This window comes from Lytechinus variegatus, chromosome 3 (assembly GCF_018143015.1).
Source record: "Lytechinus variegatus isolate NC3 chromosome 3, Lvar_3.0, whole genome shotgun sequence".
NCBI lineage: Eukaryota > Metazoa > Echinodermata > Echinoidea > Temnopleuroida > Toxopneustidae > Lytechinus > Lytechinus variegatus.
In genome coordinates, this window is record NC_054742.1 from 72,269,946 (window position 1) to 72,558,303 (window position 288,358).

Here is a 288,358-nt window from a genome sequence, read left to right on the forward strand (position 1 = left end):
CTCCCACTTAAGCCCTATCTCACCCCCTATTCTCCCGACTGGCCGACTCCCATGAACACATTGCTGAGATCGCCATGATAAAGTTGAAATGCTGCCCCAAAAGAGATCCAAATGATAAAGCTGAAGTGCTGCTCCAAAAGTGTAATTTGTGTTCACTCATGCATAAAAGTTCAATTTAATAACTTAAAAAATTTGCTTAAGCTATCAAAACTGATCAAGGCTGATCATCAATTTATCACAACGCCCTTAACTTTGCAAGTTCGAAATGATTTGCCTCTCAACATCTGAAATAAATTGGAAGGCTAATTCCAGCCCACCCTAATTTTCATACCCTTTGTTTCAGTGGGCAGTGCTCGCTCAAGCATTAATATTTTTCCAACTTTTTGGTGTCACTTGAAAGTTGACTTCATTGGCTTTCCATATATGAGAGTCTTTTTCCCAAAAGTGCTAGATTTTTTATTTGGCGGCCATTTCAAAAGTGTATAGTTTTTTTTGGGACGCGCTGTATATAACCTATTGTGCTGACGTCACTTCAAGTTCAATCTATCGTGCATGCACAAGCCAATCCTTAATTGCTACGATCCACTCTCGGGATCCAATCTACATTACTACACATTATTGGTACTTCAAGTTCAAGTTCATCTATTTTTACTCCGTAAGATTTTTTTTGTTGTGAAGGGGCCGTCACACTCGAATGTTTAACCAACATTATGCCGATGTACGTAGGCTATGGTAAGCTGTTTTCTTGGTTCATTCTTTTTAATATCAATATTTGTTATTTGTGACCAGCAACCCCCAAACCACTAGTAAGTCACTGAGAAAGGTTCTTCCTGCAAATAGCTTAAATATTAATTTGGTCTTTAAAAAGCAAAAATTAGAAAATCAGCATATCAGAAAGGATGATTCTTCTACATACTTGTCAAGACTTTTCATACTGTGAAGTTGAAGAGAAAATAAGATACAAGAGTTCATTTGACACCATTTTTATGGACTGTCGGGACATTTCACTGAGATTACATGGTGTGCACATGTCATGCTTGAGTTAATCCCAAACTTCAAATGCTGTTTTCTCCTTATTCTTTTAAGATCTTACTGAGTTTCTTCTGCATGCAATCAAGTACTTGTGTGGGTTATTATTCATCAAGTTGCACTAACATCTTATTTTGACACTTTAACTTTGCCTTTTCAAGCTCAATAAAAGTCTTGAAATTCATTTCAGGTGACTATTGTTGGTCATATTTGTTATATGACATATGATGACAAAGTATTTCAATTTTTAATAGTGTGTGATGGAAACATTAAGAATACTTAAAACTCAAAATTCATTTAAGGTGACTTATTGTTGGTCACATGACATTTGATAACAAATAATTCAAATTTGTGATGGTTTGCAATGGAAATATCAAGAATTGAATACTTTACATCAAGAAACAGGATTGAAGGATAAAACGGCCAACCACACAGGGTACATCGGCATTTGCTGGAAAGAACATCTGGGTGTGACTGCCGCCAACTGACACAATGATCTAGCAACTCATGACATGACTTAGCACTACCCTATACCAGCACTTCTACAGGTGACAAACTGTAACAACATGCATGAGTAAAAGTCATTCATTTCCAGATGCTTTGTAAGATTAAAAAAAAAAGAAAAAAAAGGACATTCCTGGACCTGGATATATCACCGTAAACACAATGAATACAAACATACAATAAAAATATTCTACTAAAAGTGGGAAATGCTTCTCAAAAATATGATTACAAGATGCAATTATTGCGATAGAGGACTGTACTACAGGTATTAATCCCTCCAATGAAAGAACTTCAAACGTTATTCTGGGGTGTCAATAAACCAATAATAAGTCTTACAACAGTCAAGAAAAAACTGGTCACTGAATTTCTATTGTTCTTGGGTTATAGTAGAGCAGAATTGAAAACATAGAGCCTTCAGGTGGTGATTTTTTTTAAGTGACTGCCAAGAAAGCATTAATGCTTGTAAGCAAGCAACCGACCAGAGGACCAACGGCTTAAGGTCTTCTCCGAGGGACATGGTAATGAGGATAAATGCCTTACCAAAGGGACACTAGTGCACCAAGTGGGAATCGAACCCGGTCACTGGAATCCGAAACCCCTGCTCTACTGAGCTATCGTGCCTCCTCCTTATAAGATCACCCTGACACATTCAAGGGGTGATTCTTCGGAAATTATAATCAAGAACATTGTATCATTCTCACTTGTTGGTCACATTTGGTGACCCATAGTTAAATCACTAATACAGTCCATGATTCAGGCTAACCCAGATTTTAGTCCAGGAACTACTCGCTTCTCGTAAGTTATAGATATAAAAGTGGACCTAGCTCTTTCTACTGTTGTGCATAACCAATTCCAAACGTTAAACTTGACTGATCCATGGATAGGCGATCTTATCTTTTTATCTTATCTCTTGAACAAGTATTTTCACAAGATGTGCAGTGATTGTCTGAGATGAGAGCGAGAGGTCTTCGTCGAAGGAAAAGGTGGTGAGAAGGAGGATTTAAGAGGGGAAGGTCATTCAACCAGACCTGATTTTAATAGAGAATGCCACGGTGTCCCGACATGAGATCACGGGGAGAGGTAGAGTCACTGATCCCTATCGCTGGTTGCGTCAGTAGGCTTCTTCCTCTCGCTATCTCTCTACCTTCCCCTTCTCCCTGGGGGGGACCCTCTTCCCTTAGTCTGCACGCACAGACTCAAATCTGACACCTTAACAAATAACATCATGTCTGAAGTGAAGACTAGGCCCCAAACTCTCTGTCTGTGTCAGATAAGATTTGGCAGAGGCATACACAGTACATGAAGTGAATCTAGTCTCACAACTTCAGACTCTGCATTATGCACAATGCAAATTGCTAAAGCCAAAGGTCTGTGCCTGCAGACTAGCTCTTCCCCATGACCAAAATCACAGCTTGCAGGACTACAGATAGTTAATGTACGCTCTTAACTGACTAAAACTCAGTTATTCAAACTTTACTATGCTCCAATAAATATGGGTCATTCTGTGCAGAACAATTAACTACAGTCAAATGTATTACATGTTGACAGCTGATTCAAAACTATATAGCTCACATTAATATAAACTCTCTTTACTTGAAAATAGTCAATTTAACCTATTCCACACAAATTTCTGACATGCAAATAATCTTTAAATACACAGTATCTTCCGTAAAGAACAATTTTAATGATGTACAATTGAATGCAGTTAACTGTACATAAACAGCTGAACTAAAATCATATCTTACATGACTATAAAGCAATGCCCCCTTCACCTGTTATAAGCAACTTGATTTGTACAAAGTTTGCTTTCATGTAAAACGTTACATCATCTTGCACTAAAACTTATAAATACAGCAATTCCCACCTTGCAAATTACTTTCTGTGTAAATTCAAAGCTTTTTTATCAGAATCTAAATTCTACTACATTTAAAACAAAAAATTATAATATGCTGATCACAATTGGCAAAAGTTTTTCTTCAATTAGAGATTCATGAATAGTGCACTACTTTCACAAAGTCAAACAAAAACATTGCCAACTTCTCACAATAGCAGTAATCTTATTAATAGAAAAAAATCCTTAAAAAAAACCCAAATCTTTCCCTCCTCTCACATCTAAAATTACATAGTACTTCCAGAATATACATTCAAATTGATTAAATACAGAGCATTTCTGAATATCAATGGATAGAGATTAAAAAAAACACTCCCTCATTGAGACTGCTCAGTGACTTTATACACACAGCTTATTGCATATAAATTTTGTACAACTCACAAGAACATAATGCCATGGACTACATATTTTCAGGTTAAGGTAATCAAAATTCTCCTGGCTGTCCAGACATGAAAGACTATAAAACAATACATTGTGCAGCAGGAGACTCTGCGTATGTCGAATCTTTTGAGACCGCGGAAATCTGTTACGACTTTCATGGGCAGAATTCAGCATATTCTAGGGCCCATTTCAGAAAGACAGAAAGAGTTACGATTCTGGTAACTTTGCCATAATTGCGATAATGGCAAAGTTGCAACTATTGTAGTAAGTCCTTTACGAAACAGGTCCATGGTCTGAATAATGCTTCAAGTTAGTTTACAGGTGATTAACATGGAAGGTCAACATTTGCGGAGTCTACTCTCTCCGATTCTAGGATCATATCTCTCAGATAGAATCATCTTTAATTTTACTGTTCTTGAGCTGATGAATGTCATTTCCTCTGATGCACTCCAACACAAAGGATGCAATTTCAATTGATGGTTGGTCCTTTCAAGGCTACCTTCAGTCCATTTCCATGGTGGAGTCTTCGAGGAGTAGCCTCGACTCGCCATGCTTCATTACAAAGAAATCCTCCAGAGGGAGCCCTTTGCTTTCCAGGGCCTTCTTCACTTCCTTGGGCGGGTCCAGATAATGCTGCAGGAAGGAAATGACAACACAGATTTACAGGTCGTAAAAAAAAATAAAAATCATTTTAAGCGAGTATCAAGATATCTCTGCTTTCAGCAGCAGAAGGGAAGGTTGGTTATGCTCTTCGTGTGAATTTGCCCTGGGATTTCGATTTATGGCGGAAACGTAATAATGATTTGTCATCCCTTATGAAACCTTGTTATCCTGGGGATCAGTCCTGTGGATGGGTGTGTATCAGGCTCACCCTACGGCTGCCGATCCTCGGCAGGCCAAGGGTTAAGGCAGCGGGTATGTTTACAGACATGACTCAGATCACTGGAGATGGGTTTCATGGTTTAACAGGAACTCTGCTCATCGTGTATCATGCTTCGACGTAATGACATTAATGTTGGCACATTCAAGACAAAGAAACACATTGTGAAATGCTGCAATATTTTCTATTTATTGTGGCATTTATTGCAGCCTTTCACATGGATTTAGTGAGGGGGGAAGTGATAGACACATGCATGTTGGAAAGCTCTTACATGTAATATGAGGACAAGTTTAGGAAAAGAAGGCTTAATTGAAAAGACAAGCTAAAAATAGAATGAAGTAAGTATATTATGGAGGGGAGGGGGTAGGGCATATGCCCGTGGATGCAAAAATGGAAACATGAAAAATAAAACCCCCATCCCAGGTAAAAACCTAGAAAGTTTACGTGTAATCTGAACAACCAGAGAAACCACAAGCCTAGCAAAATTGGAAGGGGTGCCATTTCAGCACCTGCCCTCTTTCATCAAGTATTCAGAGGGGTGCAATTTTAGTGCATAACTGAGGCACAAATTTACAAATATGCCACTGAATACAGTCCAACCCATATGAGAGCGAGGGCAATGAGAGGATGGGCTCTGGGGCCCGTAACATAGAACTTAGCGATTGCTCGTAGGGATGATTTCTACGACTGATTCCACTGAATTTTGTAAATAATCAATCATAAAATGAGTTCTATGATCAATCGCTATAAAGCTATGAGAGAATGAGATCTGGGGCCCGTAATATAGAACTAAGCAATTGCTCGTAGGGATGATTTCTATGATTGATGACATTGATTATAGTATGTAATCAATCGTAAAATGAGTCCTGCTATCAATCGCTAAGCTATGTGATACATATTCCTGATCTGATGAAGCTGCGGATTACAAATCTATCAATCAAAGGAGGGAACTAGTCAATCAAAATGGATGAACGAAGAAGAAACAAACAGACAGACATTAATGTATATTTCCTCTCTATCCCCAATACAGCTGTCATAACGAGTATCGATCACACTTTTACCAGCTTAATACACGTATTAGACAGGCTTATTCAATTGTCTGTGGCAGAATCCTCTATAGGATTGCATCAGCAATTAAAACACCGTTTAAGCTAACTGACCTGAAACAATTACTCACTACTCACAAGCCTAAATTGGCTTAATCAAGAGGCCCGTTTTAATCCTCCTCTTCCTGATCTGAATTTACTTCTGCTAACCCCGATGTCGGAAACCCAACATCTGATCCTTGTTACCCTAATTTATTAGTATTATCTAACAAGCCTTTATCTACAAATACACAACATAAAGGTTCAAGTTCTCCATGTGCTAACAGGTAACATCTGGGCCCTGTTGCAGAAAGAGTTGCAATCAATCGCAACTCTAAAAATAATGCGCAACTTGATTTTCAACCAATCAACAGTGCGCATTTGGGACTTGTGATTGATTTTTTGACTTGCATTTAAACGCAACTCTTTCCAGGTCCCTGTCTTATAAAGAGTTGCGATGATCCGATCAAGCACAATTATGGACGGCCAGCAACGTCAACATCTAAGATGCACGTTTGTTCAAAATAATTTTCTAGATGTGATATATATTCATAAATTTATTCTCTTGAAAATTCAGTGTGATTCTCTATGTTTACTAAAGAGATTATGGAAATTTCCTGTTGAAAAAATTATGGTATTAATGGATTTCCATAGTCAAGATTGATTGTATCAGTGGTAACTCTTTGTAAGACAGGGCCCGGGTCCAAGTTCAATTTTTTCCCTATCTAATATAGATTAACATCAAACTCAATTTGATATTGATCTCAATTCCTATCTCTTATCTACACTACTTGAGATCAATCTCAGTTTGAGATTGATTTTTAATCTATCGTAACTCTCTGTATGATGGTTCCAAGACAAATGACTAAATCAAACCCTATTCCTAACGCCGAAGACGATGTAAACCTAGCTCCATGTCTATCTGTAACAGATACCTTTCCGTAAATAAAAGCAAAGAGAAGTCACTGGCCAAACGAGTCAGATCAGAGTATTATTAAAAGAAGCATTTCTATACCTCACTGCCAAGTCTAAACGTCCCCCAGTGTATTCCTACAGACTTGCGTGAATTGACGTCTTCATGTATCTGCACTGCCTCTGATGGGCTACAGTGTACAGGGTTCTTGAACCATCTACAGTATGGGCAAAATGATAAGAAAAAAAAATAAAAAGATGAATGAATGAATTACCTCATTTGCTAGACTGAAGGTACCCCAATGTATGCCTAAAGATTTTCTCGCGTTGACGTCTTCGTGGATTTGGACAGCCTCTTCGGGATTGACGTGCTGCCCTCTCATCATAAATCTGTGGGGAAAAATAGCAGACGAAACAGGGGTGGTATAATCAAATAAAGTGAAACTCACCAAAGCCAACTTCATATAGCTAAAAAAAGTCAGATTAGTCAAAGGGGAAAAAAATTCAGATTTTTCTCATAGGCTTACTTGGACAGGTGAAACGCAACAGTTATTCATAATAATTTGTAGGAACTCATTAAAATTGAAACCACATGTATTTTATAATACGGGCAAAAATGCAAATCAGAACTATGCATATATTGATCCTTTCAAGTGGAAGCAATTTTTCAGACCGAAGATGCATGTTTAATAATTTTTTTTAGTTAAATTTTGTATGAATTGAACAGATTTCTATGATCCCACAAGAATCGACTTGGGTAGATTCACCATTACTGCTAAAATGACAAAACTATTCCTCTTGTATAAAGATATGTTTTGCCAAATATTAAATTATAATAGCAATGCATTCATATAGCTATAATACCTCATTTCAAAGCCCCTTTCCCGTGACATTTGTTATCCATCAGTTGCAATTCACAAAAATCAAATTTACAATCACTTCCGCAATCATCCGTTGATTACAGAGAGATTGGGCAAGTGAATTAATATTTGCCCTGCCTGGAAATTAAAGAGACAAACTGTAATTTCACAGTTGATGTAACCGATATTGGATGCGTCAACAGGTCTCAGATCTGACCGAGCCTTGAGGCATAGGATGTATGGAGGAAGTGGTAGGGATGACAGAAGAGAGGGAGAGACAAAGAGAGAGATTGCGAGGAGACAGAAACAGAGAGATGGACAGATAGAGAGAGCAAGACACACACACACATACATACTCACCCACATCGCCAAAACCATACATATACAGACAAATAGAGAGATAGACAGGGAGATAAAAACAAAGAAACATAGAGAAACAAAGACAGAGAGACACACACTTACATACAGATACAAAGACAGAGAAAGAGAGACAGGCAGCTGCAGAAATAATACTACTAATAATAGCTGGATCTATAAAATCGCTTTTTGCCAGAGGATACAGTGCTGCTATCATTACTTCGGCTTTAGCTCGAGCTACCATCACCGGCGCTCAGTGCGTGCAAGGAATTACTCCTGCCAGGTACCCATTTACCTCACCTGGGTCGAGTGCAGCAGTGTGGATAAATTTCTTGCTGAAGGATAACACGCCATGGCTAGGATTCGAACCCACGACCCTCTGTTTGAAAGGCGAGAGTCAGAACCACTAGACCATGACGTGCTCACAGACAACAACGTGCCCAGGCATACGAGCAGAGAGAGATAGAGATGCACACATACAATCAAACAACAAACAAACAGAGAGATAAATACAACAGAAAGAGAGAAACGGAGAGAGACAGATGCAAATATTTTCAGTAGGCCCCTCTACTTTTTTTATATTTTATTGGTATGCTTAAAAACTGCATAGATGTTATGCAAGTGATGTATATTTCTACTGTGAATGGTTTATTATGAAATGTACTTAAAAAAATTGTGGAATATGAATATATGAATAAATAAATAAATAAGAAAGAAAGAACGAAAGAACAAAAGAAAGAAAGAAAGAAAGGAAAGAAAGAAAGAAACAAAGAAAGAAACAAATAAATAACAAAGAAATAGAGAGACAGATGAATGCATACACAGACAGATAGAGAGACCGGGGAGGGAGAAAGACAGAGCGCGAGAAATGAAGGGGAAGAGAGACAGATGCAAAGAGGCACAGTCAGCCTGATAGACAGAAAGTGGAGACAGTAAAGGAAGAGAATTGAGACATAAGAAATTACAAAGCAGCTGCACAGTCGCCATTATAAAAAAAGTTGGCAATTGGATTGCGCTTTGACAAATGAGACAACCAACAAGGCCAAATATGGGAAGACCTTCAATTAAGAAATTGATTTCCTTATTAAAAGGTTAAGAATCAAAACACTGAATATAATACATAGTCATGATTGAAGAAATGTATGACGATGTCTTTTAAAAGTACCCACATATTTCCAACATCTTGCAGTCATTGTGCAATTTTTTCCCTCTTGAATTTGTTATGTGGAGCGTTGTGGCCCAGTGGATAAGTCTTCTGACTTGGAAACAGAGGGTCGTGGGTTTGAATCCCAGCCATGGCGTAATTTCCTTCAGCAAGAAATGTATCCACACCGTGCTGCACTCGACCCAGGTGAGGTGAATGGGTACCCGGCAGGATTGATTCCTTGAATGCATGAGCGCTGAAAGGCAGCTCGAGCTAAAGCCGGGTAATAATGATAATAACACACCTCGGAATAGAATATTTCTAGATAGATGGCGCTATAAAAATGCCTATTATTATTATTATATTTATTCATTAATTAATTTGCATTTTTGATGTTTATTCTTTATTCATTTATCTATTTTTTTTTTGGGGGGGGAGCTCTACGAAGAAGTGGAAAAGATTGAAGTGCATCAGAAATTACCACACACTAAAAGAGATACAATATCATGCTGTAATGATTATCACCTGAACTCAATGAATTATTTTATCAATGTATTTTGAAGTATACAACAGTATCGTCATCACCACTAAAATATATAACATTCAGAGCAATATCCTAAGCAAAGGAGAGAGAGTGTGTATTGCAGCCTTCATCCACTCCCAAAACACAAGTTCACAGGAAACACAAAAATACTGTATCACAAAGTTGATAGGCGTGTAACGTCACATATCAGACACACCAACATATGATTAATTTCCTAAGCTTTAAAGGCCTCATAATCAACACTTCCCTTTGGTCAGGCTTTTTTTTCATTCAAATTTCAGGTGCCCCGTTTCTGTCCAATAAAACTTGGCAACCTCGGGGGCTTCATCGTTAAAGGGAGTTTGCCAGTTGAACCTCTGCTGCCATGTCAGTTTTTGATCCCGAGATAGGAAATCCCTAATATAACACTGAAAATTATTACAACTGCCATATAATGGGTGGATTTGCATGATGCATACTCTCTGATATACAGTTAGTAGCCTCTCAAATTCAACAGTTTTTTTTCTTCAAACATCCGTATCAGCCATCAATCTTTTCAAAGATGAGTCTTTTGTAGGGATAATTAATTTGCTTCCTCTGTTGTTAAAAAAAAAAGTTTTATCATCAATTCCCTGAGTCATACAATATAGAAATGATCTGTTATGTACAGTAGGTAGTATAAATCAGCTATTAACTCCGTTTGTTTTTAAATGCAAGGAATAAAATTTCTGAATGTTAAATTCAGAGGAATATATATTCTGCTTTTGATGAAAGAATGTCTCTGATCTTTATGAAATAAAGGAATATCGATTCTGACCGGTAAGTTTTGAGGAACATATTCCACTTTTCTTAGCTGGCAAATTTCGGTTTGAATATTTGGAAAATAGTAATTTGGAAATAAAGGGTATAGGTCCTACTTATTATTTGACCATTTTTAGACTGGCTTCCTGTTCAAGTTTTCTTCAGCATTACTTTAAACCATGTTAGACCAGAAAGTAATGGACATAAATGTAAAAAAAAAGAAGTCTGTGTATACATTGCCATGTATCATGAATGTCTGGGGGGAAATCTTATTTCAGTATCTCACTCATCAAGACATCCACATTCCCCCATCTACCATGCTGTCTGAATAAAAGTTCATGGCTGCTCCATTTAACTCATTCTAAAAATGCTCTGAAAACTTAGTCAGAATAACCAGCACATTGCTCTTACGAAGCCACATGAACATTTATGATGCAATATATACTCTTGCTTGGATTATAATATCCACTGCGTCTAATAAAGTTGGTCAAACTCCACTTGGCCTAAAATCCTTCCATCTGCAATTAGCTTGTCTACATACCATTTTGCCTAAATTTCAATTGGCCTATATAACCAGTGTTATTCTCATAGCACTGATTCAGTTTAACCCTATGTTGAGTGGACTTGAAGCCCTAATTGAGGAAAACGTTCCTTATCCTACATTCACGACAATTTACCTGTTTTTTTTAAGCTTATGCTTACTCGCTGCAAGCTTTGTCGTGCTATATCAGCAACATCATCAGCAAACGACGAAGGTACAACGACATGAAAACTCACCCTGAAAAAAACCTTGGTGATCGTGAAACAAAGAATTTTTTATTCATGTCTACACACTAATCAGATGAACCTTTTTCAGTGGTTGAAGCCCTTTTTATATCTAGATAATGAATAAAATACCTACAGAAGAAAAATAACCCAACTTTACACCAATTTCAAAGATTTGTATCATTTTGTACAGCACTTTATAGCTGGCAATCTAACCCATTTGAGGTCACTCTGACCCACTATCTAAAATCTCCCTTGAGGCCATTACAAAATATATTTAATCCTGTGGAAATTTGTTTAAATTTTAACAGGATATCGATGCTGCAATCATCCATTATTGGGATAATTTATCCTAGCAACAGGCAGGTCAATTCTCTCATAAAAAAAGGTGGGTGACGTCACTTACACCAACCGCATGATGCATCACAAGCCTGCTTTCCATTGAAGGGAAATATTGGCTTCAGTACAGTGTTAAAGGGGAATTTCAACCCAATGATTAAGTTGGTTTTGATAAAAGCAGAAAAAATAAAGAAAAACATCAGTGGGTTCATGAAAATTTATCAAAATTGTTCAGAATTGTTAAACTTTTGATTTTGTGACGTCATAAACGAGCAGCTCCCCTGTACATCATGTGATAGAATTCACCAAAATGCTATTTTCTAAAAAAAAAATCAAGTAATTTTATTTGCGAAGCAGTTATCTTATCAAAAATATGATTTCATATCCCATGTATAATAAATTTTTTGTACTCCTCATATTCCATTAAAAAATTAATTGATGGAATTCATATTACAATATACATGGGGGAGCTGCTCAAATATCATGCCACATAATAAAAACTTTAAAAAGTCATCACTCTCTTATAAATGTTTGATGAATTTTACTCAACCCTTCACAAATATTTCCCCTACTTTTTCTGCTTTTATTAAAACCAACTCATCAAGGTGAACCTCCACTTTAATGCCTCTCTGACCCAGAATAGAGGGGCACAGGATCCCTTTTTGACACATTTCTAATGAGTTCCCCCTAGGAATGGAAAGACATGATAACTTCACACCTGGCGGTGTCTTCAACCCCCGGGGGCTAATCAACTGGCCTTGATATTGACCAATCAACAGTGAGGGTCAGCTCCCAAAGGGTCAGATCCTATATCCCATCCTCGATATCAAATTTTGGATGGATATTGAGAGATATGAGCTTCCAAGCATCAGATCACCATATAGATTTAGAAGGGTGAATGGCTCATATACACAATTCACATTTTTTTAATTACATCTTTACTATAAGCCTTCCCAACTACTTACATATGAAGTGCCAAAATCATAACCAATTCATTTATTTCCTGGTCATCTTTTTTTGTAAATTTGACCAATTTAAGGTAAAAGTAATCCCATAATCCTTGTTTGCGAGAAAACCAGAAAATCAAGGGGAAAGGATGATCAAGATGCTAATTCTGAACATACCCCTTTTACCTCACTTAAGATTTTGTGTGTGTGTGTGTGTTTTTTTACTTTGAACTCCAGATACATACACCTACCCCCTTTTATATTTTACATTGTTACATCATCATCATCGTCATTGTCCGGTCCATTCCAATCTCAACCAGTATAAACTTTCTTTTGTACTTTTTTTCAGGTAGCACATGTGTACATCATAGTCAAGTGCCTCCATCTCATACCCCCCCCCCCCCCCCCCCCCCGGAAATGCTGTCCTTTATGAAATGTGCACATTCTGCCAGTTTCTGAAGTGAATGTATGCTAATGGCACAAGCAGTCTTGCAGAGTTCCTTCCCCTGCTTGAGGAAATGATTTGCCTGGCTTTCATGAACCGTTCACGCCTTCTTATCCCCTACCCTCAGGCAACGAAAGACTGCTCAAGACAAGGAAACTGGGTGCATTTCACAAAACAAACAGTCAGCGATTAATCATAGAAAACTGTTAAAAGCTACCGAAATCCTCCCATCTGTTTGGCTCACAGCATGTTAGTCGGTGAATATAATGGCCAAGATGCTTCATGAAAACCCTCCCAAGGTATCCCCTTCTTCGGAACCCTCTCAGGGTCCTTGCTTATCTCATCCACATTGATCTGATTTGATCCATTAACTCTCTAATACCCCTCTTTCGATGACTTTTTTTTCTCTCTCCTCAAGTCTTTTTGGATCAGGGGCCCGTTTCATAAAGAGTAACAACTGTTGTAACTTTGCCATTATGGCAACTACCATGGTAACCTTGATTCCGATTGGCTGCTGAGCCCTGTTGCCATGGTAGTTGCCATTATGGCAAAGCTACAACAGTTGTAACTCTTTATGAAACGGGCCCCTGATGGCGGTGCAAGGTGCACAATCAGTTCAAATGCGATAGCAGTAAGAGAGGAAGAGACGAACCTAAGTCACCGGCATCACACGCCAACATCAATTTCCACACCGACACTATGATGAGGCTGATACGATGAGCTTATAGGAAGCTGTATGTTGGTCATGCGTCCTATACCTCCGGGTAACACACCATGTATTGCCTCTATTGTCAACTTGGAGGCGTTTGTTGGTTCACTCTTAAACTAAGTTTGCCGATACGGGGGGTGAACGACAGGATTTCTCATATGCCCCATTTAGCACAGCCGTGATGTAAGAAAGGAATTCCCTGCCATGCAATCAGTAAGGGGCTTTGCTTAAAGTAGAGCAAATCAATGATGAATTCGGAATAGCTCATGATCCAAATGATTTCAAACTGTGAAATTTAAAGATCTGTGAGTGCACAGGTCGTATGAACAAATAGATTTAATCATCATATCCTGTATAAATCTATGTCAGTGACTAATAGAGAGTGTTGAACTGCCTTCTGTTCAATTGCTGGTGCCTGTTGCATAAAACTTTTTACCTGAGAAAACTCTGGTAAAAACTGAAAACTAAGGTTAGTCTGATTTCTGCCATTGACTTTAACACAGGGCAAAAACTCCGGTACAGGTAAAAAGTTTTATGCAACGGGCCCCTGGAGTGATAATGACATGATCATTGTTAATAGATGCACGTAGTAGTTCTATATGTGTGGGAAGTTTCACACTATTTTTTATAATCTGATTATAAGTGTTAAATTTGTAGAAATGCTTATCAAATTTGATTTAATTTACATCTACATATTGTTCAATTCTATCGATATGATAAACTACCATAACAGTACAGAAATTTTGTATGGAATGCAATTCATATTCATTTTACACCTGACCCAAAATCATCTGGGCCCCCGCTTCATAAATTTTCTATCACATTACTATCCAATGTTCGCTACCAAGGCAACAACGCTCAAAAGCCCATCGAATTAGAAGATTCCATAGAAAATTTACAACTGGACGACAAAAAATCCTTGAAATCACTGTTTCTTGGGTATGAAAGTGGTTACTGTTCAATGGTGCACTATACTGTATATTAGTTGAAGCCAATAGAATCTGTCAATACAAGAGCCAACTCCGTTAAAGGCAAAGATGGTTTATCATTCATCTGGTTTGAGTTCAACAAATGGAAGAAAACTCAGACAGTCAACACCATTCGATTGCACCCAGATTTTAGCAAGACTACAAGAATCCCAAGGGTAAAAAGAAGTGGTAGGTCCACCATGAAGGGATAGATAGATATCAGGTCAAAGATTTTTATCAAGATTTAGGTGTGTTCTTGTGGTTTGGAAGACTGTCAAGACTGGTTTCACTCCGTGTGTTCACATGGTAAATTGCCGAATGGACTGGTCTACACTCATATTGTCTACCTTCCATTTGGTCTCATCCCCACATGGACCAATCCTACTTCATCTACAACTAGTCTAGAAGCCATTTGGTCTAATTGCCATTTCAACCATTCACCATTGTCATATTTTCAGCTAATGCATATAGGCTACACTTTGTCTACTTTTCGTCTGGTCTCATTCCACATGGCCTTATCCTATAATTTGTCTACAACGAGTATGTCTACTAACCTTTTGCTCCAATAGTCATTAAGCCGATACCATGTTGCCTTATTTGAAGTTTATTGACTATAGGGGCCTACTATTAATTTGTCTAATATCCACTTTGACACCTTCTTAATCTACATGGCAGGGCTCCACACTAACCCCTTTTTTTCTACTGGTCCAACCTGTTCATGTTGGACCAGCAGATGCCTAGTTATTCCATTTTTTACGAGTCCAAACCTAAAATTTACTGGTCCCTCAAAATAAAGAAAAACATGAAAATAGTCCTGAGTTTATTTTGCTGTTTTTAATTGCTATTATTGCCCCCCCCCCCCCCTCTACAAAAAAAACCCACACAACATAATTCATGAAAGCCATTTCTCAATTTTGGAGTGCCATTTTTTAAGATGCCAGAGTAATTTTTATAATTTGCAAAAGAGGATGACATATTTGTATCAATTCGATATATGTTTCACTGGTCATGGTATAAACCAATTATCACCCGTATCAGACATCTGAGCTGGTCATTTACAAAACCGTATTGCCCTACATTTTCTGAATATTGGGAAGGGTAGGTATATTGTTTGTATTTTCCTCGGTCTCAATGCGCGTATTTACTTTGCATGCAGAGACGACGCAAAATATACCTTTGTATTTTCCCTGGTCTCACATCCGGGCATTTGTGGATGCGTATAAAGAGATACGCTTAATAAGGATCCGCCCACCAACAATATACGTCATAATAAAGACAACGCTGGATCCGAGCGCTTGCAAGTACGTCATAATGGTAAAGTGCAGAGCTTAGACCGATATTAACATGACACAATAGAACTCTATTTTTAAAAGAAATATCCACATTATCATGATTTTTGCTCTAGATATCTGATTTGGATGATAATAAAAATATTGACTGGCTCTTCTTTCGGGAACATCAAATATATTGCCCTTAAAAGACCCATATTGCCCTCGTCTAAAGACTCGGGCCAATATGATTCTTTTGCTGGCAATATATTTGATGTTCCCCTCAAGGCCAGTCAATATTATATAATTACGAAACGCGGAAACATTTTATATGTACGTCTAGGTTAATCAGTAATAGTGGCTGACCTTATATACGGCAGATATTACTTTCTGGCATTTTTTATCAAAGTGGAGACAATGGCGGAGAGGGGATTCAAACTCACAACCTTGCGATTATGAGTCCATTGCTCTAACCACTGGACCACACGACCAAATGGGCATTAGTCTAAATGAGAATTAGACCAAGGGGTATTAGACGAAGTGTGGTATAGCCCTAACGGCAATTGGACCAAGCTGATAGTAGACCAAATTAGTATAGCCCATGTGGTATAAGATATGTAGACCAACTGAGCTATGCCAAGTGAATAATGACCATCTGAAGCAGATGATGTTAATGATTTTAAGGATGCAGAGGAGCCTCGCCATTCCCTTCTTCAAATAAATCTATGATAATTACATATCCCTCTCTTCATTTTAATTCCATTTTGTTATGCCAAATCAAGGCATCAAGGCATCATGGGGGAAAACTAGAATAGAAAACTGTGGAATGCGGGCAAAACAGGATCCAGAATTAGGTCAGGAATTGATGTGCCATTTCTAAAATAATTGGATCCCAGGATATGAATGTAGTTTGAATGACAGCCATGAAACATTTTGCCTGGAAGAGATTCTCATTATATAATAGATGCAATTATATCTGGATGATGCAATTTCTATTAAAAAAAGGGATAGGGGTAGACTGTCTGCCAAATCGTTTTCCGATCATGATAATGGAGACAATAACCTGTTCCTTTTGTGTTTCATGGCATGTGTCTGTTGTATGTTCATTATGTTTTCCTAGTCTTGTGAAACTACCATCAAATTGAACATTTTACACAGGCATTTTATTTCAAAACTGGAAGTGAAAATTTTTATTGAATAAATTCATTAAAAATCATTCATCAATTGCCCAAAAGCCTTGTTTTCCTCTATGGTAAAACCTTTCGCTCATAAGCTCTGATTAGTATTCCAACTATTGAAATTAGTGTCATGTTTGTGATTTGAAATTGAAACTTTGGACTGACTAAACTTCCTTTATTTTAGATATCAAAGGTAGACCCCATGGGAGGCCCGGCCGGCAGCATGCAGCACACAGTGTCCATGTCTGCCTGAAAAATTCCTAACAAAATTATAGAAATATATCTTGACAAATAACTGACCATCTGGCTCGTAAAAACCAAGCTATTTCTGTCTGATCTAAAGGATTGCTATTACAATTGAATTCGCAGCATATTAGGTTATTTGATTTTTTTAACCCTGGACAGTTACCAGAAGTTTATTAAAAATCATCCGGTGAGGCCCTATACCTCATGCTTTGATCTCTATCATTACCTTGGCTCATAAGCTCCAATTGGTATAGCAGCTAGATCAAAGGGCCCATAGCGTCTTCCTATCTCCTCAAAGCCTCGACAGTACCCGGTATCTCCGGCAAAGAAGAAGCTATGGTTTGGTCCCATGATGCACCAGGAGCCCCACAGCGTCTTGAACCTATCAGTGGGTGTACGCTGCCCCCAGTGTTGAGCAGGGGTGAAGGCGAACGTGACGTCGCTGTGGGTCGGGATACAGTTCTCCTGCCACCAGTCCATCTCGATGACATTCTCGCAACCCATGCTGGTCATCCAGTCCAGGACACCGAGTGGTACAAACCACCTCAGATCGGAGCCAAACCTTGCATTCAGGGCCGACACGGATGGGGCATCAAGGTGGTCGAAGTGCGAGTGGCTGATGACGACGGCATCGATCTTAGGAAGGTCTTTGACTTGGCACGGTGGGGGACGATACCTCCTGGGACCCATCCATGGCATGGGACTGCAGCGTTCACTGAAGATGGGATCGGTCAGCACCGAGATACCATCGAACTGGACGAGGGCTGTTGCGTGGCCAATCCATGTGACCCGTACGCCGTCAATGGGTGGAACTTTGATCTCATCGCGGTCTGGTTTTAGCACTGGTAACGTCTTGTCTAGGGTCTGTGGAAAAAAACGAAAATAAATGAGCATCACATCAATAGTGTCTATGGTATAGCCAAAGAAAAATGCGCATCATATACACTACCCAGTGTATACAAATAAAACCAAAATAAATGAGCATATTAACCAAAGAGAAAGCCGCATCATATCAGTGTATGGAAAAAAAAAAAGATGTGAGCATCATATCAAAAATTTATATAACACTCAAAACTCATCCCATTCCTGAACGGGGGTTATTTTTTCTATTCCTGTTTGTACCAAAAGACACTTTCTATTGAACTCAGGGGAAAATTAACATTATCCTGGGGCTCCTTTTTCCTCATCTATTTGAGTTATTACATGTTGCATGAATTGAACCCAGTAGGAATAAATTTGGGATCTTTTGCAACTTACCAGGGCTAGTTTAGACAATGGGGTGGTGGGGTTCAAGCTCTTATCCTTGCTCCTTGAAATTCAATAATCATCATCAACAAACACATCTTTTTGCCTTCTTGTACCAATGTTTTCAATGTCAGTAATGACCTTCAAGACCTTGATTCCCTAGGAAAACAATACACTGCTTGAACACAACCTTAACTTTACATCTATCATCAGCCAGCCCTCTTCTCCTAATTACATTACTGGATACACCTTCCTACAGGGAGAGCTGCACCTGTAAACTCAAACAATCAGAGGAAGCCCAATTACTGCTATGACCTATAAGGATCAATTATTCTTGATGGATTTAAAGAGTGGGACCTACACGGGTGCCCCAGCGTCACTCCCCAAAGGAAGGAAGGGGAGATGTAGGGTACAAGATCTAAGAGTAATTAATGTAATTAATTGCATATATTAAAGATAATTATTACTTGAAAGAACTGTAGATTTATTACAGAGGTAATATTAATTGATTCAATGGACAAGAAGGATTTAATTTCTCAGGGGTAATTCACATGAATGTTAACTCATTTCATGATGAAGGAGATAAAATATGCAATGTCATAATGAGACTTATGAACAATTACTTTGATATGAAGAGGAGAAAAAATATGATTTTTTTATACTACATACACGTAAATCTTCTTATAGAGATAATTCTACCTTTGTCCAGAGGATAAAAAATTATTTCTGTGCAGACCGAGTATTAACAACATCTCTTCATGTATAATAAAAAATACCTGGGGCCCATTTCATAAAACTTGTTATAACAACAAATTTGCAATAGCAGTTAAAAGCTACTGAATTCCTTCAATCTGATTGGCTGATAGTAAATTTGTTATAGAAATTGTGCATTTGTTACTATAACAAGTCTTTATGAAACAGGACCCTGGTCCCATTTCATAAAGACTTGTTATAACAAATGCCAAGTTTCTATAAAAAAAAGTTTATTACTAGCCAATCAAATTGAATGATTTCAGTAGTTTTAAATCTGTTATTGAAATTTGGTTATTGTGACACAATATACGAAACAGGTCACTGAATTTTTTCAGACAAAATGGAAGTCATTAACTTTCTAAAAAGGCGACAAATAATACAGGTATGCTATACACCATGCCAGATCATCACCCAGCAAGCAGAATGCATCTGTAGCCCACCTGAGCAGTACAAGGGAGACCATGCCTACTGGAAAAATTCTGGACAGCATCGTGGTACCTTTCTCACACATTCAAAGATATTTTGATGGATATCTGACAAATCTTTGCTTATGAAGATCAGGCCATTCCTGTCCCACCTATAGGCTACAGGATTGCAATCATGATATTAGTGCCTAACTTTATTAAAAACAAACTGTTTTATTTGTGGAATCTGTATTATCTTCGTCAATCACATCAGGCTTTGGATAGTCAGATTTAGTGAGTAAACTGTTTTATTTGTGGAATCTGTATTATCTTCGTCAATCACATCAGGCTTTGGATCATCAATTTGGTGCATAACCCGAATTTTAAACCTGCCACGGAAAAATCAGCTGTCACCGGAGACTAGCTCGGATGGCACGACAAGAGAGTGATCTGATCAAACTATCCCTTAACTCTCCTCACACCTTTCAATCTCAAAACCTTGACCGTAATACGGGATTAGGAATATTGAAAAAGACGGGTTACTCACCCAACCCCCCCCCCCCCCTGTAAACCTACGGCGGAGAGCTCAGCCGCAGTGCCGGGAACCAGGAAACTTCAGTCACAACTTAGTCATGGATTTATTAATATTTGAACTGACCTTCTTCCAGGCAATGCTCCTCTCTTAACCCTATCTAGGCCAGGGTAGTTTGGGAGTTCATACGGCAGGGGAGGGGGCCTTGAGATCTCGGCCGTTGGCCGCACGATCGCACCGAAAACTGGCATGCAGGTTGTTTGGGACAAAATCTACAAAATTGTATAGTAATTTATTTCATGCAAATTGCTATTAAGTGATTATGCTAATTTATGCGTGATAAGTACGCGAAATCATCTGTACAATGCCTGTGAGAATTGAAAAATTTACGGTTAAGAGTGGCATTTGAACCCACAACTCTCTGACTGAAATATGAGAGTCAGAAACACTAGACCACAGACAAATAGTCAACACATCATCATTCTCTTGAATAATCAGCAGCCTATGTCAACCGAGTAAACTCTGTACAAAGCCTTGGGAATTGAAAACCTTACGGTTTGGAGTAGGATTTGAATCCATGACCCTCTGAATAAGAGTAAAAATGATTAGACCACGAACGAATAAACAAAGTCAAACTCATCACAGGTAGCTTACATGGACAGCGTGATCTTTTTGACAATTTAATTAAATTAAATGTTTGGAGTAGCATCTGAACCCACTACCCACTGATTGAAAGGCGAGGGTCAGAACCACTACACCATGACACTTCCACTAAACAGACCATGGCATCATATAGTACTCAAACTAGGAACTTAAGTGAAAATACTGGACACTGACTTACAGTGAGCGTACCCCCATTCAGGCTGATGTAAATGGGTTTCTTGAATCGGGAGATTAATTCCAAAGAGGGCTGATTAGGCCAGAATCTCGAAATTAAGCAAAACTAGAACTGACGGAGAACCACCTAGAATCCCCCTGCCCCCTTCTAAGTCTTAACGATGGATTTCACCAGCATATTTAATGGATCAAACATGTTCAGGAAGATCTTAAAGCTGGCTCAAGAAGGGTACTAGTTCCTAGACAGTCACAAATCCAGAAATGCATACAAATGCAGCTAGCATGCTGTCTGGGTACTAATGCTCATGCATTAGTGTGTATGGAATTTACTTCCCATAATGCAATGGAATCCAGAGAATATTAAACTCATTATGACATGAAAAGCAAGTTCTAAATCATATCAATTGATCATCATCAGCATGCAAGCTTTCCGCTTCTATCCAAAGATTGGGGGTAGCTCTTTGCATTTGGGTTAACACTCCTTACAGATGAAAACCCTCTGCTTCTTCTCACTCATCTTTCTTAATACTCAATGTATATGTAGGTCAAAATGATCAGCCTTTTTCCGCTTACAGGAATTAATTCAACATATGGCACTTGTGCGAGCTTGATTCAAATAAACAAAACTTTGCTCAACTGCAATCTATTAGGACCAAAGAAATCTGTTTGACATTACATGTAGGAGAAATTTGACTTAGGAGAGTTATACAGTAAACAAAGGAGAGTTATACAGTAAACAAATTGCTTTGTTTTGGTGAATAATCATCTTCTGGAAGGTTGAGTTTTAAATGCAAATTTAATTGTACATGAAAATTTATTGGCTTTTAAAAAGTAGTAAACTGATTGGGTACTGTTTAAATGTTGAAAGATAATGAAATAAAGAGCAATCTTCAATTTGTCAATCAGTCAATTAATAAATTAATACTACTGTTCGGATGTTTTATAACATTTGGTTAAATGTTTAAACAATGTTGAATAATTTTTTTTTTACTGTGCACTGTTCTTTTTAAACTAAATCATCTCGGGACTCACTCAAAATCTTTAAAAACCTGAAGGCGTTTAGGAGAGCAACCAAAACTTGGAGTGTCAATTCGTAATTGAAATGTAAACAGATTAAAAGTGTTTAGAAATCGCTCTGTCATCAGCTTGGATTCTATATCTATGCGTTTCTGGTCATATCTTTGGGATGATTAGTCACCGGTGTCGACGAAGGGCCACCGTCTCCCCAGAGGAACGGGGAGGGCAATTAGCAGCTGTCTGCTCTAAACACTTGCAGGGGGTGTAACGAATGAAGATAGAGGCCCGCCGGCATCACCCTCGGTTTATAGTGAGATGGAGATTTTGTGTCTTCATTCATTCTTGGCCAGTTTGTGAAGTTAACCTCCTTATTTGTTGGCTTCAGAATAAAGTTGTGGGTAAAAGAAAGCATAGACTTGGGGGGGGGGGGTAGGTGGCAGTGCCCATTTTACACTAGCACTGGAGCATACAAAGACATCCCAACCAGTCAGATTGATAAAAAAATAGAATTTTACTATAAATAGGAAAGTTTTGAATTCCAATATCTTTCATACAATGTCAACATTCTATATAACATGCCATAATCAATGCCATTCTATATAACATGCCATAATAAAGGCCATTCTATATAACATGCCATAATCAATAAAGAAATCACCATCACAATCAATCACAAATTTTTAAAGTTATAAGCCCTTGGAAGATAACATTTTGAAACCTGAAGTTTACTGAATGATTTCCAGAAAATGGCAAAAATACATCTTACTGTATTCCCTACCCCAACCTCTTTCCATCTTTGTAGGAGATTTGTTCAACATTGAGTGTTGGAGACAGAAAATGAGAGTAAAATACACAGGCTCACAAGTGAGCACAAAATAACAAACCATAAAAAAGCTTCACCTCTACTGCCGATGACTGACCCCCTCCTTTACTCTAACTTTTACATGCGCAAGGGATACAAGTATGTCTAACATTCATGCGTTAATTTAATTCACAAACAGCTTTACATCTACTGATGACGACCCCCCCTCCCTTCCCATCCATTCAACTCCCAGTGTTACATGTGCAATGGATATATGTTTAATATTGAGTGCAAAAGCGTAAAGGTTACATCCTAACTAGTATTAAAAAAACCTACATGTAGAAGTGAAAAAAAACATACACAAACAACTTTACATCTACTGCTAACGACCCCCCCTCCTCCCTCCCTCCCATCCATTACACACCTACTTTTACATACATGTGTTAGAGCATGTTCAATATTGGGCACTGCAGAAGAAGCAGTGATACACTAGTAAGCAAACACACCATGTGTAAAGTCAATACACAAACAACTTTACATCTACTGCTGATGAACCCCCCCCTCCCTCCCCTCCCCATCCCATTACACACACACTTTTACATGTGTAAAAGGCATGTTCAATATTGGGCACTGCAGAAGAAGCATGATACCCTAAACACACCTGTGTAAAGTCACTACACAAACAACTTTACATCTACCGCTGGCGACCCCCCCCCCTCTCCTACCCATACCATTACACACACACTTTTACATGTGTAAAAGGCATGTTCAATATTGGGCACTGCAGAAGAAGCAGTGATACCCTAACCACACCTGTTAAAGTCACTACACAAACAACTTTACATCTACCGCTGACGACCCCCCCCCCTCTCCTACCCATACCATTACACACACACTTTTACATGTGTAAAAGGCATGTTCAATATTGGCACTGCAGAAGAAGCAGTGATACCCTAAACACACCTGTGTAAAGTCATTACACAAACAACTTTACATCTACCGCTGATGACCCCCCCCCCCTCCCCCTTACCCATCCCATTTGACTCCACTTTTACATGTGCAAGGGACACGTTCAATATTGGGTGCAAAAGAGGCAAAGTAACATCCTAGTAAACTAGTGTACCAATGGGAGGGCAGACCCCCCCCCCCCCCCCCCCCACGAGTCACAACTGATCCCTCCTATGAACTTGAAGACCTTTTTTTTTGCTTGTCAAATCTTTTTGCGGACGAATTTGCCCCCCCCCCCCCTTTGGAAAATCCTAGGCACGCTACTGTCCTAGTACTAGTATTTAACAAACAACTTTACATCTGAAATATGCATGTATAACACCTCTGGATGTAAAACTTTTTGCAAGGTAATTTTTGGCACAAGTTAAGATGAAATACCAAAACTACATTACATCAAAATGTCAGATTAAGCGAATGGCTCAAGCGTTTGCAGTCATTTGAAAGCAGGTAAAATGTCCTATTCTGATAACCAATTAAAGGGTAGGTCCAACCTATCAAATAATAGTTAAAAAAAAAGAAAAATAGTGGTGAAGGTTTGAGGAAAATACATCAAATAATCAAGGGAATTATGACCACTTTCAATATGTGACTTCATATGTGAGCAGCTTCCATGGAGAGATCCTCAAAAAAAAAGCCAGGAAATAAAAAGCCTGCCCTCTATCAATGTGACAAAAATAGCTCCCTGTCATCTCATTGAGATGGGAGGAAATGGGATCTCATTAATCCTGAATGGTATGAAGGAACCTCGAAATACCTCCTTTGTCTTTTATTAGGCGCGATGATGCGATAGAATTTAATAATCCCTTCCTCATACCGACCATTGACAACTCTCTAGTGTTACACTAACCCAAATTCCTGGTGGGGGAGGGGGATCATTTAAAGGGTGATTCTGCTTTGGCATAAAGATAAAAGGGAGAGAAGAATGGACCTATCTATATATTCTGGCCCATACTCTGTAGTCTAGTTTACTTAAAACTCTGATTGTGTTTAAAACTATGGATAGTCAATTGTGACATAAATTTCCACAATGACATATTCAATTTATCAGCCTATTTTACACTTACATTGTTCATAACTCTCTGGGTATTATAAATGAAACAGTTTTCTTTATCATTAAAGCATGAAGAAAAAGCAAAATCATATTAAAGAAACATTTGATGTAAAGAAAATGCTGAAATTTTCAGCTTTCCATGATTTTGGAACAGAGTTAGTCCATGGCCTACATTAAACTACACGGTAGAATATGTGCCTCTAAAGTTAATAATTCTATTTTTTTCTATCCATCTCAATTGCTCATGAAACTTACATTGATTTTGTATTCCTTTGTTAGCAATGAGAAAAATAAAACTAAAGTTACATGTAAATTACTTAACATACTGGAGAGGGAGCAAACTAACTTGGTAGACTTCCCATTTAGGATACTAGTTAAAGTTGAAAATCGCAGTAAAAATTGCCATTGCATTAAAGAAGTGTTTGACAGTTTGGGAAGGGTTTGACAGTTAGTCACTAGGAATTCAAAACATATAATTATTTATTGAATAAAAGATTTGCATTTATGATCAGAGTATCCAAATTTTCAACAATAATATTCAAGCGCTCTTTTTTCAAGAATGCTTATTTTTGTTTCTTTCTTTTGAAATTTAGAAATAATTTAGGCAGGCATTTTGGCTCAAATTATGATTGAATATTAAAAAATATATGTTTGGCATACTACATGTATACAGCAATACCTCTGTGGATCAAATGCTAGTATCCCATGTTGAGTAACAAGGAAGTCAGACCTGATACATAGTACACAAGAGATTAACCTAAATATAGCCTTCAAAGATCTAGTTATTTATAGAATTAAAACGTTGTACCCCGATTGCACAGTAATTGAATTATCCTCCTGTAAAAGTAGCAAGTTATCTATTACACGTTACTAGTTCCTATTAATTACTCGATTAAAGCACCCGATAGGTCCCCCCCCCACATTTCCAAATCCAAATGGTAAAAGCACATCCCCCTAAAAACTACATTATGAATGACTCTCAGCTCATACATGAACAGTGAATAATATATCAAAGATGATAATGCAATAATCCTTGAGCTCGTTGCCAATTTGAACGTGGCTCACTCTAATGAGCTTGATCGGAATTCTTTTAAGCCGGAATGCATTATTGCATGCCCATATTATATATAACAAGATCAAGGCACGATGTGTTTGTAATATTTCCATGCTAATGGCAATACCATACGAACCATGACAACTTTAACACGCTCGGTTCCAAACTCGCTTTACGATGCTTGCTATCTGCATCCGAATCAGATATAAACTATTCTGAACAGTACCTGGATGAACTGAGTGATTTTCCTCGTGATAAAAAAAAAAGGCATGAGACATGCAGGCACTTCATGCTACCGTACATTCACATATGGGCAATCACTACACCTTCAACCGTAACAGCTTAAATTCCCATCAAATTTCTCTTGAATGAATATTATCACTAATCAAACCAACCATAAGAAATAATACAATAATGACGTTATCACCAAGAAAAAAATCTACAAAATGTTAAAACAATATATATCAAATTACATATATTCAGCTTTGATAAATTCGGTAGTGATGGCCAGAGGACGGCGTGTATGATTGCATCGCATGTTTCATATTCAAGTTACATCCAACTATTACTAGCAGTGGCAAATTCAAGTTTCATCCAAATAGTAGCAGTGGCAAAATCACTGGCAAACCATAATTACAGTAGCGCCCAAAATAAAGTTGACACCCTTAACGCACGTAACGCCGCACGGCCCGCACTGCGTTTATTTTTTCATTAACGTTCACGCGCGTTATTGCCAGCGCGGAAGGATATCAAACAAAAACAAAAAAAAAGTACCTCGTAGACTTACGTCGCATTATTATTGCGATAACGAACGCGATAATAGCGCAATAATCATGAAGATTGTCATAATAAGATGAATCGGCGCGCCGATGTTTTACTAAAACCTCGTGTAAATATTTTGAAATTTACCACCCCCTTGGAGATCGAAATCCAGGAAATCCAAGGGTGTCGATTTGGGTTGATTAAAGGTGCGCTAGTTGACAAGTCAACAACTGAAGAAGTCTCGGAAGTTGACTTGGTTTGACCAGACCTCGGAGATGCCAGAACACTCGTCGTCTCGTGCCATCATGAGAATGCTCGATCCGTTCTGATTTGAGTTCAGTTGTTTTCCCCATGATTCATTAATATACTCGTTTTAACTAGTGTCACTTTTTAAGAATTCTCATTTGTCTTATCGTGTTTCACTTTCTTTAAATGCGTGTAGTTTGTTTTCAACCTAAAAGACATTTTGTCCAAGAGCAAAAATAAATAAAAATAACATGATAAAAAAGGTTTTCAACCCAAAATTATGACATTTCGTCTAAGAAAAATTTTGACAAGCTGAAGCAGAAATAAAAAAAAAATTAAATGTTCACTTTCAAAAAAAGCATTTTTGTTTTCACGGCAAATTTACATTACAAATTTTAATTGTGCTTCTCGAAAGTGGGGGGGGGGGGGCAAGGGTTGTCTGTGCCCCCTCCCCGGGATCCGCCAGTGCTAGTGGATACAAGATAATACGCGGGTGTTGTACCTCTGTGTTGTGATGTTATGTGATGTTGTAAGAGAGATTGGCAAAGCGAGGGGAGACACGCATATAAATACACAGAAAGTAATACGACTTGAGAAACCACAAGAGAATGACACAATTAAATAGCGATATGCATAAAGATAGTCCTTTAATTTGTCCCCAGATCAGGATGAAAAAAAATCAGCTCCCGCTTTGCGCTCGTATAACTTATTGGAAAAGATTTCAATGTATCAGATCAGATCTATCATTTTCAGCTCGAGCTGAACTATGTCATCTTCATGAGTCACTGTAAGCAGACCAGTATATATAACTTCAGCTAACGCTTTGCGCTATATATTTTTTTTTTGCTGAGATACAAACCGAGATACAAACCGTGATACACAATCATCTTCGGCACAAACATTGCTCATTACAATGTTTAATTTCCAGGGCAAACGACATGTTATTTCCCCCAATATTTTAGCTCACTCTTATTTGTGTGATATAATTTGTTAGTTAATTTCTTTGAGCTCTCTGACAGTTACTAAGCTTTATTCTTACACACAAGAAAGGTAAGGTTAGGGGAAGATGGGGCAAAGGACCCCAGGCTTTCGGGCAAAGGAATTTTGAAATTTGCATAAGTTAATAATTTTGAAGCAGACGTTCGACATGGCGGCATAGTATCAACCATGAACTTGTAACATGTAAGAATAAAGCAATTAAAGTAACTATCACGGCTACATCTTGAACTGTTCAAAGGAACCACAAAAAAAATCAGCTTTTACCTGCAGTTCAGCAGTTCAGGGAAATGGATGAAAATACCCCCCCCCCCTTATTGGCGGAAGCTGCATCCGCGCCCCTGTTTCTGTCAAGTCTTCAAGATCATTTGATAGTGTAGTACTATCGTAGCCGGGATTTATTGGGGGGGGGGGGCGATGATTGCACGCGAAGTATATAACACTTGCAGTCTTGCAGAGCGCGCAAATTTTAAATAATTTTTCTTCCCGCTCGAAGCGTGGATGTTAAATTGCATTATAAAAAAAATAACAAATGCCTACTTTGGTATAATCAGATTTGATAGAAAAAAGATTCAGCAGCATTAAAAACAGAGTAGAAGACAAGTATGCTATGCAGTAAGGGAGAAGTAATCCTACCCGCGGATGACATAGATGCTCTGAAATTTCGAAGAGCAAAATTTCCAGGTCATATCATGGTAACACCAACAGGATTTGTTTATAATAATTGTGCTCTGGCATTATTAGCTCATTGCGTGATATTTAAACACAAAAGGAGGGGGAACATCACGGTGACTTCTCTTTTCATATCCTTTTCGCCGTTGTCAGAATAATGTTTTCTATTTCTATAGAGAGTAACAAAAGGTAAATCAAGTATCTTAACTCCTTAGCATCTCAAAACAATTTTGAAACATGTCCTGATCATTCGTTAATTAAATCTGAGATGTTTGTGACTTCTATTTCATTTCCTTTTGCCGTTGTCGGAATGTTTCTTTTATATTTCTTAGAGAGTTCATAACAAAAAGTATATAAAATATATGTTAACTCCTTAGCATCTCAAAGCAATTTTGAAACATATCCTGGTCATTCGTTCATTAATCTGAGATGTTCGTGATTAAAATCGTGAATTCTCTTTTATTTTGTTTCCTATTTGCCGTTCTCGGAATAGTGCTTCATTTATCTTTCTTTGAGAGTTCATATCGAAAGGTATTATTTTAACTCTTTAGCATCTCAAAACAATTTTGAAACATGTCCTGATCATTCGTTCATTAATCTGAGATGTTTATGACTTCTATTTTATATCCTTTTGCCGTTGTCGGAATAATGTTTCATATATATATTTCTTAGTGGGTGTTGCAAGAAAATATTTGCGATTCAATTGCAAATATTCTGTTACAATTTCACAACTGATTTTTACAACGTTAGCTGAGCAAACCAGATTAATACCTTGGTCACATTTACTCTACGACGGCGAGTTGAAAACAGCCGTTTTAAAACATTTTTTTTGTACTAGCTATACATACATGACACAGGTGGCTAGAATAAAAATGAATAAAACGGCTGTTTTCGACTCGCCGTACGGCCGCCGTAGATCAAATGTGACCGTGGTATTAACTTCGTGTTTCAAGGCACAGATTAACAATCAATTACTAATTTGCAATTAATTACAAGACATAATAGTGATTGATTTAGGGACCAAGAATAGACTTGCAATTGATCGCAAGTTTCTTGCAACACACCAATAAAAAGCTCATTAAGAAAGGTATATCAAATATATTTTAACTCCTTGCGCCTCAAATCAAATTTGAAACATGTCCTGATCATTCGTTCCTTAATCTAAGATGTTTGTGACTTCTCTTTATTTTACTTTCTTTTCGCCGAGAGGTGTTGAGGAGTTAAAATATATTTCATACACCTTTCGTATAAACTCTCTAGGAAATATAGAAGCATTCAAATTCCGTCAACTGCGAAAAGGAAATACAATAAAAGAGAAGTCACAAACATCTCAGATTAATGATCGAATGATCAGGACATGTTTCAAAATGGTTTTGAGGTGCTAATTAAGGAGATGAAGTAAATTTTATATACCTTGACTAAGAAATATAGTCACTGCATACTTGTAACTCATATTTGAGTGATTTCGGGTGATTTCATGCAAGGGTCTAGAGTGGGCCATAATCTGGCCATAAATATGCCTGCGCGTCTATCATGTACTGTGTTATAGAAGTGTTGGTGTATTGTTGAAGTTAAAAATGACCCTATATAGCTAGCTACTTCGACCCGTTGAACCTGACTGGGATCAATATTCGTCAATTACGCCGTCTAGCACGTTTGAGAACAATGGACGAAGGTGAAAATCACAAAGCATCCAACAATAGGAAGAATCCTTTTCAAGAAGCTATGCTAAGATCTCTTGTGTAGCGGTTTGAATGTGAATTAACCCTGGACGCCTGAATGGTCAAAAGAAATTACGCCTATTTTATCTTCAAGACAAAAAAGATAAATCAATGAAATAAATGTGTGTGTTTTACTTTTTACGAACGTGTATCAATTAATCGAACATCTTATTTGCTGTATATGAAGAGTACCAGGTCGATAACATGATTTATTAATGACACCATGTGAGTTCTCAAATAATGGTACAAGATTTTAGAAAAAAAGTTTTGGGTGTCGTCTCGTTTATATCAAATCTCAGCAAATATTGAAAAGTTTCTGAAATGTCATTACTTTGAAAGTATGCTCTTCATTAAACGTGCACATCAGGATGGTCTCCCATCCTGATGTGAATACATTTTGCCTTGTCATGGGGAAACTCCCCATGTAAGGAGACAAAGGAGCTGCACTCCTTCCCTATCATTTCAGCGGAAAGGAAGTGATTACTCTGAGAATTCGGAGATGGAGGGGAGAAAGAGTAAGGTAAGGATCTGTCTATTCAAAAAACAAATGGAAGAAACATAAATAGAACGGGGGGGGGGGGGCGGCGGAAGGAGAGGTTTGCCAAATAACAAATTATGAAAACATTCACGTCACTGTATCAAAAGCAAGTTCAAGTTCAACTATTCAAAATTTAAAAAAATATATATCACATTATAGTAAAGATATAGGCCTACATGCGATGCAAGTGACTACAGTAATAGTATGATTTTTTTGTAAATGAAAAATATGCATGTCCTCTTCCTCCTCTCCTTTTTTTTTTCTCACAGATTATCCTGATCACTTCAATCTATCATAATTATGATTTATCATTAATCTTTAATTTATTTTGAACACTATCATGTTAAGGATTGGTATGTGATAATTTATTAATAAAACATAACTTGAAAAAACTAGACAAATTGGTTAAAGCTCCCCCCCCCCTGTTGCAAATCTAGCTGGTCCAACAGTTGGGTAATAACAACGTATATTGGTATATTCCATATTTATTATTATTCTAAGGTTGCGTATATAGAACATGGTTTAATCCTGACAAAATGGCTTTTATTATATTTCATTTTACTTTATTTTCACCATTCGTTGTGCCCAATTTCGGCTCCAACTACTCTCTTCCTTTCTATTCGTTCAAAACGTTCCTCTGCCTCTACATCAGGGGGGGGGGTACTTAGATTTGGACAGGGGTGTGCGGCTGAAGGTTCAAAACCAATAACCATTATGGGTCATTTTGGCTAAAAGGCACCCATTATTAGGGATTTATTAAAATTTGACCCCCCCCAAAAAAAAAAAATGGAGAATATGGACCCACGTTTAATTCCAGTATCTAAAATTAGGGCCATGTTTAGGGATTTTTCAGCATAAAATGTAAAATCAAACCCCATGTTTAGGGATTTCTTTAAAAAAAAAAGCGACCCATTCCAGCGGCACATATGCCTTATTTCGTGAGTACCCCCCCCCCCCCCCCCCCCCCCTGGTCTGAATGTATTCAAAATTTTCTGAACGCTAAAATATGACTTTATTGCTCATAATTAATTACCTCGTAATTTTTTCTATTTATGCCTCGACTGCACTGATTTTTGCTTTTTGCAATTTGCAGATACCATATTAAGACTCGTGAAACGAAAATTAAACGGCACGCACAAAATTTACAATTTGAAGCCAACACCGAGCTCTATCTAATGAAATTAGATCTAACTGTTGTCTTGTCGACGGAGAAAGGTCATTTGTTCGCGATTTGGTATATTTCTCCTTATCCTGGGGCTGGCTTCAAATTGTAAATTTTGTGCGTGCCGTGGAATTGTTTTATCACATCTTCCAAGTCCGGACGGCTGCACACGCGTTGATCCTGTTGACTGTATCCACCGTCTTTTGACTTGTTAGCTCCATGGGCATGGTACAACTACAAAGTACAAGAACAAGTCCTGCATTTGCCTGGTCTTTGGCAGAGCCTCTCTTTTTCGAGGCTCAGGTTGTGGAGTAGGGATTTTCGTTTATTTGGTTCTCTGGTTATTTTATTGTTATTCTTTTACTGGCATTTGATCTATTCATTACTTTCTAATACTGCCTGGCCAGGGTTAAACTTTGGGAAATTGCAGAATTTTCTGTTTATGGGGGGGGGGGGGTCAAGTACAAAATTGAAAATCAAATTCTTCGCAAATGTGGATGCATACGTTATACCGATGTGGTTTATGAAAATATATAGCCTTTAGGTCAATCGATATCTATTAACTATTAGGTAAATAAGAGTAGGTCTTATCATCATGTCGGCATCATGTTAAAGGTGTGCTAGCTCGGAAGGACAAGTGGAAAAAGTATATAGATCAACCAGTTGCCTAATTGTGAATGTGAAAACAGATCCTCTTTTTAACCTTCTTTCAATCCTAAAATTCAATTTTTCTTTAAAATTTTGACAAATGTAGCTTACCAAAAACCTAATACAAGTTTTAAATCATATTTCTTGGGGAAATCCATGCAGTGCGTTTCCTTCCCCTTAAAAATTCCAAACTTAGGCAATTAACTCTTAAGAAGTCACCATGTAATCAAATTTTTGCCCACGTAATGGCAACCATACGATAAATAAACCAAAGGAGAAAAATTTGTCCATTGACATTGTTTGCTATTATTATGTTACCTGGTTATTGTTCATTCGTTCACTGTTTGAGGTTCATGGGTGGAATCTCGAACCAATTGAAGAGTTGCAGCTCTGTAATTACTGATAGCTTGAAGTAGAAGTTCGCCTTGGTGAGAAACACGCGGTGAAACTGTTCAGTATAGGACCTACCTTTAATTTTTAAATGGAATCTCAACAAAAAACAACTGCATACATGCCCCCTCCCCACTGCCATGTCATCACCATCGCAATAATCATCATTGACATATAATCATCAAACTTTTAGGATTATCATAATCATTCTCGGCACCTTCATTATCATCACCGTCAACATCATAAAACATTAATTAATCATCACCGAGGGGCCGAAGCAGGGGATATATCCTATTTTCATAGGGTGCATCAATAATTGTCCACCGCAAAATATCCTCTGATCCGCCGCCCATGATCACTGTTTGCTATTCTCGGGATTATTTCACATTGGCGGCGGGAGCAAAAACATTTAGGGGAGGTCCTAAATTTTTTGACACACAAAAAAGGTCATCAACCTAAATTTTAGGGGGAACAAAAACATTAAACATCTCAAGGGAGGGTCCACGTGAATTTAGAGTGGACGCAGGAAACAAAATTGACAAGCAAAAAAAGTTATCAACAATAAAATTTAGGGGGGCACGCCCCCCGTCCTCTGCTTCCGCCGCCTATGTTATTTCATAATGTAATGATCAATTATTAAGATCATTGTTACCATCCCATCATCATTATCTCAACATAATTATCATCATCACCATTCTTGTCATTGCCACATCATTAGGATCACAATCACCGTCATGATCATCACGATCATAAAAACCAGCACTGTCATCACATGTTACTCAGAAAACTGATTTAAAGACTTCCCAATTCGACGAATTATTCTCTTAATTGTTTCAAATGTAAAGCTCAAGTTATACCTCTTTAATAGAGAGGTACAATCAGTTGCATCGCACTGATAACTGCAAATAATAATAATTGTAATAATTATAGGGCTCTGGTCTCATTCGAAAAAAACCCTGCTATAGTGGTAAAATTAATAATAACATCGATGAGTATGATAATCATAATAGTAGTAGTAATAATGATGATGCAAAAAGCTATGTGACTCTAAATACGGCCCTTGAGATTTGGTTCAGCCAACAAAGAGTCAGCATCATGCAGATGAAGGGGATTTTCAAAGACGTATACTCGGACCCTAGCTAGAGCTGGAGAAGGAAGAAAGAATAAAAGGGATAATTATTGGTTGGGTTTGAGCATGTAATAGGTCCATGGTCTGAGGGACGATTGTGAGTAATCTTTTCATCATTACAATGTTAACAAGTGCTTTGCTTGGGACAGCTGCACTGGCAAACAAACTCGTAGTCAGCGTCTATCAACCCATTTCATTTCGCACGCGCGTACGGCCGGCGGAGAACTGAGGCTAGTAACCAAGATCGTTTGCTAGTAGTCTGGACGGGCATGTAATGCGCGGCCGAGTAGATTCTAGGACTAGATTCGTATTCTAAAGCAGAGCGATTCTGCTGATCTCTACATGTGAGTTGTTTTCCAAGCCAATCAGTTATCGAAAATGTAATTGAAAGAAACAATCTTTGCGAATGGTATAGAAAAAGGCTCGCTGATTTGGAGTCCTAATCATATCGCGATAAATTATCGCAGCTCGAGAAAGTAGTTCGCGGCCGTGGCCGTGCGCCGAATCACCGGCCAGAACACGGCGATATCTGCCACAGACTAGCCTAACGTTCACGCACGTTAATATTGCGATAGTCAGACCCACATCGATTAGCGCGTTTCACGTGCGATATCTGTCAAGTTTATTTTGGGCGCTACTGTATTTGCACTGTATTGAAAATTTGAAATACAAACGACACTTGGCAGGGTATTGCAAAACTACCTCATTTTCAGGTACGACCATTCTAATAATAGCAATTCCAGGCAAGATTGGTAAAACAAACCAACCATAAACTTTGGCACAATGTCGATTTCAAATTTACGGTGAATTATTACAAGTTTCCATCCCGATAAAGTGAAATGAAGATTCTCTATAATAAAACAATTTTCATGACATTGTAGTGAGCACTGTGAATCCCCGGTTGTTATCAGCAAAGGTTTTATTTTCCACTTTGATATCATTCTGGAAACAATGCATTTGCGTGTGCCAAACATCTCCTAATCGGATCTGACATTATCTGACAGTTAATGTCAACGGAATTGACCCTCAATTATGAAAGTGGTATGATTGCCAAAATTTAGTGATATGTACATGAAGACACTGCACATGTATGTAGCTGAGAAACATTACATCTTCTCTGATTAAGCACTGGAAATCGCAGGAAGCCAGGAGCCATATAGAATCACTGAGAAATGAAAAATATAGATATGAAATATGCAGAATACAAAAGGTTTTCAAAATAGGTTATTAGTTCGCTGTATTGATTTACAGAGTAGAGGATTACATGTACAGTGTTTTGACCATTTTGATGTTTTTGTTTTTAAGTAGGGAAACTTTTATAATTGCCTGTTCTTGTCCATCTCTATCATCTCTCTTGTTGCTGTAAAGTTTAGCTGAATTTTTGAGATGGTATTATTAATCTAATGAGATGGTATTATTAATCTAATGAGATGGTACTATTAATTTAAAATGATTAAACTACAATAATTGCAGTTCCCGATATATACAAAATTAAAATACTGTAAATCGCAGACAAAACTCTCTTAATTGTTATTTTTCTAAAAGCAGAGCCATGAATGATTTTGAAATGCAACAGTAGGAAAACAACCTACCTTTTTCTCCTTTTTGTCATTTGTTGCTGGCGGGGTTTAATTTTCTCATTGCTGTGAATTCACGAAAAATGTAATTCTTAACCTTTTAAAGTCATATTTCAATAATACCAAGAATATAATTATATTGTTACGCTATTATGGAACAAGTGGAATGCCTCTGGCTGTCTCACCTGCATCACGCAGTTCAATATAGCAGCAGTGCTGACTTTGAATACTACTCCAACTCGCACAAGATGTTCAGTGATACATGGTTACTCTTATGTCCACTTTTTATGAACTAGACCAATAAACTTACAGAGATATGATGGTTATTCAACAGATACACCCAATTCGGCCAAAGTTCATTGACCTTTGACCTTGGTCATGTGACCTGAACGCGCACAGGATGTTCAGTGATACTTGATTACTCTAATGTCCAAGTTTAACGAACTATACCAATAAACTTTCAAAGTTATGGTAAATTCAACAGATACCCCCGATTCGGCCAAAGTTCATTGACCCTAATTGACCTTTGACCTTAATCATGAGACCTGAAACTTGCACAAAATTTTCAGTGATGCTTGATTACTATTATGTCTAAGTTTCATGAATCAGATCCATAAACTTTCAAAGTTATGATGGGAATTCAACAGATATCCCCAATTCGGCCAAAGTTCATTGACCCTAAATGACCTTTGACCTTGGTCATGTGACGTGAAACTCAGGCAGGATGTTCAGTGATACTTGATTAACCTTATGTCCAAGTTTCATGAACTAGGTCCATATATTTTCTAAGTTATGAAGACATTTCAAAAACTTAACCTCAGGTTAAGATTTCGATGTTGAATCCTCCAACATGGTCTAAGTTCATTGACCCTAAATGACCTTGACCTTGGTCATGTGACATGAAACTCTAATAGGATGTTCAGTAATACTTGATTAACCTTATGGCCAAGTTTTATTAACTAGGTCCATATACTTTCTAAGTTATGACGTCATTTCAAAAACTTAACCTCAGGTAAGATTTGATGTTGACGCCGCCGCCGCCGTCGCTGTCGGAAAAGCGGCGCCTATAGTCTCACTTTGCTTCGCAGGTGAGACAAAAATGATCCGTGCAATGGGGGTATCATATCTGATTTTCTTTTCTTACTGTATTGGTATGTCTTCAATGTATCTGTGTTGGTTCTCCTTGGTGTACAATGTATAAAGATATCCCAACAATATTAGTGCTGGAAATATTTGATTTTTACAAAGTATCCTGTATCAGCTACATGTATGTATTAACTGAAATAAATCTACAGTATACATGTACATTTCTGATAGCAAAATCAAATAATCCAATCTCCTAGCTTACTGCATTGCAGTCACACAGTTTCAGCTCACAGGCATTCTGTCCATGCAGACCCTTTTTTCTGAATCAAGATAAGGTTCTTTGCATGGCCGTGAAGTTGATTTTATTATAACATGCAAGTCATACTCCGATGCAGACATGATGAATAGTGACTTTTACATGGCTGATACCAGCTGAAGTTATTTTAGCAAGAACGATTTGGCAAATCCAATATAAATGAAAAGGGTTTATGTACTTTTACGCAAAAACAGAGTATCCACGGCTCCTAAAGTCACTGCTAAGCCAAATATGTATGCTGTTTCAATCAAATGTGACATGGATTTTAACACACGAGCTCAGGAGATTTTATTTTATTTGAGTTTTAAACTGATATGGATTACAGACGTTGGTTCATCGTGATCTTAAGCCTCGATCGATTTTCTAGAAAGAGAATTAATATTCCCTGACATCATCAGACATCTGTAAAAGCCATGACTGAATTTAATAACTTTCCAGAAATCCCTGTAATCCTTTACCCAGTAAAGGGGGAAAGGAATGGAAAGAACCTGATGTGAAAGTGGCTTCAAGGGACACATTGAAGCTAAGATCACAGGGTACAACAAATACTCAGGAAAAAAAAACGAAAACTGCTATAAGCCACTAAAATCCTTGCATGTTATTGGTCAGAGTGAAGAAGTTCAAAGAACAACATGTGAAAATAGCTTCAAAGAATATGATAAAGCAAAGACTAGGGCAGCATTTTGTGAAACGTATTTACAGTCAGTGATTTTTACTGACAATTGTCATAAGCTACTGAAATCCTTGCATGTGATTGGTCAGAGTAAAGAAGTACAAAGAACCTGAATGTGAAAGTAGCCTCAAGGAGCATAATGAAGCAAAAACTAGGATACAGTTTCACAAAATATATATAATCAGCGATTTCCACTGACAAGTGTTATAAGCTACTGAAATCTATGCATTTGATTGGATAACTGCAAATTTGTCAGTAACAATCACTGAAAAGACTTTAAATCAATAACTTTCCTGGGGCCCGTTGCAGAAAGAGTTGCAATCAATCGCAACTCTAAAAAAATCATGCGTAACTTGATTTTCAACCAATCAACAGCGCGCATTTGGGACTTGCGAATTGATTTTTTGACTTGCGTTTAAACGCAACTCTTTCTGCAATGGGCCCCTGAAATCCTATCAATCCTTAACTCACTCATAGACCTGTAGGGAACAAGTTCAAAGAACCTGATGTGAAAGTGGCTTCAAGGTACACAATGATGAAAACAAGGGAGCATTTCATGGACCAAACAAGTTGGAGAAAATCACCGATAACTGTTATAAGCTACTGAAATCCTTGCATCTAATTGGCTAAGAGCATATCACCAGTGATTAACCCCTGACAAGATGTCTCTTGAGACACTCCCCTGAATGGCAATCTTGGACCTGTCTGAAAGAAGTCCTTCCAACGCTTCCCGTGCCCTGGGAGGTCACCGGATCGGATCTAAAATGGATGAATCAGCGCCATCACTTTAGATCGATTCCAACAAGGGTGACACAACTGATTTGGGAGATGGGAGTGATTGGAAAAGGGTCACAGACAAGATAAAGAATTAGGAGCAAACCAATCTTACTTCAATGAACAAACGGCTAAAGTCTTCTCCATGCTTCTGTGTCTTCTTCATACAGCTGCCAAGAACACACTTGATATACTTTTTCAATTGCATCCGGTCTGGTTTTGAGTCATGAGAATAAATTTGTTTCCATATACGAGATACAATGATTTTGAGGCTCAATGAAAGCATCTGCATTAAAAACTACATTAAACACTTGTAATACTGATTTTATTCACAGAGATGTAACTTAAGAGCCCCCATCCTGATACCCCTTCCCCAAATGAATAGATACATGGTAGATCAAGTCGAGATAAATCTATAGCTTACAGGGAAAAAATTACACAGGGGCTCAGCCGTGGAAACTGAAAAAGGAGTCCTGGAAATTCTCATTCATTGCAATGTTAAAGCTTATCCAATGTTGCAGATTTATGAATCATGTTGTGATAGGTCGCCCCTGAAAATATGAAGTTAATTTTTCACCTGACATGTTAATTTAACCATTCTGTAGCTTAGAAAGGAGAGAAGAGGGGTATTTTTAATAGATTTTTTAAAAGAAAAAAGAAACCAAGAAAAGGCTTTTGTCAAGTATAGAATACCTGGCTGATGTTTCATGAAACTGTTTGTAAGTTATGCATGGCTTTACAATGTCTGACTTCAGACACATAGCAAGTGATCTCTTCTTGTGGTAAATCATATATACCACTCTTTTTTTAGTAGGAGTGTATTTCCTACAATCCTGAGCAAAAGTTGATAAATCATACTTTTTTTATTCAGGAGCCTGTTCATATAGAAATTTTGATCTACAAAGATAATATTTTAACTTTAGCTCATGGGAACAACAGTAATTGGTACCCTAGAAGTTAAGCGTAAAGTTGTTCGTAACTTACAAACAGCTTTATGAAACAGCCCCAAGCACTTGTTAAGATACTAACCGACTTTGATGGGACGCTGCTGTTGTTTTTACTTAAGAAAAACCATTTAAGTGTATTGCCTAAGGAAGGGAACCTCCACGTCTCCCAGGGGTTCTCGTAGCGCCCATTCCTGAATCTTGATGGTGTCACATCCTCAAGTTTCCTGGGATCCAATGACCCAAACTTGACCCTATCATTACAAATCACTTTAGTCCTGCTGGTGTTAATATCAAAGTCTGAACCGCTATTGCTTTTGCTGGAGCGTGGTGATGAGTGGGAGTGGGTCTCCGAAGGGGGTCTTCTCCTGACCTCCAGTGGGGGAAGTTCAGGGGGCGTGTCACTGACTGGTGTGTCCCTGACTGGTATGTCTCTGATAGGAAGGGGCGGGGTGTGGGGTTCTGAGAAGGTGACCACATGCTTAACTGCTGCATAGTCAGGGTTCAAGGGGTCATCTTCGATGATGGCCACCGACTGTGTCTGATTGCTTTGGTTCGTGTTGGCCATCGCCATGGCTTTGCGTCCTGACTTCAGCCAGGCCCTGTCGATGCTCTGGTACGGAGGTTCCGAGATGTCGGCGTACACGGTGTTATTGTTCAATTGGTTGAGCTTATCGGTGTCCAAGGCGTCTCTTTTGACGGATGCGTAGTCATCGATGTCCAAGAGGTTCTCCTTGCTTCCCTGTGTGGTGACGCTCTCAGAGTCGATAAAGTCCAAGGCCTCAATGGAATCTGGGAAGGATGAGGTCGGTCCTAAGGCTTCCAGACAGGCTAGTGGATCAGGGTCTGGTTCTGGGTCACAAGGCAGCTTCAATGCTGACATTGTGTACGCAGATCTGAAAGAACAACAGTGTGAAACAAGAATGAATAGGGGTGTAACAGAAATTTGTCGAGAAATATGAATAATCTACATCTTTGTCAAATTTCTTTACCCCTTCAAAAATATAACTCCAGCTCTTGAATATACAGTGAGTTTATATGGAACATGAAATAAACAAAACTAAAAATGAAACAGTCTGCTGATTATACAAGACTCCGTGCTCTCCACAGTTGTTCATGGCAAAGAGGGATTGTACACCAGTGACCACCTTGTAGATTGTAGATAATTGAGGAAAATAAAACAATTATTATGTGAAAAATGCTTCTTTAAAATGTTGGATACATTTTTGTGTCTGCCATTCAATTTTACTATTCATGAATGTGCAAACACATATTATATTTGGAATATACAGGAGGAAATAAGAACTTTGGATGATTAATGATATATACTTCTCAGTTTCAGTTTTAAATATTTATGATTTCCTTTTTCCATCAAAAGACTACAAAATCAAGGCAGGTATCATGAATATAACCAATTAGAAGGATACAGAGCTCATATTAGGAGAAGTAATATTAAACATTAGAATCATAGATTTGAAACTAAATGTAAAATGCATAACTCAAGGTTTTTTATCAAATCTGACTGAAAAAAGGAGAAATTGATGAATGAGCAAGTACTAATCCATTCTAGGCGGTTGAATGTCTGCTGCAAATTACCATACATTCTTCCTAAGAAGGAAAAAAAGAAAGAAAATGAAAGTGAATTTGAGAAGCAGACACGATTAAAGTCATAAGATGCTTCCATGACACGCACCATAAACCAAAGATCTAAAACTGATACTGCTTTCTAACCCAATATCCTACTTAAGAAATGGGATAAAAAGATGAGGGGATTGGGGATGAGCAAATAAGTTAATAACTCATCTTAAGACGGAACATAGTTTAAAGTAGACGTCTACATTTTAGAGGCTCATTCTCTTATCCTGGATGTAAAGAAGGAGAATTTCTTTTAATGGAAATGTCATGGCTTAGTCATAGCCTCGCTATCAGGTTGTCTGGGTAGAAAATTAGCTTTTCAGGCGAGTTCCATCCAGAGCTTCAGAGCTTAAGCAGACTGAGCCGGCAGCCTGGTACTCATCAGCACCATTACGGCCACACCTTGGCTCATTTGTGAAACAAAGTCATGAAATTGTTGGGGATATCCATTGCATCTTGTACTCAGCGCCTCATGCCTTGCATGATAATGAACGATGATATCCATGATAGACACCCAAATCCCAGGACAATGCATGCCAAAGTGGCAGGATTAAGCTGCTGGCTCTAATTTGGAAGGAGGGGGAAATTCTCAAATTAAGACAGGCATCGCGAGCTGGAATGGTTTTAAAAGGTTTCAGGCAAATGGGACTGAAATAGCAGCAACACCCCCGCTGTCGAAGCACAGGGGGGATATTCATATGTGAATAGCAAGAGTGGTGGAATGAATGTTTATATAGGAAGCATTAAGGGTGAAAAGAGGAACAGGACCAGTCAGAGGACATTCTGGAGAGAAGGAGTTCAAATAAGGGTGACACAACATTTACTCCGGGCGACAACTGCTCTGGGTTTTATATTTAGGGATTAGGGTTGCAATAGGGTTTTAGTTTATGGTTAGGTTTAGGAAAGGGTTTAGTGTTAAATCCAGGGTTGAAGTTGGTCACTCCATTAATGCATGGACTTTGTAGAGGATTGTTGCCGGAGCAAATGTCATGGAACCCAAATGAGACTCCCCGGATCTGATAGGTTCATATCATCCCTCGGTTTGAAAAGCTCATATGAGATACAGTTCACACAAATCAATTCATGTTTATATTCAAAGATGAATCTAAATTAAGAGAGAAAAAATAGTACAACTTCTTGTTTAAAAACAGACTAAATTTTTTCATCTTAGTCAATTTCAGAGTTTGAATTAATGATCGTAAACAATGACAGCTTTATGAAAATTTACAAGTGCACTGATAAAGCCAAATCTACCACTTCTTGCCTAGTACTAGATTGTGGTCATTGGCTACTAACCTCAAGATTTGATCAATTGTCATGATTTATATAACCACCTCCCGTCTCATACTACTGTTGAATCCACAAAGTGGTAAAAAATAAAGTTCAGTCTGTGGTTAAGATCAATACCACAATCTAAACTTTTCATTCAAGGGACACCCATGCGAAAACTTGTCAGTCATGAAAGCACAAATGTTGACCTTAGCTCAGGGGCACCTCGGAAAATGCCAACTCATACCTCCTTAAGAAAGCATGTTGATGGTAATTAGGAGGGTTAATTGGGCAACTTAGGCCCAAAGGCATTTATGACTTTCATTTAGGTGTCACATAAAATAATATCTAGAGTCCACTAACAATGAACAAGGAGGGAAAATGAAAACTTGTCTGTAATATTGAAACCATGGTATGATATATTAAAATGCACCCTTTTTAACAAGCGGTCTTGCCTTAAAAATATTGAAATTTAAGGCCAGAAACAGCACATGCACGCCCATATTTGCTCGAAATTAAAAACTGAAAAAATCTCAAAATATTGTAAAGTGCCATATCTCTCCCTATTCTAAAATTCCAATCAAGTGATTAATAGTGACTATCTTTGCAAACAATTTGATCATGAGGTGCAATTATAAAAAATCCTTCGGATTAAAACTACCTTTTTAGTGTTGAAGTAGTGGTTTGGGTGTGTAACGAAATTGAGGTGCATGCAAAGAATGCAGTGGTTATTAGTTGGGTGTGGGAGGATTACAAAATATTTGCATGCTGTTATACAGCATTATAATTGTCTCGTCTAATTAATATTGCTAATCTAGCCTTGATGCAACTGAGGCGGGCACAACTTGTGTTTTGACCGTATGGAAGTTCCAGGGGGTTTATAGTGTTCGAGAACCTCACACTCTCAGATATTTCCTTAACCAACCCAAAGGCTGATTAGAATATAAAATGACCAACTGATGTTTGAACAAAACAAAAAATCAAAATTCCCTTTCCATTCAACTTTCTTAACCCCCCCCCAAAAAAAAAAGTTGGTTAAATATGAAGAGACCTACTGTTGGTTAAAAAAATCATAATTTTCTTTTTCTATAGATTCTTTTTTAAAACTAAAAGTTGGTACATTCATATCTAAACCAACTTTAGATAGGTTGGCTTAAATAATTCTGAGAGTGCATCTGCAGAGATTCAGACAATTTTGTATACTCATTGCCCAAGCTTGTGCAAACTGCTTTTCAAAGAGTAAACCAGACAAGATCAACAATGTACAGAAAAAAAGCTCTATGTATATCTGACCTGAAGTGTCACTGAAACTCTGTATACAGTGACGCATATTTGATGCAAACTTACAATGGGTATGTACGGAGCAAACAGGGATTGGCAGTAGTGCAAATGCTATGGTGTGGTATGCAGAAGAGAACAGTAAAATGGAATCTAGTTTGAAAACTACGACATTTTGAATTTATAATATGCTCTAGTACTTTCCCAGTAATCTATCAAATTGAGCAAGACAAAAAAATGATAGGGGAAAATGAATTTTACTAGAATTGGACCCTATGAAGTACATATGAACCATCTCCACAAGTACAGGTACCTCTTGTTGAATCAGCGAATACAAACTAATACAGTAGCCTATATTTTCAATTTTGAACTCCAAAATTTATAGACAATATTTAGTTGGAAAATACTCCCCATTACTACCTAAGTTACCTAGCAGACAATAACTGAGAAGAAACTATCAAAATTTCAAACAGTGATCTGGCGCCTGGTGGTGGCAGAGGCTTATTCTACAGTATGGTCTGGAAGCACAGCTGTACCCCAAGATCAACCTAGAAGGGTGGAGCTATCAGAAGGCCACTTCTCTCCTATTGCTCTTTATCCATGCATGACACGGTTTCAAGGGGGGTCACAATATACGTCATGTGAGAGCATTCACATTCAATCCCCACATTAATGCCAAACCCTTGATGATATTGGGTTGGGTTTATGAAGCTCCACCTAACGGGTCTGATGGCTGATTCGGTACATTCTATTCTTTTACCAATACCGAAGTTCTGTAACTTCGTCGTCTGACTGGCAGAAGGGCATTAGAAACTATGCATATCTTGTTGATCCAGCAGAAGGGCGTTAACTCTCACATACACTGCAAATTTTGTGTAGCTTGAGCTTATAACCTTATACCAAGCACACAGGAATTTAATATCTCCTTGTATGCCCAACCTACTGCCCTTTTGCTAGCCAGGTGATGATTTCATTAATAAAACGAATGTTAATCTTTCACAAATCCTGTGAATTGAAAAGAGAAACGCCTTGATTCATTATCAACATGACACAAACAGGTTGCTCAAATGCACGGGGGTAATTTTTCTCGCTTTTTTAGCTGTAGTCGAAGCATTTAAAAGGAAAATTAAAAATGACAGAAATATCTCAAGTCAGAGCCTTTTGCGGATACCTTACTCTGTTGCCTACTGGAGCCAGAAGGTCCCTGGTTCCAGTAGCATCAGAGCCTATGATAATCACAGAATTCAGTAGTAATCGGGTTAAGAAAAGTAATGCAGAATGAACAGAACCACTTACTCAGGTACTGAATACCAGACCATGTAACTCTCCTCCAGGATCTGAGGCTGGCAGGCTGCGCCAAAAGGGCTACAAGAAGCACCCGCAACTGATCCTCCAGATCCTCGTCCTCGACACATACTGAACGCCATCATACTACATCAAGAGGGTCCAACTAACCTCCTAAACACCCCTGCCTTCTCACTCCCCATGTCTTAAGGAAACTGTCGCTTACAGGTGGGAGGAGGGAATGATTTCATCGTCCCTCCTGATCACACCTAGCGAGCATTTCACAAGACAAATACTCAGTGATCTCCTCAGACTATTTGTTACAAGCTACTGGAATCCTTGTATCTGATTGGCTCAGAACACCTTTGTCAGTGAAAACCACTTACAAGATGCTACATGAAACGCTCCCCACTTGAGAGGGACTCCATCTACCGAGAACCGGATGACTGTCTTCACAGCCTACCACATTTGCATCCCATCTCATCCTTGCATTTGCATTAGGCTAACATGATTTTTATTCAGCTTTAGATGTATTGGAAACACTTCACATTGACCATTGGATAGGATCTCTCTGCACCTCTCGGTGAGTCATCAAGGTGCTCGCCACATGGATCAATGATGCCGTTGCCATGGCGATGAGATGAAAGTCCTCCACGCTGGCAATGAATGTGGGGATAGTCTACATCGCAGGAGCATCATTCCACTATTCTCATAAACTGCAAGTCTTATATTAGAATTGGAAATACCAAAAATCATAATAAAATGTATGGATATAAATATAGCATCATAGATAGCTTTATATAACATTGGAGAGCTTTCTTTCCAAAACAAGGAAAGATACATTTGCATCTTTTGTTGAATTTGTCTTTGAAACTCAAGAATCAATTCAATCTGTTCTGGTTTCGTCAAAATTGTAATATACTACAACATATCAGAACAACAGAACATGACATGCATGCAGTTGACAATCCTTTCAACAAAGGAAAAAAAATAACAGAAGCTTCATTGATTTCATAACTTCTTCCATCTAAAGCTCATATCCGATCAAATCCGAGATAAGAACAGAGAAATCAAGATCCAAATGGAAGTCTACAAGAATGTAACTACGAAGAAACGTGAGATGGAGCAGATAGACGGACTGTCAATCAGCGACTCTGACTCACCGCCAGAAATGACATCAAGCAATTGATTCAAACTTTCTCTTATCTTGTCTAGAATTCATCAAATCAAACCAAGACTGATACAAGATGATGTCATGGAGTGTCGAAGGAGTCCCCGCGCTGAACAACAGGCGGAAGTTTGATCACGCATGTATCATATTTCTGATAGAAAGTTGAGTTTTTGTTGGATCATTGCAGAAACTGATACATGAAGTACATGTGTATTCGCTGGGGTTAATATCCTAGTTGGGTGTGTGGTACTTACTATATAGAGATTACATATTGAGAAGTAATCAATCAATCATTCAGCATCGATGTTCATATAATGTAAACAAATATATAAAATAATAACATGTATTTCTAATTTCTTGTAAAATGAAAAGTTCAACTGAAAAACCACACAAACAAATTTCTAATAAACCAATAGAAACAAACTATACAAAGGCTGCATCCATGGAGAATTCAGATTAAAAGTGTGGCAAACAATGGCCCAAAATGACTAATCATCTATATAAGTCAAACAAAAGATAGCCGCAAATCAAATAGAAAACCTGAGGAAGGTCACTGAACCAAAATTGTTTCCTCTGAAGCACTGATACCATGTCGAGTCAATGATGAGACTTCTTTTCTGTCTCGAAAAGTAATACATGTGTTCCTCTAGTACTCTAGTTTATTCTTTTTAACTCATTTACCCCACTCATTTCAAGGATCAAAATTCATATTCGAATACGAATAGTAAAAAAAAATAATTAATATACATCTTGTTACTATCTACAGCTGCTTTGAATTTATCACAAACCCTTGAAATTTAGAGTTTTAATATTTCTTCACATTAAATCCAAGGACGAGGAGGGGCTTGAGTTTAGGGCTGGATGGCAGAGAATGAGATGGTATCTCAGCTTCAATAAGCAGTAAATAGCTACATGTATTAACACTATCATTAAGAGGCGGGGGAGGTCGAATCAATATAATACCCACGATAAATTCAAATAAGTATTAGATTGCATGCATTATTTATTTTACTTCATTGAATGAATCTCAATAGTTTTATTTTATTTGATTGTTATGACTGCCCTGCATTTACAATATGCCCAAGACTCTTTAGCTTGCTTATTTGCCATACAGTACCTACATGTACTATAATAATAATGGATATTTAGAGTCACTTAAAACAAAAGTACCATACTATCCATTCATTAAACTTATGTTACATAAGTGATATATTTAAGAACTTTTTTTTACAACAGGTACAAATTCACTCTGTGAAATACACATTATTTACAACAAAATGTAGAATGTAATGACTTTAGGCAGAAAAGAACAAACATTATCAATAAATACTCTAAGGAGATACATGTACTGATAAAAGTGTCACTTTAATCAGAAAAGCTATTAATAAGTAAATATGGATCATACATGTATGTATCAATACAACAAAGTTTGACTATTTTATCTCTTTTATCCCGAGGGTGATTCATATGTATTTCTGTATGCAACCAATGAAATGTTTGCACAGTTCAAAGTTCTTTTTCAGAAAAATCAGCAAATGCAATTCAATAGAATTATCAGAAATATTACTCTGAAATGGCTCCCCAATCAATCGTGATAAAAAATATCAGTTCTGTGTCATGTTGTAGCTGAAACCTAATTCACATCCCCTGTTGCTCCATGCAACAGTGCTTTAGAAAAACCGCTTAAGAAAGCAGAAATTGGGCCAGAGAATGAAAGTTCAGTATTAATTTCTAAACATATTACTCTGAGTTAGCCTCAATTGACATTTGTCAAAAGCTATGGGGGGGGGGGGTTTGATATGATATTATAACTAAAGTGGCTCCAAGTGTAAACGGATTTGTATTTTTCCCAAACCTGCTACATGGAATACCAGTGCATCACTGGCATCATATATACAAACAAATCTTGAAAGAGCACAGAACGAGATTTTCTCTAATAAATATAAATTGATCTGTACTTCTGCCACCCCTAGTCAGTTAATGAACCATGCATAAATCATGGCTGAAAATCCCACAAATTCCCATTTAAACAGTAAATGCATGTAACAAGACCATGTATCATGGTTTATCTGAATCGGCTTGTGCAGGGAGGGAAAAAACAAGGCTAATCCCATTTACGGCTGCTCTCTCGTCTTGCCTAATCAAGTCAATTTCGAAGGCCTACAAATTGAATTAGTAAAATCGGTATGCAAGGAAGTGACCTCGCAAACTTGACCTGTTAAGATATGAAGAAATGCACGAAAAAAAAACAACGTATTTCCACATTTTAGCATTATCCATGGTAATCTGAAAACTGAACTACATGTTATGAATGTAAATATTTTCTTTTCACAATTTTATATTTCAAATGGGATTTTTTTCGCTTACATATTTTTTTAACTAAAGGGTTTGTGTTTTGGTGTAAAAACAAAATAGAAGTGTATGAAAAAGAATGAAAAAAAAATTAAAATGTTTATAAAAATTATTTTTTATTCATAATTATCAAATCATACATTCCTAGTCAATTATTATTGATAAACTTATTTTCCATTCATAAGAAAGATATGGCCTGGGTCCCGTAACACAAAGGTTAACGATTAATTGTAAGCTTAATTTTCACAATTACTTATGCATTGTAGTCAATGAAAAAAAAAATTGTTCTAAAATGATTGCTATCAAAAAAGCATTGTGTTACGAGCCCATGGTCATGAAGATCTGATTAATTAGACATTTTGAATGGGATCAATAACAACAATTTAATCATGTAAAATTGAAATATCATAAGATTACAACCATCTTATATATTTACCATAAAACAAACATCCACTTGAAAGTGATTGTTAAACTGCAAGAAATTTTGAATACCCCCCCTGAAAAAAGGGGAATTAATAAGCAGGGCGTGGGAGGAAAGATTTATCAATTGGGCAGATATATAATTTCCGATATGATACAGCAGATCTCAATTCAACAGTGGTCAAACTGCGGATTTGATGGCCTACAACAAAAGGAAATGGTCACTAAATGATGTTACATCACCAATTTCCTATGAAAAAAGGGCCTCAAGGGATGGCGACATCTCGGGGGGCCAGTTAAATGTATTTCTGTACACATGCGTGACCAAATTAATCCAAATACCCCCTAAACAAATTTTTTGCAGGCTTCATTTACACATTTTGGCCCCTGAACAAGTGGTCACCAGAATATGACCCCTAAACAAGTTTTGTCTACTTGCTAACAATAAGCTTGAATAGACAAACTACATTCATGCTGGGTATTGGATGCCCCCATCGGGAAGAACCCAAACACTTTTAAAGGTCAAGTCCAGCTCAGAAAAATGTTGATTTGAATCAATAGAGAAAAATCGGACCAATACAATGCTGAAAATTTCATCAAAATTGGATGTAAAATAAGAAAGTTATGACATTTCAAAGTTTCGCTTATTTTTAACAAAATAGTTATATGAACGAGCCAGTTACCTCCAAATGAGAGAGTCGCTGATGTCACTCACTCACTATTTCTTTTGTTTTTTATTGTTTGAATTATACAATATTTCAATTTTTACGAATTTGATGATTAGGACCTCCTTGCCTGAACCACAAAATGTTAAAATAATGGAATTCCACGTGTTCAGGGAGGAATGAAACTTCATTTCACATGACAATGACGAGAAAATCAAAATATTTCATACTTCATATAATAAAATACAAAAGAAATAGTGAGTGAGTGATGTCATCAGTTCCCTCATTTGCATACTGTCCGAGATGTGCATATAACTGTTTTGTGAAATGAAGCGAAAATTTAAAATGTCATAACTTTCTTATTTTACATCCGATTTTGATGAATTTTTCAGTGTTATGCTTGTTGAATTTTTCTCTTTTATTCAAATCAAGTTTTTGTTGGGGTGGACTTGTCCTTTAAGAAAGAAGAAAAGGCTCGGGGAAAAAAACATACCCTAATTACAGTTGACCATTGACCAGTCATTCAAAACTTGACTGCCCCCCCCCAAGGGGGAGGGGTGACATGGTATTTTCAACCTCTATTTGGAAAGGAGACCAGTGTTAAAAGATTCTTTTAAAAACGAAAGAGAGAATATTCCTGGATGAGATCTAATAGATAAAGCACATCAATACTTGATATACCATTCCTCCTCCCTGACAGGTGGTGATATATTCTACTTATAGAGCGCTTGCTCTCTAAAAGAGCACGTCCATTACCTCCAAACCTGATCGAGATGGAGGAAAGAGTTCATTCATAAAGAAAGTCACATACAACAATACCAAAGACCTACACTTTTTTTTTTGGGGGGGGGGTATGATAAATTTAGGGATATTTGGGGACAATTTTTTTCTGGCAAATTACAGAGTGTATCGATTCAAAAAAGACACCCCAATAGAAGAAAAGAAATGATGCAGTAAAAATAAATCAATTTTGAATCTTTTCCACTTTCTCTGGATAATTCATTTTTATTAGTTAGTCATTATCAGTTCGCTGGGAGTGTTTTCTTCCTAAAGTACCCTTTAATAAAGCACTATGGATTTTCAAATACACATGTATCAAGAATTAATCTCCTGAATTGCCCCATAACAAAGACTGCATGGCCATTCCGATCGAGCTCTTAATAGTACATAAATATCCTAGGAGAAATCCTTGGGCCAAAAATATGGGAAATGATTATTCGAACGACAACGTCATCCAAGAAAAATATCCTGCAACTCATTCACGGGAACAGTGGAACAGCCAATTAAAGATGCCAATAAATGCAGAAAATCTGATGATTTGCCAAGCAGAATGGAAAACAATCCAAAAGTATGTCTGAAACACAGAATTGGAACTCTGTCCCGTGCCCAGTCAATGGCTACATATATTAGCATCCAATATTACATTTCATTTATAGGCACTGGGGAAAGGAGTTCTTTATGTGCACTGAAATCAATGCAAATCTCACCTGCCCGAGAGGTAATTGGGAAATACTCTGATTTTCTCTTACATGGACATCATGTTCAATTTCTGAGAAATGCAGGAGACTTGTATCATAATGCAGTACATATACTGAATGCACGTAAATACATCTAATTAAGCAATTCTTGGGATAGACCTTTTTTACTTGCTCTTTCCAAGTCTGAAATTTTTGTCCTAAGAATCGTAAATGAAAACAATCAAATTTCAATTCTATGTGTATTTTGTATCACATAAAAAAAAGGGACTTTTTAGTGTCTTATTCCTTCCTACAAAAAAAAACAACAATGTGAGGATGTCTCCAATTTAAAACAAAATGTACTTATTTTTTTATATCTGCCCCAAGTTGCATTTTAAGGTAAGATTTTTATTCCTTCAAATATCATCTGATGAATACAATGCATTTTCATTCTACATTACTCCTATTCTAGCTATTACATGTTAATCAAAAGTGCAGCTTTGAGGTCACATTTTCTCAATTTAGACAACTATGCTTATTAAAATTGTAATGAACACTATGTAAAAAGTATCAGTAACTAATTGATAAAGCTTTTAATAGAGCGATCAAGGCAAATCATGGTGTTACGAGGGGAATATAAGGCAATTCAGAATCAAATGCAGGATGCCCAAGGCCTCATGTGCATGTATGTAGCATTGTAGGTTGTATATCGGATATTAGTTGTATGATGAATTAATGTACTATTTTCAAGGTTCCCCCTGTTTCAATGACTGTATACCGTCAGAAACAGTTAATAACATTGCACCTTGAAAAAGATTGTATCTAGATAGATGGTGCTACGCTAAGTAGTAGTTATATTAAAGTGGCAAATCTATTTTCATTTAGATTAAATGCTCTATTAAAGTGGAACTGTGAAAGAAAATCAGAAAAAGTGTGAATTCATGTAGGGAAGAATTCATTCATAAATGCAATGGAGATTTCTTTGAGGATTTTTATGCCCCTCTGTAAAATCTCAACAAATATAAATTTATCTTCATGTTTTGCCATATCCATAGTATGTTGCACTTGCAATTCTGAAATGATATCTCCAGCAGGCGTGCAAAGGCTTTCATGAAAAAAAATAATCATAAAATTATGAAATGTGGCATAAAATAATGTAGGGAAAGGAATATTGAATCGCACTCAATGCCCTGTCCCTTTACATTCTCATCTACCTCTGAAAAGTTAGAACTTGTGAGAGATCAAGGACACCAAGGAAATCCAGGGTGCAGCATAGTCCCCCCACAAACCTTCTCTCACAAGAGACAGAAACACCCCTAAACCAGCAACATACCTGTGATATACGGCAGCATCACAGTAGAAAAACTGATGAGATATTGGCAGCATCTTGGTTCCCTAATAAGATCCTTAAAACATGGGAGAATGTGAAGTCCTTGGAGGAATATCCTAAAATAAATACTCTATCCACAAAACACAGCCCTGTAGCAAAGGGTCTCTAGGTGGCAGGTTGTACGGAAGAAAGTACGATGAAGTCAACAAGAATGTATGATATGAACAAGCTGTAGAATAGATTGGATCCGGGGAGAAAATGGTGTTCTATCAAAACAGCGGGAGGTGTAAATTGGTAGTCCAGAGCGCGAGTGCCTGCTCCCGAAGGCTGTTGCCGCGAAGAGGGGGGAATAATTGAATGCCCAGCTAGCTAGGGTTGAGCTGAACTCTGCTCTGTCTCTGTAGAACTATTAAGAGATGGGTGACGAGTATTGGACATGACAAGCTCAGTGTCCAGTCATCCTTCCTGAGCGATCAGAGCAAGCACAGTATGTCTTTCCCTTCTCGGTGAGACCTAGGGAGAGGCAAAGTGCGTAACCAGCGACTGCTGTGGATCCCCCAGTAATGAAGACAGCTATGAGCCAACAACCAACATACATGCAGCACTGCAGAAAAGCACCCCTTCCCCTCTGCACTCCTATTGGTCAACTCCAGCATACTTTTTCATACATATTCATGAGTCTCCTGGCTTGAGTCATTCCTTGATTGGTTCTTTGCTCCCCCCAGTGCAAGGGTGTATGAATAATCATGTTTTCATAGGAGTACACAAACTCTTAACCCTTGATTGCCCCCCCCCCCATGCCAGAGTGTATGAATATTCATGTTTGAAACTTTCTATAAGCTGCTTGCATGAACTCTTAACCCGATAGGCCCCCATCCCCTGTTGGAAGTTCAGTCACTTTTCTTCCTTCCCGACATAGATATTATCAAGTCAGCAAATCCAGGATTGTTTCTTTCATTATTATGATCTCCTACAATGCACATAATAATGATCTCATACATAGAAAATTTAGCCCATGAAAATATCCTAAGGAAATCTCTGCAGATCAAGTTGTCTTGCATACTGTACATTTACAAGAAAATCATAGGCCTGAAAGTTTGTAGTTTGTTTTAATAAACAAATTAGAAATTTCTTTACAGATCTATATACATACTTGGGAATATATTTTTAACTTACAAGAAATGTCTGATCCTTTCTAAATACACATGTACCTGTAATTCAATTTGCCTTTTAATAGTGTTTTCACTCTCTTTGGAAAAGGTATTTGTATCATTTTATAAATTCCAATACTATTTGTTAATAACCTTACACTTATTTTTCCACATTTTTTTCAGTGTTTTAAAAAATAATTTGTTAATTTATCTAAATCTATTTGCTTGCCTTGATTTAATTATATTCAATTGACCTTTTGATTTTCAATTATTTATTTCATTTTTTTTATATCACATGATGTGAATCAAAAGATATTTTAAAACAAGAGTGTCATAGGCAAGCACATAATACGCCCATCTGTAATGCTGAAAATTTAGTTATTGGTCAAGCAAGAAAAGTAGAAGGTGGCGACTTCACCTTTGACCTTCTAGCCTCAAAATCAATAGAATTGCAAAGATCGATGCTTGTATCATACACACCAAATTATATGAACCTAAGTTAAGTCAAACTGAAGTTATCGCGTTTACAAGGAGTGCAGAAGGGTAAGATGAAAACATGTCCTATTATTACTATTATTATTATTATATTCATTTGCTTATTTATTAACATTTCATTTGCTGTTAATTCCTATATATTTTAACTATTAATCTATCTACATGTGCTCATTCACACATTGATATCCCAATATAAAAAATTCCATTTCATTCCTTTCAAATTGCGAAACCATAGTGGATTTGTTTCTGTTACAGAATCATAGAGGAAAGCAGTTTAGTGAAGCAAGGTAGATTTCATCAAACTATCTTACTATCACTTAAGGGACGTCTGCACCATCCCGAGTTTTCAAATTAGCGCGCTATTTATGATCCGGCCCCGATCTGAACAATCTCAAGATTATTCGTGATGGAGATGCAATTATTGTGCTAGTTTGTAGGATTAATCTCAAGATTGCAATCCCAAATCAATTTGGGATTATTTGCAAAATAGCGCGCTATTTTTCAAATTTTCCCGCTAATTCGCAAGTGCAGACACACTCGGGATTATTTATTCGCGTATTTGCGGCGTCAGACAATGCAGCGATGCCTCGCTCGAGCAGGAATTGCTCTTCTTGCCATTGTGGAGACGGGGTTTCTTGGATCTCAAGATTAATCACGAAGCAGCCGATTAGGCTAAAATCTTGAGATTGAGCAAACTCGGGCTGGTGCAGCACCACCTACTCGGTGAAACAGCAAAAACAACATGAAATGGCTGAAAAGTCAGTAGTGCATGAAGCCAGAGTTTATCCCCGGAAATAAATAATCATTCTTGAAAATCCTATTACTGAAGATGAACATGAAGAATACAAATCATTATAGAATTACAAGAGCAAAACAACCTCTGTCTGGTCAAATTGTTTCAATTGTTGTTGTTAATTGAAACAACTTTTTTTTTGCTTTTGCTAGTCAGCTGGGGCAGTTGCCTGAACGAACGTCAGCTGACTACCTATACGTCAGCTGAAAAGTGAGGTTTCCTGGGCTGGTTTCATCTTAGGTAAAGGGGGTACATGAATGAGATCAGGTAGGGTGCAACTCGAAAGGGTTCCTTCCACAAGAAAAGCTATGTTGAACATGTATCAAAAGATCAGGGAAGTTTTTTTTATAATGCTTTGTAAACAACTTTCATAAATTATATGTTAGAAATGAAATACACCTGCATGAATTATTATCACACATACAGCCAAAAGCAATTAAATAGGCCCACAAACGAATGCCAAGAGTGACAAATATAGCCATGCTATACAGTCATACGCACTCTAAAAGAACCCCCCCCAAAAAAAAAAAAAACCTTAAGCATGTTTACTCAAGTTAATAAATGTACATGTAAATGTGTCTGACCCCAAAAATGTATCAACATTTTAAATAATTTAATTTGATGTGTGAACATCATTTCCTCTTTTGGCCAAATCACAAGAAGTGGTCACTTTACCCTGAATTGGTCAGTGTTGTTTTTGGTCAGTGCTCTGTATCCCCTAGTCATTCCAATAAGGAGTTACTAACTTTACCAAGTCTTTCAGAAGGGCATAAAAAAGACAAAAATTTAATCCCTTATGGGTATTGATGGGTCAAGGGTTCCGCAAAATGGCTAAATTGATAATTCCATGAAAATTAAGGACTTAAGTTATAATCAGTAATCAAGAAGAAAAGTGACCTAATTGTCCTTGCTCCAATAAACAAGTAGGAAATCATCCCAGTCATTTGAACTTGAAAATTCAACAAAATAGGGTGCTCATCTGCTTTCATTTCGAATAATCAGGTCAAAATGAAAGTATTAATTTAAATTCATTGAGGATATTGCCATTAATAGCAACTTAGTCATGGCCATGTATAAAAGCGATGCCTTGGATCTGACAGAGTTGAGTGTAAATCTTATAGTTTGTTTAACAGCCATACATGTATGAAAAAATGTAACTCCCCAAAATAAAAGCAATGACCAAATGAAGCATACTACAGCCAAGAACTAATAAAAAATCAGTAAAAAAATCCACAAATGAGTAAATGTATTCTTAAAATTTGTATTCAATACTACAAACATATATAATTTTCTGACAAAAAAAAGAATACAGGATTACACAAGTTAAAATAGCACATTTTCTTTCTCCAAAATAGGAACATTAGTGGAAAGGAACAGTTGGCTGTACTTGGCTGGCATATGAACTATGTAGTAATCATGAACTTAAATAATATTGGAAATTCAATACTCTATTTGTAAGATATATTATTATGATATGGATGATTAATGAAAATCAGGCGATCTTACCTTTCCTGATCTTCAAATTCCATGTCAAATACGAGATCTTCAAAACAAGTCTCTCCTGACACAAACTAGCTGAAACTAGTCACTACTTTGTCTTGCTTTCCATGCAGACTTGTAAATAGAAGTACTCTCGATCCACTCACAACATGAAAGAGAATGTTGCAATCTCTTACACGCTAACGCTCATCAAGCAAGCCTAACCCCTAATTATGAAGTCTATTAAAGCACTCATTAATTGATCTAATTACTGATTGTATCAACTAGGGCTAGGCTGCACGAACTTTCACAATATCAAACAGATGACACAATACCCATCCTCATTATAGAGAAACAAAATGGGTGTACACATGCAACCGCCCATCCATACCATGTTCACACACTTTCCGAAGAGGGAGCGGCATTTCCCCTGCACCCCAAAGAATTCTTCTCCAATTTTGTAATCTGAACAATCTCAGAGAACTCGAGTCCTTTCTCCCCATTCTATTGAGAGTCAGAGACAACATTTGGAGGAGGGGAATGACCTTGTGTGCAAATTCCAGGAACACAGCTGTTATCATTGAATGCTCACATGAGCAAAATGTACTCTCATTTGAGATGGCATGCCCTTCACAGTCATGTTGCGTCCAACGCTGCTTGACCCCTGCACATCATTTGTTAAATGCTTTCTGTGACTCAAGAGTCTGTGTTCAAACCAAAGACGGGTGTGAAAAGGCTGTACAATAAGATCAGGAATGTCCCCTCCTCTTGGAGAATAGTCTGAACCTGGGAAAAGATCCAACCTTCATGGATGTTAACCATGAAACCACTTCCATATTACTAACAATCCCAAATTCACTTAATATACATTGATCAGCACAACATACAATCAAACTGGATTCCAGCAACCCTGTTTGTATTTACACCGGTTTCAAGGTCTAAATGAGTTCTAAAGAGTCTGGTAAAATTGTTTTTGTTTGTTTTTCTAGTCAGGCACACATCACTAGACAAAATATACAACTTTGATCAATACAAAGAATTTCTTTGTAATTAAAGGTAAATGCCTTGAAAAGTATTTACATATTTTTTTACATATTTTACATGGAAATAATTCTGAGGAATATGGGGTAGAGAGAGTAAAGAATACATAATAAAACAAATGATATTAATATCCCATCCTTCTTCTTTTCTTTCCTCAAATCCTTTTGCATTACAAAAAGAATATAAATCTCATCGTCCCTTTATAGTTTGGAGAAAAAAATGTAATGATGATGAAGATAATGATGATGGTGGTAGTGGTGGTGATGATGGTGGTGGTGATGATGATGATGATGATGATGATGATGATGGTGATGATGACGATGATGACGATGATGAGGAAGATGAAGATGATGGTCATGATGATGATTAATAGTGTTGAAGATGATAAAATTTACCTAAATCCATTCTAATGGACTGCTTTCTTTCCTACAGATGGCTCAACCACTTTCATTTTAAATTCAAATCCATAAAATCTGGTCTGTTTAAACAGTAAACCTCTCCAGTACCCGATGTCACACATACCTGTCTAATGAAAGATGGCATGTGTTTACATGACGTATAGATACTGTCTCCTAAGTGGGATAGAAACGACCTTCAGGTATCTATTTAACATCAAACCATATATTTTGAACGTGGTATGATTAATTGGTGGGAGCCTGACAGTACCAGCTTGTCAGAAAGCTGCTGGTGAGTCACCGATAAGTGTTTTCAGAAATTTACTACATTAATAATTTACCAGACATTGATATATGCAAATATATAATTGTATACATGTCGTTTGTTTGTTCTGTATTTCCTGACTGCATTTGTTTTTTAATTTTGTTGTTTTGTATTAATTTCAGGATCTTTATAAGTAAGTTCTTTGTAACTTTTCAGTGATCCTTCCACTATTGTTTAATATACTCACTTGTGTTATTATGCATTTTATTGAAATATTTATATTTCTTGATTTGTATGTTTTTATGAAGATTGTGGTAAATAAAGTTTCAACTTCAAATAACAGAAAAAGAAATATTCCTAACATTGATGCATTTTATTCTCTGTAGCTGTACTTCAATAGAGTCATGGTAAAATACACAGGGCCACGTACATTGTAACACAACGCTTAGCATTAGCAATCAATCTTAGAACGAATTGTTGATTGCTTTGACCCAAATGTACTACAATCATGAAAATTGATTTTAAGAATAGACACTAGGGCCCGTATTCTGAAGTCAGGTCTAAATTAATCCCTGGTTTAAAGAGTGGTTTAACTATGGAGAGCCGATTGGGGCATGAATCCCTAACAGTAAACATTCAATTTATTAACTCATATGATGTTCAAATTGTTCATAATAATCTGGGAAAGATAACTGATGTATTTTTCTTTGTTACATGTATGAAAGCAAATGAAACAAAATAGCAAAAATATACAATATAACAATAATTTTTGAATTCTTGGCTCCCCATAATTTTAGCACAGAGTTAGACCATGGTTTCACTTGACTTATAATATTATAAAATAATCTATTCCGTTCCTTTCCACAACTAATTAATCTATTGCTGCCATGGAAACAAACCAACTTTTGTTTTCGTTTTCTTCCATGCTTTCATGTTTAACATGCTAAAAATATAGGTCGAGATATTTGTAGTTTTTTTAATTTTTTAATTAATTTATAGAGAGTAAAAAGGGGCCTAAGCTTTCGATCCTAGCAGAATCTTCGTCGGAGGCAAAAAAAAATAATAATAATAACTAATTATTGTATGAAAAATAATATCTTACAAACTCCCTACCCTAGCTGTCTCTTGATTTTTGGCCCAGACCCTCTCTCTGTCAGCAGCCTTCGCATGCGCATGACAGACAAGTTATTTCATCACAACAATAACATGCAAGTGAGCGCTCAACACACATCCTTAGCCCACGGGCATTTGTAGGAGCACCATAAAAAAGAGAGAAAATCCTACCTTTAAACTTCTCTGATTGCGTTTAATCTGTCTTTCACTGTGACATTTAGGAGTAATTTTCAGGTTCCCAAACCAAGCTCCTTCCTAAATATAAAGCCGTATCTTTGTATCGGCAAGAAAAATCAGAACACCTTCACCACCTTCGACAATTTCCTGCCTCTAAACACTTTATAAATGACTCACACTTGCATGGTAATTCATTAACATCACTTTCATGATTTTCAAAATAAATTCATGCAAAATATAAAATGAAACAAGTTGTAGAGTATATTCATGTAGAAGTAGTAATAGGAGTACACACAGGTGTGACCAGAGGCAGGGTAAAAATTCACACAAAATACACAAGTTGAGTATTTTGTAGGAAAAGGACCCTTTACGAAAGCAATAAGTACTATTTGGTATAGGTACATTTGCATTGTAAATCGACCTTCAATATTTGCCCAAGTTGAAGCATTTTTTTGGAGACCAAATTATGCAAAACATGCATGTGCTATGATATACAGTGTTCTCTTAGACCCATTAATAGTGGTGGTCAGTTATTCCAAGGCAATACAAAGTTCTTCCAGGCTGAGTTAGTGGTCTTAAAGCGAGGAAATGTAATAACAATCTGGCATTAGCAAATGTTTGAAAAATATTACTAATTCTTATATCAAATATAAGAATGTTTAATATGAATTATGCAAATAAAACTGAACTATCTCGATGGAATGAATGCAAGTGTCATTCCTCTTTGCAAGGAGTTTGTTTTAAAACACTTTTTATTTGAAATTAGTGGTGGACGGAAGCAGTGTTTTTCCTGATGAGTGGTGGTCTGAAGTCTTCTGTGCCGATGGGGCCAACCACTGCCATCCACTGTAACACTGATTAAAAACTTCTTTAAAAATTTATATTTAAAGTCAATAGATTTCTATGGTACCAACTACCAAAAGATTTAAATTAGGCAGTTACCTGCATTAAAAAATGTCAGGAAAATGAAAAAGTTTATGTATACACTGTATTGCACCTACGTTGTATCAATGAAAAAAAAACTCTAGTAGTTCCTTTCAATTTCTCTGATTTCATAAAAACATATTTTCCCACTTTGTTTACGTGTGAGAGTTTATATCCTGCATGAATCTAAAAAGCACAGTTTATGTTAAAGTTCAAGTATCTAAATTAGAAGACAAGTAATATGATTTAAATGACGAATTAATTGACCCAATGAATCACAAATCTTTTCCAGTATTTTCCAAATTACGAATAATGATCCACAGCTCTCCCTCTGTACAATAGTGATAGGATTATACATGGGGAAGTGCATTAATTGAATAAACTCCCCGGACGTATTTCTCTGTCAAAAATTAAACAGGTTGCACCTTTATCCTGTGCACCTATATGTAGGTGCTGATAAAATATTGATATACATGTATAACCTGAAGTTTCGTAATCCCTATCAGGTGATCGATTTTTCAATACCCCTGGCCCCCTGATATCGCCTGGTCATATGACTGCCAAATCAATCCGTAAAAAGGTTGTTTCTGGATTAAAATCCCTCCACTTGGAACGATTCACAAGTTTTGAGTAATACATGAAGGTTTTGAGAAAGGAAAAGGATGGGACGTGTTATTGTTTTAGTGATTTGGGATTAAGGAAGTTGGTTTAATAGTTTAAAATATTATTTTTAGAAAGATGAATTGTTCATGCATTTCATAAGCCTAAAATCAATGGCCTAAAATGAATTAGGCACACATGTGACTTTGAAGTGGCACATACATTGTACAAATCTTATTTATATCGAAATTTATCATTTTTTTAATGAAAAAGAAGATCTTTGTGAATAATGACAACATCCAACATCTATGGTATATCCCAATAAGGGCAATTCGCTTCATCACCTTTCCTCTTTCCTCAAAACGAGACTGTTCAATACATGTTCATCTTTCAACATGCTTTCGGGAAGCATACATGTAACTCAATATCATGAACCCCCCCTGAATTAGAGATGAAATACTGCAATGAAAGTGTTATACCACTACAATAGGCAGATTCACTTGTAATGATATTTTTTATTTGAAATTTTTATTAATAAATCTATCATCTACCAAAATAAAATTAATATCATCACTCTCATCAATAGGGACAGTGATTTCCTGCGATCGCGGAAAACGGACGGAATTCACGGAAATGGCCTTTTGAAACGGAAAGTGGCATTTCAAACGGAAAATCACGGAAAACATATTTTTCCTCAAAATACACAGAACAGCAACATAAATTACTCCAAAATCTCAACAAAATACGAATATTAAATGGCCACAAAACCTCACAAAACACGATTTCACTTTACCACAATCACAACAAAATCAACACATCGTGACTGCTCTTCACTCCTTCACAACCGATCGTACTCTTCGCCCCGGTTCTTCCCGGCTGCTCTGGCAGGTTACGGTCGATCGGCTGTATCCAAAACATTCACATGCAGGTCGTGTTTTGCTGCCCTCTACGTTTGAAAATGTACAGCACGATCTTGAAATCCAAAATGGCGGATATAATGAAATCGTTCACTGCTCGAAACGATGTCCAAACCCCCCCAAATTATCTATAAAAGTTCATTCAACAGTTAAATAATGCTAGAAATGTGAAAAGGAGGATGTATTCATGTTAGATATATGTATCAAAATATTTTTTTTGCACGCATAGATCCGATTACAGCGGATTCTACTGCGTTGTTGGTACAGTGACAGATCCAAATTTTGACCAGAGCGAGCGTGAACTTGTGTTATTGCTATTGGATGGGTAAACAGAATTATCTATTTTCCGTGTACAAAGTCTAGGGGGAAACGGAATTTCCGTTTTCTGACATGCCGAAACGGAATTTAAGATTTTCTGAAACGAAAAAGGCAATTTTTTGAAACGGAAAATCACTGTCCCTACATTAAATACCAGTATGGCATGGAAGTTTTGAACTGTTAAAAGCTGCTGAAATCCTTGCACCCGATTGGCTAAGAGGGAATTAACCGTGAAAATCAAGGGCAAGACACTTCATGAAAATGCATCCCTATTTACCTTCAATGGAGCACTTGCGCGATGAAAGACCATGTTGAAGTTTTGGCAGTGTACTTGTAAAGGCATGAAAGTTGCTTTCCTAAAAATAAATATACTTTAGCCACAGCTCTCTCTTCACTGGGCAGACAGCTAGACCTCAGGAAACTAGAAGGCTCCTAGAGAGTTGATTGTTGACATAGGCTTGTTTCGCAATGATGATGTGACTCTATGATCTCTCGGACTTTCTTCTTTGCCCCTTGGTCTGCAAAGTTAAGATTAAAGAGAAAAATGAATTCTTTATTTGAACATTGAACACTTTATGATATCACTCACCATTTATCTAAAAAATTCCACTCAGCATTTGTCCTCAGTATCATACAGTGCTAAACTTGTAATAGACATGAAAGATGGAAGCTTCATAACTACCTTAAAATGGTCAAGTAGTCAATGGCTAAACACATCGTTTATGCAAACCATGTTTGTAATATCATGAATTAACTACAAATTTAAGAACTAAAAAGTGTAAAACTAATAAACACTAACCATATGATATGTGTAACATCTAGTAAAAATGTGCCCCCTGACTACACATTGATAAAGAATTCTGAGATTGCACTCGAAAGGCATCATGAACAGTAGTTTTGAGAGGCCGACTATTACACCAAAAAAAAAATGGCCCCTGAAATGGCGGTGACACAACATTTGCTCCTGCGACAATTGCTCCAGGCTTGATTTCATCTAAGATTGTAGGGTTAGGGTTGCAATAGGGTTTAATGTTAAAGGTTTAGGGAAGTATATAGTGTTTAAACAGGTTGAAGTATTCAACATAAGTGTATGGAATTTAGAGTGGAGCCATTTTTGCCGGAACAAATGTCATAGAAACGATATGTTATTGTGTTGATCATGGCTAAATCCGCCACTGCCCACTGGACTACAAGACATTGGCTGGTGATGACATCATTTGTACTAGTTGACATTGGTCTAGACTTGAAACCCAGTTTTAACATGCTCAAGTTTCAAAGTGGACGAGGGAATTAACAAGACAAATGTATGCGTGCTGCCAAGAAATTATGTCATGATGTTGCAGTCCAATATGTGGATGTGCCTCATGTGCGCATAAAAAATCCCAAATAAACTGGAGATGGATCAGCGCCAGCTTATTAGCATGCGGTGGCAAATGTGGGAACGTGAAATAACACATCGTTCACGCCATGGCATATAGTTTCTATGCATGATTCTATTATGATGAAGGGAAGGTAAAAGGGAAGATAAAATAATATTAGAAAAAGATGGATATACAGGTAACTATATTCATATTTTTGTGAAGAGTCAACAAAGAAATAGCAAGAGCTATTAAATAAAGAGGGGAAAGTGAGAGGAAATGGCCATCATGATTGACATTCATCGATATTATACTTAGTGCATATTTTGAAAACGGAAAACATGGCAATTCATGCGGGCTGTATGCAGACTTTATGCAGACATACTATTGACAGATAGGACACATGCATTAATTTATCCATTAAATATTGAAAAACTCTTTCCTTTTCATTCTGAAGGGGTTCAGACTAGCTGCTTTCATACCCAGCCAATAAAAAAAAGAACTTGATCGCTCCTCAGGCCTCGAACCGAGTTGTTATTAGTCCGGACAGGTTGTTTGTTTCGAAACTTTGCAATAAATATTGTTTCAAAGAGGTGTGAGAATATGTTACGATGCATAAGATGTCAAAATTGTTATTTGATGCAAATGTTGAGAAAAACCAGATCAATTGTTGATGTTTTGATCTGCTCAAGTGTCTGGGCATTGTACCACTATCATACCCGATAATCATTTTTCCCATTGAAACCAAACTTTCTCAATGTGATAACGACATACGAGACTAAGCTCTACAGCAAAATGGTGGACATATTCTTCTTGCCTCTTTATATAAAAAGTTTTTGTCATAATTTGCTTTCATGTCCCCACACTCTTGGTGAAAGTTTTTGTGATTAAAAAAAAAAGTACAAGGTACCTTATATTTGTTTGTATTTTCTTCAGGAATATTCCAAGAACTCTGCTGCCACACTTGCTGAAAATTTTGTTATTTTTCGTTATGGGGAGAATTCCTGATCAGTAAGTATCAGTTACTTTTCAAAACTGTGTTGGTGTGAAAGAATTTGTAAGCAAGTTCCAGACATCCCTTCTGTAGGCTACACAGCTGCCCATGAGTCACCCCATACCGGTAGGGCTACTTCCCCCCTCTGGCATAGAGCCCTGAACTCCACAAAGGGCCCTATCGATAACCATTGATTTACACAACCATCTCTTCAACCCCCCCCCACCCCACCCCAATGATTCATTCACTACAGTCGGATGCTGATACTGTGCAACATGATACTGTACATATACTATGTAGCTCAGAAAGAATGCATGGGTAACCCCCCCCCCTCCTCTCTCTTCATAATGCCCATCAGAATAATGGCCCATTTGTTCCATACAATGTGGCCCCTATCCCAAATTCATACATGTATGTTGTTCATATCTGAATGAAGGTTTCGTTTTATAAACCTACATGTGCCCTAACCCACCCTCCGCTCCCCCACCCATAAAAAAAGATTAATAAATCAAAATAAAATAAAATGAAAATTAGTTAAGTAATTAATTAATGAAAATGAAAATTAAAAATATATATAAAGTTCAGTTAATAGTAAAATAAAGTAACATTAAAAATTTCTGAAAAAGTAAACAAAAAAACCACATAAATTTTGAAAATCAAAAAAGAAAAATGCAGGCTCGATTTACTCAACGTGATGCCCTTTCCTATGATTCATAAGCCACGTATCAGAAAGGGTTGGTTTACACAACCCCCTTCCTGCCCCCCCCCCTCCTCGACATGCCACATCAACGGCTAAACCATGCGATGAGTGACTCGCAGCTATATTCATCACTTCATCAAGGACAGGGGTAATTTCAACTCTGCATCCTCCTTACGTCAGAGAAGTCTGATTGACCTGGGACAGGAGACTAAGTGCGGACCCCTTGCGATCTTGTCGCACTCTCGGGAACGCGTATATGCCCCGACCCAGTCGAATTGGTGCTTGACATATAAAGTTATAATTTGGATCAGCCTGTTTTATAAAAGAGTTTTAATAACAACTATTGTAAGTTACTTCGCCATTATTGCAACTACCAGGGAATCCTTGATTGTGATTGATAGTTGCCATAATGACAAAGTTAAAGGAGAATGAAACCATTGAAACAAGATAGCTTGTGTGAAAACAGAAAAATCAAAGAAAACAGATCAATGAAAGTTTGAGAAAAATCGGACAAATAATGAGAAAGATATGAGTATTAGAATATTGCAATCACTAATGGTATGGAGATAGCAAATTGGCAATGCGACAAAGATGTGCGATGTCACTTGTGAACAACTCTCCCGTTACTTAAGTATATATTTCACTAGAATCGCCTCTTTTATCACATCTATCCATAAATAATGTGTTCTGTTTACATGAGGGCATGTAATACATATTTTTTAAGAATACATCATGGATAAAGAGTTAGTATCATCATAACAAAAAGCAAAAAGGGACATTTTGAGGGTATTTTATAGTCCACCAAAGGAAAGTTGTTCATCAGTGACATCACACATCCTTGTCACATTGCCAATGTGAGGATCACCATCGCATTAGTGATTGCAATATTCAACTGCTCATAACTTTCTCACTATTTGTCCGATTTTTCTCAAACTTTCTTTATTCTTATTCTTTGATTTTTCTGTTTCTACACAAGCCTATTTGTTCCAAAGGTTTCATTCTCCTTTAAAGTAGAAATATATTGAAAATCGTAAAACTGGAGAATCATATATCACAATAAAGGAGAAAATAAGGAGAACACGATGGTGTACATCATTTATCATGGAGACGGATGAAACTCAGTTAATTGATAGTTTAAAGTTCTCTCTCTGAATGCTTCAAACACGCAGAATTACGTCCGCGAAATTGGGGATTTTTTTTATGACGTCACTGTCTGTACGAGAGGCGTGATTGGCTCTCCCACGTGAAGCTCCACTTGCATGCAAAACCTGTTGCAAGGGTACATTTTCTCCACATTGTCACTGAATACTTCGATCCCGAAATGATCGAAAGAAAACCCAGAATTTTATCTAGATTTGGATTTTCAAATTGATGATTTTGAGAAGAAAGAATGAAGTGAAACAACACAGTGACGTAGTTGGAGGTAAATTGGGGGAATTACGCCGATGATGATGAAAATTCAACTTGCAACACAATCACAAGTAAAGTCATGTACATACCGATTCGCTACCAATTCATGCTGCTGGAAGTGCTAGCTACACCGCGCGGGCCAAATTGAATTCATGCTGAACATGAATAACCACATCCAGACAGTCTATCATAAGAAGGAAAATGATATAACTGTACTTACAAACAAGTGAATAATCCGAACCTGAAGGCAAATCAACTCAACGAATAGTACCAGACGATATGGCATATGCACTGACGATAAACTTCATCCGGCTGGATAGATTGTCACTCGTTCTGTTAGATGTAACTTTTATCTCATTAATTTGACAAAATTACGAAACTCGGGGAATTATTCTATATAAAAATATAGTAACATCTCATCATTTTTTGAATTACGATAAAACCTGTTTTGAAGGAAAACGTTGAGGTAAATTAGATGTAAAAGATCATCCCATCATGCGTAGCATTATGTGATCGTAAACAAACCATCACAACAACACATGCCGTATTGTTTGCTCGCCTTGGCTGAGACTGAGAGAATAGATCTATGCACGTTTTGCACAGCTCTCAATCAGCAAGGAAGGAATACGTGCATGTTTGCGATGGTTTGTTTGCAATGACATACAAGCTACGCATGTTGGGGGGGGGGGTTAAAAGTAATTTTAGTTTATCTCAACGTTTTCCTTCAAAAGAGGTTTTATCGTAATACAAAAAATAATAAGATATGTTACTATATTTTTTATATATAAATAATTCCCCGAGTTTCGTAATTTTGTCAAATTAATGAGTTACAAATTACATCTAACAGAACGAGTGACAATCTATCCCAGCCACATGAAGTTTATCGTCGGTGCATATCGTCTGCTGCTATTCGTTGAGTTGATTTGCTTTCAGGTTAATTCGGATTATTCACTTGTATGTAAGTACAGTTATATCATTATTTTCCTTCTTATGATAGACTCTCTCTGGATGTGGTTATTCATTTTCATGGATTTAATTTGGCCCGCGCGGTGTACGTATAGCTACCACTTGTAGCAGCAGCTGCATGAGTTGGTAGCGAATCGGCATGTACATGTACATGACTTTACTTGTGATCGTCAGGCAAGTTGAATTTTCATCATAATCATCGGCATTGTTCCCCCATTATTTACCTCAAGATCCAACTACCTCACTGTGTTGTTCACTTCATCATCATTCTCTTCATCTTTAAAATCATCAATTTGAAAATCCAAATCTAGATAAAATTCTGGGTTTTCTTTCATTTCGTGATAGAAGTATTCAGTGACAGTGTGGAGAAAACGTACCCACGCAACAGGTTTTGCATGCAAGTGGAGCTTCACGTGGGAGAGCCAATCACGCCTCTCGTACAGACAGTGACGTCATCAAATTCCAGTCAATTCAGAGACCGATGCGAGGCATATTTCGGAGGGGCATTTTAGCGTTTTTTAATCGGCGATTTTCACCTTTTTGTATTATTTTCGGTATTTTTTAATGACCCACTGATGATCCCCACATCATTACCTTCCATTGATATATAATAAGACCACATTCATAATCAATATATTTCTCCTTTAAGAGAGTTGTAACTTTTTATAAAAACAGGCCCCAGATGATGGATTGGTGCAGACATATGTAACACCTTCATTATGATTCTGAAATTCACCTCTCATTTTATCTTAGATTTTAATTGCTTTAAGTTTTATTGAAACTATTTCGCACATATGATACATGTATTACTGTGAATGCGCGAATGTACTATTTTAACTAAGCTCTGTACAAGACTGACGTAAAAGAATTAATGTTTCACAAAATTTGCTGATTTGTAGTAAATTTAATATTTATGTAGTCCCTTTCAATCAATGTGTAGCAGTAAAAGTAGTAACATTTACATAACACAAAGCCCTATACTGTTCCCAGTAATAAAAAATCACTTAACAAACCATCGAGGGAGCATTTCATGAGAGAAAAAGTCAGTGATTTTCACTCTTGTTATAGGCTACATAATCCTTGCATCTGATTGGCCAAGAACAAATCAGTTTCATGAAACATCACTGGTGTTGATCCATGATGTCATACTATTCAAGTGGGGGAATGAAACAATAGATTCACAACAACACAAATCGACACCCGCGCCCGAGATGACTCTTAGCCCGGTATCCCAGCCAGCTGTTGATCAAAGCAGGGACCTCCCAACCCCCTGAAAGGTTGCACGAGTGAAACATCGTGACTGTTCACTCGATGGGTGACAGAACTTTCCACATTATCAGCAACTGTTCAGCTTCTTGAGGCAACAATATGTCAAAGAAAAAAAAGTGAAGGAAAAAACCCAGAGCTCTAACATTCAATCAATGATACATTTATTGGCAAAGAGAGGTTGAAAGTTGGCACTGGATGTGAAAAGGTTGGTTCTATCAACGTCTATGGGTATTGGTGTTGTGGCTCAGTGGATAAGTCTTCAGACTTTGAACCACAAGGTCCGAGGTTCAAATCCCACCGCAGCACAAGCGTCCTTTGGCAAGGCGTTTATATTATTTGCCAATCTCGACCCAGGTGTAGTAAATGGGTACCTGGTAGGAAGGAATTCCTTGAACGCTCGATGCGCCCAATTAGGGTAGCCGTGCTAAAGCAGGGGTAATAGTATGCAGCGCTTAGAAACATTATGTGCTATATAAATGTTGCATATTATCATTATCAATTATCATTGGTGCATTTAGCTTGTGGGGAAAGAGAGATTTTGGAGGTCCAATGTTAAGTTATAAAGAACTCTGTGCTGTATTTTATATCTAATCAATAAATTACAAAAACGAAGAGAATGGAAGAGGAAAAATATCTTGAAATCAGATGCTTTCAAAATGTCAGAAAGTTTAACAGCACTTTCATTGCACTGGACGCCCACAGTATGTAAAATCTAATTAAAATGGGTTAAGTGTATGAGCACGCAACCTTGTTTACTTGAAAAGTATTGATATAAAAGGTATATGTAAGGCATGAATTCATTTTTCATTTGATTTGCCTGGTCTGCTTTATCAAATTAAAGATATTAAAATCACTTGCTAAAACATGTTCAAATGGCGTGCAAAATAGTAATTACTTGGAATTTTGGGGGAGGTTTTCAAATTCATGGAACAAATATTGGCACTTGAAATATTACAAATGTATCAATTCCAGGATGAAAAGCTACATTGACATTTAAATCCAATCACACAGCACTGGCAGATCATGTCTCTATACAGGATTTCAAAATAGAGTGTGTGCAAAGAGCAAATTTGAATGTACAGGGGGGGGGGGGGTTGATAATTTCTTTAAATCTAACTATATCAATATATCCAATGGGTGATTCTAAGAATAAAGAAGGGTCCATGTCTCTTGTGTCCCCACACCTGGATCCACCCCTCCTTTACTCTTTGTCAAGGAGCTGCAATCAGTAATCATCTTTCTTCCATGAATTCAAAACTGGAATGATAATGAATTCTAATTCTTTATGTACACGTGTAGAATATGAATTATGAAGTGACATCGTGTGTTTCAATAATTTTAGAGAATTGAAAAACAACAGGAATAAACAACAGAATCAAAGGATTGTTACATGATCATGCTTTTATTTTTTTAGTTCCAAAAGAATATGTAAAGTATGTATCTTGTCAAAAGTCAGGACTTACATACAAAAAGACTGATTTTTTTAAAGAGAAACTCCAGTATTGCAGTAAACACTGATTTCATGAGAAAGACTGTAAAACAAAGCTTAATTGTCAGTATATCATCGAGGATCTAGATCTGGTACAGTGACATAAACTGAACTTTGTGAAATCTTGAAATCTATGCTGAAAAATGTCCACACTGAAGATCACCAACACAGATAGGCACACGTGGGACAGTGTATCATTATTGCTGGAATAAAGACCCAAAGGTAGTGGCCGAATCCGCGCTTATTTTGCTTATTTCTCGGCAATTACACAATTTCTTCCAGAATCCTTTGGCACATATTTTTAATTCATACAAACAGACACTTGGGTGGTCATCATATTAGATTCTGTAAAAAGTCATTTTGAGATCGTTACCAATACTGGAATTTATCTTTAAATTTACATCATTCATGATGACTTGTTCCGATACATTGTACATTGGTTTACACAATAGCAAGGACAGTAGGGGAAGGCGGGGTAAGTTGAGCATAGGGGCAAGTTGAGCCACCACCCCAAGGCTAATAATGAATGAGTCAGACATTATGGTGGTGTCATGTATTGATGACCCATTGCATAACCCTTAACCCAACCACTTTATTCCCAAATTTGAACAAAAAGTACCTTTTTAGAGGGAAAAATACAAATTTCAGCCAAAAAAGTAAAAAGGGTGAAAATAGATAAGTGCTTTTTACTCACACATGTCTTTAAATATATAGAAATACGAACAATATTGTTAGTCTAGGCATGGATTCTCATTCTTGTCATAGTTTTTTACATGATGAATGCATAAGAAATGTGTGGATGTGAAAATATCGCAATAAGTTCGGACTGGGGTAATTTAAGTCAAATGAACATGGGCAAGTTGAGCCATGTTAATTCTTATGGTGATGTATAAATAAAAAAAAAAACGTAAAAAAGCCATTGATATGCAGGCAGAAAAGGGCAAATTCACATGACAGTTCTTTTACTTTAGAAGATGTTAGTATTTATAGAGAATTAGCAAGTAAAAAGACTTTAAATGAAAAATTGACATCCTGGTTCTCCCGCATACATTTTGTACAAAGTTTTTGTGGCTCAACATACCCCAGATGGTGGCACAACTTACCCCATATATGGGGCAAGTTGAGCCATTTGACATCGTTTTTTTCAAAGATCACAATGACTTTCAGTATGGGGGTAGAAGTTATATATAGGTGAAAAACATATCCCAAGAATCAAATTTAAAGGCAAGGTACTTATTTCTACAATATTACTAGTCATATCAATTCTAACATGCAAAATGCGAAAAGTGTCACAACTTACCCCGCCTTCCCCTACATGTAAATCTGACCAATCAGAAACTTTGTACAAAAATAACCATAAGATTATGTAAGGATTTAATCCACTAGAAATATTGGATTGACACACTAGATATTGAAGGCTTCCTGCATCTTCTATTGATAACATCCCAAGGTAACAACTGTGTTAATGGGTTTGATGTATATCCATCTGGAACCTAGCCAGGGACAACATGGATTCCTCCGATGTCATTCAAATTTTATTAACTCATTACAGGCTGAATTAACTCTGGAAGGGGGGGGTTAATAATGATGGTTGTATTTCTGATATTTTCTTTAAGACAAGATTTCTAGTGATTAATAGTGATTGTATAGATTTTTAAAATTTAATTGTCCAAATGTTTGAAATTGCAACAACAGTGTGCAAAGGGTTGACGAAAAGTTTGAAAAGTCAAGACAAACGTTTTAAAGTGAGAGTTTTTTCTGTTCCATTTTCTATTTTCTTAAATGAACTTATCGGTGTTATTTGATTGGTTTCCTCTGATATCATATTCAAATCATAATACCTGTTGGGGGTCAAATTGACCTCTAAGCTAGCTTACAATTTGCAGACATGCACAACTAGGGGCACTCAGGTATGTCAGCTCTGAATTGCACCAGCACAATGAAATTCTCTACCACTAACTTAAAAAAGATCGTACGGAAAAAACTGATTCAAAGTAGAACTAAAATCAAACCTATTCCTCAATGCCTTTATATCAAAGTCAAATCTATATTCAATATTCTGTTTGTAATATTTGATTAATTTCACTTGACATTCTCCAATATGTCTATTGATTCATTCTCGGATGCATCCGATTTGTAGTGTAGCAGTAAATTCCTTGTGCATGAGACCTTAAAGAGTTTACTAAGAATTGTACTATTATCATTAACTTTATAATGAATTCAAGTTCTCATTCTTTATACTATCACATAAATGTTATAATATTATCCAATGGGCAATTTCCCGATTACACATTGTATATGCACACGTTGCTATTGAAGACAAAGAGCTGAATTCCCCACAACTTCCCATGAAACAGATTTGAATGGGAAGCGAGTGATTTCCAGCGATGCTCTTTCACTTCTCCTCCAAAGCTAACAAGATCCACGAAAAGGATCCTTGCCAATTTGAAGGAAATCACTACTGTCAGAATCTCACACTTGCTCTATGCAGAGGTGTAAACAAAATAATAGCAGCTAAGTAGGGACCATTGTCTAATTAACTCTTGTTGATAGCAACGTTCCGCCCTATAAACTTGTTTCCAAACAGGAGAGGGGAATCACTTACGAAGGAAACTATACGGTAGTCTCCATCTCATGCTGTCTTGGTAACAGTGTTTATTGGTGATTATTTAGCACGTAAGAAAGGTTCACCAGTTGTTCTTAAAGTCGTCCTTTACTTACGAACAGCTTTATGAAACAACCATTAGGTATCCTTACTGTGAAAGATTATTTTCCATTAAACAAAAAATTCCCATTCCACCCCCCTGCCCAAATCATTAAAAGTGTCTGGGGTGATTTGCCAGCTAGTGTGCAATGAAAGTACAAGTTGCAATTTCACCCCAAATAATAATAACAGAAAAATAAATATCAATAACATCCTGCTTGTGCAGACTTATCCACATTGCTTTCTTAGTTTTCAGTTAAAAACAAGAGATATTTATAATCTAATTCTCAAGATGTATATTAGAATACTGTAAGAAACATCAATATTGTCAGCTAAATTCTGTATTTGCTGCAGGAGGGGGGTGTAATAATTACCAAATCACCTGCAGGGGAGGGGGGGGCATGAATTACAATACACTGTACATGTAGTTTGCAGACAGAAAGAAAAGTCAAAACTGATTTGATTTTATTGATTTCCGTTTCACAACATAAGAATGATAAATATAACATGACTAGGTCGAAAATACTGCAAAACATAATAAAATATATACAACATAATCTCAGATTTAGATGTGAAGAATGTTGGAATAATAAAGCATAGCGCATACTAACGCTGTATGTTATAGTTCCAAGTATTCTTATTTTTTTCAGCTCTAACAGTATAAAAAAGGTCTTTAATTTCAGACTAATACTTGCAATCATAACTAAATCACCTTAAAGAGGCTGTAATGGATTCATTATGTATGAGAGAACCTGGAAATTTAGGGGACAACCCCACAAGGTAATTAAGTTTCCACAAGCAACAAAATCAAATTATAGGTTTATGATCCTACATGTGTTAGACATACATGTTAATTTCCCACTTTGAAAAGCTTTAAACAGTTCTCGTCAATTAATGGCCAGGGTAGCTTGTAATTATACACTGCAAATGCTTTGGTGTTGATTGAACACCAGCCCAGAATCTGTCCACACCAGAGAAGTATTGAAACAACACCATTTGGAATCAAACCGATGCTGTTTTGATACTAATTGGTGTTGTATAAACACTTTTCTGGTTTAGACCAAGACGAAACTGGTGTTAACACTTCTCTGGTGTGGACATACATAGATTTCGGGCTGGTGTTAAATCAACACCGGAGTTTTCGGCAGTGTAGGACTAATAAATTAGAAGGAACCCAAAATATAGATATGGCCTACATTATAAATGATAAACTCAATTACCCTCAACACCCCCATCTTCACACATGCAAACGAGAAGATTCCACTTGATTCACCAATTCTTTGATGGTTCATTTGAGGGCAAGGAAATATGTGTCCTCCATGGGGTCCTTCAACTTTCTCTTCAGTCCCATAAATAGGTATTTATATTATGATTGGTGAGTAGAAAAGAGGTCAGCAATGCTTTGGCTGGGAGTTTTTAATGAACAGGGGACCTCACCTTGTTTCGCTGAGATGAATCTGGTACTATCGATTTAAGGGAATGATTTTATTCCTCGCTTAAGATAAAATCAAACTTAACTTGCTTCTGAACTAAATACTAGTAGCTCTTAGCCTAGTATTAATGCAAATGAATATCTATGGGTGCATGCGCTCAAGCCACAGTTATACATTTCAGTCATCACCCTTCATTTAAATGCAACCTAAATTTTAATGGATCATGATACACTTTTTCAGTCATCAGACAATCGACCCAGGGGAATGGGCTTTTTCTTAAATTCATCCCTAGAATTCCAAAGGAAAACCCCATGGATTTTGCAAATTTGAAGATTTTGTTTTTGTTGAAAAATCAGGAAAATCAGAGGGAACTGTGTGGGTATGGCACAAATTTCTGCACATTATGAGTTGACATTATTTGACCTAATTAGTGGTCAAAATTCATACCTGTCAAGTTTGGTTAGGGGTTGAAACTCCTTTCACTTATCTCCACCTATTTTCGAAAAGCGCTCAGGGACAAAGCTACACTTTGCACGTGTTTCCCTACATCATTTTAAAGATGCTAAGATCAACTCATAAATGATCATGCCAATACTTATTTAATGCTTTATTTCTCTTTCCTTCTTTCTTTCTTTTTAGTCCTTCCTTTCTTGTTTATTCCTATTTCCTTCTTTTGTATGTATTTTTTTTATTTTTTTTAAAATCTTGTTCAATGATTTTCTGATTTCTTTTCCCTTTACTTCTTTTTCTTTCTCTTTCCCCCTTCTATTCTTATCAAGTTCCTCTTTTGCTAAATGTATTTTTCTTCGAGGACCAGGCTTATCATTTTATACTTTCAATCTTATTCTCTGTATCATTTTGTCCATTCTGAAACTTCATATTCTTTTTTTTTATTGTTTTTATTCCTTCTTACACATTTATATTGATCCTCTCTGTATCCACTTTTGCTTTCCTACTTCTTTTCCTATCCTCAGTTTTCTTCCTCTTAGAACTTACTTTTCATTATCATTCTATCTCGAGATCAGTTATTTATCCTTCTTCATTTGACTCGTTTTTACTAATCTAGATCCTAAATATTATTTCTCGATATTCATACAGGGTGCTACATTTGCACTTGCCCGATTGCCTGGGCAAGTAAAAGTTAAGTCGGGCAAGTGTTTTGAAGTAAAGACCAAAACTACTTGCTCAAATTGGGCAAGCAAAATCCTCACAGTAGAATTACCAAATTAGATATGATATATCAACCATAAATTTGGTCATGGCGGGTAAGATAAAATCACTTTGGAAAAAAAGAAATGCAAGAACAAGGTCATGAAGGTACATCAATTCATGCCAAAAGAGAGAACAAAAGGTCAATTGTTTATAAAACCACGATATTTTCTTTTGAAGAGGTAAAACTTTCTTTCCAAGGATTTTTGGGGGCAAGCAAAATAGATTTTCGGGCAAGTATATTCCAACTGTTTAAAAACTTACTTGCCCGACAGGGAAAGTGCTTCTAAAAAGTTATGTAGCACCCTGTTAATATTAGGGTGTCTGAAGCCACACTGAAAAGTATCAGCATAAAACATAAGGATAACATCAGAACATCAGCATAAAGTAGAAAATATGGCACATTTTTTGGGAAGTTCAGGCTACTAGAAAAATGTGATCTGAATTGATTATTAACTTGTGTTTGGCATGTATGGAAAGAGAAAATTGAAATTCAGGGGCTTCTTTTGACAGTAGGGACAAGTTTATATGATCATTTTAAATAAGGATTTAGAGATAAATTGCAAACCCTTATTTTTGTGTGTGTTGAGATTGCCATTTCCCCATGCGTTTTCTATGGGAAAGTGATATTTCTGTTTTGCACAATTTTTTTCACTTTGTCAGAATTTTTCATTGCGATCTGGTTTCCAAATCTTCATAAAAATCATACCATCAGAAAGAGCATAAAAAAATCCTATTTGACTCTTTATGGACAAGTTTTTGGCATTAATAATTAATTTATAACAGCTCTCAGAAGCTAAAAATTTGGATTTGTGTGTGTCCATTTCTTGAAGGGGTGGTCCAGGCTGAAAATATTTATAGCTTAATACACAGAGTAGAACTCACTGAGCAAAACGCTGAAAATTTCATCAAAATCGGATAACAAATAATAGAGTTATTGACGTTTAAAGTTAAGCAATATTTTGTGAAAACAGTCGTCATGAATATTCATTAGGCGAGCTGATGATGTCACATCTCCACTGTTCCGTTTTCTTATGTTATTACATATAATCATATTTTTTTCATTATTTCATACTTGTGTGAAGAAAATGTCTCCCTTATAATGAAATAAGTTGCAGCAATACATATCTAATGCACTAAATCAGTTGTCAATCCAATTTTTCTAGTTCTTGGAGGAAAAAATTTGAATAAACCTAATTTCATATAATAAAATACAAAAGAACAAGTGGAGATGTGACATCATCAGCCCACCTAATGAATATTCATGACGACTGTTTTTACAAAATATTACTAAACTTTAAAATTCAATAACTTTGCTATTTGTTGTCCGATTTTGACGAAATTTTCAACATTTTGCTCAGTGAATTCTACTCTATTTATTAAGATATAAATACTTTCAGCCTGGACCACCCCTTTAACTACACAGTCTATGGCAGAGAAATGCAGAAAATTGACCTAATTTCATTCTTCTTTTTTGCAGCCAATAATTGGATTTTTTCAAAAATGTTACATTTCTGTCAGTCTGAAGGTCATTTCTCTTTGAATTCACAAAGAAAATGTGATATTTTCTTGAAATAAGAAAAAAAAAAATTCCGTGTATTTACCCTTACTCACGGACAAGGGTAGATTATGGTCAAAATATCTAGCAAGATAAATTGTGAAAACAGAAATTATGCACTTACAACGATTATATGGATGAAGGTCTAACGAGTGGTAGAATCCTGACATCGATGCACAGACTGGAACCTCAAAAGCCGAAAAGTTCTCTCCTTCTACCCCAGTCATGATCGGCCATTTTGTTAGGATTCACAAGAAAAACGGCCGATCTAGACTGGGAAAAAGGAGAGAACTTTTCGTTTTTTTTGAGGTTTCAGTCTGTGCCTCGACGTCAGGATTCTACCACTCGTTTAGACAGGAATAACCGTTGTTTCTGGGGATTTATTCAACAATTTCTGACATTTTACTACAATCCCCATTCACCGACGGTAATGTGTCAGTACAAGCCTGCATGTGTTATCTGGTCCGACAATTCGGCGGACGGGTTTTGTCCAGATTTTTTACTTCTTTTAGATTCTAAATGACATTATATTATCTTGGACGAAGGTCCACTATTTTCGTTAGACTCTAATCTTTCTATTGATACTATATAAATTTTATAATATTTCGAAAATATACGTTACCGATGAGTTATTCCCCGGTTATTCCTTATTTTTTGACTTTCTGCCGGAGAGGAAAATATGGCAGCCGTCAACGAGTTGTGCTTTTATCAAGGCTTTCCGATTAAATTTTTGATATCTTGGCCAATCAATGCGAGCGACAAGTTCCGAACGCACGCACATCAAAATGTCCAAGCGCAAAGCAGCGGCACAAATCGCGATAGGTAGCGACTGGTAAATACGTCTGTAATGATGATGATGTCATCCAAGATGGCAACTTACGTTGACCAACGAAAGGATCGAAGATGACAACGTTTCAATCATTTCAAAAGAATTAGCGGTAACTGCGGTCTAAGGTACGATATTTCTGAATTTTAAACATTTTTTCGTAAATATGGATGTGATTTCTTTTTCATAATATGACATTTTATGTACAAAAAAACGATCGGAAAATCGGGTTTCCGCTGTTAGATCTAACGTTACTGCTAAAATACGTTGTCTGTACGTACGGGCCTCCAAGCTTTTCAGTCTATGTATTGGTGAGTGAGCCAAACGCAGTTCAGCGGAACAACCAAAATACAGAGACTGAAGCTTTTGGTCTACCACTCGTTAGACTTTCATCCATATAATCGTGGTAAGTGCATAATTTCTGTTTTCACAATTTATCTTGCTAGATGATATTTTGACCATAATCTACCCTCGACCCACTCATGGTTTCAAATCGTCTCGTGTGTGAAGGATTCATATGCACCTGGTGCACGCGAATCTTTCACACCATTTTTACTAAAATAACTATGACTTTACATCATAGCTATGAATTATACTTGTTCTATAACACTTACCGAACCATATGGATCGTTCGTTGAATACTCTTTGCTGTTTTTTTTAATAAAATAAGAGCATTTTTCGTGATCTTCACGTAGATAACTCCTGCTCAGCGTGGATATCAATTTTTGTCTCAAGAGGGCGCGCGATATTATTCACCAAGCCGGTAGGCACTTAAGAACCAAGTTTGAAAGGATACTCGTAAAATTATGTCACTCTCGCCGATGAATATTCATTAGATCGTGGTCGTGCGTGTTCAATACACACTGAGTGCATGCATGCAGAGAGTTTGTATTGAACACACACGACCACGATCTAATGAATATTCATCGCGACAGTGACGTAATTTTACGAGTGTCCTTTCAAACTTGGTTCTTAAGTGCCTACCGTACCTTTGTTTACGGTCTTGCAAGCTAGCTGCATTCTAGGCGACCAGCATTATTTTCTTGCTCGTTCAATCCACTTTCATCATCATCTTGTCAAAAGATGGCGTACTTTACCAATAAGTATATACATGAGATGCAACCTGTTGATTTTTGGTACAATTTCCTATTATGCGCTGACGACTTGAATTGAGAATGTTCGATACGAAAAATTGCTTTTCGCTTGTTGTTTGCGTACTTTCTACCGCAGTATTAAGGACGGATCGAACGGAGTATCCTGGTTGAGACTCGGAGGTAAGCGATAAAAACACTTTTATAAACAATTTCCAAATCATTTTTAAGACAAATTTAATTATTAAAATAATAATACGATAGTGGAGAAATACTGAAACGTTTGGCGTTTTTCATTCCCTCACATTTGTGTGATGAATGAAAACGTCAAAGTCCACTATGAAACCACATGCGTTGTGCGAGGTTAGTATTACTAACCTCGCATGTTGTGTGAGTGCACTTGACCTTGCCCCTGCGAGTATGGGTAAATACACAGTGAGCTCCTAGGCGCTCCCTGGGTTAGTAAATAACTTAACGTTAGCGTTACATCTAGACGTGAAAATTTTAGAATCTAGATTAAAGATAGAGTCTAGTCTAGATCTAATACAATAGAATTATAAAAAGTCTTACTATTTGTTAGCCTCTAACATTACTCGCTAGCCTTACAAGTTAGACCTTTTTTAATTAGGCTTTTTTATGTCTCATGACGACGTGTGCGGAAACAGACGGCTGCCAGCTGTCGAAGAAAATTCCATTTAGATAAATAATAATACGAATATCAAGGAATGGTGAGATCGATGCACGGACTCCATCACCAATATTGCAATTTAAATTAAAGTCCAACCAAGCCAAGGACCGAGTCGAGTGCGAGCGGCAGACACACCACACGGCCCGGGTCAGCTTACCGGAACTTGCCCGGTGTCGCCAGGACAGTACGGTACCGGCCGCTGCTGCCGCTAAGTAGGCCTGCAACTGTAATTTACAAGGAATGAATTATTATTCTAAAGGTAAGCAGAAACATGGAGTATTAGAAAAACCAAACCGTTGAAGTGACAGTTTCATCATTACCTTAGCTTAGGCTTATTCAATATCATTCCATCTCATTGCTTGGCATTTCCTTCCAAAATCTCACATCCATCGTCACCAGTGGTATTCAAAATAATCCCCATAATGTTCCGAGAGAGGGCGTTTACAAATCGCTCGAATTCTTGGATTGACTGCTTTGAATTTTAGTTCGAGCTCTCAAATGCCCTTCATTTATGAAATAATTTGGACTGAGAAAATGGACTGAGCAGAGAGAGAGAGAGAGAGAGAGAAAACAAATTGCCTGATTTGTTCTATTCAAGATTTATATCATTTTAGTAAGTTCTTGTACTGTGCTCTTCCAACTCCGAGAATCAATGAATGCACGGTGGTAGTAGGCTAATAGCTGAATTTTATATCACAAATTATTTAGAATCACTGTTTTTCATTGCAGCACAACAGGACCAAATCTTGGAAGTTTTTTTTCCAATACAATATTTTATTTGCCAGCATACTGAACAAATCATATAGAAGTGAAATGTGTAAGACCTATAATGAGCAGTAATGGTTACTACAGTCTAATATTTTTTTAATTAATTATTTTTGCCAAACATGCACACTCCTGTCCAAACTTCCCCACAGTCCATGTCCTAATTCTTACCCGGGGGGGCCACTTCCATTCACGAGTGGATACCATGCGCGACCATGGGGTCTCGAAAAGCACCCTAAACACGTAATTTTCATATTCTGAAAATGCACCCCTTAACAAGTATTGGCGTGTGAAACCCTACCCTTAACAAGTCTTGGAAACAAAACGATACTCTTGGCAAATATTCCCTGAAACGAACCCCTAAACAAGTACAGGAATGTTTTATTGTTACGGGTCCTTCGGTCGTCGGCTTTACCTTATTTGGTTTAGTACGACCCCACCTTCTACACCTCGCGCAAATCGGACTCTAAACACGTAGTGTTGGGGCAGAAAGGACATCCTTTATAAAACATTTAATTTTGTTTTATCATCCCCGCAAAGTCGACCCTAAACACGTAATTTTTCTAGCGAAATAGATACCCTTTTTTCATTATTTTTGTGTTTTTGACACCCTTATCACGTTACGTACGTAACGTGCCCTATCGTGAAAAAGACATCCTTTTTACGTGTTTTTTTGGTCGCGCATGGTATCCACTCGTCAATGTAAGTGGCCCCCCGGGAATTCTTAAGCCCAAGATAAAGATTCACGACCAAGAAAAAAAGGAGAAAGGAAAGAAAGAAAGTTTTTAAATATTATATTACACACACACGCACACACAAACAGTCAAGATTTTCGATCGATCGCAGCTTTCTATAAATTCTGCCCCCTAATTTTTTTTTGGGGGGATTGATTACAAGAATGATTAAGAGTCAGTAGCCATATCGCACGTGACAGTCATGACAATGGCAGACATCATGATGTTGAATTGTGACCTTTCAGAAATTTATCGTCCCCGGGCCTAGTACATAGTTCAAATATAATAAGGGTGTACAGATAGAGCCGTCGGGAATCGACCAGTCTGCAACAACCAATCTCGAAATCGTCCAACCAAGCTCAATTCGAAGCCAATTATCTTGCCTAATTACACAAATACAATGCATACCACAATTATAAGTAATATCGATATTAAACTAAACTCAATTCAATATAGAGTTCATCTAGTATCGATACGTTTTGAGCCATGCAGTGGTGCATCTTTGGGAAAATTAAAGGGGGGCACCTGCACGGGTGTCATGGGAAAATAAAGGGAAACCAATAAAGTAAAAAAAAAAAAGATTTAATGTGATTTGATTTGGAAGAGAAATAGATCATTTGAATATGAAAAAGAACTTAGATGACAATAAAGAAAGATTTTTTAACAACCAAAGAGGTTACAGGAGTGAATGGGAAAAAGTGCCCCCCCCCCCCGACGTCGAATGCTGGAAGGGACCCAATTTCAGCACCTGAGCGGGAATATATTTTTTTCCCGTTGCCACTGATCATAGTTATGCCGGGCTAAAATCATAAAATCATTGGTAATTAGTATAATTTCATGAAATTTGACGTTTTTCTTATCCTGCATTAATGCAAACTTTGAACCTGATAACGTTGTTAAGCAGTGAGCACAATTCTCTGATTATCATGATTATTTTTTTTCGATCAACTCCTTACATTTCTACTTCAATCAATATTTTCATCGCCACTGTCCAGCACAGTATCAACATCTCCATCATCTTTATCATCATCATCATCATCATCATCATCAACATAATCATCATCACCATCATGATCATCACCATCATCATCATCATCATCATCAACATCATCACCATCATCATCATCATCTTCATTATCATCATCATCATCATCATCATCATCACCACCACCACCATCATCATCATCATCATCAGTATCATCATCATCATCATCATCATCACCATCATCATCATCATCATCATCATCAACATAATCATCATCACCATCATCATCATCATCATCATCATCATCATCATCATCATGATCACCATCATCATCACCACCACCACCACCATCATTGTCGTCGTCGCCGTCGTCACCCGTACAACTGTCAACACCACCACAGTCATCACTAAAATGAAAAGGAAAGATTATCATCAGAGAGAGAAAGTGGGGGCCGGGAGGGGGGGGGGGTGTGACGGGGATTAAAGGGTAGTGGGATTTGGCTTCATTCCATTCCACAGGTTCCAACATATTCATCATTCTTCTCATTATTCTTCGATATACATGTTCTTCTGCAAGAGAGCGATCATGGTTTTTCCCCTTCTACAGTTAATATTAAATGGAGCGATATTCTTTTATGTCACAAAAAGCATCATCGCGATATTACCGACCCTCTTCGCCGACTGATATTCACTTCATGTCATCTAGTTGTCATGACAACGCGGTGATCTTTCCCTATCATTCTCCCTCGATACTCTCATCATGTGTTAATGAATTGATGGGGCTGAGCGAAAATCTAACCCAGAGATTCAATTCATCGCATGTCTTTTTATATGTGTATGGTGATGAATATTTTAATACATTTTCACTAAAAGCTAGTGATTCATTAGCTGATTAAACTAATTATCATTGCCTTTTGATTCGAAATATGAACCAATCATGAAGGAAAAAAAGATGAATCTTATCATGCTTATAGTGGATTCATGATTGGGGGAAAGCAAGGGGTGATAATTTTCGTTAATCACACCATTATACAGTTTACCATCAACAGATACAGGTGAGAGGGGGACTTTGTTTGACTTTTTATGATGATGATCCTGAATATCACACTTTAAAAAAAACTGATTGGAATTCAACGAGCTCCAATTTGTTTTTCTGTGATGTAATTGATGTATGTGTCATGTTGCATCACATTTATTACATTTAATGTGCTAATTTTGTAATAATTATTTCGAGCGAATGCAGCATGGTATAAGTATACAGACGTCTTAGAAAATATATATAGGCATATACATGTATATACGAGAATATGGGTTTTCCCCCTTCATTTTGGTCAGTCTAAGAATTCGTTCAAACATGACATCACATTCACATTTCAAGAGGCTCTAAAATAAAATTCTTAAATGCCACCAGTAAAGTAGATGAAATGACAAGCTTAATTTAGTATCAATCTTGTGAAATATGACTAAAACTTAGCAATAACTGACCTATCTAGAAAAAAGAAAAAGATTAGTTGCACCTCTCTGATGTATTGTAGCTAAATATTGCATGTAGGCTATGTGGTCTTTCCAAAAATGCAACATGAAGATTATTAATGTATATTCCTAAAAATACTCTTGATATTTCCAGAATATGTTGTATCTGCTCTAATCCAATTTATATTTCCTTTCCTCTCCTCTTTACTCCTCGATCCCTTCTCCAAGCAACATGTCCTCTCCAGCCCCCCCCCCCCCTCCCTAGCTCGCTCACTTATCCCCCCCCCCCTCCTTCGCTCTCTTACTCGGCACCGGCAGTACATTATTTTTTTAAAAAACATATTCATCAAAATTTGCGTATAATGACAATTTCGTCTCCCTAATTATATTCCATATCATGTATTTCGCTTTAGCTCGTCACAATGACACGATCTGAAGGGGTATATGATTACGTAATGTATAGCAGAGACGGCCTTTGCTATTGATTTTATGCGTGGTATTGATCTGCAAGACTGGCTTTGTCATCCTACATACTCTGTGCATGAATAATATAATAAACAACATATTCACAATGATCAACAAAATTGTTAATCAGTTGTAAAATACTCTGTTAATAAATAGGCCTAAATGCAAAACAATAAACATATATCTTAATTATGTTAGATGGGGGGGGGGGGAGGTAATATAAAGAGAGAAGTATGGTAGGCATATGTAATATACATGGTGAAATTGCTAAGGGCATATACTTGAGTATATATATTCCCGAATATTAGATTCAAATAGATAAATATACACTGCAAAAACACCGGTGTTAATTTAACACCAGCCTGGTATCTATATCGGTCCACACCAGAGGTGTTGAAACAACACCGGTTTGGCGTTAGACTAACACCAATTTGGCATTTAAGAAATAAGCAACACCAATAAGTGTTAAACCAATATCGGTTTGATTCTTAACTGGTGTTGTTTCTCTGGTGTGGACCAATATAGATACCAGATAGATGGTGTTAAATAACATGTAAGGTTTGCAGTGTAGATACATACATAGATAAATATTTTTTGTTTTGTAATAGTATTTATAGATAGAGATATCGATATTTTGATAGATGTAGAACAAAATATGAATATGGAAAAGGGTGAAATAAGGTATAGAGATGGAGAGATATCGAGAAAGAAGAGAGATAGAGAAGAACAAGAGGGGATAGATAAAGAAGGAGGAAGGGGGGGGGGCACGCGGTAAATTGCCAATTCGTCTACTGCCAACTCGTCCACTCACCGCATGGTCTAGCTTCATTTAGTCTAATGCCATTTAGTCCATCAACATTTCGTCTATTACCATTTCGTCTCATAACCAGTTGGTGTAATATCCATTTTAATTTCATTTATTTCGCCCAATTAACACTAAGTCCAATTAGACCAAATGGTATACGGACCAAAAGGCTATTGGACCAACTGGTTATTAGACGAAATGGCAATTAGACCATGTGGATAATGGACGAACTGATGGTAGACCAAATGATAGTAGACGAGTTGGTAATTGGACGTATTGGCATAGACCAACTGGAAATAAACCGCGCACGCATGCACTGGTATAACTGATAGCAACAGATTGACCTTTCGGAAGACTTGGCGCCGAACGCAATCTTGTCGCTATCTAATGAAGATTCGCTCTGGCCAACATAAATAGGACGTACACCAATGAATTTCCACGCCATTTAGGAAACTCACAAGACACAAGAATACATAAAACACCATCATCTCTCAGAATGTGCAGTCCTACAACACATAAATACGGTGAAAAAATAACTAGCAAAAAGTTGCAGTGTATTTTGGGCACATCCACGAATCTGGTTCCATAATATTGATTGTGGTCTTTCTCCTTATTATGGGCAGGGACACGGGTTTACCATAATAACAGATGTCGGAGAGAGAGCGAATAATGTGGAACTACATAAACAAAAATCAATACAATTGTGTGACAGTAACCAGTTCGTGGGTGTTGGTATAGAACAACAAGCGTGGAACAGAGCAAGGCAATTCGCACTTTTCGAAAAAAAGTCATCCGAAATTCCCATGTGACGCCTTGATACCAGCGCGCCCAAGCATCGTGTATCATACATCATTTTACTTCGTTAGATGGGAGCAGAGAGCGCAGTTCAAGGACTTGGAGTACGCAGCATTTTCGAAAGGACAACGAGAGAGAAGGGGGAGATTGAAATGAGACGGCGGCGAGCCAAGCATTCCTATATCCCGCTGTCATTCGATAGAATCATGCTTTAGTGAACCTCTCAGCCTATAGTGTACATTGTACAGCTAATGCTGATTCTCTTTTATTAATGTGATTTTTTTTGTGATAAATTTTGATATTCCATCATGGATGTTCTTGGGCATGCTTGTTCGGCTTGTTTATCAGCTTTGAAGAGGAGTAATCCCAAATCGAATACCTCTGGAATACCCACAGGATTTCATTTTGGAGTTATATTATGGATATTACTAATTACCCCACAAGGGACTCGCACTGATGTGACGATACGCAGAAATACGTAAGTTGAAAAAAATGTTTTGTTTGTTAAAAAACATATGAATAGTACGCCTGAAAAACGACATTGTGAAATGAGTCAATATAATTTGATTAATCCGTTGGGAAAAAAACTTGAACCATGACGATTGAATCATGGAAAAACATGGAAATAACAAATTGTATATACAGTCATAATATATAATTTCAAATATCAATTCATACCGTTTTACATACCAAGTAGGCCTATATCAATAATGTAGGCCTATATGAATTTCAGGGTAATGACCGTGATTTTTTTTTCTCTCTTGCCGTCTTCAAAAGCAAAAAGGGAAATTATATATTAAAAAGAAGTAATGTGCAAAAGAGTTTTGATATTACTCCTGATGAGAGAAACAACACAGCTGGCACATATATTGATAGCATTGATTACATAATGATGAACCATCTGCTTCATTATCAGCCTATCAAGAGTGAGCGCGTGAGTGTTATTGTGCGTGAGGGTCGTGTGTGTTTTCGGGTATTGCGTTTAAACCCCAACAATAATATTATTAGGGGACCACACAATAAAGTTTTCAGAAGTCTCTCCAACTTAAACTTTGTATAGAACGTATTGTAGACTAATCAATTTATATTTGATTTCTTTTTATTTTAGCAATTATTACAGTCTAATACGAAATGAAAACAGACGAAAAAAGAGCTTTGATGCTTTTAAACCATCATACACTGTAAAATGTAATGGGTAAAATTTTTACTAGCACGAGGGTTATTATGTGACCAATAAAACTGGGGGAGTATTTTACCCAATGCGGGAAGCATATTGTCCAGTAAGGTAAAAAAATAAGCAGCAATTACTTTAGAATGAGCAAAATTTTCATCACACTGATAAATAAAAATACCAAAAAGAAATACCCAATGTTAGTTGGACACATAATTACCCTCATGGAGCACTTTTACCCAATATTTTTTTTTTTTATAGTGTATCGATCTTATCAATATACTTGCTTGAAATGAAAATCAAGTTAAAGTGGGAAACGATACAGCAATTTGCAATACAAAATATATTTAACGATACGGCTTTCTTTTAGATTACGGTTTTACGGTTTTATTTAGATACTAGTGGACACAAGTTAAAAAAAACCCAACCTGAAACGAGTCCCGTAGCTTTTAATTGAATTTCAAAATCTGAATAGACTGAAATAAATGGATTTTTTTTAAATTATGCAATGATAGTTGAAAATTATGCTGGTAACATGTAAAAAACCATGTACGTGATGTATGATGTCATTGATTGTGAAACATACGGTAAAACCTCACCACTTGCTCATCCAAGATTGATGGTGGTAATTAGCTTTGTATTTCGACATCATGATTTTTGCTATATCCCAATGTCATATAGTGCTTTCTGATTTCTGATTGTACATGTATTTCGAAAGCGACGATATTACTTATCCAACAAAAGTATGTAGAAGAGAGAGAGAGAGAGAGAAAAAAAAGAAACTTGAAAAAAGTAGCATGATGACTTTGAAAGGGGAAATATTAAGATAGTGTAAAAAAGACTTATGATGTAAATCGAACATAATGTATAGCGAGCGGGGGGGGGGGGGTGGGGAGGGGGGTAGGTCGACTGTGTGGGTGTAAGGGGAATAGAAAATATACATTTAATTATAATTTCTCTCACGCTCACAACATCCATCCATCTACCACCCCTATTTCTTGAAATATCAATATTGGTCATTTGCGCGCCATCCTTTAAAACTTTGCATTTTATATATTTATATCATAAATGATATAGTTTCATAATACATGTATATATAATGGTCACGTGACGTTCATAATATATCATTTTTCAAAGAATCATACAATAAGCTTGTAACAATTTGCATTCAATGAAGATAAAGTTGTCATTATAATTATACATTTTAACTCGAAATTCGCAATATATTTCCAATAAATCTATTACAACTTAGATTTATCATTCTCATCCTAACGCTCATGGGCCTCTGTCATAACATTCCCTGTGTGATTGACTGATTGGCGTAAAGAAGGGGGGGGGGGCTTGAAGGGCCAAGGACCTCCAAAAATTTACACAACTAAGAAACAGTGGGGGGGGGGAGGAAAAAGAAAAGGGTGAAATGATACATTATTTTGCGCACAAATTAGAGTTTGTATTAAAATAGCAAAATGTTTGCTCGCTCGCTTTGCTCTTTCGAAAAGCTTTCCAGAAGTTTTGCAACATGTATAACTCATGTCTGGGCCCCCTTTTGTGGGCCCATTAAGCTACTGAGCTACATGTGGTTCAGTTGTCTTTTCATACCTTTTTAAATTTACACCCCCCTCCTACATGAAAGATATTTACTTTAATTGCCCTATTTTTCTTGATTTATTCTCTCTCGCCGAAAACGCACGCCCTTGGCCTTGCCCTTGGCTATTGATAGCTAGGCATTATGAATACTAGTATTTCAAAACCTTTTAAATAATCAATGCAAGGACGTACGATACATTAGCTGATCTACGAAGGAGGCATGACATGAATGTGGAAGCAAAAGGCATGATAGGGGCTGGTTTCAACGGGGATTTATTTGCTGCTATAATTATAAAGGCCATAGGTTTACGGGCAATTTTGGTTGAAAGCGAATGAAATGTCTACTTTTTAATTTGTTTACCGGTATGTCAAACTTCATGTGTATACGTTTTTGAGATGAGGGGAAAAGGGGAATGTTTGATTAATAAATCGAAATTATAGTAGTACAAACCATATTTTATTTCATAATATCTTTAAATTATAATCTAAATCAAGGATTCGATTGATCATTAATCAAATTCCATCATTGCGATTTCCTTCAACTCCCCGAGATTCATTTTTTTGTCACAAATCAATTTAAGTAAAGAAGATGACATGTTATCGGCAGATCAATGCGAACTTACAATTGAAATAAAAATCGTCCACCAGATATTCCCTTGACCATGCAGTATTTTACTGCATGTAATAAGTTTCACCACCTCATAAAAATAAACAACCATCATCATACGACCGGAAGTTACAATATGAACGCATGCTTGCACTGGGAAATTAGCAAGGTCATAACACCACTCGGATTATAATGTACATTAATAAACAACGACTTCCCTATTAATTTGTTTTCATTCATTATCCTCTGGACAGGTTGGTTAAATCGCTTAATGAAAATATACTTTATTCATACGAAGGTTGATTACCGGGATTGATAAGCGCCGCGTGTGAGGTGAGAGAGATTTGTATATAGGTGTGTTTTATGATGTCTGGAGGCCAAATGATGCTGAGATCTATCTTCCCCATTCTAGAACGAGGGATGAGTACTGTACACCCATCCTTGAGCTAAGTGGAACTTCCCGATGCCACGATGAATCGATGAAGCTTATAAAGCATGATAGTAAAAAGGGATAATGTTCAGGAGCTCGTGTACAGTCTAACTTACAAGGATTTAAAATAAATCCATTAAGCAAAAAAAGAGTGCTTATTTTCCCTCCACTCCTAGGCCTCTATTCTGAACTCGGGTTTGAATTGAACCCTGGTTTAAAGTTGTGGTTTAAGTATGGAGAGCCACTTGGGGCACAAAATTTTAACCGTACACATCCAATTTGTTAACACATTATGACAACCAACTGTGGAGGAGCCGTGGTGTAGTGGTTCTGACTCTCGCCTTGTAAACAGAGGGTCGTGTGTTCGAATCCCATCACGGTCTGTCGTCCTTTGGCAAGGCGTTAATCCACACTTTGCCACTCTCGACCCAGGTGCTAAATGGGTACCCGGTAGGATGTGAGAGTCATTGTAGCTTGTCCCGTACTGTGTGCGCCTCACCGGCGACTGACTGGAATACTCCCCTGGGAGTGGAGGATGTGCACACATTGTGTGCAGTAGTGACTGATTGAATCCGATGACCGGGGTAATAATATATATCTGTAAATCGCTTGGACACATTCTGATGTATCAAGCTCTATATAAAAGCGGATTATGTCTGGGAATGATAACTGAAGTATTTCAACGTATTTTTTCGTCATTTATAATATGAAATTAATATGAAACAAAATAGGAAACATAAGAAATATACAATATAAAAAGATTTTTTTTCTTAAATTTGGCTTCCCATAATTTTAGCACAGATTATAGACAAAATGGTCTAAGTTAAACTTGACTTCAGAATAAGTATATAATTACGCTTATAACTAAATACATTTTTATGATATAGCAGCAACTTACCGACCGATTAGCATTAAAAAACTCAGGTGATTCCTGTCTGATCGAAAGGTTTACAATTATTATTGCAGCATTATCTGAAATTAAGATAATAAATGAAGTTTAACTATGACTTGAACAATTTTTTTTATTCATGGATTCCTGATTATACTGAGCTGTATATCACTTCAGAAAAATAATCAGTCTCTATGCTTTCATCATGACCCATTTTTAATTTTACTTCATGTTTTTCGTTATATTTTGTAACAGAGTAAAAGAAAAAGGCATGACATGATTTGAAATTTGAACATCTAAACTGGAATAAAAATTGGAGTGCATAAACAAAAGTAAAAATGAGATTTGCAGCCAGAATAACAAATTGTAATTGGAAAAGGTGGCAGTAAAGAAAAAGTAATGTTCTATTTTTATTAAGGAATATGTTTTTATTTTTTCTCATTTCACTTCATGTATATATATATATATATGATGGTGTCGTTTACCTGTATGATAATATATTTCACAGTATTTTGTGTGAGCAATATGGCATTCTTTCGAGCTACTACACCATGCACGATTTGCATATTGTCAATATGAAATAAGGATGACACAAGCCTATTCAATGTTTTACCATCGTTGCTAATATGGCGTGAGAAACCATGGCAACCGGGAAAATATTTTCAGCACAGTTTCTCCTCTAATTATAGCGTGATGTGATGATGAGAAAATTCTAGAATAGGGATGAAAGAAGGATATAGAGAATGGAATACTACTACTACTACTACTACTACTACTACTACTACTACTACTACTACTACTACTACTACTACTACTACTACTACTACTACTACTACTACTACTACTACTACTACTACTTCTACTACTACTTCTACTACTACTACTACTACTACTACTACTACTACTACTACTACTACTACTACTACTACTACTACTACTACTACTACTACTACTATTCTTCTACTACTACTACTACTACTACTACTACTGCTACTTTACTATACTACTACTACTACTACTACCACTACTACTACTACTACTACTACTACTACTACTACTACCACTACGACTACTACGAATACTACGACGACTACTACTTCTACTACTACTACTACTACTACTACTACTACTACTACTACTACTACTACTACTACTACTACTACTACTACTACTACTTCTACTACTACTACTACTACTACTACTACTACTACTACTACTACTACTACTGCTACTACTACTACTACTACTAATACTACTACTACTTCTATTACTACTACTACTACTACTACGACTACTACTACTACTACTACGACTACTACTACTACTACTTCTACTGCTACTTCTACTTCTAATACTACTACGACTACGACTACTATACGAATACTACGACGACTACTACTTCTACTACTACTACTACTACTACTATTACTACTACTACTACTACTACTACTACTACTACTACTACTACTACTACTACTACTACTACTACTACTAATACTACTACTACTACTACTACTACTTTATTACTACTACTACTACTACTACTACTACTACTACTACTACTACTACTACTACTACTACTACTATTACTACTACTACTACTAATGATGATAATGATAATAATGAGAATGAATATGATAATAATAATATAAAGCAGAAAAAATAAGAAGGGTCAGAAAAAGAAGAAGGAGAAGAAGAAGTTAGAAGAAAAAAAGAAGAAAGGAAGAAGAATGAGACAAAAGGAGAAAAGGATAGAAAAGAGATAAAAAATAATCAACGGTGTAAACATCCCCTATTTTGAATAATCATCCATAATTCTGAAGAAAGTTAGCATTCTGCTGTTTCTGTCTGTCTGCTTAGGACGCACACAGTTTGTTATTTTATTTCTCAATCATTTTTATTTTAGATATTTTAACCAATTGCTGGTTCTTTTAAAAACCATTTCCAATTAGTATAATAACTTCTCAAAAGTAATTGCTGCACTTTCTCCTTTAATATCTTATGATACATTGCGACCGATATTCCTCGGGGTGTATTATTTTGAAGTATGTATTTAGCCTTTAATAGTCATACATTACATAACTATTGATGTATGTTATCAAGCTGAACTAGATCTCGATCAGTTTATCATTAATATATCAATGCCCAGGGGGCCAGGAGAATTCTTATAAAAATATACTTTTGAGGTCAGATCGCAAGAGGCTTTTCAGCGATTGGAGCACTTGGAGTGGTCAAAGATCTTCTGCAAATGTTTCCTTGCCATGCTTGCGTTAAAAAGTAAAGGGCAGTGTAGGAACCAGTGTAAATAATGGCATATAGAGGACTATTATAGTATATAATGATATAATGTACTGACTTGTATCTGCAGATGTTTCCTGCGTTTAAAAGTAGAAGGCAATGCAGGAACCGGTGCAAATATTGGTAGAGGACTATTATAGTACTTCAGTCAAGTACCCATAATATGCCCCTTAAAATAGTACACCAATCTGTATTTTATTTCCAGGCGCAGATCCAGCGTCGACATTTAGTGGGGTGTGGGTTTGTGCTAAAAAAAACTGACAAGCAAAAAGAAAAAAAAATAAAAGTGATAGTAATGAAATAAAAAAAAAAGGTCATCAGTAATTCCATTTGTTTTAATTCAACCCGTAACCGTGCATGCACATGACTTGCTGTGTAGGCTATCATTACCAGTACTAAAGAACTTAAATTAAAATCTCGGTCTCACTGTATAATTATGAAGGTCAGTGTCCCGTCTTACAAAAACAATGGCGATTGATCCGATCAATCGCAACTATGGAAAGCCAGCACAGTCAATATATAAAATGCATGTTTTTTCAAAAAAAATATGATGTACAGTCATAAATTCAATGATTTCTTGACAATTTGGTGTATTCTCTTTTGTTTACAAAGGACAATTTGCAAATTTGCTGTATAAAAAATTATGACACTGATGAATTTCCATAAAGTTACGATTGATTGGATCAATCGTAACTCTTTGTATAGATGATCATTCCGTCAAACAGCTATTGATATTCATCCTTATTCACCTTTCACAGATATCAAACTTTTGCTATTTCTTTCCATTAGATATCTGAATATCACGAAAGTAGTAGGCCCTATTTATAATAGAAAAAAAGACTGCATTCGATCAGAATATGGCTCGGTTGAAAGTTTTTCTACGATTAAAAGAGAAATATTCGAAATATTCTTTTTTTTAACAGATATTGATATCATCTTTTTTAAGGGGGGGGGGGAGGTGGAGCTCGATTGCACCCTTTTTGCTTGTTTAGGATAAGAAAAATGATATTAATCCAACATGATTCTTTCTCTTTGAATTGATAGGAAGTAATGATTATCAAGCCTATCCCTACTGTATATAACACAGTGTGTGCTACAGTGTGTTCACAGTGTAGAATGCAATGTGAAATCACCTATACACACTTTTAAATTTGAACATTACGACAGAGTAAATCACATATTCACATAGTCGATCGTGTGAACACGTTGTGAACAGTCACACTGTCGAGGTGTCCACAGTGTAAAAATATCTTCACACTGTTAAATTTGAGCTTTCAACAGTTTGAAAAATGTTTTTACAGTCTAGTCCACTATGTGAATAGTAACACTGTCGAGGTATCCACAATGTAAAAATATCTTCACACTGTTAAATTTGAGCATTTCAACAGTGTGAAAAATATTTTCATCGTGTAGTCCACTATGTGAATACACTGTGAACAGTAAAATGGTCGAGGTATCCACAGTGTGAAAATATCTTCACACTATTGAACTTAAGCATTTCCACAGTGTGAAAAATATTTTCACCGTGTAGTCCACTATGTGAATACACTGTGAACAGTAAAATGGTCAAGGTGTCCACAGTGTGAAAATATCTCCACACTGTTGAATTTGAGCGTTTCAACAGTGTGAAAAATATTTTCACCGTGTAGTCCACTATGTGAACACACTGTGAACAGTAACACTATCGAGGTATCCACGGTGTGAAAATATCTTCACACTGTTGAACTTGAGCATTTTAACAGTATGAAAAAATATTTTCACAGTCTAGTCCACTATGTGAATACACCGTGAATAGTCACACTGTCGAGATGTCCACAGTGTGAAATATCTTCATACTGTTGCATTTGGGTATTTCAACAGTGTGAAAAATATTTTCACAGTATAGTCCACTATGTGAACACACTGTGATCACACTGTGAGACACTTTGTTCTTTCCAGCACGGACAGAAATATGCCAAAATTTTAATCCCATATTGGCTGATTCATAATACCCTCTAAAGTTTTGCCCATTTAGTAAAATATTGTTTATGACATTCGAACCTTAAATAATTAAAGTTCCTTGGGTAAACATGAAACGTTTTTTAATAGATTGCTTTCATTTTCATGATAAATGTTTGGATAAACAGCGAAGTTTTATAACTCTCAATAGGCCTAATAAATGACGAAGTGTATTCACTGCGAAGCGAAAAAAATTGATGTTACTTTCCAACACAAACATATATGCGTCATATCCAATATCATACTTCATGGCTGTGCGCAGTATTTCGTTTCGGACGTCGAACTCTGCAACTGCTCCTCGGGGATCGTGGAATGCTTTCGACTTATCTAAACATTTGCGTGATAAAAATGTTTATATTGCCCTATGTATTTTAAATGTTTATTTTGCTCTATGTATTTAAAATGGAAAATAACAGAGTTTATAGCGTCCCTATGGGGGGCTCTTGTATCATGGCTGAGAATAAGGAGGCACTTTTTCGATTAGTGTGAGCTTGGACCTTACCGTGTGAGGCAGATTAAATTATTCAAACATTTTCCTTCCAGCATTTTGGATAGAGAAGATGGCATTATAATACCCGAGTGTGTAGTTTTGATGTTCATAACGATTTGTTTACGGTAGTCAACCATAAAAGAGTCCCCCTGAAAGAATGAATCATCTTTATCGACGCCATGTTTAATCCACTATCTTTTACTCCTGCTATCTCTCAACTCGCTGAATCCTCACATCTTGATAAGAATACGGATACACGAAACATTGCTATCAATCGTAAATGGCAGCATCCACTCAAGATCATCGTTGTACGCGCACTGTTTTAACCTACACAATATCGAGCAATCAGTGTTTGAGTCGACCTTTGCAATTGATAGTAAATATTTGTGTAACTTGGCCCTTGAAATGGCAAACCGTTACTCATCTGACTCGATAAATTGGCAATTCTACATCAGTTATAGTCCTTTATTATTGAACCACATAGCCCACAGGTCCTCTTTCAAAGTAACAAGAGTGCTCTATTTGACCTTCAAACCAAATAGATCGACGACGACCGATTATGGGGCAGATTATCCAGCAGATAGGCTACCACTCTGAGTGTTTTCCAAACCAACATTAATTGGATTTTATGAAGCCTCAAATTAATAAAGACCCTCCCCCCAAAAAAAAAGCACGAAAAAAATCAAACATTCGATTTACATGCTAAAATATCAAAACCTAAAGTTGGTTACCAAGATTTGGTTTATAAGCACTTTGCATGCAAGGCTCTTATTTTACGTTTCAACCTATGTTTTCACCTTCTCTCGCTATCTCTCAAACTCTCTCCTCTCTGTCTGTCTCACCCCCTCTCTCGCTCGTATTCAGACATTCCTATCGTACATCCTTTTTGAATCTGAGGATTCAATGCCCCTGGTCTTGTCTGAAAACTGATGTGTGAGACATTTTTTGTCTATGACTGAACTGAAGAAATATACTAATCGATTGATGCATTGATTGTACGTTCCCATTTTTTTTTACTTTTTAGACAGGGGGGGGGGTAATATAAATATATATTCTATGGATTATGGACTATTGCTCAAATCAAAGATGATGGTACCAAATTCCCAATGAGTGGAATATTTCTGATATCCTATGACGAAAAGCCATTTATTATGATCATTATTTTCTTTGAAAATCATTATTAATCAAGCAATACAATGCGGCACGATATTTAATTTATTATGCCTACTTTCAACCAGCTCTTGTAATCATGCATGCGAGTCAAATAAGTACACGTTTGTATTGTGAAAAACGCCGTATAGGCCTAACTATAACGTGTTTTCCTGTGTTCATAAGGCTCCGTCACATCGTTCCATGTAAACCTTGCTGACGAGTCATTGAAATACTGTGATTTAGCGGGCAACATCTAATAATCATGAAAGTGATTATAATTTTTTTGTTGATTCATTCATCTGTTTATAATCTTATCATGAACGAACGTCATAGGAAATCTTAGTAAGATATGAAATAATCTGGGGGAAACCCTTCACTGAACAAAGCAGTCATTTCCGATTACGGTAGGCTAGGCCTAGCTGTACGTACAGAAATCCCTGCATATTATTGGCTCAATGAAAACAATCATTATTAGTGTATCACGGCCATGAAAAGTGGGCAACGATTTTATTGTCATGTATAATGGCGTGTTTCTACTCACTTTATCTCCTACCGAGGACGAATGCACTCTCTCTAAGTGTGTCGTGTGATGATGATAACTTAGGCATCTTTGGAATGTCTCCGTCGGTTATGCGAAGAATGCCTAACTGCCTTATCACCATCTTGCACATGAGTCCAAATCACACACATTGGCCTATAACAAACTAAAGACACGATTACTCAGATGCTTGTACATCCATGGTCATATCATTCTTGTAGGCAGTACAATACGGTACATTCAGTAGGCCTATATCACACAAGGCCTGATATAAGGCCTCTATAAATTTCTGAATATTTAAGATGAAAAAGGAGAGAATCCGATTAGAAAGAAAAGGAGAAAAAGAAGATTGAAATAAGAAGATGATTAAATGAGAAGCAGAGGAAGAAGATGAAGAGGAGGAAGAAGAAGAAGGAGAAGAAGAAAAAAGGAGAAGAAGAAGGAGGAGGAGAAGAAGAAGGAGAAGAAGAAAGAAAGAAAAAGAAAGAAAGAAAGAAAGAAAAAAAGAAAGAAAGCTGCCTGGAAAGAAAGAAAGGAGGAGGAGAAATTTCTCTCTCTGAATTAATGTGTTTGCATAATTCTGGGTCCGTTGCAGACCGGGGATGCAGAAAGAGTTAGCAATCAAACGAAACTAAAAAAATCAATCGTAACTGATTTTCAAGCCAATGAAACGCACGTTTTTTTTTCGGTTATTTCTATTCTGCATACCGTACCGGTACGTACATGTACCATACCGTACCGGTATACGTAATGCATGCATTGTAACAGGGCCCAGTGTCACAAAGTATCAGTGAAGTTTATTTTTTTTTACAACAGTTTCTACCAGTATCAGTTACAATTATTCTGGTAAAAGGATAGCATGCATCACATAGTAAGAAATTGTTATTTGAATAATACATATTTGTGATAGATACTTAACCCTCAGCTGGGTGTTTTTTAAATAAATATTTTGACTGCCTTTGTTGAGTTTCAATCAGTCCCATTCAATGATATTCATGTATGGTAAGTCGAACTCCATTAATGTAATTTCTCCCGAAAATGAGTTTAAACACAAGGCAAAAGGAGAAAGTCAGAAGTCTTGGACTGTAGTCTATATTCAGCGTTAAAGATCGATATGTTAGTAGGCCTAGATGTAATGATTTAAATGGTAAAATCTAGATTATATACATCTACTAGGGCTATAGGACCTAGTTAGGCTATACTACTTATTAGACCTAAATTATAACTAGGCCCTAGGCCTAGTAGGTCTAGGCCCAAACGAGTGTCTCACTCTCAGTCAGACTCAGATCCAGAATTAAGTTAACTAACAACTGAATGGGCAATTAACGCTGTAAATCAGTATCACTTGATCGGATCACTTACTTATAGTGTCAGCTAATCATTTGATTTACTTACACGACAAGACGACGTGCTTCTAATTATTGATTTTTAGTAGGCCTAGATCTAGATCTAACTACGTTTCGATCTACTTTAGATCTTAGCTTTGACCAAAATTGTGTCTGTTTCATTAGTTAGGTTACTGTCGCTCCTACCACCACTGTCTGAGTGAGTGGGAGTTCTGAAACCTACGCCAACATTAGACTGTCATTGTCAACAACAGAAAAAGACAGAAAATTAGGGCTTACTTAGGCATATAAAGATTTACTTAAATTGTGCTAGAACATAGGCCTAGATCTACACAAAAACTTAATCTTACCGTGTTAGGTGAATTATTTGCAATCGATCTAAAAGTTTAGATCTAACATAATGTTGGGTAGAATAAGGCTCGCGTCTAAGCCTAGAATCAGATCTAGACCTATTCCAAATTTGACTTTTAAAGGATAGGGTCTTGATCTATATCTAATTTTAAAACATTAATTTTAGGTGTAGGCCCTACATTAAATCTAGTCCTCAAATTAGGCTTAAAAGTTTGTGGAACAATATGTATTTTATTTTCTATGTTTATTTTTTACATTTTATTACAATAATTCTTTTTTACTGCTGTTCTATGCCTTTTGACTGACAGCGTTGATCGTTAACCTTGTGTTCCAGAATCAAATTATTCTAATAATCTAAACGTATCTCCTGCTGTTATCATTTTGTTAATTTTAACAAGCAAAATATATTTTATTGGTACATTCATCATTCACTCATGCATCCTCTGGCAGAAGATGATGGTGGAAAATGCATCATGGAAGGACCACAATTTTCCTGGGATATCAATGTTTCCCGACCACTGTCAAAATAAATGTTGTAGATCATTTGTATGGTTTATAAGAACACCCACTCTCCAATCCTCTGTTTATCACTGAAGTCTTCCAACGGAAAATGAATGCGTCAAATGCCATTTAAATGACATGATAAAAAGAACATACTTTTCAAACGACACTACATGCATGAGATTATAATATTACATGTGAAGTATAATATGGACTATTCCCTTTGAATTACAGGGATTGAAAATAAATCCAGATCGGCTGTAGTATAGTGACCAACTCAACTCTGGATTCAAATAGTACCCTAGGCTAAAGATTTAGATTTAGCGTTTTAAATCTAAAACGATTTGAATTTAAATCTTTTCAGCTTTGAATCCGAGTCTTGTGTTCTACAGATCACTAATCTGCGATCTGCATTTGATTTAAATCCACAGGAGTATTTTTAAAGCAAGCCTTTGTGCGCTGTATATTTAAGTTGGTAACACGTTTCTTGTTTTATTCTATATCTTTTGAAGTTAATATATGATTTTCACTATTTATCAGATAATGTACTAGTATACAGAAAATGGTGAGAATATATCTTTACTCCTTCATGGTCTTGGAGGAAATGAGTAAATACATTTATCAAATTCTTAGGTAATTTTCATGTTTGTAGGTAAGTTTTACAATGAATAGCGAAGATTGTCTAAATATCATCAAAATGTTAGAAGTAAAAAGAAAACAAAATACAAAGAAAAGTTTAATAGCAAAACAGCACAGCAAAAAGGGTAAGATTGGCCTCTATTATACTTTTCTTCTTGATTTGTTCTCTTTATACCCCTACCCTCATAAGTGAATCAGATTTTCAAACCATTCAAGCGTCTAGTAAAAAAAAGAAGAAAAAAGAAAGATAAAAGTACAAATTTTAATACAATAATTGTTTCATTGTTATCATAATTATACCAGGCCTATTAATACAATATAGGCCCATTTTCACGGCTACGTGCTCAAGTGCTTAATTTTATGGACGTTAATGACGGCAAATTCAAGGGAAATCGAATGATGAACGAATAACCGGAATTAATTTGTATTCGTGCGTGATTGAAAATAAACGATATTTTCACGCTTCAATTTCAGAGCGGGTGTTTTTAACAAAACGCCCAAATCCATTGAAAGTTCAGAATGACGCTCTTTTACAGGAGTAATGGGCTGACGTGTTAATCACGATTGATTGAGAAGATAAATCAATATCAAAATTATTCTGTAACATTTGTATTTCTATATCATGCATGTGGAACACTTTTGAAACAGTCCATTTATAATAGGTGGTCATTTATCTTTATTCACACTGCTTTGCATAATTTTGTGTTTGTATGTGATTGTTGTATTTTTTTTATTTTACCAAACTTTTTTTTTCAAATTATGAAATGCCTTTTATTGTATATTTGGACCTAACTGGATAATTAGTCAATCAGTGGATGTACTATGTATGAAAGGGCACGAATCGTGGGGAGCGCTTTTCATTTCAAGCAAAGCAAGTGTCAATATTTTTCGGCCTGTCTCATTGTCTGTTTGTTTGACACGTCTAATTATATGCCCGTCTACAGTTTGTTGTTAAGTGGTACCGAGCAAGAGAGAGAGAAGGGAGGAGGAGGAGGGTGAGGGGGGGGGGGGTGACCGACGGGGAAAACACAACACACGCATTGACATTATAATACATGTAGGTATGAAGATAGATAAATGTAATTATTGATTGACCTATTGATAGAAATATAGTAAAAAGTAAAGATTTAAGAGTTCAAATTTTTTTGGTTTTGACTTTCTGCTTAATATAAGCTTATCTTTGACTTTCCTCTGTAGTAGTAGTAGTTGTACTAGTAGTAGGAGGAGTAGTCGTAGTAGTTGTTGTAGTAGTGGTAGTAGTAGTAGTAGTAGTAGTAGAAGTAGTAGTAGTAGTCGTAGTAGTGTAGTAGTAGTAGTAGTAGTAGAAGAAGTAGTAGTAGTAGTGGTAGTAGTAGTAGTAGTATAATAGTAGTAGTAGTAGTAGTAGAAGAAGTAGTAGTAGTAGAAGAAGTGGTAGTAGTAGTAGTATGAGGAGGATGAGTAGGAATAGTAGGAGTAGTAGGATTATTATTAGTAGTAGAAGTAGTAGAAGTAGAAATAGCAGTGGTGATGGTGGTTGTGGTGGCAGTAGTAGAAGCAAAAGTATTGTATAAGCTCTTATGGAAATCCCCTGAAAAGTAATGATTTGATCCGCGTATACCGAGAGTGAACACAATTGGAAGTGAAACGATACAAGAAAATCGAAACAGAATTGATATTATGACGTCACGAGTTTCACTAATCTGGGTTAATAAATCACGTGATGCATTTCCGAAGAAGATTCAATATTTATCCAGACAATATGTATGTTATTGTAAGCCGTTGGTATCTCTCCTACATGTACCTCGTAAACAAGGTGGTTTGGATATGACCAGGGGGGAAATAGTTGTTTTTCAAACGTTAATAAGCACTGATGATTCGGTACGCGCATGATATGTACATGATACACGAATATGACAATCGGCATTTCAATTTAATCCAATTCAGTTAATTTATTTTCCACTTTTAATTTCATATTTGCAATTATGATGCTATTGGCATAGTAACATATAATCACATTTGAAGTATATACAATAATTGATAACATTACAATAAACAATTATCAAATTGAACTATAAATAATTGAAAGGGAGAGAGTGCCAACTGAAAGCAGAGCTTGTATAATGTAGCACCCCCCCCCGATATTGCAATTACGTGTTTATAGCAACTGAATTGTTCGTTTTTACAAAAACACCACATTAAAACAAACATCATCTACATGTATCAAGTTAGAAAAAAAATCATCATGAGCATAATGATGTGTGACTTTAAAGGGGAAGTTCACCCTGATGAAAAGTTTAGTGTAAAAGAAGCAGAAAAACATAAAAGATATTGAAAAAGAAATGAGGAAACTACATCAAAGAATAAAAAAAATTATTAGGTTTTAATCATTTGATTTGTGACGTCATGAGCGAACTTTTTTTACTTATCGTAGTAACAAAAAGAACAATGAAAAGTCATTTTCTCAGAAACTGAAAATGTTTGTTTTTGTACCTTCAGTATATTAATAGATAAATAATCTTACATCTGCTCCTTTAAAGTAAAACGAAATAAATAATCACGAACCATTAAAAAAATAGAAATTTGTGCATTTCATACCACATAACATAGGAAGCTGATATATGACGTCACAAATCAAAAACTTATGATTCTAATAACTTTCTCAATCTGTGTTGGATTTTCCTCAAACCTTCACCACTGCGTATTTTTCTGCCGTTTTTACAGCACACTTCTCATGCTGGTGAACCTCCCCTTTAACGAAATTTTATGTTAATATCATGTGAATTAGATTCCCTGTCAGAGATACCAAACTTTCACGAAGTAAAGCTGCATTTTGCGCTTCAGCCAATTAAATGTATCATCGAATAGAAACACATATACATTGTTTGCCTTATGTCCGAGAAGCTGTAGCGAGATGTTGATTTAACTTATATTGGACAAGGCTGGGGGGGGGGGATTTGTTCTGTGTTATTGTATTGTTATTGTTGTTTCTCAGATTCGTTTCATGAATGAAATCTTTCTTTTCTTGCTATCCTAGTGTGATTTCGTGGGCTGACGAATTAGGAAGGCGTTTGTACAACCTCAGCAGAACGTACAGCGGGAGCGACGTCGTCCACGAGGTGAGTTTTGAGGTTTTAGTCACACCAACGAAACCAACTCTATATCGACCGGTGGTGTGCCATTGGAAACAACGTAATAATTTTGATCGGGTTGGAGTCGGTTCGCCTGGTGTAACTCAGGCATTAATGAGTGACTATCCTCCAATAAGAAAAATCTCACAAAGGTGGTTCTCCAGTGGGTTAATGTGCTGTAAACTATAGTATTGATACATAATAGTATTTGTATCTTCGATGAAGCAATCGGAATTTTTGTTTAGTTTGGCATGAATCATGACGGCAATTTAATCTTTATCGAAAAATAGGATTTTTCTTTGAGGCGATTCGTGAAATAATATTGGTATGAATGCTGTAAAGTTATAAGAATGAATATGTTCAAAGTATTGAATCTGTTATTGAGTAGGACATGGACTCATCCTGATGCTTGTAAGGTCTTACGGCTTCTCCTATAAACATGTATCTTTATAAATTTGACAAATTGATTTTAAATGAATTTATTTCGTACACTAAAGAAATAAGTAAAATGATATAATGTAATATGAAAAAAGCAAATTGCATTGCATAAGATGCCCTTACGACCCTTGTACGAATTTATATACCTTCAGATGAAGAAAACTACATTGATTGTTGAAATATAACCGAATTCCCGCATCAAGAGCCATATTTGATTGTATATATATCACGGTACTGGAAATTATAACGACTAACTCCATTATGACGTCACGGCATCGTGAAATTTTCGTAATTTACACATTGGCGGCGATCATCTGTTGACATGAGACTCGTTAAAAATGAAACGATCACTTGCTATATTTACATAAGTGATCTTACATTACAGAAATGTATAGCCTTGGATCACCTGCTGTTACAAGCCAAATATGGAAGTAGGACAATCAATGACGTGAGCTAGATCATCATTTACGTAATAACATCCAAATAAGCTGAGAAATAAATCCATTTTGAATTCTAACTGTAGAGTGAACCCAGGTGTTGGGGTGAGATGGACTTTAATAGTTTCATTATCTCCACAAATACAGATATTTTACCCCTTTTTTCTCTCAGATTAAAGAAAAATGTTCAATGTTATATATTTTCAATCGTACCAATTATACCTGAAAAGACCAAGGAAATAAAGGACGACACGTTTCATGACATGACAAGCACGTACATGTACATGAAATTTATACTAAACAGTATAAAATAATAATACAAGATATAAATTGGTGCTCGGCAGAAATGAATATAGCCCTTTTAAAGGCATGAGTTAACGTTGTAGACAGGTAATTAAAAAAGGAGAGATGAAATATGAAACCTAAAAACTCTGAAACCAACAAAAAAATTCAATACGTCATAATCGAAGATGTATAATTTCTATCGTGCCGATAATGATAGAACACATACGTGTATGTCAAGAAATTAAGATGGTGTTTCCGGTCACCTTATGTTTCACTTTTTTTTGAAGCCGTAAATAGGCCTAATGATTTTCGGACGCGATTTTTACTGGGCTTTAGTTTTTGTATTACATGTATATCACAGACACAGGTGACAAGTGGGACCTCGCAGCTCAGATTTTAAAAAAGTCAAATCAATGTTAGCCAATGCCTATGAATGGCCGACCTTATGTTATTTTGCATACCACCCTACCTCATTGGCTGAAATCCCAGGGGGACGCGTCCCCCTACCAAAAAATAGTTGGGGGCACAATATCAAATCCCCCTAGTATTTTTTGGTCTTTAATGATGGAGAAAAATAAATAATACATGAATTTTGGACTAAATGACCTTACATTTTAGGTGAAAACCTGTTTTTTTTTCTTGTCAAAGTTTCCAGCCCCTGGTCCCTCATACCTTTGGGGACAGATTTCCGCCAATGCAACCTTTAGGTAAGATGTGGTGTAAAATTCGGTAATATAACAACGATAGCTAAGCTAAACACAATGATTTACTCTCGAAGTACAACGTTCGTTTCTGCAAAAGACGTAACATGGTTATTCACAATTTTATTTGCACTTTTCAATAAAAGTTCCCAACAATCTGAAAGATTACTAGGGGCTTGCAATTGACATGCGAACTTCCAATTAAGCTTCTTCACCAACATTAGTCTAATAGAAAATTTAGTTTTTAGGCAGTACGTATAGGCACCCAATAACGAAATTGAATTTAATAGTTTGTTTGGAGGCAGGATGAAGGTATGTTATTAGAGATTAATGTGGAGATTATGTTTCTTGACAGAAATATACTAGATATATTATTCTTATCTTTTTGTAATTGAAATTGATATTATTGTCAAAAAATATATGGTTGTATAAATAGTAATAATAAACACATTTTGTAAGCATTAGTTGGCTGATAACGACCCAAATCAACTAAGATCGCTTGTGAGGCATAGGACCTCATTTTTACAATATCAGTATTGGGGGTACACATTGATAATACATAGTTATACGTATATCAGGACATTTTTCTTTCTTCAATTTTCTTTATTTCAGTTTTATTTATATCTTTTTTTCTAACTTTTCCCCTCTTTAATTTTTCATTTTTTAATTAATAAAAAAATCCCAGAGAGGGCTGTTACTCCTGTTCTCCTTCTCATGTTCACAAAAATGTGTTTTTAGTGGAACCCCATTTCAATATACATTTAACATTATCTTGTTAAGGCATTTATTTTCATATTATTGTACAATTCTTATCCGTTGATCTGTACTTGATTTGATATTCACATTTGATATTTGCATTTGTTTTTATTTATATTGTCATTTTGCCTCCGAAGAAGATTCTGCTAGGATCGAAAGCTTAGGCCCCTTTTGACTCTCTTTATTTATATTTGTGATGAAAATGAAATACATTTCTTGAAAATCATTTACAAATACTCCCTTCTCCAATCTTTCACTCTCTCCCTTTCTCTCCATTTTTGTGCGTGTCTTTCTCTCTGTTTGATAATTACACGGTGCGATTTGTTTTGTCCGTTGTATAATCGCATCACTCCTCGCCCTTTTGAACCCCATTTTTCCGCCCCCTTTACCCGCTGATTGATAATATAATAACGGGCTTGGCTGATGGTTTAATCCAATAAGTGAAACGATTGGTGTTTTGGCGTGAATACAAAATGTGTATGTGGAAGAATCAAACTGCTCGAAAATAAACGAGCGTGAATTCTATATCCCCGGAAAAGTGACAAATTAATGGCATGCATCGTGATTCTTTTAATATTATTTCTCTAATATCTCGGTAATTCAATTCAAATTTGATGAGTGTATCATTGACCGCGAGACCAATTTGTCATAAATTTGTTATTTTTGCATCAAGTTAATATTGTCATGCCGAATTAGCTAGACATCGTGACTCCACGTGTTATATATCTCTTAATGTCGATGATTTGTATATATGTATATCTTTAACTGTGGAAATAAATTTGAATTTGAATTTGAAATACATACACCAATGGTCGTTTTTATTGTTTGAAAAAAATATCATCACTTTTCTGAATATAATTTAATTTCAGATGCATTAGGATTTCATATATGACATCACTGCATATGAAACTACACTCACTGGGCCCCTTGCATAAAAAGTTATCACTATGGTAAATTTGCCATGCAATGGTTACTTTATTTTATAATATCACACACCGCACACCCACTTCCCCACACACAAACCCTTGGAAGTACACAGCCCCCTGTACTATCATCGATCCATGATATCCATGTCTGCCTCGTCGCCATTATTGGTGAAAATTTCCCATTTTCTGAGATGGTGCAGTGCACTATAGTGCTCCTCTCTGCTAGTTTTTCTACTATTTTTATTTATTTATTTTTTAAGGTGAGAGGGTTATTTTAATTCATAACTTGCATGGAATGATCGATTTTGATTGGCTGCTGATCATCGTTGCCTTGGTAACGATTGGATGGCAAAGTTACCATAATACTAGTAAAATTTATGCAACGGGGCACTGGTCTTACTCTGTGCTAAAATTATGGGAAGACAATGATGTCGAAATTTGTTTTCAATGTCATTGTATATTTCTCATGTATAATGTGCTCTTCCCAATTCTTTAACGGTGAAGACAACTTGTATATTTATCCTTGCAAGTCAGTTAAGAATGATTGAGAGTCAAATTAGCTGATATATTGAACCTCTACTGTTAGAGATTTATGTCACAAACGGTCAACCATAGTCAAACTACAACTTTATACCAGAGTTTGAATGAAACCCGATACCAGAATTTTAGCCCTGGCTTTTACAGAACAACGAGTAAGTTTAGAGCGCCGGTAGTTAAAAATAATCAGTATATTTATACAATTTTTAAATACTTGTATATTGTTTCTTTATAATCGTTTGATGGACTTTGTTATAAGGTGAATGTACGCTTTAAAATCACAAAAGACGAAAAGGGCTAAAAAGGGGGAAAAGGGCAAAGGTGTAACAACATTTTCCAACCTCATTGAAATGCTGTCATTCCTCGGCCCTTTGGGAAGTGATTTACCCCTTTCCTTAAATTCATTTTGTTATGTTAAATATTGCATTTGCGATATTAGGCATTGGAAATCGTACTTTACATCCCATTGTAAACATAATGAATTATTCACCTTTTTTTTCTTAAGTTTATCACGGCCATTTACTTTGATGTCCCTTCCCTGAATGTTCTGTTCAATCTGGTACTGATTCTAGGACGTGTATGACGTTGTTACAAATTGCATGAGCAGATTCTCATTAATGCAAATGAGTCGGTAATTCTAATTATCCTCTCTACTACAAATTATCATCCAGAAGAAAATTGGGTACAGGGCCTAATTAATCTTTCCAATTATCCAGCGGTCACCACTCTACTAAATTATACAAGGAATCGGATCTAGTGATAAAGCTCATTAAGAGGTTTAAGGAGACTGAATCGATTGTTAATAAGAAATCGATTGGTAATAGGGGATGGGGTGTTTTAGGGGGGGGGGTAGGTACGGTCTAGGGCTGATTTTTTAAGGATATGAAATGCCTGAATGAAGAGGCTGAGGTGATGGGTTTCTTTTAATGAAAATATTTGCTAATGGCTTCAGTTCCTTTAGAATTTGTTAATGGTTATTTTTGTGTATTTGGAAAATCCTTTTTTTTGAATGTTTTGTGAATATTTGGGACTCGAAGAAAAATCATTGAGTTGAGTTTATTGTCGAGTTTACTCTTAATGTATGTTTTATCATCAATATTATTTTTAATTATATATTGGAGGATGTCTGATATTGTGTTTTATTGTACACTTAAAGAGAAGGTATAGTGTTAAACAAAAAGGTCGAAACAGCCTAGTACTACCCGAAGAGAAAGGAACATACATGGTATATCACGAGGATTTTATAGCCAATAGACCTCGGCCCCGTAAAGTGTTTTCTTCATTTGAAAAAAAAACCCAGAAATTATATATTTTAATTTTAAAAAGATGCAGCATATTGTCAATATTATCAGTGGGTATAGAAGTCAATCCCGTTTGGGGTATTTTATTGATTTGTATATTGGAAATCTGACTGTTACCATCTGGTAACACACGGGCTTATATCGATATAATATCTTTCAACACACACAGACAGCAATAATTCTGCTCTAGAAGGCATCAAATAAGATTCAATAACATTTAAGGACAAATAAGTAAACCGAGGCACTGCCGGATCCAAAAAGATTGCATTAGTCTTTGCTTTTGTTCTCTTATCATTTTTTTCAAAGGAAAACAAAAAAAAAAAAATCGTTTTAACTTGCACAAATGCAATTTGATTAAATGGAAGTGCCTTTGCCTTCAGACATTCCTGCTAAATCAGATTACTAAAGAACTTCATCTGCTCATACTCCCTTAAGTTATAAATGAAAAGATGATTTTTTTTCCCAGAAAACTATGATATCCTAGATATATTTCTAGATATGCTAGAAAGAACATAGTCTCCCAAAGTGTGTTCACTACATGTTCACAGCGTGGAACTTAATGTAAAATCATGTCCACATTGTCGAAATGCTTAATTGAACATTTTATCACTGTGTAAAATTACTGTAAGCACATTGGCTGGTATTTTGAAAAATAAACCTAGGTTTAACCCTAGTAATTTCAAGCCACACTTCTATGGAACGCTGGGCTTCATAATATTTCTTCCATATTTGAGACAATTTATATCGATTCATTTCACCAAACTTCATAATTTTTTTGTATTTTCCTATTCTTCCCATTTTACACTGCAAAAATTTTGCGTAAATATAACCAGCACGAGGGTAATTATGTGTCCAACCAATTTGGGGCAGTATTTTACCCAATGCGGGAATTATATTGTCCAGTAATGCTAAAATAAGCAGCAATTACTTTAGAATGGGCAAAATTTCTATCACACTGGATAAATAAAAATGCCCAAAAGAAATGCCCAATAATTACCCCCATCGAGCATTTTTACCCAACATTTTTTAGAGTGTTCGATTCAATCAATTTTTTTTATAACATTTTTGCATCAGGATAAGAACTTTTTTTGGTATTGGTGATTGAGTTGACAATTGGCATTCCACAAACAGTGTTCTAGGTAAACCCAGAATTAACTATACCATGGCTATCAGAATACTCCCCATGATTTTTGTGCACAAAATTCTCATGTACGAGGTAGGTACGTCCTACCAGCATATCACGTGGCGCCGCAAAGGAGGCGCCACTGGTATGCATGGCAGGTGTACATCTGCACCTGTCTCTGTGCTGTATTATCGACATGCGCACGTGCGTATAGGGTTAAGCCCTCGAGACCTTCACTTATCCTTCCTCAGACATGAATGATATTGCCTCGGTTGAGGTGAATTGAGTTCATCTACACAGAATTAATAAGAATAATAATAATAAGTGCTTTACATTTCACCGATCATCGGATCCTGACATGCCCGCATATAATGTACGCACTTTCTCCACTCTCTGGGGAGCTTTCCAACAAGTGTCCAAAAACTCTCGGGATCTTTGTATGTTCAAGGAGAAATTTTCTAACCATGCTAACAGTGTATATCCACACAGTAAAAATAAGGTAAAATTTTAACCAGCACTGAGGTAATTATGTGTCCAACAAATTGGGGCAGTATTTTACCCAATGCAGGAAGCAAATTGTCCAATAAGGACAAGCAGCAATTACTTTAGAATGGGCAAAATTGTCATCACCCTGGATTTAAAAAAATGCCCAATGTAAATGCCCAATGTTGGTTAGACATAATTGCCCTCATTGAGGACTTTTACCCAATATGTACGGAAGTACATGTATACAATTTTTTTTATACAACCTTGTTTACAATATGAACTGATCGACTGTTTTTTTTAGTATTAAAAGTCACATTTAACATATCATAAAACTATACACAACCATTTGATTTTCAAGCAACAATGATTAAACATTAATTTAATATTGTTTTTTATAAAAAATTTTATCACAATTTGAATAATTTGCGCACGTATATGAAACATTAATTGTTAAAAGTGTGTACGACCAATCTTGGGAAGCTTCTCATATCTGATAATTGTTATGGGCTACCAAAATCCTTGCATCTAATTGGCCAAGGGTAAATCTGTCGATTAAAATCACCGACAACTGACTTCGTGATATGTACACCTGCATGTGACTTGAGCTGTATAGTCTGTATTACATGAAGGATATTAGCTGCAGGACTTACATTTCCTTACAAATCTAGCTTTGCCATTTCCCCCTTAAATAAAATTAATCAGCAACTTTGGTAGCCCTCTTAAACTCTAAGGATGTTTTTTTATTACTACCATTATCATTAATGATAGTACAACTTGTTATGATGATATGATTTATAGTCAATATGTTATGACATAATATTTGATTTCTAGTCAGTATGCTATTATGACAACATGTATAATCCATAGTCGATATGCTATTATGGAATAATATATGATTAAAAGTCATTTTGTTATTATGACATACTAAAGATAGAAATAAGGGCAGGGCTCTTGTTGATCGTAGTGCAGATTCTAAGATTGATTGTATTGTTGTTGTTCTTTTTTTAACAACTGCAAACCTATTTACCAATAATATATATAGCATTTCCATTTATTTGTATTGGTAATTATATGAATTTAATCGCTTAATCGTTTAACCAACTTTGGTCGATTGTGTAGGGTTGTGTAACAACATCCTGAGCTCCATAACACAAAGGTTTATGATGGATTGCAAACATGAAATAACCGCACTGATTGGTCCCTGGTCAGTATTTTAAACCAAACGCGCGTGAAACATTGATATTGATTGGTCAGCTCATTTAGCGATTGATCGCTAATCTTTGTTACGGGGCCTTGGGCTCCGTAACAAATTTCAGTTCAATATCCTGTAAGCAAGCCGTGCAATTTACCAGGATATATAACAATGGTCATGACTTGTCTGAGCTCCTCGGCCGTACGATGACTGTCAGTGATTTATTGATGCTTGATTAATACTTCAAGAGGGGGAAAAATACTGGTATTATTCAAATAGAAAGTAAGGGTGAAAAATTGCATTTCCAGTGTATTGCACATACATGAAGGTTATGTACTTTCAGTGTTTGTTATTGGGGTTAATTACTAGAATCTTGAATTGAATTTGAAATTTACATGTAAGGACAGGACACCGAGAAGATGAAATAGACTTTTTTATTTATTTATTTTTAATACGAGGGCTTTAGTAATTAAAATAGAGCAGTGCAGCTTTGTGACAGAATTTTAATTTGAATTCAAAAGGTCTTTATAGGGAAAATCTCCATGGAAATAGCAAAAGAAAAAAAGGGAGGGGGGCTTTCGTAATTTCAATACAGCGACGCGACTTTATTAGAAAGGTTTTAAAACTTAATGACTATTTCGATGGAAATTGCAAAAACAAAAACAAAACAACAACCCAAAAGCAATCCAAAGGGCTTTAATGATTACAGTGCAGCAGCATTGAATGTCGTAATGGTAAATATAGGTTTTTGAGGATAGAGATTGATTGGAATTCATGTCACTTTAAGGACCTACATGCTTCTTGCGAAGATTGCAAGGGGTAATTTACTCCACATGCCATCTAATCCGTGTAGCGGACCTTTAATACTCTGCGATAACATGACATGTGCCATAAGGTTCGAAAAGTCTTCTTTGTCGAATTTTTTCTTGATAAGAGAGAAATAGCCTGGAGAAAAGGACTAATATTGATGTAGATGTTTCATAATTATAAATCATATTTATTCATATGGAGTATCATTAAGCATAATCACGAGACATCTGAGCGAATTTGCCCCCCCCCCCCTCACACAGGCCATTGGGCTGTGTGTAATATGGAGCCCAATAAATTGGGGCGTGGTTTTTACGAGAAAAGAAAATCGACCTTGTATGAATTATATGAAAAATTGAGCAGCAGTATTTCAACACGATTTGATGAGAATAATATAAGTTACATGTGCATAGTTTCTATTTCCTTGTATACTGAACACCTGGCTCTGGTAATTCTCGACCTGAACAAGCAGATGTTTGGTTCGTTAGCTCTGGTGTCACTTGACTTCATTATAATGAAGACATGGGCCTTGAATAAAGATGCAATATCAATGCTTTTATGTTTTGAAGCCTTATGTTTTGCATATTTCATTTCTTTATTGTGTGCACGGAAAAGACACCCACAGACACCAAAATAATAATAAAAAACATGTCATATTGAAATTAGTAACGTTTCACGACATCATGCATTTTGGTTCTTATCAACAACAAAAAGAATCAATTAGAGGCATTCTGTTATGACAATAGCTTTGTCAAAAAACAGGAATTTGAGTGACGTTGTTAATGACCGGATTGCCTAAAATCTCATTATCGAGGAAAATGACTCCTCGTCATATTCATCGCGTTTTGTCAATACTGCTACACGTGAATTTCTTTTTCTAAAGGATCTTCGTTATGTTGACAATCGTCTCATATTTGCTCTGCAAAGACTGGATAATTGTACTTAAATGAAATTTAGTGATGTAATTTTTTTGAGGGGGATGAATTCGTTAAATTCGATGATTTTTCTACAGACCTCTATCATAAAAGCGTTCATGTATTTGGCTATTACATATTGACTCTTATATTCTAAGCAATTATTATCCAATTGAGCAAATTTATTACCAAACTTAAACAGATTTTAACCAATAGTTGTGTGGACAGTATGTTGCCTAGTTATGATTAAAAAATTGCCCTTTCTTGCCCAACCTTTACATTTTTTAAAGGCACCCAAATCTTAATGATATGTCGGGGGTGGTAGCGGAAACTAACAAAGAGGAAGGCCCGAATCAACTGTAAAGATTTGAAAAATGGAAATGGACGGTAATTGCAAGAGTCTACCTTAATGACAAAAGCCGATGAAAATGGCAAAGGAGTTAAGTGATGCCGCAATCAACCTCATAAAAGAAAGATACAGTGATAGATATTTAGATCTAGAGATAGATCTATAGATAGATAGATACAAATATAGATACATAGATAGATAGATACATAGATACATAGGTAGAGAGAGAGAGAGAGAGAGATGGTAAGGACAAATTAAAATTTACTGTAATGTTTCTGCTACCGTTCTCTGAGGTCTTTTCATCCATTTGTGGGGGAAAATACGGTCTTACTCTAAAACCAATCACCATCATTGCGGAAAAAAATCTCGTAACAATGCCGTCCAATAACAAGAAGAAAAGAACCCACTGGTTTGATGTGGTCTATAAAGTTCCAAAATACTAATTTCTTGATTAAAAATAGTGATATAGATATGTTTTTCCAATCATCGTTAACTAAGTTTTGAAAGTGCGCCATAAATCATTCTGATGATTGCTTATCGTAAATTCAATTCAATTAACCTTTACTTCATTTGATTCATGAATGTAAGCTCGATGGGGCCTTAATGACTCTATTTCTTTCAGAATGTCACGTTTCATGATTAATCGAAATTCGAAAATTACTGCACCGTGAAAATGTTGTTTTATTCCCTCTTTTTTCGAGTTTATATATTTGATGTATTCTCTATTTTCATTAACCCGTTTAATACAACAGCATGATGTGGCAGCAGCATATTTTTTTGTATCGAGGACGGGGGTAAAGATGGAGCAAAGAAAAAAAAACAGATATGGGCATAATATTTTAAAAATACAAAACACTCTTTCAAATATATATATTTCAGATTTCGTGCACACACCTTTCCTCCTATACTTTAAAAACACAGTAAAATTTTACACATTATTGGGTAAACCCCTTTTTTTAGAGTATCAACTTCATTTTTTTTCTGTTTTTGTATCATTTCGAAATTCATTAGGTCGGTTACCACTCTGCCCCCCCCTGTTTGGCAATGCCTCTGACAAAAGGATTATATTCACTCAGTTTAAGGGGGGGGGGGCGAATTGGTGTAACGCCCCCCTATAAAAAAATAATTTTCTCCCTTTCAACATAATAAAAATGAAGTAACAAATTTCTACATTCCGGTTCGAACCACGAATGACTACTTTAGATAAAACTCGTATCATCACTGAAGATATATATATATAGGCCTATATATATATATTATATATATATATATATATAATAGTAAAAATACCATTGCGTAAAAGCATATAGGAAGTAGAATTAGGCAACCAGAAAAGCAATACTGTTCTGTGATCCATTGTCAGCTTAATCGAAAAAACGGTAATTTCTATTTTTATACCTTTTTTGCTTCATCTTATTTCAGCAATATGGAAGCGAACAGAATATAGAGATCTTACCGGTCAACGGAGAGGATCTGGTTCAAAGCATGGCTAACCAGATGCAAACAATGTTGCAAGACAAGGCAAAAGCTGTCGAGGTATGTATCTATTGATGTAATAAAACATTCGTAGTAGTAGTAGTAGTAGTAGCAGCAGCAGGAGAAGTAGTATTTATTTTTTCCATTCAAAACAATAAAAAAAACACGAAGATACAAAAATTGCTTACATATTTACATGATACAGTGTAGATTGATTTGAAATATATGTATATATATATATATGTGTGTGTGTGTGTGTGTAAAGCTTTACATGTACAACAGCTTTTGGCAACTCTTTTTTTAATTTAAATATTGTAAAGAAATGGATGAAGAGAACAATGGTAGGCGTAGCTTAAATCAAGGTTCCCCAGAGCTATCTACCCTTTTGGAAAAATTGGTGATGCCGAAAAAATGTCTCTGCCGGGAATCGAATATATATATATATATAATGTAGTTGAACCCACTCAAAAGAGTGAAAAAATAGATCCCTTTATGGAAATGCCTACTCAATCCAATGGCTGCCCAAGTGATTCTTATGGAGAATTAAGTTTTAATCTGTCTTCTTAAAAATGGCACTTTTGAAAATTCAAAAATGAATGAAATTTTGATTTCACCACATCCGAATAAAGCGTTCAACCACGTGATTCTGGACGCAATTTTTTGGGGGGGGTAAAAGCTCTTATTTTATGATAATATATCTGTAAAACCCTCAGAGATTATAGTAGCAATATATTAGGCGCTATATAAAAGCGGAATGATTTTAAATAGATTATTGCAATTATCATTATTGTTATTATTATTTGCATAATTATATTGTTATAATTAATATTGTTATTATTAATATTATTATTATTATTAATAAATATCTATGTCTATAATGCTATATAACCAAAGGAAAAACAGCGCAATAACCATTACCATGTTTACAAAGATCAGACGATCAACGCTAATGTGATCGAGCTCGTGAACAGATTCTGCAATTTGAAGGACAGCGGACCAGACTACAGTTGACGGCCATGTCTAATGATAGTAATTGTTTTTACATCTTGCTTGGTCGGTCATCCTGAAACCACAAAGAATTGACTGAACACTTAAATCAGACATGCATCATACCGTCTCGTTTGTTTTCATTTTCAACGACTTCAGTATGTTGGTTAGCGTCGTAAATCGAGATACAAGTATAACAATAAACAAATTGCAAATTACACCAACATGTACAGCATAGACGTGATGATTATGTAAGCAGGTTATTTGAGGATGCTTAAAACTGAAGCTTGTAGAAAGCAGCCTATTGTATATATCTATATACACAAATATCTTGCTGATGGTATCAACAATGGAAACAAAACTCAAAAGCCAATCAAAATCAAAGATTCCGTGGTGGTTAAAATGGAAATGCAAAGTTATAAAAAAAATCTATTATGTAACGTCCATTGAAAAAATAATTTTTCATAAAGAAATTGGCTAAATCAGTTATTTTCTTTCCTGTGTACCTATCATAAAAGCAATATTCACGCAAGATTTTTATTTCTATATATTTCTTATGTTATGCAGGGCCCCATATAACATACTATCTTAACTACTGATGTGGCTAACCTGCTGAAATAAAACAAAATAAATAAACAGATAAATGCATAAATACATTAGATCATGTAATGGTATTGGTGTTGAAAAGCATGATAATGATTCATCTTTATGTCTGAGGGCCTGGCAAAAGTGTTATGATCATGTTCGTCAACCCCTGAAGGGGAATTGCTACTCCAAGATCTATTAAGATGGATGATGGTTCGTAATGGATCAATCAATTCTGATGTGCATGGGATAATGAAATCAAATCATAGCTCCCCCCAGAAAAAAAAATAATAACAATTCAGTAGATAAAGAGCACACTGGATAGGAAAGGAAGCTTCTTTAAAAAAAGATGTTTCTTATACATGGCATTAATGAGTGATGTCGAAATTGTTTTCATTATTATCGAAAGTTATGATGCCTCTGACATGGAATGAATACCGTTTACATAACACATCGTAATTAGATACATGTATAAAGCATTTATGAAACAAAAATTGGACGATTTAAATAGAATAGGCTTTGTGGCTAGGTTAGTAGTATTCACTCTCTGTTGATATGTTTAAGGGAGGTACGATAAAATAAGAAAAAATACATTCTATTCTAAAGCTTCTCACAACATGCCATTGCAATTTGTCTGGAAATGTTTTTTTATCGTTCACCGTAGGAATTCATCAAAATTGATCTACCCTAGAAGTAATACATAAAGTATGATCTTTTAATCAGTTAGAGGGTTCCATCTTTGAATTTCATTTAAAATATTTCCTTTTTATTCAGATTATAGAATGGATACGTAATACCTAAACATCGCTGTGCGTATCCCTAATGATACTCCTGTAGGCCCGCAAATATTTACTTTCCACACAATCTGGGTAAAGGTAATTGACCCTTTAAGTTGTTTACAATGTGCATTGTGAATGTATATCCTGAATGCTTCCATGTCCCCTCTGTACCTCCTGGCATTTCATGTGTATGATCTACTTTGGCAGCTGGAAAGAAGATATATTGGATAGGAGAAAGTGAAGGGGGGGGGGGGTTGGAGCTCTGTGAAAAATGAGAGGGTGAGACGGGTAGAATGAGGAAGGAATTGCCTTATGCTGCCAAAGAGAAAGTGTGTGTGTGGGTGTAGGAGTGTGTATGTGTTGGTGAGTGTGGAAAAAGATTGGTGTACAAGGGTGGTAAGCTAGAGAGAAATAAAGATGGAGAGGAGGAAGGAGGCAATGTGGTGCATGCGGGTGTGTGTGTGGGTGTGTGCGGTGGGTCTTTATATATGTGCATGCGATAGGGAGAGCTAGAACGAGATGGGGTGGGGATATACTGTGTGAGGTTATTGTCGTTTATAGTGTTCTTCTCATGCATATCGTCATGATCGTCTATGGGCAGAGGAGTGCACCATGAGGAAAATAAATTTATCAAAGGTCATTACAGGGCTATCGTCAACCAAAGCAAGTAAACACTTGGAGTAGAAAACACGTCGTCTGGAGTCCAAGACATGCCTTTCATCTGCTTAAGTACCAAGTCCCTTGAGGATGCCCTGCTTATTGAATATTGTAGGACAGGCCATTACCCTTAGATGAAAATGACTCTCAAAAGACGGAAAGCGCCAAAATTGAGCACCCACCATCACTCCCAAGTTAATTAACACTGAATTATAAACACCGAAATATTCACTACTATAAGCATGGCGTCCTCAACTTTCCGGTGATTTGTAAAGCTTGTTAACTGACTATTTCATGAAGTTGACACCTTCATTCAAGAATAATTGTTTACTTGATGACCCAACATGGATATTTTGATCGATGCTCCTGAGTTCTAACACCGTCAGCGGATATTGTTATTACGTGAGGTTGGGATCAGTTAATTTACTAGCTTACCGGATTGGACACGGGCGCCATTTTTTTATAGTTCATAGTTAGGTTTTAGAATGTATCTCCATAAATCACCCAATCCAAATTTGACACATCCTTTGCAGTTTCTACAAGAAAGGAAACACTTGAAAGATATATAGCGTGTAACAAAATGAATAACGTCATGAAACAGAACACCTGTACACGACACACACACATAGCCACCCTCACCTTCACACACGTTAACACACACTCTCCCCTCATACAGGCTGTCCTTACATTGTATCCCACCTACATGCATAAATAAAATATGTCCCGATAGATACATGTACATGTAAATTAAAAACGACCTTCACATTGATATCCATAGGGCGTAATTTTACTCATTCAATGTTGAAATATTTGTTTACTATTGCTTGCATCATGGTTACTCAATTACAATATTTCAATGGATGATCTTCGGAACAACGGGGCTGTTTAAAAGAAATTATAGCTTCTATACGTGTGCTCATTCCTTGTTTGTTCCAGAAGTGCACCCATGGCTCGTTGACGACCTTGTTAATTTAGGCACTGACAATAAACGGTGAGCACGCCTCGTTTAACATCCAAATAATTTGTGTATGAAACAAACATCAGGGCGAGGTAAAGTGTATAAGGGAAATAACCGCAGGCATGTTTGTTATAGCATGGAACAAAAATATCAAGTTGCACTAAATATGACTTGGAATCATTTTGGTATGTCCCAATTTTCATAACTTATATTAGGGGATCAAAAAAAGAAGGATAAGACTTGCTTGCGTTAGAACTCCTTAATGCTTACTTTATCTTAAATCTCCAGCATAGCAAAATATCGGCTGTTACGCCATTATGCGTGTCAGCTTCAATGAAAATTTTTCTTCCAGGGCCTATTTTAACCCACCTGGGTTGAGAGCAGCAAATTGCAACAAATTAATATTGAAGTTTCCATATAAATTGCAAAATTAACACTCCAGTTTTCCCTCCTAGATTTTCCTTGAAGGTATGTGCCATTTTTCCTGATTACAAATAAAAATACAGAAAAAACAAAACATTTGCGCAGATGTTGAAATTCCATGATTGGTAGCTCAGTTTAAAATTATCTGGAGTGCATTCTTACATATCATGTTCGTTGTAGCATCGATTCTGCTTTAAGGCCAGGGGTATGCTGTAGAATGAACAATCCATGCGAATGAAATGATCACTATAGCAGATAGTACACGTCAAATGTCATTCTTCGGAAACGAGCAGATTCAAATCTCGTCGGTGAAGTCGAGATTGGAACTTGTCTGTCGCGAGTTAATGTTAAAAACGAATGTGCACATACTCTCACTCAGTGGTATATATCTGTCTCTCTTTCACACACACCCTCACACACCCGCCCACACACACATACCTCCACACGCGCATCCTTACACACCATATCACATGCACACACATATATCTTAACTAACACCACACCTAGCCAACACCGCATACACCGTCCCACACACATACACACACACACACCCACACACACATACACAGCTCACCTCCGCAAGCGCAATCCCTCATATTGTCTGCAATATGATTCCCATTCAGGCTTACATCAAACAAATTCATCTTCTTGTAAAGATATCTATCGACAAATTAATTCAACAAAAACAGATAAAGAACAGTATATTTTCCGAGTCCATAGCATGCATGGCACTGCAATGTGTATGAAATGTGTAAATGTCTTTTATAGATCGGGAAAAGAAATGGGTCACTTTGTAAAGTAATTTCACGCCATAAACTTGTCCCAACATTGCTCGCTTGCATGAGAAACTATTGCACAAGCAGGAAACCTGAGGAAACTTTTGAGGTGTTTATTGCGTTGAGCAGTGAAATAAATCTGTTGAATATAGATTGAAATCTTGCATGTAGAAAAATCTGACATTTTAAAGCTGATATTATGTGTAGAGGAATTTTGAGATCTTATGAAGATGTGAAAGTATTCACTTTATTGACCAGATTACCTTTTGTTTTAGGGGGCAACTCAAACTTTGATGCAGAGTATTATGATATTACTAGGTCCTAGTGGCGTTTATTACTCTTTATGCTTTTAAAAACATGTCTGTATAAGGTATTATTATCGAAGATCCTACCTGACAATTCTTTTTGAAATAATAATTATCATTTCGTTACACATTAGGTGACATTTTCTAACACTAAAACTAAAACAATAAAAAATGAAAAAGTAATATAATAGGCCTTATTGATTCTGTCGTAGGTTTGAATGGTAAAATATAAGCGACCATTTAAAAAAAAATCTCGATTGCAACCATGATGTCGAAAAATATATTGACAAACAATTAAATCTGGGAGCGTCTTTCATAAAAGGCACTACCGAAATAAATAACAAAAGTTGTTTGTGAACATAACGGTTCGCCTCACACACATATGAATAATAAGCTGATTATGCTGTTAAAATTCCTTTATAATTTACGCCAATGAATAATATTGTCTGGAATCTGGACTTATGTATAATAGAAAGAACCAATTAAAATAGCGATGTGTTGTTCAACCCCACAAAGCGGAATCCCAAGGGCATAGTGAGTTCATACGTGCATTTATAAATACGTTCTGAAATCATTCAGATCCTCTAAATTACTGTTATAATTTGTATATTTACTGGGGGATGGCCATTCAACACCTTCATGGAGCTTTTTAAAGTCTATTCACTAGTTTCAATTCTTTTAGATTGAAAAAAAATATACACACAATCTTGATTAATTGGGTCAACCGCACATAAATACGGGACAGTTCATTCTTTGAAATAGCTGACAAAATAAATTACAAGTTTAGATGTAAAAAGCTTGCAAAGTGAAAGAGAAAGCAAAACAAAAAATTCCAACAAACAAATAAACAAACTTCAACTTCTATACAATTTAGTTGCTGCTGTCATACATGATAATATGGATGTCTATCATTTATAGAGGATGTGGGTGGAAATTAAAAGCAACCGATCCGAAAATAACACAGGCAAAACAAGGCGGCATATGAAACTATTGAAATAACAATAAGAAAAAAAATCACAACGGACTATACAACTGAGTAACGGAATTTAATTGGCGTTAATTGGCAACAACAAAGAAGGAATTTTATCAGGTGTATCTGTAGAATATACAAATAATTTTACAACTTGATCGTTGAGCCATAAGTCGCCAGAATTTTTTTTTAAGTGGTGGGATGGTGTCGATATATTTCTAAAGTCATCAGTCATTATGAATTGAAGTTTTTTGTAATTATACTTAACTCTATATGTATAAGAAAACATGAAATGAACAGAATAGCAATTCATATGTATAATTTCTCCTGTTTAGCGACAAACTTTACTTTCATCCATTAAACCCAGAGACTTGGTTTGAAATATATTCTTAGATATTACAGAATGAGATGTTTTGGAATGATTCCCGATATCTCTATTCATGTATAATTCTTCCATGGAGGTAGAAACACACTAACTCCGTGCAGGTCGTTTCTATCTTAAGTTAGTGTATGTCAAAGCGATTTTCTGGAGTTACAATCACACCATACAGCACCAATGAAAAGGCAAAAGGAAAAAGAAAAGAGTTTGGGGGTTTATAGATTGGAATGGTAAAGCATGGACCTACTAGAGTAGTAGGTCCATGACTTGCATATAAATCAGCCAATATAAGTGCTTCGTAATGGAAAGGGAGTAGGATATTTTCGTTGTGACGTCCCGTTGTGATGGTTTTACGACTTAAAGTATATGGTCCTCGGTTTTATCTCTTGAGATGCATTTGTCTCTCCGATCACTTCTATTTAATTCAACGAGACGTGAGCAGACGGCGAAGGTCAATTTTACAAACGAGGTAATACTTTGAATGCAATTTGTCCGTGATTTAGAGGACGTAGGGATGCTATATTACCTGCATATACAACATGTACAACGATAAATCTTGATCTCTTGCAATCTCTTGTAAATGTTGTAATTATATCGTAATTGGGTCTTTATGATGTTATTAGAACATACAAACATGCAAAAAGTTTATTCATTACCTTTTTAGCATGAATATCATCGCAGAATATCATTCTGTCTGTTTAATGAGCTCGCATTTCATTAATTAAAGTTCTGTATTGATAACTTTTTATCAAAATACATTGGAAAATTAATATGTGAAAGGATTTTCATTTCAAATAAATTGTAGTAAAACTAGGTCACGATACAGTCGCACGACGGTATATCTTTGGTCGCTATACGTCAAAGATAGTCACATATCTGATAGGAACCAGATCGATGACAGATATATTGGTTGTCGAACGAAGGACCGTTTAATTTCCTACAGAAGTACAAATGCGTCTTAGTTTCAGTGCGTTACGTGGACGGATGTTGACATATCAGTTCAAACTATCAGTAGAAAGATAGAATATAAGATTGACCTCCCTTCCATACCTCGTCCCCTTGCGACTCTTTGTATATATTTTTATAGCCCAGCCGAATTTACCGATGCTGGCAGTAGGCCTATGCCTTTTTCCATTATCACCCCTTATATTCTATAATCTCTTGTTGATTTCTCCTTTCACCTCTCTCTTATGCATGGCTTACATCTGTTTAAAAAAAATCATTGCCGGATGTTATCGGTTGGTCACACTCCCACATAAAAAAAAATTAAAAAAAAGGTGCCCATTTAAAAAAAAAGTTGATATGGGCCAATGGATATCTCTCCCTCTGTAATCTAACACGTGAGTTTCCGTAAAAGGTCTTTTATTCCTGTGGTTATGATATATATAAAGAGACTTCAGGAGTGACGAGGTGTAGATTACATCCCCACCCCCTTCAACGACAACTCACACAATTAGATGAAATGCATGCACGCCCATGAAACATAAACGACCTGTAACTCTATTTCCTATACACCGCCCAATACATTTACATCTCGTAAAGAGTAATCCATGTTTTGGGGACAGTTTCATGAATGATCAAAGATTAGCATGTTTACTATGACTTCTAAGCGAGAGGGAACCAAATAAATCCATGCCGAATGCACGCGTAATGTCTCATACATATGCGCTCATTCGGGAGGCCCGCGAGTCTTATACTCATCCGATAAATATGTACATTTGAATATATTAATCAAATAAAGCCCCGAGTCTGAGCTGACTTTCAACCTATTAACCCATTTCTATCCCTGATCCCATTCGCAGTTGCTCTGGAATGCCAATTTGTGTTTGTAATTACTGTTCTCCTTACTGCAGTGTGTTCTTGTTATTTTTGCCAAGATACGGTGATATTTCCCCCAGGCCTTGTTATACCTTGGTATCACCCCCCCCCCCTCTTGATGGATAGGGTGCAAACAGAGCCAATTATTCTAGAGCACCAAGAATCATGGGTTTCATGGATGTGGTTGACAGTCATATCAAGCTTTTATACTATGATTGAACAGTGAACACTTATGATTGAAATCTTCGAGATCCGTTGTGTCGGGCAAGATTCTGGAGAATTTTAATATCTCTCTTAATCATTTCCTCTTTCTACTTTTATCTTCATTTCCAAAATTTTACTTTTTGCAAAGCTATTATACCATGGGTATTTTCCCCCATAGTATTACCGAACAAAGATTTATGGTCGATTTAACCACATATTAGATAAATTATACTCTTTTATTTATAAAGTTTTGGGGTTGATTTCAAACTTCAATGTTGGTGTAATGACATTGAAAATAGTAACTCTTTTGTTATATTTTTCACTCAATATGGCTTTGTTGTTATCTTAAGCTGATGTGAACTTACTATTCATATGACTTAAGGTATTTCATTTAATACGACTACACCATTGAAGTCATGTAGATCCTTCATGATGTTTAGCTCCATAATATACCTGGTGATAATAGGAGTGCGCCCGGGCGGTACTAGGGTATTTGTAGGGGGGGGGGGCAAACCGATCTTTATTTCAAATCATAATTGCTTGTGTAACATGGATTTACATTAGCCAAATTTCTCTATTATATGCTCTTCTTCTCTTATCATTTTCTTCCCCGTTTTCTCAATATGTAAAAGTCATAGGGGCGGTCGCCTCCTACCCCGCCCCCTCACGTGACGCCACCCCCGATGACAATACCATCCTGTCTTCGTGAATGAAAAGGCAAAATCAATTGGGTTAATTAACAGATACTAGCCTTATCAAGATTGATAAATCATTTCAGACCGAAAGTTGTAAATACTGTCGTACTACAGATATAAGTTGCATTGAATAGAGTCTTCTTTCGCGTCATGATGGTAAACTAAGTGTATAAAGAGAGAAGGTAGATTAGTAGAGTATGTAGGTGTACATAGTTGTGTGTATGGGGAATTGTTTGCCTTTTTATCGGAGTGTTTGCACGCGTGTGGAGTTGATGGTGATTGTATAGTATAGATTGATAATAATGCACCTGTATTAATTGATAGAGAATGACATGGAAAGAATGAAAGAGAGTAAGATGAAAGAAATCAGTAACACTTAACCAACATATTGGCCCGTATCCTCAAAAGCTGCGTTACTGCTTTGGCGTATACATTTGCGAAAAAGTACCTTTGGAGATAAGTCTGACCTACATCCAGCAAAATTTCTAATACAATTCTACAATTCACAGCGTTAAGGCCTGGTCCCACTTGCCGACGGACACAAAACGTATTCAAAAGGATACAGCGGACCGCTCCAGACAATGGACAAAATGGGCGAACAATCAAATCACAGTGGACGGATGCTCGATGGATATAGTCGATTTGACATTTTCCGAACCTAGAAATGTTCTTTCCGATGAAGTTTTTTTCTTGATTCGTGTTCCTATGGGGTCCTAGAACAAATTCAGCTTGGTTGCCAAAAGTTGCCGTTTGGGCAATTTTGCTAATTTGCATAAATCCAAAATGGCCGCCAGATGCCATCTTGAAAACCTAACTTTTGAACCCCTGTCCACAAAATGATGAGTAATGACTCGTTTGAGGGGTTTAGAGATGTGTAGAACTGATTTCTGTAATCATTTTGCAATATAAGGTCATCTTTAGGTCAAATCCAAGATGGCCGCCATATGCAATCTTGAAAAATTGACTTGTGTTCCCCTTGCCCCAGAATGACGAGTAATACCTCTATTTAGGGGTTTTGGGGTGTGCAGAATCCATTTCTGCTTTCTATTTTGCAATATAATGTCATCTTCAGGTCAAATCCAAGATGGCCGCCATATGACGCCATCTTGAAATATCAATTGTTGAACCCTTTGCCCCAGAATCATGAATAATAACTCTATTCATGAGTCATTAGGTATGTTGATTCAAATCATGTAGTTATTTTGCACAAAAGATAATCTTCAGATCAAATCCAAGATGGTCGCCAACTGCCATCTTGAAATATTACTGTCTGAGGCTTATACGTGTTAGAACTAATGTAAAGGGATTTCAGTAAGAATACTCATTTCTTTTATTAATTCTCAAGTTCATTTCAACATTAATTGCTCAACTTAGAATGAATCCTCTTTAGGTTTGGGCTATCCATTTCGAGTGTATTTTTTAAGGTCTATTCATACCTTTGTACTGAAGAGGCTTTTAGGGTCTTATTTCAATTTGAAAGTGTTTTATCAATATTATTTTTCTAAATCAATGTGTCCAATGATTGGTAGGCATCAGTTCGCCTTAAAAGACGATGGTGTAGCGCTAGGCCTTACATTTTCGAGAGTGACTATAGAGCTCCACTCTAGAGTGGCAGTCTCTAGAGCAAATTTTTCAGATGAAGGAGGATGGCGCTGAGACACGTTTATATAGAGATGCTGCCCTAGCCTTCCTCCTAGGCCTTTGGTCTGCCAATTTAGCATTCCGATTATTTTCTGACGTCTTGACCCCTGTACTTAGTAGCTCTCCATAGAATGGATGGCGACTATCATCTACACCTTCATAAGTGTTAGTGTCTATGCCGCAAGTTTTATGTCATATTTGCATGTGTCTGTAAAACGGAGGTGTGATCTATCGATGGAGTGAGACCAATCACACAGCTTACCTTACCTTGGCGAATCCAAGAAGGGATTCGCCAAGGTTTCATGGGGCAAACATGCCCCAACCACCTGAGGTGCCTTTGACTAAGGAGCGAGAATAAGCTTTTGATGCTAGCACGTACGCTGAAGGGCCTCTGTATTTTTCACTTTGTCCTGCCATTTAACGTGCATGATACGTCCGAGGCAGCTGACAGTGGTGTTTAGTGGTGTTTAGCCACTTTTCTTAGTCGGCGTACGTTTTCCAGGACTTACTTCCGTGCAGGAGCTTGGCCATGACTGTGACAGATTTTACAATCCTGATGCTTATATGCTTGTCCTGTGAAAGGGGACAAGAGACATATAGTCGGTCCAAGGTAGGTGAGGAGTCCACCATAACCAGACGAGTGTGTGCTGTTGATATACATATCTGGAGGACAGTCGGTGTCTTGAGTCTATCAGGATTTCTGACTGTCTCAAAGTCTGATGGATGGTCCAAACCCCTTACATGCACAAGACAGGCAGCTGTTATGTATGACTAGGTCTTGTACTCCCATTTCTTGAGAGGCAGGGGCGACATCGTTTCCGTAAAACATTTCACGAATGAGAACAATCCTGACCGTGGAACAGTCTTGGGGAGCCTATCTCCTGCAGGTGGCTAAAGAGTGCACTCCTGCTGACCAAGTCAATGGCTCTTGTCAGGAGGAAAAGTCCAATAATAATTATAAAGGAAGTTAATAATTAAATCAATTTTTTTGAAAAAAATATACGGAGAAATCACTTTTTAATTCAAATAATACTTTAAAGTCATTTCACTGGAAAAGTATGGTTGCACAGAAATAAAAAAAGGATAAAAACTCCCGAAATCATAGCCCAAACCTTGAATGGTTTAATTCTAAAGTAAGCGGTTAATGACGAAATCTATCAACCATCTGACCATCTTAGACATGACTTGACCTCGAACTAAAAATGGAGTGATTAAAAGAAATGAATCATTCTCACTGAAATCCCCTACATGAGCTCCAATACATAACAACAACCTTATTAGGGACAGCGCTTCTTCAAGGTTCAATAGTCTCGGAAGTATTTTTTTTTATTTCTTAATATGGCGTTTAGTGGTCATGTTGGATTATTTTGACCTGGAGATGATCCTACATTGCAAAATTATGAACAGAAATTGAATAAACATACCAAATAACTCACGAAAGGGGATATTATTCATGATTCTGGGACAAAAACTTGAGAATTAATAAAAGAAATGAGTATCTTACTGAAATCCCTTTACATTAGTTCTAACACGTATAAGCCTCAGACAGTAATTTTTCAAGATGGCGGTTGGCGGCCATCTTGGATTTTATCTGAAGATTATCCTTTGTGCAAAATAACTACATGAATTGAATCAACATACCTAATGACTCATGAATAGAGTTATTATGCATGATTCTGGGGCAAAGGGTTCAAAAATTGATATTTCAAGATGGTGTCATATGGCGGCCATCTTGGATTTGACCTGAAGATGACATTATATTGCAAAATAGAAAGCAGAAATGGATTCTGCACACCCCAAAACCCCTAAAACGAGTCATTACTCATCATTTTGTGGACAGGGGTTCAAAAGTTAGGTTTTCAAGATGGCATCTGGCGGCCATTTTGGATTTATGCAAATTAGCAAAATTGCCCAAACGGCAACTTTTGGCAACCAAGCTGAATTTGTTCTAGGACCCCTTAGGAACACGAATCAAGAAAAAAACTTCATCGGAAAGAACATTTCTAGGTTGGTGTATTGAGCCTATGAGACTGTCAAATCGACTAATACAGAGCGTATGAAACACGTTTGCAAAGAGTACACAACGGATGCATAACGTTTTCTAACGGATGGCAAGAATCTTTTCCGTTTTGCATCCTTTCTGCATCCGTAAAAGCAGTGGGAACAAGCCTTTAAATAGCTAGGTGACCTTCAAGAGTACGGTTCATCATGTTTATTCTATTATGGTTTTAATCATAGTCATGATTTTGAGTATACCATAGTAGTCTTCCAGGAGAAGCGGAAGATATCAGATGAATTATATTGTTAGACGTGGATACACTGAAAAATTATCACGAACATGACATTTTGAATCAGAAATTCATGAACATTTCAATTAAATTCATTCGTAAACACTTTTTTATAATGTTATTCATGTTTCTTTTTGTTCTAATTTCCAGAGAATCGTTCAGTCGGCTGAGGAAGGTTTTCTGAATCATGACTACGACAATGCAACAGAGGTAAGGAATATTTACCGAAGTAAAAAAAAATATGAATGATGCTATTTCGGGGTTAGAGTTTAGCTTTTTAGCAGATTTCAGCTATTTTTTGTTTCGACTCTCAGCCAAGTTTGAGCTTTTTTATAACTTTCCTCTGTGCAAAAGTATGGGAATTCCAGCTTTATCCCAACACTCTTCAGCTTTTCCAGCTTTTTTTGTGTGATTACTTACACCCCTGATGTAGATCAAAAGGGGGAGGGAGAACATTTGAGGACATTGTTTGATACATAATTATGAACAAAACCAGGGGCGTAGATAGCGGGGGGGATGGGGGGGATGCATCCCCCCCAGAATTTTAGGTGGGGGGATGGTGTGTACAATCATCCCCCCCAGGTTTCTGTGGGGGAAGAAGCAAAACTATACAGTAATAAAGCAATGAATGCTAGTTAAAATCAATCAATAATAATAGCAGTAATAATCATAACGTACAGCAATGACAAACATGATCAAAATTGGACTTTTATTCAGAGTCAATCATCTTATATGTATTTACAACTTGCAAGTTTTAAGTAATAACAACTGTCTTGCGTCGTCATATACATTTAAGGATCGTTATTCAGAGTTTCACCAAGTACATTTCCTTATAATAATTATGTATTTGCAAAGGAGATAAGTTCAAAATATTTCATTACAGATTTAAGAAAGTGTCGCTTAATCACTCCCTTTCAGAGCAATTGCTTTCATAACACATGAACACTGTTCAAACGAATTAATAAGAAATTACCTATACACATACACTGACCCTTTTCCCTGCTGGCCATGTCCTCAACCCCTACTTTGCAAAGGAAAGGTGAAAATTTTCAGTCTCTAAGGAGCGAATTAGTAAATGAATGATTTTGGAATGAAAGTGCAAATTTTGGATGGCCTCAGTGATATCCGAGGTTTTTTTCACTCAATATTCACTCTTTCATATATTCACTCCTTAAAGAGTGAACTATTTCACTAATTTTTTCAGAGTACTTTGCGCTTTTCAAAGAAGGTAGAATCATCCAATATATAGACATGCCTTAATTCACGAAGGCAGATTGAATCAATCCATGGATAAGATTAATTTATGGTCTAAGATCACAGAACAAGCCTAACTCGACCCTCAGCGTGTTCACTGTCGGACCTTTGACAAAAAACATAATCATCTCGCGCATTTACGCGATAAAAATTATCTATACAGTTTACTTCCGACAACCCGGTGAGGTTTATTTCATTCCATACTTAATTCAATCAAGCCTTTGTAATCATGGTAATTTTAAACAGAGTGTGCTTATCATTTTAGTGTCCGCATATCTGCACGTGGATAAGAAATATAATGTTGAGCTTTTTTTATTTTACCCCTATTACTATAATTGTAATTGATATTTTTTTAGTTATTTGGCTGTTTATTTGTTTATTCCTTTAGTTGTTGATTCATTCGTTTGATCATTAACAATATCGCTACTTTTAAAAGAGTATACTACTATCATTGACTATACTAGTAAAATAAGGAATACTAGTTATTCTAGATCATGTTTAGCAGGACTGTCATGACCAAGATGATAACTAGACATCCGACAAATGACATTTCTCTTATGATCATCTTTACTCATTGTCATTAATCAAACAAAAGATTACTGCCATGAAAAATGTGCAAGGAAGTTTGTTTATTACTGGATGCCCTGTTTATTGCTGAAAGCAAAGTGATTAAAAGACACACGAGATAATCCATGAGGCAGATCGTGTTATTTTGTTATCTTTAACTCGTCTGCTTTGGCCCATGATATTTTGTTTTTATCGAGTACGTTATCTCCTTCATTCTTTATATTTATATATTAATTATGTATATATATATATATATATATATATATATATATATATATATATATATATATTGTGTGTATGTATAAATATATATATATAATATATATATATATATATATAATATATATATATATATATATATATATATATATATATATATAAATATATATATATATATATATATATATATATATATATGACCCAGCTAGTAGGGATCATCCCCCCCAGGTCTAAGGACCTGTCTACGCCACTGAACAAAACACAAGTTTAATCGAATTTCATAGAGACCGAGGAACGTCACTCAAATAACAGTTCCAAATCTTTGTTATCAATGAATGTTATATTCTAAGGTGGTAGGGTGGAGATATTATTGCAGTTTATCTAAATCTAAATTCACACCTTTGCAATGATTTGAGGTGGTTTACCCATTCACACCCTTTCTCAATCGATTATGATGGTTAATTCAATCCAAAGAAAATGATGTCGTCTTAACAGCGTTACGTTATACCGCAAATCGTTTCCGTGAGACTGCACATCTTCTAGTCGACACGTTCCCTCCATTTCAACCGGAAATAGCAAGTTCGACAGAGGTTTTCTATTTCAGAGATGTCTAAATGTAATTCCCTGGATGGCACTCTAAAAGTACCAGTCTTGCGTCTCCTCCCACACTTTACTACGTAATATGATCCGCTGCTGTATCCTGCTATACATGCCCTTTCGAAATGTTATTTGCCAAAAATTATGAAAGCAAATATGCATAAGAACGCTGTCACACTACAGCGCAGTAGAGTATATTTATATAGTGACTGCGCTATATAAATGGTCTAATTATTATTATTATTATTGTATATCTGCTTCTTTTATATCTTCTTCATCATTTTCTTCTTCTTCCTACTCCTCCTCCTCTTCCTCGTCTTCTTCCTCTTCTTTTACATCTTCTTCACCATTTTTTTCTTCTTCTTCTCCTTCTCCTCTTCTTTTTCTTCTTCTGTTTCATCTTCTTCCTATTCTCGATTTCCTCCTATTTCTCTGTCATCTTATTTTTGGTCTTCTTTTCGATTTATTCTCTGATTTGTAATCGTGTCTTACATTAAAAGTGTATCAGGAAATATTTCGATATTTTTCTTCATAGATAGACAGGTATTATCTTCTGTCAACGTAAATATTATTTATTGCTTCCTGTCTCACTCGTATTCAATCTTTCTTTCTACCTACCTATCACAACGATTTGTTTTCACTTGTCATTTTGGGAATGTCCCCTTTTGTTTTGAAGATTTGTAATATCAAGATATGCGAACCTAAAATTGTATGATACAAGCATTTACTCTGATAATGTTAAGTGCTTATATAGACCGATTATTTATCAAACAAGTAAACAAAACAAAAATGGAGCCTTGACGTTTGTTAGGTTAAATAAACACGTTGAAACATAAATTTTCAGTAGAAAAGTAAAAGAAAAACAGCCTTGCTTCAAAACCATCCAGTATTTTACTGTTTTACATATCAAGTACACATATTTCGTCAACCCATTTTATATGAGTCAATAAGATTCATACCCTAGAAATCTCTCAAATGCCCTTTCTCGCAGATAAAAGTTAGAAGTTGAGTATATCATTTATTAATGCTTTTCAGATATCTATATAATTTCCACGTAGGCATAAATTCATTGTGTCACATGAGTCCCTTAACTAAGCTCATATCCAATGATCGGGAATACCGCTATCTCTACATCGCATGAATTATTCATAAGGGCTTTATGACCTTGATTGGCAAAACTAAGCCGTTAAATTAACCATGAATAATTCAATTGACGTCGTTCCACAATCTTGTGCAGAAATACTTTTCAAGATGTTACATTGCTCGAAAAATGTTTTCTATCAATGACGCACGGGTTATGTCCATATTACCGGTAATTTTGATATTTTAAATGGAACCCCCATTGTTTTGATAAAAACAGAAAAAGGGATCAGACTGGTTAATGAAATTTTGCTAATTTGTACAATTACGGTTGGCACGAAAAAGTGCTTATTCAAATATTAACATTGACAACGTGCTCAACACTGAAAAACCTGATTATTACATTCAAAGGAATACCCCTCTCCGAAAAGATTTTTTGAAATGAATAAAAAGAAATGAAATAACCTGATGTGTTAAGACATGCAATATTCTGATAAGGTTAATAATTCACAGATATTTTTCTTTGCTCCGCATGTGTTTTTTCCATTGCTTTTCTTTAAGCCATAAATGTTAATCAATTGATGTACATGTATATATTTCTAACAGTTTACGTACTACAATGCGATCCTTGTGAATACGAATACTACAGTGGATCCGGATTTGGAGAAAGATATCCGGAAAGAACTGGACGTTACACCGGATAGCCACTTTGACAATATACCGATCAACACTACTATTGCAACTATTCAAGTGCCAACTAATGTATACAATCAAGGTAAATTTAAGCTTCATAATTGCTTCATTACTGAGATGGTTTCATGTTTAAGCCCCCATCACACTTATTCGGAATCAGCAGGGATCAAGCAGAAGCTGGAACGAAAGAAATATTTTTAAAATCTAGAAATTTTTTGGGAGGAACTTATAAAATCACCAAACTGGAGTTGAAATTCAGTAAATTGACCAGGTGAATCATCATACACTATTCAAAATGAATCGCAATGGAGTCAGATTGATAGATAATTCGTGCTACATTCTTGGCGCATTCTAAATATTCTGGCTGCATTCCGAGTGCATTCGAAATATTTTGTAATTTCTTTTGGCCGTCCCGAAGGTTTTCGTCATGCTCAAAACATTCGAGGGGTATTTTCCAGCGGTATTCAAAGTAGATTTAAATGACCAACTGGTGGTCTAACAATAGTCCTTTCATTCCGGCCAATTCTGCTTGATTCGGAATAAGTGTAATGGGGGCTTTAGAATAGAAAACAGTAACTTCAACAACAACAAAAAAAAAACAAAAAAAAAAACAAAGTAGTATTTATAGAGCGCATGCAAATGGCGGACCGGTTTTTATTTTTTTTTCCATAAGAAAGTACTTAGATTATCCGTTGGGATGAACTTGAGCAACCATTGTGTAAACATGATTTTGATCTTTGGCCCTGTTTAACAAAGAACAGCATCGACATTCTCGCTAAGTCTTCTGTTCACGGAACTCAAATTTAGATAAATAGAAGAAAGTCTTTCTTTGTGATAAAAATCTAATATAAATACTAACAATCTATACTAAATCCGTTGATTTTGTTGTTGTTGCGAATCTTAGGTATTGAATTGCTGAATAGTATTGAAGCGACGGTTCTGTTAGACGAAACCTATCACGAGAATTACCAGAACGATCCGACTTTGACTTGGCAGTACTTCGGAAGCAGAACAGGGTATTTCAGAGTCTACCCAGGTAAGTCTCATAATATTATGCAAATTTAATATCTCTATGATTATTACAGTACAATGACAATATGTCCAAGATGTCTTATTCTGCAATAAAATTTAAGATAACTGTGAATTCTGTAATTAACGTTCTATTATCTCCACAATATGCGACAATAAGTCAATTTTCTTAGTTTTTCCTCCGTCTTATTGTGACATTCGGCATTTGATATCTACTACATTATCCCATTTTTCCCTAGACCTTACGCTCTTGCGGCTTCGTGATTATAAATCTCCGAGGTTCCAAATCTATAAAAGTATCGAAGAAAGTGAAATACTTTTCTCGTCGATCGCATTTACAACACCACCAACAACGGAATTAGATTTATTTCCTTTTCATCAGGATTAAAAATGAATGAAATGTTGAATCTAATGGTAACAACTTTTTATTTCCACTGTTGGGGGCCTTTGATTTATTGGTCCCTTTGATTTACCGGTCCATAATGATGAACCATTAAATATTCTCCAGGGTGTATGATCCATTTATCATTCTACTGACGTCTTAGTAATAGATGAGAACAATCAATCACAAGTAACGATGTTTAATTCATTCTATCTTCCTTAAAGGTGAATGAAACCATTGGAACAAGATAGCTTGTGTGAAAACAGAAAATCAAAGAAACAGATCAACGAAAGTTTGAGAAAAATCGGACAAATAATGAGAAAGTTATGAGCATTTGAATATTGCAATCACTAATGCTATGGAGATAGCAAATTGGCAATGCGACAAAGATGTGTGATGTCACTTGTGAACAACTCTCCCCATTACTTTAGTATATATTTCACTTGAATTGCCTCTTTTATCACATCTATCCATAAATCATGTGTTCTTTCTACATGAGGGCATGTAAAACATATTTTTTTAAGAATACATCATGGATAAAGAGTTTGTATCATCATAAGAAAAAGCAAAAGAGACATTTTGAGGGTAATTTATAGTCCACCAAAGGGTCATTCCATCTGGATTCACCCAGTGGTTGCACCCGACCGTCTCAGAATTCGTTGTAAATTGGTACACATAAAATTCACCATGGCTCACGCACAAAAAAAAAAATTATTCAAATCGGTCCGTCGGTTCTCGCGCTACGGCCCGCCCTTTTCTCCTTGTTTTGACAAAAATGGGCGTGACCTTCAACTTTCAATGGCCATTGCGTCATAACGTGTTGACCAATTTTCACGAAACTGGTACCATTTAATAGGAAATTCAGAGAGGAATCCAAAACATGCATCAAATAATGTCTTGGAGCGATTTATAAGGTAATGACCCTTGACCTTTACTTTGACCTTGAATTTGACCCCCGGACAAATAATTTTTTTACTTGATTTTCGTGTATGTTAATTATTTGTATGATATTGACAAAATATGTTAAAACCAATGATGATATTTTATTTCTTCACCTTTAAAAATTCTTCCAAAGATACCATGAAATTTCACTCTAGTCCCACATACTGATATTCATGTTAGTAAAGTGTTCAAAAGTTACATGATTTCTTCTAATCTTAAGTCACAGTATGCAAACACATGAAAAGAAATTAAGCTCATCAGTTCACAAATGAAACATTAAACATTTATGCTCATGAATAGGTATCTGTTTTGGCATTTTGATGTTCAGCAATATATATCAATATATATATATATATATATATGCTTCTTAGTAAAGTGTTTATTTTTATCATCAAATTGTTGAGTATATGCTTATTTAAAGCTCCCATAATATATATATATGATATATATTGCTGAACATAAAAATGCCTAAACAGATACCTATTCATGAGCATAAATGTTTAATGTTTCATTTGTGAACTGATGAGCTTAATTTCTTATCATGTGTTTGCATACTGTGACTTAAAGATTGGAAGAAATCATGTAACTGGTGAACACTTTACTAACATGAATATCAGCATGTGGGACTAGAGTGAAATTTCATGATATCTTTGGAAGAGTTTTTAAAGGTGAAGAAATAAAATATCATCATTGGTTTTAACATATTTTGTCAATATCATACAAATAATTAACATACATGAAAATCAAGTAAAAAAATTATTTGTCCGGGGGTCAAATTCAAGGTCAAAGTAAAGGTCAAGGGTCACGACCTTATAAATCGCTCCAATACATTATTTGATGCATGTTTTGGATTCCTCTCTGAATTTCCTATTAAATGGTACCAGTTTCGTGAAAATTGGTCAACACGTTACGACGCAATGGCCATTGAAAGTTGAAGGTCACGCCCATTTTTGTCAAAACAAGGAGAAAAGGGCGGGCTGTAGCGCGAGAACCGATGGACCGATTTGACTAATTTTTTTTGTTTTGTGCCTGGGCCATGGTGAATTTTATGTATACCAATTTACAATTACAACGAATTCCGAGAGGTCGGGTGCAAAATTGCACTTTCATTGGGTGAATTGGCATGGAATGACCCCAAAGGGAAAGTTGTTCATCAGTGACATCACACATCCTTGTCGCATTGCCAACAGGAGGATCACCATAGCATTAGTGATTGCAATATTCAAATGCTCATAACTTTCTTACTATTTGTCCGATTTTTCTCAAACTTTCTTTATTCTTATTCTTTGATTTTTCTGTTTCTACACAAGCCTATTTGTTCCAAAGGTTTCATTCCCCTTTAAGTTATTTTTGAAATGCATATCCGTTTCAGTTTAAGATGCAAGGTATCAGTAGAATGGATCAACGGTCTGTAATGGTAGATTAGATCGCACGGTCAAAAGTACGCCATAGTAAGAGGTTTGAGTTTGGGAGTATGCATGGCTATAGAGTAAACTACATATAATACCAAAATGGCAATGTTTAGCAGTATTCTGTAAAAGTTCATCCATGAAAACATATGATTTTTATCTCCTTTCACCGAAAATTAACAATTTTAATTAAAACTGAAATTACAATGTACTGCCCGCAAGATATCCCTCCAAGATATTTCTTACGTTGTAATGATTGAAATAAAAGTTGACCACATATTCTTCAATCTCAATTTCACTCTCGTTACTAAGAAATTGTGTGGTTTATGATATTCTAGATGACAACTTTCGCAAACAAGACTATATAATTTGATTGAATTCACGCCAGCCACATAATTGTCCTGTCTTGTCTTGTCTTTTCAAGCAATGCTAATGAAATTGAGATCTGTCACAGATCACTTCGTTCCCCAGTCAATATTCTACCATTCTTTTTAAATTAGAAGGTGAGGTGAAGTGAGGAGTGCCCCTTTTTTGATGATTGAATTTTCCCCTTGAAGTGGGAAAGCATTTAAAATTCAGCTGTTAGCGTGGTCATGTACTTTTGACATGTTATATATCCACATCGTTCTTCCCTTTCTCCCTCTCTCTCTCACTTTCTCCTCTTGTTTTCTTTCTCTATCTGTGTACATCTCTTTTCATCGCTTTCCTCCCAAATATCATGTGAAACTGAAGTGTAGTGGTCAGTGAATATTTTTTTTCTCAGCTATTAGAATTCAATTTTGGAATTTTCCGTCGCTAGAATTTGAAGTTTGGAGGTAGGGCCCTTTTTCGGTGATGTTTTGATATCTATTCGATATTGCCCTTTCAAAACTTTCTTTTGTAATTGGATATTGGAAACTAACAAAAAGAGATCATATCCAGAAACTATCAGCCCATTTCATGCTTAAAAGGGGGTTATATAAACAAGATAGGACATCCGATCAAAATAGATTTGATGTAAAATGGGTACTTTATGAATTTTGTACCCTCCATATCATTGCCGTTTTATGACACATACACTCACGTAATAATGACTTTTCCAAGTGACATGGACCTTTAGGGGACTTACCAAAACTAAGGTAGACTTCAACTTAATTTGGAGCAACGGTGTGTTATTTGAATAATTGTACTTTCTATTATTATAGTTCTCTTGATATTCAGCCCCCACCCACAAGAATAAGGTCCTGACTCCTCATTTTGCACAAAATGATTGTAAATGAGTTTGACGTTAATGTTGCCGAATAAGTTCACTCTATCGTTACCATCAAAGATGATATGCTCCGTCATATTTTTATAGAATATTTTTGTTGTGTACCATTTAGGGATAGCAAAGCTCGCTCACAATATAGCCATTCTTAGTTATACTCTAGACAACCCACCACCTTCTTACTCGTTATTCATCATTAAATCAATGTCCTTTAAACCATAATTTTGATGTCTATTTTTTTTCTTGCTCGTGTTGGATGCTCATTATATCTCACTACCTTACACCGCGCCTCTTCATATTGACCGACCGAATCTCCAAATAGATATAAATAATACATCAAAGTATTGACCAAGATTTGCGGTAGAGCGATATTCAATCCCATCCTAAGCGAATATCGCTCTCTCGATATGACATACGATATGTGAAAGACGTAATGGCGAGAAAGTGTTTTTATAAATTATTCATGTTAAACATAGCAAAAATATTTTCAAGTTTATTATAGGAAATTTGATTTGGCATTCATGGACATTTAAAGGAAATTTATGGCATTTCAAATTTGAGATCTCTTGAGGTTACAGTGTAATTCACCTCAGGCATTTAATATCAATTCTTGCGGGTTTTCAGTCATCGTGGTATTATCACGAGCCTGACCATAATCATGATCATGCATAATCGAGCAACTCTCTGAAGATATTATTCCACTTCACATGGAGCAGAACTTGTCAGTTCATGGAATCCCCCTTTAATGTCGTTAAACCGGCTGTAAGACTAACGGCCCAAGACCATGATAACAAATTTTGAGTCAAACAGGAAAAAAAATATTCTTGCGTATGTTCGATAATTTTTTTGGTCAGTTTTCCGTTCATCTCGCGCACAGGGAATAGGCTGGAATCCCGGGATACGAATTACACACGAGATGGGCTCACATGGAACCCTCCCTCTGAGATCCGTTATAGCAGGTGCACTCTAAAAAATGAAGTGCTAATTCAGCTCTTAAAGAGCGTGTATAGTGACTGCACTTCGGAGTGCTGATTTGTCTAGTTCAAATTTGAACGAGGAAAATCAGCACTCTGAAGTGCAGTCACTATACTCGCTCTTTAAGAGCTGAATTAGCACTTCATTTTTTAGAGTGTGTGTCGAAAATTTAAGATTAAGCTAAAACTTGCCTCTATATTTCGGTGTTACTTAGTAATTTCGTTTGCTCCCCTCTTCATTTGTGGGCCTTTAGCACCTCTAACGAGATGGATATGGCGCCTAATAAATTGCATTTTATTATCATTATTATTATTAGTTATTATGAGCAACATTTTTTCATGTTAAGCTCCATTTGCTCAAGAGATTGACTTGCATGGGACGTTCATATGTGATAAAAATTATGTACTGAACTCCGAAATTGTAAATATCCACGGAAATTTAGTGAATAATTGGATTCACAGGGAAAACATATACGTCTCTGTACGACTTCATTACATGTACCTTTAATGCACTCTCTAATATATATATTCCTTAGATTGAAATAGATTGCGATTAGGGACCAGTCCAAAAATGGTTTAAAGTTAGATTGAGAATCCAATCTTATTCGATTGAAACTCTCGATCCAATTTTTGATTGGTCCCTGTTGTTGTTGTTTGATTTATAACGGCTGACCACAATCTATTAGAATCTGCATTTCAATCTGCACTTTAAGAAACAAATCAGTCAAAAATGACTACTTAATAGGATCAACTGAGTCCAATTGTTATTCCTAGTCACATTTGACCATTTTCTAGTTGTATTTTACTAGAACAGAGTTATTTCTGACTAGAATATTTGTCAGAAATGTGACTATCAGTGATTGCCATATCAGTTGCACCCAGTTGACTACTGGTCTAGTCAATTTGACTGATTCGTTTTTAGAGTGAACGGAATTTACAGATATACAATAAGTTAAGTTCAGTCCACCAAGAATGAAAGATATCGATTGTAATTTTGCGGACATTGATCATTAAATGACCGCATTTCTTGACACTGGCAATGTATGAAGTAACAAATACAAGTGCTCCATGAAATCTCTTAGATATAGTACATGCATTTCTTTTTATTTCCATTTCTTTCTATTAGGGTATAGATGGGTCCCACCTATAGAGGATCTCGATCTGTACGATTGCAGAGTACGTGGCTGGTAAGAACATCTTTATTCAAATTCTTATTTATATTCTTATTACATTATTTCATCTTATTTCATTACCATTTTTTATCTATTTTTCTATTTATTTATTCTTTTATTTGTTTTGATGGAGGGGGTTGGGAGTGTCATAAATGCTGTATTTTGATGAGGATATGTATAAAGACAAATGCACACGCACACTCACACATCTCCATTCACACATACGCACCATCTGAAAAACCCACACACACCCACACACTGTTTTCAGCATGTTTTTATTAAGGCTGTCAATCAAATAATTCACATGAACTCAATGTAAATAATTGCAACAAAATTTTCACATCTTCGTTTTATATCAACAAGAATCTACAAAAATATTTACCAAAAAGCTGAAGCAGATAATGATGGGATAAAATGCGTATTATACTAAGAAAACCAAATTGAGCCCAACCTATTTAAACCCCTACCTACCTATATATATATATATACAGTGCGTATCAAAAAAAGTTTACACTTTGAAAAAGCCCTGGGAATTAAAAATATACAACATGTGGGTAATTTTTTCACATATAATTATGGGTTTGGGTCTCATCTATCCAATGAAGGTAAAAGTTTTGACAGAATGTTACACTTGAGTGAGCACTGTCCATTTTTGTAAAGCTCGCAGAAATCTGTTTGCGCAGAAATGCTTGTTTTCACGCTGTGTCAAGGGGAAAGGGGAAATAAAACGGATACATTCAAGCATTTTATAACAATTTTGCCGCCCAAATTTGAAATTTCAACACTTAGTAAGCACAACCTTTACCCTTTTTGTGCCAGCTGGATCTGAGGACATAACTGAATCTGAACAAAAGTTTATATCAGACATCTCCAGCATTTTTCACTAAGTTTTTATCATTTAAAGTTGGTTTACATTTCATTTTCATTTAATACTTGTTTCTCCACACTTTTCCCAAGCTTGGCAATGATTAACAAAATGAAAATCAAGCCTAAGCCATTTCATGTAAATCACAGCTCAGTGTAAAGCAAATATCGTCACGATGGACTCGGTGTGTGGGGGAGTGGGATGGGGCGCAATGCACTCTTCGAAGTGTTTGGGCAAGGAAACAAGTTTAAAAAGGTAAAAGATATCGTCGTATCAATTTTACTTGCTAATTTCCACGTGTTCTTCATGATTAAGGTCTACTTTTATTCGCATAATTATTTCAAAGTTCTGCGCAAATCATTTTTCACCAACTTTTCAAAACTAAGTGGTGCTCACTCAAGCGGAAATATTTTTCGACAGTTATATCGTCATTTGCTTAAATGGATCTGTACCAATGCTAAAATGTGGAAAAATCGTCAGGATATTACAAATATGGAATTTTACAGGATTTATTCTAAGTGTAAACTTTTTTTGATACGCACTGTATATATATATATATATAATATATATAAATATATATATATATATATATATAATATATATATATATATATATATAATATATATATATATATATATATATATATATATATATATATATATATATATATATATATTTATTTATTTATATATATAAACCAAAAATCTATGTGAAAATTTATATTCATGAATAATTTGCAGAAAAAAAATTATCATGGTAACCCTAATTCCAATTTACATCAACCTCCCACATACGATGAAAAAAAAAACCAGGTACATTTACATAAAGTATACACACACTCATTTCCCTTACTGTGATATGGCAAATTGGTAGATATTTATATTCAAGACTGCAAACCTAGCTTTTACCAATAGACATAGACCTAGACCTAGCTTTTACCAATAATTTTCATTTTTCTTTTAAATTGCGTAATATTTGTGTTAAGTGCGTTTTTTTTATGGAAGAGGAGGGGGGGGGGGGGGGTAGTACACCCCTACTCGCGATTGATACTCCTTCATACATGATTAGAATAAGGTGGTAGAGTATGCACTTCACAGCGTTGGTCGTCTCCCAGGAGAGATATGATCTGATTAGCCATGTTTCTTCTGATGCAAATTCTTGTAGGTCAGGGATGATTTAGAAGCAAACCCACTTTGATATTTACCGGTCTGACTTTTAATGCATACAATTTATTTCACTCAAACTATATTCAGGTCGAATCTGAAAATATTCTGGCCTATTTTTTTTAATTCAATAGTCTATCAATACTCCCTTCCCATTACTGTACCCTATTTGTAATTAATGGCACGATTTTTTTTTCCAATTAACTCATAACGCAAGCGTAATGCCGGTAGCAATTGTAATGTTTTATATTTTATTTGAAAAAATGATGATGTCATCAGGGAACGTTTCATTAAAACTGTTCGTAAAATTATGCATGAATTTACGAACGAATTGGACATGTCCTTCTGTGAAATTATACACTCAAAATTTCGATTGTCAATTGATGTTTCAAGAAAATGAGATAGCATAATCAAGTTTAGACAAATTGTAAATTTTATATCTGAAAGCTTGCTATCGACAAAACTTTACTCTTCGAGCATTATATCAAAACGTTGAGTTGTAAGGAATTAAACAAGATTAAGACTAAATGTGATTTACTAGTAGCACCCAAGAACGTATTCTAATCGATTGTAAAGTCAGGTGTCATTTTACAAACATGTTTCCATTACGATACAGCGCCAAGGTAACCTTGCCGAAATTATTATGTGAGCATCGAATTATCTTCTTTCTGATAATACATAGTGTCTTATTATGTGAAGGGATATAACAAGAGCATGAATACCGGTGTTTTGTTGATGGTACTAAGCTCTCTCTATTTTTTTTTTTTGGTTGAAATGGAAGTCAACACTGACTCCAAGTCATTTTTGATTAAAGTTGAATTGCTCTTTTTAATAGTGCATTGATGATGTGAATGTATATATTTCATAGAAGGGTGCATGAACGTATTGAAGCGATGTGTCTATCATAAATGACAGCACACATAAAGAAAAAAAAATCGCAATTTTTCCGATGACATTTCATGGGATTCATTATTGCGACGAGGCTCGCACGTGAGATCACAAAATGAAATCAAATGACATTTTCATTCTATGATGGATTTGAACCAAGTTTCCCTTTATATATTTCTCTTATGTTTGATTCTCATCAAATTCGACATACCATCAAGGTAAACTTTCCCCTTTAAAAGATGAAAAAAAAAGAAGAAGAAAGAACCATACGCACCTCATTGGCGATGATACCCAGCCATGGATACAGAAGACTGTAATATCTTGCCCTATGCATGTTAAAAAGCAGCTTCTTTTCTTCTCGATAATCACAATAGTGAGTGATAGGGATAAGGACAGAGTTAATGGGTGAATTCTTCAAGGTTTCCATGATTCTTGCAAACAGGGAGAAATGGGGATGAAAGAATCTTTTGTTTACGTATCAGTAATTATACTTGACAGTAAACACCTAGTTCCTTCATTTTGCTTTTGTGCGAACACCGTAGAGCACTAGAAGTTTGTAGATTACAAATAAAAGAAAAACATTATTTCTATCAAAGTTATGTCTATATTCATAAGGGTGAAATTACCAAATTATTGTAATGTATATTTTTGCCGTTATTGATTACGCTTCCCTTTATATTTCCCTTATTTTCACCGCTCTCTCTTACACACACACTCTTTTCCCCTCTCCTCTTCCTTCCTTCCTTTCTTTCTATCTTTCTTTCTTTCTTTTCTTTTTTTTTTTTTCTTTCTTTCTTCTTCTTCTTTCTTTCTTTCTTTCTTTCTTTCTTTCTTTCTTTCTTTCTTTCTTTCTTTCTTTCTTTCTTTCTTTTCTTTCTTTCTTTCTTTCTTTCTTTCTTTCTTTCTTTCTTTCTTTCTTTCTTTCTTTCTTTCTTTCTTTCTTTCTTTCTTTCTTTCTCTTCTTCCTCCTTCCTTCCTTCCTTCCTTCCTTCCTTCCTTCCTTCCTTCCTTCCTTCCTTCTTTCTTTCTTTCTTTCTTTCTTTCTCTCTCTTTTTATTTCTCGATGTCTTACTATTGCTAGGTATGTTGAAGGGGCCACCTCTCCCAAGGACGTGGTCATTCTAGTTGACATGAGCGGCAGCATGACCGGACTCTACGTCGAGATCGCCAAATACGCCATCAAGAAGATCCTCGACACCTTTGGCGACAACGATTTCGTCAACGTCATCAGTGTAAGTTTCGCCTTGTCTCTCGTCACTCAAAGCTGAAGATAATTGCCATGGTGATGGTGATGGCTCCAGAGATTCACATGGTAGCATTAACGATTCTATCGGAAATATTGGACAGAGGGCATGCATCTCCTTTCATACGACGACATTTATTAAAGCCCGATCTGGACCCAGCCTTACAAAGAGTTACGATTGATCCGATCAATCTCAATTATATATGGAACTCCATCAATGTCATATTTTTTCTCTAAGAAATTTGCTCAATGGCCTCTGAAAACAAAGAGAAGCATATTTGATCGTCAAGAAAGCGTTGAATGTCTGAATATGCATAATTTCTAGAAAATATTTTGAACAAACATGTATTTTATGTTGACGTTGCTGGCTTTCCATAGTTTCAATTGATTGGATCAATCGCAACTCTTTGTAAGACGGGCCCCAGTTCTGAGAAGTGAAATCATTTTTTTTATTGTAGTTCGGCAAAATGCTAGGAATACTCAAATCGGAATTCTGCTTTGCTGGAATGGATAGTGATCGAGTAAAGTCAAAATCGGCTTCAATTCGAAGCCGTTTTTGACGTCATTACGATTTAGAATTGAATTTGCTTTCATTCCTACAGGGAATAGACTGAAATTTCGATTTCAGTATTCATCCCACTATTCGGAAATTTGATCGTTGAGAGTTAAAAGGTTGGAATTTCACATCAAACTATATACAGTTTCTTTGAAAATCGGATCGCGAAGGATCCTGTAGTGTTTGCCGGGCTTTTGGTGCACTATGATCCAGGTGGATCTTTGTGTCTTTTTAAAGATCAAGTTTACACATTTTAACTTATATTAATGAACATTTTGAGCCGTGATAGGATAATGATTTAGAATGTACTTTTTTAAATGAAAAAATACAATATTTCTCTTATTTAACAAACAGTTCAACGAAACTACCAAGTTCATTCAGCCATGTTTCAACGATACCCTCGTGCAAGCTACCTCAGATAACAAAAATGTAAGTAGAATTGTTTTTTATTCAAACTGAAACCAATTGTAACAGTGCTTTGTGTTATATATTCTTTTTATGTGGGAACAATAATTCAGACCTAACACAAAATGGTTTGTCTTCGATGTGAACCAATGTTCTGCCAGGTAGCGACATTGGGCAACATTTTGGAGTATACTGAATGTCAGACAAGTCAGATTGGTCAAATATTTGAGATATCCCTCAAAAACAAAATCAATCGAATACAAAACAAGCATGGTCTCCAATTGAAAAACCAATAATCATTCTATTATTGATATGTCAATATGGTTTAACCTGACAGGGAAGTTGAAAACTTTGAAGACTTTGTTGAAATATATACTACACTGAGTACACAATAAATACAATTTAAAAGCAAAATGTGGTTTCAAGCCCCCACCCCCACTGGTACAACAGTGCATGTGCTAGCAGTTGCGGATAATGTCATGCATGTCTTGTAGAAGGGGGGGGGGAGACCACAAACCCCCACAAAACGAAGGATTCACGCGTAACTGGGCTGTCGACATCAATTCTGATTCATTGTGACAGCAGAAGAGACGAAAAAAAAAACGAAACCAGGGTACACTGCTCGAGTTGAATATCCGAAACAAACCTACAATACATTGGAATTCTAAATCAAACTATAAGAAATATACCCTGGCAGGATAACAATTTGTAGGAAACAGCCGTCTGAAAGAAGACCTCGTTCGTCTTCATTTGCGAGCAGGATTTGGGTAGAGAGTTTTATGATCGTGCATCGCAGCCCATTTCCCTTTCTTGAAAGGGATGTGTTTTCAAAATTTGATTAAGGTCCTTGAACTTTTTCAATAATGGAAGCTCTCTGCGTTTACGTATTCATGAGATTTTTATATGAAGCTGTTATCTATTTGCGAAAGGACGTAATGTATTGCGCAGATGGGATGGAACTTGAAATGATATTCTTCCTTAATTACTTTGCCAGACACAAATGAAACACAAATTTAAGGTCTCTGAACTTATTCACAAATTGAAGCTGTCTGTGTATTCATGAGATTGTTACATGTATCTGTAATTTCTCATTTTACCATTGTTTTACCGGTTTGAAGTATCACTTTAACTCTAATTAGCTTCATTTTTAGTTTTCTCATCAGACAGACAGCCTCTCCAACTCCGATCCGGGGTCCCGTAACACAAAAGGTTTGCGACCAATCGCGAATATGAAAGAACCGCACTGATTGGTTCCCGGTCAGTGGTTTAAACAAAGTGCGCATGCAACGATGATCTTGATTGGTCATTGGTATTTAGCGATTGATTGCAACTTTTGTGTTATGGAGCCCTGGTCCTATTTTCTTTGTCGTGCAACATTGTCATTGTTCTACTCATTGACTCGTTTGTAACTTTGTATTCTCTATATATTTGAAATGCCAAATAAAATAATGACAAATAAAATGTTGACAATTTTGCACAGGATCTACATGTTTTGCGGATATTGGATGACATTTTAAATGCTATTTTTGCAAACTACTATAGTATTACAGAGAGAAATAACATCAACAGAAAAATGTTTGAAAAATAAAGTAGAAAATGCTTGTACTTGCTTTCAAATTAAATGACTCTTGTCCCCCAAGTTGAGCGTGCGTTGCATTCCTATATCCGTAGTATGATCCAATGATGACGAGAATATCAATATTTCATATTGAATGGATTCATACGTACGTATTTTCGCTCTGTAATAAAGATAAATGTACTGGATTTATTCAAGGTAATCCCTCCACAAATGCATCAACAACGGAGAGAAAGAAATACAGAGATAGAGAGGTGGGGAGGGGGTGAGAAAGGGTGGGAGAGGGAGGGTTTAGGCGAAGATATAGACAGAAACGGATAACATATAGGATCATTATCCAACAGTTTAACCGTTTTTATGCCGCTGAAAATGCAACTGGATTCTTGCTTCAAACCTCATTCTTTAAAACCATTCCTCCCTTCTTTGTATAAAAATGAAAGAGGACGCAGATTTCAAACTTTAACCAGTATATATTTTTTTTCTTTATTTTTTCTCTACAGTTGATTAAAGATGCACTGACTAGATCAGTCCCCAAACTAGAGCCGTACGGTATGGCAGACCTATCAAAGGCTGTGAGACACGCTTTTAATTTACTTAGTGATGTAAGTAGCATTCATGTGAAGACATGGATAAATTGAATGATTGACCGAGTGGAGTAATTAATGAATGGATGGATGAATGAATGGAGGAATGGATGGATGGATGGATGAATGGATGGATGGATGGATAAATGAATTGATGAATGAATAGATGAGTGACTGACTGAATGAATGAATGAACGAACGAACGAACGAACTAACTAACTAACGAATGAATGAATGAATAAATGGACGAATAAATGGATGAATAGATGGATAATGAACAAATGGATAAATGAATAAATCAATACATGAATGAAAAAATATAATTGAATGAATAAATTGATCTATTTATAAATGCATAAAGGATGAATGACCATAGCAATTCTCAAATCAGACAAAATATGTGATGTTCCAAGGCTATCAGAGGTACATGTAGATTATATTCTTAATAATCTGGGTTTTTTTTCTCTGGAAGTCATCAATTATTGCAGTACATCTCTTTTAATTCATATCAACTCTCCATTCACACTGGAGTCCTCTTTTGGTGTTAGCTAGTGTCAAAATCATTACGGGTTCATATTGAGTGCACATTCTGCTTTTGAGTCAAAATGCAATAATGTGTTTAGCTGTTGTGTGATTGATCACCAAGGCTTTATGGGAACTATTTTTGGTACTCATTTTCATCACGTGACTTTAATACAGCACATGACTACAAAGATGCATCAAATTTGATTGCAATACGTTGTCAGAGTGCGCAATAATGAAAACAATGAAAATACATTAAGATACAAATCCTGGAAATTATTTCAGTGTTTCACGGTAACTTTGTATGCATTTTTAACAGAGTCAATGGATTAGTATAGCTTTTGCTTTCGTTGTGATGAAAAAAAAAATGATATGGAAGTGAACCATTTTTATATTCCCCGTAATGAAATTGAGAACAAATTGGATCGGATTTGATGGGATAAACTGTCAAATGCAAATGTTATGCTGATAAATACTACTTAAGATTTTTCATTATATAATTGATTCTAAGAGAACTGTCTGTTGGAAGAGGAGAGATTATGGAAATTGTGAGGTGACTGAGATGAAAGTGATAGTATACCAGAAGAGAGGGAGGGAGAGAAAGATGGGACGGACGTGATTGTGCACCTTGTATTTTTTTTTAAATTGTATATGATACTTTGTATCTTCTTGTTCAAGCATGAGAATGGCTATCATAATATGCATTTCGATTGACAAGCATCCCAACACGCACCCCACACCATCACACACAACCACACACCCATCCTCATACCCACACCGACACAACCTCCCCCTGACAAGTACACACACACACACACTCACCAAGAACTCAACAGAAAAAAAACATTTAAACATTTCAAATACTTTAAAGTTAATGACGAAAGACGAAGCAGAGTTAGAAAAAAATGATTCGTGGATGTGTTAAAAGCCTACTTCCAGGGGCATGTCTTACAAATAGTTGCGATTGATCCGATCAATCACATCTATGGAAAGCCAGCAAAGTCAACACATAAAATGCATGTTTGTTCAAAAGATTGTCTAGATATGAATGTATATCCATAGATTCATTGATTTCTTGACAATTGGTGTGTTCTCGTTTATTTAAAATGGACATTTTGCAAATTTCCTGTAGAAAAAATTATGACACTGATGAATTTCCATAGAGTATCGATTGATTTGATCGATCGTTGTGGCCCAGTGGATTAGTCTTCGGACTTTGAAACAGAGGGTCGTGGGTTCGAATCCCAGCCATGGCGTAATTTCCTTCAGCAAGAAACTGGTCCACAGTGTGCTGCACTCAACCCAGGTGAGGTAAATGGGTACCGGTAGGAAGTAATTCCTTAAGAAGCTGTGTGCGCTATGAACGCCTAGCTTAGCCGGGTAATATAGGAGCGCCTTGAGCACCTTACAAGGTGGATATGTGCGCAATATAAATATCCTATATCATTATTATTATTATCGTAACTCTTTGTAAGACGGGGCCCAGGAATACGGGCCCAGGTGTATTAATCCGATTTTTGTGCGCGTGCGTGTGTGCTTAAAAGAGAGAGAGTCTAGACATTGGGTGAGAGTGGTGGGTGAGGACGCGATCGATCTATCTTGAAATTAGTGTTAAAAAGACCTATATTGTCAATTCGATATGGATTATGTTGTCAGACTCAGTGCACCACGTGACCATCCTTGCATGCCTCTCTATCTATATTTAGTTCAACAGCACAAACCGTGGTTCTGGATGCAACCAAGCTATCATGATAATCTCCGACATGCTCACAGAAACAGCGGAAGATGTCTTCAGGGAACTCAACCCAAATCAAACGGTAAAGACATTTTTTTTTACTCAGTGTCATCATCAAATGAATTGGTGTCATTCCACCACTTTGTCTTTTCAATTTCACACTGGAAAGGATGATGATATTGTTGTTGGTGGTGGTGGTAATGTTGACGATGACGACGACGAATCGTCACCTTCGTTGACGATAATGATGATTATGGTGATCATGGTGATGATGATAATGACGACGAAGCTGAAAATGGTGACGATGATGATGACGACGATGATGACGAATCGTCATGAACTATAATAATGATGATTATGATGATGATGGTAATGATGATTGTGGTGGTGGGGATTACGATGATTATAATGATGATGGACAACATTAATACCTCATTTATTTATTAGAAACATACATACTGTATATACCAGTACCGATAACACATGGGAGGTGCCAATGCATTTTAATGGGGAGAAGTTAAGACGTCATTTTGTCTATTAAATAAAAGAGGTTATTATAGTCTCGGGGTATTGATGGTTTCATGCCATAATCTTTTCTTTACAACACTCTTCTGCTATCATTCTCTCATTCTTTTTGGCATTGCTTCCCCTCTTTTTTCCTTTGGTTGTTGATCATTACTTTAAAAATATAGGAATGGTCGCCCCTGCATCCGTGTGGCACCACCCCGTCTCTATTCCACCTTTTGTCCCATTTCCAGGGGGGCATTTCACGATACAAATAGTCTGTTATGTTCACCGTCAACTGTTACAAGCTACTGAAATCCTTGCATCTGATTGGTGCAGAACAAAAAAGGCAGTAAAAACCACCACCTCTTTGCTTCATGAAACCCTCCCGTGTTCCACGACTTAAACAACTTCACATCTTCATAAGATAGCTTTCTTAGTCTCATTATCTAAATTGATCACTTGACTAAAATTTAAAAAAGGACCGCATCTTTCCATATATTCTTTTCAACTTGAGCATCTTGATCCTATCGCTCAAATTAACGAAGATGTTGGAGGATATATAATTATGTGCAACAAATGAAATTTGTCAATATCAACTAAACTTCTGGAAGTATATAACCATTGAACTGAATGATTTTAACCCTTTTTGTTGGTTGGACATATATTCCCCGGCGCATTACGTTTTTTGTTTTACAAAACCTCTCAACAATTTATCTTTATGGTGTTTTATGTAGTTTGATGTGATCTTTGCTCTAGGAAAGAACCGAAACCCTTCTGGTGGACCCCAAGACCCCCCCCCAAATAAAATCAATGTTCCACTCTTGGATTGTTCAAAGTGACAAATCTTTTGATAAAGAAATCTTAGACCCCCCCAAAAAAAAAATGGCCACTATATTGGTCGGTCGGACACTCGTTCATTAACGCACTGCTTATTTTGATCAGTCCTCTTTAAGTGTGTTCAAAGGACAGAAAACAAACGACATGCAGCAATGCAGCTATATCTGTGCGTGCGTCAGTCAAAAATAACACCAATATTCACACCCCAGGGACGTTAGCACATTTACACCTCACCCTATACCGTCTTAGGAGTAAAGTATTTCTAGAAGCGCTGGATCAATACAAACATTGATTTTTGTATCATCATCATCATTAGGTAAGGGTTTTCACCTACCAGACAGGCAGGGAAGTAGACGGGCCTACCAATCTTATCAAGGTCGCTTGTGAAAATCGAGGTAAGAGCTTGAAAGCTAGCTTGCTTCAGATATTGACTCGCGCGCCGCTCGCCGAGAGTGGTGACAGCTTAATTATACTTACAAATACTCGACGGCAAAGAGTTCGAGTGGGGGAGACACTCTAGATGCTTTTGCTTTTCCGTTCACGCTTGAAATATCCTAAGTTAACGTCATCCCCCCGCACAAATAAAAGTTTTACGCCCTATGTCAATGTAAAAAGATTCTTTATACTTACAAATATCAGATGGCAAAGAGTTTGAGTGTGGGAGACTCACTTTAGATGGTTTTGCTTTTCCGTTCATGCTTGAAATATCTCACATTTGCACCCCCCTTAACTCCAAAAATGTTTTATGTACTATGCTAATATTTAGATGCAAAGTGGAGCGTTGTGGCCCAGTGGATTAGTCTACTGACTTTGAAACAGAGGGTCGTGGGTTCGAATCCCAGCCATAGCGTAATTTCCTTCAGCAAGAAATTTATCCACACTGTTGCACTCAACCTAGGTGAGGTGAATTGGTACCCGGTAGGAAAAAATTCCTTGAATGCTTTGAGCGCCTATAGGCAGCGCAGCTAAAACCGGGGTAATAATAATAGCAGGGCCCGCTGGGAGAACAGTTTTCAGAACTGAAGTGGCTTCCCTGGGTAAATATACCTACATTATTGTCTATTATTATTATTATTAAAGATTTTGTGACAAATTATTGAAAGACTGTTGATTCATATTTTCTTTCTAATTTGACGTTTTGAAGTGTGTAATCCAACCCCCTTGCCCTATCGTCCCATTGTTTTCAAATAATTTTGTGCGGAAGAATTTTGATTGAATTTTGTACAGAGGTTCGAAAGAAAAGTTTAAGTGAGATTAAAACCTTTCATACTAAAAAATAAAAACGTTATTGGTGAACATTATTTGAAAAAAAGTATACGATCTTCTGAAAATATGCAAAATGTTGTCAGAATGTATTAATCAATTGTATTTGTCTGTTTGAATAAGGCTACTACACCAGATTAGCAACGATATCTGACGTCGAAGAACACGTAACGGTAAGTTTTGATAATCATTGCTGCCTCTAATTTGACTTAACCTTACAGAAGTTGGCATACTCATTAACAATGATCTTTTGGAAATTCATTAGATCACTGTAATTTGTATCATCACATCGCCATTTTGAATTGTGAATATTAAATTGTTTACTTACCATTAATATTAAAAAGTTAACCAAGTGCTCAGTCGACCGATGGTAAATAAACGACATTGATTAATTACAGTTGGAATTATTATTGGAAGTTACAAAACGTAACATAATAATTTTTTTGGAACACATTTCATCTTTTTTTCTGCACACTGTGATCATTATCAATATTACCATTTGTTAATCATTGATCTATATTGTTAATATTTTATTTATGATTACAGAGTTATCTCTTTTAGCTCTGTCGACCGATGATAAACGAATATAAAAAAAAATGATCAACAAAATTCATACTGGAAGTTAAAAAATGTAACATGAAATATTTCATAAACGTATTCCATCTTTGTGATCATAATGATTATCGATTGTTAATATTTTTATCTACCTTTGAAATTACAGAGTTATCTCCATGTGCTCAGTCGGCCGATGGTGAATAAGCGACTACGTAAAACAGTCTGGAGTAGCGTCTACTGGGATGCTTTGGTTAGTATATATCTAACCCTTAATATGCCAGGGACACATTTTCGTGCAATTGTCTGTATTATCTATGCAATTGTAATAATTCATTTTTTTTTAAATGATGAGAGTACAAGCCTTGCAAAACAACAATGCCTCTTGTGTTGTGTATTTGGATTAATTCTTCTACACCAGACAAGATTTTTCCATAGGTTCCTAAACTTAAAAAAAATCCACTTTTGTTCGATAGAAATAATATAATGTGGTATGTTAAGGGTTAAAACTACATAGAGAATGTTTAAAGTGTTGTTTGAAACTATTTTATAGATAAATATTAATTGCAATAAGAACAGCTTTGGTGAGTTTTACGATGTGGCAAATTTTTGTTGTTGTAATTACGGTGTTAGAATGAATGACAAAAATTGTTTGAAAAAAAATTTATACATTTTTTTTCTATGTATAAATTTGTATGATTTTTTTTTTTTTTTTTTTGGGGGGGGATCTAGGGCCCCCTCCCAATATAAACAAACAAATCATCAGTACGCCATTACTAAATATGACTTAATAGATTAGCAGCATGGAAATATGACTTGGATTTGATTAATTCAAAAATGTTCCTGATATTATGGCACGTCGTAATAAAATTTGCCGAGAAGATTTCTTCATTTTCCATCTTTTTTTTTAAACAAACAGGGGCTTGGGTTAACATGCTCGGTATCTCAGCCAGTTTTTAACGTCAAAAACGAAACGGTAAGTTGTACTGTTCTTAGATTGATATTCAATTCAATCTTTATTTCGAAAATAAGGTAACAAAATCATAAAAATTCGCATCGATATCGACATATGAGTTGATACAGAATATTAAGATTGTGTGACTTTCTACGAAGGTTATCCGAAGAAGAAAAAAAAGAGAAAGAGAAAAAATCAAGTTTATGTGTTTAATTTGATTCACCACTCTTTCTGAAATTTCACAAAGTAAAAACCATATAAAAGTAAAAAAGAATGTGTAACGTCATGAATCAACCCACTTACGTCACGCCAATGTTGTAACATGTAGATCGTAATTAAGTATTGTGAATATATAGAAAACGTATACTTTTGTAAATGTTTGATTTTACTTGGCGTTTAACCAAGTAGTTGGTAGTTAACATACTAGTATTCCCAAAGCTTGTACGTCATATAATAAGTTATAGATGTTATTTTTTTCATAGAGTGTACTTTGTTTTGTTTCATTTAGATGGATAAGGGAATACTTGAAGGAGTAGCAGGTTGCGATGTTCCCATCAACGAACTGAAAAAGTTTACTCCACCATTTAAGGTAATTTTATAAAATCAAAATATGTGAGAACTTAGAAACTGAATTCATTTGGAAGAAGAAAAAGGAGATGATGAAGAATAAGAAGAGGAGGAAGAAGAAGAAAAGAAGGAGAAAGAAGAAGTGAAAAGAAAGAGGGGGAAGAAGAAGGAGAAGAAGAACAATCGGAAGAGGAAGACACGGAAGTAGAAGCGAAAGAAGATTAAGAGGAGGAAAGAAAAAAAGAAAAAGATAGATAGATAGATAAATAGATAGATAGATATAAGACAAAATAGAAGGAGAAGAGAAGGAATACGACGATCAGGAGGACTAAGAATAAAATACAAAAGATAAAGAAAATAAAGAAGAAAGGAGATCTTTGCACTATCATTTATCAGACGAAAATTAAAATTCTTTCTTCACCATTTTAGTTTTATATAGAGCGATGAAATACATACAATATCCACTCAAAATCAGTTACGTGCTAGCTTACTTCCACATTTAAATCACTTATTGTTAACTTACTTTCACGTAGTAGTCACTAATTTCTTTTCTCAGCCCACCACACGACCCCGCATGATCTGCATGATGCTTATTATTTCAATCACGTCTCATTATTCAAAGTAGCGAATCCTTATAATCTTCGTTTATGTTCTTCCAGCTTGGTGTGAACGGATATTCGTTTGCGATTACAAATAACGGATACATCCTCTACCATCCGGAATTGAGGTATCTTCATACGGATGGGAAAGTCAAACCGAATTACAACAGTGTGGATCTAGCCGAGGTTGAATTATCCGATACCGAAGACGTGGTAAGAAGCAAAACTCTTTATGATTGAACTTTTTTTAAAACTTTGTAATTTCCGATCTCATGCCTTAATAAACTGCACACCAATAAATTCGAGGCTTCTGAATTTTATTTCAATCTTGTTCAACTGTTTGTTTTTTTATATTTTCTACACAGTTTAGTTATTAGATTAAGTTAAGAATTCAGAATTATCTCATTTTTTCCCCATTTTCAGGGGGTTTGCATTAATACTTTGCATTATTTGTTCTATTGCACCAGAGTCAGATGTAAGTCATTTTGGACTGCGAAATGAACACACAAATAATTGCTTTTAAATTGGATTACAATAGCATTCGATGACTACAAAATCTGACTTTGAATTTGAGACTCGAGATGGAAATCCTATTAACAACAAACAATAGGGGGTGGTATTTTCAATAGTCGGATATCGAACATCTACGAAGCTCTTTTATCTTGCATTCAAATAAATGGAAATGCTATATTCATTTTTGGTAACTAGGTATGCACTTGTTTAAAAAAAAACATCGATTTTCAAGATGGGGGGGGGGGGTGAATTCTAACAAAAAGGAGTAACAAAATAAGAAGATGGATGTCCCAAGAGTCTTATTTTCTTCTGATAAGCCATTTTTTTCTTGTTGTTTTTAATGTTGCAACATTAATCAATTATTTCCCCCTGATCAGGATTCTTCCAAATGGAGTTCTGCACATCTCGTTTCGGGAAAGGAGGTGACAATATGAATGCCAAATTGAAATATTTTTCTATATTTTTGTATGGATCGAGTAGAGCATGCGAAATTAATGACCAAATATCTACTAACACCTCAGGGGTATTTTTCGTGTACTAACTCTAATTGCCGATTTAGAGAATACAAGGGATTACCAGAAATGTTTGTGCTTCATCTTTGCCTTAACAACTCTATATTTTTATGCACACTTTTAGGCATTTAACGAAACAGCTGAGAATGTTGCCTAAATGATTAATTATTGTAATTGATTTCCCTTTGTCATGTTTATTTGAAATCGAATCGGGCCTGTGTGTTGTAAATGTCAGATTATGACATTTAATCCCGGCTGTTTCATCATTTTCAATTTTTATTTCTTCATTGCACTTAGTGAATTGCGATTGCATCGGGTATTTTGATTTTCCCTTCTGTTTTGTTCTCGTTCAAGTCATCTTAAAAGGAATGATTAGACGTTATCCTTAATGATTTTTACAACCATCACATTTTATCAGATTAACATCAAAATTTTCAGCACTATCTTTAATATGACATATTACATTTGTTTCCATATGCTTTTGCAAACTGTTTTTTAAAAGTGTACCACGATATAAAAATCAATTCCATTTTCTTTTATTACAATTAAATGAATTTTATTCTTACGAGCCGAAATAACAGGACATATTTGCTTCTCAAGCTGTCTGGATGCATTCAGTAGACAAGAAATATATTCTAGTTCATCAAAGGGTGTAGAAAAACACAGCTTATTTTCATTATGTCATCAACCAAGACATGTAAAAGGAAATGTAGATGTGTTACGTTTTGTTGATTTCACATACTTGTTGATGTAATAATTGTGTTCGAGTAGAATTCGTGTGCAAGAAAGATTCAGAATAATTTTGACACGACGATTAGGAATAGAATTAAAATCATGACAATACTAACAAATGCTAACTTTTGTATATATTGCAGTCTAATATATCGTCTAATAAAACATCTTGGCCATTATCATGTGACTTTGTAGGTTAATTTTAGAATATTTCCATGTTTGCAATGTTTCATATTTTGTTCATTTATATCCATTAATCATTTTAGGGAGAAATCGAAAAAGGGTAGATACTTGGTATATTCATGTTTTTGGGTCTAGTGTTCGTGTTGATGTTGTTATTGAGTGTGGATTGTGTTATCTCACGCGCCAATGCCGAATTAGTCCACGTCCTGGACGATTTTTACTGATTGGGCAAACCATAACCAACACACACACGCCCGGGCCCGCGCCCTCCACTGATTCACTTACCCCCAGTGATTCACCTTACCCACTGATTCAGGGTTTGTGTATGCGTGTACTGTTGTGGGGTTGTAGTGTGCTGGGTGTTTGGTAGTTGTGTCGTACAAAATAACAACAGTCCAGGAGGTGGACTAATCTAATGCCGAATTAGTTTGTGTTAATAAAAGAAACACCGATCACATTAACGAAAGCCCAACAAAATGCCACTCCCATCAATTGTAAAAGATTCACATAAGTAATTGCTCGGCTCTTATCTCTTTAGGCATATAATGTCAAAAAAAATATTTTGCAACAAAAAAAGAAGAATGTTTAAACATTTCAAGGCTTCGCAACGGGAATATTGTTAAAATATTAAGAAATTTACAATGTTATACCTCCATGGGTGGATTATTACAGTGTTGCTCAAAACTTAATGAACCCCACCATAAAAGTTCTGCCACGTGATAGATATTTAATCGTAAAGTCAGGTAATAAAATTTTACATTCAATTAAGTACGTTCTCTGGACTCGCCGAACATTGTAGAGTTGTTGTCTACATGCAACATTGAGCATGATGGAGTACATTTTGTGGTAGGGTTTACTAACTTTTGCGCACAGCTGTATATCTCGACCTTATCGCAGATATTCACCAAGTGTCTTGTAAATTGTTTTGGGTGTAGATTAATTTGGTGATGACAAAGGCGAATTTCTTCGTTCTAAAAGAGTTCTACTAATAGTGACAAGGCTTAAGAGGAATCCAAGAACTCTAGAATACTGCATGTGAAGCGAATACAAGATAATTGTTTTTAATTTTCCTATTCATCTTGTGCATATATTCTTCATGTTTGTGTGTTCCAGCATATCGCATGTTGCATACGTTTGGAAATTTCACCTTCATAATAAGTTGATCTTTCGATTTTTGAATTCGAGACATTTTGTTTCTTATTTTATTAATAAATTTCTCCTTAAATTCATATTCTATTCTTATCAAACGATATCGTTTTTGGATTGTTCTTTCATGCGAACGTTTTATGTCTATCTGGTTAGATAATAATAAAACAACAAAGTTATCATATGACATATCACCCTCTCCTTATTGGTAACAAACATATTTTAAAATAAAAGGAATAGCCATTTAAAAAAACCTTTCAGATCTTTCTAAACCTTTTTGTTACTAGCTCCGTAATGAGATGGTGGACAGACTTTCTGGCAGCGTTACTATGGAGATTAAACATATGTTTGATGATATGGTAAGTTTCCAAACCCAACGAGTTCAATCATTTCGTTCATAGTTTTTAGCTTCTAAAAACTTTTTCCTCACAAGCAATCTGACCATAGTCATGGAAGTATAAAAAAAGAAATCAGATAAGCTTGGTAATTGAAATGTAAATTAGAAATATGACCTTATTTTACGGGATCAGTTTTGTTTGGGGGCGTTTTTTTTTCATAAATCTATAACCATAAGCTATATCACATTAGACAAACAGAGAATTAAAGAGTGTACTCACTTCCGATTTTAACATCCCTTTTTTCATACACTTAAAAACACATCTACAAAATTTTACCCAATATTGAGTAAAAGGGAACAAGCATGTTTGCTACGTTTTTTTTTTTACCCTACATTGGGTTATTTCAAAGCAACATTGCGTAAAATTTATCAAATATTGGGTATCCTTTTACCCAACAACATGCATGTTCCCCATTTACCAAATATTGTGTAAACCTTTTTTAGAGTGTAATTATGTGACACCGAGTAGTTGATTTAATGATTTGAATGTTTGAAATTTTAAGCAAAATGTTCTGTTAAAAACTTGAATTTCTCTTTAAAAAAATCTTTGTAATTATCTGCACATTAATATGTGTTTTTCACTTACCTGCAGAAAAGAGTCAGCGTTCGACGCAGTAAATATTATTTCACTCCTCTCCACGACACTCCTTACAGGTAAATAAAAAAAAAAAGAAGATCTTAGTAAGTCAGTTCGGTCTAAACATATATTAAAGGCGGTACTTTTTGTTATTTTTATGTTATGTTACTTTTAGTTATTACCCCTACCGATTATCAGTCCTCGCCTGCCCATTCCCCACTCCATGGGGAGTCTCCAGCAATGCGCCTTGGCTCTATAAAGCATATTCAGATTGAACAAACTGCACTAACTTTCGCTCTTATCGGGGTACCCGTTTTCCTTCCCGAAGCATAATTATCAAAACAAATCCACAAACCATTGTGATATTATGAACGTGGAATAATTGGATTAATATTTTATTCTGACGAATTAATCTTCCTCTTGTGCAATACAGTGATTCGCATTACACTGTACATTGACTAAGCCACATGTGATCAATTTTATGAAATAACAAGAGTATATGAACGTTCTTCTACACTCTAAAAACAAATCAGTCAAAAATGACTAGTTAATAGGGTCAGCTGGGTGCAACTGTTATTCTAGTCATATTTGACTATTTTCTAGTCATATTTTACTAGAACAGAGTTATTTCTGACTAGAATGTATGTCAGAAATGTGAATATCAATGATTGCCATATCAGTTGCTCCCACCTGACTACTGGTCTAGTCAATTTGACTGATTTGTTTTAAGAGTGTAAATGTATCCTGTGTGCAGTAAGCATTCGTTATATCAATGTCTCGCGACAATTGATATGACTGTATACCTAGCGTCACCCTTTTTCTATATGTCTTTATCGTTTGTTTTTAGCTTGGGAATTTCACTCCCTGAATCGTATGCGAATAAACATCTAGAAACTCCAGCTCTGTTCGAACAAGAACCTTCAGATAATCAATCTTCCGCTGATGTGTGCGAGATACAACAAGGTAAGCCCGGCGAGCACCACCATCTGTTGCGATCCGAATTTCAGAGAAATTATACTAACGTTTGATATGAACATTACGACCAAATAAATCTTAGCGATCAGAGCTTAGAATAGCGGTAGGACTACTGAAAATGAATTTGAGTCTAATTTGAGCCACCATGTATGAATAAAAGCGAATTCAATTCTAAATCGCAATGACGTCATCACCGACTGCTGGTGCGAAATCGATTTGGATTTAATCCGACCACATGGCTTGCTGGAAAGCAAATTTCTGATTTTATTTTTCCTAACATAGTGCCGAACTTCAAGAAAAATTACGTGTTGGAACTTTCATATTTAATGCAAAATGCGATCTATAAAAAAAAAATCACGTCGCATCGGATCACAAAGTGTGCACTGGGTTTAACCATGACAACAAAATGACAGTGAATCCTGATGCTTTTGCCTAGTTTATCAATATATTTATTTTTTTGATGAGTCATGATAAAAAGGATAATAGAAGATCCATTTTCTTTCAGAAGTTAATCCGCGGTTTGTCACTCAAATACACTCATGAGATTCAGTAATCATAAGTTCTGAAAATCCTTAATGTCCTGTGTTATGGGCATTTAAAGTGTTTATAACTTACGTCTTGCTCATTCATTCCTCAATTCGTATTTACAGCGGCTAGACTATTGTTTGGAGATGGAACACTCGGACAAACAATCATAGCAAACTGGTAAGCCAAAAACATTCAAAACTTACTCGCTTATAACCGTTTTGACGCACACATATACAAATAAACATACAAATTTAAAATACGATTTAGCCAAACATGCTTTCATTCTCATAGCTCTCGTATTTTCCACTTCCGATTATAAAACAGACGGAAGTTATTCATCCAGAATTTGTGTTGTTTATAAATTTAAAATCTCGAGCCTTGTATAATTCCTATAGTGGTACATCAGTTCGCTTCCAGGAATGCATAACCAATAAATTCTGAAATATGATTACTGGATTAAAACAAAAATGGTAACAAAGTTCCATGCATCATTTAAGATAGCTTTAACTTCCAGCAACGTTTTGAAAATGTTTTACTGATTGTCCAACAGGCTGTACTGTAAGATCAATTACAGTTCTTCTGAGCGATACGAAGGAGAGGAACACGTTGCTCGATTCCTCCAGGATGCGGCGAAGAAGGGAGGGAAACTGAGTTCTACCTGTGAGTAATGATATTTGACTCCCATTTTGAGTTGTTGATGATGACGATGCCGGTAATGAAGGCGACGATGATGACATTAGTTTATGATAATGATGATAATATATGGTAATTGTGAATAATTCTGATGAAGATGGTGATGATGAGGATAATTATGTTGTCGATGATGATGACAATTGATGATGATAATAAAAGATAAGGATTGCGAATGTGACTAAATATGATAATGATGATGATAATATAGTTCATGACGATAATGATTATATCATAAATTATGATGATAATATAGTTTATGATGGCAGTAGTTAATGATGACGATAATGATTATTATCAATGATGAGGATGATGATTATGTTGATTTCGATGATGATGATGATAATATTACAATTTTATTGATGTTCCCTTTTTTTTTTACAATTGCTTATGATTTTATCAATGATTATTATTAATAATGATGATCATGACGATGATGTTGATTTCGATGATGGTGGTGATGATTATTATGATTTATGATAATGAAGATGATAGATTAATGCTGATGAAGATGATGGTGAGGATGGTGATAATATTACAATTTTAGTGATTTTGCTCCCTTTTTACAAATGCTTTCTTCAAGAAACACTTCGTTCTGGACAAAAACACAATATTTTTTTAATATGTCAATCCATTAATTTGCATCAGCTATATATTACTTTGTTTGATGTTTGAATGGAAATGAATAAAAGAATTGAATTGAAAAAACTTAATTATTCCAACATATATTCGTACATTTTTAAAACTGTTTTGGGGGAGATTATCCGACGATAATGCAAATTAACTTTTCTGACAAATCAAACAAATGCTTGAATACAATCTATAGTTATTGTAGAGATTATATGAATATTCAATAATTGTGTTGAAGAAACCAAATATTCATCTTTTTATATAGATCTTCAATTATACTGAGAATAATATTATGCGCCCAATTATCCGATTACGGCCCTCTGGACGATCATATTCCAGTGAATGCCGAAATCCTCCCTCAAATAACGAAAGAAAAAAATAATGAGCTGATGGTCTATATGAGGCTCGAACTCATGACCCTCGCGTTATTAGCACGATGCTCTGCCGACTGAGCTAACAGACCGTTGCTGATATTGCCAAAGCACTTTGATACTTTGATACTAATAGATAAGTCGATGGGGAAGTATTTACCCAGAGATACTATATACAATGCAATGTACATCCTCTTAATTGATTTACCATGCATACACAAACAGTAATACAATAGAAGCTTGCAACGGCATTGTAAAACAAAGAACAGAAATCATGATGCTGGAGATAATGGTCATATAATGAGGTGTATAATTTTGTTTTGAGTTAAATCTTTTCCCTTTTCGACATGTACTATAATTTCTTTATTTCAAAGAAAAACTCAATTTTAGAGAAACAAAAAACAACTCACCTAATTCATTCAGACATACCTAACATAGTGGTAAAATCGTATATCCTTAAAGTGGACTGGATAATATCTTCTTATGTCTTAGATTATACTGAGAATAATATGCGCACAATACCATATCTAGGCTTTTGACAATATCTGCTGATTATTAAAATTCATTTATCAGACAGATTCCTCGCTCAGTTAGTGCAAGATTTTATAAATATAATCTTAGGATCTTCTTTACATCGTGTGGGAGACCATACTTAAGCTTACAAGGACACGTGTTTTTATTACTATTTATTTATTTATATCCTAGATAAAAATTATTATTTATTTATTTATATCCTAGATAAAATTATTATTTATTTATTTATATCCTAGATAAAAATTATTATTTATTTATTTATATCCTAGATAAAAATGAAATCTTGCAAATCCTAATCAAGAAAAGAAGATGTTGAAATATCTTCCATAATTACTATGCCAGCTCTTTTAGCTGATTAGGTAACCAAATTTTGGTGCTGCCAATTTCTTCTTGTGGTCTGTTTCATAAAACTTTCTACCACAAAAACAACGAACAAACAATCTTATTGGTAAAAATGAGAAACCCAGGCTAGGGAACAAATCTGCCATTTAGAATAATACAAGAAGAGCAAATAATAATGACGCAAATTTTCTCGGGTAAAAAAAAGTTTTATGCAATATGCATACAGGGCCTTGCTCGTGTAGAATTATCACATTGATAGCTTTCAGAAACATAAGATCGGTTCATGATTTGTTAAATAACTCCGAAGACACGTAGATAAAAATAGCATTAACTTTGCAAAATATCGATTTATAATGATTCAAAGACAGCATTACGTTTCGTATGGGACTTAATCCTAAATTAAATGAATTTTATCGATTCTATCTTAGTTATGTTTCAAAGTTTAATTAGCTGACCCGATAGACATATGTTTGTTTTCTGGACTAGATTATGATAAGGTTCTAATCATTTGCTTCTATCCTTTTGCTAATGTCACACCCCATGAAACCGACTCCAAATAAACCAAATATATTACATCGGGAATAATGTCAACGCTTTACTCGAACTGGGCCCTGTCCTACAAAGAGTTACGATTGATCCGATCAACCTCAAAATGGAAATCCATCAGTGTCATAATTGCTTTTTACAGGAAATTTGCGCAACGATCTTTGTAAAAAAAAAAGAAGCACACTGAATTTTCAAGAAAACATTAAATGTATGATATCAAGAAAATATTTTGAACAAACATGCATTTTAAGATGTTGACGTTGCTGGCTTTTCATATAGTTGTGGTTGATTGGATCCCATGCGCGACCATGGGGTCTGGAAAAGCACCCTAAACACGTAATTTCCATATTCTGAAAATGCACCCCTTAACAAGTATTGGCGTGTGAAACCCTACCCTTAACAAGTATTGGAAACAAAACGATACTCTTGGCAAATATTACCTGAAATGAACCCCTAAACAAGTACAGGAATGTTTTATTGTTACGGGTCCTTCGGTCGTCGGCTTTCAGGGGCGGATCCAGGATTTTGAAATAGGGGGGGGCGCCAGCGGCGAGGGAGCTAAGCGACCGAGCGGGGGAGGGGGGATACCCCCCTCCCACGGCAAGGACTTTTTCAAAAAATCATGTCCAAAAGTCGTATTTTGAGAGCACCTTTAGAAGAAAAATGCACACTTAAATCACTGTAACTTCATGAATAAAAGACACATAGTCCACCAACCTCCTTGGTCAGATGGATTTGGGTTTACGCGCATATCATCGGCAGCGATGGGGGGGGGGGGGGACGGGGGACGTGTTCTCCCTCAAATATTTCGGGGGAGGTCGTCCCCCCCCTAGATTTTTAAAAAACTATTTTTTTTCGATTTTGCTGGCAATTTTTTTAAAAAGATATATTGTAATCAGCAAACCTATAGATTATCAAACATTAAAAATGGGGTAAGGGGGGGGGGGGTAATGTCACAATTTCTACTTTTTAACAATACATAATGTGTCCTCGGGACGTTTTTCCCCAGCACGAAAGTATTTTATTCTCACCCACCCCACCCCCACCCCCCCGTCACATAAAATCTTCACTCCTTACGCTGACATATAGCTGCCTATACACAGCAAACGCGGAGTGGGATCGACTGGTGATTGCCGGGGTGATTGAGAATATACAATTTTACTCCTTGATAATTCGTTGGAATGATTGCTTCGGCGAAACTTAGTTGGGGCGCCCTGGATAATATGCCTCTGAATCTACCAGAAAGTGTAAAAGTTAGTTTACATTAAATACAAATATGTCTAACCTATACACTTCACTGAAAACGTACATGACCAAGGCAGAATGATAATGCTTCGCACGTGGCGCCCGATATAGGGCTTCATCTTTGAGTGAAGAATAATCTCGGGGACAGACATTATCATTCGCATCGTTGACACTTTCTCTCGCTATCTGTTACTTACAGTTTACATGTATTTGCCATAAAGACGGACAAACGCATGTTACAAAAAACACAAAATTTCGGGAAAAAATGATATCCAATCCAACATCTTCACACTGGTCACTGCACTGCAACTCCCGATTACAAGTGGTGCAACTTTCCAACCAATCGACTTGCGCGCCCTGGAATTCCGGAATTTACATATTGCAATACAGTATGACAGAGGTGCATTTGTGCGAACACAAAGGCCATGAACATAAGTTGAAATATAGTTTTGACTAGATCTAGCCCTTGAAATTGACTACATTGTACCAATCCAGTAAAATATAACCATCAAAAAAAAAAAAAAATCCGGCGAAAATAGGGGGGGGGGGGCGCGCGCCGGGGCGCCCCCCTCTGGATCCGCCACTGGCTTTACCTTATTTGGTTTAGTACGACCCCACGTCCTTCTACACCTCGCGCAAATCGGACTCTAAACACGAAGTGTTGGGGCAAAAAGGACATCCTTTATAAAACATTATAATTTTGTTTTATCATCCCCGCAAATTCGACCCTAAACACGTAATCTTCCTAGCGAAGTAGGTACCCTTTTTTCATTAATTTTGTGTTTTTGACACCCTTATCACGTTACGTACGTAACGTGCCCTATCGTGAAAAAGACATCCTTTTTACGTGTTTTTTTTTTGGTCGCGCATGGTATCCACTCGTCAATAAAAGTGGCCCCCCGACACCGACCCTTCTACGACCTTCAAACCATTGCATTCCCTTTTTACCTTCTATAGTACCAGTAACTATTTTTTTCTTGAATTCTCGCAGGTGATACTGTCATGGTCAACCACCTTATATTTGATGCCAACGTCACTCGCTTCATGCCGGATTACTGGAAATTAGTTTACGGTGAAGCACTCCCGAGGTGATTTAAAAAAGTATTCTAACTGGGTCCTGGGTTTGATTTTAGCCTTTAATCAAGCCTATTATACATGTACACTATACGACTCGTTGCGATCATAATTACAAAGAAATTGTCATAACATTTTGTATGAACATTCCAAATAAAGAATAAAAATCTTAGCAATCAGTATTCAGAATAGTGGTAGGATAACTTAAATCGAAGTTCATTCTAGTTCGAGCCTCCCTTTAGAAAACACCAGTAAATCCAATTCCAAATCTCAATGACGTCATCATCGGCTTCGATTTGGACTTTACTCCTACCACAGGGCTTGCCGCAGAGCAAAATTATGATTTTATCATTCCAAACATCATGTCGAACTTCAAATTAAATAATTTTATTTCTTGGAACTCTTGTATTGCAAAATGATAAAAACGCGTCGTATTAGACCGCATATAGAATGCAGTTCTCTGGGCTTTAGATCAGTTTCAGTTGGTCGTTTTGTGAGACGAAAGTCACATTCCCTAAACCCCCCAAATAGTGGTAGACTCACTAAAGTCACAAGAGCCCCCTCCTCCCCCGCCTAGCACTATTCCACTCCAGTAGTTCAATCCCAGAATGGGTCATATTAAAGAATTATTAATATGGTAACGGTAATTAGTATTGATCATGGAAAAGACATCATGACGACGGTAGCAATAATTTGATGCAGAGGTGGTCCGTTTTTGTCTCACCTGCATAGCAGAGGGAGACTATAGACGCCGCTTTTCCGACGGCGGCGGCGGTGGCGGCGGCGGCGTCAACATCAAATCTTAACCTGAGGTTAAGTTTTTTGAAATGACATCATAACTTAGAAAGTGGACCTAGTTCATGAAATTTGGCCATAAGGTTAATCAAGTATTACTGAACATCCTATTAGAGATTCATGTCACATGACCAAGGTCAAAGGTCATTTAGGGTCAATGAACTTAGACCATGTTGGGGGAATCAACATCGAAATCTTAACCTGAGGTTAAGGTTTTGAAATGTCATCATAACTTAGAAAATATATGGACCTAGTTCATTAAACTTGGACATAAGGTTAATCAAGTATCACCAAACATCCTGCATAAGTTTCACGTCACATGACCAAGGTCAAAGGTCATTTAGGGTCAATGAACTTTGGCCGATTTGGGGGTATCTGTTGAATTACAATCAAAACTTTAAAAGTTTTTGGATCTGATTCATGAAACTTGGACATAATAGTAATCAAGTATCACTGAACATCCTGTGCAAGTTTCAGGTCACATGATCAAGGTCAAAGGTAATTTAGGGTCAATGAACTTTGGCCAATTGGGGGTATTTGTTGAATTATCATCATAACTTTGAAAGTATGTTGGTCTAGTTCATAAAACTTGGACATAAGAGTAATCAAGTATCACTGAACATCCTGTGCGCATTTTAGGTCACATGATCAAGGTCAAAGGTCAATGAACTTTGGCCATAATGGGGATATCTGTTGAATTACCATCATATCTTTGCAAGTTTATTGATCTGACTTTTGAAACTTGGACATAAGAGTAATCAAGTATCACTGAATATCCTGTGCAAGATTCAGGTCACATGATCAAGGTCGAAGGTCATGTGAGGTCAATGAACTTTAGCCACATTGGGGGTATTGTTGAATTACCATCCTTTCTCTGTAAGTGTATTGGTCTAGTTCATAAAACGTGGAAATAAGAGTAACCAAGTATCACTGAACATCTTGTGTGAGTTATAGTAGTTTTCAAAGTCAGCACTGCTGCTATGTTGAACTGCGTGATGCAGGTGAGACGGCCAGAGGCATTCCACTTGTTGTTACAATCAAGTCAAAGTTAACCATATTGTAACAGTAACCTAGTATGGATTAAGATTTTATTTCAATATCACTTTCACAAAATCAAACCGTGTGCTCTCTAAATAAAGAGACTTGATTTTGAGAGTATTTGATCCTTTATCCAGATGAATCTCATCTTACTTAATCAGATATATCGACAATACTTTCTGACATTCTTTGATCACAGCACTGTAGACACCACCATGTTCACCACCCTACCCACCAACGAAACGGAACAGGAGATATTCTCCAACATCCAGAACATCTTGGCGCAGATCGACGAGTACTGCTCCCCCGGGGGACGGGGGTACACGACGGCCACGCCCCACAACCAGACCCAAGATTCTGCCGAGGAAACAGATATCCTCACCACGGGAGACACCGGTACCCATCCCACGGAGCCGCCCAACATGCGGTACACCACCTCCCTCTTTGGTACGACGGAGAACGTCCCTTACCTGGACTTCCCCTACCTCGACCCCAAAAGGTAACATCCATAGTTGGAAAGTATAACGTTTAAAAAAAGTGCACTACTATATGAAAAAGATGATGAAATGAAAATCCATATTTCATTGTTCGAAATAGACATGAAATGAATACTCCGAAAATTTGCTTTGCCCAATTAATCTGGCCCGGCAGCCGCTGTGCAGCGCCCAATGAACGAGGCTCTATCCCTTTAATCGATGAATGCCAAACAGGGAGAGCAGCAACTCCAATCTTTCAACGTCTTTTGGTCTGACACGACCGGGGTTTGAACCCCCAAAACCTCCCGGATGTGAGACGGACGCTCTACCAACTGAGCCAACACACACGGTGTTATCAATTAACACATTTAAACGTTACCTCAAGACGCGCCTATACAATGCTTCCTACTCTAATTGTTCCTTATCATTCATTGTATTTGCACTTTTTTCTCTCTCTTCCTTTCACTGCACCTTGAGCATTCTGCAAAGTGGATTCTGTGCATTACAAATCCATCTATTTATTTTATCATTTTTAATAGATTTGTGATTATTTATTGATGTCCGACACAACCTCATTACTGATTTAGAGGTATTTCACAAAAACTTGATTGTTGTACCACCCCCTCCCTCTTAAGAAAAAAATCCAATGAGAAAATATTTTATAAAACAAACCCACGTGGGTTAGTAGGAGAATTTTTATTTCGTCGAATCCCACGTTGTATAATGCCGATTCGCTGTTTATCTCATATGGACAGATTCGTGATCCGATTTTGAAAAAATCGTATTTTGCTCATTTTCTGAAAATGTGAATGGAACATATAATTTTATTTGAGGTTTAAATTAATTGAAAGAAAACTTATATAACCATTTTGAAAGATTGCAAGCCTTTATTTCGGAGTAAAGGCCAAATTAGTTTCAAATCGTAGCCAATCGTACGACTGCTATGACGTCATTACGACTAGATAAATTTGCTTTTATTCTTAGAAAGATGATACCATAGTCATAGATTTAAACAAATGTATTCGTACGATGATTTAGAACATTAAACAGTAAGATATTCCAAGTCTCAATGTTAGCATTAAAGTCTACTAAATTTTATTCTGAAATCGGGTCGCAGACCAATCGTAAGGTTTGCGGTCGCCTTAAGTTCATATCTACTGCTGATTCTATGGGTGTATCACAAAGCTGTTCGTAAAACGATTTTACGCACGACTGGAACATGTTCATGATATCATAAACATTAGACAGTACATTCTATTTATGTATTAACTTGATATTTATCCAGGGATGGTGTGGTTTTGTCTTTTCTTGGTACATACGGAGGACTTACACGGATATACCACAACCCAAATATGGACTACATGTTTCCGTAAGTTTTACATCCATTATTTGCATTAAAATCTAAATATATCTAGTGATTTTATAAAAGTATAACTGTAGTAAGATGTATGAAAAAATCGAGCACCATCCTATAATTTAAAAAGTTGTTTACAGGCGAAAACTTTTTTTTCGAACAATGCAAACTTGTTAATAAAATTTGAATGTTTTTTCACAAAACCACTTTCTTAACTAATTTGGAAATATTAAGATTTGGTAATACACTGTAATCTGTCTGAGTTATTTGATCACTCATAAAAGAGTAGCTTAAGCCAACTTTTTTCTGTATTCTTGTTTCTTCGAATTAATTTCATTTATTTACACCGACAGAGTTCGGAAGATCATCAATTGAATGTGAGTAATGTATACAAGACCAATAGTAGGCCCACTTTCATTTTATCTGCTATTCTAATACACTACATGCTTTCAAAATATATATGTACTTTCTTAATTTTCTTTATTTGTTTTTCTGTTGGAAGTAATATTCTTCTCGAATAATAATGTTTCTGTCAGGGATTTCTCAAGCAAAGATCGGCAAAACACCATCGAAGAGGATTACTTCAGACGACCAGTAGATGAAATCAACGAGGGATTTATATATTCTGTCCCATTCGATACGGATTCGGGTATGCAAAAATAAGCTTTGTATTCAGAAGATATACCCTATTATTTGTATCTACTACTTTTAATTTCTTGCTCAATTATATTGCTATTGACAAGTTTATAAGCCATTTTATAAAATGTTTTCTTAACGATTTTTTTTTCGAATTTCATTGATTACTGTAAATTAAATGGACCATTCTAACATAAATATCCAAAACTCTTCCTTTCGTCATGGTATATTTGTGTGTGCTTTTTAATTTAATGAATGAAAAAGTGTTTTTTCGTATTTGCGCCACTCTCTTTAGTGGCGTATCTAGAGCAATGTGGGCCTCGGTGCCATTTTCACGGACGCAAAAAAGCAAGCAATTTTTTGCTTTAAGAAAAGAAAAAGAAATGCAAGGGGACAGAAAAAACACACTTTAAAATTACTCTTTCGAAGAAACAGTAGCCAATGTCAAAACTTAAAAGGGTGCAGCTTCACGGCCGCTGGCGCAAAATTGAGAAGAGTGCATAATTCTTGAGGTTTGCCCTGGGCGCCTTTTCCCTAGATAATTACATATGCATGCCAATGTGTTGTTTTGTTTCAAGAATTGCAATGAACCATGGATAAGACTACGCATTTTCGTTCTATTTCATTTATCAACAGATTATATGTTTTACAGTGATCCCTTAGTGACTGCAAGCACAGCAATACACGTGAATAAAGACGGTTCCACGTTTGTAACTGCTGGTAAGGCTTTGATGTAGTAAATCTCAGATCCATCCGAATAACAAGTTTAGTAATCAGAATGATAATTATGATAAATAATTTGTTTGTTTATATAGTGCTTTTTGGAATATTTAAAGCGGATTCTTACTTGCGCACATCCTACACGCAATGTATGCCCTTTCTCCACTCTCTAGGGAGCATTCTAGCAACAGTCCCCATGTACTAGAAAATCTTTTGATAACATGTTTAATATTATTCTTGTTTTATTTCTCTTTCATTGTTCAAATAAATTGTGATTGCCATTGCCTTAAATCAACCTTATATAGATTGTTTTATTCTGTATATATCTATCAACGGATTCCTCGTTGATTGATATTTGAATGTAAATAATTCATTATCTAGATATGCGATCTGAATCATCTGATACGACGCGTTTTTGTTTATGTAATATAAGTTTGCAATATAAGAGTTCCAAAGGAGGTATAAAAAGACTAAAACCTGCTACTTCATTTTCCATTTTTCTATATTTCTTCCTTAGCTGCCGGCTACCAATTTCTTGGAAGTGCCTTAAAAGAATTATTTTTCAACATTACAAGCTATCAGGTAAAACAAAAAGCCACTCTTTTTATTTACATACTTTTTGAAAATACTTAAAAGATAATTAATTAATTTTTTAAGGGTTTTATGTTCTAAATTTGTATGAAATGCATCTTTTCATTTTTCTCGAACTATTTCAAGTGTTCCTAAACACCTAGTAAAAATTGCTTCGTTTTGATTACATTTTTACAATATGCATAATCTTAATTTGTGTTACTTTTCTAATTATACTACCTCATTTCAAATCTTTTCAGCAATCTGCATTTCATTGTCATATTGTGTATAATAAATCATTTAATATTTCTTTATTTGTTTGCAGTACGAAGAAGACTGTGGCTATGACTGCACACCGTCGTGTTATAATGACGTAAGGATAGTAGTCTCTGATATCCCTTGTTTGTATCATTATCATGATTATTTATATTCTTTTTTGTGCTAGATTATGCAAACAGATGTCAAAATGATATATTTTCTCTGGTACTTTTACTGCAATTCTAAAGAGAGAGTGTTGGTTTGTTGAAAAAAGGGTTTTCACTCTCAAATGAAGACAAAAAAGTGTGTGTGTGTGTGTGTGTGTGGGGGGGGGGGTGCTTCCAAATATACGTGATTTGGCTCAAATCATCTTTACAATAACTCCACATTTCCCAGGGCCGTGGACGAGTGTGGATTGCCTGTACATTTTACATGCCATGCTAGGTCGATAGTATATTTCACTATCTTATACAGACGTGTATTCGAATATCGAAATATGTAATAAATTGTAATTTCGTATGTTTCTTTTATTTTGCTAATAGCTTTTGTTTTTCCTTGATAATTATTTTTATACAGAGTGTAGAATGCTTCCTTATCGACAATAATGGATACATCGTCGTTTCGAAAGACGAGGGACAGGTAACTATATTTTACCATGTATTATTTATCCCTACAGTTTTTATAATGGAGGAAAAATTTTCATTAAATCTACTGTTATATACATGCGATATTATAGGCTGTTAATTGATTAACAGGAAATCATTCTAGATTTTACAAGTCTCATATCTATGCTATTTCCATCAGTTTCATCGGTGAACGGTACATTGTGGTGAATTTACATTAATTAATACAAAACTAATGCAGCACGAATTTTCTAAAATGAATATGTAAGAACAAAGAAGTATATAATGATAATATTTTGATAAGTATAAGGCAGATTGATTTATTGGATTGACATTGTTTAAGGTCTTATCTTGGATTCATCCCTTAATCTAAGTAATTTAGATTTTACATGAAACACGCAGTTTTAGCGAATTTCATTTACTGAACATATGTGATTTATTAACTATTTGATTATTCACGGCTAACAAAACAACAAGAACAAGTGAATTGCGATTTGTCGTGGCTTTAATGAAAATAGAGATGAATGTGCATCTTTACCAATTCTGCTTTTTGTGTACAGTGTATGAATATCATCACATATACATATACCGATAATGTCTGTAACCAACCGATACCCTTGTTTAATAAGCTCCTCGGAGAGGGGTTAAACCCCCGGCTAGAAGGCCCCCCTCGTAAGTTCTTCAATGTTTAAAATTCATGGCTGTTTTCCCACTGGTTCCCTGCTAGCCGGACCGGAATCCCAGCACAGCTATTAATTATGAGCTATCGGTGGATTACAGATGACATAAATATAGCATATAGAGATATATGAATGCCCATGACTATAGACCAGCCTGCCCGCCTTTAAGATCAGGTCAAGCTAAGATTAAACTTTAAGCATGACACAATTATTTCAGTTTAACAGCGTTCTCAAACATTTGTATGTACAAATAGGTCCCCCTCACCTAGGTAACGAGTGGGGACCTGCAACTTACATAATAACATAACATAATTGATTAAAATCCACATGCCTGCCCTGGCATGGAAAGGAAAAAAGGAGGTACTTTAATAATGCGCCTCTTACTGAAATCATGCCCCCAGAACTTCAACTGCTTGTTTTTCAACAACACACAAGGCGTCAACACTCCTCCCAAAAACGAGTAAGGGCGAAAACCCGCCTGCCCACTGGCCAAAATAGGACAGGAGGATAAAATTCCCTTACGGCCCACTTATGCACGACGATCGTTGTTAGGATTGGTGTGCGACCAGGTCAAACACCCTCGAATTTGGATTCGTGTTACGCTCTTCTATCAGCCTAGGCTCTGCCTAGATTCTGAAATTAACCATGAAAAGTATACCATCACCCTCCAACTACTTCATACACCATTCATTATAGAGTATCATATAGATTCAACAAATACAACTTCCCTGGAAAATATAAATGCAAAAGTACTTGTACCCCCCCCCCCCCCTAAACACACTTTGCCAAGATCAACTACTGCTGGTATTCAAGCCAACTATAGGTATCCAATTTTCATCCCACTGAAAATATTGAGCCCCTTAAAGGAACTTTAATAAAGGAAATTGAATTCAGAAAGAAATTTGTTTCACCAAACGAAATTCACTAATATGGCCATACTCTGGCAAAGGAAGCAAGGTACGAAAGTATCACTCGTTGTAAATGACCAATGTGTGTTCGTCATTAACATATACATCAATGCAATTAAACTAAATAATATTTTCTTCAATATCTTTCCCCAAAACGATCATTTCTTCACAATTTCTGCCTGAACGGGCAGCACACAACAGATATTTAAAAACCATAACTCAAATCTGACTGATGCGTGAGCTGCTTCCTATACCAAAGGTGGGCAGTATTAATAATAAAATACACCATGACAAAATTACCATACAAATTCACATAAGTATACCAACATACTACGCCTAAAGACCTGAACATGCGGCTGAACATGAAGAAGACTAAAAATTGGGACAATACTTCCGTCTAATTCCTAAGGAGTCCGATGCAGACCCGAGAAATAACTTTATCTGAAATGAAGCCTATGCAATCTTATCAAACATTTCTTCATATATAATGCTCATGGTAGAGGAAAATAAAACATACATAGAAATTATGAATTCATAAACATTTCTTCTCAAATGACCTGAGAAAATTATAATTTCAATCCCCAGATTTTTTCTATAACCATCCATAACTTGGATTTTTATGACAACTCACATGAACGTTTGAGGCATAACCTGCTTCATAGTAATTTCGAATTGACTTCTTCCTTGCAAACAAAAACTAAAAAACAAAATAACATTAAGAATGCACAAGTACAATAAATACACAACCAATATCCATAATATGCAAGAATCCCCCCACGATATATATGTCAACATCCCCCTTAATTATAACTAGAGGATGGTAATGGGGAGGAGGTGGGAATTTTGTAAGCACGCTTTACACATGCACCGTCATCTCTCTTCATTGAAAGCCAAAACGAAAATGAAGCATTCCCCGCACTTTTATCCGCGCATAGCTCAACCGCGGCAAATGTCTGGCATTGTGCCCAAATTCTTTGGCGCGGGCGCCAAAAAGCGCTGCCCCGCCCTTTACGGGTCGGGTCACGAGCCCTTTCTCGGGCAACCACGCCCCCTTTCAAAATCAAAACAAACTAAAATGTGTATTTTGCTAGCCCGCTAATAAATCATTTTAAATCGTCAAGCCGTCTTTAAAATCCATTATTCACGGCTAACAAAACAACAAGAACAAGTGAATTGCGATTTGTCGTGGCTTTAATGAAAATAGAGATGAATGTGCATCTTTACCAATTCTGCTTTTTGTGTACAGTGTATGAATATCATCACATATACATATACCGATAATGTCTGTAACCAACCGATACCCTTGTTTAATAAGCTCCTCGGAGAGGGGTTAAACCCCCGGCTAGAAGGCCCCCCTCGTAAGTTCTTCAATGTTTAAAATTCATGGCTGTTTTCCCACTGGTTCCCTGCTAGCCGGACCGGAATCCCAGCACAGCTATTAATTATGAGCTATCGGTGGATTACAGATGACATAAATATAGCATATAGAGATATATGAATGCCCATGACTATAGACCAGCCTGCCCGCCTTTAAGATCAGGTCAAGCTAAGATTAAACTTTAAGCATGACACAATTATTTCAGTTTAACAGCGTTCTCAAACATTTGTATGTACAAATAGGTCCCCCTCACCTAGGTAACGAGTGGGGACCTGCAACTTACATAATAACATAACAAATTGATTAAAATCCACATGCCTGCCCTGGCATGACCAGAAATACCCAATTATTCTTGGAAAATACGTGTTTCAGGTGGCCTAATTGCCAAATTACCGCCAAACGAGAATATATAATTTATTTATATATGATCGACCGCCAACAAACACGTCAAAATTTTACTCGTATCTACCAAGATATTCAATAAATCTTAGCAACCATTACAGGATCATTCTACTAGTATTCACCAACGTTATTATCCTTAGTGCTTTTACCAGGGGGGGGGGGGGGTACCAGGGAACATTGCTCATTCCTCTATTACAATGTATATCTAGGTTATCCATAACTGACCCCAACATGATTTAATGCATGCATACATTGAACGTAAATGCATGAGCAGCTAAATAACAACAAATGATACATTATGAAAACATAGACACACTGGTGAAACCGGCTCCAGACCAGCCAAAACCTTTATTCATACTATCGGATCGGACGGTCTGGAGTCGGTCACGCCGGAGCGACTAAGGTAAAATGTATAAATACATACTCAACGAAGATATGAAAGACCAACTTTTAACTCACTGATAAATCTGTCCAACCCTTCATCGGCCAGATGTAGGCCATCAGTTCTGTACAGCGAAATGTCATTATGGGATATTGATGGATGCGGTATGGCTTTACCATGAAATCTTGCAGCTAAAGCCTTGGCGTACCTATTGGCCGCCCTTCTCTTTAAGTCCAATTTACCTTGATCTCCTGTACAGCCAGCGGGGTACCAAACCCTCTCCAAAATGTCCGACCACACTATTTGAAATTTGTCCTTATTGGCGTCAAAAAGTCTATACGTCAAACTAGCCAGCTTCTTCTTGGACAGTGCCTCAATGTCATTCGTTCCTACATGCAATACTACTACTGAAGGCTTTGGTTCACTCCGACCCATCTTATCTAACCAATCGCTTACCCCTTCAATTCGTAGCCCCCTTTTCCCAACCAACGGACCGACGTTCCAAGTCCAAGGTCAGCCTCGCCGGTGTTCTTCGCCCTGCGATGTGCCCAAAACACTATCGAGTCCCCTATGATCCACACCACAGGTCCTGTAATAGAAAACAAGAAAAGAGGGCTGGGCAGAATTTTGAAGTATGAAAATTTCCCCCTGAAAGGTCTGCTACCCTTCACCACCCCTTCATCACGGGGTTTTCCCCTCCAAGATACAATGTATGTAATCACATTTTTGACCCCTCCCCTTAATCCTGAAAGCATTGATATTAAACACGTCATTATACCGTTGTAACATTCTCTCTAAAAAGCAGAATGCTCGTAATTGTGTGATATCATTAAACCCTCACTTACTCATTCAATATTAAGCCCAGAGTTATTTCGATGATACATGTATATTGATATCAACATGTACAGGGGGGGGGGGGGGGGTCGTTATGATCAATCTGATGTTCCAAACACCTTCCAATCAATATAGTACTATCCCTTTCTTCCTTTTGTATAATGTAATAATGTATAATGTATAAACACATTCCAACCAATATATAATAATGTATAATGTATAATGTCTGAGCACATTCCAATCAATTTATAATAATGTATAATGTATAATGTAAAATGTATAAGGTATAATGTATAATGTAAAATGTATAAGGTATAATGTATAATGTATAACGTATAAACACATTCCCATCAATATAGTACCATCTCTTTCTTCATTTTGTATAAAGAATGTAATAATGTATAATGTATAATGTATAATATATGATGCATAATGTATAATGTATAATGTATACTGTAACAAGGGCTCCTTTGTAAACAGGCCTCTTGGCACTGAACATACCACCCTGCTTCTGAATAGGGCTGAATAAAATAAAACAATACCATGTAAGCAGATATATTGAGAATTATACACCCAAATATCCAACAACCCATCGGCCACGGCTTTGATTAAAGCACATGTCCTCGTGTAAAGTAAACGCGTTGTGACATTATTGGAAGATAACTTACACCTGATTTTGGTCAAAATGTCAAATAACCTAAAATCATCATTTCATATATATTTTCGTTCTTTTTTTTTTTTTTTTTTTTTTTTTTTTTTTTTTTTTTTTTTTTTTTTTTTTTTTTTTTTTTTTTTTTTTTTTTTTTTACTTAACCATGTCGAGTCTTATATATCTCCGATGTGCACTCGAAACCCAACGCCCCATGCGTTGGATTTCTTCATCCGAGCAACCGGCCATGGCAGCGGTCGTAGCCGCCCCAATACGAAAGGAATGCGATGAAAACATTGCCGCCGGCATATCCCCGTATGTCAAACATCGTTTTATCATGTTTCCAAATTCACGCCTAGTTAGCGGGAGAGCACCATATGAACAAAAGAAGGCTCCACCATTCTTTGGGCGGATTTCTAAATAACGAATAACCGCCATCACAGGGCAGCTAACTGTCCCCAACTCTGGTATCGAAATGGTGCACCCATTTCCCCGCTGGTCAGTCTTTGACTTCCTTAGGAATAATTCCACCCTGCGATGCGGTGCATCGCCAGTTACCCTAACATCTGTGTGCTGCAGAATAGACTCACATCTATGCCTGGACTCTACTGTCAACTCACTAACTCTCAACAAACCATAAAATGCCACTGAAAAAGCAGCAGAGTACATCAAAACATCGTAATGACTACCACAAACATGCCTCAAGTAGGCGAGCATTCTATTTAACACAGACAATGTGATTGGATGCCTAGCATCTCTTCTCAAAGTACTTCGCCTACACCCTTCAATTAACCTTGTAATCGCAAAACTTTTGGTCACATCCTTTAGCCCAGATGAACTCATATAAAATGCCAACCCAGATATGTATGTTTGAATAGTAGACCCTGCATATCCCATAAAGGATAAATAAGAAATGAACTGCGCCACCCATTCTACATTAGGGGGTAGCTGGGGGTCGTATCCGTACACTTTACAAAATTTCACGTATGCCCCCAAGGCAATAGAGTAAGTTGTGTGTGTTCGAGCTGCCCTAGAAGCCATCAGCAGTCGACTTCTCTCGATAGCCAGCTCTTCCAAAGACGGACTGGAACCTCCACGCCCTCCCGGGCGGCCCCCGGTGCTAACGCATGGAACCTCGGCATCTGAAATCGAGATAGTGCATCAGCTATACCATTATCACATCCATGTACATGCCTAGCCCTCAACACTATATTATTGCTTAAACATATAATCACCACCTTCCTCACCAAAACCATAATATCAGGGCATAGCGCCGACTGCTTGTTAAGTACTGCCACCACGGCCTGATTATCACAATTAAACAATATATTCTTGTCCTTTAGCTCCATGCCCCAAATCTCCAAGCCTACCCAAATAGGGAATAGCTCTAAAAAAGCTATAGACCTCCTATCGGCCTGGAAATCAGCAGGCCACCTGGATTGAGCCCACCTGCCTCCAAAGAAAATTCCAAAACCAATGCCAGCCGCCGCATCAGTGAAAAACTGAATTTCCTCGCTTCCAAACCAGCCTGGAGCCCGGAAGAAAACTTGACCATTAAAATGTGCCAAGAACTCCAACCAAACCCGCAAGTCAGCCTTAGCCCCTCTCGTCAACCTAACCATGTGAAAAGGACGCTTAACGCTCTTAGTTAAGTCAATGAGCCGTCTCATGAATGCTCGCCCTGGAGCAATTGCCTTACATACAAAGTTTAGACTACCTACAATCGACTGAATGTCTCTTAGGGAAATTTTTTGTTTCTGTACCGCCCAATTTAATTTCCCTACTAATTTCTCAATTTTGTCCTCCGGTACCCGAACCTGCTGAGAAACGCTATCTATTACCAGCCCAAGATATGACAACTGTGTGGTCGGGCCTTCCGTTTTTTCTCGCGCTATGGGCACCCCAAATCGTTCGCAAATTGCTTCAAAACAATGCATTGCCCGCCTGCAATCCTCCGAGGCAGGGCCGCCTGCAAAAAAGAAATCATCTAAATAATGGACAATATTTTGCGACTTCGCAACTTCTCTCGCGCAAAACTCTAAAAAAGTACTAAAACATTCAAAAGTGGAACAAGAAACTGCGCAGCCCATCGGCAAACAACGATCAAAATAGTAACGACCATCTATATACATCCCAAGCAACTCAAAATCTTTTGGGTGAACAGGCAAGAGCCTGAAAGCTGACTTAATGTCAGTCTTTCCCATAAGGGCACCCCGCCCCAATTGCGTCACAATATCTACCGCCGAATCAAAGGACGAATATGTTACTGTACACTGCCCCTCCGGTATGCCATCATTAACTGAATTTCCCCTGGGTGCCGATAAATGTTGAATCATACGGAACTCCCCTGGGGCTTTTTGGGCACCAACCCCACTGGTGAACACCTCATATTCTCGAAGGGAGGAACAACAAAAGGCCCAACTATCCTACCTAAGTCTATTTCATCCCTCAATTTCTTTTTCAACGCATCCATGTGCTCGAATGCTGATTTCAGGTTTTTAACAACCAATGGGACCCTGTCCCCTTCAAAATGTAATGAAAAACCAAACTTAAAACCATTATACAAGCACTGAGCATGCTCCTGATTAGGATAAGTAGCTAACATGGGCACCAAACGTGCTAACTTAATAGGGGTCGGAGCAATAGACGACACCGCACTAGCCGTAGACCTATTTACTGCCAGCGGGACTGGAACCGGCCCGCCCTTGGCTACACTGCTTAGCCCCATGACCTGTCGCCTGGCAGCGGGAACACTTGTGCTCATAGATGCAAGCTTTGCCTCGCATGCACTTGCCTCTATTAAAGGCAAAGCACACGCCTCGGCTGGGTGTGCCATTGGCTCCGGGTCCCTTTCCTCCGAAGGGAAAAGATTTTTTCGCGCCGTACTCCCCTCTGTAGAACTGATGGCGAGGGGCATGGGGTAAATTGTGGCGCTGCCGCGGACCATTAGAGGCCACCAGCATCAACCACAACTCGGCGTCGACGCTCGCCCAGGATCGCCCGGGTAAACGCGCCTGCTTGCTCCTAAACTGAGTGTCATAGTCACGCCAGCCATAACCTGCAAACGCACGGGCTGCATGCCTTATCAAATCCATATATTTCATGAGCTCCCTGCTCCTTTCCATGTGCTTCTCAGCGTAAATTGAGGCAAATACTAGAAACACCGAAGTCCACTGCTCTACCGACATGATTTTCTTAGCCTTTGATTGAGGTTGAAGTTGCAAACCAAGGCCAGATCCCGATTGACACAAACTCAAAGTGGTGTCACCTACACTCAAGGCCCCAAACTCATCACGTGCATTATTATGCTTAAGGAGCACTCCCAAATCTATATATTCACTTGCCCAAATTTTTTCCTTCAGTGAGATAGCCACTTCCACACCTAGTGGGTCGCATGCGCTAATAAATGGTTCCGGTGCCCCCAACACGGCAGAAAGCCTAGGCGCCTGGGGCTCAGATCTCTCAACACCGACCTCCACTAGATCTAGGCCTAGATCTTCGGCTACCCCTGCCGACCGCGCCGGCACTGAAACTGCTGGCTGAGCCTGCCCCGAGCTACCGGTATCCGACTCCTGTGCTACTATCTCATGCCAAGCAATAGATCTGCCCACGGGCGCCTGGCCTTCCCGCCCCACTAGATCTAGATCTAGCTCTGCCATTTTATCACTAACTTTAGACCTAGGCCTACCACTTTTTTCATCAACATCGACAACTTGAGACTGAGAGGGATTTAACTCACCGCTCCTTCCTGGCCCGTTGTTGCCGCCTCCCAGCCCCAGATCCACACTTGCGGGGGTTGACGTCGCCCGTGGACCTCTCGGCCGACCCGGCCTCCTCTTCGGTGTGTCATCTCCCTTCCTCGCACCTGCGGTCGTTATTTTCTTGGCCTTAACCTTTGGCATGATCAACTCGCGAAACTAGAGTTAGACTCGAAGCTCCGTCACTCAGCCCAAGTCCAATGAATCCTGGATGCAATCACCTCCAAAGTTCAATCAAGCGAACCGCCAAGAAAAAATTCAATCCTGAAGTTGCAAACTGAATCTTTTAGGTCCACAAATCGGCACAGCTAACTTAGTCTTAGTTCTACGGCAACAATTCCTGAGGCTGAAGTCTGAAGACAGTAAAAAACTGAAATCAGCGTCTGTATAATCCAATAAAAAGTATGAATCCTTTGTGTAGATATCCGGTATAGGTAGCTAGACAAATGTCGAAATATCTGCCACCTAGGCCTAGTGTCCAATTCTAGTTGCCAGTGCCGAAAGAAAATTTTCAAAAAATTTTGTAAGCACGCTTTACACATGCACCGTCATCTCTCTTCATTGAAAGCCAAAACGAAAATGAAGCATTCCCCGCACTTTTATCCGCGCATAGCTCAACCGCGGCAAATGTCTGGCATTGTGCCCAAATTCTTTGGCGCGGGCGCCAAAAAGCGCTGCCCCGCCCTTTACGGGTCGGGTCACGAGCCCTTTCTCGGGCAACCACGCCCCCTTTCAAAATCAAAACAAACTAAAATGTGTATTTTGCTAGCCCGCTAATAAATCATTTTAAATCGTCAAGCCGTCTTTAAAATCCATTATTGATATTGAACTACTACATTATTTTTTTTATCTTCCAATATTTATTGAATATATAAATATTATTGATATTGAAAAGTGATAGTGAAAAACTAAAACTATTGATGAAAATTAGAACTATTTGTAGAATTTTCAACAAATGTTATTGAGCTTGGGCACTATTGAAACTATATATCTTTTAACTTATTGATTTTGAATTATTGATGAACTAGGGATATTGAACTTGTTAACTTTCGAACTATTCATATTGATCTATACATTTTCTATTATGCAGGTGGGGACACATTTTGCCATGTATTCACAAAACTTGCGATTATTTGACAAACTTGTCAGCGACAACATATTCCAAGAGTAAGTTTGATTTCCATCCAATCTCAAAATCTGGAACCCCCGCGCTCTCGAATATCATAATTATTTGAGAGAAAGGTTCTTGTAAGATACAATGAATCATTATTTAAAATGATTTAAAGTTTGACCTATATCCTTATACCACCATTTGTTACTTATAAGATTTATTTCACAGGAGCTCACAATTCTACAAGCTTGCTTTTATTTAGATCTCACCAAATTTATTTTTACTTGAATTTATTTAAAACTTGATTATTTTCCATTAGTTTGTTGTTGTATATATTCCATTGGTTTAGCTTTCTTTTTTATAATGTGAAAAAAATGTCAAACGAGAATATGAAAATAAATGACACCAACATTTATATTTGATATGAATGGGCGTGAACCATCTGTAATTTTGTCTTCTTCGTTAGCACTTCCCCTGCATTGGTAAACAATATAGTTCCCTAAGGTTTTTAACCTCAACTACCCGAAAAATCTTCATTATTTTGTGAAAATCCGAAATACATGTATTTCGTATTTTATGTAATGAAATAAAAGAAATAATAATAATGAGTCGGGGAAACAATCAGTTCCCTAGTGGCATACTGCCTTTGCTGTAAAAAAAAGTAATACGGTTATTTTGTGAAATTAATTGAAAATTCCAAATGTCACAAATTTCTTATTTGATGAAATTTTCAGCGAAATACTGATTCAATTTTCTTAATTTATTCAAATCAACTACGTGTTGGTTTAACTTTTGTCTTTTCTTAAACAGACATTATATGCATATCACTTTGTTTTTTATCATTTCAAAGTCTTCATGTGTCATTGATAATCATGCACCAAATGTTTATCTACGATTATTAATAATAAGATTCTCCATTTCTTCACAGTTCCTTAGAAATGTATTCAAAAGATTGTTACGAATTTGTTTTTCCATTTTTTTTTCAGAATAACAGTAGTAGATTACCAAGGAATGTGTGAGCGTAATTTCACCGTAAGCGCCGCACCAACACTTCGTAACGTGAGTCTGGCATATAACGTCTTTTACTTGAAAAAAAAAATAAGATAAGAAGTAGAAGTATTTATCGTCTATCTACAAATCAAATGAAAATAGTGGAATGAGCGTATCCAGGAGGACATCGTACTTGTGTTTGGCATCATATAGCCAAATACAAAGTCATGCAGACTTCTTACATCTTACGATGTATACGGGCTGACCGCCTGATGCTCATATACTGTACGATGTCCGTGCGCTGATCGTACGATGACCCTACGATGTAATTAATTTGGAAACATTTGTGAAACTCTCCGCTTAACAAATTCATGTGATGATCGTGAATCCATACGAATGTCTTACGGACATCATATGCCACCATAAGAAGATCGTACGATCGGCAAAATGCGATCACCCTCGGCCACCCTACGACGACCGTAAACCAAATGTAAGCGGGGCATAAATCATAATCAGAAAAAACCGCGAAAAAAACTCCGACAATATTTTTTTTCACTACTATAATAATAATATACTCATTTATATAGCGCAGAAACTATGTGCATATATTCTACTGCACTATCCATGTACAATGAACACTTGTAATAGACTTCGCGCTGAGAGCTTGCCTGGGCTATCTTCTCTGAAGTCACCAAGACTTAACTATATTTCCTTATTGAAAGAGTGCATTGTTTTCAAGTGTTAAGTTATGATGTGCCATAGATTCAACTCGACCATGATTGAGCAATTCTGCTTCGGATTTGATGATCTTTTTCGAATATGATTTTTTTGGCTTTCTGGCTATGTGAACAAGAAAGAAGGTATAAGTAGACATCTTAAAATGCACGTCATTCAAATTATGTTGAGAAGTTCTTCAAGTAGTAAGTATGCGAGTGGAATGTTGGATGACCTAAATGATTACAATGAAGCTGCACGTTCTTCCTTTATTGCTATCTAATGCTATTCACTGTCTGTCCATCTGATCACGATTTCTATACATATTACTTATCATGTCGTGTTTTTTTTTATCTCGTTTGCAGACATTATCTAATATCATGTCAATGTTCACTTGGCTGGCCAATCAATTCATAGTGTAAGTATGAATATTATTTTCTTCTGATATTATCCAGCTTTAGATTTACAACGTAAATTCTGAAATGCACTGATCTTCTAAGAAAAAAAAAAAATGAAAGCTATTTGAATATAAGAGAATAATTAAATTCATTTCATTGTGTTTTGTTGTATGAGGATGTGTGTAATTTATGTGTTGATTGTATTTTATTCAGTGTGACTAAATATGATTTATTATTGCATTTCTTCATCAGCTTCCTAAGCCATGCGAGTATGTACGATTGGCTGATATCAACATTTTTACCTGGAGGTAAAGTATTCACAAGAATCCTTCTCTTGCAAATACTGATTTCATTCATTCTCTAATTGTAATTTAAAAATAATAATAGGCAATTTTTAAAAAGCGCTTTTCCCGGAATGGCTCAAAGCACGTTACAGCATATTATTACCCCGGTCATTGGATTCATTTCAATCCCGCACGAAAGGTGCACAATTTCCACTCCCTGGGGAGCATTCCTTGCATTCATCGCAGCCTCATTATGGCGCTGGAAAATTTCAAACATACAACATCTTTCGCATCCCACCGGGTACCCATTTAGCACCTGGGTCAGAAGTGGCAAAGTGTGGATTAACGCCTTGCCAAATTTTTATTTGAAATACATCAAACAAATCTTTGCAAGGCTGACAAAACTTGCATTGTAGGCGGATAACTCCTTTTTCCTGATTTACACAAATCATGATAGCTTGTTGCAAACAAAGTATAGCCTGAACAGAAAAGTGACAGTGCCTTAGATATAATTTACAGTAATCAATGTCAATTCAAACTTTTAGAATCTTTATGTCATCTCTGATATTTTAACAAACAAAAACGGCCTGAAAGAAAAAAACCAATGTAACTATATATATATATTGTTTTAACATCATATTTCATTTCTTCATCATATATAACATGTGAAAACAATATATAACATGAAATCGTTCTCATAATTGATTAAAAATTCATACATAAACATTTCTACTGGATTATTCCAAAAGTAAACTTTTTGAAAAAATTGTAGTGAATCTATACACATTTCTTTGATAATTTCTAATCACAAAGGGAATAGTGATAACAGAACAGAATCTTCTAAAAATATATATGAATAGAATCATTTTTTAAAAAAGCAAACGCACTTTAAATAAATCGCAAGTTGAACATGATTTGTTTTTTCATTTACAATAAAAATCAAAATATTGGTACGTTATTTCAACGATTGTCTATTTTTCATATATATGTATATACCACTGCTTAGTTGTAGGTTGCTACATGTAGGTTATAGTAAATATACATATTCTTTGTGTTTTTACAGATACCTTAGCTGAGAGAGTATGGTTTGACCCGTGTGAACACGAGTATACATTTTATGTCGCAAATAAAACTGGTAACATCGTGGGAGGCCAGCTGTATGGTTCCTTCCAAACTTCTTGTACCGACTGCACCAAGTGAGTATGAAATAGATGTGTGTGTGTGGGGGGGGGGTTGAATGGTTTTTCATCGACTGGGGTCATTTTTAAACAAAAGTACCTTACTTTAATTTTAGGGGTTTCTTAATGTTGCTTTTATTTCACCTTATCAGGTGCATATTATTAGAATAAACAAAAGTATATATTGGTTGGCGCCTAATTCCACTGCCATATAGATGTGGGTACTTGGGGGTATTTTAAATATGACCGAGAAAATAAAAGAAGGATAAATTGAGAAAAACCTGCCCCCTGTAAAATTGTGCTCTTTACGCCTCAGGGAACTGGCACTGTTTTGTGATAAGCTATCGATGTGATTTGAATCTGATATCCTAGTAACGAATACATAGCTTCCTATGAGTCATGACCTATGTAGCTAAAATAAGGTAGCTAGATGCAGCCCCTGCCCCTCCTTAAAAAAAACCGGCCATGAAATTTGAGCACTGTAACTTTTTATTATTACTTGAAAAGAACCTAATCATCCCGAACAACCACTAGTCTGCCGTACAAAGTCTTTACTCGAGTTAAGGGTCTGAATTTGCAGCCTATTATGCCTTGCGTACTGACGGCCCCCTCTCAAAAGAAACAGCAAGTTTTATTTGTGCTAGTCTTTGCGTGGAGACCCAGTTGTTGATCAAATTTTCAATCAGGGTCTCCACCTGCAGACTAATAAACACTTTTTCACTCTTCCTCTCACTCAGGTCTTTCGGTGTGCAGCCAGTGCCTTATTCTAACCTCCTTCTAGTCATCCAGGACAGAGATTGTTCCTGCAATGCGAGAAACAGCATTCAACTGGACCCCGAAGAAGTGATTTACAATGAAACAGCCTGGTGCCAAAGACTACGACAGTTCAAAACGAGACGGAGACCCGATACGTGCTTCAAATACGATCCAAATGTTTGTATTCCTTGTTTTGTTTTTGATATCGTTATTGATCATTATAAATAAAAGAGGCTCCCAAATTACACATTTATACTAGACATTTAATAAAAGGAATATTGCACAATTCTCAGTTTAATCCTTATAATTATTTGCGTCTGATTCGATGTAAAATGACAAAGGAATTGAGAGAGATATAACAAAACATTATAAGAAAAGGCATATGACTCGCATGAACAATGTCTGATATTTAGTTCAGTTAAATGTTGATGAAGTACCATTATTTTTTCCTCCAGTCACCCAGTTACTGCCTTCCCCCTCAAAATTCTCAGTTCACTTTTATTTCTTTAGAACCCCTTCTGTAGGGGTCCCCACCAAGGTTTCCCGAAGTGAATGGTAAAAGGCTTCAGTGAACTCTTAACGCGACCGCACAGTGAACTCTTAACGCGACCGCACACCTTACGATTGGTCTGCGACTCAATTTTGGATAAAACGTAGTAGAATTTGATGCTAATATTGAGACTTAGAATATCTTACTGTGTAATGTCCGAAATCATTGTGCGAATACTTATGTTCAAATCTATGACTATGCTATCATCCTTAGAATAAAAGCAAATTTAATATCTAGTCGTAATGACGTCATAACAGTCGTTCGATTGGCTATGATTTGAAACTAATTTGGCCTTTACTCCGAAATAAAGGTTTGCAATCTTTAAAAATGGTTATGTTACTAATCTTTAAATTAATTTTAACCTCAAATAAAAAAGATATGTTCAATTCACATTTTCAGAAAATGAGAAAAATGCGATTTGTCCCAAAATCGGATCATGAACAGTCGTAAGATGTGCGGTGGCCTTTAGAATAGCCTTTGGAGTCAACCTATGTTCAGTCACAAGTTTCATTGAAAGAAGATGAAAAGTCCCTTCACAATGCTTTTAGTTCTAAATCAATATCATTTCACCTTCCACGTACTCGTACGTTATTTGCTCAAAGAACAATTGTATTCGAAGGACCAAGGCTTTGGAATATTCTTCCAAGCGAAATAACTAGCTGTTTATCTCTAAGTATGTTTAAATGTAAACTGAAATCATTTCTTTTGTCCAGTTATGGACACCGTTAAGACGCACTGGCTGAATATATGTAATATATTTGATTTGTACCTTTTTAAAGGTATAATGTGGTATAGTTTTTTATTTATTTATTTTTTTCATTCTTCGCTCATCCCCCTCCTATATTTCACATTGTTCACTTTTCCTCTAATTCTTTACCCTTGATTTTGTGCTAATGTTTGGCTTTTCCTTTGTAGTCTAATTATTCTTTAGTGTCCGATCTCCTTACGAACTTCATAATTACTTTAAGGAACCTGCAGACACTACAAGCTCTGCTTTTCATGCAGGTTCCTTCATATTTCACTTTATTTACTGCCATTATCTTTGTATTTTTCTATGTAACCAAATGTATTTCTTGTATTATGTTATTATTTTGTTATCTTGTGAAGTATGAAAATAAATTCAATTCAATTCAATTCAATATAAGGGTTCATTTTCGATTTTCTTTTTGGAGGGGGGGGGGGGGGGGGCTGTCAAAAATGCAAAATGTTTACATGATGTTTCGTTACGAAATTATTACCCTTTAATCCTTTAACACATTAACTGTTTTTTCTTTCTTCATATCTCCACATTACAATAACTTTTGTAAAGATTAAAAGATTATATAAATTGTAACAATAAATTGCATGTTCAACTTCAAGCAATCTGTTCTTGTAATTTAGATAATGTTTCATGGATCGGATCGAAACAAAACTCTTCTTAAACGGTTTGAGCTTGTTTACTCATAAAGGAATGGAATTGGGATAAAGTTTGTTATCATTCTTTTTTTCTTTGAAGTCTGTAATCAATGATCCCCAAATAACGCACTAAAATGAGTAAAGAATAATACTTTCTTCTCACAGTCATTATTTCTTAAAGAGGAAGCATTTTGTAAAGTGATTAGTTGCCCCATTTCCCTTTTTCGTCTTGACTAGTTGTTTTTTTCCATTTGTTTCCATATTACAGGAAGATTCATCAGAATGTGGGCGTGGCATTGCTTCCCGACCTTCCACTTGCCTCATTCTCATTGGCCTCGTTTTGACCGCTTGGTGGCGCCATCATTATTGATGTACAGACGACATTAAATTCAAATTGAAACTTTGCCATCGGTTTTTTGTTTCTTTCTTCATTTTAAGTGTGTGCAACTTTCATTCATGGTGCAGAAGACTTTGAACAATTTTAATTTTTCAAAAGAATGGCAGATGATTCATTCTGAGGTGTTTAATTATTGTTCTAGTGGCCCAAATATGGAGTAGTGTGTGTGTGCAGCGCTTTGTAACAGAACGGAAAAGGCGCAAAAACAAAATGACTATTCGATTGGACTGGATAATTCTACAAGTATATACTATGTGTACTGCTCTAATTTGATTATGCGAGGTTAAGGAGATAAAAGGATAATAGTTATTCTTTGTTTACATAGTGAGGACATTGACTACAGATGCGCTGGGATTTTCTCGTGCAATTTTAATAATGGACAGTTGAAATAGCGTCCGGACTGTCATCTTGCAGTAATAATTTGTGCTGTAAGTACAATGACGTAGAGAGGAAAATCGGAAAGGATGCAGCGTTCCTTATCTTTCTCTTTATTTCATTTTTTTCTTTACAAAATGCGAAGAATTCGGAATGTTACATTCATGATTATTTCCACCGTGATGATGATCTCAGTGATGGGAACCCGGCACAATGGAGTAGTATGCCTAACAATGGAGTATGTAATATTTTATTAGAATGCTCCCCCCAGGGAGTGGAGACAGTGCATACATTGTGTGCGAACAAGCTAGTATCCGATGACTGGTTCTCTGTTGAGTGCTTAGACAATGTCGTTCCAATTGTTCGAGCGCTTTACTGACAAGAGAGGAATATTATCATTATGTTTATCAATAACCTATAACGATTGGTGATTCATTTATTGATTTATTGCATTGTGGTTAAACCATTATGATACAATATCGAGAGACATTCTTAATCCCATGGGCGGCTATCCCGTGGAATAAGGGCACATTCCTGGGAAAATCAAATTTCATTCAGCAACAATGGGAAATGCCCCCCCCCCGTCTTTTTCCCTCCTTGGGGTTCTTCGCCCCTCCCCCATGAACGTCCATTTTACCATGTAAGTGTTGGAACTTGATTGCAAAAATGGAATATGTAGATTGGCCTATATGAACGGGAAGGGGTATTGATAATAGCCATTTAAAACTGGTTTTCAAGATGAAATGACAAATCAAACAATTGGAATAGAAATCCATGGACTAATCATTAAAAGAACATTTCCCTGTTATTCTGTCGAGTTCTGCTTTGTGAAAGAAGGGGGAATTGTGCCCCGATGGTATCCGTTACTACGCCATTGGATTCCGCTTGAAAGCATCATTTTTATTAAGTATTCAACTTGTGATTTATTGATTTAACAGTATATTTGCAAATAACAGAGGATTTATTATGCTTATTGATTTGAATTTGATATTTTAATTACATTTGTATTGTTATGATCATATTGCTTTTCACGGTTTGTGCCTTTTCAATATTAAAGAATTATATGTTATGCCTCTTTTATGCTGAGTAATGTGTTTTGTGAAGATGATTTATTCAGAAAGCATGTCGTTGAAAATGTGAAAGCACAAAGGAAGTGCAGAAAAGCGTCCAATTTCTTTTTCTGATTGTATTTTTCGTAATCTAAGCTGCAGAGTGTCTTTCAAGGAATAAAGTGCGTTATTTTGTTACACCTCAAGCAAATCGAATCGAAATTACGAACACCTGCAAAGTGTAGTTTCTGTTATTCCTCCAGATTTATAAATTTTATTTATTTGATTATTTATTGCAAATAGTAATCGAGAATAGCCTATTTAGTTTGAAAAAATATTAATACTCGTTTTATATACATTGGGGTAACATAAAATTTGAATATTATATTGTCGTTGACAAAAGTATTTTGAAAATTGACTTTGGTGAACGGCAACGTGGATATTTTTTTACGAAGTGAATAATTATGTTTGATCAAAGCCGTGAAAATGTTTATTTTACTTCCAGTCGCGGCACGACAAGGGGGTAGGGAGGTAATGGAATGGTCGAGCCACATTATATTTTTACGGAAAAAACCGTATGGAAATAATAAAAAATAGATTGTGGAAAGTTTGCAAAAGAAACTCTTTATACTTGTCCCTATTTTTTCATCTTATGAATAAACCAAACACTTTGGGGGTCATCTTAGCATTCCTAATTTCTCCATTTTCCGAACCCCACGGCACCCCCATAGGGGACACCCGCGTTCTTTTCTTCTTTTTTTCGGGGGGGGGGGGTAAGATAACTCTTGTTTTAACAGCGTCTATTCTGTTCAACCTAGTTCAAAATATAGAAAGTTCAAATTCCCGACTTACCGATATATTTCTTTGGTGTTCAACCGGAGAGATGTATATAACTTTAATATGCTCCAAATTTAAAGCACGCAGTTTGCCTACTGTGCGCGGTCTGCGTGCACAAATCCATGCCACTCTTCATAAATAAAATACAAGTATTGCGAAATTCATTACATACTCTTACAATATTCAAAATATCAGACCATTATCGTTTGATATCTGAAAAAAGTATTTTCAGTGCATTTTGGTTTATGTTCAGGGTACCTTTTCTGTTTATTTGTTTTATTTGATAGTGGTGCTCTGGGTCCGGGGCTTCCAGCATCATACCGAATGTGTACTTTGTCTGTTATGCTTCGTTTCGGAGATTAAACAACGCCGATATTATTTTTTCTTTTTTAATAAACTATTTGATGTTTGAACAATGATTTAAAAGGCATGGATCGCTGAACGAATTTGAGCCAAAAATGTATTTGGAAGGGGGCTGTACATGGTTAATGAAAAAGATGCGTGGGACTGGGTTGAAGGGCCACATCCACCCCTCTGGTTCCGCGACCGCTGAAAAGCATGAGAAAATAGGAATTTTGTATCTTTAACATGAAGTCGTATACATGTTCTCTGCCGTTGAATGTTTTATATAAAGTACATACTACATGTATCTTTTGTTTATATTTGTGCTTCCGATAAATTGTTATGTAAAATTGTGCATGTAGGTGACTTACTTGAAAAAAAAGGGAAGAAATTGTTATTTCAAATTATGCATGGCTCTTAATCGATATTTTACTTTGTATTTTAACGGCTATACAGCACATATTCAAGGAAGAGCAGTTATTATATCACATTAAAGGCGAAACAATAAGTATAGCATTCATAATATAATTTCTAAAGCGAAACTTTATAATGCAATAAATTTCCTATTTCACATCCTGATTTTCCTATATACAATTATTCAAATCAAGTTTTAAAGTAAACCTGTGCCCCGTTGCATAATAACTTTGCCACCTAGTGGTAACTACCATGGTAACGCTGATCAACATCCTATCAAATTCATAGATTCATGGTAGTTGCCATTGGATGGCAAAGTTAACATAATGGTAACTTTTATGCAACAGGGCCCTGGACTTTTGCCATCATTATTTTTTTTTTTGACGATTCCAATTCTATTTTCTTTGAGAAGTGCAAAAAAAAATGATATTCAATAAACATTGTTATTGAACTGCCATGCTAAGAGTTAAGTCAACAGATTTGGTGCTCGGTCCGGCATAATTTTAGATAATCACGAAACACTTTTTTTTTATTTTATGCATGAATGTAGAAAAATCAGCAAAAGGTCTTGAGGGATAGCAAGCGTTCACATGAATATTTCATTAATGTTCTACTCTCTTCAGAATATTCTCATTCTTATACCCCAGTATTGTAATCCGTATACTATTATATTCTATGTTGAAGTACTATATTCAATGAGAGTCAATGTAGTACTTCTTTGTTGAAGAACTGTGTGTTCGCAATCATGTTTAAATTGTGTATTGTATTGTAATGAAACTAAATCTACATTCACACGTGTTGCAATTGTTGAATTATATATTACCAATTTTTTTTATATTTAAGAGGACATTAGTAAAATTGATGAAACATTGCTAGCTTTTGTCTAAGACTCGTTATGTTTGATGTGATGTGTATTCGATTAAACTGTTTCTACACAGGTTAAAAAAAGACAAATGACATGAATGAAAAGGGAATTCGAATGTTTTAAAAATACATTTAATGGAAATATTTGCACAATAAAGGACAAGAAAAGCACATAAAACGATAATTAGTAAACGAAATACATCATACAAAATGAGATTTATTTAAAATATACCGCGGTGGAAAACAAAACATTATTAAAAGGACATCGTGATAATTGTCTTCAGATGGATTTAAAAAGGAAAATAACTAATAAAACGATACAACCACTCATATCATTACATACATTGGGCAACTTGCACTGCAAAAACTCTGGTGTTGATTTAACACCGGCCCAGCGGAGAAGTGTTAAACAACACCAGTTTCGTTTTGGTCTAACACCAGATAGGTGTTTATACAACACCAATTAGTATTAAAACAGCATCGGTTTGATTCCAAACTGGTGTTGTTTCAATACTTCTCTGGAGTGGACATAGAGATTCCGGGCTGGTGTTAAATCAACACCGGAGCTTTTGCAGTGTGGTCGTCGGCAAATATGGGCCGGTCGCGGTCCCGACTATATAGGTTTATACGTGGACCTATGGTCCATAACAGTTTGAAAATAGAAATAAAAGGCCAATAACAAAAGTAACAATAGCAAAGTAGGGGAAATACATCAAATAAGAAATGAATATGTTCTAAAGGCAAGGTCTCCGCAAATTACCCCAAAACATACGACAGTATTTCTTGAAAAAATGTTAATCAGCAAATAACCACTCTCAGTCACTTTGAAAAATCAATGATTCTATCATTGCCGTAGCTGTTATTAACGATTCTATTTCCTGTTTATTTCTTGTATAAAATTCAATTTTAAATAATAAATGAAGAACGAAGAAAATCAATGAAGAATATAGAACGAAGAAAAAACCACAAACATTCTTGTGTCCTTGGAGCCATCCCCAACAACACGTTCATGACGAACATACAATGCCACACAAATAAATAACATTAACAAGAATAACAAAACAGAACATAACACAAATCATTAAATCAAACATTGCATTGGAACTCCATCAACATTAACATGGTTAATTAGTGTATACATTATGTTATCTTTTATCATTAACGATATAAGGTTTTTATAATTTGTTCCTAACAATATGATAAAAATGAAGTGTTTGTTTGACGACAGATCGGAATCCACAATTTCATACATAACGATAATCATAATAGCCTCTAGTTTGTACTTTTTCTTTTCTTACCCTGATAAAAAAAAAATCAGTCATAATACTTTTTTTGTTAACGATAATATGCGCAATTCTAAAATGAAACCAAAATAATATGGTCACTAAAAACACATTTAAAACAAGACGAGGTCATTACAAAAAAAAACAATTATAAGGGATTACACGGAGGCCTTCTGTGAAACTCCGTTATAATTTCATTTTTGACAAAGATGAAATAAGACGCTGATTTTCAAGTTTCTCAGATTACCTCATATTTCAAATGACATGGAAAAGAATAGAATGTGGTAAGGCTCAGAACAATCGTAAAAGCAGCCGATGGAGAAGAAAATTTCAAACAAAGATATGATTTTCTTTAAAAAAATACAGAAGACATACTACATGTATTGAATAATTCATAATCAAATCTCCGTTGCCAAAGCACGTTAATAAGCCATTTCGTAGTTCCTTTCTGCGCATGATCAAAAGATTCTACGCATGATCAGAAGAAGGTCATTTGCTATAAAGTGACATGGTGCTTTAAAATCTAATGAGATAAGCACCAACTTTGATGTCTTGATTATTCATATATTCTTTTGAATTGTCGTTTTCATTTACATCCACAAAAAACAACAATGCTTCCACGAACGACTGGTATTTCACAGTTTGTCAAGTACATTGTGCAACATGCTAAGATATGCATTCAAAGTAGGAATGCAACAAATACCTTCATTAAGTGTTCATTGGTGTGCTATTCTAAGTCACCTGGGCTATTCAATTTATTCATCCTGCTATGTAAGGCAAGCTTACGTAATATCTTGCTTTGAAATCTGCCTATCATGATGAAAGAAATGAAAGGTCATTTGACCAAAATTGCCCATGAAGTAACTACGAACTGGTCTATAAGATATATTTTTTACATCATGATCTGATTTAATATACTTTTTTGATCAATATACATAATTAAGAGTAGAAAAGGCTATACAGATAGAGAGAAAATGGAAATAAGAACAGTAATTATACATATTTATCAAGAAAACAGCGATATAAACTCAAGACTTTCGTTCGAGAAGAGCGCAGGAGAAGAATATTTATTTGGTCAATTTGTGCCATCTGACATCGAATGGTCCTCCTTGTCCCATGCACCCAAACCGATCCGATACTAGACCGCCATCGACACCGATATCGTCGGCTGACATCGTGTGCATATAGACCATGAACCTACATTGGAGAGCAGGGCAGACATGAATAACGGCAGAAGGGGGAAGGGGTAGAAAGGGAGAAAAGGGGAAAGAAGAGATTGTAAAAAATAAAATTATAAATAAAAATAAAATTATAAATAATAGTTATAACTTAAGTCTTTTTTTTAACGAAAATTACACTTGGCATATCAATTTCACAATGGAACGACAAGGAAGAGGGGTATAATGGGGAAGTGTCTTTTTCTTATCAATTGAATAATTTGCAAGACTTTCATCATGTTACTCCACTGATTATTACGAGGCAATATTTTTTTTCATTTCTTTTGAACACATGTCATACCTGCAGCTTCACCTTCACATTGCCATAGGTGGGGTGGCAGACTGATATTAAAGTATTCATTTCCGGACATTTTACGAGCCCATAGTGATTTGTTTTTTTAATTATAAGTATAACAAAACAATGCAATGAATAAGTGTCAATAAGCAATGGAGATAATCCGTATTTATATCTAAATCGTGAGTAGCAAAGAAATGCAATATATTTCTTAAGATAATATAGGACAGTGACGGATCCAGAACAACAGTGCCATGGGGCACATCTGGAGGGTGCCCCTCTCTTTTTTAAAAGCCATAACACATATTTTGTCAGGGAATACATCGTGCACACACTTATAATTTATTATTATTTTTTTTTGCTTGTCATATTGTCGTAAATACGCGAGTAGGACATATTTTTATTGCCTGTCAATTTTTTTCCTGACATATTTTGTTTATTTATTTATTTTATTTATCAATCATTATTATTATTTTTATTTTTTTTATATATTTTTTTTCTTTGGGGGGTTTATTTTTTCCTACCAAACGTCCCCCCTTTAGACAATCCTGGATCCGCCCCTGATACACGACAATCTTAATCAGACCATCGATAAAAAAGGTGCAATTCCCGAACTTACCTCGAGGCATTTTTAAGTTTAAGGTGCTCCTTGATGAAGTCCAAGATCTTTTGAGATGTTTCTCTCCGATGCTCTACGTCCCCGAATCCACGGGATGTACACAGTGAGATATAGCCGGCCGGGTCGGTCGACCCTCCCCGGAGCATGAACTGATTCGGATGGATGTGAACGGTTATCTTCTGAAAATTGAAACCACAGGTTGACAATAGATGAGATCATGATCAATGACAGAATTGACAGATAAATACGAAATAATGTATGAGACTTAAATCTATGGTAATTAAAATGGAAGAAACAAGGTAAAATTGATATAAAAAAGGGTAGGTAATCTAATCAAGAACTCGTATTTCATTAAAAAAACACCTCATACAACTACGATAAAATACCCGCATTACTATACCTTTTTTAGTTTAAGAAAATATGTAATCGGGATCTATTTATGTCAATTCAGGATGTAAAATTGCTTCAAAAAGGTTTCACTGACATTAAACAATCAATCTGAAAATCAGCATTTTCATACAAACAAACTAGATAATTTGCACCATTCAATCTTATCAGTGTAAATCGAATCGTGGGGGGGGGGTCGGTCTAAGGTGTATTCCCACCACGCTCCCCCCCTCGCCAATGATCAGATAGGCCTATATTAAATCATTTTCCAATAGGCCTAGGCACTCATGCTTCCGTTTTCCCCAAGTTTTTTTATGACAAGAAGCTGTACGAACACTGAACTCTGAATTGTTTTATGTGTCGCATTTATTCAGTAAACATTTTATTGAACAAGTCCGAAACAGAGTCTGTGCCTTTATTATATATTTACATAACATTCTTATCTCATGAATACACATGTCACCCACAAGCACGTCTATCGATTAAGAACAGACAGAGCAACACTTGGACGACAATGTTCATGTTTTATTTGTATAAAGATAAACGACACCGTGAACCTTTGACATTGATAATATTCATTTAAAGAACTTCTCTGGAATAACTGAAATGACGCATAGGACTAGCCCCCTTCAGTAACTCTACCAGTAAGTAATTCGTCCTGACTCTTAAAAAAATAACTTCGTATATTTATTTTTAGATGAGCTAATATAATAGACAGAGTTGGGCAAATACAATATTTTTGTTCAATGGCACAATGAAAAAAAACCCAATATCTTTGTTTATGGACTTTGTAACGCTCTCTCTCCAGATACACAATTCGCTTCCTTCCCTTGTCTAGGCCTAATTTTGTTCAAACAAAAAGTACATGCATGGCTTTTGTAAAAGATAAAACATATGTCAAGGACAAGGTCATCAAAAGAAAACTTGAACATCGATCAATAGTGGATTTTGATTTATAATACATTTCTGATAACGACTTGGGATAATAGTACTACCCTGGAGACTCTGAAGTGGTTTCATCAATAATTTCAATTACTGAAAGGTAACCCCCCCCCCCCGCCCCCATGCACATTTAAGTGAATTGTTTGTCACAATTCGTTGACAAAAGAACCAAAAAACACATCTGATTCAGTAGCTCTGCTAGAATTGACAAATTATGTTGAGACCTGTATTTACAAAACACAAAGAAGATGAGTTTGTCATGCATGCATGTCTTTGGATTATGCTAATAACTAGTAGCTTTGCCAGATGAATTATTTCAAATAGGTGGAGGGGAGGGAGTTGGGTAGACAAACATTTTGCGTTTTTGACTGTTTTCAACAAAAAGCAATCAGTATATTAATGTGAGTACTAGATCGACCCCCCCCCCGCACCACCAAGAATTAAAAAAAGGGAAAGAAAACCGGGAAGAAAAAGAAAGGTCTATAGAATACATGATTAAAAAATACATCCAAGCATAAATTTGATTTATGAGGAGGTACAAATCTGTATTCCCGTATAAACACGTCATGAACCAAAATTAAGCCCGCTTAGTTAAATTTACAAGAGAGAATACCAAAGATGTAAAATGGCCTACCTCCTCTTCCCTATGCAATCTGTCTGCCAATATGTGGGAAAGTCCTGTCGCAATCTCCTCCATCGTCGAGCTGACATCCACATTCGTCACAAACACTGCAAGAGGCATGGTGTATTTTGAGCTGAAGACACAAATGTAGTATAATAACCGAACAGATGACGAGACAATTTGGTAAATATTCCGTCAAATTGATGGTTTTATTCCCGCAAACGAAGTGGAAAATCACTGGGTGTAGCTGTAGCATTCGCAAGTGTAATTGGTATGAGTGGAAATGCACGTAAACCTACGTGTATTTATGCGAACTTGACACTCGCATTTGTGTTGTCACAGCTGATTCACGCGTGACGTCACAAAACACGTTGCTTTTACTCCAGCCTCAAAAGATTACTTTCCAGCAATGTTATTCCGTTGTATCCAAATAATCTTTGAACTAATCGATCCTTTGTTTGCCATTTTGTCATCGTTGCACATCCGTATTTATTACGAACTGATGCGATGGCTGTATCATTCAAACTGATGATGAAATGGATTTTAATAAATGAAGCTTGAATATCATAAATTTTCAAATCCTATAATAAAGCTAACCATGCTGTATTGTTCACTCGTGGACCGTCGAGGTCAATGTCAACGTCCAGGGTTGCGATCGAACCCCCTCGAATTGGTGTCGGGGTCAAGATCAGTGTTCGAAGGCTCAGAAAATCCACACAAAATAATAAAAGTACTCGGTGTTTACTCATGAGAAGAAAAAAAGAACGACTTCAATAACAATACCCCTAATGATAATGACTATTATGATAAAAAAATTAAAACAACAATAATAATTATTATTATAATTAATATAATAATAATCTTAATAATAATAATATGATAGTAATAGTAATTATAATAATAATAATCATAACAACAACAATAATAATAATAATAATTAAGATAGATAGATAGATAAATTATGATGGCTCCCTTCCGCCCCCCCCCCCTCCACCCTCTCCTCAGGAGCATGCGTAAATCCAAACGTACTTTTGGCAGATTGCACGTGATCAATGTAAACACAGATTATCGATCATAATTCTGGTTATATATTTTCAATGCATAAAACCGGGCGTTTCACTGCAAGCTGCACATCAGTATAGCATACCTGTATCGTCTGTACGGGTTTATATCATTCGATTTTCGGGATTTTCGTTTTGCCTTGAACCAGATCTTGAAAAGACCACATCATGCCATTGGTCGTTATTAGCACAAACATCAAGAGATCTTCTATACCAGAAGGTTTTCTGAAAGGATTTTCCAAGGTTTACTCCGAGGCTGTAAACAGAGAAGAAAAGGTAATTGCAATTACACACAATTGATTTTTGTTTTTGTAATGCCAGTTTTATTGAAGAAATTAGTGACTCAATTATTGATGGTGGATTAGGGACATCCAGCGCTGCATGGATCCAGGATTTCGCTCATGCGGAAGAAGAAAAAAATGATAATAATTAATGATGATGACACTACTCCTACTACTCCTACTACTCCTACTACTACTACTACTACTACTACTACTACTACTACTACTACTACTACTACTACTACTACTACTACTACTACTACTACTACTACTACTACTACTACTATTGCTACTACTACTACTATTGCTACTACTACTACTATTACTACTACTACTACTATTAGCGTACCTTGCGGGGGGGGGGGGGGCAGAGTGCCACCCTGACGAGTCACAACATATTATGCAAGGGACGTATCCCTGCCCCCCCCCCCCGACGAGTCAAAACTGATCCCTGACGAGCCACAAGTGACCCCCTCCTTTGAACTTAATTTTTTTTTTTTTTTTGCTTGGCAATTTTCTATTTTTTTTGCTGGTGCGAAATGTCCTTTACTTGCGGTTGAAGACCTTTTTTTTTGCTTGTCAATTTTTTTGGCGGACGAATTTGCTCCCCTCCCCCTTTGGAAAATCGTATAGGTACGCCACTGACTATATTACTACTACTACTACTACTACTACTACTACTACTACTTCTTCATCTTTTTCTTCTCCTTCTTTTTCTTCTACTACTACTATACTACTACTACTACTATACTACTACTACGAATAATAATCATTTGAATACATTGTCGACCAATCAAGAAACTGGTTGACATTCCTTTCTCAAAAGATGAATAATACTGAAGTATCCGTACGGATGGTTGGAGAAAATCTAGATTCTTACTTATTTTCATCCACTCTTTTACCAGATTGGTTTCTTAAAAAGTTAGAGAGGGCGTTTTTCTGTTTCATCTGGAATGAACGGTACCGGAATGGACCCGACAAAATAAGAAGAAATGTCATGCATGATCCGGGATCTATCATACGGAGGAATAAAGATGATAGATGCGTATTCGGCTGTTAAAGCCGGACAGTTATTTTGGATAGATAGAATAAAACAAGTGGATAAACAAGGATGGTTTCAAATCCTTTAATATCATCTCAAAAGAACGGAGGATTATTTGTATTTAACTGTAACTATGGTCATAAAAATGTTGAGCTTGTATATCCTCGGTTTTGTAAAACTATTTTACAATGTTGGGATTCTCTTAATGAAAATTGTTTCTAATTTTGTTTTTTTTTTGTTTTTTAATGACATCCTTACTGGAGGATGTATTTAAAGATGATGTGATGAAATGAAAAGGTTATTTGATTAAGACTCCAACGATTACTTTAGATTAAAAGGACTGCATTCTGCATTTATAAAGACAAATTTTTCTAAAATATAAAATACGGACTCATTTAAGAATGCAGCTATATAACAAACATTATTTTTCCTGCTGAACTGATACGGCTAAACAAAATAAAAATACACATTTTATTGGTAGCAGAAAGATAAGCGTCCAGTAAGTATGTTTAGACTTCAAAATAGATATGATGTTTCAGATAAAGAATTGATATTGGCCTCGTTCATCTATTCTATTAACACTATTGATGTAAATTACAGAGAATTTCAGTTCAAAGTATTGAACGATATTTCAAACTTGAACTTTAAGTCGTATAAAATTGAAGTCATTACTTCACCTTTATGTTCTTTCTGTAATGCAGAAAAAGAAACGATAGAACATTTATTTTGGAATGGTCCATTTACACAGTTATTTTGGAATCAGCTGGGAAAAGAACTTAGTATGTTGGATTTTTTCGTTATTAACGGAAAAAAGTTTAATACTCGGTATGTTATACAAAATATCCTCTTTTTAATCTTGTTTTAGTTATTGTAAAGAAATCAATTTATCTTAGTAGATGTAAATCATGTACACCACAGTTTCTGATTGTGTTGATTTGTTAACTAGATCGTATCATGGACCATGATCGTATAAAGTGGAAAAATTTATAGCTATTCGAAATAACAAAAGGAGTGTCTATAAACGCAGGTGGCGAGACACGATACAGTGTTAACCACTTATGTTATGTAACTGTTATGTGATTTCTTATAATGTATCATCTGTATTTGTTCAACTCTATTGATTTGAATGTACCTTGAAGTGACCAAAAACACATTTAAATAAACAATAAATAAAAAAAACATTGTTACTATTACTGGGGCCCGTTTCATGAAACTTGTTATAATAAAACATTTGCAATAACAGTTAAAAGCTACTGGAATCCTTCAATCTGATTGGCTAATGGTAATTTCGTTATAGGAATCGTGCATTATTCCTAGTTGCTATAAGAAGACTTTTTGAAACGGGATCCTGTTGTGTCACAGCTACACCGACGAAGAATCCAAACCGACCATAATCTATGCATGCCTTAGATTAGTCTACCAGCACAGACTCATATTTGACATTTTAACCAATAACAGGTCGAGATCCTAGATTAAAGGACAAGTCCACCCCAACAAAAACTTGATTTCAATAAAAAGAGAAAAATTCAACAAGCATAACACTGAAAATTTCATCAAAATCGGATGTAAAATAAGAAAGTTATGGCATTTTACAGTTTCGCTTATTTTCAACAAAATAGTTATATGAACGAGCCAGTCACATCCAAATGAGAGAATTGATGACATCACTCACTCACTATTTCTTTTGTAATATATTTTATGAAATATTTTTATTTTCTCGTCATTATCATGTGAAATGAAGTTTCATTCCTCCCTGAACACGTGGAATTCCATTATTTTAACATTTTGTGCTTCAGGCAAGGAGGTCCTAATCGTCAAATTCGTAAAAATTGAAATATTGTATAATTCAAACAATAAAAAACAAAAGAAATAGTGAGTGAGTGACATCATCGACTCTCTCATTTGGATGTAACTGGCTCGTTATTTTGTTGTAAATAAGCGAAACTTTGAAATGTCATAACTTTCTTATTTTATATCCGATTTTGATGAAATTTTCAGCATTGTGCTTGTTTGATTTTTCTCTATTTATTTAATTCAACATTTTTCTGGGGTGGACTTGACCTTTAATAATGTACTGAAGGCTCTTTCGCTCAGGAAGTTTTGTTGTGCTAGTCTTTGCGTGGAGGCACACTTGTTGATCAAAGTTCTAATCAGGGTCTGTGCCTGCAAGCAGACTAGGATTAGATAGGACTGCAGTATGTGCGATTGTAATGTGTGAAATATATATGCATAAAATATGCAATCATAATTATCAGTACCATCAACTAATTACCATGGTAAATTTTGCCAAGCCACTTTTTTTATTATACCATAGAACTGAAGTGATTATTTGAAACCGCAGAATTCAAATCCAAATACATCTTTTTCTTTTATAAAAGAATTAATAAAAAGCATTCACAATAACTTTGCAAATTTGTAAAATCCATTTCCACAATTTATTATCAAATATGGTTTAACTTATCAAAGAAATGAAATAGATAAGCAAGAATACAACGGTTATTGACCTGTCCTGTTGAATTCATCTTCAACCCTTCCCCTATATTATTCACCAATGCAAACAAGATGAATTTTAGATCATGAACTTTGTAGCCTGGCAATGAGCTCACAATTATACTCCGGACAGAGTATCAAGAACTTAATTGACAAGGGTCGTAAAAAAATATGCAGTAAAATGTTAATTCTTTAACCTGCAAATAGATATGCCTTGAAGGTTTTTCCTGTTATAAATTAAGGGCAAGGGTTGATCCAGCATTTCGAAATGGAAGGGGCACATAGATATTTTTTGTTGAGAAGAGCAAATTGAGGTCTTCGCTTCAAAAAGACCCCTATTGTCAGGCTCACTTTTGAAAAGGGACGTTAGGGGGGGGGGGGGGGGTACAACCATGCAACATAATATTATGTGTCTAGTGCCCCCCCCCCCCTCTTATCGTGAGGAGGGATATCTATACGTGTATATTATAGTTCATTACGTGGTTACAAAATTGCGACTTAAAACATTAAAATACACTGACTTTCCCATTCTCTGTGTATAGCACAGCCCCATGGGATGAACTCAGTCGCTTCGATCACAATATTTTATTGCCCCCTTCCAGAAAGAAACCATGAGTGAGCCTATACGGTCATGATACAATTAGACTATCATAATTTTATTTTTATTTTATAAAATGAAATAAATTTAATATTTGCTTTTACATGCATGAAAAGTCGTACTGATTTTTTTTTCTTGGGGAGGGAGGGGGGTTGTGTTCATACCAAAATGTTTCAGGAATAATCCTCCAGCTTGATTTTTTTTTCGTCTTTGCCCTCTCCCTTTCTCTTTCTTCTTCTTTCTCTTTTTTTTCTTTCTCACTCTCTCTCTCCATCTCTCCGCGATGTTATGTAGATGATCAACTGTAGCCTGTATGCTGACGTTGAGATGATACGGAACGGAACCGATGAGCCAGCTTGCGTCATCACAATACGTCACACAATACCGCAAGACACCGACGGACGACGAGAAACGACCAGAAGGCTGCTAGAGTATGCGCAGACTCAGTTGAAGCTCACTGATGAAAATATGAAAAGGTATTATAACGATTATGTCTCTTTTTTTTCATTTTGTGCTCATGGATGGGAGCGATTCATCGACATTTGTCTCTGATAAATTGTCAGCTCTGGCTGACATGGAATTATGGAAAGTGTCGGATAAACCAGGACTTGTCGAATAAAACGTTGTCTTCCGTGATTGGCACAAAAATTATAGGCATGCTCTTTGTAAATAGGGATATTTAGATTTCCCACCACGCCCAGGATCCCATGCCACAGAATCTTCCTCCTTCTTTCGCGATTACCATCAAACTTGAATATTGAAGATTTTCCGCGAGTTTATGGGGATAAACAATTCGCCTCAATCTCATCATGATGAGTAAATAACCATATTAATTTTATATAAAAAAGTATCACTTTGTAACTTTTGATGTAATTATTAATGTATCTCTGTCATCTCGCAAATTTCAGATTCAGCGTTGTCTTCCTTACACCGAACGAGACGAAATAGGAACAAGTTCAGGAATGTTATGCGACAGAGATTGAAGACAGATCATCGCAGATGAACGTTATACATAGCGTATTTTGGCATCCGCTTCGTAAACGCTTACTGTATATTGTTCAGAATCTATTGTAATGCCCGTCAAATCGCAATGGACAGATTAGAGGTCATTGTCGAAAGTTGATTGACCGGGACCACTGATCTTAGTGTTTTCTGAATATATTATATAATATTCAAATCAGTGACCAGGACAGCACATCGTCTTAAGATTTGCACCGGACAAGAAATTGCAAATATGTCGTCTGTCCAGAGTCCAGGACAACACTGCTTTTTGATTCATAGATTTTCGACAAAGGCTGCTTTCTATATAATGAAGGGTTTGACAAAAGATTCTCTGTGTTACAGAAAGCGTCTGCGATGTGAATACCAAAATACCATATTAAAATAATCTCTTTGCAAACGTTTAGGGGAAGGGGATGGGTTTTATAGTCAGTGGAGAAACTTTGTTGAGTTCTTAGGTTCTTCATAAGAAAACAAAAAAATTTAATTGTATATGTGATGACAATTATCAAGGGCAAAGAGTTGTCTCAATGTATCCAATTTCAAAGGAAGATTTCAGCCTAAAATACGATTATCAAATTGGAGTGTAATGTGGACAAATCATATACTCATCCAAAAGAAAATGGTTTGCATAAATTAGTTTGAGGTTGAGCACCGTTCGTGGGACTCCGTGCAATTCTATGTTTCATTTTGTCGGTTTACATACATTTTTTTTACAATACGAAGTTTATTGCTATGATTTAGTTACCCATTAATTAACATTTATAATAAAAAAATATTCATTGGAATAGTATGCTTCTTATGCTAAGTGGTTGATTAAGTCACGTCTTATCAAAGATGTAGAATAAAGTTTCTTGTTTATAAGATTATTTCGTGTTAGAACTGTTGGTTTCTTTAGAAGAATTGTGTCAACTGATTTTTAGAACAACTTGCTAAGAAAATGAAGGGTTCGGTATAGGCCTATGCTCATTACCTACACTATAAATCATTTACGGATTAAAAAAAACGGTTTTTTATAAATTGGTCAAAACATGGAAAGAGAATCCGAATTAATTTTCTTAATTTCAAACGAGAAGAAACGGCGAGCGGTCAAATCATCTTTCCTTTACCCTTTTCCAAAACTGTATAGGGTTGGCCGAAGCGGGAAGTACTTACGGAAAAATACCGGATAAGTACTTTTTTTTTGGGGGGGGGGTGGGAAAGAGTTTGAAATCAGTTGGTAGAGCGTCTGTCTCACAACCGGGAGGTCGGGGGTTCAAACCCCGGCCGCGTCAGACCAAAAGACGTTCAAAGATGGGAGTTGCTGCTACCCTGTTTGGCGTTCAACGATTAAAGGGATAGATCCTCGTCGATCTGGCGCTGCACAGCGGCTGCCGGGCCCACGATCATTGGGCAAAGCAAATTTTTGGAGTATTTCATACCATGTCTATTTCGAACAATAAAATATTGATTTTCATTTTCAAATTAGTACTTGGAAATATCATTTTTTATGAATACACTTTGTAGATATTTTCAGGTATCGCCCCTTTATCTCAAGCATATTTTAATATTTCCCTGTATTTCCCATGCAGCAATTACTTTTTTTTATTCATTTATCAAGCATTTCTCACCTTGGCGGGAAATACCTTAATTTCTCGGAAAACTGCCATACCTGATTTCTGTCTTATATTTCTTCCAAAATCATTTGTTCGGTTTCAAAAACAGAAAATCACGACTATCCTGAATGCCCCTGTTTGTTAGGCCTGTACTGCATGTTTATTTTTGTTATCCTTGAAAACACATGGAGATACACGTGTCAGGGTGAGATGGTAATCAGTGCAAACATATTAATCCTCATTGTTGTTTTGGAGGACGACAAATCATGAAAATTTCAATGAAACAGAAAATTCTCCATCATATTGATTTGTATATACTTCATGTTCACAGACACACATTTAAGATGTTGGGAAACATACTATATATATAATTCTGGGCAATTATAATACAATAGAGCAAATTTATTACCCATGCAATTTGGGCAGATTTTACCAATAGTTGTGTGGACAGATACGTATGCTGCCTATGGTTAGACAATTTTTGCCCAACTATTTTAAGAGTGCACTTTGATACACATATGTCAGATAATTCGTGAAATTTTTGAACGAAATCCAATCACAAAATTGGAGGGGCAATTTGTGGGTGAAAAGGTGAACGAGCGCGCGCACAGTGGGCCAGAATGAGTTGAAAGTGCGCCAAAATTATATTCCGTGTTAAATTTTTACTTTAACATGTTGATTATGGGTAATTTTGGGCGTAGAATCGACTGAACATAATTTAAAGCCGATATGACGTCACCTTGATACCAAATTTTGATTGGCTACTTGAAATATCTGTGAAAACACAAATTACATTGTGTAGTATATAAACTTTGTGTTATGTGCTACTTTAAAGTTGGCCAGAGTGAATGTTAGTTTATGCCTAAAAAGTGTTTTAAGAGATGCCGAAAATAATTTTTACTGCATCAAAATGATTATTAATTACATTTATAAAAAAAAACTTTAAAATCTGAAAAATATTAACCGTGCTTTATCAAGCTGTGTTGACTAGTGTAAAACGCAGAGTATATAACACCACGAATGTATCACTATGACGAGGGTTTTGGGATGAAATTATTCTACAAGTAAGTTTTTTTCCCTGGAAGAGTTGTGGGTATAGCCCTTATTTGCTTTAGCAACATTTATTTTGTTTAAATTAAGCCCGGAATTCATGTCATTTTCATGGAATGGAAGGGGAATCGTCCTCGCCGTGCAAAAGCGAACGGCAATGTACCCCCATCAAGCCCATGCGGTGCGCTAAAGATGACTCCGCGGTATAAAAAATTACCGTTTTTTAACAGATTTTTGGGGGTGTTGTGTCAAGTTAAATCGGCTCTAATATAAAAACGGGCAAATACGGGCAGCTAAATTTGGTATTGACTAAAAGCTTAGACATCGGGAAAAGTGATGTTTATACATGTAGAATTTAGACGGAAATCCACGGAAATCTAAACTATTCTATTGTAAATGCAAAAAACATGGATTTTCAGCCTATTTCGAGGAAAAATCATCCTATAAACCTCTTAAAATGTGTCTTTTATCTACTTTGAACCCTTTCACACAAAAGGAGAATATATCAGGATTATGTGGGAGCCATTTCAGATTCCTACATGAAAAACCTCTTGTGAAATGGCCTGTTTTTCAACTAGGATGTCATATACGCGACATTTCGCAAAATGTCACATTTTACGATTTGAGGTAGGAAATTTACCTTTATGCAAATTCCGGAATGAAATATTTTGCTGAAATATTCTTCAAAGTATTGTCTTTCAGCTGGGCATGACAAAAATTAAAAATCTGAAATTGCCCAAAATGACTTTTGGCGCACTTTTGTTTCGCCCCGGCCCACTGTGCGCCGCCACTCGAAGGCTGTGTAATTAATTCCGTTATTATACTAGGAATCTACAACGATTAGAGTCAAATCAACAATTCAATGGCCCTCTTTTATTTCATACCGCTACGTAGAATGCTTTCAAGAACATTTCAAATGCAGATCATGACAAAACTAGAGCACCTAAGAACGTTGTCGAAAATTGGTGAATCAAAACTGCAGTTTCGTCTCGGACTCTGGAAAACAACAAACAGTATTTGCAATTTTTCGCCAGCTCCGAAAGCTAGCTGGGACCAGGCGCGCCGGAACACTTTCAGTTTTGGGGGGGGGGGGGGCAAAATCCCGAAGGGGGCACAATATTTTTGACAGCGTGAGATACCGAAGCGATCGAGCGGGAGAGGGCGTGGGACCCCCCCCCCCGGTAAGGACTTTGTGTAAAAATGGAGTTTAAAAGTTACGTTTCTAAGAGAATTCAAAAATAAATTTCTTGAGAATTAAACATAGAATTCACTACAAAAGACTATACTCAGAGTTTATGAGAACCTATGAAATCTACCCGCAAAACGATCGCTTAATTCGGAATGTGGTTTTCGTGTCTGATCAATTAAATTACGTAATACGCTTATATTGACTCAAAATACCAGAAATTACATTTTTCATGCAATATCCTTTCAGAAATATTTATTTATGTACATTTACATACACGGACGACGCGAGAGAGCACAATTATCATAAGTTTCAAGGAGTGTATTAAGCAGAAGAAGCGTAACAACAGAAACAAAATACATTCTAATTAATGTCTTTTTAAATTCAAAATGGCGGCTGTTCTGACGTGGCAGACGACGATAAGCGCTTAAATAACCATTCTATTTAAATAATTTCTAACCTCAGCATTGGAGAGAGTCCCTGATTATCCATACATAGGCAAAACGTTTCATATTTTGTAACTGGAGGAAAAAGAAATATGACCTGCTTAATTATTGTCTAACAATTTAAAACTTTTCTGAAAATTTAAAACATTACTCGATTTATGTGTTTCCTTTGGCATGTTTTGTATGGCTGGGAAGCACTTTTGGATGACCCTTCAAAATCTTCTTTTTTCTTTACATATTTTGTGGGGAAATGTGACCATAACTAGGAAATGATGAATATCAAATTCCTGGAAATATTCATTGGTAAATAATCATGAACTAACAAACTACGGCAGTTCATAATGTACATTATGTAACATTATTTAGAAGAAAACAATTACATTCCAACAGCGGATGTGGTTGACGGTACACCATGTGGAGTTTTCGAGAAAAAAAAGTGGATAGAGGAAGAAGTGAAATTGATAGGAGGAAGTAGACAGTTGATAGTCGAGTAATGTTTTGTTCAAATGAGCGTAGTCCTGATAAAGACAGTAAACCAGAAAAGGTTGAAGAAGAGGCTTGATTAGTTGATAGATGAGAGGCTCTGCTCTGCACTCCATTCGCCGAATCAAGCTAGCATCTTCTCATTTATCCAATAAGCAACTACTCAATCCTCTATAACTCTTTAAACTTTTCGGTTTTACAGCTATTTTCAGATTCCATATGTTGCTCGAGTAACTAGCGTTCACGCGCGTTGGTGATATCGGGGGGGGGGGGGGGGGCGTTTCATGAAAGGACTTGTCGGACGTTTTATCCGAAAAGTCCCATTTCATCCGACAGTTACCATAGTAACAGTACCTCTCAGCCAATCAACATCAGAGAAAGATGTCAGATCTGACAACTTGTCGGATGAAAATGTTGATGAAACACTCCCCAGGTCCGGGGAGCGTTTCATGAAAGGACTTGTAGGACGTTTTATCCGACAGTTACTATGGTAACAATGCTTCTCAACCAATCAGAATACAGGAAAATGGCAGATCTTACAACTTGTCGGACGAAAATATTGATGAAACACCACCCCGGTCTGAGCGTTTCTGGGCGACCGCGCGTTTGTTAGCCGACACAGCCAGCATGCAAATTTGCCATTCGGTTTTAGTCTGAAATGTATTCATTAATACTAATAGGCCCCCATTCCACAGAACGGAGACCATTGAAAGACCACTGAAAGACTTAAAATTGGTGAGGTCTTACAGCGGTCTTCAAGATCAATGAAATTTGTCGTCTCTGTGGAATGGCTCAGAAAGACCCCTCGAAGAACTCTGAAAGACTGTTGGATATTTATTGTCGTACTGGTCTTAGACTATAGTCCTCTCGAGATCTTTCAATGGTCTTTCAGGATTTTTTATGCAAAAGTGATCTTTCAGAATTCTTTCCATGGACTTTGCCTGGTCTTTCAATGGTCTTTCAATGATCTCTCATGAGTCTTACAGTGATCTCCGCAAAAGTCTTGAGAGACTGCTGAAAGATCAATGAAAGACTATGAAGACCTTTTGAAAGTTCATCGAAAGACCGCTGAAAGACTGCTGAAAGACCACTGAAAGACAATTTTCCTGTAAGACCGTTGTATGACTGTTTTGAACCGTTTCAAAAAGTTTCGGAGCCCATGAAGACCACTGAAAGATTGGTCAGGACTCGTGTAAGACCTCAAAGACCATTGTAGATTCATTGAGAGATCAAAGATCAACCAAAATTCATGGTCTTTCAAAGGTCTTTCAGCGGTCTTGTTCTCTGTGGAATGGGGGTTTATCACAAGATGGAAAAGGGGCTTATCAAAGGTATGTTTCACAGAGGGACATGTTCGTCAAAAGACGCAAGGCTTACTATGCTGTGTAATTGCCCCGTCAGGGGCGAATTTTTTTTCATTTTTGACAAAGAAATGACAATTCTACGGCAGAAAAGTGCCTTCATCGTTTACTTTTGTCCTTGAATATATCATTTTTCTACTTTTAGGGGGGCACATTGGGGGGGCAAAAATCTCGTTTTGCCCCCAAAAACTTTCTTTGGGGGGGCAAGTGCCCCCCCCCTGCCCCCCCCCCCGCTTCCGGCGCCCTTGGCTGGGACTATTTTTAAACTCCTGTTAAGGTTCACAAATTTAGTCACAGACCTCCTAGCTGTCCAATCTTTATTGTCTGGCATTTTCAATATATTTTCTACGTACTTGAAAGCGTTCTGCGTCGCGGTGCGAATCTCCCTATTGTCGAGGAACAACCTAGCGTTTCGTTGCAAAGATAAACGTAGCGATGCGTGCTGGCCATATTTTGGTGCTGGCTGAGTGCACGTGCGCCTACAACATTGCGTAACAACAGTTTCTCTATACTACATACGGCACAAGAGTTAATATCCTTTATATCATTACGAATTTGAGATTTGCCAAGAGGGGAGGCCATTGCTCGACAATACCACACCATGCCACTAATTGTGATTAGAACAAACATCCTGAGATCCTCTATACCAGAGGGTTTTCTGAAAGGATTTTCCAAGGTTTACTCCGAGGCTGTGAACAGAGAAGAAAAGGTAATTGCAACGTAACTTGAATATAATTATTTTTGCAACAAAATAGGTAGACCAGGTTTACGTACTATAGACCCTACTGAGTGTGTCCGAATTTGTAAACAATTTGAATCAGAAAGAATTGTACATGTAATATATACACAGATGGTGTTGTAATATAATAATGTATCTGATAATAACATCCAAGCTTCAAGCAGATTTGAATATTATTAATGAATGGTATTCCTGTAACAGATTAAGGATTAATGCGAAAAAGTAATGTTGTGATTTTGGCCGGATAGTAATGATCTTAAATATTGAAGATGTATGTTAATAATGATCATTGAACAAGTACAAAGCATAGGATAGCTAGGCATTATGTTAGATATTAATTTACTATGCTGGGAATGCTCATATCAAATATTTAAATCTTTAAGTTACAAGATATTTACACTAATGAAAATTAGTAAAATTTTAAGCAAGAAAGTTTTGAATGAAATAAATGAACACAAGTGGTGCGCTAGTGCCCTTTGGTAAGGTATTTATGCTCATTACCAGGTCCCTCGGAGAGGATCTTAAGCCGTCGGTCCCCTGGTTGCTTGCTCACAGGCATTCGTTCTTTCTTAGCAGTCAGGTAAAACCTCAGTATAACATAAAACCAACCTTTGATTATTCTTGTTCCGTATGGAAAAGTTCTTTACATCAAAGGAATAGATTGCAGAAAAGGACTGCACGCATAGTAACAGGCAATTTTGATTATAATGTAAATTTCATTTCATTTTCATTTCATTTATTTTTCCACAAATCAATCAAAATACAGAGAAAAACATACAACTCATTCCGAAATAGTATGCATAATTACACTACAAATGCAGATTCTAAGTGGATGGACCTAAAGTAAAGCGAAAGCTTGTTGCGGATAGGCCCTTAACAAATAATTCATGTGTAATCAGCTACAAATAATTATAGAAAAAATAGAGCTGAATCGGAGAAAGTTACAGAAACTGGACAAGGACGAAAACAGAGAACGTTACAAAGAACAGGGACATTTACAGGCCCGGCATACAGGTTACTAGACAAGACAAGGAGGACAAAACAAGACAAAAGAAAGATAGAAGGAAAGAAGACCCGTCTATTATGTGGCCTTAGTATTATTAATTCTCTTAAATGGCAAACTCGTGATATCAGACGTGATTACATTTAGCTTGTATACAATGTATAACTGTATTCATAGAAAGGCCCCAGTCCGAATGCGCGATAAAGTAGAAATGGTTTTTGAAAGACACTCTGTTAATACGTAGACTTGCCAATACGTTGAATGTCGTTTTACCATGGTTTTACCAAAGCCTACTCTCGAATGTTTGAAGAGTTGTTTTAAATATGCTGGTGGCTTGCTTTGGAAAAGCCTTCCATCTGTTATTCAGAATGCAAACCACTCATGAAGTTTTTAAGCGTATGTATAAATGCCATTATTTCAAATCTGTCGTTTAATGTTTTATCGTTTTATAATTGACCGACCTCATTTGATTCTTTCTCCCTCCCCTCTCTCCCCTCTTTCTCTTACCTTCCTCTCTCGTCTTTATTCTTTCTTTTATCTTGTTCTCCTTCTAGGTCAGATCGTTTATGAACTTTTATATTGTGAGCCATTATAGTGGTTACCGGTTTAAAAAACAATTATGTGTCAGGACCATTATAAAACAGGCTCGTCTGATCATGTTTTATCTTTATCCTGAATAAATATGTTACAATAAAAAATAAAAATCAATTAAATTCATTTTCTAATATTAGTACAATGATGCTCATATAGGTAAAGCTAAAATGAGCATTTCTTTTTTGACCCTTAGGGGAGGGGCAGGGATCATATAGGTCTGTACGCTAGTAAATCGTGCAAGAAAAATTAATGTCGCCCCTGGTAATATTTTGACAGCGGGGCGTGGCTGAATCCCCCTTTAAACATTTTGACGCATACCCTTCTTTGGTTGTCACTTTTTCTGTTTATTTCTCCTTATTGTTTTCATCCCCTTTGATGCCTACTGCATTATGACCTGCACTAAATAAACCTCTAGCCGTTTGCCCCCCACCCCCCTTCTCCCGATGCATGTACCGGTCGTATTAATGCATTCACTCCTGATATATTGGATTGCCGAAAATAATATAGGCCACTCATTGTTATTGATCGACTAACGTACAATAGTGCATGGTCAAAGTTATTCTAATTTTGTAGCCCCCCCCCCGCACACACTAAATAATGAAATGACTAATTAAATAAATAAAAACAAATTAACTGCTGCTGCTGCTGCTACTACTAATACTACGACTACTACTACTACTACTACTACTATACTACTACTACTACTACTACTACTACTACTACTACTACTACTACTACTACTACTACTAATACTACTATACTACTACTACTACTACTACTACTACTACTACTACTACTACTACTACTACTACTACTACTACTACTACTACTACTACTACTACTACTACTACTACACTACTACTACTACTACTACTACTACTACTACTACTACTGCTGCTGCTGCTGCTACTACTACTACTTCTACTACTACTACTACTACTACTACTACTACTACTACTACTGCTACTTCCTACTGTTGCTGGCTGCTGCTGCTGCTACTACTACTTCTACTACTACTGCTACTACTACTACTACTTCTACTACTTCTACTGATAATAATAATAATCATCATCATAATAACAAGGCTGATGATGAATTAAGTTATTGATGCGAGCGCGAAGCCTGAGCAGAAATTTTGATTTCCGACCTGAAACCAGGCACTGTTTGTTATCATGAACAATATGCGAATCTCACTTTAAAAAAAAAACAATCATGCGAGCGCGAAGATGAGCTGAAATTATTAATATACAGGCCTAAAAAGAGTTTTATTAATGACTATTTTCGGTGTTTCATGAACAGAATATATGTCTCACCAGTCAAATAATGCGAGCGCGAAGCGCAAGCTTAACATTTTTGAGGTTCTAATTGAAAACCTGAAAGGTTACGTTTTGACATCATAAATAGGATGGGTATCTAATAAAAATATTAATGCGATCGCGAAGCTCGAGCTGATTTTTTTATACTGAGATTTAATCATTAAACATGACATTCAAAGCAATGTAACCATGAACAGGATGTGGGTATTGACGCAACCGCGAGGAGCGAGCTGAAAAGTTTTGATTTTCAGACATGAAAATTGGAGATTCTAAGCAATTTTTGCAATCATGGTTAGGTTGGGTATATAACTCAACAATCGATGCCAGCGCGAAGCGCGAGATAATATTTTTGATTTTCTTGACCTGAAAACTAGACACTCTAAGCACCCCTGGTAATTATGCACATTATTTTTTTCACCTGGCAGCCCAAGGCCTAAGGGGGGGGGGGGTAACCCCCTAATCCGTAGATCTGCACCACTGCCTCCAACCTTTTTACCGCCCCTGACCATATCCAGTCATTCGTATTGAGAGTAATGGAATAATCCTCCTTCATGATTATTTTCATTTTTATCTAGCTCGTGAACTGTAGTCTGTTAGCCGGCGTTGAGATGGTCAAGAGTGGAACCGAAGAACCAGCTTGTGTTATCACGATAAGAAACACACAATCACAGGACACGAACGGACGCCGAGAAACTACCAAAAAGATCTTCGCCTATATGCAGGCTCAACTGAAACTCACGGACGATATCATGACTAGGTAAGAAAAAAAGAATAAACAATTATTTTTACGATCGTTTCCTTTTTTATAGTTTAAAGGAGAGTGGGTTAGGATTGTGGACACCAATAAAACAAGCTAAATGCTCCAAAGTGCGAACTAGAAAAATGGTAATATTTTTAATAATTTGTAATAATAGGGTTTATAAATCGGGTATACTGAAAGGCCAATCTATTACAAGATTCGATACAAGGGTGTACTGTGATACCGAAACTGGTTTATTAATGTTTTCTATTGAACATCCCAAAAATATTTTGACCACCTTAGTCATTTTTGCCACCTCACACTTTGGCCAATAAATATGATAACCAATGCAGCCTACATAGGGAACATGTGCACATTTTCCTTATTTTTGCACATGTCATTCATGACACCCTTAACAAACAAGGATATTGTTCGGTCATGCGTGAACAAAGATTGTATTTTTTTTATAAGGAAGATCTTACACCCCATTTCAATGTTAAAAAGTCTCCTTCAAATAAAGAAACACGATTTTGACTTCTTTTCCAACAATATGAAATTGAATTAATGCACACTGTATTTTAGTTTCAGCTCTACAAAACACTATACTAAAAATGATTTATGTTCTTTCTGTATTGCAGAAATTGAAACGATCGAACATTTATTTTGGAATTGTCCATTTACACAGTTATTTTGGAATCAGCTTGGAAAATAACTATGTTTGATTTTTCGTTATTAACGGAAAAAGTGTAATACTCGGTATGTTATCAAGCAAATGTCCCCCTTTTTAATCATGTTCTATTGCAAATAAATCAATTTATCTTAGTAGATGCAAATCATGTACACCAACAGTTTCTGATTGTGCTGATTTGTTAACTTGATCGTATAAAATGAAAACAAAAATTATAGCTATTCGAAATAACAAAAGGAGTGTCCACGAACGCAGGTGGCGAGACATGATAATTATAGTGGTTATCCACTTATGTTATGTAATTGTTATGTAATTTTTTATAATGACTGTATCATTCATAAAAATGAAGGTCGAATTAATCCCTTTGAATAGAATTTTGGAGAAGTAAAGTACTCCAAACCAATATCTTTGTAAATGTTACAAAATAATGGTGATAAAAGGCACACAATTCAATAATATTATGAGTCGCAAAAAGATGGGTTGGGAGGGTGGGGTGTAGTAAAAAAAAAGGTAAGGGTATTAAGGGCGGGAGCTTACAGTTTCTTGAAAAATGTGAATGCAGGTGCACCCCACTCAAGTTTGTGAACCCTCTCTAAACTAGCTACTGATTGATTTGTTGGTTGGTTGTTTGTTTGATTGACAATAATTCACATTATTGACCCTAATTATCAAAGCTAAAGAAGGCTTAAAAACACCACTTTTCATGTCAATATGTCAAGAATTTCAGCGCGCATTTCGCCATTTTCAGGTCAGTAAGTCAAGAATTTTAGTTCGCGCTTCGCGCACTGAAATAATTACACAATTCACACCCTTTTCCACCCCCTGTAAATTTAATGTCTTCATTTCTTTTGTTGCAAATATTCTTTAAAATTTCCCCAATTCCCTCAATATATCAACAATTTCAAATCGCGCTTCAAACTCGTATTATTACTATTTTTTGATGGTATGTAATTTCCCACATAACAGCCCCAACTGAAAATACCGTCTTTAAAAGGTCAGCTAAAAATGGGAATTCAGTTAGCGCTTCATGCTCACATTATTTGTTGGGTATATAAGATTGATATCATTTCATGATGTAAACCGGTGCTTAGAATGCCCCTTTCAAATTAACATAATTATGAAAACTTTGCGTTCTCATTTCTTGAATTCAGGACTAATGATACACATAAACATAAAACACGGCTGCAATTTCAAGTTCATAAAATAAAAAGAAGGAGAAAATATTGCATATATGCGCAAGTGAATAACCCTCATTTCTTTTATTTTGATTGTTCATTTTTTTCTTGACATAGTCATTGGGGAGTGAATTCTTTTGTGCGAAAGAAGCTTTTCAAAATTTTGCTGAACAATTTGTTTTGAAAGAAAAATCCTGGATCCGCCCCTGCTCATAATTTATTCATATTCAGCAGTGTTTGTATTTTATTGTTTTTATCTAACTATAACTTCCCTTCAATAATATTCCGACTGCCCAACTTCATAAGTGATAACTTTCTATAAACTTTTATTCATGGAATATTGATATAACCTCATCATGCTTGGAAACTCGTACAATTATGCAAGATCAAATTGATTCTCTAAGTGTAATTGAAAAATAAATGAATTAATGACATCACCCCACCTATTCATATGATGCAATTTGCAGATTCAACACAGTCTATCTTACTCCGGGACTAGATGAGATCGGGACAAGTACAGGACTAGCATGCGACAGAAAATGATCGAAAAACACAATCAGCTCAAGGACTGGCCTACGTCGTTGGGGGCATTAGACATCAACGAAATTTAGAATTGAAGAACAGTCGATATTTTCTCAATAAAAAGCATTCTTACAAAATGATATTACAAAAAACTAATATTAGTATGCTGTACAATGTCTAAGCTAATCACGACTATGTCTTAAAATCAACCTATGTACTATTTTAATTCATGTAAGTGTTACTATTGGAGAGAAAATTTTGATATTATACTGAGTATAATCATAATATTAATATTGTACCAGATTTATTTCTGCAAATATTTTTTTCGGAAAAAGTACTGTAAAAACGTAATCCTGGTTTGTATGGGTAGTAGGCCTACTATAGGTGTATGTCTGGATGTGTATATAAATGTATGTTGTTTATGAGTGGGTTTCTTCAAATAAAAGTTTTATACAATACCACCAGTAATCCATGATCGGTTTGAACTTGCATTCATTTATCTTTTTCTGAACTTGGGCACTGATACACAAAAGAAAAACAATCATTAATCCTAATGACTACATTTAAGTGTCTCAGGCTTTAAAGGTATGCATTCCCGGGATTGGAGAGGGCGCTGTCGGACCGCGGCTGCCCATTGACGCCGACGTTATACGACGACGCGCAGATGCCATGTTCTTAATGCCTGAACTCTTGACGATTCTCAGTTCGCGTATATATGCTTCGGCTGCATGCTGTTCAAAGATCTGGCGCCCGTAACACAAAGCTTAGCAATGATCGTAAAACATATTTCTACGATTGATTCCACTGACTACAATGTATAATCAATCGTAAAAATCAAGCGTACGATCAGTCGCTCACCTTTGTGTTACCAGACCCTGGTGTAATCTGATGTTTGGGCCAGTGCATGTGTGCATGCCTGTGCTATACGCGAATGGCTGATGATTGACAGCTGCGCGCAGCGCATGCAAATTACGTCGATTAAAGGGATGGTCCGGACTGAAAATATTAATATCTTAACACATAGAGTAGAATTCACTGAGCAAAACGCCGAAAATTTCATTAAAAATGTCGGATAACAAGCAATAAAGTTATTGAAGTTTAAAATTTAGCAATATTTTGTAAAATCAGTCGTCATGAATATTCATTAGGTGGGCTGATGATGTCACATCTCCACTTTTCTTATGTCATAAAATACATAAAATCATATTTTTTTTCATTATTTCATATTTGTGAGAATAATATGTCTCCCTTATAAGGAAATAAACTTGCAGCAATAAATATCTAATGCACTAAATCAGTTGTCAATCCAATTTTTCTAGTTCTTGGAGGAAAAAAATGAATAAACCTAATTTCATATGATAAAATACAAAAGAACAAGTGGAGATGTGACAGCATCAGCCCACCTAATATGCCTAATGAATATTCATGACGACTGATCTCACAAAATCTTGCTAAACTTTAAAATTCAATAACTTTGCTATGTTTTATCCGACTTTTTTAATGAAATTTTCGGCATTTTGCTCAGTGAATTCTACTCTATGTATTGAGCTATACATGTACATATTTTCAGCCCTGACCATCCCTTTAACTTCGTAATGATGATAGCGACAAGTACAGCGTGCATTGAAAACGTCCAACAGTGCCGTCTTGAATCCTGGGGATACCTTAAATTGTATATTTATTCTGTGGGTAAAGAACACAGAATTAGAAAAAAACTTATAAAACAATCATCAAAAGTCATCGTACAATAACTTGTTCGAATTGAAATGATTGAGTCTCGAGGAAAATGATAAAATCAAAGAGCGAGGGGTACGTATTAATAGTTAAATTCTTATTTTCGTAAGGAATCCTCAATGGTGAATTATCGGATGGTCTTAGTTGGTCTTAGTCTATTTATCAGTTCGTCCAACTTCACAGTCTTAACCAATTTTGTCTACAACCAGTTCGTCTATATCCAATTCGTCTAATTCCCAATTTGTATAATTTTCATTAGAAAATTTGGCTATTAGACCAAGCGGTCATTAGAACAAGTGGATATTAGACCAAGTGGAAATTGGACCAAACGGTCATTAGACCATAATTGTCTAATGACCACTTGGTATATAATCGCCAATCGGTCTAATGCCCACTTGGGCTAATCGCCACTTGGTCTAATTTTCATTTGGTCTAGTATGTCCATTTATTCTTTTATAACATTATTAGTTATCAATTATTTGATCTAGAATTAACAAATATGGTATTGGATAAATAAATACACCATAATATGCGTCAGACAATACATGTCGCCAGGATCCGGAGGGGTTGAGCCACGGGGTAGGCGCAAAACCTCACCGTTGAGGAGTATCGATGAAGTATTCTAATGAATAATTCTAATCAAATCTAATTATTATAATTAGGCCTATATATCTATTATAATTGATGATGAAAATTCTATCATACTCAATAATCATTATCACCTTATGTACATTTTACAGAACAACAAGTTGGGGACCTTGTATTATAGCTTATAATGGTCAAATGGCGGGGTTTCAACAGAACAGCTTTATCATTAAGAAGGTAACGATAATATAATGTAATTGATTGTGTGGATACGTATCTGGTAAACATGTTATGTCTCTTTTAAATTATTGTTATGCACCATTACCAACGATATTTGAACTTGTTGAAAATAAGCAAATAATTATCGGGATAATTATACAGATTGGGGGATTTGATCTTGTAATTTTGTTATGAATATTTTGTTCAGTTATTTCAATAGTTAGTTTGAAGGCAAATAACAGAAAAGTTAGATATAGTTTGATAACACTATACGGTTATTGGGTTCCATATTGGTAGCAGCCATTACCTATTCTGACCTTCTTCGTTAAAGTGGTCACGTGTAATAACATAGTGTAGTCTACGCTTGCAGGCTTTCATCAGTTATCACCACAGTAGTCCTTTATCGAATCTACTCATTTTTTTTTGTTCTTCTTCGCCTCCTCTTTAAAATAGATTTGCAGGGTTTTCAGCCCATCAGAAAATCAAGAAAATCAGGGATTTTTATCAACATTTTCCAGTCAGGGAAAATCAGGGCCAATTACCTCAAATCAGGGGAAAATGCCTCAATAAATGAGGACAAAATCAGGAAATTTTGATCGGCCCAAAAGTCGAAAGCACGATAGTCAATCAGACTCTGTTATTTTGTTGCATATCAAAACAACATTTATTGAATGACAGGTTATGGTGTTTTTTTTTTGTGTAGCCTCTGTTACTACAATACAAGAGTGGTTCATATTATGATAAAAAATAACAATACATGTATATATTAACAAATAATACACGTACTTAACTGCAACATCTTAGAAAAATGAGAAGGCGGCGCGCGGAAAATAACTTTAAAAATTTCACCATAAAATTGAAAACAAGTCACCCAACTTTACAAATTAGACCAAGTGGCATGTAGATGAAATGAATGTTAGACTATCTGGAAATTAAACAAAGTGAAAATTAGTCAAAGTTGATATTAGACCAAGTGGAAATTAGCCGAAATGGAAATTAGACCAACTGCAATATAGACCAAATGGACAATGACCAAGTGACGATTAGCCCAACTGGGTATTAGACCAATTGGCTATTAGACCAAGTGGTCATTAGACCAATTGGCTATTAGACCAAGTGGTCATTAGACCAATTGGCTATTAGACCAAGTGGTCATTAAACCAATTGGCTATTAGACCAAGTAGTCATTAGACCTAAAGAGAATTGCACTAAGTGGGTTTATAGCCTGAATGTTGTTAGCCCATCTGATGATTAGCCAAAGTGATATTAGACCAACCGTTAGTAAACCTCCTCAATAGGGAGCTTTTGTTTTCAAAGACACACGACGGATTCAAGAACGTAGAAAATTTATTGTAAAATTCTCTTCATGACAATGAATAACCAAGAAGTCTTTGTCGTAAATTTGGTGAATCAAAACAGTTTGGTTGTGGTAATCCATTTCACCAACTTTCGACAAAGACCTCTCAGCTGCCACTTGACGGGCATTTTCAAAACATTTACCGTGTCTTCCGTGGAAGCGAGAACTCCCTAATGAAAAATGGAAGGACATTTCAAATGGGGCCTAATTTATATTATTATTAAGCCCTTACACAGTCGGGAAAAAATCGTTTATTCTTCTTATATCATTTCAGTGATTACACCATTGTGTTTATTCTGAAAGGAACAGCTATATTCCCGAAAGGAAATTGTTTTCACTAAAGGCGTATCGTAGAAGCAGATTATTTGAAATTGAAAGTGTGACCAAATAGTAAGTATAGGCCTACAGTAGATTTCTACAACCCTGGAAAGCGTCGGATTTGAGTAGTTTGTTACGTGTCTCACGGACGTTGCTTCGCTCCATTGAGTTTTTGACGTTTTATTCCACCAGCTATACTGCAGTCACATTTCCCCTGCGATGCCCATTCGGCGAGTCGAAAACAGCCGCTTTTTGTTTATTTTCATTCAAACCCTCTACGGTACGTATAGCTAGTACAAAAAAGATGTTAAAACGGCTTTTTCGACTCGCCGTAGGTCCACCGTATAGGGAATTGTGACTGCGCCATAAACGTGCAAATCGTAGGTTTGAGAGCAGGGGCTCGTTTCATGAAGAATTATCTATCTATCTATCTAAAGCGAAATAAAGACATGTATTTTGGACGAGATGAGTCCTTACTTTTGGGGTGATTTCCTTCTATTTTTTCTTATTTTTCTAATTTTTGCTTGTCAAATTTATTTTGGTTGAAATGACTTTCCTTTTTGGGTGAATCCCCACTTTTTTTTTTGCTTGTCAAATTTATTTTGATCGAAAGGACCTTACATTGAGGGTAATAACCTTTTTTTCTTCTTCTTTTTGCTTGTCAATTTTTCCAGCCCCAGGTCCCCCTACCTTTGGGGAATAATTTCTGCCCTTGGATTTTAAGAAAACTATTTCAATGTTGTTTGACGGAGTAGACCAATCTGTAGTTATTTGAAGACACGCGATGAGCGCTATGCTTACAACAGATAGAAGAGAATCAAGTCGTTATAGACAAAAGAATCAATCTTATAATTTTGACCATGATAATTTATTATGGTAACGCAATGATTACCGGGTCTGGGACGTGTTGATCTTTGTACTTCTCAAGTGATGAACAAGGTCCAAAGCCCACTAAAAGTTGGTCAGGTTTGTTTAACGCTGATGTGGCGAGTGCACAATTGGGGCAGGAATTGAATGATGATAATAATAATTGGCTTTCATATAGCTCGATATCAATTCACGACTGCTCAAAGCGCTTCACAATAAATATTATTACCCTGTCACTGAATTCTTAGCGTTTTCAACAGCGTGTAAGGCAAATTAGCACATAAGAGTGGCAAAGTGTGGATTGTGGATTGACGCATTGCCACTTGACGCTTGGCCATGGTGGAATTCGAACACACGACCTTCTGATTACAAGGCGAGAGTCAACCGCTTCACCACGACGCTTCTATACATTGTATAAGTGTACTTTGTAGACGTCTTAAGAGCCAAATAGGACTTCATCAGTCGACGAAACTTGCTTACCATCCGAGCAATCATGCCACTCGCAATAATCACCACCACGATTCCATCCGAGTCTCTTCCGACCAAATTTTGTGAAGATCTGTCGAAACTGCTGTCGGTTGAACTCAGCATGCCAGAAGAGGTAAATGGATTTTCCCTCATCTCACCCCTCTCTCTTTTAAAATGATATTTATTTTCATATCACCTATTTCATCGAGTATATACAGAAGGTTTAAGGAATTACTTATAATGAACCAATTAAGGAAGTTTTGATCACTATTTCTTATTTTTTTATTTTCTTCTTTATTTAATATTACTTTTATATTCCTTTTAACCAACTGGCTGCATATATGCATCCATGTAGCTGCGACGACTCTCAAACATCTCTGAGAGGTCGCTGCAACTTCTAGACGTTGCAGCGACTACTTGGAAACTTTCTGCGCAATATCCCCTCGGCCGTCGGACAAAGCCACTTCTCACCTTGACCGGAGACGTCAAAGAGTCCTGTCTTATTTGGTTATAGGCTTAGACCGAAGGAACTTGAATGTTGAAACTTTTCCGCGAATGTGGTCTAGAGACGTCACAGAGATGTCTCCTGTCTTGGGATATATAGGGCCTTAATCCGTAAGGGTGATTCTTTACCAAGTCATCAGAATCTGATACATTTTACGCTCATGATAACTGTGTTATGTCACTTTTGTTTAAAGGTCGTCACGGTCCACGTTAACGCAGGTCAGCTGATGACCCGCAATGGAACCCACGACCCCAACGCCTACATTGAACTGTACCACTCCAAAGGATACGGGACAATCGACGAGAAACGGAAGGTCTCCAGGACTGTACTAGCCTATGCCAAGCAACGTCTCAACATTGATACTTCCAGGTAATTCTCTACAGTGACACCAACGAAAACGATTCCTAATACAGATCGATGCCATTGGAAGTAATGGATTTAGCTTTGGTCCGTCTGATGGGTTAAAAGTGACTTGTTATCATAATCTGACGCGCTAAACAATCACCAATGAACATTTAATAGTCAGTATTGATAACTACAAGAAAGGATCACCAGTCGTTCTTAAAGTCGCTCTTAACTTACGAACAGCTTTATGAAACGGCCCCCTGGAATCGGTTTCGGCAGTGTGATCGTTGAGTAAGAAGTTAATCCGTCATAGGTTCATGAAAAACGTTTGATTTAATTTGGCAAACTGTGTGTTAACAATTAAAAGTAATGAGCATATGATAGAGCCACAAACAATAAGGATTCGCTAGGAATCGACCCTACTGCATGGAAAGAGCACAGTGTTTCACAATGTGAAATGATATAATAGACAATGATTTGCATAGTGCATGTATCCACCTTGCTCGAGGCGCTCCTCATTATCCCGGCTAAGCTATATAGGACCCGGGAGCTAGTATACCGATTCCGGTGTTGTTTTTTTTTTTAGGAATATCGGTACCTATTATCTCTCCTGGGTTTATAGTGCAGCACAATATGGGTACATGTCTTGCCGAAGGAAAACAGGCCATGGCTTGGAATAGAACCCACGTCCCTGAGATTGAAAGACGAGAGTCTTAACCACTAGATCACGACCTTCATGTGTTGCTTAGATCACACATCACTTGACAACGTTGCTCTATATATGAAGTTGGCCTATCATGAATATCACTTTTTCCTTGCACGTTAAAAATATTTGACGAAACGCGGAGAATAAAAGGGTATGGCAATTGTTCCTACTCAATACAAATAATTTGTTTTTTTTATTCAATAAGTTCCTAACATGTTGAGTAAAATTTTATACACAAAATTCAAAATTCAAACGGTTATTTTCACTATGATATTTACCTTTCTGTTTTCTAGGATCTTCATACTCTTCAAGCAACCGGCTGGTGACGATATCGGTCTTGATGACGGGCTGTGGTCAGATTCTTCCCACTGAAGAAAAGGAGTTGTGATAATCAAACTTCGATTTATGCCAATTCATTCTTAAATTTACATTTTAAATCCACGTTTTGTTATTGTGTTTATAATACTTACGATTTAAACGAGTCAGCAATTAGCTGATGGTCATAATACCGTGTATCAGCAATATTTTGGAAAATTAAATTTTTGATATTTTACCAAGCATAACATGAAAATCTTACCAGTTTTTTTTCCAATCATTTTTTACAAACTTGATTTTCTTTTGTAAGAGTAGCCCTTTTTTATTTTGCAGATATGCGTTTTAAGATTACTTTTGTCATTTAATTATTGTTTAATTTTTAATGATATCAATTAAACCACCCGTATTCCGTGATATTTTGAACTTGCATTCTTTTGTCTTCATTTGGACAGACACAAGAGAAGAACATCCATCGTATGCTACAAAGATATCCAAATGACAAACTAAAAAAAAAATGTGTGCATGATTTTCATTCTTTTTCTTGGTAAAAAAAAATAGAACAAGCAAGGATTGAGGCGAAACTCAAATACCTATCTTAGCTATAGAGACGTCTCTGGTGTGAAATGTCTTGAAGACCTTTTTTTTGGCGGACGAATTTGCCCCCCCCCCCTCTGGAAAATCCTACGCTACTACTCGCGACTGTCTGGCAAAATGCTTGTCATATAGATGTCTGCCTTGGATGGATCGAATAAACCTTTATGATTGAGACGCTATAACTTCTTCAAAGAAGATAAGCCCAAAATTTTACAAATAGATTTGACTTCCATATATGAATTATTTTTAAAGTTTGAACTTATATGTATTTTGTTTTTGCCTTGTTAACAATTATGTCAAAATCTTACACGAGATTTAAAAAATTATGTGCGTAGTTTTCTCATAGAAATAACATTTTGACCTTACACAGAAATGTATTTTCATGTTTGTACCTTTGGTGATCAATAAACTTGTTATTTTTAGTTGTTTTAAGCGTTTATTATGCTAGTTTGTATTCAAGTAGGCCTACTTTCATTTTTCTGTCAATGTTTTGAGTTGTTCTATTTCTTGAAATGAAAAAACTTGTAAACTTGAAACTTGTTGTGTGTTACAATGTTTGGTAATTCAATGGTGAAAGTGAAAAAAAAATTGTGTAATTTGTATGTCTGAGTTATATTATATACTTTGTGATATCATGGATATGGAAATAAAATGAAATGAAAGTGGACTACAATATTATGGCCTATAAGTTTAAAAAAAAATTAGTATGCTCTTTGATGCGACTTTTGCATGTAAATTTCTTAAAAGTCCCTACCGTGGGGGGGGGGGGGGCGGGGAATACCCCCTCCCACTCCCTCCCCCTCTAGGTCGAACATCAATTCTGCGCCCCTTACCCCTTTCGTTCTTTTTTCGTTCTCTCTTTCTTTTCCATTTTTTCTCTTCTCATTCACTCTTTTTTTCTCCCCTCTTCTTTTCCTCTCTTTTCTTCCTCTTTGTGGAGCCCCCCTTTCGCCTACCCGGGGCCCGGGCCTTGAGCCCCCCCCAGAATAAGCGCATGTATATGAATGAAACGAGTCAGCCCACATTGCTTATCACTTAATCACCTAACTACCCCCTTCTTTCCATCATTATTTACGATTTTTTTTTTTTGGGGGGGACGGTGTCTGACAAGTTTATTGTGAAAATAGCAGAAAAAATAATGACATATACTGGCGCAGGTTTGAGGAAAATCCATCAAAGAATAAAAACTTTTTTTTAATTTTAATTATTTGATTTATGACATCATATGCGAGCAGCTTTCGCAAATTAATGAAATGTAATTTTCTCGGATAATTGAAAATGGTTTAAATTTAAGTCTAATACACAAATGATTTCTACGAAGCCCCAAACCGGACATTTCTGACAACGAAAAAAATATCACGTACGTACGTAATATTATTACGTACGTACGTGATATCATCACGTATAATTATAACGTACGTACGTGATGATTATCACGTACGTACGTGATAATTATTACGTACGTACGTAATAATATCACGTACGTACGTAATAATACAACGTACGTACGTGATAATATCACGTACGTACGTACTGGGTCTAGAGAAAAGACTCCACGCTAAAGCTTCTGTCTGTATCAAATTATAAAGCTAGCAACCTTAAAAATAAAAAAGAGTGAATAAAGCCTCACTCACTACTTTGGGCTCTACATTTATGCAATATACGAGTCGTGAATTAAACCAAGGGTCTGTATCTGCAGACTAGTACGACGAGCGCATGGCGAGGCCATCGCCTATGGACATCGCTCGACCCCTTCTCTCTCGGCGAAAATTGCGCGATATATATGCTAGATCATATTCGGCGGATCTAGGGTATGGGCCGAGAGCCCCCCCCCCATTATTGGAGGAGCAAAAAAAAGAAAAGAAAACAAGGGGAAAGGAAAAGAAGCGGGAAACAAAAGAGAAAGAAAACGAGGGAATAAAGTAACATGAGGGGAAGATAATAAATAATTAAGAAAATCTTTCATGTCACGAAATAAAATTTTCGATCGCGCTTCACTGCTTCACGCTAGCATTGCATTTTAGGTGATTTACATATCTTGCTCAATATGGAGTTTAAATATCAATATAGTAAATATACAAAACATAAGTTCATCTCGGAAATCAAACTTTCATTATTTTGTGTGATTTACAAGTTGATTTTTGCTCTGTAAAAATGTCAGTTTTATGGTCTGAATATTAACATTTTCTGCTCGCGCTGAGCGCCGCAAGTTTTGATGTATAAGGTAGGCCTACCTATTATTTTTTTCGGCATTCCGAAAAGTTTTGAAAATATCCCTTTTCAGGTCTGATTTTCAATACGTATCAGCTAGCTCTGCACGCTCGCATTTTGATTGGCGATTTATGTATGTATACAAAAATCCCCTTTTTATGACAGATTATAGAAAAGGGCTCGAAATTTGCACTCGCATTAATGGTTAATAATATATTTACTGATGTATCCTAGTTATAATTACAAAAAGTGATTGAAATGTCCAGTTTTCAGGCCATCATATTTTGCGCTCTCATTATAGGCATTAATGAATAAGATATTAATTTATTAATTGAATTGTCACTTTTGTTTCATCTAGAGCTTAAGACGAATAGGAAAACAGTCTTCATTTTCATATGATGACATGTCCTGGGGACATTATCCAGTTTCAGATCACAATGTTCTGCTCGCGCTTTGTGCTCTCATAATGATGTAGAAAGATTCCCTATTACTCATTCTATTCATCATTTACAAAACATAAATAGAGTGTCCCGTATTATTATTTTTTTAAAAAACAAGTGCACACCAAATTACCAATAATGCACATAATATATTTCCATTTATTTGAAAGTAAAAGAGCATTGTACATTGAATGCGTAGCTCATGGATATAGGTGCCGCGGCCTGATCAAACACCGGACTTTCTTTGTATATAGCCAGGCGCCTTAGACCACTCGGCCACGGCACCTCCCCTGTATTTAGGTCTAAATATCGACGGTTTTTTTTTTCTGCTCGCGCTTCGCGCTCGAATCAATTGTTTAGTGAGCTATATAGATTACGATTATAAAAATTGATTACAATTTTCCATTCTTTAAGTAGAATGTAAAAAAAAATTAGCTCGCACTTCGCGCTCGCATGGTTTGATTTGATTTCTGAAATACGTAATACAGTCAAACCTGTGTTATGGCCACCTGTTTATAGTGGCCACCTGCCTATAGTGACCACAAAAACCAATTCCCATGGAGGCAGACTGTGTGTATAAGAACCTGTCTATAGCAACCACCCGTCTATAAAGGCCACATTTTGTGTTTCCCTTGGGTGGTCACTATAGATAGGTTTCACTGTATCTTCATGGCTATGCATGTGGCAATCCTTAAGAGGTATAGTTTCGATCAGTTCAAAACGCCGCTTTATGAAAAATTTCTGCTCATGAAAGAAATGGAAAAAAAATCACAAGATATAATTGTTTTATTGGTGAAAATTCTTCCTGAAATACCGCTTAACAATTAAAACAATAGTATTGAATCATAAAATGCAAATAAAGAGCCGGTTCACCATTTCCAAACAAAATACTTATGTCCTTATTATAACATTGAAGAGAAAAATTCTTCCAATTCATCAATGTTGGTGTCTTTGGGAAGGGATTGAGATGGAATGTCAATTTTTTTTAATGTAATCTCTAATAAAACCATTAAACCATCATGAGGTAAAAAAGATAATAATATTGGAGGGGTATTTGCCATATGGACATACAGTGGCGTACTTACGGGGGGCATGGGGGCACGTGCTCCCCCCCCCCCCCCCCCATCGGCTGACCAAAAAAACAGGGAAAGGGAAAAGGGGGAAAAGGAGAAAAGAGGGAGAAAGGAGGAGAAACGTAGTGGGAAAGAAGAAAATATTCATTATAATGTTATATTATATTATAATATGTTATGTTACATTACATAAGAAACATTTTTATCATAACTTCATGAAACATAATTTGCCAAGGGCCTACGTCTTCATTGTTCCTGGTGCTCGCATTGTCTGTTAACGAGATATATAATCCTATTGTACTAAAACATCCCGTTTTCAAGTCGCTATAAACCAAATATACTTCCTAGCACTTGAGTTATCATTGTTTTACATGTATGTAGTGACATATTATGCTTCTTTTTCATAACTCAAAAAGTCATTGCCCCGTGTTAAGGTCTTCGTATATGAAACATTTCCTGTCCGTGATTACGTTCGCATTAGTGGATTGGTGAGATATTGTCTGCTCTTCATGAATTCCTAAAATCAGTCCTTAAAATGTCCCTTCTGATCTGAATATCAAAAATTTTCAGCACGCGCTTCGCGCTCGCATCATTTGGTTAATGAAATACGTATGGTCCTAGTGTATTCCTACAAAGAAACCCTAGAATGCTCCACTTCAGGTCTGAATTATCTAAACTTTCAGCTCGCTTCACGTTCGCAATGTTTGATTAGTGAGATGCGTATGATAATCATGATTACAATGACTAAAAAAAGTGTTTCATGTGTTCAGATGTAATTCTAATAAAATCAGCAAGCGCTTGGCACTCGCATTAGATGACTATGGTGAGATATGCATACTCTTAATGGATTCCTAAAATATATTCCTTAAAATCTCGCTGCTTGGGGTAAAAATACACAAAAAATTCAGCTTGCGCTTTGCGCTCGCATTGTTTAGCGAGACAGGTACCTATCATGATTACACAAATTTGATTATGTCCCTTTTTAGGTGTGAATATTGGATTAGCGAGATGCATATCCGTTGTCCTTAAAATATCTCTATTAGGTCCAGGGGCGGATCCAGCTTTCGCCAATAGGGGGGGCCGAAAAATATTTTGATCAACATATTTCTCGATTGGCCGCTACAATCTGGCTTTTTTTGTTGGTTTTTCAGGGGGTAGTACTAACTAAAGACTGAAGTTTTAATTATATGTTAATTTTCATTGCTATAAACAATATACGGTATCTCATGTGGTCTTAATATATAATGCGAGCGCGAAGCGCGAGCTAAAAATCTTTGATATTTTATATCCTTAGAACTGAATATTCAGAGCAGTTTTTATAATCATGAACGTAGATAAGTATCCAACTAAACAATGCGAGCGCGAAGCGCGAGCCGAAATTTTATCATATAGTAATGTCATGGTCACATTTGTTCTACGGCGGCCGTACGGCGAGTCGAAAACAGCCGTTTTAACATTTTTTGTCCAACTACATATAGGTGGTTTGAATCAAAATTGATAAAACGGCTGTTTTCGACTCGCCGTACGGCCGCCGTAGAACAAATGTGACCATGGTATAACGTGAAAAGTGACTCAATTAGGAACTGTTTTTAGTGATTAATGAAGAGGATACAAGTATCACCAATCAAATAATGAGAGTGCGAAGCGCGAGTTCAAAATTTCTGATATTCCGACCTGAAAAAAAAATAAACAAGCTGTGTGTCTCAAACAATTAAATGCGAGATAAAGGAGCATTTTGACAAATTTTGGTAAGAATTTCCAAAGAACATAGGTTTCTCACAAATCAAACAATACGAGCGCGCAGCGCGAGCTGAACCTTTTGATACACATCAACAATTTGTGTAAATCAAACAAAATAATGAAAGCTTGATGTGCGAGCTAAAAAAATGTGTGCAAATTGATATCAGAACTGGATATATTGTATATTGTACATGTATATATATTGGTTATATATTAGTGTCATTTAACCCTCTTGAATGGGATTCATTACACAGGCAATGCGAGCGCGAAGCGCGAGCGAAAAATTTTATATCAAATCTATTTTCCAATTCTTCCCCACCTTTTTTTTGTTTCCTTTCGGGGTCGGGCCGGCCCTTACGAGGCTGTAAATTACACATCATGGGTAAAATACCTCTTTCTTACTTTTCTTTCTGTTTTTCGTAGTTTCTATCAAGGTAAAGAGTACACTTTTTCTGCAGGTTGTCAAAAAATAGGGGGGCCGGGGCCGGCTCGGCCCCCTCCTGGATCCGCCCCTGAGGTCAATATAACTGGCAACTGAGCGCGCTCACTCAGTGATTTAAAAATTTTGCTGGTGCCCCACGTGACCCACGGTACGCCACTGTGGATAAAAATTCCTTGCTTAAAAATATGCCAAAATATTTCAGTCATCCCCCACCCATCAACACGGATTTACGCCAGTGGCTTTAGTTCGCATACATTCGTAATTCCGAAGCTTCGTTATTCCGAAGGTTTGTTATTCCGAAGGTTCGTATTTCCGAAGGTTAATTCGTAATTTCGAAGGTTCGTTAGTCTGAAAACGAAGTGAGGTTCGTAATTCCGTAGGTTCGTTAATCCGAGAGAGAAATGAGGTTCGTGATTCCGAAGGTTTGTTAGTCCGAAAACTAAATGATTATCTAACCTTATTTCGTTTTCGGACTAACGAACCTTTGGTACACGAACCTTATTTCGTTTTCGGATTAACGAACCTTCGAACCAACGAACCTTCGGAATAACGCCACAAATGTTCAGATTAACGAACTCTTTTACGTTTTCGGATTAACGAACATCGAGGTATAGGCAATTTACGTGTTTCGGAATTACGAACCTTTGGAATAAAGAACCTTCGGTATTAGGAAGTGTAACCGCTTTAGTTATCCCCTCGATCTAATACAGATTGTCATTCGAGGGGCGTGCACTTCATTTATTGTTTGTTTGTTCGTTATATTAAATACGATCATTCTAGAGATTTCCATTTCAGTGGGGATTCCCCATTACGTCATGTGCCCTTTCAACAATGAGGAACTGAAGGAGGAACACCTCAAATCGTACCGTATTTTGCACAGTCTCCTATATAGCATAGGAATTGAATACACAAGACAACACAAATGGCTATGTCTAAAAGTGATGCCTTACAAATCTGTGATAAGCTTGAGGAATTACTTTCTTGCGCCGTCTGCTTTGGTGTCCTGGAGAATGCCAGGGATCTACCTTGTGGCCATTCATTCTGCTTATCGTGTTTACAGGAATATGCTGGCATTAGAGGATGGACAGATTCTGCCAATTGTGGCCTTTGCCAGAGGACCCATCAGTTACCACCCGGAGGCTTGGCGGCCCTTCCGCAGAATTTTAAGCTCAAGTCTATCATCGAGGAATTGGAAGGATGGCAGAAGCTGGCCGAATCTGCTAGCAAGGCCAAGGAAGAGGTAATGAAAACATACTTTGTATTTTTCTCCCAACACCATCATCACAGTGTTCTTTTAATTTCCCCTGGCCGTCCATATCCCAAGGAAACTGGCAATATTACCACCACATTCTTGGCTTATTGCACGTTATAATGGACCTCATAGTCAGTCGGTCCGGGATCGGGATGAATTCCCGTCGGTCTGAGGCTCCGAGACGGTTCCGGGATCAATCAACTTAGACCGTATCCCGGCAGGAAAATAAAATCAATAATGGCCAAATTCATGTTGTAATATTTCCCTAATTAGTAATTGTACTTACGAAATACGAGAGAACAATTTAGTTTCAACTGGCTGTGTGCACATGCACCTCGAAATATTACGCAATTACATAGCTATCTGTACTCGTCGATCGCATGAGCATGCACGCAATCTAGCTTTGCACACGGCTTCGAGAGATCGACGCAGACAACAATCGTCTACGGTATAGTCTCATGTGCAGACCTCTTTCGCCTCAGTTCGTTTTACTGAGTCATTCATTTACCCCATACTTTCGAGTTGAATCTGCTACGATATGTATGGACTAGTGAATTTATCATGAAATAATTTACTAACAATTGACGATGATGATCTATGAGTATTTGCAAATTTAGTCATTAAAAAAAGTCGCCATTAATTTTGTGATGATTGTATTTGTTGGGGTATTTTTTTGCAAAAGGGTTTGCAAATAACAACTAGACGAATGCGCATCATGTTTCAGCTGGTTAGAGCCGGGAGAGAGAGAGAGAGAGAGAGAAGGGGGATTACGGGAAGTGCTTGGTCGTTCACGACTGGGGACCATCTGTCATCTGTTGACTTGATGTTTACAATTGCAAACCAGTCGGTCAAATCATGGAGCTGTTAATAGCTCTATGGTCAAATCATTTCTCCTAGATATATTTCGACTTAAATTATAAAATTGTACCAAAACGCTGTTAGAATTGGCGATGTTTAAAGTGGCGTTGTTTAAACTTTGAAACAACATTGTTTTGAAAGTCATATCATACCCTATATGTTGTAAAAATATGTTGTTAAATGCATCAAACAAATTTCCAATGATATTAACAGTTTTAAATGATATCGTTGGAAATTGCAAAAAATATTTAAAAACAAACTGTTTAAAGTTTTAAAAAAATTCTATTGGTTTAATAGTTTAAAAAAAGTTGTATTGACTGGCTTAAACAATGTTTCTTAATATTTAAATAGTTGTTCAAAATATTTTTTTTACTGTGAATAGTCTGAGTATCTATTCAAATAATGTTTTCTCGATCGAAAGTAATTCATGATTAAAGAAAAAATGAGTTTGTTGTTTTGATGCGAAGTGCCGGCCGCCGGGACTAATCTTGTGTAAATTTCCAAATAAGCTTCTCTGATAAGATATTCAATTTTCTCAGTAGTAGTGATATCAAGGAGATATCTCCTTGGTGATATCATACTGTTCAGAGTTACGAGAGAGGGAGAGAGAGTGAAACTGAAAGTTAATCCATATTCCGGGCTAGCTAGGGCCACAGGCGCACTGACAAGACATTACGCAATTTGCTTATAACTGTCAACCACGTGCGCACCGACCACAGATCAGTGGCACCGACACGTGTGTTATTGGACTGTCAGATCAGCAGCTGGGTCGACTCAAACATAATTCGGGTCATGTCAGTGGTCATCAATGTTTACAGTTTGCGGTGGTGGCACGCTTTGACTGTCTCATCATTATTTTCCCCACGTTTTGAGTGAATGTTTACAATTTGCGTTGGTGGCACACTTTGACCATAGAGCTAATGACAGTTAATAGTTCTATGCTTTGACTGTCTGGTGCACCGCCAGTGCGCAGTGTTTAAGGCTGGAAATGTAGGTATACACTTTTGGATTGCATTTGTGCGTGGAGATATGTTTCGGGATTCGGGACGAGCCGGGATCCCGATAAGGAAATTTTGAAGTTGCCGGGACGGTTTCGGACCGGGATTTTTTTCTAAATCAAAACACTAGTTATATCCCTAACAGAATTTAAAACCCATGGTTTGGTTTGGTTTGGTTTTATTTACCGTATAAAAATCACAATAAAATACTTTGCACAAGATATGATATTAAATATAAATATATAAATATGCACATAAAAATATACGGATGGATCACTCTATTCAGAGCCATTGATATAATGGCTCTATTCTTCCATGCGGAAATTTGATCGGTTCGCTTTTTTTTTGCTTTGCAGAGTTAATTAATGAGTTATCTTAACAAGAGCATCTGGATTATCATAGGACAAAGCTGTTCTTTAAGCCTACATAATTCCTGTTCACGATGATGATGGTGTATGGTGATGATGATGATTATAATTATTTTTTACATCTGTTTATTATCATTGTTATTATCATTGCTAATGCTATTATTATTTTTATTATTAGTATTTTTGTTATTATTATCTTGATTATCATAAGTATCATTATGGTGATCATTGCTGTGATATATTTTTTATTATTTATATTTGTATTACCATCATTATTATTTTAAAAACTTCGTAGCCACGCCTCCAAAGGCCTTTTATTGAGTACAAAAATGTCAAAATATACACGAGCAAAATTATTACAGAACCAATAAATGAACTCGAACAATAATAATACTTCACATTTCTCTCAAGTATATAATACAAGAAGTGACATCCACTTAGTATTAAATTTTACTGAATTATTATTATATTTGCATAAGCAAACATGTTTTTTATGATTTAACTTTGTAAAAATGAATGTTTGATTATATGATACTAAACAATTCAATGCATCATTTTTTTTCCTCATCGAAACCAAGGTAATATTTTACAAGCTAAACTTGACCTTCATTTGCCCAATTTTCTGTTTCCCCCAAATATCTTTACTAAATTTACATCCGTAACAAAGTGTATAATATTTTCCAACCCCTTACTACAAAATGAACGTTTTTTCCTCTTTTAGCAATATTCATTCTTTACAATTGTTTATTAAAAAATATATTCTACTTACTATATCTTATGCTGAAAATATCTTAAACCATATCTGAAGTAGAACGAAATATCATGATATGGTATTTCTAAATTGTTATATTATCAGGAGGGTCATCTATATCGATCCCATTTTGAAAATGTTAGAGGAATATATTCTGTTGTTGTTTTTTCCAAGCAAAGTTTGATAGATATATTGACATCCTTTTCGATAATGTACTAATAGTTTGATATTTGAAGGCATCAAAGGAAAATTGAAAAATACAGACCTCTTCCCAGTTTGAATACAATTATTGTTTCTCCACAAAGGATAGATAAGCCAACTATTTATTTCCGCTTGAATCAACAAAAACATAGCATCGCATACATCTTTCCAAAATGACTTAACAACTTCATGAAATAATGATAGAAAATATTCACCCCCTAATTCTAATACGAATGGCTTTGTTAACAATGGCTTTATTAAATGAAAGACGCCATCACATTTATCATTATCATTATTGTCATCATCATTGTTCGTGACCGCGTGTTATTAGATGCAACAGTGTTGGTCTATTCGTCACTTTATCATGATGAAACATGTAAATTTCAGAAAACGCCAATAAATTCATTTCGTAGAATTTTAATATTTTATCAATATGTAAAAGATTCAGCAGTTGGCCGACTCGAGCTCCCTCACTCCCGAAAAGTGTGTCTTATGTAATGAGCAAATGAATAACTAGAATAAACGGTGTTGAATAGACCTATTGTTTTATACAGTGCATCCCACAAAAAACGAAACCGAGATTTATCGATGGTTTATATCATAACTTTATCACAAATATAATAGACAAGTGACCTACCATTGTAAAGCTTAGAATCTCCTCTTTCATCTGAAATTACTTAATTCATTCATGCATGAGTGAGCAAAAACAATTTGAAAAAAGGATACCAAAACTCATTTGGCGGGGGTATCTGAATTTAAAAAAAGAAAATCACATTCCTAAAAACTTCAATATCTGCTTTTTTATTTGATACCTTAATCACAGAAAATGGTCAAGAAGTAAAAAAGTTCTGTTCCCTCGAAACAATGCTTGTATTCCCATAATTTCATTAAATAAACGTGTTTCACCGGTTTCCCACAGAACAGTGGCGTAGCTAGGTTTTTTTCCTGGGGGGTGCACTGGGGGGTCCTTGCTTTTTCAGGGGGGGGGGCACCGGCCATTTTTCCGGTGTGTGTGTATGTGTCACAAGGGCGGATCCGACTTTCGCCAATAAGGGACGGGGCCCGAAATTATCTTCACTTATTTTCCCCCGATCAGTCATTTTTTAGTTTTATTCTTATAAAACAACATAAACCTGAAATAATCTCATAATCCTCATAAAAAGTGCGAGCGCGAAGCGCGATCGATTTTTTTTTTACTTTCATGTATTTTGTCCTGAAAATTTAATATTCTGGGCAATGGTATATGTGATCCTGAACAAGATTTGTATGTAACTAGATGGTTACTGCGAATGCCAAGCATGAGCAGAAATTTGTATTACTTATTCTAGCAATATCGAAAATGGATCTGTTAAGGACTGCCTACAGTTACCCACGAAGACAGTATATGTTTCAATAATGCGAGCGCGAAGCGCGAGCAAATTTTTTTTACATTCCATCCTAAAAAATGGTAATTTTAAGCACTTTTTGCATTAATAAATGGGATAGGTATGTAACTAAAGAATTGATGCGAGCGCAAAGCGCGAGAGGAAGAAAATTGAGATTTTACACCTAAAAACAGGACACTCTATTCATATTTTGTAAATCATAGATATGATATAGTTAATAGGGTATCATTAATAATGCGATCGTAAAGCGTGAGCAGACAATTATTGATATTCTGATGTGAAACTGGATAATTTAAGTACACTTTAAATAAGGAACATGCAGGCTATCGCGCATGTTTTAGATTTAGACCTAGAATCTGGGCATTCTAAATACATTCGTTTAATGGAACATTCGTTTAATGGAATTCACATAGACAATATGAACTTGGCAAATCAAACACAATGTGACCACGCAGCGTGAGCTTAAAATGCTGATATGTAGACCATAAAACGGCCATTTTACAGAGCACTTAAATTTGTAAATGAAAAAAAAAATAATGAAAGCTCGATGTCCGAGCTGAAACATGTTTTATATATTGACTTCAAAAGTTGCTCCATATCAGTCTATTGAGCAAGATATAATCTCATCGAACAGGCAATTCTGGCACGAAGCGCAAGCAAAAATTGTATGTAGTAACATGAAAGATTTTTTTTGCAAATCTTCCCCTAACATTTCATTCACTCGTCTTTCTCCTCTTATTTTCCTCTTCTTTTTCTTCTGTTCTTTTCTTCTTTTCCTTTTTTCTTTTCTTTCTTCCCTCTTTTTTTTTTTGCTTTGCCAATTTTTTTCTGGGGGGAGGGGCACCTGGGGGGCACCCAAATCTCAGGGGGGGACACGTGCCCCCCAGGCCCCCCCCCCCACCCCGTAGCTGCGCCAGTGCCACAGAAGCTATCGCACGGTTAACAAAATACTTAATGCATGGCTATCGTCAACAAAACGTCGAGTGACTCGGAAAACAAGCCTGTAAAACCTCTTCATTGATATGAAATCGTTGAAATTCAAGCTTTATTTCAAATGAGCAGAACTTTGTTATTTCCAGACCATTTTCTGTAATTGAGGTATCAAATTAAAGAGCAGATATTGAACTTTTAAAAAATCTGGTTTTCCTTTGAAAACCCAGATACATACCGCCAAGTGACTTTTTGATATCTCCTCTTCAAACTGACTTTGCTCACTCATGCAGGAATAAAAAATAATAAGTAATTGCAGATGAAAGAGGAGATTCTAAGCTTGACAGTGGTAGGTCACTTGTCTATTTCATTTGTGATTCAGTTATGATAAATGATCGATAAATCTCGGTTTCGTTTTTTTCTGGGACGCACTGTATAATAGGCCTAAGGTATTTTCAAATTCAATTAAGGTTATACTTATCAAATTATGTCAGAAAAACACACATTGATCGATTTTGTTTCATCAGTATTTTCTATTTATTTTATCAATTTCAGACAAAAAAGATGGCAGTCGGTAGAGCTAATCACCTCCCTTCCCACACCGGTACGAGGATAGGTAGCTTTGGTACTACTCAGCAGATTCCACAGAACAAGACTCCAGAGATTCCAAGTGCGCATCAAAATAGACAACAAACTCAACAAGTAAACAAAAGACAGACGAGTCCTATACCTCCAGCTCAAAGTAGATGGCGCACCATTAACTTTGGGGAAGCCTTGCAGCAACAAACTCAGCAACATAACCAACAACCCATGGTGAATCGTCCAACTTCACATATTCCAAGTAGACGTCAAACTAGCCCCTTGGAAGTCCTCCATCAACAAACCATGCAAGAAAACCAACAACAACAACAACAACAGCAGCAGGGAGTAGTGAATCGTCCAACATTACAGATTCCAAGTAGACGGCAAACTAGCCCCTTGGAAGCCCTCCATCAACAAACCATGCAAGAAAACCAACAACAACAACAACAGCAGCGAGTAGTGAATCGTACAACTTCACAGATTCCAAGTAGATGGCAAACTAGCCCCTTGGACGTCCTCCAACAAACCATGAAAGAAAACCACCAACAACAACAAAAACAACAACAACGGGAGGGAGTAGTGAATCGTACAACTTCACAGATTGCAAGTAGATGGCAAACTAGCCCCTTGGACGTCCTCCAACAAACCATGCAAGAAAACCTACAACAACAACAGCAGCAGCAGGGAGTAGTGAATTGTCCAACTTCACAGATTCCAAGTAGACGGCAAACTAACCCCTTGAAGGCCTCCTGCAAACCATGAAAGAAAACCTACAACAACAACGGGAGGGAGTAGTGAATAGTACAACTTCACAGATTCCAAGTAGATGGCAAACTAGCCCCTTGGAAGTCCTCCAACAAACCATGCAAGAAAACCAACAACAACAACAACAGCAGCAGCAGCAGCAGCAGGGAGTAGTGAATCGTCCGACTTCACAGATTCCTAGTAGACGGCAAACTAGCCAATTGGAAACCCTCCATCAACAAACCATGCAAGAAAACCAACAACAACAACAACAGCAGCAGCAGCAGGGAGTAGTGAATCGTCCAACTTCACAGATTCCAAGTAGATGGCAAACTAACCCCTTTGAAGGCCTACAAACCATGAAAGAAAACCTACAACAACAACAGCAGCAGCAGCAGGGAGTAGTGAATCGTCCAACTTCACAGATTCCAAGTAGACGGCAAACTAACCCCTTGGAAGTCCTCCAACAAACCATGCAAGAAAACCAACAACAACAACAACAACGGGAGGGAGTAGTGAATCGTACAACTTCACAGATTCCAAGTAGATGGCAAACTAGCCCCTTGGACGTCCTCCAACAAACCATGCAAGAAAACCTACAACAACAACAGCAGCAGCAGGGAGTAGTGAAATGTCCAACTTCACAGATTCCAAGTAGACGGCAAACTAACCCCTTTGAAGGCCTCCTGCAAACCATGAAAGAAAACCTACAACAACAACGGGAGGGAGTAGTGAATAGTACAACTTCACAGATTCCAAGTAGATGGCAAACTAGCCCCTTGGAAGTCCTCCAACAAACCATGCAAGAAAACCAACAACAACAACAACAACGGGAGGGAGTAGTGAATCGTACAACTTCACAGATTCCAAGTAGATGGCAAACTAGCCCCTTGGACATCCTCCAACAAACCATGCAAGAAAACCACCAACAACAACAGCAGCAGGGAGTAGTGAATCGTCCAACTTCACAGATTCCAAGTAGACGGCAAACTAGCAACTTGGAAGCCCTCCTACAAACCATAAAAGAAATCCAACAATAATAAGAACAACAACAACAGGGGAGTGAATCGTCCAACTCCAAATGTCCGAAGGAGGCGACGAACCATTAAATTTGGGGAAGTCTTGCAGCAAAAACTCAACAGAGTATAGTGAATTGTCCAACTCCACAGATACCAAGTGAGTCGCAAACAGGCTCATGCCTCCAGGAAGTCATCCAGCAAACTCAGCGAGTAAACTAACAGGTAGTCATGGTAGCTGTGAATCCATCTCCTCTAGACTCCATGAAGATGGTAAACTGTAACCTTCAGAAAATCAACCAAATCAACAGTTACCATTAACCGGTGGTGGTGATCGCGCTCGACTTCATGTGAGTCACATTTGATTTAATAGCGCGAGATGATCGTCTGACTCTACACTACATGATGCCACGTTTTTAGCTGGAAAATATTTTTAATAGGCCTACATAAAGACACTGATCTTGACAGGTGCGATTATCATTGATCCGATCAACCACAACTATGGAAAGCCGGCAACTTATAGCATTCAAAAATTGAATTAAAATGCATGTTTGTTTTAAATATTTCCTTAAGGTGAATTATATTTACACTTTCATAATTTTCTTGACAATGTTCCACTTTTTTCAACAGGACATTGGGCAAATTTCCTTTGGGGAAAAATGATGAAACTGATGGATTTTCACATAGGCCTAGTTGAGGTTGATCTGATCAATCACAAATTTTCGTATTAAAGACGGGACCCAGATCTGCAAGCAATACAGCAAGGAACTGACAGTTAGTAGAATCCCTCGATATCATGGATCCTAAATTGTTACTAACCTGATTTATGCCACGCAAAATGGTGCGACAGTGAGAGGAATAAACAGTTATTAAGTAACAGTATACAAATAATGAATGTTTATGAGTGCAAAAATGGACAGAATACTTCATGAGGTGACATATGAAAAAATTTATTCAGCGAGGCATAGCAGAGTTGAATGGATCATTCATTTCATCTTTCACCGAATGAAGTATTCTGTTCATTGCACGAATGAAGAAACCTTCATTATTTGGTTTATATGACACCTAAAATAGATTATTTTTCATAGGAGATTTATCAATTTTGATGCCAAAATATGATCATGCAGTCTGTTGATTGTTGCGTACAATGCGCGCGTGCAATGGACAAAATCATATATGGATCCAAAATTGCACGATGAATGGATCCTAAATTGCACGGTCGATGACGTCATTATGGTCCGAATGATCGATATCAAAAAACCAATCAAATGCCAAGGATCTATCTAGATGTCATATAATGCTCATCAATCCAAATTGACATGATGCCAAGCAACAACGACAGCTGCCACCAGGGGCCGCGGAACTGAGGGGGGGGGGGGCTGGGGGCTGCAGCCCCTCCATTTTTTTCTAAAGCGTGTACAAAAACGTAAAAATGGCTATCTGATTGTGATGTTTTGCATATTCAGCCCCCACTTTAAAAACCATGCCGGGTCCCTGACCACTATCTAACCAGAGAACAACCAAACAAAACCATTTTTGTTCTTCGCTGCAAAGGGATTGGGTTGATGTTACAGTAGCAAATACAACAGCTGGTTTAAAAAGCCCCAAATGAAATAAGTTTTCACAGACGTGTATCAATAAGATATGATTATTTGCTTTTGGAACCGACCTTTAAACATTGCCCATCCTACAGACGTGACCAGGACTCGAACCTCTGCATCAGTTCGTATTACTTCCCCTTGTAACTTGGATTGCAGGCGCATTCCAATTAACGCCCAGTTGATGCTAGTTTCTTATGACAACTATTTAAACATCGAGTAGAGCAGTTTTTGAACGACAGGCACCTAGAAAATTATTTGACAACTAACAACAACACTACCACCACCTCCACCAATAACGAGAGTTTGACAAACCAATTTCAGCCACTACCACATCCTTTTTGCAACTCGATGGACCAATAATAGTACTAAAACTTAGCAGGAGAACTAGAGGACCGTATTATAACGACAAGCAATTACACACTTAGGAAAAAAATTGCACCGGAATTCATGAAAGTATTTGCAAATTGAATTTCAGTCGAAGATCAAGTGTTTAAAACGAAATTTACAGGTTTCCAGAAGACGAAAAACAATGTCCCGGGAAAAGAAAAATAAATATATACACATTGCCTATAGATTGGGCATGTACATAAAAAGGATGAATTAGTCCAACTTTTTGTTCTTAAATGCAGTTGTCATCATGCTGATATTTTGTGGTTGTTGTTGTTGTTGCTGGGATGGTAGGCCTACTACTAGAGTTTCAAAAAGCTTTTGATTCATTTAATCATGGCATCTTATTCCAAAAAAATACAAATAATGGCCGGGTTTTAACAAGACACTTTAGCATGGTTCAAATCCTTGTCGAATCGACATCAAGTAGTGACTATCCACGACATTCGTTCCAAAGTTATGCTTATCATGTGTATTTGACAGGGAATCATTTTAGGCCCACTTCTATTTTAGAATTATATCAATTACATGTCTATTTGTATGAAAGCTGACTGCAAAATATTATTGTATGCACATGATAGCGTACTACTGTGTTCAAATTCTAACCCCACTTTTTAATGAAAAACTTAGCGAACAGCTGTCTTTGTGTCGATAGCTTGGAAGACTGATAATAGATTATCGATATAGAAAGCATTCTGTTTGACATAGAATAGTAAGAGAATTTCGAGAAAAGAATCTGTAAAGTATTCAGGCAATGAGCTGGCCTGCACTGTTTTCGTTCTAATTCTCATCTTTAGTAGAATAAATCGTTAAAAGAGCGAATGCTCCTCTGATCTTTTCAAAAGTATGGATGAACATAAAAAACAACATCGATAAGAACACGCGAAATGGATCGTAGCCCAAACCTTGAGGATTCATTTTAACATAAGTGGTTAATGAAAAAAATATGGCAACCTTCTGACCATCTCAGATCTGACCTCGACCTAAAAATGTAGAATTATTAAAAGAAATGAGTATTGTTATACTGAAATCCCCTGACATAAGTCTTGGAATGTAATTTTTTAAGATGGCGTGTGGTGACCATTTAGGATTTATATCTGATTTTTATCTATATTGCAAAATTACAACAAAAAAATAATCAGCCTACTAAATATATCACGAAACGAGGTACTAGTCATCATACTTGGGCAAGGGTTTAAATTCCATTTTTCAAGATGGTATCTGGCGGCCATCTTGGATTTGACCTGAAGATGACCTTATATTGCCAAAATGATGATAGAAATGGATTCTACACACCCCTAACCCCTAGAGAGAGTTATTCCTCGTCATTCTGAGGCAAGGGGTTCTAAAGTTAAGTTAAGTTTTCAAGATGGCATGGCGGCAAGATTGGATTGGTGCTAATGCCCAAAGTTGCTGTTTGGGCAACCAAGCTGAATTTGTTCCAGGACCCCATAGGATCATAATTCAAGAAACAAATAACTCCATGGGCAAGAATATTTCTAAGTTCGGAAATGTCAAATCGACTAGAGTAGAATAATTCTTAGTTTACATAAACCGTCAGTATATTTATCTATCGGATATGATTTTAAACCACCATGTCACTTTATTACCAATGACCTTTCTCTGATCATGCGCAGAATCTTCTGATCATGTGCAGAGTGGAACTACGAACTTTCCTGCGGTAGATCTTAATAAACTTATCCACAACTCAATTGACTAACTTAATATGTCCTATCTGAGTCTTTTTATTTCGTTATTGATTATATCATGGTCATGCAAGTTTTATCAAAGTGAGGTACTTTCCTTAATCAATATAGGAACAATATTTCATTCTATCGACTTCACATTTGAGTTAAAATTGTATTGAGATGTACGCTGCCCCCCCCCCCAGGAAAACGCAGTATAGGCTATATATAATATGTATACAGGGCTGAATTAATTCTAAAATGTGGTAGTGTCCTCAAATAAATGTTTGATTGATTGATTGATTTTATTTGGCAAGTCACCATAACATACATATAGAGTAGCAATAAAACAACATGCTTGCACAGGATGACCCACGAAAGCTCGAAAGCTTATTTCCAGTGGCGTCCTCAATATACAGAATTAAGATAATAAATTTTTTTATTAATGTAGAATTAAGATAATAAAATGGTAAAATTATACTATTTACATACTAAAAATGAAGAAAAAACAGAATTTACTATTACCAATAAATAAGATATATAGATAATATATACAAGAATATAACGAAGAAGAAGGAGAGGGACGAGGAGTAGGAGACGGAAGAAAAAGATGAGGAAGGAAAATAAATAAGAAGAACAACAGAAAAAACGGCGACAACAATAACAACACGAAGTGGAGAATAGAAGGAAGCCATAAAAGAAATAGAAGAAAGGACATATCGAAGCTTCATTCAAACTATGTAAAATACATAATAATACCTGGTAGAGAAGAGAAAAGAACTAGGTCAGTATTCAGGCTAAATCAACCGTACAACATATCATTTGCATCTTCTTTTTGACTCTCAAGTGAAAGATATTCTTTCAATTTCCTCTTAAAATGCAAAAAGTTTCCTATTTCCTTTATATCATTGGGAAGGGAATTCCAATGTTTTATAGCATTGTAATAAAAGGAGTTACCAATACTACCTACCCTTTCTGGTAAGCAAAAGTTGAAATGGCTGTTTCTTGTATTATAGTTGTGTATTTCGGTAACTAGATTAAAGTTTGATCCAATGTAATGATTCGATCTATTGTGATAGATTTTATGCACGTGGTGCAAAATAAGCTGTTTTGATCATTTGTTGACTTCAAGAAAACCTGCTCTTGAGTGTTCGGTGTAGCCAGCATGTGTTCTGGGACCAGAACAGTTAATGAATCTAACCATTTTATTCTGCATAATTTTCAACTTCTTTTTATCGAGTTCGCTTATGCCACTAAACCAGGCAGGGTTAGCATAGTCAAATAAACTCAAGTTTATTTATTCAAAACCAAAAACATCACATAATCAAAATAGATGTACATACAACGTAAATAAGTACATGAACATACATCAATCAGACTTTAGCATGTACGAATTGGTTTTAGGACCCCTTTAAAAGCAAAGCTTGTGAGTAGGGCCCTGGAATACTTATGATTATTAACATAAAACATAGGATATACTAATCTACAAGATACAAAGGAGAGAGAAAAAAATGTATAATAAGGTTAAGATGCTAAAATAGAATGGAAAAACTATTACAAACACACATATATACACAAACCCACACACACACAACCACATCCACTCACACATGTACATACTAAACATATAGATTCTGAGTAGGTCATCAACTTAAATGCAAATACATCAACTTAAAATACATATTGAAGGGAAATAATCAAAATCTGTCAAGAAAATAAGTTTTGGATAATCTTTTGAACATGAAAGGATTTTTACTATTTTTTTTATATCAACAGGTAAATTGTTCCACTCTTTAATACATGATATATGAAAGGAGGTCAGAGTGACATTTGTTCTCGCAAATGGCTGACGAATATCCTTTTGACGTGTATTATAATTATGTATTTTTGAATTCTGAAGAAATAATAATTTTAAGGTAAATTCTTGGGGCATTGATTGTAGTTTGAACATGAACAATGCACAATTAAACGACACAAGTTTACTAAGTGGTAGCATTTTCAGACGAAGAAATAACGGAGAACTTGGATGTCTATAATTAGAATTTGTTATAAGTCGTATTGCCCTTTCTGCAATATTCTCAATTTATCAAGATAAGACTTGAAAGTGTTTCCCAGGCGACATTACAATATGTCAAATAAGGTAGAACAATACTATTGTATATTGTTATCAGTATCATTTCAGGTAAAATTGATTTTAACCTATAAATAACGCCTACACTGCGAGACACCTTTGTGCAGACAGCATCTAGATGATTTTTCCAGGATAGGTGCTCATCGATATATAACACAAAGAAACAAAATATTTGCACTTGGTTCAACATCATGGCCACCTATATGAAGACAAGTTATACGCCTTGGTAGCTTTTACCCTTAGAGCGGAAAATTATGCATTTGGTTTTTTGAATATTCAATAATAGCTTATTGCAACAAAACCATGAATACAGCTTCTTAATTTGCAACCAGTAACAAATTTTCTATTGACTTATCAGATAGCATCAGACTGGTATCATCAGCAAAGAGGGAGTATTAGAATAATGTTGATGAGTGTATTATATCGGTTATATATATCAGAAACAACGGGGGACCAAGAACAGAACCCTGAGGTACACCATAGTTAATCGTAGCATATTTGGATCTAGATCTATCTATCATAACAAATTGACTATGACTCTGTGCACTCCCTTTGTCTAGGGGGTTATTGTCCAGGGGGCGGGGGTAATTGTTCCCGGTGGTAATTGTCTGGGGGGTAGTTGTCCGGAGGTAATTGTCCGGGGGTAGTTGTCCGGGGGGTAGTTGTCCGGGAGGTAATTGTCCACAGTGGCTAGTTGTCCGGGGGGTAATCGTCCTCGGGGGGTAATTGTCCGGGGTAGTTGTCCGGGGGGGTAATTGTCCGGGGTAGTTGTCCTGATCCCGAATTTAGTGCCAAACACTCTTTACTTTCTAATTTATTTCCTTAATTTCATCCAAGTGCATAGGGACATGCGTTGCTATGAGTCATGCGCTATAAAAGAACTGAATATGTTATTATTATTATTAATATTAACTCGGATTTTTTTTCAGCCACATTTTTCCTGATCGACCGCTCGAAGTTGATTTTTGTTTGTTTTCTTTGAAGAGGTAGTCCAAATAGTCACTTCTAAGCTTTATCCTTAACATCAATGTATATTTCATAAGCCTTATTGAAATAGTGCGAGCGCGAAGCGCGAGCTTTTTTTTCATGTATTTTAAAATTTAAACATTCTGGGCAAGTTTGTGATCCAAAACGAGATGTGTATCCAACTAGATAATTACTGCAAGCGCGAGCAGAAATTTTTTATATATGTTTTGATCTGATCAAAAAGGATCTGTTAACGGCTGCTTGCAGTTAGCCACGAAGACGTTACATATTTCAACAATCAAATATTGCGAGCAAGAAGCGCGAGCTGAAATTTTAGACATTTCTACCCGAAGAATGGAAATTCTATAAATTCTTTTTGTAATCGTGAAAAGGATAAATTTATACGATTGATGCGAGCGCGAAGCGCGAGCGGAAAAAATTCGAGATTTACACCTTAAAATGGGACACTATTCATGTATTCATAGGGGGCACGTGCCCCCCCCCATCGGCTGGCCAAAAAAAAACGGGGGAAAAAGAAAAAAGAGGGAGAAAGTGAGAGAAACGTAGTGGGAAGGAAAAATTATTGCTAATTATGTTATATTATAATTATGTTATATTACATAAACATAACAATGATATCATAACTTTATGAAACATAATTTGCTCAGGGCCTATGTCTTCATTGTTCCTGATGCTCGCATTGTCTGTTTAACGAGATATATAATCCTGTTGTACTAAAACCTCCCGTTTTCAAGTCAATATACACCAAATATATTTCCTCGCACTTCGAATTATTATTGTTTAATGTAGTGACATATCATTTTAAGGTCTTAATATAAAACATTTCACTCCGCGCTTACGTTCGCATTAGTGGATTAGTGAGATATGTCCGCTCTTCATGAATTCCTAAAATCAGTCCCTAAAATGTCCCTTTTCTGATCTGAATATCAAAAATTTCAGCTTGCGCTCGCATCATTTGGTTAGTGAAATACGCATGGTCTACGTGAATTCCTACAAACAAGCCTTAGAATGCCCCTCTTCATGTGTGAATTTCCTAATTTTTAGCTCGCGCTTCGCGCTCGCAATATTTGACTAATGAGTGAATATGATAATCATGACTACAATGACTAGAATAAGTATGTGTTTAGGTGTAATTCTAACAAAATCAGCATGCGCTTGGCACTCGCATTATATGACTATGGTGAGATATGTGTACTCTTCATGGATTCTTTTTAAAAAAAGTCCTTAAAATAACCATGTTTGGGTCAATATATACAAAAATTTCAGCTCGCGCTTCGCGCTCGCTTCATTTGGTTAGTGAAATACGTATGGTCTTCGTGAATTCCTACAAACAAGCCTTAAAATGTCCCTCTTTAGGTCTGATTTTCCTAAATTTTCAGCTCGCGCTTCGCGCTCGCAATATTTGATTAGTGGGATGTGCATGTTAATCATGATTACAATGACTATAGGTGCTTTATGTGTTTAGATGCATATAATTCTAAAAAAAATCAGCAAGCGCTTGGTATTCGCATTAGATTACTATGGTGAGATATGTATACTCTTAATAGATTCCTACAATATAGTCCTTAAAATGTCCGTTTGGGGTCAATATATACGAAAATTACAGCGCTCGCATTATGTGATCAGTAACATACATATTCGTTTAATGACACTGTCCTTAAAATGTCTCTATAGGTCAGTAAAGGTGAATCAAAATTTTTGCTGGTGCCCCCCCCCCCCCCCCCCCCAATGCCGTGACTCACGGTAAGCCACTGGAACACAGATTAAAAAGAGCTCATATGTTTCATTATTATTACTTTGAGTTTTGACATAGATGCGAGCGCAAATAGTGAGCTGAAATTTGTGATAAACTGTTTTTAAATACTAATAGGGATTTTAAGTAGTTCGTTATAGAATTAATAATAATACTGATAATAATATTTTTACTTATATCGCGCCAAATCCACTCTGTAGAGTGCTCAAGGCGCTTTTCAGGAAATTATAAAAGAAATTAAGAAGAATTGCAGAGAAATGTTTTAAGGCAGAGTTTGAAGCTTTCAGATGTCAAGCACTGTTTGATGTTTTCATGGAGGCTATTTCATAATTTATAGGATGAGTGAACAAATGATCTTTCCCCCCAGGTTTTGGAAACTTTGGGGGTAACAAGAGAATCGGAAAAGGAGGAACGTAAGGATCTTGAAGCGGTATAACTTTTGATCAGTGAAATGAGGTACGGGGAGAAGAGCCATGGACACAGTGGAAAGTTAACAACAAAATCTTGAACATAATACGTTGTTTTACAATTAATATTGAGATATACATAACTCACCAATCAAAATGTGACCGTGCAGCCCTAGCTGATAAATTTGGATAATCTGACCTGAATAGGGATAATTTGAGAACTTTATGGAATACATCAAAATTATAGGTACCTGACTGACAAATCGAATTTTACGAGCGCGCAGCGCGATCAGAAAATTTTAATTTTCAACAAAACAATTTGTAAATCAAACAAAATAATGAAATTTCGATTTCCTTGCTGAAATAATTTATGTTTGGTATGTTGACTTCAAAATTTGATATTTTAAGCTCGATATTTAGCAAGATACGTGTAAAAGGCAATGCGAGTGCGAAGCGCAAGCGAAAGATTTATAATGATTGGAAAAGGAAATAAAATGAAATGAAATGATTTTATTCATTTTTTTTTCGCATGATAAACGTCTCGGGCTCATTCCGTGGCCAGCTCACTGTCCAGCATGCCTTTTCATTCACGTGCATGGCTTTGGACTTTCATGTCTTGGCATTGAGCCTATACCTTGACCTTGGCTTTGATGGAAAGGCCCCCAAAATGAAAAATAATAAAACATAATTGAGGCATTTTCTACTTAAGGCATTGCTGTGATAATGATATAGGCTATGTCAGTGAAAATGATATCCACGGTAGGCCTTAACGGTTACACTTCGTAATTCCGAAGATTCGTTATTCCGAAGGTTTGTAATTCCGAAACACGTAAATTGTCTATACCTCGATGTTCGTTAATCCGAAAACGAGAAAGGGTTCGTTAATCCGAACATTGTGGCGTTATTCCGTATACGAAGTAAGGTTCGTTAATCCGAAAACGAAAAAAGGTTCTTTATTTCGAAGGTTTGTTAATCAGAAAAATAATCGGTGGCGAAGCCGGGAGAATCGGAAGGGTGAGCGTGGAGGGGAGAGAAATTAACGTTGCTGTTCAATTAATATGAGGATTGTGAGGCAAAAGAGCTGCGGAGCAAAGTAGAGTAAAAGTACATCAAAGCCTTTTTGAAGTGATTTCTGATAAAGGTAAAATATACATTTAGGCTTTGAGAGAGTTTGACGAATGAGCGGTTAAGAAAATTTATTTGAGCTTATGTTGTAAAAGGTTTTTTTTTTTTTTTTTTTTTTTTTGGGGGGGTCAATTATATACTGTTATAAGGGCATCCTCTGGAGGTGTTACGAGTGTAAATCGCAAGCTCAAACTTTTGGACATTTCAATATGAAATAAGAAAAAAAACATTCTGAGCAGTTTTTGCAATCATAAAAACATGTGCATCTATCTGAAGAATTAACACGGAGCGCGAAGTGCGAGCTGAAATATCCTGACCCAGAAAAGGAACCTGTAAAGAACTGCGTTTAGTGACTCATGAACAGTGCACGGCGTAACAGGCGGAGGCGGGGGGGCAAGCTGCCCCCCCCTCGCGGATTTCACCGGAAAATGAAAAAATGGTAAAAAGAGAAAAGGGAGGGAGAAAAAAGGGAAAGGGGTAGGAAAAGGGGAAAGGGAAAGGAGGAAAGGGAAAGGGAAAAATGAAAAGAAAACGAAGATTTTTTTAATGAAAAAGGAAGGAATTAAGCGGGAAAAGGAACGAAAGAAGAACATTTAAGAAAGAACAAATTATTCCGAAATACTGAGGCCTATATGTAATGCAATAGCATGATGGGAAATAAATCAAAAGATAACAAAGTGGCAAACAATAGCGGGAAACGAAGGTAATATGGAATTAGTCAAAAGCTAAATTGGAAAACAAGGAAATGGGACAAGAAAAAAAAAACAACTAAATAATACGACCGGGCTGCCGAGGATTGAAAACAAAGAGCGGGAAGAAAGATGAACGGTATAAAACATTGTGCTCTAAGCTTGCTACATTGTATGCAAATAAGTTACCGGGGCTTTGCTCCAGACCCCAGTATAGGGGCTCTTCATCTATAACATTCAAATGGCTCTATAAAGCCCCCCCCCCCGTGGGGACCCTTCCTACATTAAGCTTTACGTTAAGTCACTGGCATATATAGGTGCTGGGGTCTTGGTTCCACACCAAAGAGGAAATGATTATAGAAGACAACGTAAAATGAAATGTGTTATTTGCTGAATAATGGAAAAATCTATCACTTTATTAGAATTTATATTTCAATAGGCACATTTTTGCAGCTCGCTTTGCTCGCTGGCGACTTGTTACAAATTTTCCCACATTGCTTTGTTTTGCCCCCTCAAAATATTTGGTTCATTACGCAACTGGGTTGAATAAATGTGTTGTGTAAAAGCTATATTCTGTATATACCCGCGATTTGATTAAAAATAGCGGCAAGCCAATTAGTGTCCGCCAGTATATTTCGTCCAAATCAAGTCATTTCGTTCACAAAATATGTTTTTATTCAGACGAAAATCATTTCGTCATGACGCTGTTTTATTTCGTATACGAAATTTATTTTTTGTCACATAAAATTAATTTCGTCTCGACGAAATGCACGAAATAAATTTTGTCTAGACAAAATGTAATTACGTCCACAAACTTTATTTGGCGTGCCATACGAAATGAATTTTGATCAAACGAAATGGCGCACTAAAATGTCCGATGTTTAATTCCGTCCACTTCACGCCATTCCGTACACAAAATGTGTTTTTGTTCATATGAAAATCATTTCGTCATGACGCTGTTTTATTTCGTATACGAAATTTATTTTTTGTCACATAAAATTAATTTCGTCCGACGAAATCAATTTTCGTTGAGACGAAATGTAATTGCGTCCACAAAATTTATTTCGTATGTACAAAATAAATTTTGATCTAACGAAATGGCGCCCAAAGTGTCCAATGGAAAATTCTGTATGCACACTTTGTTTTTTCACTCAAACGAAAATCATTTCGTCATGATGCAGTGTGATTTCGTATACGAAATTTATTCTGTGTCACCCTTAATCAATTTCGTCCACAAAATTCATTTCGACCCGATGCGAAATTTATTCCGTCGACGAAATGATTTTGTACGAAGCCCCAAACCGGACATTTCTGACAAAAAAAAAAAAATATCACGTACGTACGTAGTATTATTACGTACGTACGTGATAATATTACGTACGTACGTAATAATACTACGTACGTACGTGGTATTTTTTTTTTTGTTCGTTGTCAGAAATGTCCGGTTTGGGGCTTCGTAGATTTCACATCCTCTCCTACTATGAAAATAAAAAATAAGTCTTCATGAACCATTAAAAATGAAATTTATGCACTTTAAATTACATTACATAACGTTTATGACGTGGAATTAAAAAAAAACTTGAAATTAGAATAACTTTCTCAATCTTTAATGGATTTTCCTCAAACCATCACCAGTATTTTTTTTTCTGCTTTTTTTACAACAAAGTTTTCGTCAGGGTGATCGAACTTCCCCTTTAAGTGTATAATGCATGAGAATCGGATACAGGGCCCTAGGAACCAGGGGCAGATCCAGAATTTTCCAAAGGGGGGGGGTGGCACATTTTTCCGAGGAAAAATTTCAGGAATTATTAAAGATGAGATACAATCTTTTTTAGAGAGAGCATATCGGACATGTTGATTGTTTTTTCTTCTTTGCGATTGGACATTTCGGCGACACTATTATTGGTTGATTACGCTGAACTGAGGAACGAACATGGCACAATCCCCTCTTAAAATGTGAGTTTCTAACATGCTTTTACATCTCAGACCAATATAAATTGAGAGAATGATAAGACTGTAACATCCTTCCTTTTTTACACCCTTTTAAATGTACTATTATTACATTTTTTGTTGCAATGTTACCTCTGTTTTAAATCAAGCACATGATGATTTTGATTAATTTTGATTTTTGGTCATGTTGTAGTCCCAGACGTTGACATAAATGTCGGTCAAGATACATATACATCACATGCGGGTTGGACCCGACGATCTCCGAACCAAGCGGAGGGATGAGAACAGAGAGAGAGAGGTCTGGTGTAATCGTTCCTCTTCTTCCGTTAAATACAGTCCTCTTGAGTCTTGATCTTGATTTATCATTTTATGGCACCGCCACTATGTCTATGTACATCAAAATCAGTATATACCAGGCCGTGTGAGTCAAGAAAAGCTCACTCCTAGTACCAATGAGGTCCAAACATTACATGTATGGACCTCATAGGCGACATCAGTGCTAAAATTGGGTTAGAGATTTATGTGGATCTAAATTTATTGTAATTTCAACAAAAGTACTAGCTAAATTTGAGGCTTTTGTTGAAATTTTGCTTTAATGATACATTAATGCTTCAATAAGTAACAAAAAATTGAAAGAAATGAAGGGGAACTTACATTTTGACGACTTTTTCCTGATTTTCTTGGCAGTTGTCCTTCACTTCTGACTCTCGATCGGACCTGATATGCAGATCACGTATACGCGTTCTCGTCAGGTGATCGGTCGGTTATTCTTTTCGCCAGATGTTGATAATTATATATTTCATAACGCAGCGTTCATCGCAAATTTAGCTGAAAGAGATTGAAGTTGAACAGCGCAAGCTTTAATTTATTCAGAAATAACGTTTGATTGCACAAGTTTCGCCTCGGACATTTAGGATCATTTGGTCCCATATTGGCGTAACTACGGGGGGGGGGGGTGTCCCTACCACCGTCCACACCGGGCGTCCACAAGCCAGCAATTATCTTTTTTCTCTTTTTTTAACCAAAATGCTTCCCCCAGAAAAAAAGAACCAGGGTTAAAGAGAAAGACAATTATGATAGAGGAACACAAAATACTTTATTTTTTCAGCTTTTAATGCATCGACTTATAATCAAATATTAAATGGGGCTTAGAACATTTTTTTAAAAAGTCAATTAATAAAAATATTCCGCTCTTCGGGATTTGAGCTTTCATGAAATATCCGATCTTTTTCATGATTACCGAAAATACTTCAAATGTCAAAAAAAAAATTATCGGTGTAGTAGCTGATACCTTGCGCCCGCCTTAATTATTTTAATGTTGAGATACTTTGCTTTAATTTAATGAATTCCTAAAAGCATTAATTCTCAGATCATTTGTCGCAATCGAATGATTCGATTGGTAAGCTAGTTGTATAATTATTATGATTCATGAATTGTTTAAAATGTGTCTCTCTATCAGTTTTGAATATTAAAAAAATGTCAGCTCGTGCTTTTTGCTCGCAATATTTTGATTAGTAAGAAATTCTTGTGTATGCGAGTTTGATACATAAATAACTAGAGAGAGAGGGGGGGGGGGGGGTGTCCCTCAGCTACTTGTCCTTGCTTATTCCAATTTTTTTTATTATGCTCGTGTTGTGAGTATTTCAAAGTCTTTTCTTTTTCTCACCCTTTTTATTGTCTCGGAGCTTCCCTCTATTTCTTTGCTACGATGTATAGCCCATCTTACTTGTTTCATTTTTTTATGTTCTCATTTCATTGAAAACATAATTATTAAACTGACGTAGAAGACTTTACAACAAAAATTTTGATATTGTTTTTTCTTGTTTGTTTGGCTTTCTTTTTTCTTCTCCTCAGTCCTTTTTCTAATTAGTTTCCCTTTCCTTTATTTTATATTATTTCATTTCATGAGGCATCCGCCAACTTATATACAACAACAAACGTTAGAGGCGGATATCCAGTAAGGGGGCGTGGTGGTGTGCCCTCTAAAAAGAGGAAAATAGGAAGAAAAAAAGCAGGATTTATCTTGGTGAAGATGATAGTGGTGGTGATGGTGGCGGTGATGATGATGATGATGATAATAATGATGGTGGTAGTGGTGATAAAGATGAGAATGAAGTTGGTGACGATGATATGATGATGATGTAATTTTGTCTTAAAAAAAATAATAGTGCAAAGGCGAAATCATTTAAAGTTTATTATGAAAATAGCAGAAAAAAATAATTTGAAAAATTGTACGTATGCGTATGGAAAATCTATCCCCCACCAAAAAAGAAAAAAAGTGAGATTTTGTTTTGTTATTTGTGACGGCGTAGGCCTATGCGAACAGCTGTGTGATATAATTATGGTAAAAAAAGTAAATGAAATGCCAAGAAATACATGATAATGACTTTTATTGTACATTCAGTATATCAGTAGATAAATTCATACTCGTTCCAAAAAAAGAAGAAAGTGGGTATATTATGGACCATTAAAAATGGGCAGTTGCTCTATATATTATATTACATAGAATATATAGAGCAACTGCTCGTGTGTAGCGGTAAGTTATTCACCTGATCTACATAATTCATGCGGCGCACGGCGCGTGCGCAATGTTAATAATTATTGTTGTGAATACAATGAATGTCATCAAAAACATAATACAGATCAAATAGTGCCAGCTCGACGCGCAAAATGAGAAAAAAATATAATTTTCTGCCCTGATAATTTGATAACCCTAACCTAACCCAATTTCTAAGTATTTTTATCATAAACAGGATAACTATATACAATGATTGAAATTAACTTTATATTCTTTTGCGAACAAAATGAATATGAAAGCACTTTTTTTGATAAAGAACACAGTTTTAGAGCGTTAGAGCGCGATTTATACCTACAACCGCTAACATAGGCGGATCCAGGGGGGCCGAGGGGCCCGGCCCCCCTATTGGCGGAGCAAAAAAAAGAAAAAAAAGAAAGGAAAAAAAAAAGGAAGGGAAAAGAGAGGAAAAAAGAAGAAAGGCAAACATAAGAGGAGGAACATGATTAAATGAAATAACATTAGGGGAAGACTCTGAAAATAATTTTTTTTTAAATCTATTTGTTAGGATAAAAAATTTTCGCTCGCGCTTCGCGCCTTATTGTCTTTTAGGGTATTTGCATATCTTGCTCAATATGGAGCTTGAAAAATCAAACTTTGAAGTCATTATACAAAACATATTTCAGCTGGGAAATTGAACTTTCATTATTTTGTTTCATTTACAAATTGATTTTTAAAAAGTGCTCTGTAAAAATGTCTGTGATATCATCTGAACATTATCATTTTCTGCTTGCGCTGCGCGCTCGCAAAATTTGAATTTTCAGGTACGTATTATTTTCCTGTATTCCATAAAGTTCTCAAAAAGTTCCCTATTCAGGTCAGATTGTTAAAACGTATCAGCTAGCGCCGCACGCTATAGCATTTGGATTAGTCGGTTATGTATATCCCAATATTAATTCTAAATCAAACTAATTTGATGACAGTTTATCAAAAACTTCGACTCGCGATTTCTGCTCGCATTGATAGATATATAATGCCTCTTATGCATAATTACAAAGTGCTTTAAATGTCCAGTTTTCAGGCCATAAAAATAACACATTTCGCGCTCCCATGCGAGAGAAATAGGAAGATGGTCATCAATTTCATATGATGACATAATGCCCTCATAGCATGTTCCGGTCCTATGTAAAAACTCAAAGTAATAAAAATAAAATACATCAGCTCTTTTTTAACTGTGATCCATCACAATTCACAATTTTCCCACAAAGTGTTTGCATTACAGAGCTTAAATTCACCCTTTGTTATATCATATATTTTTAGCTCGCGCTTTGCGCTCTCTTTATTGATTTTCATGATAAGAAAGTTACTTAGAATACCCAAATTCTAGGTCGAAATCTAAAACACACGTTAATTCAGATACGCAGATTGTTCTCTATTTAAATCATTATCCGGTTTCAGATCACAATATCAAAAAGTGTCTGCTCGCGGATAAATAACTTATCCTTTTCATGATAAAACATGAATAGTGCGTCCAGAATCTTTCCCCATAATTTTGTTTACGCATCACATTTCTCCTATTTTCTCCTCCCTTTTATTTTCCATTAATTTTTCTTTCGTTCACTTTTTTTCTGTCCTCTTTTCCCATAATTTATTTTACCCATCACATTTCTCCCTATTTACTCTTCCCTTTTATTTTCCATTAATTTTTCTTTCGTTCACTTTTTTTCTGTCGCCTTTCCCCTTCTAAGTTCTATTTTTTTTTCTCGTCTCACCGCTTTTCCTCATCCCCAGCCCTCGATCGACGCCCGTGCAGATTCGCAAACAATATCAAGAGTATATGTCTACTTGCAAGGGCGGAAATCTCTCCCCAAAGGTAGGGGGACCAGGGGCTGGAAAATTTGACAAGCAAAAAACAAACAAAAAAAGAAGGTTTATCACCCTCTAAAGAAGGTCATCTTGACCAAAAGAAATTGACAAGCAAACAAGCAAAAAAAGGGGGCATGCCAAAAGTAAGATCGTCTCTTCCAAATACATTTCGAATTTGAACGACATGACCAAAAATAGTAGGGGGACATTTCATAATGTGCCCCCTACTATTTTGGGTGAGGGGACATGTCCCCCGGCCCTGGGGTTTGCGCCCATGTGGGTGGGGGTGTTGCGCCTCCCTATCGGGATCATATCACAGCGAGTATACACTCTTCCATATTGGAAGAGTGTTTACTCGCTGAGATTTCGATCTCACACATAATTTTATAAAAAAAAATAGAACAGCTACGCCTTGAACACAGGCCAAAATGCCTAACGATTTCTCCGCGGCATTAACAACTCTCGTAAAGGGCGCTCCATTTATAAATAACGTTGCATGAACAGCTCTCTATGGCGACGAAATTTACCGCGGAATTGCAGCCAGCAGCGTGGGAAATTGGCAGAAAATTCAAGAAGAGAACCGGTGAGTACCGATTTAACAGTATTCATGTATTAATTAATATTTATTTAATCATAAGAATAATTTTTTTTTACGGAAAGAAAGCTTAGTTCTAAGCTAGGGCGGCCCAAATGCGCGTGAGTGGAGTCCCAGTTTCTTAACACGGGTAAGTATTGCGGTGTCGCCTAGAGTGGAAAAGCTTGACACCTCACAAATCCTCAATTTAAACAAGTCCACCCCAGCATTACAGCAAAAAAGTTGATTTGAAATTAAATGAAAAAAAAAAAAAAATCCTGCAAGCTGCCTAAGTTTAGACCAAAAGCTTCAGTCTCTGTATTTTGGTTGTTCCGTGAACTACCTTGGCTCTACTCACCAATGCATAGACTGACTGAAGAGCTTGGAGGCCTGTACATACAGCCAACGTATATAAGCGAACTAATGTTTTATAGGTCGCGATTTAAAACTGTTTTTTTAAATTTAAGCAAAATTTACAGTTTCATGCCCGGTTTCCATAGCCAAGAGGCTTCTAGACAGTAAAAATCATTTACTAACGTAAGGTAACTCTCAACGAAGCCAGGTCTTTCTATCCATTTGCGTGTACCACCAAAAAACCTGAAACTTTCGCCCCTGAGATTTCTACTTTCTAAAAGATCTAGCCCTAAATCATGTACATGGGATACAACTTCATTTCTAACATTTCTACTCTATGGATTTTATTTTTAAACAAGAATTTATAAAAAAATATGAAAAGATGGAAGAGACTTGCCCGATGTTTACGCCGCCATCTTGTTTCCTATTCTTCCCAATGTTACGCGACGCAAGCGGCCGTATCGTTCAATGATGTTAACATTTTTGGATATCTATAGCTCTGGGATATTTGTTAATATCAATGGTACAGTCTCCTGGAAAGGAAGTTTAAATCATTAATCATTCATGTACCTGATCGGTGTATCATTAAGCTGGTTGTAAAGACTTAGTGCACGACTGGAACATATTCTTACATGTAGGTGCTAAGGAATGTATAGTGGTGCTCAGAAATCAAATAGTGGACCCCACCAGAAAATGAACATTTTTAAAGTATTCAAGTTCTGCCATGTTTTTAGATAGTGAAGTCAGGTGATAAAATATTGCATTCAATAAAGTTTGTTTCTCTGGGCTCACCAATCATTGTAGTGTTGTTATCTACACTCAACACTCTGCTTGAAGGAGTGCATCTCATTTTGGGATTCTCTAACATTTGTTTTTAACACAAACTTATCATACAGGATAAAGAATTGAAATATAAATTGCTTTATTTCATTTTCAATAAACCATTTCTTCATTTTCAATAAACCAAATAAAATGGTTTAGCAAAATTACGATGACATTTGCAAACTAGTAATGCAAATAATATACATTTAGGTAGGTACAATATATGATATTTATTTTCATATAAAACATAGTAAGCAAATTATTATAAACACTAAAGATCTGAGAAAATTGATGGATCCACTATGTATCATACACACAAAAAAGGGCCACCAGGGCCCCATCTTACAAAGAGTTATGATTGATTCAATCAATCGCAACTATGGAAAGCCAGCAAAGTCAACATATAAAATACAGGTTTCTTCAAAATATCTACTATTTATGAGGTATATTCATACATTAACTGTTTTCTTGACAATTCATTATGCTTCTCTTTGTTTTCAAAGGACATTATGCAAATTTCCTAGAGAAGAAAAAATTATGACACATTGATTTCCATAGCGTTAAGATCGATTGGATCAATTGTAACTCTTGTTGTGCGTAAAATCACTTGTAACTTACGAACAGCTTTGTGAAACCCCCATCTGTACTTTCATAATTGTACATGGAAGATGTATTTTAAAGTACATTTATTGAATGATTTCTTTCAATTATCTCTGTGATTACAGCCTTGCTTGTGGTGACGTGGAAGGAAGATTTTCACAACTGTTTTCGAGAGTACGAAATGTTGTGAAGAAAGCAGGTCCATTTGAGGCAAGTGATAAATTACATTTCTCTTCAAAACAAAATAGTTCCTGCTCTTTTTTTTAATACTCTGTTGAATATTGGGGAATAATCTGAACAATCCCATAAATCCATCTTGAAATGTGCACATTATGCCTGCTTCTTGTGCTCATATTTTATCATCATGTATTATTGTCAAAGTAGGATTATTAATGTTCTGTATAATTAGCTCATCTATTATTTATCAGCTTAATATACATTTGTGTAATGAGGTACGGTACGCAATATGTTCTCTCTCTCAATGCAATAAGTTTTATAACGTCATTGTGGTCTATAGCAAACTACAGAAAGATGCAATTAAAATGAGAATATCGATATTTGATAACATGTAATATATCAAAGTGCTATGCACTTACAGATATTATTACTCCTTGGTCATTGGATCCCATGATTTGTTTTATACAATCTAAATTTATATATATTGCAAGAAGCCTTAATTTATATTGTGATGACTATCCTATGTTATTCATAAATTGAAGCATTATTTATTCTGGTTTGTATAATGTATATTCATATAAAGAGTACAGTCAGTTGGCAAGCCCTGAAAAAGTAGCTTTTTTTATCCAAGTGATATTCATGACTAGAGGAATTTGCATTGTTAATGAGCTTGGTGCGAACTAAAAACACCTCTTTTCATTCGGCCATTGCATTTGTTGCTCTAAATATTGACCAAATTTAATGTTTTTTTATCTTTGTAAAGAAGAAGAATCATTCTTTTAGGTCATGTGTTTGGATTTTTAAAGGATGTTTTGATATAGGGAAAAATTTTGATTTAAAACATGAAACAAAATAATTTTTTCATGCAACAAAAGTTGTTGTTTTCACACTTAATTTCTGTTTGAGCACAAATGATTTTTAGATCATGATAAGCTGAAGATCTAAGCTTTAATATAATATAACTTTTATAAGAAGATGTATTTTAGATGGGTCAGCAGCCAGCTTTTCATAGGCCAAGTACATTTAGCAGTTAAAAAAGAAGAATACTGCGCTCTGATTGGTCATAAAGACCACACACCCATGCAAATTCTAATGTTCCCCACACCGAGCCTCTGCAAGGTCACACTCACCATGTGGTGATCTCTTCAAATTACCCGAGCCTGTAGTTTTGAAAACATTGTTCAGCCAATCAGAACTCTGGATTCTATGTTACTCAGAAATTTCAGAAATCTCGTCTTGCATCTTGATGGAAAAAGCTGGCTGCTGACCCATCTAAAAGATGCCACATATCAAGAGTGACATTGTAAGAAAGTACATGTATAGAGTTTGACCTTTCTGATGATATAAATAATGTTTGTGCCTAAAACACATATTGTTGTGCAATTTGCAAGTGAAAACAGAGGAAGGAAATACTGTTTGATGCATCTTTTCAGGTAAAAAATTCACTTATTTATCAAAATATTTCATTCAAAAGAAATGACCAATATAAAAGAGTAACATTTACTCTTTACCATGGTCCAAAATAAACAATATTACTCAAGGAGAAAGTGGTTGAATTCTTTGAGAAAGAAAGTCTCACAATCACAAGATTTTGCAGGGACATGAATTCAGCCACGAGAGGACTTGGATAAATCTTGCTCATTTGCTCATTAACATAGGGGCTTGCCGACTGACTGAGTATGCATATGTTAATTGCTATGTTGTATTTGAAATGGAGATATACATGTATAAACTGAAATGTACTAGCCACATACAACAAAATATGCAGTTTCTTTACTCCCTGAACAGCATTCCATCAGAAAAAAATGGAAATTGATATCTTTTTGTTACACTCAATTGTTCAAGTGAGATTCACCTGCTCACAATTTACAGTTTCTCCACTCTGGGAAGCATTGCAGCAAGAATTATAGATGAGTAATTATTGTATCTCTTTTTGTTTCACCCTCAGATGCTATTGTGCGTAGGAAATTTCTATGGGACAAGTGAGACCGCTCTAGCGGATTGGAAGTTGCTCCAGTCTGGAGAACTGAAAGGTAAAACTCAATCTCGATGCTTTAAAAAATTCTTGACAACATGCATTGTACAGTATTTGACCAGTAAAACTAGGGCCTGTTGTCATTAGATTTGTGACTGATAACAAGTTAATGGATGTTTTTTTTAGGTTTTTTGTTGTAATGATGACAATAATAAAAAAGGAGCAAATTGTCATTTCTGCAGTGTGTGTAATGCATGAGCAAATGATCTTTCAACCTAGTTTTTGTAGTATTTGGAATTAAGAAGTTACCAGATGTTGATTTGCATAGTGACCTATTTGGTCTGTAGTAATTTATTTATAAGTTCTCCAAAAAAAAATGTTCGTCTGAGGGGATCCATAAAATAACACAGTAGACTGTCATTCTCTTGGCTATAAAATGCAACATTTTGAACAGATTTCAAGTAATTTGTTTTAATAACAAATTCTTGGGAGTGTTTGGTAGTCTATGATTTACATTGACATACTTGGTTTCAACCAATCATATGCAAGTATTTGAACATCAGTCTGTAAAAAATTGATGACTACTAGTTTTGTGATATGCTTCCCAATGGCCCTGACTTTCTCTGGTCCATGGCCCTGTTACACAAAGGTTAATGAGATTAATAATTTTTGGCTATCCATTATAGTTAAATCACGACTTTAGACCATGGTTTAAAGGGGAATGAAACCTTTGGAACAAATAGGCTTGTGTAGAAGCAGAAAAATCAAAGAATAAGAATAAAGAAAGTTTGAGAAAAATCGGACAAATAATGAGAAAGTTATGAGCATTTGAATATTGCAATCACTAATGCTATGGAGATCCTCACATTGGCAATGCAACAAGGATGTGTGATGTCACTGATGAACAACTTTCCCTTTGGTGGACTATAAAATACCCTCAAAATGTCTCTTTTTGCTTTTTCTTATGATGATACAAACTCTTTATCCATGATGTATTCTTAAAAAATATGCATTACATGCCCTCATGTAGACAGAACACATGATTTATGGATAGATGTGATAAAAGAGGCAATTCTAGTGAAATATATACTGAAGTAATGGGGAGAGTTGTTCACAAGTGACATCACACATCTTTGTCGCATTGCCAATTTGCTATCTCCATAGCATTAGTGATCGCAATATTCAAATGCTCATAACTTTGTCATTATTTGTCCGATTTTTCTCAAACTTTCGTTGATCTGTTTCTTTGATTTTTTCTGTTTTCACACAAGCTATCTTGTTCCAATGGTTTCATTCTCCTTTAAGTTGAAATGGAATGCAGAACATGGGTCTATGATTTTTTCACACATTATGAAAAGGCACTTTATAAGCTTTCAGTTTACTCTGATGGATTCGACCAACTCTCAAATTGAAAGTAACCCATGTCCTCTTTAGAATAGAATAGGTGTAAAATGTCAAAGTTTTTAGTTCAAGTCTTTGACCTCAGTGAGATTTACATGTATTTACTTATCTTGTTTATGTGTGGTTGTTTTTGTTTTGATGCTAATCCTTCATCTTGTTTGAAATTTCTTGCAGTGCCTCTACCTACCTACATACTTGGGCCCAACCACCCAGATCACGCCCTTTTCTTTGATAACCAAGAAGGAGGAGATGTATGTGAAAACTTAACCTTTCTAGGTAAGAAAACATGGAATAAAAATACTTTAATTTTGAGTGAATATTTTACTTTCCATTTGCACCCTAAGGTTGCACATGCATTCATACCATTATAATAATAATGATAATATAGGGTATTTATATTGCGCACATATCCACCTTGTTAGGTGCTCAAGGCGCTCCTATATTACCCGGCTAATCTAGGCGTTCATAGCGCACACAGCTTTTTAAGGAATTACTTCCTACTGGTACCCATTTACCTCACCTGGGTTGAGTGCAGCACATTGCGGATTAGTTTCTTGCTGAAGGAAATTACGCCATGGCTGGGAAATGAAATTCAACAATTGTATGTAGAGTTGGAGCTCTCTGAAAAGTGGGTAATATAGACCCCCCACCCCCTCCCAATACAGACCCACAAATGAAATTGTTATGCAAAACATTTCAGATAAAGTGAAATGCCTTACCTGATTAGGCTTGATTTTAACCGGTGGATGAATAACCAATGTACATGTAATAGTTTGGTTAGTTTAACTTTGCTCTGTATTTCCACAATAAATTGAAGTAATGATGCCCTGGATTCATGTTTTGTTTATTCATATTAAAATGACAATTCCTTCCATTTTAGGGAATCATGGTATTTACCCAACTGTACCAGGATACCTTCCCTTTGAAATCAAAGTATGATCATTCCTCCCAAATTAGGCAAGCATGGTATTACCCTAGGTGGACACTTTTCCTTTAAAATAGGACACTTATCCTTAAGAACAAAAGAATTACTATTTTTCCGAAATGAGGCATTCCTGCTTTTTACTTAACTATTACAGGACACATTTGCTTTAACACTTCCCTTTTAAATCTTACACTTTCCCTTTAAAAACTTAAGTATTGCTATTCTTCCCATATCAGGCAAGCGTGGCATCTACTCGACTGCGGCAGGACTGCAGATCGCATACCTGAGTGGGCTGGAGTCTGCAGGCAGACCCGATGATGGCTGTCACTTCAGCAGAGGAGACATTGATGCGCTTGGGTTGCCTCTCATCTCTAATAGCAAGTTCAAAGGAGTCGATGTTCTTCTCACATCACAGTGGCCAGCTAATGTCACCCAGTATACCCGTGATGCAGTAAGTCTGTAGTTATCAGGCATGAACCATACGGGATAAGCCAGTTTATAAGTTCGGAATGACTTTACAATCAATTGGAACATGTTATCAGCTGCGAAGTCAGTTTCTTCAGGGATGCAAATTTTCAATTTAAATTGGGAATTTTATTCATATTTTTGACCATAGCAAACTCCCTGTTTGTGTAAAATTATCCATTCTACTTTTTATCTAAGCTTACATGGCATAATTGAATTTCACTGTCCAAATTGTACCTTTTTATAATTGTTCTTTTTGAGCTGAAGGGTTTTCCACATCTGTACTATGTATATGAACCCATAAAGTTGATTGTAGCTTTGTAAAATTTTTATGCGTAGCCCTAAAAAAGTCATAAAATATAGATAAGAGAAAGAAATATATAATGTATATGGACTGTGCTAGTTTTCAGTGCATCAGCGTGTGTTATTCAGTGGTGGGGGAGGGGGGGTGTCACATGAAAGTTTGAAAATATTGAATTTTGGAAGACAATCTGTATATAAATCAATATTTTTTCTAAATTAACTTTAATAGGAAAAAATAATAAATGCAAACATTGCCAATTTTAAGATTGAAAGCTGATTAAACAAGTCTAAAAAATAATTACTTGCTCAGTTGTTAAATGAAGTCATTTAAGGCAATGTTTACCTTGTAATATTTGTATTGCTTTTTGTCACAGGAAAGTGTGAAACCTGCTCAAACATCCTCACTACTTGGTGACTTAGTCTTGGCATTAAGACCTCGTTATCACTTTGCTGGCATGCAGGGTGCGTTTTACGAGAGGACACCGTACAGGAATCACAAGGTGTTAGCAGAGAGCACTAAGCATGTCACAAGATTCCTGGGCCTTGCCAAGGTTGGAAATCCAGAAAAGAAGAAGGTAAAAGAATTGTCTTAAAGCTAAGCATTTGTAGCCGTAGCAAACAATGACTTTGATGAGAAAGCCTTGAAAATTGGAACCTTATTGTAAGTCTGGATTTTGATTTGGATTGGATTTGTTGTAGAAATTTTGCATTGGTTATGACAAGCCTTTCATTAATTCATAGTTTGGCCTGTGGTGAGCAAGTTATGAAAGGCATTTTGATATGTAATGCAAGAACAGGAATCTGTTGAATCTTACTGCATTCACATTGTTTGAAATAATTCATCCTTCTTGTGGGCACAAATTTAAGACTAACATCATCAAAATGTTGAATTGTGGGTATTGCCGTTGCCAAAATACCGTGCATTGCCTTTTGGCAAGGTAAGCATCTTTCACATTCACCATTGTTTTGCATGCATGATGAATGCAAGGATACGCAATGAAAAGACACTTGGGATTTCTCCACGAAAGACCCAATTCTGACTAATGGTACAGTACCTAAATGCCACTGCACATCTTACGATTGATGTGAAAACTGATTTTGGATTAAAACATCTAAACATCTGTACGAGTATGGAGACATGGACCATCTTATTGTGCAATGTTCCATGTCATCGTATGTTGAAATTTGTGACTACCCTCCTGTTTTGAAAACCACCTTTGTAAATTTGGGCCTTTGAATTTAGCCCGAATTCACAAAGGTTTTAGAAAACCATCTGTCAAACCCATGGTTCATGTAGATTTCATGTATAGGTTCACTTAACCCTATCTAGGCCGGGGTATTTTGGGAGTTCCTATGGCCGGGGGGGGGGCCTCCCAGGCCCCCCCCCTAAGATCTCGGCCGTCGACCGCGCGATCGCGCCGAAAATTGGCACGCGGGTTGCCTGGGGCATAATCTACAAGATTGTATAGTAATTTATTTCATGCGAATCGCTATTAAGTGATTATGCTAATTTATGCGTAATTAGTATGCGAAATCATACTTTTCCCTCTAACTCCCTAAATAAAGCTCTAAATGTACTAATTTTTGGTATAGAAACTCTTTGTGGTGTCCTTAGCAAGTGTACATGAAAAAAATTGTGATATCAAATCATTTTCTTATGTATTATATTGTTTTTTGCTATTTCTTATGTATTTCATTGTTTTTTTACCTTTTGTTTTTCACTGTTTTTTCAATGAAATTTGTTGGGGACTCTTCTCTGATCATAAAAAGCATAAAATGAATACATTTAGACTAGAAAAACTAAAAATAATCATTCATTTATGAATTTTGGTTGAAAACACAATTTGCATTGACTTTGTACACGAAATCACGTTTTTGAGCAATTTCCGGTCTGACATGCACTTACATAATGTTGCGTAATTTCGGAACCACGTACCCGGGTGACGCAAAATTGGTCTCAAAAGTTGCGCAAGACTTGAAAGTAAAATGTCAGCGAGCGGCGCGGTCAAAAAATTTCGCACGGCAAAAATATCGCGCGATTCGTTGAGGGGGGGGCCTCCGAGGCCCCCCCCCGGCCTAGATAGGGTTAATTTACCGCTTACATAGAAAGATGTCCTCTACTGATGCTCACTTTTGTCACATTGCGCCAAGTTGACACCTGTTGCCATGGTTAAGTACATTATTTTATTCATGAGTCCACTGTTTTGAGCAATGGACTCATTACTTCAAAACAGTGGACTTGTTAATAAAATAGTGTACTTAATCATGGCAACATGCATTAATTTGGCACACTGTATTAAACATAAAAGAGCATTAGCATTGGACATGATTTTATTATACGAGGTAAATTAAGCATAATTTATACAGGCAATCATATACCATGGGTTCAACCAACATTTTTAAAAACCACCTTTGTGAATTTGGGCTAAAGTGAATTAAATGACATCATAGCAATCATACCATCCTCTACGATTTGAAACAATATGAGACCAAACTGACCTGTACTCCAAAATTAGGCTTGCCATTATTCCAAATTCAGTATTTGTATTCCTACAGTTAATGTGAACCTCAAATGAAAAGACTCTGTTTTTTTCATATTATTAAAGAAAATAAGCAAAATGCAAATTGTTCCAACATCAGATTGTAGACTGGTCTTAAGGATCCCACAGTTAAAATGAAATCCCTGTCATTTTCACCAAATTTTAAGCAGAGTTTCTATAGCACCTGAATATATCAAATATGCAAAAATTAACATGGGCCATGTGCTTTATTTTTTTTTGCCAAATTTTACATTATAGTTAGGAACTGTATACTTAAGATAAAGAATCCACTCATTTTGCAATTTGTTTGCTCTGTAAAGAGTAGCAGCACTTTAATTTTGAAAATAAGGTGTGAAAGACAACAAAAACATATTTAAAAAATAGAAATTTATCTAACAAGTTTAGGTAGTACAATAAATGCTGCACTTTATTCAAAACCCATGTCATTTTTACGAAATACTAAAGAGGTATGAACATTAGAAATTGGGGTTCATGTGCTCGTTTTCAAACTATCACCATTTTTGTTGGAGAAAATGTGCTTTTAATAACACAAAAATGAATAAGAAGAGTTCTTGTATCTACAAATAGAGAAATTCTACTTCACTTTCCCATTTAACCAAACTCGAGGTCATATTGTCATACTTCGCAGCACAGAAGAGGTATTCTGAAGAGGTAGAGGCATTTACAAATTTGGTCCATAAATTATTGTCAGCGAAAGCTTCGCAAAATAACACATCAAGATTTGCTTTTAGAGTGTGGATGACTGAAGAAATTAGCTGCTACCACTTGCTAATAATAATTACCTGTTCACCTAGTGTGACGTCAATGCGCATGGTGCAAAATATGTGCAAATAGGGATGCGCACAAACATAACTAGGGAACATCCTTAAAGTGTGCATTGGCATTTTTGCAACTTGTCTGTAGTCTATGCTGTATATTTCAGCAGGAATCCTGTTGAATGTGTCTTTTCAAAATATTCCTCATTGTTTCTGTCCATGATGAAATGTGAGGATTGGTAATTAAACGCTGGTTGCAAGATTCATGACTATTGGAATCGAAAAAAATATCCGGTGAAAGGCAACTTGTGAAAAGTCTATGCTGCATTTTTCAGCAGGAATCTGGCTCTAAGGCATTATGTATCTTTTCATAACCACTTTCCCTGCATTGTTTTGTCTATGTTGAAATGTGAAGATTGATAATGGAAAGGTGGTTGTGGGATTCTTGCGGGAAAGACCCAGTTATGATGTATTATTGGTTTAGTGCTGAAGGAATCAAGAACTAGTTGAGAAGTTTTTAAATGACTTGGACAAATGCTGTCCAAACTTACCATAGCACAGGGGTTCTCAGTGGATTGCGAGCCACTTTTGTGGCTCATCACTCCTTGCAAAGACCCCCACCAAAATAAGGATGGGAAATAATATTTTTCATTGTCTTTATAATTTGTGTTGAATTTAGATGAATGTTGAAGTACATGTATTCTATCAGTTTGGCGCCATTAAAAAAGCCTAATATTTAGAAACTTTGGGGCTCTGCCCCTCGACCCGCCAGGGGGCATGAAGAGTGCCTCTTGAACCCCATAGCAGCTTTGCTCACTGCCCGTGTTGGAAAGTGGCACTGTATAGATTTCTGATAATAAAATGTGTCCCTTTGACAATACTTATTTAGAACCCATGCTATAGAACTTAGGCTTCACCAGCAGTGACCAAAGTGAAATTATACGATGATCCCCAACTGGTGAAATAATTTCGTCTTGTGTGTATTTCTTTTTCTAGTACCTGTATGCATTCAATATCACACCGATGAACAAGTTAAAACAAGAAGAATTGATCAAACAACCTGAGGAAGTTACGGAGTGTCCCTTCACTTGGTCTAAGAGAGAAGAACCAAAGGAAGTAAGAATCTGTCGCTAATATTAACTTTAATAAGACTAAGAGGGGGACTTATTCAGCCCCCCCGCCCTTGAATTTTTACAATAAATCTGCTGTGCAATTTTTTTTTACCACGTCGCTCGCTGACTTTTTACTTTCAAGTCTCTCGCAACTTTTGAGACCAAAAATGTGACCCCCGGGTACCCAGTTATAAATTTGAGCAACATTTTGTAGGTGCATGCAGACCCGAAATTGCCCAGACACGTGGATTTGTGTACAAATCTAATGTAACTAGTTTTTTTTTTGGCCAAAATTTATAAATGTATCATTATTTCTCCTTTTACTGATTTAACTCAATCAATTTCATCTTGCTTATGGTCAGAATAAAGTCCCAGATGATTTCCATTGACAAACTCATGACATCATTATGACATATCACAAAAGTCACAAAGGAGTCGGTAGGAGTTTCTCCATGCCATTTTGTATCTTTAAGTAGATCCTGATAATTAAACCTAGGTTTAACCCCAGACTAAACAAGTTTTTGTCCACTCCATTTCTTCTAACAACTATTTCTAGAAGTTGTAGACGTTACTGCTTTTAGTAGTTGTTTTTTCATAAACTGTACCAAAATATGGTTTGAAGATGCTGAAATGCACAAAACAAAATTAGATGACATCACATTTTAATGCCCTATTAAATAAAATTTGTTGTAATCTGTACCTTTGTTAGGGACAGTGATTTTCCGTTTCAAAAAATGGCCTTTTCCGTTTCAGAAAATCACAAATTCCGTTTCAGCACGTCAGAAAACGGAAATTCCGTTTCCCCATAGACGTTGTACACACGGAAAAGTGACAATTCCGTTTACACATTGAATAGCAAAATCAAAGCGCATACACTCGCACTGGCCAAAATTTGTATCTGCTACTGTACCAACAACACAATAGAATCCGTTCTAATCGGATCTATGCGGGTGTAAATAATATTTTTACAAAGACATTTAGCATGCATACATCCTCACCTCTCACATCATTAGCATTATTTCACGGTGAAATGATTTTTCATCGATAATTTGGGTTTTTTTTGACATCGTTATCATCAGTCAACGGCTTTTGCCGATCCGCCATCTTGGATTTTAAGACCACGATATCGTGCTGTTACATCTTCAAACGTAGAGGGCAGCAACACACGACCGTTCATAGTTGGAACGATCTTTGGTACAGTGCAGTGAAGCCCAACCCGGCCGGCAGGCCGGGTATGGGCGTGGGGTACTGTACAATCGAGTGTGCTGATGTCGGGTGCAGTCATGATTTGTGAATTGTCATGATTGTAGCGAAGTGAGATCGTGTTTTCTGGGGTTTTGTGGCCATTTAATATTCTCATTTTGTTGTGATTTTGGAGTAATTTCTGTTGCTATTCTGTGTATTTTGAGGGAAAATGCGTTTTCCGTGATTTTCCGTTTGAAATGCCACTTTCCGTTTCAAAAAGCATTTTCCGTGAATTCCGTCCGTTTTCCGCGATCGCGGAAAATCACTGTCCGTACTTTGTATTATTATGATCTCTCAATCCAGACGAACCAGTTCTTCTTTTCCAAAGGAGATCCGTCGAAACAAGGTCAGAGAGGTCAGAAGAGGCATCATGGGGGTAATAAATCAGACAATCAAAGACAACATGACGGTCATAGGCAACATGATGGTCAAAGACACCATGACGGTCAAAGGCAAAGAGATGGACAGTTACAACACAAAATAAAGAAGCAACGTAAGTCTTCGCACAATGTTCCTCTCTTTGGCAAAAATGTGTGTATAGTTTAAATGAATGAAAATTAATGAATCAGATAATCAAAGACATGATGGTCAAGGCACCATGACGATGAAAGGCAGAGGAATGGACAGTTATAAAACAAAATAAAGAAGCAACGTAAGTCTTCACACACTGTTCTCCTGCTATGCACAGATATGTGTATAGTTTAAATGAATGAAAATAAATAAATCAGATAATCAAAGACATGATGGTCATAGACAACATGATGGTCATAGACTCCTTGACGGTCAAAGAAAACACGATGGTCAAAGGCAGAGAAATAGACAGTTACATAATATGAAGAAAAACCATAAGTCTCAACTCTCTATAAATAGTTTCAGTTTTTCTACTCGACAAAAATATATGTAGAGTGTTATAAGTATATTAAACTACAAATGAATTGTTAGTCATGAGGGTGAAGAAAGCCTTTTCCAGAATTACCAATACCTGATTATCAGTTTGAACTGGGTTGATGGTTTTATTGTCTCGCTTGCATAGCAGAGCGAGACTGTAGACACTGCTTTTCCAACAGTGGCAGCTAATGAATCACGTAATGCAGGCAAGACTGCCAGAGGCATTCCACTTGTTGCCTTATAATATTCCAAGAAGTAGATTAGCTCATATACTATGTTATTCATTTTCCTGTGAAGTAGTGGGTGTCAGATATCAAGATTTCTAACCTACTATTCCACTAAACATCTTTTGGACATAATATTCAAGTGTAGCAAATTAGATTTAGATATTTAATCTGTACTTAATGCTTATCAGTGAGCTATTGTTTTATTTTTTTTATTATCCGTTACAGCGCAACCTACTGGTCCATGTTGGTTTTGTCTTGGAAGCCCAAAAGTTGAGAAACATTTAGTTGCTAGCATTGGTACATCGGTAAGACTTGACTAAATGAAGCAAAAAATCTTAAGTTTGCAGTATATTTCAGATTTTTAGCAATGACCGTCATTGATTTCAGTGTACCTAGTGGAGAATCTGTTAATCTTAATTTAATAATAAATAATCATACTTACATTTATTTAGCGGTTAATACATTTTGTCTCTAAGCACTTTACATTGCCATTATTATTACCCCAGTCGTCAGACCTGGCATACTTGCACACAATGAATGCACTTTCTCCACTCCCTGGGGAGCATTCCAACAAGAGTTCCAACAAGAATCCATTCTTGTTGATAACTTGGTATGTTTAAGTGGAGAAAATGGAAAAAATGGCATGGTGAGTGTTTGAAGGAAATTAGACAAAGAATTATACATTTGTGGCTGTGTTGGAAATTAGGACAAGTAATCATGACGAAAACCTCCATTTGAGAACACTATACCCCAATATCCCTCAATCAATTCTCCAAGTATGACAAACCCACTGCCCCAAGCATGGACCTATCCATGCCCCAAGCAAGCAATAATATTTAAGTATCAAAACACCTGTTTCTTGACCTCGGTCCGAAGATAACACACAGCCCGAGCCCGGTCCCTGCAAAGCATGCTGTTATTTTATTTACTTACTTTCCTTATTTCGAGATCGATTTCCTTCGTTCGAAAATGAAAATGGACTAACATTGGATTTCTGAATACAATATGCCTTTGAAAACGTGATGAAATATCGAATACAATAATTTCATCCTGAAGGTCCTACTACAGGCAGAGAAGTCTTACGAAATAGCACAGCTGTTGTTTATCATTTCGTCCTTTGCTCAACATTTATTTACTGGCCTGTGGAGGTGAAATTGAAACAACAGGGATTACCTGGCCAAGAAGGGTTTATCAGGGCTTGGAAATGTTATTGAGATTTCAAATGAAAATTGAGGTCTAGAACCGCAGTTTGCAATGTTAACTGTGGTCTTTCTCCAAACAGGAGTTTGATGTAATGATAGTGATAACTTTCATTATTACCAGTAGCTAGCTGTTGCTGTGTCAGTGGTTAAATATCACAGATTTATGGTGTACTAGCTTTTGATATGTCATAACTTTAAAAAGTATAAAGACCCAAGGTAATTGATGTCAATAACATATCCCTTTTCTGTTGACATAGGGACTTTCAAACTACAAGATGCTTTTTAATGTTTTTCTTTTCCACATTTTTACCCATTCATGCAGTGTTATTTGGCTTTAGCAAAGGGATCTCTTGTTCCTGACCACACCTTAATTCTTCCTATTGGCCATTACCAATCCATGTTAGATCTCACAGAGGTAAGAATAATTTTTAGACATTTTTCAGTCCTAACTCAATTAAGAATTATATAACTTCCAAAAGTTTTAATGGCAAAGGAGGAAGAATGTAGTGGTTTTATGTTACACCATGTATTCTTTTGTGGGTATTAGTTGGTCCTGGAAATGTTATGACTGACAAAACTCAACGTTTCAACAAGTGTATTGTCAGAGATATGACGACAATAATGACCTGGGGTGGTATTCTGAGGTCATTTTATCTTTAAAATATTTTATTTTATCTCTTAAAACAAAATTGGTATTCTGAGATGACATTTTATCTCTCAGATAAAATTTTAGATTTTATCTTGCGTATAAATTTTATCTTGCATATCTACAGATGATACGCAACAGAACAATGCCTGCGTACACATACCCATCGCGTATCTGGCCATTGCAACGCAGATGATGTGCTTGCGCCCCTGTTACTTTGAAGAAAAAATAAAATAAACTTAAAAGAGGGTAGAGGCTATTTTATCTCTGCGACGTTGATTTCACCAGTATTTCTAGGTGAATTAACCCCAAATGGTGACATGACAATGAAGAAAAATTATATATTTATTGAGAATAACACCTTAACGTTGTTCCTGTATAATCAGAGAGTATTTCATAAGACTTTTCTTGACTAATATTGTCTTTGAAGTGATGCTTGAAAAGATGCGATAAAGACTTCGAAAAAAGATGAGAGTATTGTCCTTTTTGTTAAAATGAAATCTCCGCAAAGACGCGTAAGCGTATAGTGCAAGCGTATTTGAAGTTAATAAATTGACGCAATCTCACCCCTTTGCCACACCTCCTGGCGGAATGGATTTTAATTGGTTGAGTGATATGAGAGAGCTATAAAAGCGCATTTCTAATTGGATATTGATTAAAAAATAGGTGTGTCTTACAGAGATAAAATGAAGATAAAATGGTTCTCAGAATACCAATTCGGAGAGATTTTAAGGGTATTTTATCTTAATGATTTTAACGGAGATAAAATATTTTATTTTATCTGAGATAAAATGGATCTCAGAATACCACCCCTGGAAAATTCATACAAACCACATTTGCTCAATTTTATCTAGAAATACTGGTATAATGTATCAACTTAAATCAATGTTTCCACTCAATATCATGCAAATGTTATATTCCACTTTATTACTTCCGTATTTAAACTATGATATTCTTGCCTGGGGAAATTCTAGTAAGCTTCAACTTGCGTGATAAAATCTTGGTTATTCAAAAGAGAGCAATTCGTATAATCTCCAATGCCCATATACGGGCTCATACAGGTCCTCTCTTTTTAGAAAAGGGTGTTTTAAGAGTTTCTGATATTTTCTTTCTGCAGTTGGGTTCTTTTATGTTTTAACTGAATAATAATGACTTGCCTCCGGCACTTAATTATATGTTCATAAAAAACAACCAGTTGCATGACTATCCAACATGCCAAGCATTTTCATTTCATCTTCCAAAAACCAGAACAAAATTTGCCCACAATACTATTATTTATTCAGGTCCCAAATATTGGAATTCTCTCAATATCGATATAAAAAGATCTGTTAGCTTAACTGCATTTAAAAGAAAATTGAAAACGTCTCTTTTGAGAAAATATTACTCCTCGTAGAACCCAACTGTAAGCTTTAAATACACAATATATATTTATCTATTTGTACTCAATTGCGTATTACTTTTAAGATGGTCAGAGAGTGGATTGGGCACCTATTAGCCAGGGAAACTCTTTAAAACCACATACCTCTTCTTAGTTTTGCTTCGGTCATTTGATACTTTTTCTCTCCTAGCAACTATCAAGTTTTTTTTCTTTTCCTCGTCTGCCAGGTGCTCCATCCCCTCACTATGTCCGTATGTTTACCATTGTAATGAATTACATGTATTCATATTTACCGCTGCAGATACCCTTACAAAGGACCCGTCTACTATTTCACTGGCATACGATCAATTCTGTCAAAATATTTTAAGTCATGCTTAAACGTCGCAATCGTGAACAGCAATATAATAGACGGGTCTTCTTTCTTTCCTTTTATGTCTTGTTTTGTCCTCCTTGTCTTGTCTAGTAACCTGTGTGCCCCTGTTCTTTGTAACGTTCTCTGTTTTCGTCATTGTCCAGATTTTGTTAAAACTTTCTCCGAGCTCAGCTCTATTTTTTCTATAATTATTTGTAGCTATCAATGATTACACATAAATTATTTGCCTATCCACAACAAGCTTTTGCTTTACTTTAGGTCCATCCACTTAGAATCTGCTTTTATATTGTAATTATGCATACTATTTCGGAATGAGTTGTATGTTTTTCTTTGTATTTTGATTGATTTGTGGAAAAATAAATGAAATGAAATGAAAATGAATGAATAATACACTAGTCAAAACGTGAAGTATTGATGGTTTTTTCAGGACCAACACATTCCCATGAAAGAATACATGGTCAACCTTAAGACATCTCTTGATAAAAAAAAGATTAAAAACAAATGAAGACGTACCTATTTCATAAGGATTTTCAATATTTGGGTGGAAAGGAATAATCCTTTTTTTTTTTGTCTGACAATGATGTCAAGGAAAGAAAATGTTCATGAAAATACTGAAAATTGAGATCTTAATTATTTTATGATAACAATCTGATTTCAGCTCATATCTAAGATTTCCATGACACTTTGATATTGCCATCCATAGTCAAACATGTAATCTAGCTGATTTACCAGTTTAGATACCAAAGAAGGTTCTAGAGAATCATGATTTAGTTTTAAATCTTGCATGACAGTAATCCTACATGTAAATCTCCTATTTTGCAGGAAGTACAGGCTGAACTTGATCAGTTCAAATCAGCGTTGAGGAAGTACTACTCATCAATAGGAAAGACGTGTGTCATATACGAAAGGAATTTCAGAACACAGCATCTTCAGCTTCAGGTATGATCAAGTTTAGTAAATTGATTTGCACTAATTGTTTTACAAAGTAATAGATTGATGTGAAATATTAGGAACCTATTAAAAAGCATAGCTTGAAAATTAAGTTCCCAGAAAAAATTATTAATGATAAAATACTCCTAATGCAATGAATAGAGATGTATCAAATGAAGAAGAATGAATACATTATATCGAGGATACTTTACATTTGTAAATACCAAATAGATCAGCCAAAGCCAAGCAAGTACTCTTTGATTTACAAGTTAATTTGATGGAACTTGGGTTCATATTGGCCCTATTAAGCTGTAAATGACACTGTTCGTGATTTTCACGGCAAATGAATTTATTTGAAAAATCCTATTTTGAAACATCTAATTCTAATCACCTCTATGTCTTTAGAAATATGTTCACACAATACAATTCTAAAATCTGATTATGTTTTCAGTATTTCAATGGTTTTGTATTTGCAAGCAATGTTGGTTCTCAGTGTTTTACATGATTACAATCCTACAGGTCATTCCTGTCAATAAGTCGAAGGCAGAAGACATCAAAGAGGTTTTCTTCAGGATCGCAGAGGAACACAAGCTAGACTTGGCTGAGATACCTCAACACACAGATCTAAAACAGGTAGAAACATAGCAGCTTTATATTACATTAAAGTCGGATCAAATTATTTCACAGTAAAGCATTTTTCTATAATTCAGTACTGATGAATTCTGTAATCTCATTGGTCAGTCGTCCGTATAATAGTCGATGCATTTTTTTTGGGTGTAAAATATGACTAAAGCTTTTGTAGAGGGTCAGTAATGTGAATTGTATTTTAGTATCTAACAATCCTATTGAGTAAAAGTTTGTTGGACATTATATGATTTTTGAGACTTTGAATTCATTTTGGCATTGCTTCATAAGTAGCAGCCTCTCTGAGCAATATTTGTATTTTTGTTTTATAAGGGCCCTTTTGCATTTATCTATATTAGCAATTCCTCCTACTCCATCAAAAAAAAAAGATTAAAGATAAATACCAGTTATGGTAATGATTTCAAATTGAGTTGGAATAAAATTACCACCCAAGTGTTCATATGTATGAATAAAATATACTATAGGGTATTTATATTGCGCACATATCCACCTTGTTAGGTGCTCAAGGCGCTCCTATTTCACCCGGCTAAGCTAGGCGTTCATAGCGCACACAGCTTTTCAAGGAATTACTTCCTACCGGTACCCATTTACCTCACCTGGGTTGAGTGCAGCACATTGTGGATCAGTTTCTTGCTGAAGGGAATTACGCCATGGCTTGGATATATGTGCCAAATGGCTCTCAAAGAAAATGTGTAATTGCTGAGAAATGAGCAAAATAAGCACAGAATTCCATCAAATGTTGGGTATTTTTCCAAGCAATGTCAATACACTGTCCTGTCCCACATATGCTTTTCTGTGTTAGTGATCAGAATTACAGTTTTGAGCTAAGATATCATGATTTCACAAAGATAAGTTTACATTAATGTACCAGATCTAGATAGATATGATAATAGGTGACTAAAATAAAAATTTAAAACTTTCTCATGAAATAATTGTTTGCTGCAACTACTTTCTTGTACCTTTAATCAAAACTACGATTTAAGCAAAAATTTTTTCTGATTTCTATGAAGTTATAAGTCATTTCTATTTTTCATTTCAGATTTTGTCTGTAGGGTCACCCTACTTCTATGCAGAGCTGAATGATGGAGAGAAGATCTTGCACAGAATAAAGAAATTCTTTCCTCTACAGTTTGGCAGGTATTTATAGCAGAAAGGATCAATTTATAGATTATATTTTAGATGTATGTTTCTTACCCAATCATGACTGTAAGTATATTCAAAACATTTTTTAAAGCAGGGGTAATAATAATAGCAGGGCCTGCTGGGAGAACAGTTTCAGAACTGAAGTGTCTACCCTGGGTAAATATCCTGTTATTATTATTGATTTGATTTGCTGATATTCTTCTAATTGGCAACAGAAATATTTTCTCTTTCTATTGCTTCATTTTTTTTAAGTTCATGTAATTGAAAAAATAAAATATATATAATATGTGTTTTCAGAAATAGAATGTATTAAAAAATCCCAGTGACTTTTTCATGTTCCCATCGCATTGCTAATTTATGGGATTATGTAATTCATTTTTGACAATCAAACAAAAGATACATTTAGAAACAGTACAATGTGTTCAGAAGTAATCTTTCTTTTAAATGCATTTTGTAAGATTTATAACTAGAAAAGGCCCCCAACTTGTATGTCTATGTCGGACCCAAAATTGTTCAAACGCGAATTCCTGTACAAATCCAATGCAAATTTTTTGTCTTTAGCCAAAGTTCTGTAAATGTATCTTTATTTCTATTTTTATTGATTAAATTAATTTGGTCCTTTTTATGATCAGAATAATTGAAAAACATTGAAAAAACAAAATTTAAAAAAACATAAAAAACAATAAAATATGTAAATTGGTAAACAGATTGATCAGAATCCTACAAATAGTCTCTGAATAGAAAATTATCAGCTTGGGGACTGTATTTAGTTAATTTAGCGCACATCTGTGAAGTGAAAAGTTCTGCTTTTTCTATTTATCTTTCATTTCAGGGAGGTGATGGCAGCTGAAGAATTGCTTGACTTGCCTGAGAGAGTGGACTGGAAGAACTGTAGCATCAGCAAGGAAGAGGAGATGAAATTAGTCTCGACGTTTAGAGAACAGTTTGAGCCGTTTGACTTTAATCTCTGAGATTGACATGTGGTATTCCAAGGATTCATAGTGGTCCTGATAACCATTTCATGCAGTTTGTCAACACTGATGAGATGTCGTTATCCAACAGATACATGTACCATGGTAATCGTTGGATACCTGTGCTACCGAGCAGATCAACTTGTTAGACAACAGATGTTGATGAGACGATCGCCTGATATTCAGGAGTTTTTTTATCTGTTGGATTATCACAGAAGAAGATTTTTAATGGCTATGCTGGCATTGCAGGCGTGCGACCTTCAAAGCCTTCTGTTATTGTTCATGAGACGGATGCTGTAGCTGCCCGTTGTCTGAAAGCCGACGCAAAACATCAGTCTGCACTGTGCTGCTTGTTACCCAGGTGTTGAATGGACTTAATGTACGTCCATTTTTAATCCATAAAACTCTTTTCACTTTTCATGCAAGTCATTTTTAATCATCTTTTTAAAACTGTGTGGTGCTACTAAAACTCAAGTGGATTTTATTGTGACAAGCCTTTTTCTCATTTGCTTATAAGAGACTTGTACCAGTATATACCTACATGTTGAAAAGATATAACAAATATTTCCTTTTTGGAACTTTATTTAATACGCACTGTAATGCTATTGAGTAAGGATAGATTGGCACACTCTCAGATGGATTTTCCAGGATATGCGTTAACAAAGCATGAGGGGATATCAAATCTATATCTACTGCCTTGTTTTCCCCTTCATATTTTAAAGAAATAGTCCTAGTACTGTTTTTACTGGTGAATCCTGGTGGGTGTTTTATAAAGCTGTTCGTAAGTTACAAGTGGCTTTACAAACGACTGGTGATCCTTTCTTTTGGTTAATCAACACACACCAGATTCTCAATGGAGTTTATTTAGTTCCAAAGAAAGGGTCACCAGTCGTTGGTAAAGTTACTCATAAATTACAAACAGCTTTATCAAGCACCAACAACCTGCATTAAGTTTTGGTATTAAATCTGAAGGTTATAAATTTTCAAAGTTTTGATTCATTGTTAGATAAATTAAAAGAGATATCTTAAACACATGTGTGAAAATGCAGACTGAAATCTATTTTTTTTAGGTAAAATTTGCTATCGAAACAATTAAATCCCATCTTTGGTTTTGGTAAATCAAAAGCGAATGTCATTGAATTCCATTTCATTACTGGATTACATTCATGCATGTACCTCTTAAGACTTTTGATGTGAAGGATACCTTCTATAAATGTTTTTTATCGGATAAATTGACTGATTTACACCAGATTTTTATTCATTCGGGTGCCCAGTGAAAATAGAATATCTGCATATTTTTGTTTTATTTAACATGTATAAAACACCTTCTGAAGCATGGAATAGGCTGAAAATTTCAGTATATAGTCTTTGTCAGTAGCTTTCTAATATCCAATCACTATGTAAAATAAGTCCTCAAACATCTATTTAAAGGGGAATGAAACCTTTGGAACAAGTAGGCTTGTGTAAAAACAGAAAAATCAAAGAAAGAAAGTTTGAGAAAAATCAGACAAATAATGAGAAAGTTATGAGCATTTGAATATTGCAATCACTAATGCCATGGAGATCCTCCCATTGTTATTTTCTGCATTTACCTTTCCATAAACGTCTGCATGGAATCGGACAATACAATTTTTTTTTGGTCAGAAGCTGCGCATTATTTAAGTGTATTTAGCTCTTTTTTGTTCAGTATTGAGCTCCTCTATTACATGTATGTCTGTTTGGGCACAGTTTAGCTCCTTTCTCTATATGCATGTGTTTCTATGTGTTTTTTTACACATTGAAGTAAATGACATAGGTGTTTTTTTTTTTGCGAGTGCTTGTATTTATTTCAATTTGTTCTTTCTCCCCTCCCCTCCCCCTTTTGCTACATGTATTTTAAAAAATGTTCTTATTCATCCTTTTCTAGCACTTCATACGTGTCTTTCTTTCTGATCCAGTCTTACATGTCATTAACATGCACCAGCAGCCACCCCCTTTCTGTCTGTTTCTCTCTCCCATCCCTTCTCTCGTGCTATTTCTCTTTCTATTGCCACCACCCTTTATCATGCTTTGACAACTTTACACACTCCCAAACTATTTCATGTTTCTCTCTTCTTTTTTCTCCCCATTTTGTAAATCTCTCGCTCTCATTTCTTACCACTCCACCTCCACCCCCCCCCCCTGAGATGTGTTTTCTCTTTACACTCATTTCTCATTAACCATCTTCATTAATCCTCTACTCCATCAGTAAATTGCCCCCTTCCATTCCCCCCCCCCCCCTCTCTGCCACTTTATTGCCACTCCTCTGTATGTCATGCATAAGGTGAACACCATGAAACACTTTGGAGAAATAGAAAAGGGAAAATGAAAACAGTTTACAATACTCAAACAAACCATTCTTCAAATTACGTCCAGAAATCTAAATTTCTCTCAAAATCATGAATGTCACTGGAATGGAATATATCATATGTGCTCTATTGAAATTACAGATAACTTCTGTACTATTAATCCCTTAAAATTCAGGATTGAACAGAATGTTTATACCAAACACAGCTATTTTAAGTGCATAGTGACATAGATTATTTTTTTAATAAAAGAAGTAAAAAACATTTACTCAATTTCAAAGCAAAACAGATGTACTATTTTCTGTTCACCTTAATGCTTGCCATTTTTCAATTCAAGGTTTAGAACTCATTTTCCAATGTCATTTCAATAGCCTTTGCTGGAAGGATCTGTAAATACTGGAGTCTCAAATTGGCAATTGATTTGAGATGCACATCAGTGTGTCGTTATCTTTGATGCGCAGTGTTCTTCATTTCAAAAAGATAAAGTTGTGATATGTCACAATATTTCAATGTATTTTTTTTTACAATTTTGAATAACAAAAGGAGAATTGAACAAATTTGAAAGTAAAGAAATTAACAATTATAGGATGTGAAGAAATTTGGCAAGATTGTATGGTAACATTTTAAACTAAAAAAAAGCAAATTTTTTACAAGAGCTACATGTAAGTGAGACTCCAGCATTTTAAGCTTCTTTTAGAAATTCCCTCATCTCCATTTGTAATGATTATGTAATTGCCAGGACATGCAGTGATTTTGTGATGGCCTTGATATGAAGTAGTATTAAATATTTTTTAGAAGAAAAAAAATGCAATGTCAGGAGGCAGGGTTCACTTTTAATAAGCAAAGAAACAAATTTGAAAGTAAAGAAATCAACAGTTAAAGGGTGTGAGTGCAATTACGCTGTTCTTTTTTAACATGTGTTGATCCTACATTTATATAACCCAGGCTATTCTCTAAAATCCATACAGGCAAAGAGCGATTCATCCCATTTTTGTGCTCTTTTTTTTTATAAAGCCCTTGATATAACTTGCAAAAGAGAGCCCATAATTTACTATTGAACAACAGTTCTTCATTTCTAAACTAACATAAGAATATGCAAGATTTTTTTTTTACCCTCATTGAATTGCCAGTTACTTTCTAAACTACCATCTCAACGCTATCATTGATTCACTGCCTGCCATGATAAGGAGAATGCATATTATTTTGCCTTTAGAGATAAGCCATGGTCTGACTCAGTGTTAAAATCATGGACAGCCAAAGTGCAATTACGCTCTGTTCCTTTTTACCTGTTTTAACCCTATATTACCAAGGCTATTTTTGAAATTGCACAGAATTTTGGCTACATACAGAATTTAAATTTCATTTGTACGCAAAATCACAGTTTTGAGCATCTATTTGGTCTTACATGCACTAACATGTTGCTTTGGAACCGCATCGCAAATTCAATTTTAAAAAAGGTTGTGCCAGACTTGAGGGAAAACAAACCCATGAAATGTGATGCAATCTTTTCGTGTCAGACTTGGATAAATGGTGAAACTATATTGGTTGTCTTTCATAAACAGCTTGCGATAATTTTTAACTGCCAAAGGATGACTTCAAACTCCAAACTGAAATTGATATCACAATTGGGCTTTGAATAATTTTAACACATATTCAGACCATTGCTTATGTAAAGGAGAAGTTCATCCTCGCATCAAGTGGGATTGAAAGGGGTAGTTCACCGTGATGATAAGTTGGTTTCAATAAAAGTGAAAAAATCAGAGAAAGATTTTGAAGGAAGGATGATGACAATCCATCAGAAAGTATCAGAGCTATGAATTTAAAGTTTCGTTTTGGGAAGTCAAAGTCGATCAGCTCAATATGTGTGATTTAATTTTAAAAAGAAAATACAATTTTCTGAAGAATTAATAGTGATTTTATTTGTGGTATAGCATTTTAAATCCTCTCCCAAAATATATTTTTGAATTTATTGTACTCCAATTTATGAAAACCAACTTATTGTCAGGATGAACTACCCCTTTAAGAAAAGAAGGGAAAATAAATGAGAGAAACGTTATTGGTTTGAAGATTAGTTTGATTTTGTGACTACATGTATGTGAATATCAGCTCCATACTTTGTCATGTAAATTCCATTGCAAATTTCCCAACCAAATATCAAATTTATTTAAAGTGTATGTCATCACATTGTTTCTTTCATACTTTCTGAGGGATTTTTTTTCTTCACATAATAAATGGGAATTTGGGGAATTTATACTACATGTACATGTTTACAGCATATGGACAAGCTCACATGCAACGTCACAAAATCAAAACTTGAATAATTCAAACCTTCTTAGGCTCATATATTCACAAAGGGAGGTTTAAATCAGGATGGGTTACAAAACCATGGACTACGCAGATTTCATGTGTAATTGAGTTTAATTCAGCAGATATTTAGCACCCCGAGCAAAAAAAAGGAATATTATTGGGCTTAACCAAGTGATTAAGCTGAATCAGGCACTTTTATAAAACCTGCATAGTCCATGTTTTGTCAGTGGCAGTACCAGGCATTCCCTCCCCCTAAAAAAAGAGAAAAATCAAGGGGAAAATTTAAATCAATTTGACCTTAACATCCCCCCAGCATAAATTTTGGTTCCCCCCCCGAATATCCTGGAGCTGCCACCGGATTTAGTACCCCCCTCTTGGTTTAAACCTGGTGTATTCGGGCCATGTTTCTCTCTAATTCCTGCTTTTGAAATCCACTTGATGTTGGGGTGGGACTTCCCCTTTATAAAACCAAGACTCGTATGCATTCTTCACATTAATGGGCATACACTGCATTTTCACAAATAACAAATGGACAAAGTAAAATAATATTAAATAAGATTTTATTAGATTGTTCTGTTGTAGAATTTACAAACTATGAAATAAAAAATGATCAAAAAAAAATGGCAGCCCAGAAGATTTATTCAAGTGAAACTATCCAGAGCAAGTGACCTTGATCTTAAGATGGACACTGACCCTCACAGATAGGCTTGCTGCCCAGACCAAGTTGTAGTCTCCCTTCCAAAATCACCCATTTTGTGACATTGCTACCAAAAGAAACCATTTTTCATGATGTACAGAGAGGTGTTGATAACCCCACCATGCATGATGTGCCCCCTCCCCAAAGTCAAGTGCTTCAATTGTGATTCAATAGTTGCCAAGAGTACATGAGACAATGCATTAAGTTTCTCTTGCAATGGTTGCTCCTGAGGGCGACATTTACGTTACGACCAATTCTATGTTCTCCAAAGCATATTCCAAAGTCATATTCTGATCAAGTGGCCTCATACCCCCAGTGATTAAATTGATTTCCCTACTTAATACCCCATCATCCTCTTCTGCATGTTCCATCCATTCTAATACCTTGATCCCTCCTCTGATTATTCCTCCCATTGTCCCTCCATCTGTCAATCTCTTCTATTACTCTACGCCATCCTCTCTCCCATAACCCTCAAACAATCCCTTCTTTGTTACCCCACTTCAAATGTCTCCCCATAATCCATTTCTACATCCACGAACTGCTTACCCTCTGTATCTTCCAGTACTACCAAACCATCTCTGCTTTATCTCTCTCCTTCATGTCCTTCCTCCACAAATCTATCATGACTGATAATATGTTCTAGAAAGCATTATCGTTTTGTGTTCTTTTTTGTTCTTCAAGTTTGTCAGAGGAATATGAACTCCAAATATATTTCCCAATTTTTCACTACACTATTTATACAAGTCATGTTGTGATTGTGTTGCTAAGAATTCCATTGGATGTCATGGGATTGATTATTAAAATTCATAAAATATCCTTTTTAAAGAACAAGCAACTGTTTCTGTGCTTTTGTTTTTGGTGTGGTTTTGCTTCTTGGTCATTTACTCATTTGGTTTTGCAGGGTAACCCAATGATCGTGCAATGGAACAGCATGATTCATTCCCACCCCGTAACTCAAGGAGATAATAAGGAATATAACACCGGAAAAATAAATACAGCTCTCACCATAGGCTAGTCCAGAGCATTGGCACTACAGATTCCATAAGTAATTAATAAAGCATGGTACGTGTATCAAGCGGTGAAGTGCAATGTCATATTTCGCGCAAAGCATTGTGGGGGAATTCATCTAGCATGAAGGCAACTGGCAAGACTTTATTTTTAAAGGGTCATCTTAGACACTTTCCTCATCCTTGGTATCTGATGCACTAGAACACCAATACCCTTGAAACACATTGTTCATTCACAGAAATATCTTCTGGAAGAACAAAGACCCTAAGCATGAAAATGGTGCAAAAGTTCCTAATTCACCACACATTTGAAAGAACAATATCAACAACAAAATGGATCAGGTTTCACAGGCAGATTCAACTTCATGCCTAGCATAAATGTCCAACTCTTAGAGGAAAAACAAGAAGAATAGCCAAGTCAAAACAGGTTTCATGGGCAGATTCAACTTCTTGTTAACCCTATCTAGGCCGGGGTATTTTGGGAGTTCCTATGGCCGGGGGGGGGGGGGGGCCTCCCAGGCCCCCCCCTAAGATCTCGGCCGTCAACCGCGCAATCGCGCCGAAAATTGGCACGCGGGTTGTCTGGGACATAATCTACAAGATTGTATAGTAATTTATTTCATGCGAATCGCTATTAAGTGATTATGCTAATTTATGCGTAATTAGTATGCGAAATCATACTTTTTCCTCTAACTCCCTAAATAAAGCTCCAAATGTACTAATTTTTGGTATAGAAACTCTTTGTGGTGTCCTTAGCAAGAATACATGAAAAAAATTGTGATATCAAATCATTTTCTTATGTATTATATTGTTTTTTGCAATTTCTTATGTATTTCTTTGTTTTTTTGACCTTTTGTTTTTCATTGTTTTTTCAATGAAATTTGTTGGGGACTCTTCTGTGATCATAAAAATCATAACATGAATAAATTTAGACTAGCAAAACTAAAAATAATCATACATTTATGAAGTTTGGTTGAAAACACAATTTGCATTGACTTTGTACACGAAATCACGTTTTTGAGCAATTTTCGGTCTGACATGCACTTACATAATGTTGTGTAATTTCGGAACCACGTACCCGGGTGACGCAAAATTGGTCTCAAAAGTTGCGCAAGACTTGAAAGTAAAAACTCAGTGAGCAGCGCGGTCAAAAAATTTCGCACGGCGAAAATATCGCGCAATTCGTTGAGGGGGGGGGCCTCGGAGGCCCCCCCCCGGCCTAGATAGGGTTAAGCATAAATGTCCAATTCTTAGAACAACAACAACAATAGCCAACTCGAAACAGGTTTCATGGGCAGATTCAACTTCTTGTTAAGCATAAATGTCCAATTCTTAGAACAACAACAACAATAGCCAACTCGAAACAGGTGTCATGGGCAGAATTGACATTATGCCTAGGTGGATCAGTCTGATTCCATCATACATCCTCTAAACACATAGAGTGGGTCAAAGAGTAAGCAGAGACACATGACCAGTGATACCTGAGATCAAGGTGGTTTCTCACAGAACAAATAACTCATTCCCAAAGTCCACAACTCATATCTTTCAGTTGAGCACTGTTGAGACCAAAATTGAAAAATGACACAGAGTAACTAAGAGAAAGCCACAGGGAATAAAAGGGAATATTTGACCGACTCAAAAATTGGCTAAATTTCTTGAAAGGAAATCGTCATGTACGACAAATGCCAGCAATTGAATGACCTTCAATGCAAGTTACATGTAGATACATGTTATATCTCTGGGAGAGCAAGGGCATCTAATATCTTCTTGTGGACCCACGCCTGCACACAGACTGCCAGCAAGCCTGGAAACCACTGCCAAACCAAGCCAGTGACTGTGAGGTAAAATGAAAACCTATCCCCTAAACACTGAAACAAAATATACCCAAACACGGTCAACCTAACACTAGAACTTGAAGATGTTTGGCAAGGGACTGTTCTTAAACAAAGCAGGGACCAGTTTCACAAGGAGATACTACTGTAACTTTGCAATTATGGCAACTACCATGGTAACAGGGCTCAGTAGCCAATCGCAAAAAAATGTTTTCCATGAAACTTGTAATAATAGCAAGTTTACAATAGTTTTGAGTCTTAATGAAACCGGCCAAGGTGTTGACAAGTTGTGTTGGTGTAGGCCATCATTTTCACATCATCTAAAGGAGCCAAAGAAAAGTAGTCATTGAATGGTAAAATAAATTTTTAGTCTAGGATTTTTCTGTATACAGTGGGAATCAATACAGGATCCCAAAGGGACAGATTATACTCAGAATTAAAAGAGTCAAGGCATCAATTTCTAGAAAGTCTAAAAGGTGGGTCCCAGGTGATAGTGATGCCAAAATGCTACATCAACAGCATTCAATGCTAAAGAATATTTTGCAATGCAGAAAATGAAATGGTAGTTTGAGTCCAGAAACTCTGCAAGAAGCGATGGAACAATGGTAGCCATGAAATATTGGGCCAGAACAGCTCGGACGTCCATCTGCTCCATGAACGACATCCAAGTTTGTACTGAATACCTTGTACTACACATATTAATGGATCTCCATTCCCTGAATAGTATACCATCAATGAGTAGTCAGTGTGCTCTAATTGCTAATCCAACGAAATAGACATTTAACATCCTACCAGGTAGCCATTTAACACCCGGGTTGAGAACAACCAACAGTGAACTGATACCTTGCCAAAACACATGAGCGTCTCAGTGGGTTGCAACTACAAGACCCTCTGATAACAAGGTGACAGTCGCAACCACTACACCACAGCAAATGTGATGCAAGAATCGAAGAAAAAGTGACACCCAGGAAGTGTGGTCCAAGAACTGCTCCAAAGACAATCTTGGTGTTGACATTGAAAATATCTATCAGATGGTGCTCAAGTTCTGATAATCGGCAAAGAACAAAATTTGTAGAAGAG

At 36.2% G+C, this 288,358-nt stretch overlaps 8 protein-coding genes and 1 non-coding gene across 13 annotated transcripts; 6 read left to right on the forward strand and 3 right to left on the reverse strand.

Moving 5' to 3' along the window:
• Positions 1-576: 576 nt before the first annotated feature.
• LOC121411877 (N-acyl-phosphatidylethanolamine-hydrolyzing phospholipase D-like) lies at positions 577-62,612 on the reverse strand. Of its 4 annotated transcripts, none has more exons than XM_041604763.1 (5): positions 62,376-62,612; positions 39,655-40,465; positions 17,459-18,096; positions 6,958-7,072; positions 577-4,438 (listed from the first exon to the last, which is right to left on the reverse strand). In XM_041604763.1, exons 2-5 carry the CDS (start codon positions 40,450-40,452, stop codon positions 4,307-4,309), a joined length of 1,683 nt encoding a protein of 560 aa, XP_041460697.1. In that variant the 5' UTR covers positions 40,453-40,465; positions 62,376-62,612; the 3' UTR covers positions 577-4,306. The 4 variants fall into 4 exon arrangements, with proteins under 4 accessions (XP_041460697.1, XP_041460696.1, XP_041460695.1 ...); XM_041604762.1 differs by lacking the exon at positions 62,376-62,612 and adding an exon at positions 56,376-56,499; XM_041604761.1 differs by lacking the exons at positions 6,958-7,072; positions 62,376-62,612 and adding exons at positions 6,786-6,900; positions 52,434-52,995.
• A 22,896-nt stretch (positions 62,613-85,508) lies between these two features.
• LOC121411878 (voltage-dependent calcium channel subunit alpha-2/delta-3-like) lies at positions 85,509-191,194 on the forward strand. Of its 2 annotated transcripts, XM_041604764.1 has the most exons (38): positions 85,509-86,293; positions 102,829-102,910; positions 114,597-114,710; positions 128,266-128,325; positions 132,439-132,607; positions 133,430-133,561; positions 139,634-139,694; positions 143,677-143,827; positions 144,749-144,823; positions 146,876-146,977; positions 149,188-149,298; positions 150,877-150,955; positions 151,947-151,996; positions 152,545-152,628; positions 153,295-153,351; positions 153,839-153,919; positions 154,557-154,709; positions 155,387-155,431; positions 157,870-157,941; positions 158,572-158,633; positions 159,404-159,519; positions 160,182-160,236; positions 160,610-160,719; positions 165,409-165,505; positions 167,524-167,823; positions 169,086-169,169; positions 169,691-169,803; positions 170,427-170,510; positions 171,028-171,092; positions 171,406-171,453; positions 171,915-171,977; positions 182,043-182,119; positions 183,050-183,122; positions 184,133-184,185; positions 184,418-184,473; positions 185,513-185,645; positions 186,365-186,560; positions 188,597-191,194. In XM_041604764.1, the coding sequence occupies exons 1-38, from the start codon at positions 86,124-86,126 to the stop codon at positions 188,696-188,698; spliced, it is 3,735 nt and encodes a 1,244-aa protein (XP_041460698.1). In that variant the 5' UTR covers positions 85,509-86,123; the 3' UTR covers positions 188,699-191,194. The 2 variants fall into 2 exon arrangements, with proteins under 2 accessions (XP_041460698.1, XP_041460699.1); XM_041604765.1 differs by lacking the exon at positions 155,387-155,431 and having other exon boundaries at positions 85,511-86,293.
• On the reverse strand, positions 161,770-161,842 carry TRNAI-AAU. Its single transcript has one exon. It is a non-coding gene; the product is annotated as a tRNA-Ile (tRNA).
• A 3,517-nt stretch (positions 191,195-194,711) lies between the features above and the next one.
• On the reverse strand, positions 194,712-198,303 carry LOC121411880 (macrophage migration inhibitory factor-like). Its single transcript, XM_041604766.1, has 3 exons — positions 197,984-198,303; positions 196,021-196,199; positions 194,712-195,086 (listed from the first exon to the last, which is right to left on the reverse strand). Exons 1-3 carry the CDS (start codon positions 198,089-198,091, stop codon positions 194,957-194,959), a joined length of 417 nt encoding a protein of 138 aa, XP_041460700.1. The 5' UTR covers positions 198,092-198,303; the 3' UTR covers positions 194,712-194,956.
• A 775-nt stretch (positions 198,304-199,078) lies between these two features.
• On the forward strand, positions 199,079-204,448 carry LOC121412291 (macrophage migration inhibitory factor-like). Its single transcript, XM_041605186.1, has 3 exons — positions 199,079-199,308; positions 203,738-203,919; positions 204,352-204,448. The coding sequence occupies exons 1-3, from the start codon at positions 199,201-199,203 to the stop codon at positions 204,389-204,391; spliced, it is 330 nt and encodes a 109-aa protein (XP_041461120.1). The 5' UTR covers positions 199,079-199,200; the 3' UTR covers positions 204,392-204,448.
• Positions 204,449-211,043: 6,595 nt separating this feature from the next.
• LOC121411881 (macrophage migration inhibitory factor-like) lies at positions 211,044-217,361 on the forward strand. The gene is made up of 3 exons (XM_041604767.1): positions 211,044-211,272; positions 214,791-214,972; positions 217,285-217,361. Exons 1-3 carry the CDS (start codon positions 211,165-211,167, stop codon positions 217,358-217,360), a joined length of 366 nt encoding a protein of 121 aa, XP_041460701.1. The 5' UTR covers positions 211,044-211,164; the 3' UTR covers position 217,361.
• A 5,176-nt stretch (positions 217,362-222,537) lies between these two features.
• LOC121412292 (macrophage migration inhibitory factor homolog) lies at positions 222,538-225,408 on the forward strand. Its single transcript, XM_041605187.1, has 3 exons — positions 222,538-223,020; positions 223,586-223,761; positions 224,737-225,408. Exons 1-3 carry the CDS (start codon positions 222,913-222,915, stop codon positions 224,813-224,815), a joined length of 363 nt encoding a protein of 120 aa, XP_041461121.1. The 5' UTR covers positions 222,538-222,912; the 3' UTR covers positions 224,816-225,408.
• A 6,737-nt stretch (positions 225,409-232,145) lies between these two features.
• Positions 232,146-239,440, forward strand: LOC121411882 (nuclear transcription factor Y subunit beta-like). The gene is made up of 2 exons (XM_041604769.1): positions 232,146-232,498; positions 238,557-239,440. Exons 1-2 carry the CDS (start codon positions 232,181-232,183, stop codon positions 239,343-239,345), a joined length of 1,107 nt encoding a protein of 368 aa, XP_041460703.1. The 5' UTR covers positions 232,146-232,180; the 3' UTR covers positions 239,346-239,440.
• A 13,517-nt stretch (positions 239,441-252,957) lies between these two features.
• Positions 252,958-280,916, forward strand: LOC121411883 (CWF19-like protein 1). The gene is made up of 14 exons (XM_041604770.1): positions 252,958-253,064; positions 259,915-259,999; positions 261,915-261,999; positions 263,517-263,618; positions 264,504-264,718; positions 265,410-265,610; positions 269,348-269,467; positions 271,012-271,201; positions 272,049-272,128; positions 273,348-273,440; positions 276,245-276,361; positions 276,872-276,985; positions 278,037-278,134; positions 278,973-280,916. Exons 1-14 carry the CDS (start codon positions 253,042-253,044, stop codon positions 279,109-279,111), a joined length of 1,662 nt encoding a protein of 553 aa, XP_041460704.1. The 5' UTR covers positions 252,958-253,041; the 3' UTR covers positions 279,112-280,916.
• Positions 280,917-288,358: the final 7,442 nt, after the last annotated feature.

Bases quoted from the DNA above. Each gene is read 5' to 3' on its own strand.
- LOC121411877 (XM_041604761.1), bottom strand. From the start codon at position 52,486: ATGCTGCCAATATCTCATCAGTTTTTCTACTGTGATGCTGCCGTATAT. The intron at 6,901-17,458 runs GTAATGATAGAG...CCCATACTGTAG, and splicing joins ATTGGAGCTTATGAGCCAAG to ATGGTTCAAGAACCCTGTAC. The intron at 4,439-6,785 runs GTATAGAAATGC...TCCTTCCTGCAG, and splicing joins CGTTTAGACTTGGCAGTGAG to CATTATCTGGACCCGCCCAA.
- LOC121411878 (XM_041604764.1), top strand. From the start codon at position 86,124: ATGGATGTTCTTGGGCATGCTTGTTCGGCTTGTTTATCAGCTTTGAAG. The intron at 139,695-143,676 runs GTAAGAACATCT...TACTATTGCTAG, and splicing joins GATTGCAGAGTACGTGGCTG to GTATGTTGAAGGGGCCACCT. The intron at 158,634-159,403 runs GTAAATAAAAAA...GTTTGTTTTTAG, and splicing joins CTCCACGACACTCCTTACAG to CTTGGGAATTTCACTCCCTG.
- LOC121411880 (XM_041604766.1), bottom strand. From the start codon at position 198,091: ATGCCTCTTGCAGTGTTTGTGACGAATGTGGATGTCAGCTCGACGATG. The intron at 196,200-197,983 runs GTAGGCCATTTT...TTCAATTTTCAG, and splicing joins GATTGCATAGGGAAGAGGAG to AAGATAACCGTTCACATCCA. The intron at 195,087-196,020 runs GTAAGTTCGGGA...TCTCCAATGTAG, and splicing joins AAACTTAAAAATGCCTCGAG to GTTCATGGTCTATATGCACA.
- LOC121412291 (XM_041605186.1), top strand. From the start codon at position 199,201: ATGCCATTGGTCGTTATTAGCACAAACATCAAGAGATCTTCTATACCA. The intron at 199,309-203,737 runs GTAATTGCAATT...GATGTTATGTAG, and splicing joins CTGTAAACAGAGAAGAAAAG to ATGATCAACTGTAGCCTGTA. The intron at 203,920-204,351 runs GTATTATAACGA...CGCAAATTTCAG, and splicing joins ACTGATGAAAATATGAAAAG to ATTCAGCGTTGTCTTCCTTA.
- LOC121411881 (XM_041604767.1), top strand. From the start codon at position 211,165: ATGCCACTAATTGTGATTAGAACAAACATCCTGAGATCCTCTATACCA. The intron at 211,273-214,790 runs GTAATTGCAACG...ATTTTTATCTAG, and splicing joins CTGTGAACAGAGAAGAAAAG to CTCGTGAACTGTAGTCTGTT. The intron at 214,973-217,284 runs GTAAGAAAAAAA...TGCAATTTGCAG, and splicing joins ACGGACGATATCATGACTAG to ATTCAACACAGTCTATCTTA.
- LOC121412292 (XM_041605187.1), top strand. From the start codon at position 222,913: ATGCCACTCGCAATAATCACCACCACGATTCCATCCGAGTCTCTTCCG. The intron at 223,021-223,585 runs GTAAATGGATTT...TTTTGTTTAAAG, and splicing joins AACTCAGCATGCCAGAAGAG to GTCGTCACGGTCCACGTTAA. The intron at 223,762-224,736 runs GTAATTCTCTAC...TCTGTTTTCTAG, and splicing joins CTCAACATTGATACTTCCAG to GATCTTCATACTCTTCAAGC.
- LOC121411882 (XM_041604769.1), top strand. From the start codon at position 232,181: ATGGCTATGTCTAAAAGTGATGCCTTACAAATCTGTGATAAGCTTGAG. The intron at 232,499-238,556 runs GTAATGAAAACA...TATCAATTTCAG, and splicing joins CTAGCAAGGCCAAGGAAGAG to ACAAAAAAGATGGCAGTCGG.
- LOC121411883 (XM_041604770.1), top strand. From the start codon at position 253,042: ATGGCACAATCCCCTCTTAAAAT. The intron at 276,362-276,871 runs GTATGATCAAGT...ACAATCCTACAG, and splicing joins CACAGCATCTTCAGCTTCAG to GTCATTCCTGTCAATAAGTC. The intron at 278,135-278,972 runs GTATTTATAGCA...CTTTCATTTCAG, and splicing joins TTTCCTCTACAGTTTGGCAG to GGAGGTGATGGCAGCTGAAG.